This window comes from Agelaius tricolor, unplaced genomic scaffold (assembly GCF_023055355.1).
Source record: "Agelaius tricolor isolate 1412-34295 unplaced genomic scaffold, bAgeTri1.0.p SCAF_26, whole genome shotgun sequence".
In the NCBI taxonomy this organism is placed as follows: Eukaryota; Metazoa; Chordata; class Aves; order Passeriformes; family Icteridae; genus Agelaius; species Agelaius tricolor.
The window spans coordinates 6,316,267-6,522,420 of NW_027269286.1; the positions used below are offsets into that span (position 1 = coordinate 6,316,267).

The 206,154-nt window shown below is 43.0% G+C and overlaps 2 protein-coding genes and 2 long non-coding RNA genes across 6 annotated transcripts; 2 read left to right on the plus strand and 2 right to left on the minus strand.

The window, feature by feature from the left end:
- Positions 1 to 19,470: 19,470 nt before the first annotated feature.
- LOC139600330 (uncharacterized) lies at positions 19,471 to 172,312 on the minus strand. Its single transcript, XR_011682486.1, has 3 exons — positions 172,074 to 172,312; positions 62,256 to 62,365; positions 19,471 to 20,926 (listed from the first exon to the last, which is right to left on the minus strand). It is a non-coding gene; the product is annotated as an uncharacterized lncRNA (long non-coding RNA).
- LOC139600329 (uncharacterized) lies at positions 24,919 to 41,895 on the plus strand. The gene is made up of 5 exons (XR_011682485.1): positions 24,919 to 25,198; positions 34,113 to 34,197; positions 36,940 to 37,557; positions 39,591 to 39,681; positions 41,727 to 41,895. It is a non-coding gene; the product is annotated as an uncharacterized lncRNA (long non-coding RNA).
- A 14,625-nt stretch (positions 172,313 to 186,937) lies between the features above and the next one.
- Positions 186,938 to 194,669, minus strand: LACC1 (laccase domain containing 1). Of its 2 annotated transcripts, XM_071448412.1 has the most exons (6): positions 194,453 to 194,669; positions 190,547 to 191,142; positions 189,805 to 189,986; positions 189,159 to 189,324; positions 188,350 to 188,575; positions 186,938 to 187,912 (listed from the first exon to the last, which is right to left on the minus strand). In XM_071448412.1, exons 2-6 carry the CDS (start codon positions 191,112 to 191,114, stop codon positions 187,738 to 187,740), a joined length of 1,317 nt encoding a protein of 438 aa, XP_071304513.1. In that variant the 5' UTR covers positions 191,115 to 191,142; positions 194,453 to 194,669; the 3' UTR covers positions 186,938 to 187,737. The 2 variants fall into 2 exon arrangements, with proteins under 2 accessions (XP_071304513.1, XP_071304514.1); XM_071448413.1 differs by lacking the exons at positions 190,547 to 191,142; positions 194,453 to 194,669 and adding an exon at positions 190,106 to 190,533.
- On the plus strand, positions 194,670 to 205,571 carry CCDC122 (coiled-coil domain containing 122). 2 transcript variants are annotated; one of them, XM_071448414.1, is made up of 5 exons: positions 194,670 to 194,820; positions 197,537 to 197,668; positions 199,332 to 199,730; positions 200,844 to 200,960; positions 204,431 to 205,571. In XM_071448414.1, exons 2-5 carry the CDS (start codon positions 197,555 to 197,557, stop codon positions 204,593 to 204,595), a joined length of 795 nt encoding a protein of 264 aa, XP_071304515.1. In that variant the 5' UTR covers positions 194,670 to 194,820; positions 197,537 to 197,554; the 3' UTR covers positions 204,596 to 205,571. The 2 variants fall into 2 exon arrangements, with proteins under 2 accessions (XP_071304515.1, XP_071304516.1); XM_071448415.1 differs by lacking the exon at positions 194,670 to 194,820 and having other exon boundaries at positions 197,328 to 197,668.
- The last annotated feature ends 583 nt before the right edge of the window (positions 205,572 to 206,154 follow it).

Sequence of the window (206,154 nt, forward strand, 5' to 3'; positions counted from 1 at the left end):
GCTGTGAGGAGTGTGGGTTGCAGGCTGAGAAGCACAGGGAAAAAGGCCTTTGGACTTCTCTGCACCAGTGTGCCCAGTGAGAAATACTTTCCATACATGCTTTCAGCTCCTTCTGCTTGGAAAGAAAGGACACAGCCCCAAGGCATGATCATTACAATGGGTTCTATGTAAGTTGCTCCTTAGAAGCATTTGTCAAACTGCAGTGAGCACAGGACAGTGTGGCAACGTGTCCTCATTCAGCAGCGGTTCCCATGGGCCATGGATCATTCTGGGAACTGGGCAGACTGCTGCTGGGTTCTGGCACAGCGAGGCAAGCTAAGGTGCTTGTCTTTTAACCTCTAAAATCCCAAATTATATGGCTTCTGATATCCTCAGAGGGTTGGCAGTGAGTGTCTTGGTCAAAGCAGCAGGGTGGCAGGACCTGGGTGTTAAATCATCCCCTGCAAAGTGCTCTCTGCTTCCCTGTTGGTCAGAGATTTGGAAACTTTCAGAGCATACTGCAAAGCTAGCAGTTGTGTGAGCATGCCCACCCCATATTAGCTTTCAAGGAGGGTAATTTAGCAGTAGAAAAACAAGGAGGCAGAGTCAGCCAGCAGGAGGGTGATGTGATGGAGTGCCACAACACACGTACCGTGGTGTGAGGTAGGCAAGGACCCCACACTCACCTTTCTCCAGCACCACCAGACCGAGAGCACTTCCAGACCAAGCATGAGGAGGATCCCTTGGAAGGGTCAAACCCCTCTTCCTTGAGGAGAAAGTCTCAGAAGATGGTTTTCAGGGGCTGCTGTCCTGTAGGGCTGGTCTTGAAAGCTGCCTATGTCAGGGCAGGAATTGGGGTCCCCATGGAGCCCTCCCACCTCTGAAAAACCTGTTGTGTGACCCCCTCGTGGCCATCCCAACCAGTCAGTGGGCCTGGTGCCCCAGCAGAGTTTCTGCTTCTTGCCAGGCAGCTGTCATGATGTTGGTCTAAATGGGGATGTTTACTACAGCTGAGGGCAGAGATGGGCACCCTCGGGTCTGAGATGCTGGGATATCCCCACGCTGTGGGTCAAACATAAAGAACTAATTAAGTTTAATCCTTCTGAGGTAGAAATTGTGGGCCAGATTTCAGCTGGTGTAAATCAGCATGGCTCTGCTGGGGTCAATGGAACAAGCCCAGCTTGTGCCAGTACAGTCTCTGGATTGGTGCCTGCTATTGTGCACAGTCACAAACACTGCTGAGTGCCACGAAATTAGAATGAAAGATTAATAAAATCATATTTTGCATTGTCCTCAGCACAGACAGGCCATTTGAAACAGCACAGCAGCCACGTATTATTGGTGGCTCTGAACCATGTTGCTTTCAAAATACACTGTTGTGTATAGAAATTAATATGGCTACATGGTGAAAAGTATTATCCTCTGCATTATTTGTTAATTTGGGCTTATGGCTAAACAATTCACTTCATTTAGCCTTATAGTTTTTATTTTAAATTGCACACAGCACTTTCAAGTACTTTATAAGCTCAGCTGTTCTCTAGATTGTTTTTCTGGGAATTTAGGAGGTGATGCCCCTCAAGGTTTTGCTCATAGAGTGTCCTCAATACCAGGTGTGCTGGAAGAAACATCTCTTCACTTTTTCTTCTCCTCCTGCAGTTTCTGCAGAATTCCTCTTTACTGACAAACCCCCTGAGAGAAAGTTTCATTGCAATTTATGATTGTCATGGTCATCTAGCAAATTGAAGTCCACTCCTTTCCTTTGACAACATGCATGATACTGAGTGAAAGACTTAGTATGCAGATTTTTTGTTTTGAAGCAGCATCTTAAGACTATGTACTAGCCTAACACCCAGCCCCCTTTTCCCTAAATAAAGTAAGTTTTTCTAAAGCTGAGCCATTGGCACTCCCTATGGGTTAGACTCTGTTCCAGAAATTGTAATTGAATTTTGCATCTTCTATCTCAAGCTTACTTGCTTAGGATATTAAAAGTTAGTATTGCCTTAAAAGCGGTAATAGTAGATTTGCTGTTTAATCATATCACACTTCTGATTTGCAACAGAAACAATTTTGTGGTCCAGCTGAAGACTGGAGCTGAAAAAAAAGAAGATCAAATTTCATTTCTTGGAGATGTAATAGCCTTTATTCTTGCAATTATTCACCTATGTCTTGTCAGATTAGAGTTAATTACTGTGAAAGATAAGCTGCTCTTTCTTTCATTGTTACAGCTGGGGTGATACTGGATCAGAATGACTTGGTACATGCTCATTGCACTTTGAGAGACATATTCTACAGTGAAAATTGACAGAACAATTTCAGCAGACATAAAACCTCCTGAATTTGCACAAGGCCTGCAGATGCTCCTGCCACAGAGTAAATTTTCATACGGACAGATCAGGAGAACGGTGATGTGATGTTGTCTTAGAGGTTATGAGCCCTCAAATGTGTTACTGCTTTGATTTCATGTCCCTGGCACACCCAGGGTGGTTTGCTGTGCATTTCCTCACGGAGATGGAGCCTTACTAGGCCAGTTGGATGACAACAGAAACATTAACAGGCATCCTTTGCTTTGGATGTGCTAAAGGGCTGTCAAGCATCCTTAGATCCCTGTTTGATGTCCTGTAAACTGCAAAAGATTTCCCGAAGGAAGGGGTTTCCAAACAGCTGTAGCTGGGATAGCCTTATTTCCTGGGCTCAGGTTTTGTACCCGCATTTCAGAAAATATCTACATAGCTCAAACTGGCAAAGCTTGGGATCTTGTGGTGCAATCTCACCTCTAGTGTCTGTATCAGTCATATCTCAAAGGTAGCTCTGAATTCTCCTGGAGCTCCTGTTCCATGTTTGGCCAGTTAAGACGGGTATTTTGGGCCACCAGATCTGTATTGTATGAATTGTCATGACAGATGTGTGAAGGTAAAACATTAATTCCTTTGGGAGCATTCATGTTTGGAGTTCGAGGAGAAATTCCCTTAAGGATCCCAATGTGTCTCTATTGACCCAAGGTCAGAGGAAGGAAAAAAGGATTGTCTAAAGAGGAGTCAGAGCTGCTGCTGCTCTGATCCATCCCTCTTCCCTTTCTCTCTTCTTTGACTGCTAAGAAAGCACGCTGATATTGGCCTGATCCATTAACAGCCTGTTTCTACTCCTTACCACCTCCCAGCTCAGCTCTGCCTGTTACCTCTCTGATTTTGCACATCATTACCTGCTGGTCATCACCCATTCAGCTTCATTTTCTCATTCCCTCTGGGAAATCTGACATCACCGCTGTCGGAGGGGTTCCATTCCGTGCTGCAGCTCCAGGTTTAGCTGGGGGCTGGCAGGAGTCGAAGCCAGCATTGCTCAGCCCGTGCATGCCAGCAGGGCAAGGGGCTGGGGCCAAGGGAGGCAGGCAGCCTGAAGTCCCTCTCCACTGTGGCCTTGCTGCCTAAGCTGGGGGTCATTTCCTCTTAGCATTCCCAGCTTCAGCCCAGTTTGGTGAATCCCTTTGCTATTATGGGTGGGCTGGGCTTTCCAAACATTTCTAACTATTTGTGCAGCATCATGCTTGACTTCCCACCTGTCTTCATTCAAATCCCCCTTGAACACTAAGTCCTTCCAAGAGGCCTATAAATGCTAACCTAAGTCAAGATAATGTCATTATCACTGCCATCGATGAAGTAACTCATCAAGTGCTGAAATAAATCATTTTCTCTGGGGATTACTGCCTGAAAGCCAAATGTAATCAGTAAAGCTTGGGTTTGACAAGGCTCTTGCAGATAGAATTCATTTACTAATGAGTTCCAGCCTAAAAGTCCACATTGGTAATGTGTCTGTGGTTTTAATGAAACATTACAGAGACCTTTTTCTCAGTATCTTTTGCTTGTTAGATATGCTGTTTGTCAGATAAGTCTTCCCACTTGATGTGCAAGTTTTTTTTTCTCCCTCTTCCCCCAGCTGAACAATTGGTCTCTAAGCATTGTGTTGCCAAATGCTGTTTTCTAAAAATCTTATTTAATCCTTTGGAATAAGGATCAAATTGGCCAAAAGCAACACACCAGCTATGATATTGCCTGTCCATGAAGGGATACTGCCTTTTGCAGAGGTTTCTACAAAATTGTTCCCCCTGACAACCACAGAGCGAAAAAGAAAGGTGCTATCTGTTCACCAAGCTATCAGGAGAAAACTTGAATCATCGATAAGGATGGTTTCTAAGCAACCAAATGCAGTCTACAACCATAATAACAGCACTTTGAAAGTAAATCACTTAGTCTGGTACATGCCCCACTCTCCAATTAATGGCAAATTCTTATCAGCTGTATTGTCTGGCAGACACACATTTAAAGGGCTGAAGTAGTTGTAAAACAACACTTCAAGTGGTAGAACAAAACTCAGAGTCATTCAGATCTCCCAAAGACTAATAGTTTTATAGAGTTTTTACAGAAAATACCCTAAAGATTTTAATGGAAAATAACAATTCTTACATTTTCTACCCTATAGGATATTCCAGTGAAATGTATCTCTGTTCAAGGCTGACTCCCCAAAGCTACAGAAAAGATGTTGCCATAGGTTTTTGAATATTTTCCCTGATGTTCCATATAGACCCAAGTACCATCAATGTAGTGTTTATTACAGTGCAGAAAACTCACTCTTTGTAAGAGAATCATATCTGCATCATTGTCTGCTCTACTGAAGTGTAAAAAAACAGTTAAAGTAGGAGCAAAATGATCTTTTTCAGTAGGTACTATTCAGGAGGTAATACAGAAACCTGTAATAAGTACCTTTCCCTGCCACAGTCCACTTCCCAAGTCCATTACTCATCACCTTGGCTCCCTGCCATCCATATTCCTTTCTTGTCTGCTTCTCTTCTCCATCTTACTGCAGAGAGAGGGTGATGCTCCCCAGTGAGCTGCTCCTAGAAAAGGTCTTCTTGCCTGTCCCTGGTAGCCCTCCTTCTCTTCCCATGGGCTGAGAAGCATGGGGAGCAGCAGCCCCCAGTTTCTCTTAGCTGAGAAGCAAGCCAAGAGGACTCACATCTTCATCTCAACCCTCCTGGTACATTTTAACAACCAGGGAGGGGTTTAGGGGACCTGATGGGCCATGAAAAAGGATGTTTTAAATGCACTGCAGGAGAGATTAGGCAGGAGGAGGTTGTTGTTCTGCATGGCTGTTGTGAGGAGGGAAAGGGCAGCAACTGTTTCTCAGGTGGCCCCATCAAGGACGTTGTTGGGAGCTGCTGACACAGAGCACTGGAAATGGGAGACTGGGGAAGCAGGCATCCTTCCTGGTTAGGGACCAGCTGAGAGGGGTGGCAGGGAGCCTGGGGATGCCTGCTTCTTCATGTGCATGGTGTTGAAAGGGCCACAAACCCTGCAGTCCATGTGGGAGCAAGGACCAGAACTTCAAAAAAGCAGATGTTAGCTGGGGGAAACAGAGGCACTGCGGCCACCCAGGAGCCTGACCAGCTTACAAAGAACTTTTCATGCTGCAGTTTGGGTCCTTTTAAGTGGCATGCTAAGGTCTCCCCTAGGTATAAAATGGGAGGTAGAAATTGTGTGTCTGCCCTTGCTTTATCTGATTTGTCTAGTTTGACAGTGTCCGGCGCGATGATAATGCTGAACACAGCTGAAATACAAGCAATACCAAATAACTTCCCAGAGGAGTTGTAGAAGCTCAAGGATGCAGCAAGCAAGGGTGGGAAACTGGGTCTAGGACATGGGGCAGGGAAATACTGTGACTGCCTTAGCTGCAGACCTCTATGCTAACATACATTTGACAAATATTAAAAAAATTTTTTGATGGCATCATAGAATCTGTCCACATGTTAAATGCTCCTGGCAAGCTTGATATATTTAGTTTGGGGAATGTAGCCTCCATTTATTCAAATGCATGCAAGAACCAATCTCCAACTGCTTTCATGGAAGGACATTTGATCGGAAGCCTCGACACAGGGCAGCCTTTGGGGAGCAAAAGGTCCTTGAGTCCACGGCAAGCCACCACGTGACAATGATGTGTCTGCTCAGTGGAGGATGCACAGTGAAATTTAGGGAACTATGGGAGAGGAGGCATGAAGGGAGGAACCCCTTTTATAGCAAGTATGAGGATGTCTTAGGCTGAGTCAGATTTGGAGATGTGATGAACAAGCCAGATGTTTCAAAAGTAGAGTTCTGGATACTTGGAGGGATGCTCACCTAATGCCAAAGAGTTCTCCAGGATGATGAGAAAAGTACAACAAAGAAATGTAATGATGTAGGTTTTATTCCCCCCAAGGCCCAGATTTATGTATTTCTCATGCTACCTGATTAGAGATCATATTTTTGTTTAGACACCAAAGTGAATCCTGGGAGTGTTTCAAGGTCTGAAAGGAAGAAGTCCAAGGAATGTTTGGTCTAGTGGAGAGGTTATGACATTTCCAAAATATTTTAAGATACATTTCATGTCTCTATATGAAAAGGGCCAGCAGTGAGCAGCAGGGTGTTACGACACTGCAGAAGACAAGGGTAACCAGGTCCTTGTTAATTCCTTGGAGTGGATTAGAGTGAAACAACACTGGATGATCAATATTTGTAAATACATACAGGTAGGGGTTATTACAGAACACTTTGGTTGCAAAGGAAAACAGGTATGTAACCATCTTGGTTATTATTTATTGCAATATAAAACCACAAAATCTTTGCAATATGGATGTGCAACAACATCATCCAAGGACATGCAGGAGGGAAAAGAAAGAAAAAGGACAAGAGTGTGAATATCCCAGCACGTGTAGGCTGTGCGATGAGACTGGGCTTCATTGAAGTGGTGGTTGCAGACCTGATCCATCAGGTGCTGGGGGATGTCCAAAGCAGTGATGGGAGAAAAGCCTTGGGAAAACCCACAGAATGCAACATCTATAGGGTTTATATTCACTCAGGTTCAGGTGGGAACGCCCACATACCGCCCCTGAGGCACAAGCTTCACACTGGATGATGCAATTGTGGATTACGGGACACTTCGGGGGTTCAGCTGCCTGTGACACCAGCGCAGCTGAGTCCACTATGGCCCATTATGGCCCATCAGCCACATGCCAATGTCCCAGTATGTTCCTGGTGGGAGGAGGAGGATCCCCACAACCCACAGGTTTGTGCAAGGGAGGGCAGCTCAACTTGAGGAGAGGCACCACAATGTCTCCACAGGACAATGTCTCACTCACAGCCCATCACTCACCCTCTGAAATACCAGATCAGAGGCTGGCCATCACACACCCAAAAGCTCACCTCCTCCGTTTCACCAAAGCACCCCGGCATCTCCACAAAAGGGGGAATGCTTTGAGTCGTTATCCCTTAACATTAACAGTCCAGACCCATCCAATGAATCTACCTGTGGCTGAAAACACAGGCTGGAGAGGGTCTTGGTTCTGGTTGGCCTGGTGGTCTGTGCTAGGAGGAACTCTTGAGGTGAGAGTAAATTGATGCATTAGGCAGTGCTGGATACCCTAGACTAGTGACAGTGGAAGGCCAGTAGGAGAAGCTGGGATAGGACATCCATCACAGACCTACCCCTGTTCTCTGAGACCCATCACAGCCATCCAAATGTGGGCAAAGTAGTGGGCAACTATTGCTAAAACAGCCCCTGCCTGTGCCCTGTCAGCCACAGATGTGTTCTCACAGCACAGAACCAAAACATTGAATAGCAGCTGCGCTGTGGAGAGGGCATAAAGAGTGTAAAGTTCTCACCGCTACACCTACATCACAGTTACCTGTGTTATTAATTACCTCCAAGGAGGGAATTAGAAAGTACAGAGGTAAGAGATCTCTGGGGTCTTCACAGCTCTTGGAAAAGCAGAGTTCCAAAGCCCCGAACCTCCTTCTCAGGGCAGTTTCAGATATTTGTCTCCTTTTAAAAAAATTTCCATGTCAGCTTCTCAGCTGTACTTGCATATGGGATACATATGGAGGAGAGAAAAAAAGCAGTGCCTGGCGCCAAACGGGGCCTTCTGCAGCCTTTAACAGTCCTCTCCTCTTACTATTAAAATGCAGCTTTTCCCAGTGAAAATGCTGCTTTATTGCTACAAAAATACTTCCCAAAGACACGGCCCTTGGAGCACAGCAGGGAAACATGAGGTGAAGCAGGCATCTTTGAAGGGGCAGGCACAGGGGCTGAGTGCAGCAGCCAGGTCAAGGCTGTCCCAGAGACTCCCAGCCCTGCTGACCTGACTGCCAGGGGCTCAGCAGCATGAGATCTGCTCGTAGGTGGGCTGAGCAGTACATGGGCCAGGCTCTCATGGGGAAAAGCACCAATGATGCACAGTCCAGGCTGCCCTGGATCACAGCTCAGGGGATGGGACCATGCTGAGCCTTCATCCATCCCTCATGTTTTGCTCCCCAGATGGGCAACTCTCCTCCATCTCACCTGGACATTAGTGGGGACATGTTCCAGCTCCAACAGACTGCTCTCACATGGGACCTGGCTCTCTCCTCTTCACATCCCACGGTCCTGGCCTCATTTCCTTGCTTCCCAGCCTGTGTGCATCAAAGAGTAATTGCACTTAGGAAGATGCCTTCTGCATCCCACCATCATGTCCCAGTCTGGGGCCAGCTGGTTCTTCTGCTGTCCTGTATTTTGCATGGCACTGCCCAGAGGAATGAACCCTGGTAGGGGGCAGGAAGAGAAGTGCCAGCCAGGACCTGGAGGAGGACACACCAGTGAGGTCAGGAAAGCCCACTGGTTTTTGACACTTGTGGGGGGCTGTGGCTGTGCTGCTGTACCCAGGAGTGGCTGGCAGCTCCTTTGAAGCCTCCTGCCTGCCTGCCTGCCAGCTGCTCTCCATGCTGCAGCTGTCCACACAGGCACCGTGGGCGGGAGGCAGAACGGGAGCGATGCTGAGGCTCAGGTTTGGTGGGATGGTGAGCTGCCCGCAGCAGGGACAGGCCATGTGCCACCCATGCAACATTTTTGCAGATTTTTGGAGCTGTGGCTGTGAGCTGTGGTTCTTAGGGTCTTCCTCCCCTCTTCCACAGCACCTGGTAGTCTCTGAGCAGCAAGTCAAAATCTATTTCTGATCAAGACAAATAGCACTTCAGTGGGATGCGTAATATTTTGTAGGCATTTGGCCTAAAGTTGTAGGAGCTGTAGGTGTAAACAGCGCTGTTTACACCATGAGCCTGCAACAGGACAGTGCTGGTGACCACATAAACCTAAGTCACTGTTTCAGAGATGCCCAAAAGAGAGAAGAAAAGTTTGGCCTTACTGAGGTCAGCTGGGTCTTAACCCTTTCTGTGGGTTCTTGCCAAAGCCCCTAGGAAAAAGAGGGGCTTGTTTTTCAAGAGCTGTTTTCTTGCCTGCACTATCTGTGCCTGTCCTCATGCACTGTATGCATCTCACCCACCTGGCTGCATCCTCAGCAATCTGTGAGGGCTGCACACCCTCTTTAAAAGCAACAGCAGGCTGTGAAATACTTTGTTATCAAAGCTGTCTTTTGGCTGTACTGCACCTGTCATCAGTACCCATTTTAAGGCCTCTTGCAGGACACTGCAGAGCTTTCATCTCCAAACAGGTCGCAGACTAGATGGGAAATTGGTGCATTGTTTTGGTTTTTTTTTATCCTTTAGTTCCAGTGTGTATAACAAAAAGATGTGGTTAGGGACATAGTTTAGTGGTGGGCCTGGCAGTGCTGGGTTCATGGTTGGACTTGATGATCTTGGAAGTCTTTTCCAAGGTGAATTAGTCTATGATTCTTTATTTTTGCTTTCCCTGTTTTTATATCAAATGCAAAAAACAAATACACACCCACACTTTTGCCCTGCCTCTGATACCCACTCACATTCTCTCTTCATGCCAAAGTAGGATTTGTATCCATCTCTTCCTGTAGCAGCCCATTAGTGAAGAGCTGAACATTTTAGCAGTTGTAATCAGCTAAGACCAATTTTGATGTTACTTCAGAAATGGAAAGTGAAATTAGAAGTTAGATTTCATTGCAAAAGAACTGATTGCATTAAGAGGCGTTGGAATTACTAAAGAAATATGGAATAAAAATTATAAATAATAAAAATGTGCTTCAGGAAAATGTTGGCATTGTTTTTCTTTTTTTTTTTTTTTTTTTTTTTTTTTTTTCCCAAGCATTTGCCCACACCCAAAGTTACCCTTCTGTGAAAAAGAAAAGGATTGCATTTTTTCAGAATAGTCTCTGGGAGCTGTGATAAATCATGTTTATTTTTGTCACCTCACCTCAACTATTCTGAAATTTCTGTGGCAACCACAGCCAGAGACAGAGGTGAAAAATATTGGGTTGAAATGGAAAGGAATGAGTGGCTGCTCTTGGGCTATACAGGTGTTAAAGTGTCCTCCAGTGCCAACCCAAACAAAGGGTGGTCTGTGCTTAATTTTCCTTGGAGTAACAAGAGTGTAGTTTCCAAATACAACAAGATTTCTTTCCATAAAATTTAGTTTATGAATCAAGATTACGTTTTCAAACTGAGAAATTAACAAGTCCACAGATTTCTGGATTCATATGCTTTGACAAATGAGGTTGATTTTAACGACATTAGCACTGAGTGGACAAATGGGACTAATTTGTAGGAGAGTGGATTCCAAATATAAAAAATTGTTGGTGATAAAGATTTATGAAAACCGTGTTCGCGTGATGAAGTGCTTGGTTATTGCTACTTAAAATTTAATACTGGTTCCCCTTGGACTTTTTCTTTTGTTTTCATCCTGTGGCCTTTTTGAGGGCAGGAAAAGAAGAAGACAGCAGAAGGATTTAGAGGATGTGAATGGGGTCAGGCTCTGCACGCGCTAAAGAAACAACAAATTGCCTGAGGTCATAGACATTGTTAAATTGCACTCAAAATGTCCAGTGCTTTTGTTCCAGCTGATATCCTAAAGCAGATGTTTGGTTGTTTATTCAGCATGGAGATAAAGCTGAGCTGGCTGTGGTGGGGACTGTCACTGGCCTACACAGCCTGCCTGGGGCACTGTGCCAGCAGGAGATGCCTCAGACCCTGGCGCTCTGCTTTCCTCCCCAGCAAGAGGAATGATGCCTGCAGAAGTGCTCAGGAAAAGGTGCCTGAGACCCAGAGGGTGGTGGGAACATCCTGGCTCATCTCCCTCCTGCTGCTTTGCAGGAAAAGAAGAGGAAAAGGTGTGGGGATTTCTAAGGCAAGGCATAACTTCTGCTGCTGGATCTTTGGTGGCGTTTCCAGGCTGCCCCAGGAGGGAAACAGGTGGAAAGGGAACAGCCTTTGTTGTCTCCTTTAACCATCCATGCCTCTATAGGACACGTGGGTTTTCCCTCTCCCAAGCAGGAGGAGGGCAGAGCAGCTCTTTGGGAGCCTTGGGCAGTGTTGAGCTCCTCATAAAGGCCACTGATTTCAGAGGCAGTTTTGCATCAAAATGTTTTTAAGAGCTTGGGGGTTTTTTGCATACTGAAGTGGCAGTACTCTGAGAAAGCTCTGGTGGGCTCTCAGCTCCTCTAAACACATTTCCATCAACAGCTGATGCCATGGAATAGCATCAGGCTCTGTGTTGCTTAAAGCAGCATCATAAACCTGATGGTAGCAAAATGCTTCTCTGGGCCATTCTGCCTCCAGAACCTCTTGTTATGCACTGTCGGATGGGATGCTGAGTAGTTTAGGCAGAATTCCTGTAACTACTGAAATATTCTGACTTTTAAAGTGACCTTGTTCCTCTATCAATGACAATATTAGTGAATAATAATCTTTCTTTTCTGATTGATCTTTTAAAAAAAATGATAATTCTTGGGGTGTGGTGTAAGGTAGCAATTGCAAATAGACAACATTTCTTTTGACTTGTCAAAATACACAGACAAAAACAATCCCAAGAAATGTCAGAAGGACTGACTGGGCAAGTAAAGTTCTATTCCTTTATATAATATTCTCTTTGCAATGTAGGTTTGCAGTTTCATATCGTACCATAAAGAGCAGGTAGCTCATGTGCCCTTCTGAAGGGCAAATGAGCCCTTCTAATTCACTCCTGTAAGTGGTACATGCCTTCTGTTCAGCCATTATTTAAAAAAAAAAAAAACCATTAAAATGTGATCTGAATAATTTTCTGCTTCTGAATTTCTTAGTTTTCTTTTCACTTGTTTTTGTCCTAAGATATTCTTGGCATTGCTTTTTGCTTGGGGATGTTACATAAAAGACTTTAACCTGTAGCAGTTGTTTAAAATTAACTCTGGCAAAATGAATGTAATAGCGTCACATTATTCTAATAGGAGGTGATTTCCCTGCTTCAGACACCAGAATATCCATGCAAAGCATCTGCTGAAATAAAGTCCAGGAGGGAAGAAGCTGGCAAAGAAGGCAGGGACACAGATGAAGACAGAGAGAGCCAGTGTCTTTTTCCTATTAACTGTTGGCACCTTCTACCAGCACACCTGCTCCATGTCCCCAGCATCTGATGAGCTGATTTGATGAACCTATACTGTGAGGCTTGTAACCTCATATTTTGAGGTTACATGTATGAGGTCTAGGGCTGCATTCATCCTATTCCTGGAGCATCAGAAGTAGACATGCAGCTGACTGATCTCCTATGTCTTTCAAAATTGGGCATCTCTAGAGGACAGTTCACATGTTGGGTGGGACATATCAACATCTTTTCTAAACAGACTAAGGCTAGTTTTGCAAAATATTGTTCCAAAATCATCTGTCTACTGGATAATTCAGGCAGTTCAGGAAGTCTTGCCAAGGAAATGGACCACCAAGTCATTACACCTAAAGAAACCAGGCAGTGAAAATATTTCTGCCCTTTTCCCAGCAAATAATATTTGAAGACAGCTAGAAAAGCATCTTTCAATCACTTTGCAATGAAGATGAGGGTGGGTGCTCAGTGACATTGTCGGATGCCAACCAGTAATGCATTTCTGTCAAGATCAACAGGAGTTGGCAAGGTAAGACTTTTCACATTCTGTGAAGTAGAAACTTCTCTTTCTAAGCTGGCCATTAAATGCTCAAGAATCTAAATCTCCCTGAAAACTCCATTTCTTGGGAGTTAAGTTCCTTTTCAATATGGCATATTTGGGATCCTAAGTCATTTTTCAGAATGCCTTTTTGAAAAGTGGGATTGTAAATCCTCTTAGATGCTGCTTGTGACCACAATATGTTGGGGAGGGCCAAGAAAATTTGATTACCTATTTGTTGAGCATGTTCTTAGGCAGAACAAGAGCAAAGAGTAATTTTATTTAGATTGAAGTATCTGGTAAACATAAAGAGAAAAAGAGCTCTGCAGTTGGACAGGTCTTATCTCAGTATCTTTATTTACATATTCAAAGAACACTGACGCAATCAAGCTACCAAAAGAGCTGCTTTCCATCAGCCTGGGAACAGAAACAAATTAGTCTTTAATAGTGTTGTGTGAAAACTCTGGTGAATGTTATGTAAAACTGTGCAAACAGAATGTTTGTGTTCTAGTTCCAGGTCATTTAGTGGGCAAAAAGAGAGACATTTTGTGTGAAATAGCCATGAAGTGGTTTGCTATTATATAAGGATAGGAACTGCTAGATCAAACTAATGGTGACATGCCGAGAACCAGATGCTTCAAAGCAAAATGCAAGACATCCCAGTGTGGATAATTATGAAATAGTCTGACCATAGGGGAAATTTCTGCATAAATGACTTTAGTCCTAAAAGGCTACATGTTTGTATTGCTTCTGAAAAGGTTTAGTCTGATTTCCCACAGACACAGGGCTTATGCAACCAGTGAGCTGCCTGGCTGTGCAAATCTCTGACTCCCTCCCTATCTGTCTAATCCCCTATCTCCAGCAACCTCTGAACACGTCCAAACTCTGCCACATGGAGCAGAGAGGAGCAGTTCTCACAATCAATTAATTTCCTACAGGTTTCATGAATATAACCTGCTCCTTAGTGAGCAGAGATAGGCAATCATGCCAGCTCAAGGTAAGCTTATATCTCATTAGAAACCAGAGAAAGCAAAAAAGGGGAAAAGTTTCAGCCATGGCTCTCCATCAACCTGAGATGCAAATCCTAGGTAGCCACTGGCACTAATGGTGCTATCTCTTTCTCCTATTGATTATAATTGCAGACATCCCCAGGGTTTAATACAAATGCTTAACTCTTTGTTACTGAACACATTCTCAGCTTTTACAACCTCCAGGAGCAATGAGTGCTAGTTGAATAAATGGCAGATAGGACATTTCTTTTAGGTACCCGAAATCTACAGATTTCCTTGTAGCTCTTCCCATGAAGCAGCTGGGCTTAATTAGTGCATGATGCTCTTTATGGGCCAGCAGGCTAATTTGTAAATTAATTAGAAGTAAGTTGAAGGCAGTCTCCTGCCCCTTGGGAATGCTACAATTAATTGCTTCAAGGTGTTGAAACCTTGTCTCTGCCACACTGGGCTGGTTGACCCCTCTCTGGAGTCAAAACCATGTTAGAAAATTTATGTTCTCTCTCTAGTCAGATCAGGACAGGGCCACTCCATGGCATCCATCTTTTTCACACTGGGATTCTGTGGAGTCCTCAGGAGGAAGATACAGGGTCTTCAAAGCTTGGCCATCTTTTCAAGGACCTGGGCCACTGTGAGCTGCCCCATGCCAATCTTGCAGTGCCCCTTGCACTGTCAAATGCCACATCTGGTACCTCTTCTTCATCACCTTAACAGCAGCATGAACTAAGTGAAGCCTCTGAGGAGAAGATCCGTGGTCCCTGCCATCGTGTTCGCATTGCCCCTGGTGGTGTTTAATATTGAACAAAAGTCACAACAGGAAGTTCTAAGGTGGGAAAGTGGGTGCTCTAAGCTAGAAGGAGATATGGATATGTGTTTCCCACAAAATTCAGCAGCTGGTATAACATTGCTAATGGGGGTGATGTATTCATAGATATTTTGACAGATTCTCAAGGCACTCTGATTTCAATTGCAATTGCACAACTTGCCTTTTACTTTCCACTAATGTTTGTGCAAGGCCTTTATTGTTCCTAGGAGCAGTATTGCAAGGAACTTTGACACACCCACCTCTGGGCTGCTTGCTCCTAAAATGAAGTATGCAAAATAAAATGAATCTATATTTCATTTGGAAGCCCCAAATGATTTATAAGATGAACCAACTTGTCAGGGACAGTCAGAATGGGCAATATGTCATGTCTGAGATGGTGGATTACACGATTCAGCTGCTTGACTGAAACCCTCAACTATGCAGGAAAACATAGATCTGGAGCCTGTTTAGGCAAGACATTAATTGAATAAGTCCAGAAATTCACACTGTATATACTCTGTCCTCACAGTGAGCCGAGCCATGTGTTCATTCGGTTTTCTTGGAGATGTGGCTTTGATTCACACAGAGGCGCTGAAATAACCCAGCAGCCTGAGAGAGGAGCAGCAAAGCCCTGCAGGTCAGAAGGGACACAGACCCTGGGAAGTCCAAAGGACTGATGGCAATTCTTATCAGTTTATTTCTGAAACAAGACTCTGAAGAATTTTGCTTGGTCCTTTTGTGAACTAGCTGAGTGTCATGTGTTTTTGACAAGATGACCTATTTGATGTAACTGTGCTTCTCTGGGAAGCCACACCAGGATGTTATTTTCCATACCTTCTTTTGGCCCTTGTACATTTGCGTCCATGCGTGCAATATACTTTGTGTTCCGGTCTTCTCTTGCATGTCTACCACAGATCCTTGTTTCTACACTCTCACATAATCTATTTAAAGGGTGATATTTTTGGCTTTTAAGAGCAGTGTTAACAAGAATCAGATGCTGCCATCACTTAGGAAAGAGCAAGCTTTCCTTTGCCAGTTGTACTATGCACCGGTTAAAAAAAAAAAATCCATCAGCGTGGACATTACAGTGAAGTTCTTGTATTTAGCAGGTGAAAAGCCAATACTCGACCTGTAGTGAGATTTGCTCATGGAAAACCCCTGGAAGCTGTTTTTAGCAGCAAGGCATTAGTCACCCCTGGAAGGCTGCTGGCTGCTCCGTGCCTCTGGCTCGCGCTGTGCCACGCCACGCCACGTGCGAGGAGCGCCCTGGATGCTGCACGGGGCCAACAGCCACTCCCACCTCACCACAGGTGCTGGGTTTAAGTGCACAGCTCCTGCTTATTTTAGGAAAACATGAGCTCACATTCCAGACAGCCTTCTTGGCAGCCAGGAGGTGTGGGCTGTGGTCCTTCCTTGCTCTGGGGGGCCAGGAGGGGTAAGGCTCCACATGGGCAAGGAGTGCGTGGTGGGATTTCTGTCGAACAGGTCTGGGGACAGGGGGTGGTCAGGAGACAAGGCAAGGGGGAGGAAGGGCTGAGAAAGGGATGTTTTCCACGTCAGATGGAGACCAGGCAAAGAGGAGACAGCAGAGCAGTGAAATCACGGAGAGAGTTCTGAGCACTGGAATCTGTTAGATCATCAGAGGTGGTGGATTAAGTCATGCTGCATGAAGGTTAAGGCAACTCCTAAAAAACTTAGGGAAAATACAGGTGATGAAGGAAGTAGTCAGTTTAATGGACTGGAAATCTGGCTTGCCTGCAGGGATGCCACCTCAGAGCAACCACTCTTCCTGGGATAAAGAAAGGCAGCTGCTGCCTGCTCCATGGTTACTCATCTCCTCCAATCTCCAGTTCCCCCTGATCTCCAGCGCAGCTGGGCCAGCCAGGGAGGGGACTCTGGCTCAGTGCCCCCTCCAGGGGAGTGCCAGATTTGTCTGGCTAGGGGAGGAGAGGGAGGAAAGCCTGTGAGGATGGCACTGTGCTGGCTGTGCAGGCATGGGGATGTGCTTTGGCACGAGTTAGCAGAGGTTCAGCCAGGTCCCTTCTCCCTGACCAGCCAGCCCTTTCCTTCCTCTGCAGCTGAGACAGGGATCTGCAGAGAATAAAGGCTGCTAATACACAGTGTCATTGCTTTATAAGGAAATGTCTTGAAATAATACAGCTTTTGCTGATGTCTTTATTTTATGACAGCCTAAGAGTGTGTGGACCTTGAACTGGATAAACAGTGTTTAGAACACTTTTTTTGATGGAGGGTATTAAACAAATATGAAAGTGCTAGAAAAGATACAGCATTTCATTTAGACACATTGAAACACTTTGATGTTTCGTTTGGTGAATTTTCAGAGCCTGGATACCCTTCGTTCAAAATACCTGGAAAATAAAACATAAAAAGTGAACAGAAAAAAAAAAAAAAATATTGAACTGAGGGTCTTGTTTGAAACAAGGTTGTTGGGAGAGAAACACTGGCTGTCTCAGCTGCTAAATTATCCCTTCAGTTTTTCTTCTAAGACTCTCCTGGAGCAATGGAACAGTGGGCTCTCTTAAATCTTGACGGGGGATCCTCCTGGTGCAGGGAAAGCTCCTGGATGGCCCCCAGATGAGCAGGTTGCTTAAGAGAGGCTTTAGTTGTGTTTTAACCAGGCAGGTCTCTCTGTGCAGGGCAGAAAGCATGTGGGAAGGCACAAAGCAGCTGAGAAACTCTCTCCTCTGTTTCCATTTTGTGGCTTCTGCAATAACCTCTCCAAGGAACCTTATAAACCTCTAAGTAGTGGGGTTTTTAAAACACTGCTGTTATGGTAATAGTTTAGTTCTGCCTCCTTTGTTATGTGTTAATGGTGCCCTTCTTTAGGTCTACTAATAAAAGGAACTTAAACCTCAATGTGAAAGTCCTTGTAAAGTTACAAATCAAACACATTTGTGCTGGTTCTCCCCGATATACAAGACACTGGGTGGCTGCTGCATTGGGGGTAGGTGTCAGACCTTAGCCAGGTCAGCTCTGCATTTGGGATCACTGCCTCTACCTACAGGGCAGAGCTGGAAAGGAGTGCTTTACACAGCAAAAGGTCTCTTAAATGAGAGGGGAAGGGGTGGGAAACTTCAGACGAATTAGAGATAATGAGGAATATGACATCTAGAATCCGGATAGAATGATTCATAATCTGTATTGCAGTTTGATCATCTCTAATATAACTTTTGGATCAACCTAGTGGAATAAATTAATGTAGGATTTATCTCCCTGCGAGTGAATTATGTAGGGTTTTTCACAGGTCTATGGAAAACTCTCAGTTACAGCCTTTAATTCTCTATACTGCCATTTTAAAAAGTAGGAAAAGAGGGATGTATCTGATTTTCCCAGACCGTCCAGGGTGTCACCTACATACTGTGCAGACAGCCCAGTCCTCAAGGCACTAGAGTCCTGTTGCCTTTGTAAGGAGGTGATGAGTGCATGTAGATTGGTAGAGTCTGGGCATTTGTGGAGAAAGCTACGGTTCACATGACATCTTGAGAAGTCCCCTAGCTTTATATTTCCTATAGTTTCTGTGAGCAATTGCCTACTGGGAAAATTAATGAATGAAAAATCTATAGGTGAGTGGGAAGTGTGGGCTGATTTGTGGTGAAAAGTACAGTGGAAAAAAGAGTAAGGCTGAATTTAGACAGATCTAGAAAATATAAAAATTATGCCAACTCTTTCTTTCCTATTGCCAAGACAGTGTGATTTTATAAATAGAAGGAGTGAAGGTTTCTGTAAGTCATTAAGAGGTGGTAGTTTGGCTCACCTAACCTTGTCTTTATGTGCTTTTGTGCAAAAGCAAGGACTGTCCCCTGTGAACACCATGAAGGTCAACTCTACTTGTCACTAAGTGCCCTCAGAAAAGATGAAGCTATCTCAAGATAACTTTTTAAGACAGCCAGGATCTTGCTGTGGAGATCCTTGGAGCTTCTGAGAGCTGACAGGTTTCCATATGATGTCCCCTTGGGAGCAGATAAAGTAGGGGTGGTCTCAGTTTTTGTACTCATGGAAGGGAGATCAGTTTTGACCCCAATGATGTTCCAAACCCTCAGGAAATGTTAGAGGTGCTCATGCTGGTGTTCTGGGATGATGGGGCTTGAGTCTGGTATGAAGCCCTTCTTTGTGCATCACACAGTGTGGCAGCTCTGGGGACCTGCTGTTTTATGTGCTGGGGTATGGTGAGGTATATGTTCCCAAGGACCAGCCAGGCAAAAGCAGTTGGACACTTGCAACTGGCTTTAGGGCCAAATCCAACCCGTCAGTCCTCATCTGAGCCATGCTGGTGAAGCTGGTGTGAGCTCATAAACCTGTTTCCTCTCTGAGATGGAAAGGATGTGCCCACCTGGACCATGAAATGAGCTGCTGGAGGCAGAACCCAGTTCCCACGTATGTTGTGCTTTTCTTAGGGTGGCAGAAGGAATTAAAACTTCCAAAAATGGGACAGAAATATATAAAAAAAGAGAAATTATTTTTGTAGTTGGGAAAAACCAGAGGAAGTAAGAGAGAGACCTTGAATGGATCTTTATTTTTGCTGCCAGTGGTCCCAGGATGAAGGCAGGATCCTTATTTATACACCCATCTGGTTTCTACCACAGGATACAGCAGCTGACAGGTTTCCACCAGGAGGGTTAGATTCTGTTAAAGCAGCGTTTTCTGCCGGAACATTTTTGGCTAACTTTGGGCACGAACGTGAAAGGCTCTGACAGCCGTGCTACGGCCACTCCATCCATTAACAGCACAGAGGCTCTGGAGGGGCAGGAGGGGCTGAAGGCACAGCCCCTGCCCCTCGGTGGTGATGCTGAGCAGGGGCTGCCCTGGCTGCAGCTCCAGAAGGCTGCGCTGGGGAAGCCCTGGGTGCCTGCAGGCAGATGGGGCTGAGCAGTGGTGGCTGTGTCTGCCCATGCAGGGCCTGCTCCCCTGGGCCAGCCACCCCTATTCTGACTTTCAGCCTTGCTCTAATCCGATTGATGGAGTGGCCAGAGATGCTGACGGGATTAGAGCTCAGCAGAATGACGAAGCACTTGGGATTTGCCTTCGTGCAGATCCCCGCAGAGCAGCAAAGGGAAATGGCTGCTTCTGATTTACAAGCTGCAAGAACTGTGCACTGAGGTGGAGGGTTTTCTCCACAGTCTGTAGCCACAGCTTGGCCTGGCATGTTTTTGATGGTGTCTAATATGTTGTGCGTGGTCCCACGCATTGGGATATCACTGTGGAGCCAGAGGGTGTTGGGCTCTGCTTCCCATGTGACTGGGCAGGTGCCAGTTCTGTGGGCACCTCTCTTCTCTCCCTCAGCCCGATGAGAACTGACAGAATTGCTCTTGGGGCACCCTGCTCTGAGGGGATGATGGTCTGGGCTCCTTGGCAGGTACAAATCACCCAGTGCTCACTGTCTGCTAGGTGGATTTGCACCATTTATGAATTTCATTCATTGCACTTAAAAAGGCTCCTTTTATTTTCCCTACGTGGAAAAAAAAAAAAAAAAAAACAAAAAAACAACGAGGAAAATTAAAGCAAAGCATTTCTACACATCCTGATTGCTTTGTTTATGGGGACTGTGTCTCTAAACGCTTCAGGCTGAAGCACCGGTGCTGCTAATAGAGTAAATTGCAAGTACCTCGCAGCAATCATCCCTGCTGCTTTCACAGGAACCGAGCACTCCCTCTTGAGTGAGCCTCCGATTTTAAGCCCTGAAAGAGCAGCTTGACGCCCTGTGACCTGCCTGGTAATGTTCCTAATCCACCTCTTTATAAATACGTTCCCGAGGGGATGTTTGGGCAGCGGGGGAGGATGGCGAGTGCAGCAGGCAGCATCTCCAGCCTCGCCTTGTGCTGTGCTTGCGGGAAGCTGATGGAGGTGGTCACAGGCTAAGTGGATTAAACCCGGGAACGTCAGCTCAAAAATAGGAGCTGCAGCCTGACATAAAGATCTTGAGAAGTGAGAGGATTTGCTGGTGACCGGCGCCAGCTCCCCAGAGGAAGTGAGGGAGGGTCGGGCCTCGCCGGAATTTCCCCTGTTGGCTGTGGGCACGGTCTGGAGATGCCCGGGGGATTCTCGGGGGATGGCTCTGCCTGGCTCCAAGCCCCGCAGCTTACACGAGTCCCTGCAAGATGCGCCTGGTGGAGCAAGATCCAAACAAGGTCCTCGGGGGACTGGCTGCTCCCTCCTCCTCGCCCTGTCCTGCTTTGAGCCCACCACGTATCTGGGCTTGGTTGGGCATGGCAGTGCCTGACACCAAACCCTCTTCCAGAAGGATAACAGCAGCTGGAATTAAAAATAAGATGGAGACACATTAATAAAAAAACCCCCACTAAAACCAAAAAAACTTACCCCATTACAATAAGGAAAAGTAGGACTTAGAAATACAAATAAAGTAATAAGAATTAGCCTCCCCTCCTTGTGCTTCCCCAAACTTTTTACTCCTTCTTTTCTTCATGCAGAGAATGATGTTTTTGGTGGCAGTGGCTGGTTTTACTTTCTGTCTTGTGCAGTGAGAGGGCATTTCCAGGCTTTGCTGATCATAGCAATACCCAAGCTAAGGACAGTTCTTGCTCCTCTATAATATCTGACATTTTTTGACTGCTCCTTTTGCACTTCATCCCATTTATTTGCTTCACATAGAGCAGTGTTAAACCTGTCTTTAAAAAGTAGTTCCCCTTGCAATCTGAAATGTGTGTGGACTGACTGTTGGATATCTCAAATGCAGCTCCATGGTGTGTTGACCAAATGGTAAAAAATTGAAACTCTTTAAAAAAAAACCCAAAAAGCTCTTTGACCCAATACAATAATATTAATGATTTTAAGTTTGAATCTACTAAATAGGGAAGATGGACAAATTAAAGCATGATGTGAGGGGTAGTGACTCTTTCAAACTTAATATTACTATGATAACAGACATATCTTGCTTTATATAATTTTCCTAGATTGAAGAACCCAAAGGAAGCCCTGTTGGGTTTCACATTCATAGGCTCTGAGCTAAAAACCAGTGGCTCTGATCCCCCATCTGTCTTTCAGCCCTTTGGAAAGGTTAGCTTTGTCTCTTTGTCATAATACTGCAGGAGTTAACAGCTTAGGGATGGAAACATGTCTGAAAGTCTCCAGGAAGATAATACTTGGGAAGACAGGTTTAAGCTAAATAAGAAAGCAGATTTCATCAGCCTTCTTGGAAACAACCTGTCCAGAGACTTGTGATCCGTTTCTAAATTTGGCCTTTGCATTTTCCACGTACAGGAAGTGATGAAAACGGCAGCAGTAATCCCTGGGGAGTTTGGACACGCACATCAGAGGCTGAATGCCTTTGTTTGTTTAGGACTGCTGTAAGTTGGGTGTTGTAAACATGACTCATGACAAGTTTAATTAAGACAAAAAACATGGGAAATGTAGAGGAAGATCACGCATCTTTCTTCACAGTTTTGGCAGCTGAAGATTTTTCTGAGAGATTTGAATGTGCTGCACCAGCACAGATATAAATACAGGTTTTATACTGATTTTCTTTTCCAAAATTATTTTTACCCTTGTTTTTTGGATGGTGCTAAAACAGTCTGAATAGAAGAAACCTGACCTAATGCATAAGCGCATTAACTTGTGGCAAGCCAAACTGCAGCTGATGAAAATAAAAGATGTGGTGAACATATGATAAAACTCCTAGTCAATTTGGTCCTGCCCCAGCAATGAAAAATTTACTCCTGGAAGAATTTGACTGAATGTATTAGACCCTCAAATGCACACTTGTCAATGCAGAACCTGCCTGTTTCTCAGATTTTCAAATACACATTTGGTGTTCAGTTGAGCACACTTGCTGATGGAGCGAGAATTCGTTCCAGACTAAGATTCACGTCTCTGCAGATGTTGTGTGGAGCCTCAGATTTCGGTTCAGACAAGTTTCTTCCTGAAACAGCTTATATGGAGAACAAAATAGTCCTTATGAGTTGGGAGCTACAGTGTTCTTGAAAAGATGGTGATGATACCCTTTTATGCAGAGTGGATAAAAAATTTCAGATGATGGGCGTTGACCTCAAGTTTTGTTCATGGAGGCACTTCTGGGAACTTCTGGCCTATTCAAAAATCTCAGTGGTGCCCAGTCACAGCATAGTGCTTAATGCCTTACAAATAACAACATATGTTGGGATGATCTGCCTTAATATTGGCTACTTGAAAGCTGAGCATCCAGTTAAGTTTGTCAGCTGCACTCCTCCTCTTAAAAAAATGAGAAGAAGAGGCAGGTAGAAATATCTGACAGGAATTGATCCTGTGTCTGCATAGGTGCCTATTTCTAACCAGTGAAGCCAGACAAGGGAGCCCTGGTGATTAGCTGAGACTGCCAACCTAACTAATTTCATTAAATTAAATTAATCCCAGCCTCAGAGACAGGAGTACTTCTGCCAAAACACTCCTGCACATGCAGGACTTGTAAAAGCATGCTTCTTCAGGACTTTAGACAAGTTTATAACAAATTTCAAAAGTCTATTATCAAATAAAATTCTCTTGAGGGTTTTGAGGTCCAAGAAGAGCAGATTCATGCTGGTGTGGGCAAAACCCTCTAGGCACGTGAAATAGGTTAGCTGGGAAAGATTTAAAAATGTAAGATTTTTAGGTTAACACAGCCTCTCTATTTTCTCTAGAACTTGTGCTTTTAGATCCTCCAGATGCATTTGAAAACTCCTTGGCCAAATTAAAAAGATTAAATTTATGAAACTGGGAAAGTGAAGTTTGGATTCTGAAGAAAGTTTGAAGTCACAGGACTTGCAGAGTCTATGCCAGGATCCAGAAATATTTTAAATTGCATCTAGATGAAAATTTCCAAGTAATTACACAAATAATGCCAATGTCTTTGAAAATCTACCCCCCCCCCCCAATATCTGCCTTCTCATTCCCTTTAATACAAGCAGCAAAAAACCAAGTAATTTCAGATTGTCTGCTTGCCTCCATCATTAACATCCCATTCACATACAGCAAATATTCACATTTGAGTGAAGGTTTTGCATAGCTTACTGTCCAAAATGTATGTTTTAGATCATTGTGGTTATGTGGATGGATGGATTTATCAAAGGTTTCTCAATCCTTTCCCCTTTCCTTTTTCCTTTCCTTTCCTTTCCTTTCCTTTCCTTTCCTTTCCTTTCCTTTCCTTTCCTTTCCTTTCCTTTCCTTTCCTTTCCTTTCCTTTCCTTTCCTTTCCTTTCCTTTCCTTTCCTTTCCTTTCCTTTCCTTTCCTTTCCTTTCCTTTCCTTTCCTTTCCTTTCCTTTCCTTCCCTTCCCTTCCCTTCCCTTCCCTTCCCTTCCCTTCCCTTCCCTTCCCTTCCCTTCCCTTCCCTTCCCTTCCCTTCCCTTCCCTTTCCCTGATTTTTGCATGAAGATGTTTTGCATTCATGTTAAGTGTGTTTGCAGACCAGAAATGCATGCACAGTGTGAATTTCTGGAAAAATTAATGGTGGGCAATTTTACTATCATTTTGAAATCCTGAGTGCTCTGTTTTTCAGGGATGAGCCTGGAAAGGCCAGTTATTTACAGGGACAGAAAAACATTGCAGACATAGAAAATGAAGCCCCACTCTGTTGTGCAAAATTCCTGTACATGCATAAAGGCTCTGAAAATCAGCGATGGGGAAAGGCCCTTCCTCTGGGAGCAACATGGGCAGCAAGAGTGGATGCTCCCAGCCATTGCAAAATGAGGGTACATGTCAGTAATATCCTCCAGTCCCCCCTGCTGCAAGCACTGGGAACGCTGCAGTGGGATTAAACAATTCTCTGGAATGGATTAACCAAGGCATGGCTGCAGCCCTGCGCAGATCCCTCGGCTGGATTGGTGCTCCTGCCCTTTGTGCACCACGGCCCCACAGCAGCTCTTGCCAGCCAGGCTTTGCTCCCTGGGCACAGCATTTTAGCACCAATGAAGATATGTGGACCTGGGTGGTTTTGTCGAAGTCCTGTGTCCCTGTCAGGCTTGGGATGTGTGGCAGAAAGCTCAGCATCCTGCAGGGTCCTGTCCCAATAGCCTGGCTGCAGCAAGTGAGCTGACCAGCACTGACTCATTAGCCTAATCAACTTGAGTGTCCTATGCATTCCTCTCAAAGCTCCTGCAAAACACAGAGTTAAAAGACAGATGAGCCTTGAAATGAAAGGGGAAGTATCGCATTTTACAACCAGATTTGAGAAAAATCCTATTCATAGCTCTTCTGGGACCGTAATGGCTTCTGAAACATATTTTGTCTTGAAAGCTGAACCAAGGATGCAAGTCAGAATGACATGACTTCTGTGGAATCTTCGTTTGCAAGAGGCGGAAAGAAGAAATGTGTATAATCAAAAAAAGAAAAAAAAATTCAAATACCAAGGCAAGAATGCAGAATAGATTTGGTTTCACTCCCTAATTTTTATTTTTTGAAGTGACTGTGTGTTTGGTTTTGTTTGTTTCTTTGTTTAGGTTTATTTTATTTTTTTTTTTTTTTCAGTAGGAGAGGCCATTTAAGGATAAGGAGAAATTCTGGATGATCAAAAGAAGGAATTCTCAGATCAGAATGGTAGCACCAGTGGCTCTGGTCAGGTTGGTGTGCATTTAATTCTCCTGTGCATTTCATTAAAGTGGAATGATAATAACTAACGAAGAAAGGACTCTGAGGCTCCTGCTGAGTCAGCTGAGGCAAAACTCCACTTTTAGGTAGGGAAATTTTACCTGAGTAAGAGCTCAACATAGACTATAAAATCTGGTCATGAAATCCCTAGCTAAGCTGGTAAGAAACCAAAATCCTTCAGACAGACAAGTAAAATAGGATTTCCATCCTCCATGGTTATTCATATCCTACTAATGAGCTCTGGCATCTGTGGCAGAATTATTAGAGGGGTATTGATCTCCTGCAAAATTTGGTGTGTAACAGTGATTTGCAGATATATAGAGAATATTGAATCCTTCTCCCTTGTTATTTCCCAGTGGGCTGATCAGTTGGGCAGTACTGGAAAGGCAGATGGCATTTCCATTTCTCCTTTTCATCCATCAAGTGGTTATTAGATGGTCCATCCACTCAGTATGACTGGGGTTTTTTTCTCCCTTTTCACAAAAAATGTTATTGAATGTTGGTATTTGACACAGTCATATATTATAAAGGAAAAGTTTAATGAAGGGAACTGGTTATAAACAGGCCCTTGATCCTGAGTAGAATGAAAGCAATTTCTTTTTTGGTAGTTTTAAAAATAGCCAGTGCTGTTAAATGTATTTGTATTTCAATACATATTTTTCCTGCTCTTTTAAATGTCACTGCCTCCTCTGCTGAGAGTGTTACAACCTGCATCTGCAGGCAGGACTGTGTGGCAGTTTTCCAAGAAGAACAGTGCTGAGCACACCTGTACCACATTTCCCAGTGGAATTTAGATGTGATCTTACACATGATGACTGATGGCATCTTCAGCCAGAGCAGGGAGCAAACCCCAGGGCACCATTTCAGATCCACCATTTCTGCCTGACCCATTGGGGTCAGATGCTCCCAGGAGACTCCCTTGGGATGATCTCACACACATCTTAGAAGAAAATTAAGTTGTGTTGTCCTCAGGAAAAACCACTGCTGTCTTTTTCTGAGGGCTGCTCATGCCATTACAATCTGGAGCAGGGAACTGGATTCAGTGAGCTTGTGTTGTATGCCTGACCTCTTCCCCTTCTTTGGAAATGCTACCCAAATTTGGCTGAACAGTAAATGTCTATTAAAAAAAAAAAATCCACCACTACATGATTCATGGAGACTTCTGACTCCAGAGCAGGGTTTCAGCAGTATAGATGAAGCATGAGACCACGTGCTGGAGAGGAAAACAAGATATTGAATAGCTGCTCATTAATCAAGTGCTGGGAACAGGGTGAGAGGGGTATGGCGGTAAAATGTAGCAGGCAATTCTTACAATTAAAGGCTGTTTCAGGATGCAAATGTAGAGAGGGAGGTGGGGGAGTGAAGTGATATTACACAAGCAACCCTAATTTACACATGCCTTACTTCTGGAGTGCTCAACTTGGTAATTCTGCTGCTGCTCTATGGGCACAAGAGTGTTTTTTTTTTTTTTTTTCCTATTGTACAGAGTGTTTTGCTGCCTTTCTGTTCCCTGTACTTCTCTGGCTTTAAAAGATGTGGAATATTTGTGACTGCCTTGTGCTGCGATAATGTGATTGCAGAGCTCTTTTCAGCTCAGTGGAAGAAATGAAAGGTTGGGCTCACTGCGAGCAGTTGCTAAGAAAGCAAGCAAGCAAGCCTATTTTAAGCTGTTCTACAGAAGCACATACTGCCTTGATTGGTTATTGATTCCAGTTTCATTATGGAGAAAGCATATTTTTAGCCACAAACATGGGCAGCCACATGTTGAGCTGCAAGTATGAGAACTGTAAAGCTCTGCTGCAGGCTGCACTGAGCCAAAGCATCCAAAAGGCTGAGGACCCACATTTCCCACTCTAGCAAATGGCACCAGTCTCTTGAGAAAAGTTTTCTTGGCTCCTTCAGCTATATTGAGCTTTGGATTCAATTCAGTTAGGAGTCGGCTGTGACTTGGATCTTGCAGGCTGTCCCTAGACTGGCAGATGAAACAAAGCCTCGGACTGTTTTGAGCATTGGAGCGTGACTGTCTATTCTGCAAAACTCTTGGACTGGTCCAGGGAGTGGTGGAGTCTGCATGAATTACTGCCCTCCCCAACAGTGCCGAGACATGCGAGCCTTTGAGAAGGTGCTATAGGCCCTGCTGTGCAGGATGGCTTTGGTGTCAGACAGCGTGCATGGGCACGTTCAGTGCTCTAGGAAGTGGCAGGTACACTCACATGAAGAAAGGACTCAGTGCATACACATAAATATGGGCAGCCTCACTTCCCAGGAATACACGGCGAGGTAATGCCTTACAAATCTGTGTGGATTTCAGTAGGCGCATGAAGGGAGCAGACTGGTACAAGCTGCCTTGGAGTGCATGGAAAGAAGAGGTGTTGGGGCTGCTTTTACCCCAGCTAAGCCAAACTGGAGGTTTGTGGCAATTCAGCAATAGCCAAGGGCAGGAAGAATTTGGGCACGGAACAGGAACAAGCCTGCGGACACTGGGCTTTTGATATATGCTTTCTTCAGAGCTGTGCCAGTTCAGTCATTAGTTGAGAATAAATAACAACAAAGTACCTCCCTGAATCAATGTTTGTAAGAACAGAGCCCAAGGTCAGGCACATTTAAAAAGGACACTTTTTCCCCTGAAGAAAGCCAGAGTCTGTGAAAATAAAAGACTTGGAAACTGTTAGCTATTTCCTGAAGGCTTTTCTCATTCCTTCTCATGCAAGTTAACGTGTACTTTTCCTGGATGGGAGTGGGTATTTTTTTTTTTTTTTCAGAAGTATTGGAGATATCTTATTTTCCTTTTGAAGAAAGGTTCCAGACCCTGCAAAGTTTCTCAGTTTCATGGCCTGAAAGAACTGAAATGTGGTCACTTGTATGGGCTGCAAAAGCCGTCTGTTTGGGCCTTTTTTCAGAGGATGTTTGAGACAGACACCCCACAACACTGAGAGAAAGGAGTCCTCTCAGTTCCTGTTGGCACTGGACTGCTACTGAGACAGTTGTTTCTGAAATTCCTGTACTGACCTACAGATCTAAACAATTATCCATCCAAATTCTGATAATCCTTTTGTCATCAGCAGGACTCTGGCCAAGGTCTGCAGTGACAGTTGTCTGGCCTGAAGACCCAGGTTTTCCTTTTGAGGTTGGCAGGAAAAAGGGCAGGTTACTGCTAGAAATTTTTCCTATTTAGGACTGGGTTATGGTCGAAATGCATGTCTTGATTCATATTTCACCAGTGTAAACCAGTCCCATCTCTCATTAATGTTTTCTTAATATTTGACCAGTTGATCAATCTTCCTCTTTGGTTCAATGAATATTTAATCATGTATGTGAAATCAAACAACTTCAAAATGAGAGATTTGGAGCCATTCTCCCCAGCCACAGCACATAACTCTGTAATGACCAATAGAGGTATCAGAGATGTGTCAAGCCTCTACTCTGACTCAACTCAAAAGTTTGAGCCCAGACTTTTCCCACACTCTTTGTAGGGTCCCAAGCAAAGGAAGATCTTTTCTTGGTCTAGCCTTGTGGTTTGAGTCCAACCAGCTGCATTTGATGACTGTCTTTATGTTTTTCAGTCAGGACTTGAACCTGGCCTCCCAGGTGACAGGCTAGTTTGGAGCCCTGTCATTCAGTGCTGTTCCCCAGGACAGGAGATTTGTTTTGGAGAGAGTTGGTTGAAGTGACTGAAGCAGAGCTAGGAGCTGAGAAGTACTGCTGGATTCCAGAACCTCTGCTCCTTCCTGGTCCTTGGAAGGGCAAGGAATGTACCTAGCATGCTCAGCTCCCCTCAGGCCTTGTATGAGGGTGACCTGATTTCTGGTCTGAGGACTGAGAATTCTCTAGGCAGCAGTGGGATGAGGAAGAGCATGGGATTGCAGTGCTAGCATGGACATGGGGGCTTGTTCCTTGGTATCTGGCCTTGGCACTGTGTTAGTTAATTCTACACTCAAACACATCTGTGTTCTGGGATCCTCTTTCCCTTGAAGCAGTAAGAGGATAGATTTTATATCAGGAATATGATGCCATTTAGTAATGAGATGGAACAACTTTCTTGCACCATGCCGACCACCATAAATAAAGGAATTCAGACCATTGTTTTTGTTTTGAATGTACCATAACTCTGACTTCTAGAAGTGCTTCATTTATGTGGAAAACAGGATCAAATTTAACATCTAATGTTTCTCAATACTTCTCTGGCAGAAAATAAATTTCCAAAAGTAAGCCAAGACCACATCAAAATCATATCAAACCATGTCCATTTCTGCTTAATGATGCATCTTTGTATAGATCAGTTAGCACAAACACTTATTCATTCATCCTTTCACTAACCACTCAACCTGAAAAATATAACTGACATTTAAATGGTGCAGGAGGAGAGACAGGCAGGTTAGCCAGGCCGGAGATAGGGCCAGCAATTTCACCGTGTAACAGGAAGGCTCTCTAACACCCTATGAATTAATTGAGGCTGAACTAGAAGACATGGATTTTGCTAAGGTTAATAACAGCTGACAGCTTGACCTATTCCTGCAGTTTACTGTACCAGCATCAGTCCCAGGCTCTGCTTGTCTTCTCTCTCTGTCTAAGGATAGTGATGAGAGAGTTGAATGCCCATGGATAAGAAGCAGGGGGGGATGCCAACAAGGCATGTATCCTGATGGGAGTCTCTTACAGACCACCTGACAAGGGTGAAAAGGCAGGTGAAGTATTCTGTAAGCAGCGGGGAGAAGTCTCACAATCTCTGGCCCTTGTTCTTGTGGAGGACTTCAACTCATCAGACATCTGCTGGAAATACAGCACAGCAGACAGAAAACAGTCCAGGAGGTTCCTGGAGAATGTGAAAGATAACTTGGTCACAGAGCTGGTGAGGGAGCCAGCAAGGAGAGGTGTCCCCCTGGACGTGCTCTTTGTGAACCAAGAAGGGCTGGTGGGGGATGTGATGGTCACTGTGAGCCAGCCTGGGAAACAGTGACCAAGGAATGGCACAGGGTTTGGTTCTTGGGAAGGTAAGGAAGGTAGTCAGCAGAGATGCAACCCTGGGCTTCTGGATGGCTGACTTAGGCCTGTTTAGGACACTGGTTGAGAGAGTCCCTTGGGAGGCAATCCTGAGGGGAAAAGGGGCCCAGGAGGGCTGGACATTCTTCAAGAAGGAAATCTTAAAAGTGCAGGAGCAGGCTGACCCCATATGCTGAAAGATGAGTCAGTGGGGAAGAAGAAGCTTGGATGTAAAGAGAGCTTTGGCTAAAACTCAGGAAAAAATGGGGAGTTTATGACTTTTGGAAGAAGGGGCAGGCAATTCAGGAGGAGTACAAGGCTGTTGTGAGGTTATGCAGGGAGAAAATTAGAAGGGCTGAAGCCAAGCTAGAACTTGATCTGGCTACTGACATAAAGACAATAAAAATGTTTCTATCAATTCATCAGCAACACAAGGAGGGCTAAGGAGAATCTCCAACCTTGTGGAGGATGGCTCATGGCTTGGATGGGTGCACTGTTTGCTGGGAAAGATTGGTTGGATGACTGGACCCAGAGAATGGGTGGATAGAGTTAAATCCAGCTGGTGGCTGGCCACAAGTGGTGTCCCCAGGGTTCAGTTTTGGAGCCAGTCCTGTTTAATTTCTTTATCAACAACCTGGGTGAGGGGATTGAGTGCCCCCTCAGTCAATTTTCACAGGACACCAAGTTGTGTGATAGTGTTGGTCTGCTGAAAGGCAGGAAGGCTCTGCAGAGGGATCTGGGTGAGCTGGATCGACAGGCCAAGACCATTTGTATGAAGTACAGCGTGGCCAAGTGCAGGGTCCTGCCCTTGGGTCACAACAACCCCAGGCAGAGCTACAGGCTGGGGGCAGAGTGGCTGGAAAGCTGCCCTTTGGAAAAGGGCCTGGGGTGCTGGTCAACAGCAGCTGAACTTGCGCCAGCTGTGCCCAGGGGGCCAAAAATGTCAATGGCATCCTGGCCTGGATCAGAAAGAGTGTGGTCAGCAGGACCAGGGCAGGGATTGCCCCCAGCAGTTGGCACTGGTGAGGCCACACTTCAAATCCTCAGTCCAGTTCTGGGTCCCTCACTACAAAAAAGACATTGAGGGGCTGGAGTGAGTCCAGAGAAGGGTTGGAGTACACATCTTTTGAGAAGCAGTTGAGGAAGCTTGGATTGTTTAGCCTGGAGAAAGGAGGCTTATGGGGAACCTTATCACTCTCTATGACTGTCTGAGGTTGTAGAAAAGGAGAGGTTTGTTCTCTTCCCTCAAGTAACAAGGAGTAGAAGAGATAACAGCCTCAAGGTGTATCAGACAAGATTTAGATTGGATATTAGGAAAAATGATTCACTGAAAGGGTTCTCAAACATTGGAAAAGCTGTGCAAGGAAGTGGTGGACTCCCCATCCCTGGATGTATTTAAAGGACATGTGGCACTTAGGGACATGGTTATTGGTGGCCTTGGGATTGTTGGACTAATGGTTGACCTCGATGGTACTTTCCAACCTAAATGATTCAATGATTCTGAATATCCAGTGCAGGATTTAGCCTCTGTACAGAGCTGGGAAGTACCATCATTTGAATGTTGCTGCCCAGCCCTGGTCCCCACTGCTGGGTATACCCAGTACATGTCTGGGACATCTCCACCTGGCTCCCCATGGGTGAGGGTCCCTCACCCATGCTGTGGGAAGCACAGGGCTCATGCTGATGGTGGAGCTAATGGGGTGTGAGTGAATATTGAGGCTTGTCATGTGGATATTATAGCTTGTGAGTGTGTTTGCCAGCTGCTTCTATGACCTGAAGTGAGACTCTGTCTACAGGGGTCCATTAGGAGACTTTTCATGCTGTATTTACTCTTGGAGAAAAGACATTGAAACAACATGACCTGAAACAGACTAGCAAATCTGAAAACTATAGAGTAAATTACCACAGGGAAAAAGCACTCTTTGCTCAGTGCCTGCCTGGTAATGATGCTTTCTTGCTCTTCTGTTTGTTCTGACCTAGTGTTTCTTTGCAGGCAGCATAAGGCCAGTGGCAAAAGTACATCTCACAAGAACCAATTGGCTCCAGGTGTGGATTTCACAGTTGTTATCACTGTCTGTTATCACCATGCAGCTTAATGAGGCACAAGCCAGAGCAGCTTGAAGTCTCAGGTGATTTGTGTTTGCAATGCATTTTGAAGGCCATATCTTGAGCTCTGGGTGAGGCTTGAAGGCACACACCAACCCTCCCAGGTGGAACCTGAAAAGTGATCCTTGCAATTGCTGTCTCTATAGGAGTCATTGGACTGTCAGAGTAGAGAGGAAAGGATAGGAAGGTGCAGACTGAGGGCAACACTGATATGGACACCATTCCTCTTCAATGCCAGGGTTGGACCTCTTTGTCTAGGACAATACATGCACCAGGATAGCCATGCAGAAGAGTCAGATCTCCAAAGCTGAGGCAGAAATAAGGATTTTGTCACAAAACAGACCTAAGCATAGTCGTGTGTGGCTGGTAATATGTGGAAGATGCTGATGCTGGGAGCCTTATCTGTCTGGGTTGTAGTTTCCAAAACACAATTGCAGTTAAAGTGTTCAGCAGTAGTGTTGCAAAGGTGTGGAAGGCTTAGATACTATGTGTAGGATTCATCGTGCCACTCATTGGCAATCCAATGAGTCTGAGGTTCTTACCATCCATGGAAAGCAAGGTTCATTTAGCTGAGCTTACCTTAGGATGTGATGCCTTTCTCTGTGGAAGTACCTCTTTCCCCTTCTCAATTAGAAAAAAATCCTGGAAACAACTTGCTCTGACCTGTACATGTTTCCTATAAATGTCTAAGTGGGACCAGATGGTTGCTACCACCCATGTAGAAAGGAGACCACCAATTTGAGCTACAAATAGGAGCAATGGATGCTGGTCCTTGGCTTGTTCTTTTGATCCTGCCATGGAGCTGGTCTTGGCTTTCCAAATTGTAGCAGAAGTGCAGCTGGCAATAACCCATTGATTTTTCTTTATTACTTTACACCAGGTTGTGCTAAGCAAAAACTGCTGATGTTAAGGGATATTCTGGGTGCCTTGTACAGGTATTTTTCACTCCTGAAGACTGGTAGGCAGAAGTTTAATCCCTCTCCTAGAATTACTTGCTTCCTCTGTTGTACACAAAATTGAGTTGGCTTGCTTCTGTTTGAGTCTGCACAATGTTAGAATACAAGGGCAGCAGTGCAGATTTCCGTGCTTTTTCTGTCCTGCCTCCTTTCCTATTAGTTTCCTATTATATTTCAGCTCCCTGCTTGTGCCTGCATGCTCACTCTGATCTGGGATCCCTGCCAGCTGCTACAGCCGTGTCCCAATGCCAGCTGGGATGTGTAGGTGCAGTGATAGGATGATGCTCATAGTACTGGGCATTTATTTTTTGACATTTTGCAGAAAGCAATTTCTCTGTGAGCTCTCAGCCTCTTCAAGAACATACTGTTAATGGGCTTACTCCCAAAGGCAAAGATCTTTCCCATCTCCCATTTTCCTGGATTTTGGGATCTCATGGATTTCTGTGAGATGTGTGGGCATTTGGCACTTCAGATTAACAAGCTCTGTTCCTGCCAAAGCAGATATTTGCTGGCACACGCTGTGCCCACATGGGAAGAACTGCTTCCAGAAATCATGCTCTTAGGAGCCTCAACCCAGTGCTGGGAGTTCCTGTGACTGGATCAGGCTTTGCATTTATTTACGGACTAAAAGAATGCTTGATTTTAGTCAGACCCTCTATGAGCATGAAGAAAAACAAAGCTGAACATCTCCTCTCAATGTTACCAACTGGTCCTATTGTACAGTGGTTTTGTCAGCAAGTTATTTAAGATCTTAATCCCTTTCAGCTATTAGGGGGAACTCTGAGGTAGAGTGAGACTGGAAAGAGAAGTGATTTTCATTTGGATTTTCTTTTTTTTCCTCTAGTGCTGTAACCTGATGAAGAGGCAATGGCATTTCACAATGTGTATCGCATTCACAGCTACCTGCTTAAAATATGGAAGGTGGAGGGGTAAGAAGAAAAGACTCCTCTAAATCTGTAGAGGAACTCTGGTGCCTGTAAGGGCTATTTGAAGAAGAAGTAAAACCACTTTATCTTGTTAATCCATTTCTGCATTGTAACTTATGCTGCCATTCACACAGTGTCAGAAAGCTATTGTAAACCCTTGTATAAACCCACCCTGTGGACTTGAGGGGCTTGAGTCCATGGCTCTGCCAGGCCTAGAATATTTGGGATAGGATAATAGCAGGTTTCACTCTTAAAAGTTTTTTTTGGAGGGGTTAATGCACAGGAGGAAGAATGTTAATGATTCCCAACAGACCACCTACTTAGCTGCTAGCAATAGGCAATCTCTAGTGTGTGCATCCTGGTAGAGACAGGTTGAAAAGGGCTTTTCTGGGTTGGAATTGGATAGGCATGTGGTCTCTGAGCTTGTTGCCTTGGCTAAGCTCACCCAAACATTTGTTTTTGGTTGTTCTGCAGGTAAATCTGGTAGAGGTAAGTTCTGAAAAGAGATGTGAAATATAAGCTAGGAGGTTTTACAAATTATTTTTGCAAGGCACTCCATGAAATGCTAGATCAGTGAGATATCTGAGAAGAAAGCCCAGGTGGGAAATTGTTTCAGAGCAGCAGCTGGAGGAAAGTTGCCATTTCTTTGGGCATTGCCACTCACAAGAAGGAAAGCCAGCTGGACAGCTCAGGAGAATTAATGTACTGGGAGCAACATGGGAACAGGCAGAATAATGACATAAAAGAAAGATGCTTGAGGACAAGCTTTGTCTCAGCTAACACTAAACATTTAGTCATCTAGGCTCTCTCTGTGGTCAGCAGAGCATGGCACTTTGAAGCCATGATTCATCTGACCTATTTTGGTCACTATCCTACCTAGGATGAGGTGAATTGCACTTTATCCATGCCTGTTTCTTCCTCTTGGTACTGAGAAAGCTTCAGGCACATAGCCTAGATAGAGACATCTGTATTTTAGACACGTCAGGGGAGGTGAGGCAAATCCTCCTTTGCACATGGAGTGGGACTGTGAGAGAGGACATGGATGGCCACATGGCACCCTGTGAATCTGGGACAGCATCCAGCCACCCTCTGCCCTTGTCTTCAGGAGAGATGAGGAACCAGAATGAGAGAGGATGGAAACCAAAAAAGGAAGAGAGAGGAAAGAGAACAGGGAGCTCTGTTTCATCCATGTTGTTTCAGCTCTCATTTAATCCTCCTGCAAGGAATAGGAGAGATGTGGGCTGAGGAGAATAATGCAATAAATTAGAAATGGGAAAATGTGTATTACAAGTTTTGCTAAGATGTGAGCTTCTTCATGAACAACCAACATTATTATAACTATCAACTAAAAAAGGAACAGTGACATTTTATTATTATAATTTTGATCTAAAAATTGCTTTCCAAAATCTTTATGGACTATCTTAAACTTGCTGAAATGTATATTTTGCACTGAAAATCAGGTTTTGCATGAGCAGAAAAAAAGAAAGCTTTTGTGATGACTGCAGCACAAATTTCTGTGAATGGGTCTTTAAGCTGCATTGCCAGAAATGTCATGAATCTGCTCAGAACTCCAAGGAAGGGAAGTGGTTTGAAATTCCTAACACTGCTCTTTCAGCCAGAATAGCCATTTTGGGTGTACTTCACATGAAGCATGGCTTCAGGGCTTGATATGTCTTCATGCTGGGCCCTGTATTGTGCCAAGGAACTTCTCAGTGTTTAACAAATAATAATAGATATAAGCTGTGTAAGCATATGTGAATCTTCATGTTATAATTTCACGTGTAGAAAAATGATCTCATAGGCACATAGGAAACAGAGCAGATGGTAAAATGTGTGTTGGACTACACTCAGGCTGGAGACTAAATCTCCCAGACAATAAAAGCACAAATGCTGGAGGGTCCCCTCCAGCCATGCACACGAAGTACTGCCTCCTGAACTGAGGTGGGGGAGCACAGATCAAAACAGATTAAGAGGCCACCTTTGATCTGTTGTTTTCTCCTATTACTGCAAGTTGCAGCACTGTGATCTGTCATTCCCTGTGTGGGTATTCAAAGGTGTGTGTGCATGGACAGCCCTCAGCTGGGTTACTGGGAGATGAGTACCCAGCTGCATTATTCCAGTTTTGAACATTGCAATTCCTCCCATTTCAGGGGTATTTCACCTGCAGTGAAACTGTCTCACTAAGGTGCTTCTTGATGAAGTCTTATAGCTTAACCCTGCTTTTTTCCTCCAGAGACCATCCTTGGTGGAGACAGATGAATCCTAGCTCACACTCCTGTTTTAAGGCACGAGTTTCTCTCAGAGACTAGGGCCAAGCTGCAGCCCTGAGCAATAACAAGGGAAGCTGGGAAAATTTGGAATAACCATGAGTTCAAAATTTCTGCTGGAAGAGGAAAACTGAGACATGGGGCCATGCCAGATTGCAAGGAAATTTTCCTCTGTATACTAGCAAAACAGATACCAGCAGAGCACTGTAAAAGCAAACCATAGCAAACAAAGCCTCTTCCCAACATATTTCTCACCAGAAAGTTTGTAGGTAAACAAAAGCTGCACATGTCAGGTCTGTTATAAGAGTAAGCTGAGCTGGAAGATTTCTTCAATTATATCAGTGTAAACATTCTGAGAGCAGATCTGGCCTGTTAGTAGCCCCTGACTGATGTACAATATTAGATTCCTGCCTGCGTCAGGAGAAAAAATATCTTTTGCTGTCATGACAAGGTTTTTTCTCCTCTCTCTTTGCTACAGGATGCCTGATGGGCTATTCTGGAGGGTTAAATACAAATCATCACAGTGCTTTATTGGATCAGCTTCTCTACATTGGGCAGATGACGTGCTTGAGAGACCAAATCAGCTCACATCTATCCACTGGCAGCTTCCATTCAATGGCAGTGGCTTTGGCACAGCTATCCAGGATTTCACCTCAGAATTCAGGAAAAAATTGCCACAAAATTGGAGGAAATATGATTTGAAGGAGGGGCAGTGAAAATTTTGTGTTGTGATGCTGAGATATCAATGCTGAGATACATTGGACTAGTAAGATCTATGATTTGGGTTTGGTTTTTTTTTGTTTGTTTCTGTGTTTTTGTTTTTGTTTGTTTGTTTGTTTGTTTTTTATGAACAGTTAATCTGTTAGTGGGCTAATAAGTTAGTTCAAAGCACTGACCCCTGGAAGACAGTGTCTAGATCCTGTCTTTTCCAATCACCTTAGTGTATGTCTTAGAGAAATGCCTTTGCACCTCTCTTCTCAAAAGTAATCCAGACCTAAAGGTGTCTGCTTACATGATTATTTATTCATTCAGACCACAGCTGGCACCCAGAGTCCAAGGAGGAGCACTGGAGTTAGAAATTGCAGCCTGCTCTCAAGTAAGCCACGCAGAGGTTTTAACTGGTGTGGGTCAGTGGGAGATAGGGACAGAGGGAGGAGGTGGGAGGTGCTGTCTTGAGAAGAAACTGTGTTTGTGATCTCTCTAACTTGCCTTCTTGACAACTGGAGGGGGATTTTCCTAATAGAAAACCTGTGAGCTATATGAGGAGGGTAATCCACTTGACCCTTGCCCTCTCCTAAGCCTTTAAGTCATCATAACATTTCATTCCTTACCAGCTGCAGGACCACTTCTTGGGATTCATTTTGACTGCAATGCAAAACCAGCATTGTTTAGCCAGGAGGGAGATCAGAGTAGGGGTGTCGGAGCAGGGTACGTGAGTGGGGACATAGCAATCATATTTGAAGAGGGTGAGAGCTGGTGGCAGTGAGGAAGATAAACAGGGTGTGTTTGTGCAAGTGACCTTATTTATTTCAGCATCCTGAGGAGGGACCAAATGTACTGCATTGAAGGAAGTCAGTCCACACACATATGGGAGCGGGTCCAGCACTCTGTGGCTGGCACCAGCCCAGGCACTGTTTGCAGGGTGACAGCCTGGGGTTCCCAGAGCAGCTGCTGTCCTCAGCACTGGCTTTGGAGAGCTCTGTGCATTGCAGGCAGGGCTGAGATGGGCAGGGTGGTTGTTCAGAGCTGGAGGGAAGGGCGTTCTGCTCTGGCACCCCCTGCCCTGCGTGGCAGGCTCCAGCAGTGGGGAGGACCCAGAGCCCCCCTGGCACTGAACAGACCCCCCTGAGCAGCTGATTCAAAATCCTGATTTGTTACTTCAGCATTTGGCTGCTGAACGGCTCACAGACCAATCCTGACATTATCTCCTTTTAATACTGTATTTGTTATCCTCTGAATATTTTGGGTGGGTAATTACCCAGTGTGTACTGCAGAGCCCAGGAATATTTGCTTTGGCTTTTCTTCCTGGTTAGTTAGGGTGTGCGGTTTCTGGCCTAGATCTCATGGCATTGTTTCTGACTACGTAAATGAAATTTTTATACAAGAGAATAATGAATACAGACCAGAGAATAAGGCACATCCTGTGGCAATTTCACAAAGGCAATTTTTCTTGCTAAAACCCATAAGGGGCTCAGCAGTTGTGATTATTTACACATGTACTTAATGGCTGTCCACATATGACTGATACAGGATAACAGACACCTAGTAACCAGAGACAGCTGGTTTGGTGGGTGCCTTGAATCATCCCTGGTTTTGTCTGTTTTCTTTCCCTCTCCTCTTTCCTGTTTGACTATGGAGGCACTTCTAAGGATGAGGAAGAAAACCTTCATTTAAAACCGCATGAAACCCAAGGCTGGGTGTAACCAGCTTCAAATCCAGACAAGAGTCAGCGTGTAACTTCATGTGTAAATATTTTTGTCGTCCAGCATATCATATGGAAGGGGTGGCACCTTAAAACACACAGAGGATTGCTGCCACACATGCAATAATGTGTGCACTCACACCCCTTGGTGTACACAGACTTTGCACTGCACCCAGTTTGGCTGTGGTGCCAGCAGCAGCCCAGCTGTGGTGAAGAAAGCTCAGCCTGAATGTTCCCTCAGCTCACCATGAACATTCTATGCCCTGTGTTGAGACCTACTTTGCCATAGCTGAAATGGCTGTGAAAACTGGCTGTTTTAAAGAGTTTATCTGCACTAGGTGTCAGTCAGAGTGATTATTCTACTCTATGCAAAAGCTAAAGAGTTTGCTTTTTCTGAATCTTTGAATGTGGTCTTGTGGCTATGTTAACACACACATGACTTCAAGACATTGAAACTTCAGTATCAAGTGTCAGAAATGTATGTCCAAGCCCCAAGTGTGATCCTGCTACTGAGACAGCAGCTGTTGCTAGAGTTCAATCTATCACTTCTCATCCCACAAACAAATGACAAATGTTCCTGAGGGCCTTTTAAAAGTAAAAGAGATCAAATATAAGAAAAAAAAATATTTTGAATGCATCTAGAAAATAATTTTGGTAAAACACTGGAAACCACAAATTCCACTGACATGGGATTTTATTATTTGCAGGTGCTTTTGTTTACTGCCTGTGCAGGTCCAGACCTTGCCTTGGGTATGCAGTGAGGACTTGCTGCAAGAGGACGTGAGTGGAGATGAGGAGGTAGGGGTGTATGTTCTTTGCAAATTACCAAACTCACTGCTTGTGAGAGAATGGAAAACCTTTTCCTGACAAAGAAGGTTCCACAGGGTTTGAAGGCAAGGCTTGCCTGTCATCCACACAGCAAGGGAGCTCTGATAGGCGAATATCTTGTGCCATGATGCCGCCTAAGCTTGGGAAGCAATACAAGCCAGCAGGGGTGATGCCTTCACTAGCTGCCTTGTCAGCCACAGTGCTCCCTTTCCATCACTGCACCCCATTCCTGAGGTTAGGATGGATGCTGGTGTGAGCCCCCCTATCAGAGGCTGACAGTTGCTCAGAAATCCTGGCTCTGAGTGGGTGAACAAACGGGTGGCTTCAGGGTGGGTTGAAAATACAGCCCCGTCCTCAGTGTAACCTTTAATCTTGATTAAAAACCTTCCAGGGCCAGGCAGCCTGGGCTGCATCCTTTGTTCAGTTCTGGCAGTGGCTCTTGCATTCCCTAATCCCTGTTAATATCACTGCTTGTCAAAGAAGATTTGTGCCTTTCCTGGAAGATGGACGCCTGTTTTGTACCAGCCGGGGGAGAAGGAGACGCCTCATCAGCTGCTGCTGGGAACAGCGAGTAGCAGACAAGAAAGGCATCCTGTTTTCTGGGGAGAAGGAGTGGGAGGTGGGCGAGCATCTGGCTCTGACTATTAACTCTGGCTGCTAGCACTGCTCCTGTGTATTTGGGATGCAACACAATCCTCTATTTTAACCATGCACAATCCATGAACCTCTCCTGGCAGCATTTGTGGCCAAGGTACCAACATAGTATCCTGGCCAAGCTGCAGGACAGATTATGCTCTCCTGACCTATATTCCCCTAAAGTCATTTTCAATTAGTGTAGTAGTTAGTCCCCCTTTGTGCACCAATAAATTTCTCCCTGCCATAATGTTGAGCTGAGACTCCAGAGGCCATGCTCTCTTGGGGGCATTTTGCTGCCTCTTCCAAGCAGACAGAGAAAAGGCCTGGACATGCATTGCTGCTCAAGCAGCAGTCTCTGTTGCTAAGCCTGAGCTCAGACCACAGTTCTTCTCAGTCTGGTCAACTCATGTCTCACCTCCCTATCAGGGGGTCCTTCCTGGAATGTGGAAGACCTTCTCTGGCTCAGTCATGGCAGGAACTTGGTACCACATCCTGGGAGATGGTTCTGCTGTTATCAGGATGCCTTTGATGTGGGGCTTTTTTTCTCTCTTCTGCTGTCAGCCACTTCATTTGCTGCAGGCATGGGGAGAGGCAGGACACTGCAGCGTGATGCCAAGTGCTGGTAGAAGGAATCACACCATGGCTCTGGCTGGTTGCCTGCCAAGGTGACTGAGCTGGCACATGTGGGTTCCCTGGAGGCTCAGGGTTCCTGCTGGCCCAGAGGAAGCACTGCTCACCTGGCCTCTGTTGCTGTGTGGTGCATCCTGCATCAGCAGTCCAAGCTTCAGAATAACCACACCATCATTGCTCTGCATTCCTGCCCAGGCCCAGCCTCACCAGCAGGGCAGATGTAAAGGCAGCTGTGGCTCACAATGGCACTAAGGAGAAGGATGTTCAGGGTTCCACTGAGGATATGTGTACCAAGAGCTCCCAGGGCAGTGTGTCTCCAGCTCAGCACAGGCAGGCTCCTGCTGTCAGCTGGTGACAGCTCAGCAAGGTGGCTTTTGCCATCTGGAATTGGCAGCAACTTCTGCTGCAATCTCCATTAGGTGGCTCAGGGAGTCTGGCCAGGGCTACAAAATGTGAGAAAAGGACCCCAAAGTCCACTTGGTCTGTGCCCTTGGCAAGGCAGGATTGCATGTGTCAGTGCATTTAGAGAGTCCTCCTCGGAATCGCTTCTGTCACTATCCCTTTCCTGGCCACTGCCCACGCAGCAGCTGAGAGGCAGCTAATATAATTAGCAAGGCTTAATGAGGGACAGCGCTGTTGGCCAGTGCTTCCAGTGGAGCTGCTGAGCTCTGTTTGCATCAGGGCAGAACCCATTCTCTTATCAAACAGCTGCCTCAAAAACGGGATGAGATTTTATCCTTTGCTTTCAGGTTTAATACAGAAAGCTGTGATTCAGCTTTGTGCAGAAAGCTGATCATCAGGCTTCCAGAAAATCTGACCCAGCTGGGATCTCCCCCACACAAGCAAACTCCTGGGCATGAACGGTGCCTTGGGCAGCAGTGGGACACGAGGACTACGATGGAAGAGTTTCTAAATCATTACCGTTGTTTATTCATAGACATTGAATATTTTTATGTTCAACAGTTTCTTTGGATTTCTGGTGTTAATGAACTGTATAAAATACATACATAATCCTCCTTCCTTTTCCATGAAAATGTGACATTTTCTTGCCTACAGATTTTGAATTTTGCCTTCTCGGTTGCACAATACAAAAAAAAAAATATGGCCTGCATAATGAAAACCAGAAACCTCATGGCTTGAGATGTTCTTCAATATGATGAATGGATAAAATTAATTTGCTTTGGAGCCATAGCATTTGATGACAGTAATTGTGCCTTATAATTGGTACACAAGCAGGCCAGCTGAGGACACAGCTTAAACTACACTCTAGGTGAAAAAATAAAAGCTGAAACAGTGCTATCAAAGATAGTTGATAGTTCAAAGCAAAACTTTCTTATTTTTAACTTTTTTCACTTAGTACTTGTTAGGATCTCACTGTGGTTTAACTCTAGTTGAAAACTAAGCCACACACAGTCAGTCATTCGCTCTCTCCCCATCGGGATAGGGAAGAGAACCAGAAGAGTCAGAGTGAGAGAGGTTGTGTGTTGAGATAAAGACAGCTCAACAGGCAAAGCAAAAGCCACACACAAGGAAAGAGAAACAAGGAATCTATTCACCACTTCCCGTGGTCAGGCAGGTGTTCAGCCATCCCCAGGAAAGCAGGGCTCCACCATGTGTAATGATAACTTGGGAAGACAAACACCATTAGTCCAAATGCCCCTCCCTGTCTCCTTCCCCCAGCTATATGTGCTGAGCATGATGCCATATGGTCTAGGATATTCCTTTGGTCAGCTGGGGTCAGCTGTCCCTGCTGTGCCCTCTCACAACTTCCTGTGCACCCCTAGCCCTCTTGTTTGTGTGGTGGGGTGGGAGGCAGAAAAGGCCCTGACTCAGTGTCAGCCCTGCTCACCTGTAACAAAAACATCTCTGTGTTATCAACGCTGTTTTGGTCACAAATCCAAACTGTAGCCCCGCAGGAGCTACCAGAAGAAAATGAACTATCCCATCCAAAACCAACACAGACCTTTCTACATGTTATTTTCCTAGAACTAGTGTTGGAAGACTTTTGCTCCTGAAGGAACAAGGCTGGAGAAAAGCAACTGCACCCTGCTACCTCAGCATACCTGCAATGCAGCTGGTATTTCTCAAATCTCTTCAAGTACATTTAGTTTTTCTTCAAGGTGGCTTTAAATTACCTGTTTCAAACCACATTGTTTAAATCTAATTTATGGGAGCCAAAGGCACGTCTAAGCAATCACTGTCACCTCTCCTTCCTGGCGCCTAAATACATAATGCCACTTCATGAGATAAAGTCTCCAGTATCCATGCTGACCCAAGGTGCTCCTGACACATAAAACCTGTCCTTGCCCCTGTCCCCATGTGTGGCACTGCAGTCCCCCAGCTCCCTGGCACACTTTGCACAACACTAAATTGAACTGAGGAACTGATCTGGCTTAAGGAACATCTGCCAAAACCCTTCCCCCTCGTCCTGTTTTTTAATCTGGACCAATTCTCCAGTCTGACCCTGGTGCTAATTGAGCTGACAGGGAAAAATCCCTTGGAGGATGAGGGGTGAAAAGGTGAGAGAGTAAGAAAAGTCTTCACCTCATCCTGTTGCTGTGGTCTCCATCCCATCTGCTGTCAGACACCATACTGGGAGAGGTCACCCCAAACCTTTCAACTTTACTGAGTCTCTGCTTCAGCAGAAGTGATCTCAGGAGAATCTCTATCAGGCCATGACTACTGGGGGGATGTCAGCCAGTGGTAAGGAAGATGTGGTGAGTGCTCGGGAAAGAATAAAGCGGGTGTTGGATGAAATAGTATTTTAAATAAGAAAACCAGTGGGAACCATGTAAACACCCACCCTTTTAGTGGATGCACCTGTGTGATGAAGAAAGTGCAAGCCATTCAGATCAATGCAGCCTCTGTTGTGCTGTCAGGCACAGTGTCACAGGTGCATCAGCTGGGTGACTTGCTTGGGTTTTTTTTTCCTCTTCAACAAACTGTAATTTTATGTATATACATATGTATTAATACAGGGCAAGCCAAACCATGACCACAAACACCCTTTTCACATGCTCTCTGCCAAGAAATCCACCCTGAGCTGCACATGAAGCCTTGCCCCTAGGAATTCTCTCTGTACAGACAAGCAGTTTACAGCCCATGACCCCAAACCATCAGCAGATGCCATTGTTATTGCCCTCAGTGTTTGTCTGCATCCCAAGGGTATATAAACTTCACTTTCCATACCCACCCCTGTTTTAAATAGTAATAGGTCATCCCAGAAGCATGTTTACTTCCTTGTCATTTTTGGACTTAAGTATAGAGCAGCCCAAATTGCTTGAGACTTAACATTTTCTAATTAACCAGTGGGAAACAGTGGAAGAGCTTTGCAAAGTACAGTGCACAGCTAAACTGAATGATCACCCTTGAGTTTAAGCATGGGAATGTGGATACCCACCATTGCCACCCACAAGACTTTTTTATGCTTTCTTTCTCCATTTGTGCAGGCTTTAAAAACTTCTGGTGAGTAAGATTTCTTGTAGAAGTTCAGATGTTTTCCTTTATGTAGGCATAACTTCATTGCACTGTGATGGTAGTTATTGGGATAAACTTCTAGAAGGAGAGCGAGGAGGGAGAGGGCTTTTCTTGTCTTAGGTAAAGGGAGCATCATTAAAGTCAGACAGAGAAATAGAAGGCTACTAATTAACTGGAGGAATTTATCCTGCTTAGAGATACTAGCAAAAATACAGCTCAGGGTTTTATCCCATCCTTGGACTCTTTTCTCCATTTTGTCCAAGTCTCATTTAATCATTCATGACTCTTTGGTGATTTCAAACTCTTTAAAAATGTTCATTTAAGATAGTTTTGTCTGCTCTGATTATCCTGGACATCATTCCTCTACAGAGATGTTGCTGCATTGCTTCTGGTCAGCGAAGAGCTAAGACACCTGTGGCAAGGTGGGACCAGCACCTGTGCAGGAGCCTCCAGCTGTTGCCCTTTGAGCAGAGTGGAGAGGGAAACCTTCTGGAGATGCATCCAGGACTCATGCAGTGGACAAACCCCCCAGTCACTGGAAGAATCCAATTTCTCCAGTTCACCAGCTGCTGAACAGGTACAGGGGGAAAGCTTGTCTTTGTGGGCAAGAAGGACAGGGTGTCCCCAAAGCCCCACCTACACCACACAGAGCCTGCTCCTGCTGCTTCAGAGGTGGGCTTGGCAGAGCCCCTGGTCTGTCCTGAGTGCATGGCTGGGGTCATGTAGGGGTTACCATGCTGCTAAAGGAGACAGGTTTCTGACATATTATCTTTTAAGTCGAGGCATCTGGAGGTTATGACATGGAGGAACTGACCAGACTGAGTTCCTTGTATTACCTTGGCTGGTATATTATGTAAGGGAGGCAGAGTGTCCTCACATTATTATTATTATTATTATTCTAATTGTTGTAATTAAAGAATATTGTGCTTTTAATTTGTACAGTTCCTTCCTCAGCATTGTTTGATACGAATAGATGATAACAGGCTAGTTATTGTGAGTTATTAATAACATATTGTTTTCTCACCATATGCCCAGGAGACAGAGCAGTGACTGGGGCTGCTGTGTCCTAGGTGTCCCTTCCTGCACTCACTGAGTGGCTCATTGATCTCTCTTTGCCTCCCAAGACCTCTCTTCAGTTTGGACCTACTGCTTACCATTCCCTTTGCCCCCACCCCTGGTGCCCTTTGTGTTTGAGGGATTCTGGAGAAAGCAAGAACAGTTTGCTCTGCCTTCTCCCATACCTCTTGTATTTGCATGGAGTGGATGCTCTGGTCTGTTTTTAATTTCCGTGATTCTACAGTGCTTTTGAATCCAAGGTGCTAAATATAGATCTAACCCATAATAGCCAGTCTCTTTTTCATCTGTCTTATGATGTTATTTTCTGCTTTTATCGTTTAAGCCTAATGGATTTACATTATTAGGAGCTCTCCAGTGTGTGTACAAAGTGGTTATGACCAAGACAAATGCCTCCAAAGTTTCCAGGAAATTTTTTTCTGAAAAAAAGCAAGAAAAAGGTGACTCTTCCTTGGCTCTGCAGGAAGAGGATTGGTGCAGTGTAGGCACCTTCTATCTCCCCTTTATACTGCAAAACCTGTGTGTGCCCTGTGGGCAGGGGAAGCACTTCCAGCACACTGCCTAGAAAAATGACTCTCTGGAGAAAAATCAGCAGACACCATGAAAAGTGCTGGCTCAGACACCTTGTGTTGGCTGACTCCTACCAAAATTAGTTCTGGATAAGCCAGTACATCTGTAGTCAGAACAAACTATTCCTTTTTCTTCCTATTCCTAACACAGCCATGCCCCAAAAAAATACAAGCCAGGAAAACGTTTGGGGAAACAATTAAGGAGCACGAAGGGAAAAGAATATCCAGACAAATATGGAGCCATTTGAGACAAATATGAAGTCATGTGTAATAAACAGCTTGAATTTATAGGGGCTGAAGCAAGCCAAGCACAAGTGATGGCTTTTTGGGGCTGAGCTGCCCTAGCAAACCAAGGAAGGAATGTGGTGGATAGAAGAGGCTAGGCACACAGAGAGAGACATGAAGACCACTAAGGACAAATCCAGAGCCACAGCTGTGCCTTTCCAAGCCTAACTGATACCAGTGGCCTAATCCAGCAGCTGGAGAGGAGTGGGGTATAGAGGAGAATTGGTCATTTCACTTCATCTCTGTGCAAGTATCTTCTCCTCTGGCCGTACAAGAAGCGTATGAGAGAGGGCTTCTGTGTGATCTGGGGATACATCCTTGATGAGCTTGGTTGGGGTTAGGGTCTCTTTGTGCAAGAGTCCAAGCAGCAGCTCTCAAGACTCCCCACTCCATGTCAAGGTATGGACATGGAAGACTGACCTCTCCAGGAGAAATAAAGGCTGGAATCTGCATGAACAGCTACCCTGGGCACAGTGAACTTCTCTTTACTTGGAGAAGCTCACCATGCTTAGCATGAATATTGAAGTGCTAACTGAAAAGGGCATGAAAAGCACAGTAGCATGCCACAGATCTCAGTGTGAATATTTTCTTGCTTTCAGGTGCTTCTCAAGGGAAACATGTACTGGTTTGGGGAAAGCTGTGTCTTCAGTACCACCCTTGGTCAGGGTCCCTCCAGTCATTCACTTTGCACTACTAACAGCTCAGCTGGGGTTGTCTTTAGAAAGCAAGTAGGCTAGCTTTGAAATAACCTTCAGGTACAGCTATGAGTGTAGTTCAGTCCAGGCTTTGCTCCTAGTAGGCACCAGGATGAGAGACCAAGCCTGGCTAAGCCCTCCAGCACTAAACCAGCACTCTGTGCATCTTGAAATATGACATTATGTCCATAAGGCATGCTCAGCTGTGGCTGAGAAAGACTGCAAGGAAGCTATTTGGCATAGTCACACTCTAGTTTGCTGCTGGAAGCATTGCTTTTCATGGTGCTGTCCAGAAGACCAGAGGAGAAATCTGTTGCTGCTGGAAATGGCAGTAGTGCTGTAGGTCTTGGTTGCTGCCAGCAGAACAGATGGCCCAGGAGTGGTGCAGGGCTGGCTGCTGCACCCATCCAGAAAGTGCACAGTGCAAAGCAGGACCAAGCTGGTTCCCACTGTAGCCTGGCAAAGGAGGAAAGGTATGCTGTGTAGGGAGGGAGCAGGTGTTTACTTTGAGTGTGCCAATGACCATGTACCTCAGTGGGTGGGGAAGTTCAAATATGACAGTTCTAGTTAAACTTAATTTTCCTAGCATGAAATGCCAGAGCACTGATGCACATGGCCAAAGGGTTGTTCACCTGGTGAAATAGATTCTTCTACATTGCTCCAGACAGTCCTGGAACAAGCTAATGGTGTCTCTCCCGCTTCTGAAGTCTTGTGCTGTTCCTAGTATTGAAAAAATTAATCCTGAATATTCATAAAGTGATAATTTAAAATGCATTAGAAGCAATGCAGAGGCTGGAAATCAATGCCAAAAAAAAGAGAGACAGAAGATGAGGTGAGAACATGGGCAAGAAACAAAAATGGTATGATGTCCTATGAGTACATGAATTCAGTGACAGAGGGCAGACTGTGCCCTCCAGACCAGTGCTCTGAACTCCAGTCCCCAGAGCCTGCAGGGGCGAGTGTGCCCAAGAGCAGGGACTGAATGCTGTGTCCATCTCACGTCTTCTGTGAGCCCTCTGCTCAGCCAGGGGCAGAGTGTACTGTGTACTGTGTGTGTACTGGAAAACAGAAAATGGTCAGGGAGGAGCCTGGACACTGTCTCACATTCATTCATACTCTGTCCTTTCAATTACAGACACAGTCCAGCTTGCATTCTTCCAGGCAATGGATCAGCATGGACTAGCATGTGTCATCATGGTTTGCAGATGGTTAACCCACTCCCAACACTGGTCTGGGCTGGAGAGGACTCAGCTTTGAGGAATACTTGAATCTGTCCTGTATCATCCCAGCCACTAAAACCTGACTGACAAAGCCCTAAATCTGATCATCTTTTAGCTCCTCTTGACTTGCCCTCCTCCTGGCTAGTAATGCCTCTTTTGAGGCCAACTGTGAATTATCTGCCAGAGGGAAGTTCTTAAAAAGCTTTATGCTGAAGTAGTCCACCTTATGTTCTGCATTAGGCAGGCTTTATTCCTCCCTAGCTCAGCGTTACACCAGCAGAAGTTGGATTAGACTTGTATTTCTTGGCTAAACAATGACTAAAGGAAGCACGATAACTATCTACAAGTATTTGATGGGTGTAAACTCCAGTGAGGAAGAGGAATTGTTTAGTGTGGTTAAAGGACTTTCATGGCTAAGAGCAATTAGATTAAATTGAACAAAGCAAAACATAAACTGAGTAACCTTTGTAATGCTAGCAGGCTGCAAGGGCAGCTCCCAGGGGACGTGGTGGAAGCAGTGATGTCTGGCTCGGCTGAAACGTCATGGGGAGCAGAGCAGCATTTACGTGATGGACCTTGGAACACCATCCCATGAACAGCGCGTCAACTTTCCCTGTGTGCCCACACCCACACCGCCCTGTGTCTGCGGGAGCACACGCCCCGATGAGTAAGGAGGGAAAAGGGGGTCAGGGTGGTTCAGCATCTGCCTTCAGCTGATTTGTCCCCTTCTTTTAGTGTAATATGTTGCCCTAAACAATAAGTTTTCATTCTGCTGACAGTGATTCTGATCTTGTGACTGTCAAGGGAGAGCTTACGCTTCCACTTTCCATATTGAGTCATGAGTAAGCTTTCCTTAGTACTTCAGAAGGACAGGGCTCGAGCTCTAGTTATCTTATGCTTGCTAATAACCTTGGGGTATCACATACCTACATGGATGCCATCAGCATTCCCTTCAGGTTACACCTCTCTCAGCTGGCAGGATAGGGTATAGGATGATCAAATCTGTACAAGAAGGGAATAAACAAGAGTGCACTGTTCATCTGAAAAATATACTGGTGGCCCCTTATTCACTGCTGGGAAAATAAGCTAACTCTCCTACATGTGAGAAGCAGTATGTCATAATCCCATCTTGCCCCTTTTCTCTGGAAACCAAACACAGACCAGGCAATCCCATCCATCAGGAGTTTCTGATGGAGGTCGTGAACTGACCTGAGCACTGAAAATGAATGTCAGTGACTCAAGCAGTGCTGTCTTTCAAAAACCTACAGACTCAGGGTGAAAGAAACAAGGGGATATGTGATATTTGATGAGTCTGGATGCTTTCCCCTAGCATGATTGTTTCTCTGCCTAATTACACAGACACAATAGCAAAGAAATTAGATAAGCCAGGTAAGGCTTGTTGTGGATGTCCTGGTCATCTAGGACTCAAGAACGTTATTAACCTGACATGACTTGTAAACAAACTATCCTGTTTTTAAAACAGCATATTGCTTCCAAGTTGCAGGTTATCTGTTCTGAAAGAACACCACTTAATGGGTTATCTTCTCCTTTAATCGGGCACACTTGTTGACATATCATTAAGTCCCACTTAGCACAAGTGTGAGAAGCCTGCTGTTAAAAGCTGCAAGCAGATAGCCAAGGAAGACAGACACATCCTCCCATGACACTTGCAAAGAAAGCCCTGATCTGTTCATAAAAGGTCAGGAAGGGAGAAAGGAATTCAAAAGCCTTAAAAAACAGCCTGGGCTGTAGTCTTGAGTAGTGCGTCATCACAAGTTTTCTTCTCCTGAGGGAGTAATTCTTCAGATGTTTTATGTGCCCCTTGCTGGTGTCTCTCCATGTTTTCTTCAGCAGCAATTTGTCTGTTTCTGCATTTATTGAGCCTTCTTTTTTTAAACAGAGGCAGAGATAAGAGACATCTGTGCATATGGGAGAGACTGAAAGGGTTAACACCACCTCCCTTGCATATCCACTGCCTAAATGCTAACACCATCTTGTTAGGTGTGCACATTATGGACCATGCAACAGAACAGGCATGGAACTGCTGCAGAGTCCCTGCTGTGCTGATACATTCTTCTTCCCAAATCTGGTTGGCTACAAATGGCTCAGATAATATGTTTTTTTCTGCACAGGCATGGAATACCACTCCTGGTGTCTTCATTAAAAATAGTGTGCTTGAGGATAATTTCCCATCCTGGCCAAGATATTTTTTTCATATAAGAGGCTGGCATGCTTGTGGTGATGTTCAGAAAAGATGAATTCTCCTTCTCATGTACCTGCTCTATTTTCAGTTTCAAATAAAGACATGTACATTGTATGGGAAGAGGAAGAGAGGGTGAGAGAGGGGTGGCAGGGTTTCTGTCACCTCACAGGACCATGTAGGTGATTTCTTAGCATTATCAGTGGGTGATCTCAAAGCCCCTGATGAATGCATGTTTAACCTGTGTCACAAAAAGCTGCAATCCCTGAGCAGTCTCTGCTGGCTTGGAAACTAGCAGTGCCCATTCTCCTGGGATTTGCAGCCTTGGCTTCACAAATTCAGGAGGTTCAGAGCTCATGAACTGGGTTTAACAACAGATGAGGATGAACGTGAACAACTCTAAGTATGTAGTGACCCCATTAGAGGGAGGTCAATGTTCCATCATAAGCCAATGCAGGTTTCACAAATCTCTTTTTCAATAGCACTCAATTTAAATTGTATGTTACCATGTCCTCTTTCCTCTGTGTTGAGGAGTACAGTCCTGGAAATCTAATATATATTAACACATGAATTCCGTGAGAAAAAAAATTGAGAAAAGACAACTGTGCTGTCTTCAGAGAGTTGTGTGTGATATGGACCTTAAGTGTTACAGATGGTGTCCATAGTATTGAGAGCAGCTTGACAAGTTCATTCTATGTAAATTGCAGTATCCTCTCAAAGATACTCATTGCAGGTTAGTCCATGCATCAGCTTCTTCTCACACTGATCCTCACAGAATTGCCTTTTCTCTTTTCCTGGCTCTTGTGTCTTCCAGTAGAAAATCAGTATGCAGCCAAAGAGATAATTTTGCTAGGCTAGAAGTCCCAAATGGTGTTTTTAACATATAATTAGATTTTCTTTTCAAGAGTACATCTCCTAAGGTAGCTGAGGACATGACTACCAGAAATGTCACCTGGCCATGTGCCAGCTATGGAGCACATCTTTTAGCCTCACCTGGAATGATCTTTCTTTCAGGGCAGGACAGCTCATCCTGCCTGAGCAAATGCCAGAAGTTCAGAAGAATCATGGAACAGATAAGGATGGAAGGGACCAGACTTCCTCTCTGGTCCACTGGGTCAGAGGTTCCTGAGGGTTTGCCTTGGTAGTGAGGACTGAAACAAAAAAGACATGCAGTATCTCAGCCTTCTCTGCAACCTCTGTTCCTGTTCCTTTCAGCAGAGGACACATATTTTCCTTAGAATTCCTCTTGTTATTGAGGTATTTGAAGATATCCTGGACATGCTTAGCAAGATTAAATTCCAAATGAACCTTGGGCTTCCTACCTGCATTTCTGCATACTCTAACAACATCCTGATATTCATCCCAGGTGGGTGGTCCCTGCTTCCACCTCACATATCTCCTGCTTATGTCTGGGTTTTGACAGCAGTTCCTTGCTCATCCATGCAGGTCTCCTCCCTCTTTTGCTTGACTTCTTGCCACTGGGAATGTCTTGTAGGCACTTCCTGGGCTTCATGCACCTAGTTGAAGTATTCCCACTTGAGCCTTGTCTGGCTACAAACAAGAAAAGTCCCATGTCCCCCTTTTAAGGGTAAGAAGAGGCTCAGGTTCAAAAACACCCTGCAGTGTATCCACAAAACCTGAGGCAGCATGCCAATGCTTGAGTCCAACCAGCTCCCCTCCTTACTTTAAACACTATTTATTTGTTTTACCTAATGATGCAACGTGTATGAGTTGGCCCTGGCACTCCTCTTTTCCCAGGGCAGGGACTCCCCTGCTAGGGCATTGTCATTTCCTGGCCTGCCTGCTGTCTCTCTTGGCAGCTCTGTGAGCCTTGCCTTTCTGCACAGAGGTCAGTGAGCATGTCAGAAAGCCATCAGCCCCAAATTCAGACTCTGGTGCTTAGGATTGCATTGAAGGCTGTGGAGATGCTTCTGAGGTGATGGGGGATGAGAATCCAGTTTCCTCCACGTGGGGGGCGGAGCTTATTGTGTGCCCCGTTTGAAGGAGACAGGTAGGCTGTGAGGAACCTCTTCTTTGAGAGCAACCTCAAGGAGAAAGTCTGGGGGTGTTAGTTGCTGAAAATCTGGGCATGACCTGGCAATGTACACTTGCAGCCCAGAAGGACAACCATGTCCTGGGCTGCATCCCAAGCAGTGTGAGGGATGGGATTCTGCCCCTCTGCTCTGTTCTTGTGAAATGCCACCTGGAGTGCTGCATCCAGCTCTGGGGAGCCTAACTGGATCTGGTGGTGTGAGTCCAGAAGAGGCCATGAATATGATCAGAGGGCTGGAGAACCTCTCCTGTGAAGACAAGGCAAGATGATCAGGGCTGTTCAGCCTGAAAGAAGAGGAGGCCCCGGGGACACCTTATGGAACCTTCCAGTCCCTAAAGGGGGCTACAGGACAGGGACTTTTTGCTATGGTTTGTACTGATAGGACAAGGGGGAATGGAAAATGGAAAATGGAAAATGGAATTTTCTTTAAATGGAAAAGAGGGTCGGTTTGCATTAGATATTAGGAAGCAATTCTTTACTGTGAGCATGGTGAGACACTGGAACAGGCTGACCAGAGAAGCTGTGCATGCCCTGTCCCGGGAAGTGTTCATGGCCAGGCTGGATGGGGCTCTGAACAATGTGGTCTAGTGGAAGGTGTCCCTGCCCATGGCAGGGGGATTGGAGCCAGATGACCTTTAAGACCCCTTCCAACCCAAACCATTCAATTATTGTGTGATGTTTTCTGGCTGTTGGAGGCTTCACAGTGCTCATTGTCACACATCCTGTTCCTTGGCTTTCCTTTTCCCTGCATCAGGAATTGAAAACTGTTATGCTGCACAGCAACTACCTCGTTACTGATTTTCCTTACATGGTGGTTTGACAAAGGGGTGCCTCAGTACAAAAGAGACATCTGTAAACTGGAGGAGATTCAGAAAACAATAATAAAAATCACAATTCTCTTGGAAATCCCTGTAAGGCAGCAATTTAGAGCCCAGCTACTAGCATGCTAGGACAGACCTCAAGTGAAATAAAAAGAAATTAACTTGTTAAGTATCTCTAAAGCAGGCATGTCAAAAGTATTATTTTCTGTATGCTGTATGTGCTTGTGTAAACAGCCTTTTCCACTTGGGGCTATGTCTCCATAATTATGTATTATTTGCAAGAAGAATGCAGAGCGTGAGGTGTGAATATGTTCCAAATGTGTCCGAACCCTGACCAGGCAAAGGCTGTGATTTTAGCTCACTTTAGGGAGAGGAGAACAATCCCATGTCTTTTGTTTATTCTTCTTGAGCTCTTTGTAACAATTGTACTTTTCACTGGAAGTGACTCACCTGGCAAAGAAGATAAGAAACCCAGATGAACCATTCAAGAAAAATATAGTGCTGGAAACTATTCTCCAAATTTAAGGCTTACAGTCCATCTGAAACCATACTCATATTCAGGCCCTTCAGGCTTCCCTAATTACTGAGAAGAGCTATCATTCTTTTCTAAATGTGGTGTCAGCATTTGTTACAAGCAATCAGCACAAAATTATTCAAAAACCTTCCTGTGACCTATAAACCTGCAATTTGATATGCCTCACCCAATTTTTATTCTGTAACAAGTGAATTTTTTGCATAGATTTTTATTGTAGAGACTCTTTAATCTACCAGGCAACACATAACAAGATCCCATGGCTGGAGGCTGAAGATAACAATGTTTCAGCTAGCAATAAGGTGCACACCTTAACAGCAATTAATTAAGCATTGAAATAAGTCCTGAGGGGGTATGACGAATTCATCACTTCTTGAAGTCTCTGAACTTCATCTTTCCAGACATCATGCTATACCTGAAATAAAAAGTGTGGTCTTGGTACCGGCATTATAGGGAGGAGCAGTGTTACAGTATTTCTTAATGTCAGGGAGAAGTCATTTTCCACATCAAAACCTCCAGGTTTTTCTTTTTTCTTTTTTTTTTTTCTTTTTAACACACATAATGAAATTCATTCCTTCTCCAGTATCAACCAGTCTACTTCAGTGGAAATCAAGAGGCCACTGCCAACTTACACCACTAAATAAAGCCAAACTTTTAAAAACAGATATACAGCTAAATTTCAAGATGCCTACTGGGCTGCAGAGCAGAATTTTCAGTACACTGCTGCCCGCTCCTTATTTTTAGTGAAGTCTCTCTTTCACTGTCAAGTCTTCCTTCTCTAGAATAATACATTGCTATTGAAATATTCAATGAGTCACTTTTAAATATCCCACAGGAACAACAGGACATTTATCTCATGCTGCAGAGCTGTATTTTAAAAATAATTATCTTAAAAAGAAAGCCCCATGCAACAACTGAGAAAAGCCCAAATGCCTTCTCCTTTCTGCTTCACAGAACTTTCTCTCCTTCTGCCTTTCTCTTTTCCTTTCTCATCCACTCTTCACCCACAGGGTTATGCTGAGGTGGCTACGAGGACGCCGGGCTGAGACGCTCTGTTTGCATTCCTCCATCGATTTGGGTTGGCCACTCTCCCCTGTGTAGGCTTGGCAATGTGAAAAGTGACCTTGTGGCAAACTTGGGTGTGACCTTCTAGAACGGCAACAGCTCCCAGCATGACTGCCTGGTCTCCGAAATATTACTCCATGGAAAATTTGAGGCAGCTTATCCCATGTGTACTGACAAACTTAGGTTTATTTTAGGGGAGGAGAACGCATCTGTGGAGTTATCACAGCAGGGCTAACTCATGGAGTTGCCACATCCTGGCTCCCCTGCCTGGAACTTGCCACGGAGCTCTACTCTGTGCCTTCTTTCTTTGTTAATGGTGGTGTGCCAAAGCCAGATGCTCGCTGTGAGACTTGGTGCTTCTGCTGCTGCAGCACCTCAGCAGCACCATCCATTGCTGCTGCTGCTCTGGCTGCTGTGGCTCTCTTGCTCTAGCTACTCCTTCAGCTCTGAACAGGCAAAAGGAGCTTGGAGCTGTTCTTCAAAATGTCACCTTCAAAATAGCTGTGATGCTATTCAACACTTGTAAGAAGTGGTTAAGAAGGTAACTGCTGGATCTTGCAGCACTGCAGCTTTTTGCACCATGAGTGCTACTGTCAGAAGACTTCAGGTGTGTGGATTCAAATATATCCATTTTGGGACCAAACTAAATCTCTGTTTTCCTAAGGATAACATCCTGTACAAGGATTTTGACAGTAAGATTCACAGCTGAGTCAGAGGCTCTTGCAAAAGGGTCCTGACGCACCAAGGAAAGTTACAGAGCCTGCACCACCAATCATGAGCCAGACGCAGCTCACAGAGCATCACTCTCTGTGACCCTGGGTGCTCCTCTGAACTGGGAGATATTCCCAGTTCAGGATATTAGATCCCTATATGGACTATTCCCTTAAGAGTTGGACTCAAAGATCCTTTTGAGTCCCTTCCAACTCAGGCTGTTCTGTGATTCTAATTTATTGGCTCTGCCCATGCAAGGAATGGACCCAAAAAAGCACAAACCATTGGCCTACCTTGTCAGTGAATTGTGTGCCCCACACTGCTCACAAGACTGGACTTATATTCTGTTTTTATCACCAACAACCAAGCCACCTCAGCCTGAGCTCCACAGCCCTGCCATGGTGACACTGGGGTTTTCAGCTCTGCATGGGCTGGGCAAGGCTGGCCTTTGCAGGCACAGAGAGACCTTCCAAGCCTGGAAAGCTAGTTTGGAGGTGAGAGAGGACAGTATATATATTTCTGACAAATCAGGGTAACAAGGATCTTCCATGTTGTGCTGTATTTTCGACAAGAGGAACTTTTTCTCTGCTGAGGTGCTGTTATGCACACATACATGCCCTACTAGAGCAGAAATTGTTACATTTTGGATTTTTTTTCAGTCTCTGATGCTTCTGACAGCCTGAGGCTGGCACGCAGGTGCAAGAGTTCACTGGTTGTCATGTCATACAAACAGTGCTTTGACCTGCTCCTTCCCACTCCCCAACCCACCCACATACACTGCTTTGCTCCTCATGGGAGCAAAACAACAGAGATGAAGCAGCTGTGAAATACACCTGCCCTCCATTTACACACTTCTAACTTGGCAATATAGATCAGTTATGCTGTAATATAAATACATTTCTTTCCTCTACCCACAGCTCTGGATCAATCAGCAGCATGAAACAGTAGGAGGGAAATGAAGTAGTAACGTGGGGGTAAAAAAGTAAGTTGATGTGGTAATCAGCCAACTAAACACCATTAGAACATATTGTCCTGCTCAGTCGGCGTACAGCTGCACTGGGCCATGACCAAATCTATTAATAGGCCATGCAGAGCTCTTTGTAGTTCTGTGAGCAATGCTCCTCAAATGCTGAGCCTTGAGTTCATTCTCTGTAAATGCAATAACCCTCTCGTGGTGTATAGTTACAATAGTCGACTCTTCAGCAAGGATGAAAAGTCTGACTCTAGTCTCTTCAGGCCAGAGGCAAAAATCCTGCTCTTCATTTTTTGCCCAGACCAGAAGGGGGAAATAATGCTGGGACCGTACATTTATTCTAATGTGGACAGGAGATTGCTTTATAGAGTATCTGTGTTGTTCTAGGCTTGATGGCAGACATGAAGAGTAAAGATTGGGGTGGAAAATACACAGTTTGGTTTGTTGTTGCTGTGAAAAGGACCTGTTGCATCCCAGGATGTTGCATCCCATCCCCTGTTGCATCCCAGGTCCAGGGGACTGGGCTGTCACATGCCTGCAGTATCCTACACCCTGTGGACCAGGACACTTGCCATGTCACTCCATAATCCGGCTGCCATTTTAGGATTGTATGCCTCCTGCCAAGAAGCCTGCACACCTACACAAGAAACCCCTTAGTCCCTGTCTGTAACTTTACACTAACAAGCAGAGACTTCCAGCCTAAAAATTATTTCATTTTAGAAACATTAAAAGTTAAGGAAAATGATTTCTACCTCACACCCAAAAGACACAGGATGGCGGAACAGTGCAGATCAGATGCTTAGCAGGCTTAGAGAAGGTAACTCCATGTACCAAGGTACTGGGGAGCCATTACTCCATGAAAATATCTGTAACACCCTTGGGCTGCTCCACTCTCTTTCTCTGACCATAGACTGGTTTGTGGCTGGAGCCAAAACCCAGTGCTGCAGCTCTATGATTAATTATCATCTTCCCCATGAGGAAGGGACTTGAGGTCCCTGGAGGCAGTGGATGCTTTCTGCAGGACATGACCCCAAAGAATTGGAGTCTAGGGAATGTCTGGAGTGCTGTCTGAAACTCAGGGGTGAAATTGTGCTTGGTGGGAAAGAGCAGCAGCAATGCAGGAGAGAAATGCTCGAGGGAGAGGGTGTACCCAGAGAACACTGGAGGAAGCATGTGTGAGGCAGCAGCTGAGGAAACAGGCAGCAGGGACATGGTAAGCACTTGGGAAACAAGCAAAGGTAAAGTGCTGTGATGGAAGGAGAGGTGAAATGAGGGCTTTGTCTGGAAACAGCCTGGGGAGAACTCTGCATGAGGTCAGGGGCTGTGTGATTTGCACTGACTGTGCAAGTGCAGCCGCTGCAAGCTGGGAAAGCCTGCCTGCAGCTTCCGGGGCTTGGTGGGGCACCTCTCCAATTCAGAGTGGGGCTGCCACCTAAGTCATCTTGGGCTTGGCTGTGTGCATTTATTTATTGAACTGGATTGCCCAAGCCAGCAGTCGAGTCACCGCCGACAAGCGTCAGTAAGGCTTTCACACCTTCCAAGGCCTCCTCTCAGCCCACTGGCAGCAGCAGGGAGGGCTGGTTGGGGCAGGCACACAGCAGGCTTGCCAGCCCTGCCTGGGGCTCCTTCCCCAGTCAATGGAGCAACAGGGAGGGAGTGCAGCCTTCCGGCAATGATTCAGCCCACCAAGGAGCAGAACCACCTTCGTGAGGTGCATGTTCCCCTGCTCTGACTGTAGGAAGAGCCTAAAGCAAAGACAGGCTGTAATTTAAGGATCCCAGCCAAAAAGCTCAGAGTTAGAGAGGATGAGTCTGGCTAACCGTGCAGATAGACGATATGTGTAAAAGTCAGCGTGGCATAGCAGAGTGAGAGAAGGTGAGTCATCTCAGAGAGCACCAGAGCTGACTGTACAATAAGCACCACTTCTTGTGTCATTATAAATGCACATGAAGTGGGAACTGTTGTGTTGGCTGTGTCTCCCAGTATTGCACATTTCAGTTAAGCTCTCTGGAACAACTGGCTGTTGGTATTAGTTTTAAGATAATGCCAGTGGGAAGTAGTGAATGACAAAGCACTGCTGGCAAGCAATCAAGCTGTGAAACAACCTCTGAGAAGCACAAGTTATAAATTCTTTACTATATTAATTTGACATTACAATTTAGAGATAAGGTTTTCCAGGAATCCAAGTGAACCAGCATTCAGTTTTATTCATAAGGTGCATCTGAAAAGAAGTCAATAATATTTAATATTTGTATACTATTCTCCAACTTCTTTGTTGATGAAAAGCTAGGTCATTTCTGTTTCCAGGGCTAGACATACTATTTTGGCACATGCTCTTATGTTGTTATGATAAATCCAACACAGATACTCTCTAGTCATTTTGGACTGTAAAAATATTTCTGAAGGCAGCAGCAAGACTGCCTACAACCAAGTCAGGATAAGACTTCAAGGGCAGTTTTTGGTCCTTTCTTCACAGCTGTTTGTACTACTGAACAGTACATTCCCAATATAGTGGTTTCTTTCTGGCTTCTCTCCCATGCTTCCTACCACAGGTGCATTGCCAAGGCAGAAGTGTAGAAGCTACATCACACAGCAGCCAAGCAGCCTGTGCCTCTCTCAGCCAAAGCCCCATAGCAGCAGTCACCCCTCAGTCCCCAGGAGCAGGGACCTCTGCCCAACCAGGTGGCTGTGAGGGGTCTGTCAGGCCCCAGAGCTGATGCAGAGGGATGTGCATGGCCCAAAATGTGCTTCCTCCTACCACATGACCCATTACAGTGGTTGGTCCCTCAGCTGCCTTGCAAAAGCTTTCAGTGCAGGGGGGTGGAAATGCTTAAAGCTATGTGGGTGATCAATGGCAATGTGTCAGTGGGTGGGTCAGGGAACACAATGGAGTAAGCAGCAAGCATCAGGCACTGGATACCATGGAGAGCACATGGGCAGCAGAATGAGGGAGAGGATTTGAGTTTGTCACACCTTTTGCCTCTGTTCCACCTTCTTTTCCCTCCTTTTTTCATTTTTCATTTGCTGGGATAATGCAAGTGGAAAAGGGCATCCAAACTCATCCATCCTGCCATTCAGGACACTCTTTTTAAAATAAAACCCACTATACTGGTGTTTATGTGGAGAACATACTGGATAAATATTTTATGCCATGGATTCAGTTTCTTATCAGGACCTGTATTAATAATAACTATATAGTTCCAATTGTTAGTGGGCTCCTCTCCCAATGAATGCTTTGTTTAAATGTATATTGAAGACTTGTTTTTACAATGGCTTTCTTCTCTTTAATAGTATTTGACATGTTGGCTGTGGTATAGCATGCGAGTGGTTTGTAAAAAGATTTAAAATATATTTCTGAATGGTGCTATATAAATACTGCATGCATTGAATTGCATTATTTTATTGTGAAACTGAAAGGTTTCCTGTTCTATACCATAATACGATTTGTTATTTTTCCAGCACACACATTAGCCTGCATTCAACTTCTGCACAAGGTAGAGGAACTCAAATTAAATTTACAAGCACACCTGAGCAAAGCTAGTTAGCTGTGGCCAGATCATGTTTCTGTGATTAAATAATGCTGGCTATTATAACACATTGCAAGAAAGTGCAGCTATAAATCCCTGTCTCGGTTTATTTCCAATGCTTCATTGTACTGTAGAAACTCTGCTATACTTTCTAGTAGGCAAAAGGCTAGATGGGGGACTGAGTCAGGCTGAGCAGATGTGTTAGATACTAACTTGGAGGAGATAAGAGTAACAATGCTGCTCTCCCCTGAGCCTTCCCCTCAAGGACATTCCCATGCTACACAAACATTAATAAATTGATCCTCATTGCATCCAACCACAGACTTTATTAGCTGAGGAAATTGGTTCCCAGAAAAATTTAGCATTTTGCTCAAGGCCAGAGAATAGATCCACAGTAAGGAGAAAGAGCTGGAGACCTTCACTTATTTCCAGTTAATGTTTAATGTTACACTAGCGTGTAACAGGGTATGCTGAAGGCTGGGTGTTCACATTGTCAGAAATGGAGGGGAATGGTTTTGCACCCTACAGCAAGACCCTGCTGACCATGTTGGTCACCACCAAGTACCCCTGGGGATCTGTTAGGGTAGCAGGTCCTGAGGGATTGAGGGACCATCTCCTGCCTGCCTCTGAAGATAAAAGTCCATGGCTCCACCACTGTCCTCACTGGGACATGTCAGGAGGGCTCATCTCAAGGGCTCAGGAGCTTCTCTTGGGGTTCATATCTACCCAGCTCAGGGAACAGAGCTGAGGAGGTCCTGGCCCTACAGTCATCCAGGTCACACTGCAGCTTTCCTTTTGATGGAAACAAGGGTGACAGAGCTAAATGGGAGGCTGGTGCATACCCAGCTCTGAGCTGAAATACACAACACATGGCCAGGACAGACATCTGAGGCTGGGGACACTAAAGCAGTGAGCTCTGTCCAGAGTTCAAGGTTTTTACAGGTGGCTCTGACAGTTTTGCATTTTATTCAGATTTCTCATTTACCAGTCATTTACATTGTTGCCAAAATTTGACCACTGGGAGTAAAATTTTCCAGTCCAGGTGTTTGCCTGAGGCTGAATTACTTTAGATAGAGAGAAAAACTTTGTGTAGTTGTTCCTCATGGCCAAGACTTAGATTGAGGGAAAAGATTGGTTTGTAAAAAAATGATATGACTAACCCTTTGAGACTCTCCAGTGCTCTGTAAATGAAAAGATAATTGTATGAGAGAAAGGAAAACAGACCTTGACCAAAACAGAATTGGACTATATGGGCACGACTCAAATTGATGGTTACTGTGGGAAGAGTGATGGAGGGCCTGGGTGAGGTGGGCTGACACAGGCAGTATACCATGATTTAAAGTGGGAGAATGGGTCAAACACCAGACTTCACAGAACTGGACTGAATTTTTGAGACTGGGGAAAGTTTGCAGTGAGCCAACTGCAAGGGTGTGAGGCAGAAGGTACAAGGGTAACCATTTAAAGTTTTGCACCCAAGAGAAAACACTAATCTATAGCCTGGACTGGGCTGGTTCCTAAATTTCACCAGTCCACTGCTGTCAGTGTTTACGTGAGAAACCACTGCTGACAGCATGTTTTATCTCCCACATAGTGTAAGAGCCAGCTCTCACCCCACAGGTGTGGTCTTTTAGCTGCCTTGGCAAATCTCAGCATCATGGTGTTTACCCTGCTGATAAGTCATGTGGATGTCATGCAACAGTACTTAACTCCCTTTAATTTTGTCTTTAATTGCACACACGTACTTGGGGTTTCTTCATGTATTCAAAGTCCTTCAGCCTCATCCTGTGCACTAGAAAAACATGTCTCAGCTGGCAAGCAGCTATTTCAATCTGTTATTTTCCACTATATTCCTGATTTATACCATGCTCTTTGAATCCTGAAATATTTTCTTCATGGGATTTTCTATAGTGCTTGCCACTGCAGAACAAGAGCTCCCCAGCCATTAGCTGGTTCATTTTAGCAGAACTTTTCTGTGATGAGATATCATGATACTGTCATTTGGCAAATGGGCATCTAAGTCAGCAGTGCAGCTGCCAAGCCTGAACCCACTGGGGCTTGATTTCTCAGAGCACTTACTGTACGACACGAGGGTGTGAATCACTGAAGCATCTCTCTGCCTGTCTCCAGCTGAGACTGGGAGCTCAGCATTTCTGCACACCAAACCACTGGGCTTGGAAGGTAGGCACCTGGAAAGTAAAAGGACACAATTAGGACCCACCTATGAGAAGTCTGGATGAACAGTATTTCCCAACTCTCTGCAACAAAGGGTTATATCCAAGGATGTAATTTTGTACTTTTTTGTGTCCCACAGTCCTGTTCCTTATTCCCTTCTAGCTTTTGGAATAACATGAAGAAGAGGTGCTTCCATAGCCACAAAGTGGGTCTAATTTGTGTACTGAAGGAAGGAGCTGTGTGGGAAAATACTGCCTGATCAGACAACCCAAAACGTGTCTGCATAATTCTTGTATGTATGGGAGATGCATTAAGGTATCAAAGGTAATTTTAAATTAGTGTTTTCTAACATTTGTGTGCCTGTTCTGCCAAGCTTATTAGTATTCCTTCAAAGAGGGAGTTTGATTTGTTTTGGAATAAAGCTTATTTATTCTAATTACACATAGGAAATAGCTAGCTCTATTTTTCTTACTAAATATTTTTGCAAATAATAAGGGTGCCCTTCTCTCAACATTCCTCTCCAACTTGGGTTCAGCATTTGAAGATGATAAATGGGCATCAAGCTCAGCATTTCTACCACCTCCTACCTGCTTTGACTCTTGTTTCATTAGAATTTCAGCAATGTGCTGGTTCATGGCAGATAACCTCCTCTCCCTCTCCAGAGTGCCTGTGAGTGTGTAGGGGGTGAGGGAATGGGTGCATTTCTCATCTCCTCAGCATTTATTACATTCCTCTTTCTCTACCTCCTCTGCAGCAATAAATCAATGCTACTTGTTATTGTCTACTCCTTGGGCAGCGTCTTGGGGGGAGAGGCAGACTCTCCTGACTATAATGCCATGTGTTTTATCAAATGCTAAAACAGAGCTAAAGACCCAAAGTAAGCCAGTCTTGTTTTTGCAGCTTTTGAGGGGAAGGATCCTATCCAAGTCCTGCCAGCTGCATCACCCATCAAGAGGCTTTGTCACATGGGTTGCAGTTACCAGCCCCAGCCTTAAGTTGCCTGCCCAAGCAGAAGAGGACACTGTGTCACTGGAGCAATGTTTCTGGTTTTACTCTGGGAAAGAAAATTTAAAGTTTCTGGTGCTGATGACTTTTTCCTGCCATCAGGCAGCTCCATGACTGGGATGCTGGATGAACCTTTCCTGCATGTGTGTTGGAGATGGGTTCATGCTCCTTGCACTTCTGCCACTTGTCAATGGCAGAAATATGCTCTAGAAATACATTGTGGGTGAAGTAAAATACAACCTGATTACTGTTTACTCTATCAAGACCAGAAGCACACTGGTACCTGGAGAAACTGTAGATGTGGCACTTGGGGACACGGTTTAGTGGTGGATTTGGCAACCTGAATGATTCTGTGATTGTAAATGAAAAGCATCTTCATAGTGGGACTGTGGCTTGCAGCAAGTCCCTGGGGAAACTTTACCCAGAAAGCCTCTGCCTTTTTGTTTTGTTGCCTGCTTTCTAATCACAGCAAACTGTTTTCCTTCACACAGGCTTCCTGAATTTCTCCTGGAATAAAAGGCCTTCCCACAAACCTGACCCAACAACCGTACACTAGATCTTCACTCCCCTCTCCCTTCTGAGAACACCCTGAAGAGATGGGCTGGAGAAATGATCATGAAAGAAATCGGAGTGGTGGAGGAGTGGGTGAAAAGGCAGGCACATGACTTCTAGAACAGAGGTGTTTGGCTGATCCAAGCCTAGAAGCACAAAAAATACCGACACACCTGCATAGGAATCCAGGACCAATTTACACAGGCAGGTTTAAGCTGGGGTTGCAACTGGGATTTTTTTATCCTTCACCCCTTCCAATGTTAACTGAGGTAACTCATATGGGAACTTTCAATGCAGAAGTTACTGAAGGGGTTTGCAGGCAGATTCTCAGGGTTGAAGTGCCAAAAGAGGCCCCCTGACACATTAGCATGTTTTTATTGTGGCTTTGTAAGTATATTTTGCATTTTCTTTCTGCAGTAGCAAAAGGTGTACAGTTAGATCCCCCCCAAGCAAGAAGTGTACTTTATCCAGCCTCAGTTTGTCAGCAATGGCATTGGTAAAAGCATGCACACACATGCACTTCTTTGTGTCTTCCCCAAACTTTGACTATTTTTTTATTAAAGTGGCTGCCTAAAGCTACCAACAAACCAACAAAATGTTCTGGGTATGAAAAAACCCCATCAACTCCAATTCAACTCAGATTCCTTCTCCTGCTCTGATTTAACCATTTCTTCCTGCCCCTACCCTGGTTTTCAAGGGCACATGCTGGGGTCAGGATGCTTTTTTCAGACCTTTCAAGGGAAGATGATGTCCTTGCACGAGACTTCACTCAGTCATAGCCCCCTCTGCCAGGGGCACTGTGAGGGCAAACCCACAGCCCGTGCTGCAGAGAGGCAGGCCTGACATGCAGAAAGGACCCATCTCTTTCATGCTGCTTTTCAAGGCTCCAAAATCTATTGATGATAAGCTGGCAAAAAAGTATTACATGCAGAAAGGGGAGGGGTTGCTTTCTGTTTGCTTCTTTGTTCCCCTTTCCTAAAAAATATCTCCCCAGCCTTCAGGCAATTGTCAGGGTGTGGACTCACATGATGATAGACCTCAGATGGGTTTGCAAATACAGCACAGACTTTGAGGGAGATCTCTGTTTCAAGAGCTCTCCTTGCCCCGTGGCATTGTGGGAGGGAGTAGAAAAAGGGACAATTTTATTTCATTTTTAATCATTAGTTTACTTCAGATAATTCCATATTGCCATAGCCATGAGAGAGTAATGAGTCTCGTTCAACAGGTGGACTTTCTCTGCACACTCTCTGCTAACACTGGACACTAGTTTGCCAGTTTCCTCTGTAGAGATTATTTAGATCTTGTAGTGCTGACCAAACATCCTTAATGTGGACAAAAGGATTTCAGGGTTTATGCAATCAAATACTGTAGGAATATCCGGCAGTGTGAATGCAGGCAACAGCCTAGAGCAGACCATTCATCACTGTCACTAGGCACTGTTTCTGTTTCACATGCCAGTTAGATGCTGAACTGGAAGATGTCCAGGATCTTGCAGGACTGAGATGGAGATAGGACCAGCCCTTGTCAAGGGCTTTTATCATGTTCAAGGTAGAGCAAGATCAGATACCGGGTTATATTGAGAGAATTTGCTTGCATAAAGCAACAATTAAATAATGATAAGCTTTAGGTGGAGGTTTAATGTCTCTTCTGGAGGAAAGCATGGATGACCTCATGTTTTGGCTTTTTTTTTTTTTTTCCCTAGAAAAAACAGAAAGCAAGAATGACAATGGAGAATTCCATTAAAAACTTTCTTCTGATTCTGTTGTGTAGAAGGGGTGGGAGGTGGAGAGTATTGACTTGCTGGTCAATAAGGAGCCTGTAAAGAGCCTTCTTTCCTGAAATGTCACATTGGATGGAGATAGTTTTCTGCAAGAAGCACGCTGAGAAGGATGGGTAATAAAGATGTTCAAGACTGACAAGAATACCCGTGGCTCAGAATAAGGCAGGAAGTGTAATTAAGGAATCCTTTTGCTGAACCTATGTGGATAGCTTTCAGAATTAATAGGTTAGGACAGGGTATATAAAAATGAGCATGTTTTAAACCATCAAGCAAGGAACCTGGGTCTATAGTACCTTTTTAATCTTGTTTTCAATTCGTATTTGTTTGTCTTTAAGGAGAATAAATTCTGATTGCTTGGTAAATACTAAATTGCATCTCTTAAATAAGGTATGACTTCTTTAAACACATTCTGTTCTTTTTGTTAATGTTAGCTACAAGCAGAAGAGGTCCTAGAGGATACACAGCATGGAAGGCTCCTGATTTAAATGGTATATATTTGCTTGGAAACATAGCTTTAATAGTTTTTTTCAGAGCAGGAAATGGTAAACTATCCACTCATCTTTTTTTGTTGTTGTTGTTATTATTGTGTTTATGTTGGATTCTACTCCCACAGAAAGTGGAATTAAATGAAAAATGAAATACATCTATTTTACAAGGATGCATTTGTGAAAATGATGCAGTTGAATTGACCTGATTGCTTAGGTTTTCAAGATTTTAGATGAATGCAGCTGATCCTCTGGCCCCAGAGTCTAGAAGTGGGAAAAAAATCCTCCTGGTTCTCCAACTCTCAGATATTCTCAGCCTAAAGTGAATAAGATGGCAGACCGAGCTTTATCCCTCTGCCCAATGCCCGAGGTGAGTTTATCTGGGTGCAGATGAGCTGTGCCCTGGGTGCAGACCTGAGCTGGCTCACGCAGCCCGACTGATGGGTTCAGGTGCAGTGTCATGTGAAGGCAGCTTTAGGATTTGAAGGTCAGGGAAGGTTCAGGAGGTGGATGGTCCTGTTTGCACAGAAGTGAGCTTAAGCTCATAAACCCAGCCTGTTTCCCTGCACAGCTGCCCAAGTGGCTGGTGCCATATGTTTTGAGGTGTGTCTTCTTCTAGAAGACACACTCTGGCTAGCAGCTTTTACTATTATTATTATACAAAATGTCCTCGTTGCAATACCACATATACTATGGAGGACACTTGAGCTGAATAAACATAGCAAACAGTTTTGTTTCAAAAACTAGTTGAGCAGACACATGAATTCTCCTTAGTCCACGACTTTCACAAATTCAGAGTTTTCTACCTTTCCTCAAAATTGGTAATTCAACTTAGAGTGCTTAGTACAAAATAAATTTCTTTCAATATAACTCAATTGTATGATTAAATGTTGTAAATCCTGGCCTTAACATGTGTTCATCACAACTTTAAATATTCTCATTTTTAAAATAAGTCGAATTCTAATTTAAAGGAAAAAAATTTCAATTTGTGCTTCTGTGCTTCCCCCCCCACACCCTTTTTTTTTTTTTTGCACACAGGCAGATAATGCATGGGCAGGATTTTCTATGTCTGCCCATGTTTTATGTCACTAACAACTCTTATTCTTCTGACTTCTTTAATTTTTGGTTATCATGAAAACCATGGAGTTCTGTAAGAATGGATTTATATGGAAACTAGGAAAAATAAAAGGAAAATAAAACAAAAATGAAAGAAATAATAAAAAAATGAAGGGCCAGAATATTCGGTGCTTGCTTCCTAAACACCATACGACCATTAGAATCCATGTATCTTTCACTAATGATCCTTTACTAGAGGGAATGTCTGATTATCTGGTACTTTTCTGACACGTCCTTTCTCTCCCTCTTTCCCTTCACTGGCTAGAGGGATTGGTGATGGTCAGAAATACTGCAAACATAAATTACTCCAGCTTCCCTCAGGAAATGGAAATAAAAGCACACTGATTCAAACATTTTGAACTCTCTTTAAAGTCCTACAGGACTAGTGGAAGGTTTGAGGTGGAGTTTCTTAACCTGTCTAAATCAGGACTCTCTTCCTTGACATGAATCAGGAAAGGAAAAATTCAATGTTTTACCAATTTGTGCAGGCCTTTGATGATAATTTGCCAAGAGACATTTAAGTGGTACAACATGAAATAACAGAAACTAAAATTAATGGAGTTGGAATGGGATTGCATTGTGCAGGGCCCCCACATATGGTTACAATTTGGTGTTTCCTCTGTATCTGACAGGATCCTTACAGAAAGAATGCTTCTGAGGAACTGCTACTGCACCCACCATGAAAGCATGGAGAAGAAAACCTCACCCCACAGTGTCTGTTCACCATTCTTTCTCCTCCCATGGTGACTCCTTGTGGGGTTTTTTGCGCTCAAAATTAAGCACAATTCTGAGTTTGCTCTCATAAGCAATCTTGTCCTTTGCTCATGGTTTAAATCTTGAGGGCAGCACTGGAAGGTATCCCTGTTTAGAAGCATTTGATAGGAACTCCATGAGCTCATCTAAGTTGCCAACACGCAGCACCATGAGCCACCTGAGATGCTGTGAGACAGCTGAGGTGCTCAGGCTGATCTGGCAGATGTGGCACAGCACCTACAGGAGGCACATGTCCGCCTGGAGAGGCAGCCAGAGGCCAACCACTCCACTGCAGGACAGCTCCAGGTTTTCAGAAGATACAGCACACCCTTGGTGTCTCCAGATGAGCCAGGTGCCTGAGCTCCCAGTGTGGCCAGCTGAAACCCAGACAGGGCAGTCAGCAGCATCTGAAAGCTGCACATGGAACCAAACGCTGGGGTGCAACCCAGTCGCATCAACACAGGTATCAATTTTCTTTTGAGGTATTCTCTCATATTTCAAGTATTCACACAGGCTGGCAAACACGATTTGGAACTATTAATAGTATCTAGGAGGAGCAGTTAGACACTAGGTAGGATGCTCAAGACAACCAGAACCTCTGTTTTGGCAAGCAAACTTCAAAGTCTAAAGAGAGGCTCACGCTCTGTGGAATGAACAACAGATGATTCAAGTTTAGAACCAGCCCAAAAGCAAAAAGCTCCAACTTGGCTCCTCCTGTGTTAGGCTACGATGGTGCCTCAGCACACAGCATGAATGTGGAGCTTGTGCGTCACAATGCTCACGAGCCAACCTCTTGCCAAGCTCTCTCCTCACCTTGTAGACACAAGCTACACCTCCAGTCAGCCTGTGGCAACCACTGACCAAAGTGGAATGCCAGGTAAACAGAGTGTGCCACGTTGACACAAACCTGGCCAGATACAACCCTCTCTGAAATGCTGAACTTGTGCCCAAGTATTAATCTGCCTTTCATTTCACTATTTCCATAGCTCATAATTACTACCATTGGCACAAACAGTGAGTTATCCCCCTTGCTCAAGCCTGCAATGAGTCTAGCTTTTTCATAGCTATGCTTAATTGTTGCCAGGGTTCCCTGTAGGAGCATTAGTGTGCTTAATATTACATGGCTTGAGAAAATTAAATGATCAATATCAGGTTAAGAGCACTCAGTTGTTCTTTCTTGGCTTTTGTAATTGCTTGTGTGATGGGAAAATAATTACTATGTTGAGTTTATTGTTATTCTCATTGTCCTCAGTTGGTGATTTTGTTGTTCAGCTACGGACATGTCTGATTTAAATTGTCTATAATATTGCTGTCTTAGAAGGAAATAGAAAGGAAAGGGGAAGGGAAAGGAAGTAGGAAAATTAAAGGCTGATCTAAGATTAACATAGTGTTTACTCTGGCTCCTGGCAAGGTCTGTTTGTAAAGGGAGACTCCCAAAGCAAAAATCATCTCGAGTGAATTTGTTTAAAGTGACACTGCCAACTTCAATATCACACTTCAGGATTTTTGGTTTTTACTCCACGATAAGTAACACCCAAACCAATTATACCCCAGTAATCCCATTGGAACACCTCAGGTTACAGTTGTGAGAATAGAGAAAAAGCATTAATCTCTATTTTTTGGGTAGTTTTTACTGCAATTCCTAGCATGCTAATTTCATATTCCGTGTTGGAAAGGACTTACAAGGATCATCGAGTCCAGCTCTTAAATGAGTGGTCTGATACAGGGACTGAACCCTTAATCTTGGCATTATTAGCACTATGTTCTAATAGCACAGTCCTAACCAAGTGAGCTAATCCATGATCCCCAACTTGTATGGAAAGATTACACACAAAAAGGATCATGTGGATTTGGGCCATGCCCAAATCTTCTGTAATTTCTTAATAGGTCTCCTTCCTGTTGTTTATGTAGTTTTGTGATAGAGTAAGAGGAGAGAAAAAAATACCACCCATGATTTTTGAAAAAAGATTTTTGAAACCAACAGGGGAAATAGAAAACCAGAAATCCTCACGAGTTCTATGCAGGGAGGGGTCAGGGTCCTTGCTTTCAGCCACGCAGAGAGAAGACAGTCCCTAGTGAAAAGATGCCTACTGTCTCCAGAAGCCAGTGGGAGTGGGCTGATAAAGAGATCCCTTTAACTGTGGTGCTCATGAGTCACTGGTGTCAGCGTTAAGACATCCTGGGAGAAAGAAGGAAACAAAACTGGTTATTCACTGCCTTTGTTTAGCTGCCTTCAGAGGTTTCAAGAAACCTGAATACAGAGACACTGTGGCATATGCCAACTGTTGACTCCATCAAATAATAAAGCAATCCCAGTGGGTATTAAGAAGCGTGGAATCATTCTAATGAGTCTGGCAAAATCTCATTAGGATGAACAGCAGGTGATGACAAAATATTTGCTCTGTATGCAAATGACTTGTTTCCTTCTCTGTCTGCACGTGGTTGCACGAGTGCTCAGAACAGGAGCTGTCACATAATTACTTACTGGAGTAAAGCACTGCATATGTGGTGGTTGCACTTCAAATATATCAGTGGAAAAATGGGAAAAATTATAGAAAGGAGAGCTGCCTGTATCACCAAACTCTTGCACAATAGAGGGCTTTGCTGGGCACCCAGACAGTCCAGCTGTCTTTCCAAAAATGCTTTCAAAGCAAGGACATTTGGCCTGCAAGTTGTCAAAACTTCTCCAAGAGCTGTGAGTATAGAAAACATCATGGAAGAAGGGCAGGGGGTATGCTGAATACTGAGAATAAGGCAAAACATGGCAGTTCCTGTTGACAGAGGTAGGTTACCTGCACAGACCCGGGCCTGACCTGACCTGCTAGTTCAAAAAGCAACTCCACTAATCAACCCTGAACCAGCTAGCTGCAGGCTCAGATGTTGCACAGTAAATCACTGCTTTGTCCCCTTCAGCTGTTTTAACATCAGACTCTGTAGCCCTGATATCTGTTCTGTTCCTGATGGTGTTTCTGGCATAGTACACTTCCATTCTCTCCAGTGTATCATTAATAATGCTTCACACATTTGTTTTTAATCACTTTGGTATTTATTTATTGCTGCAGTCCTGTTCCTACTCCTCATACATGTCAGAGGCAAAATTCCTGTGTGGGGGAAGTGGAAGTCCCCCAAGAGCCTCATTCTTCTGTGCACACTGGTGGAGAGGAGGACAGGGCAGTTGAGTCAAAGGACACTCCAGATTAAATAACCCAAGCTACACAAACAAAAGTGTTCCTGCAGATCTTCTCTCCAGTGCCTGGCAGTCAGAAACCTTCACTATATACTCTCTGCCCATGTAAAATTGTGGTTTTCTCTCAAAAAAAAAGGAGTCAGGAATGCATTTGAAGCCTTCCTTCTAAAAACACCTTAAAGATCCCCAGGGCCATGCAAAAATTCTAGGACGGAAAGGCAAAGGACTGTGTGTATGATGACCCTATGCTCTCACCATGCTCATTGGTTCTTACCTGGAGACAGCTGGCTACAGACTGTCCATCAGACAGGGAATTAAGTAAGCTGATTACGAGAAAGAATCATTTGCTTTCCTGCTGAAGTCCTATAGAGATGGAGTAAAAACAGTACACTAAAGAGCAGAAATTTGCCTCCCTTGCCATCCAGCAACTTGCAGCCAAAATCTTACGGAAGTCAGAGAAAGGAGACAAGTCCCCTAAAATTTCCCTTCCACAAAACAAAATTAAAAAAAATTAAAAAATAGTTACATGAGACTTTGTATTCCAAGAACATTTAAATTAGTTATTATGTGATTTTAATAATGACTAATAATTTTAATAGTGACTATTTTAAATTGTTAGATGCTGCTAATAGGAATTTTTAAACTGTTAGATGCTGCTAATAGGAATTTTTTAGTCTGTAGATCTTTATGAAAAATGCTTTTCATACAAGTGGTTTGTCATGGTAAAGTCAATGTTATCATTTCTTCTTTCCTAAGTTTGAGAAGTCTGTAAGGGTCACCAGGTATTAGATCATCAAGTGAACTGGGAAGCAATGCCTAGTTCTCCTGATTCCCAGAGCAGCAGCTTGTGAGCACAGGGGCACTGTGGCTCACTGTGCCTTTGCTGTGGGTCTGGGACTTACAGAGCTACCAGAGCTCCTTCTGAGGCTGGAGGCTTTAGGAGTAAGTTGAATAAACATCATTTTGGGTAGCATGGGGTATGTTTGACTCTCTGGGCATGAGGACTGGCAACACCATCTCTTGAGACCCAGACCTGTAGCCTAGGATTTGATGTCAGTATCCTACAGAGTATTCATCTTAGATTTAATAATTGCATTAAATTGAGGCCTGCAGTGGAAGTGGTGCCAAAATGAGAGCAGGCCAAGAGCTACATGAAGCTCTGGGAGGCGGGCTGGGAGGGGTTTGCAGGGCAGTGCAGCTCGTTCTCACGGCCGGTTATGGATGTGAGGGAACACGCTCCAACCCAAACCCACAGCAGAGCACAGGGGGGGCACAGTCGGCTGGTTCTGCTTAGCAGCTTTTGCTGACCAGCAAAAGCAATGGAAATCCCAAGCCCTCAAAAAGCAGTGGGTCTTAAGCAACCACTTTTGCTTTTCTTTTCTATTTTTTTGCTACCTGATTAGCCAAACAACCGAGTGTTTGTTCAGTGTGGGACTGACTGCAGTAAGAAAACTGGACAGCAATGGCAGTGATTCATTTCAGATCTGAAATGTCATCAGATGTTCACAGTGGTCTGTATCAGCTGACCAAAGGTCATGCACATGCTGATCCCAAATACTTATTGCTCTGAAAAAAAATCCCATGGAGCTCTCCCAAATGCAGGATAGGTCAGAATGCTCCAGGTTTGGCTCCCTCTACCCAAAACAGTCCTCCACCATGCCCAAGAGGCTTTGTGTCCTCACACTCATGCACTAATAGCATACCCCCAGGCTGTGCTGTGTCTTTGTGAGCATTCTGGAAAAACATCCCTTAGGTGAGTGAGGCACAGCTGTCAGGGTATTTCACACGCTTCCCACTGGAAAAGACAACAAACAGAAAGAAGCATTTTTCTCTCAGAATCACAGGAAAACTACATGTTGTTTAGATGAGATCTAAGACCAAGCAGCCTAGACAGGAGAGCACAAGCCCTAAAGAAGGGGCAGGAGTCAGTTTGTGCTGCTTGGCCTTGACAGTGGCCCTTGCCTTCTCTTCTTTAGCAGTAGAGAATGGAATGTTATAGAAAATACAAGGACAGCTTACTCATGCAGAGGCATCTAGTGCAATCTGAGACGCCAAAACATGTCCTGTATGGCTTTCACCTCTTTCTTCCAAAGGGATATGTTGCATTTAAGACCTCTGTGGTATTTGTCAGGCTGACCAGACCTCTTGGGTACCCCCAGGGATCTGAAACAGCACTACAAGTTCCTGTTTAAAGAATAAGACCCCCATGCTGCAAGGTGTTCCAGCTGCTCAAGGTCTCATTTGAGTTTTTGCAGCCTGAACTGAGCTCTGTGCTTTTGCTGCTGAGTGAGTTTGCAATTAACAGCAGCAAGCACTATATGTTCCCTGCAGTCTCAGAGGTGTCTGTAGAGCAGGCCCACCTTGAACTGATAAATACCTCCAGACAGTCTTCTTGTTCCCATAGGTCACAGGTAGTACTGCTCTCCTAAAAGCCCTTTGAAAATTAAAATACTTTAATTAAAAGTAATTAAATTAACACAAGGGTCAAAGTAAAAAGAGACTGTAGTGGGCAGCTTTTCTCATGGGTTTGGAGTGGGTAGAGAGATCCTATACAATCATGTCATTCTCATAAAAATAATTCCTATTAAAGGAATTCCTATTAAAGGAGAGAGCTACCCTGTGATTTCTTTGTCCTTGGCCTGTTCCCTCTGAGACACCAGAGCATTTTGCTTTTCCCTTCCTTATCCTCCAGTCCCAGCCTGTAAATTCCTGACCTGCTGTTCTCATCCCCACCTACCCTTTCTGACATGTCTTCAGCATTTATCTCAGAGTTTGCTCCATCCTACCTCTGCTGTATCACTGCCTCCCAAACCACTGTAACTTTGTTCTTCCATTCACTTCCTACTCTTTCCACCTGCCCCTCTAACCTTGGCTGTCCCAGACCCTCAAAGTCAGCCTTCCTGTATTCTGCAGCTCCCTGAGGTCCATCTCTCTATGAAATCCACCCTGTACCTATCCTTGAAGGACATCACTCCTGCTCTTCCCTTGGCCAAAGTAGATAAGTGCATGTTCCCCTTCATCTTTCCCCTACTCAGGGATAGAAATCCACCCACCCAGACCTACAGAAAAATAGAATATGTCTGGGTAGAAAAAGGAGACCCTAATCTGGGGATGAGAAGCTACATCAAGATATAGTTGTTTGTTTAGATAAGCTTCTAGGAAGTCTGGACCGTGTTGGAGCATATCCACAGCCATTTCTGTGGACAAACTGTGCTTCTACCACTCATTTGGTGTTTATTGGTAGCAAAATGTAAGTCACAAATTGCTCCAGAGCAGGCAAGAAAAGGTCTTAAGAAGAAAACAGCAGCTAAGTTGATGGACACAATTTCCGAACATTTTCGTCTCCCGGTTTTCAACATTGTGCTGAGTTTGCTCTCCAAATGCCTGACTGACAAATGTCCTTTCACTTTCACTTAAAGTAGCTCAGAAGGCAGATTATTATTATTTCCTGTTTTTCCCCTTTCTCTTTGTCTTTGCATAATAAATCAAAGCGGTAACCACTGGCTTACCTAGGTATTTTTGTGAACTTTGGAAACAAGATTCATCCTGTCTTTCAGCTGTGCTGAGGCATTTAAACCAGAAGCCTAACTTGCCCCTAGATACCCTCACTAATCACTTTGCCTGAGGCTGAAGCACCCCTACATGTGTCTCACTTCTCCCATACCCAAACCTACCAGAGGCCAAATGTACAAACTGCATTTTGTTCACCCTCCAAGCTGCTTCTCCTCAGCAGATCCAGAACTCCCTGTGAGGCTGGCCCACAGTGGCCTTTATGCCTTATAGGTGTCAATCCTTTTTGGCACCTCTGCTTTGCAGGTGCTTGGGATTTTCAGAAGCAGATGTATCTCTCCAGCTATGCTGGTTAGCAGGGAGAGACCAAGAGGAAATCAGGAACCTGAAGGCATTGTTATCCTTGCAAAGGCTGCTCTGTACCTCCTAGTATGTGCACAAGGTTTTTTCCTGAGCTGTGCATGCCCACAGTTTCATTACAACAAACTTTGCTGGGAAGTCATAGGATTATCTTTATTTCCTGAACAATACAGATGCAGACAAGTCTTTGAAGCCTATTTGTTCAATTTAACTTAATGAAAATTTGAGCCTTCATCTTGGTGTAGAGTTAAAATGTTCCTACTTGAGCTAAGAGAATATCTTCTATAATTTTTTTTATCCACTGATTTCTCCTGTCTCCAGAGAAGACACAGAAAATCAGTTTGCTCTGTACTTGCTAACCTTACACTACCACACAGTTTTTAGTAACATTGGGAACAATAACTTACGAGGTTGTGTCCTGTAAGGGAGCAGTATAAATCCAAATCTTGTGTAAGTGAAACTTTCGCAAACTTCAGCAAGACTTTTTTCCTGCCAATTATGGAAGAACAAAGCATCTACTCTTTCATATTTAAAAAATCACCTCATCCTGGAATCTCAAGTCTAAGGTGTTTTTACTGTGAAAAAGAACTTCATGGTTATGATAGCAGAATATCAGATTACTGACTCTGTACAACAGTCCTCTGTTTGGCTTCTGTCTACTTCTTAACAACATTTAGTAAAAAGCTGAATGCCTTCCAGAGACACCTTTAATTTACATGCTAAGAATGTTTATGCCTCTCAAGTGGTCAAATTAAATTGTATCAAATGAACTGTATGGGCTTGACATAGGTTCTAAGGCCCTGTTTAAACTGTTGTGTGTTCATGAAACAATTAAAGCTGAATAAAAAGTACCAAAAGAATTTCAGAGAGGATTAGTTCAAATGTTTAACTGAATTAATGTCTGCCACGGTTGGTTTCCATGGGCATTCATTTGATCTGGCAAAAAAGCTCTTTCCTAATCATTTAGCCAAAGTCTGATTGTAAGTCACATCTGTTCTGTTGGGGAAGGTAAACAAGGATTCTGCCTCCTGATCACTTGTAACTGAACAGCTCTATATCACACCTCTTGCACAGCAGGTGTCCAGCAGCCAAGGTACTCAAGAAAACTTTGGATTTTTACTGATGGTACATTATTTGGCGGGCTCTTAAAAATAGTAATTCTGTGTGCATTGACTGTTTTTACAGACCACAACAGCTGGGGCTCAAACACCTCAACTTCAGACTTTGCAAACAAGGCATGACTGGAGTCATGGCATCTCTGGGTGAACAGTTTGACATTTCAACAGGTTTTGATGTCAATGGGGATAAGCAAGTCTTCCAACATGATCTGCTGAACTGATTCATCTTTCCACACAGACCCTATCTTCAATATCTTTACTTCCCAGTCTTCAGAAAAGCCTTGAGGATATGAGGTAGGAGTATGGGAGTATTTAAATGAAGAGGAAAAAGACTGTTTATGATGGTGTTACACAGCAGAGTAAATAGCCCTCATCCTATACTCACTGAAATTGTAAACCTGAAACACAAAATTAAGGTGTAGAGAGCTTAGAATATTTTGTTTACCCCTGCTTTAAATAACAATATTGCATAGGTTACTTCTGCTTTTGTAATTAGCAACCAGTATCCCAAGCTGCCTAGAGAGGGGCTCTCTCCCAGTTTTCGATATGATCCCCAAAGGACCTCAGATGGAAACATTTTTTTGATAACCTGATATGAAGGGTGCTCATACAGATCTTATACAGATCATATAGTTTTGACACTTGCTCATCAATTTTGTCTGTGAGATCTTAGCAGTCTTAACCAGTGGCCTTCCAAAGGTGGACAGAAGTTCTAAGTAAAGCCCAATAATTTATTAACATTTACTGCTTTTGGTTGTGCAACAAAATAGATCTTTTCTTCATGCTTTTGATAAGGGAATAGGTTATTGTCAAACTACAGGGCAACTGGCTGGACTACTACAGTCACAGGATGACTTTATAACCTCTTCAGCACTACTTAGGGTTATTATCTTTATTTATCCATTCAATAATGTTTTAACAGATATTGCCAGTGCATGTCTAGAGGGGGACCTGCTAAGCATAAACAGTAAATATTGATCCTCCTGTCTCTTCCCTGGGCACACCTGCCAACACATCCCTAGTCTTCAGACCTGAGATCTGATACTCCTCTCTGGCACTGCACTTAAACATCACAAAAAGAAACTACTACAACTGGTGATCTTTGCACTGTACTTAACAACATCGGGAAGTAATCATGGCTAATTGCTATGGCTGTAATTCCAAACCTGGCAGCTGGCGGGGAACCAGAGGCCTCAGTCACATTTGCTGAATGTCTCTCTAACACGCTCCACCAGATAGTTTGCGGCAGTGCTCTCCAAAGCCTTGCCCTTTGACTACTTGCATTTCTCCAGTACTTAGGTAGTTGCTGCCAAGGCTGTTCTCCTCTAGAGTAATTATTTGTGCACTGTAATTTCTTGGAAGCCCAGCTGGCAAATGCTGCTTTCATGCAGGCTGGGTTACATCTATCTAGAGAAATGTTGGCATTGTAAAGCTTTTAGGGGCACCTAGAGGGAATGAATAAACACTGGTTATAAAGAAAAAACTGGTGCCATCTTCTCCCACTCAGGTAACTCCTGTTGACTTCAATGGGAGTGTGACAATTTTCACAGCCACTCCATTTGCTTTTGTGGAAATAGTTTCTTTTATATTAACAATAATTCAAAATGACAACCCCCAGAGGTCTGAGGGAGCCAGAGTACTGAAAACACTGATGATGGAGTGTGGATACATTCCCATGATAGTCAGCAGAACGGGTCAGTTGACATTTAACAACAGTCTGTACATCCCAGCAGTGGGTGCCTGAGCTAAGATGAGTTAGGTAGCGTTTTCTGAATGGCTTTGGTATTATGGGATCAGTTCTCATCTCAGAATCCAGTTTAGAGAAAGTACCACCAAGACAATTAATTTTAGTAGAAATCTGTGTGCCAGAGAAACCTGTGTGTAGAAACATGCACTTCTCTCTGACAGAGATGTTGCACCTTGGGAAATGCAGCACTTCAAGAAAGAGTACTTGTGCTTCCTGGGATGACATTTCCCTTGGAAATAAGCAGTTGACTACATCCTGAAAAGTTCTCACTCCAGCAGGAGCACCCAGGTAATTTCAGAAAGCCCTGCATCACCTTTAAAAGGAACAAACACTGAAAGATGGAAAGCATTTCTGATGAAACAGTGGGTGTAGGAAGGTCTCCATTCTGGGCCACCAAAATTTGGAAAAGATCAAAATGCATAACTAATCTTCCAGTGTCTGGGCAAATGAACAACAATGTGGTAAAATAAATCCAGTAGCAGCTCTGGGACAGTGGATAAAATCTGACTAGAGACCAAAGAGTGCCTTGAAGGAGCATTGGTTTGTTTTGAAAGGACTGCTAAACTAATGTTGGCACTTGAACTAGAGTTGCAAAAAAAAGATGTGAAATTGCTGCTCATTTTGCTAGCAAAGACATGGAATCCTGCAGACATTGCTATATATCACATCCTGTAGTTTTCTGGTTTTAAAAGTAGCACATTTCATAGTACCACAGGGCTGTGACCAGAGCTGTGTAGAGACCAAGCTGAGAACTGAATTTGCCTATGGGTTCCAGATATCACTGGAGGGTTTCACCAAGAGCCTTTAGCTGTGGTGGCTCTCCCAGTTTCTCCAGTGTGTGCACTGCATGAACCTGGTTTGCCTCTAGACTTGTCCAGACACATTTGGGGTGCAGGCACCTGGTCAGGGTACGGTGCCTGAGTCATCCCTTCCCAACCTCTGCTCCTGTTGTGGAGTCTGCATGTGCAGCACCCGAGGCAGCAGTGAGGTAACACAAGGCAGAAGGGGCTGTAGATAAGGCTTGGGCACTTGATCCTGTGTCAGAGCCTTTCACTCCAAGACCTGCATAAGGCAGGTGGCATATACCTCCCTTCAGGCTGTTCTGCTGATGCTCCAAAACCAGTGGAGTGTACATGACTGCAGAAGAGGTTAAACTGGTGTAACCAACCCAGCACAATGAGAACACTTAGAGGAGAATTCAGCAGGATGCATTTTTCTTTCCTTAAGGTGTCATCTAGGAGATTAAACTGATCTAATGACCCTCTCTTACAGACCATGGCTATTCAAAGATATGTACATCAGTTCTGCATTTGACTCTGTGGCATGCAAAACACCACTTGTATTCTATCTGGGCTGGCACAGGCAAATATGATGGCCTCTGCTGACTGGAACTGAAATGTAGTCTCCCCCCCCTCCCCAAGAGTTGCCCTAGGCTCCTTCTTAGTTAAAGATCAAACACTACTGGTTTTAAGGGTAGCAAAGCTCTTTTCTCAGGCTTAATATATTGTTTTGTATTTGTACTGACATTTATTCCTTCCAAACTCAGTCCCAGGCACCAGTATTAGAAGACGCTTATGGTACAAAATTTGTATTTCATCATAGCACAATACATAGGGCTGGGGCAGACTGAATTTGTGATTGTTTTCACAGGCTTTGGAGCATCTGTAATGAATAGGATGCTAAAAGGAACCTAAGTCAACAACAAATGCTTGAGATTTATGTTTTTTTTCAGGAGCATGGAGAAAGCAAGTAAGAAAGGAGAATGTCTGGGTGGTTACAGTTCACCCAGCTCTATTCAGGATCTTCACATGGCTGTGAAGAGCAAAGCACAGTGCACTCCTGTGTTGGACCAACTAGGCTGGGCTTTGACAGTGAAATTGAAAAAGACTAGAAGACTTCAAGATAAATAAGACAGCGGGAAAAAGTAATGAAGAAATTAAACTGACCTTCTTTAGAAAAGGGTGAGACAGGATAAACAGGGAGAGATCTTGTTTTGCTTTCATCCTGGAAAAAATAACATTTCTTCCTTTCCAGTTCAGCACAGTTGACTGATTTGGAAACAAATCTGTTTTCTCTGGAAAGATTTATTTGCCCAATGACTTTTTTTTTCTTTTTTTCTTTTTTTTTTTTTTTTTTTTTGGCAAAAAGCAATAGGTTGAAAGAACAAGGCTTGTCTTGTTAGTAGGTTTAAAGGGCTCAGTAATTAACTGGTACATTTGGAGGCATGGCATGCAGGATACTTGCTGCAACCTACTTTATTACAGTGTCACAGGGAAGTGCTGTGAAATGGGCAAGAACTTTATAAAAACACTGTTTATTTCTCAGGCAGTATCAGATAGCAGGATTATTTCATTATGAAGTTACGCCAGAGCATTTGCTGAAGTAAGGACACTTTGCCCTGACCTTTGAGAACGTGCTTTCATCTGTGACATGCTTTTTCTCTCTTTCCCTTCCTTTCAGTCTTTCTTTCTGTCTTTTCTAAGTTGGAAACAGAGGGACTCTTATTTAGTCTAGGGACAGCATGCACTTTTTCACATCAGTCCTTTGCAATACATAGTAGGTGCCTTCAAAAAACATTGACATCCTGTGACTTGGGAAGTCTGTCACAAGGGTCACTTGTCCCTGAAGCCATCTCCTTTTGCTGCATAAAGTTTAGCAATGTTAATCACAGCCAAACCTCTTTAACTCCCTTACATTTTTCTGCCTCTTTTTTTTCTTTTTTTCTTTTTTTTTTAATTTGGTATGATACTGCAGACAATTGCTGGCTTGAAACAAAATTAACAAAAATGTTGGTGGCTCAAAATAGGACTGTAATTCCATGCTGCAGTGTTCTAAGTCTAGGTGACTTGACCTTGTGAAGACCTAAAGATCTGCATCCTGCAGTAACTGTAAATAATGTGGAGAAGTGCTCAGCACTTCTGGAATACAGCTACTGTTAGCCCATTCCCTGGATGTGCAAGCCAAACTACAGGCATCTGTATTTGGAAATGCAAAGCAAGCGAGTCTCTTCAAGTGCCAAACAAACCCTTGTGGGAGGGAAGAGAGTCTCTTCAAGCATATTTCTGGAAATGCAAAAGATAAACATTTATCTTGCAAAATTATGCCTCTTGTATCTCAAGGGCAACCTAAACACTGAAAACTTCCTCTGACTCCTGTGCAAGTCCACATTCACTACTTGTACCAACACTGAGAAGTGCAGCATTTGCCAGTGTGGCAATTAACTTCTCAATTCTTGGATATACCCAACAGTGTGTGCAACTGCAGATATCTACATACATTTCCTACTGTTATACAGAACCCTTCAAACTGAGGTCAAGATTTGACCCTAAACATCAGTGTCTATTTATTACTATACTCCTTTTGTTTCTTTCCCACTATTTCCTTTTGTTTATTTCCCACTTTAGACTCTGGTTTCATCAAGTAATAACAAGGATCTTGGTGTGGGGAAAAATCACAAGTATCTGGATATATGGGTGTATATTGCACTAGGGTTGCACAGTACTTGGATCATAAGGAGGTTTGTCAGGAAACTCTATTCTCCTTCCCATTTAAAGGCCAGGTCATTGATTTTTAGTTTTATCCAGAGCCCAGTGGAATAACCTGGGAGGAAATTTGTGCCTGCTGAATCATTGTGTCTTCCTGATCTCCTCACTGCACTGGAGAAGGACAGAGGCATCTGCAGCAGTTCAGTTCCTCTAACAGCATGTTTTTGGGATTGCACCAGTCGTGACACTTTGTGATGATGGTAGTGCTGTCTTTTCCCCAGCTCCTCACATGAGACCAGGGTCCCTGGCACAGGAGACACAGCCATGCAGGCCAGCAGGCAAGGGAGGAAGAGCCATTTGCAAATCAGCATGGTTTGCTTTCATGGTCCCCTCCACAGGGAGAAATGAAATGCAGAGGGAGAGGCTTATATTGAAAAGATCAAAGGGGATAGAGAGGAATGAGTTAACAGGCACACTTTTCGAAAGGAATAATTCTCCTGACATCTCAAGGGATGGGTGAAGGGCATATTGCCTTGTCAGTTAAACACAGCCATTCGTTTCAAGCCCATACTAATTAGCCAGCTTAGAAAAACACACTGCTCAGCATTTCTAAATGCAGACTGCAGCCTCTGCCACTCCTCAGCACAGATATATTTGTCCACATCCTCTCAATGGAACATGCTGGTACAGAGGAGGCTGGGTTGGCAGTTCAAAGAGAGCCCAGGATTAAGCAAGGCTCCGTCCGCTATTTTTCTCACTTGCTGCATCCAGGTCAGCCCAGGACAAGCCATGACTGAATAAGGAGTGGGAAGCCTGCTGTGTACTGGGAACCCATTTGCACAACGGAGCAAATCTCAGCACTGCCAAGACCCAAGGCACTCCCCTGGGATTGCTCTGGCTTGCACCTGCATAAGCAGGTCCCTAATCTCTGTTGAGCTTAACTGCAGCACAGGACAAGAGGGAAAATCTCACTTTTGCTCTGCACTGGAAAAGGGATGTGGGACCACCAAGGGCCTGGGGAGCTAACCCAGAGTGCAGAATGGATTGATAGGGAATCTGCTTTCCTTAGAATGGCTTTTACAAAGCCTGACTTTTCCTCTGGTCCTTCGCTTTCCGCAGTGTAATTCAGGGCTGCTAAACCATGAACTAGATTGAAGGGGCCTTGTAAGCCTCAAGTCACTTTTTTTGCTTGGGTGCAGCAGCAATGGGTGACCATGGTGGTCTATAGATGTATAACTTTAACTTAATAGAAACACTCCGTTAACAAGTTTACCTACGCCCATTTTTTCCCCACTAAACACACAACTAAAATTACCTGGAGAAAACTCCATGATGACTCCAGACTCATCATCTGCTTCCAAGGAGTTCAGAGGCCTGACATTACTTCACCAATAGAGTTTTCCCATCAAAGTGGTGTAGGCTGTAACTGTGCACCAGCATGAAGAGAGAAACAGGAATCCCTTCTCCCCTGACTGTACCCCCTCCATGGCCTGGGTGGGCACAAGGCTTGTCTGACCTTCATTTCTCTTCCCATCCTTGCCCTGACATGTGCATTTGGACCAAAACTTCTTCAGGACAGCGAATGTGTCTTATTAACTCCTCGTGTGTATGTTCAGCTCTGAGCCAAAGTAGACCTGTGAGTGTCCTTACAACAACTGTAAATGTCCACTGTACTTGCGTTCCAAGTTCTTCTTAAGTGACTCTTCTTAAGCACTGAACACATCCTGGGAAGGAGCGCATGTCCTTTCTTTCTATGATTAGCTAACCCCTGCAGGATCCCTTCTTCTCTCTGCCTTTGTCTCACTGTCTCTTCTACCTACCCAACGAGTGAATCACAGAGAATCCACCTGCCCTGACTCCAGACTGTCTCAGCTGGAGCACATCTGCTCTCCTGCTGCAGAGCCCTCAATGCCAGCATGGCTCAGCAAACACCTAGAGCTTTATCTAACTCAACTTGCATCCAAAAACTGTAGTGATGTTTCTCACATCCCTTTTGTTGCCCCATGGAGAATCACTGTTTGGGATTGTTCTTTTTTTTTCCCTTTCCTTTTCTGCTTTGTTTTGTTTAGGGTTTTGATTTGTTTGGGGTATTTTGGTTGTTGTTTTGTTTTGAGGTTTGGCTGGTTTCTTTGGGGGCTGGGAGTTCTTTTGCTTGTTTGTTTTATTTGTGGTTTGTTTTGTTTTGTTTTGGTCCCAAACACAGGGATTGCTTCATTGACCCTAGTGACATGAGATGCTACTTCATGCAAATTGAAGTGGTATTAGAGAAGGGGCAGGGGATGCTTGCAATGAACTTCTGGGAGTCAACTTCTGGGGATTTCCAGTATGCACTGGTCAATCGGTTGTCTAGCTAATTTTTACAAGGACAGCTGGCCTGACATTCCTCTTATATTCTTGTGACAGGGGTTCCCCTCTCTGTCTGAGAAACCCAGTGGTAGCTGTCATACATTCAGTACCTTTCTGTTGGAGAAGTAGGGTGGGGACAGATTCTTCACAGTCTAGGGACACTTTCTAAGTCACTGGGCTTCCAGGAGGTGTGTCCTACTGCTAACAGGCTGTAGAAAGCAGGATGAGAATCAAGTTCTGTATCCTGAAGGTTATTTACCAGCTTTATGTATCTCCATGGAATATCTGCCATCACTGTTCCAGGGACAAGGGTGCATCTGCTCCACGAGTTAATCATAGCCCAGACCATTCTCCAGCCCAGAGCTGATGACCCTCTGCATGCCTGCAGACACCAGGGTGCCAACTCCAGCCTCAGGCTCAGTGAATTTAGGCTTTTTCTTGATCCTGCTCTTTATTTTGCCACCCAGAACTAGCAGCAGTGTCCAAAGCAGCTCTCACAGCACAGCCAAGCTGCACAGAGCCATCCTTCCCTTCTCCCAGGTGCTGTGCTTGGTCATGGATGCAGCTCCTGGGATGGCAAGCCAGGCTCTTTGCCAGTCTGGGGTCTCCTGCCGTGCCTCCAGACACCAACTGGTCCTTGTGGGGATGGGGCATGCCGCTCTCCCTTACTTTCTTTTACCAGCATCACAATTCCAAATGGCTGTAAAAATCTCTAGTGAATGTAAACCAGAACCATCCAGTTTACTGTCTCATGGATGGAATCCATAGCTTTACACTAGAAATTTACAATCTTATTTTGCGTATAAAAAATTTCCTGTCAAGGCTTTATATCTACCCCATTGCTCTGCTCTGCATGGAAACCCTTATTTATCTCTGAATCTTTTCAGAGATAAATAAGCCTTCCCCTGAAAGCTAAATGATGCTATTACTTTTTTGATATTTATAGATGTCATCCTGCTGTGCTCCCATGTGTGGATTCCAGACAGCCTGAACCTTTGTTTTCTATTTCCAAAAGTTCTGTAAGAGGGAAAGATGTTGCTGTAGGAGGGCCAGAGTGGCAGGCAGTCTGAGGCCACATTGAGTTACACACAGCATGCCTGCTCTAGATGAGCAGCAGACAATGGGCACCCCAGCTGCTTCCTTGGCCAGGCAGGTTTTTAGTCTAGGCTCCTGCCCTGCCCTGCAGAAGGATGGGAAAGGAGGATGTCAGAGGGCTCCAAGGGCACAAGAGAAGGACCTGGGCCTCAGCCACAAGGATGGAAATCTTTGCCATGAAAGCCATCTGAGCATAGCTACACTCCTAAAAGCAGCTCAATAAGAAGAGGTGCTGAGAGGCTCCATTGGTGAGAATTCAGTACAGTGTGCCAACCTTATTTCATAGACGGGGACTTTAGTAACAGATAGGTGTTAAATGACATGTCAGAGTCACAGGCAAATGCAGGCCTGAGGTTTCGGGAAAAAGCTGGGCTCCTACTTTAGCAGCATGAATCATTTGGACACAAATATATGTGTATATTCAAAAAATTGGGATGAGGTGAACTCTAAGAATGAAAAAAAAAGCCTTAATTAACACCATCTTGAGTTTTCTCGAGCAAAGTGCTGCTGCTATTGCTTCTGTGTTGCTGGAGAGATTAGCAGGGTATTTATTGCCTTTTACATTCATTCTCTGGCTTCAGTGTCTGGGTCTGTAATGTCAGACCTGGGTAATTTCATTGCTCCATGTCAACCAGGCCGACAGGAACACAGCACAATAACAGGCATAGCAGTTAAAGTGGCTACATGCACTTAAGTGATTGTCTGGGAAATGGTAAGCTCTGCTCCCGCCAGCTAGAGTAATTAGACCAAGCCTCTATTTAGGGAAGGTTTGTGAGTTGTCCAGGTTTTTGGGTTTGGGGGTTGGGTTTTCTCCCTTCCCTAATATTTATGGCTTGCTGGGAGCTAGACAGCCACAAACTCACCTAAATGTTTTTCATCATCTTCCCGTGAATAGAGAGCATTTGGCAAACAACAGGAGCAAATCCAGAAAGTTGGCTTACAGCTGCTGTAAGGCTAAGCTCCTGTTTACATCCCAGCTCAGTGGGACAGACCTTTCCCATCCTGAGCCAAACCAAGGCTTGTGTGCCAGAGCTGTGAGCAGCATGAGGTAGGAAGTGGCACTGACAGAAAGGCTCGGCTGGGCTGGGATGGGCTGTGCGGCCAGCGTGGGACATGGTTGGGCTGTACAACTGCAGCTGCAAGGAATCTCAGGGGAAAAAAGGATGTTTCCCAAGCTCCTCTGCAAAACCTCAGGAGCGGATGTATCCCCTTCCTCCCCCACGGTGCTGTTTAACGAGGAAAGGAGCTGGGACTTGTTCAGCTTCTCTTTCTGCCAGCTGCGCTGTCCCTGGGGTGGGAGGGTTTCCAGCAGCCAAGCAGCAGCACTTCTCATGCCCTGGGAGAATGGACAGCCAAAATCAGCATGAGGAGACGGGACTCTCCCCCTCTGCTTGGCATGGGTCAGACTGCACCTCATATTCTGTGTTCAGTTCTGGGCCACTCTATGAGAAGTCACTGAGGTGCTGGTGTCTAAAAGGCAACAAAGCTGGGAAAGGGTCTGGAGCATAAATCATATGAGGAGCAGCTGAGGGAGCTTCGGTTGTTTAGCCTGGAGAAAAGGAGACTCAGGGTGGGACCTTATCACTGTCTACTGCTGCCTGAAAGGAGGGTGGAGCCAGGTGGGGGTTGATCTCCTCCCACGTTAACAAGTGAGAGGAAAAGACTTCAAGTTGCATCAGGGGAAGTTTAGATTGAATAGTAGGAAGAAGTTCTTCACCGAAAGGATGGCCAAGATATTCAGGGAAGTGGTGGAATCACCTTAAAGGTGTGTGGATGTGGCACTTGGGGATAGGGTTTAGTGGTGGATGGTGAAGTCGAGTTAATGGTTGAACTCAATGATATTGGAGGTGTTTTCCAGCCATATAATTATATTGATTATATGATAATCATTATCATAATGATTCTATGACTTTTTGTGTTTTATGGGACTGCCTTGGGGGCTTGGTGCTTGGAGAGAATCCACTTTTTCCTCCTGCTGGCACCAGTCCCAAAGAGGAATGGTGCTTACCCATGAGTGGTAAGAGAGGGTCCTGTTGCTGTCCATGGCCCTGTGGTGTGTTCTGAGCAGAGGCATCAGCTGTCCCTAAGGTTCTATTTCAATGCATGATGTTACCAAAGGAAGGAATTGATTCTGTGGATGAAATACAATGCTATATTGATCTTTTGGAAAACATGAAAGACATTCAAAGAAGCAAACAGACCCACTGCTCCCACCTGCAAAACTAATTTGCCAATTTATTTGCACGTTTTTCTGAAAATTATGTGGCCCGTGTTGCATTTGTTGGTGTGTGTTTCTGAAGTCCTTAAGAGCACAGCTACCTCATTTCTTGGTAATTAGGTAGTCGGAAGCACCAACTAAGCCTAAACAAACATCCTTTACTCTAACAAAGCAAGTTATTGTGTAGTCTTTCAGGACAGAGTTTTCTGCAGTATGCAATGACTCTAATGTCTATTAATTATTTCTAAATAGTTTAAGCATTATCTGCCTTTGGGTAAATTCTTTCTCTATAGTGTAATCTAACCTGGGGGAGGGGAAAGAAAAAAACAACTACAATGGTTTGCCATGTCACCTCCCTAAACATAAGAGATTCTTGTTTTAATCATTGTCACCTTCACCGTCACAAACCAAGCTCCAGGACCTGGAAAAGGTTAGCAGGATGGTTTCCTAGACTCCATCCCACATGGTGTTGACTCACTAGTTTTAAAGAACATGTGTGTGTGGGGCCCTTTTGACTCTCCTGCCTCCTCCCATCTACTGCAAGAATGGAGCATGCCTGTTTGCTCTTTGCCTTTACAACAATTTAGCCATTGTAAGTATTTCAAGGCTTTCTTCGTGAGGTAAAGAGTTTGATGAGATTTTATTTTGTGAAGCTGCAAAAACGTCTCATAAATAGATAGCCAGGAAACCCAGACGTATCTACCCATGTAGAACACTCAGTTTTGTTTTACAGAAGAAATTAGTTATTTTGTGTCAGTCTGTATGGTTTACTACTCTGTAGTGTCAAGCCCAGACTCAGAATTTTATGAGTGTCCATCTATTAACTGAATTCTGACTCATCCCTGCTGAAACAGAGTGACAGAAAAATAATTTAAAATAAAATATTTTGGGAATATGCTTCTTCTTTATTACTACACCTTTTTTAGCAGCCACAGACTTACAGGAGTTGTCGTCCCTTTGGCAGGACAGACTGATGGGAGAACAAAGAAAACATTAAATCTACAAATTGGCTTCAGAAAGAGAAATATAAAGTCTTCTCATGGCTATATAGGCGAGAAGAAACCAAATTTTATTTCTGTGTACGCAGCATGTTTGTGTTCCTCAGACACAGCTCAGGCTGACCAGAATCAGCGTAGCAAATGTTGGCTATGTGATTGCAGAGGAGAAAGTCCCTGCTTACTCCCATTGGTGTTTATCAGTATTTTTTTGCAGAGTGCTTCTGAGGCCAACATTTCAAAAACCAGAATAGAGTCTTTCAACCTCCTTAAGCCAAGAGGGCTTCCACCTTTCCATGAGAATTTTCTCTTGAAACATTGCAGCCACAAGGGTTCCCTTATGTGACCATAAAGTGCCATGCATGTCTGCCAGCACTCAATAAATTCAAATTAATAATAGGTCCTCAAAGAGCTACATACTGCTTCCAAGATACCTCAACATGTGGGCAGGAGAATGGTCTCCCCACAAAAAATGAAGCATGTTCTTGCCTAATGGGATGCTTATAAATAGATGCTGTTTTTTCCTATGAAAGACCGGATTTACAGCTCAATGTGTGCAACCAGCAGGCAAGTTTGTCCAGAAAAAAATGCCTGTGAAATTTTTACAGTGTATAGCAAGACTAGCAGTCACAAAGAAAAAACACTAACAGGAGTCATTCATATTTTGCCTCCTCTATCCAGTAGCACTTGAACAGGGAGCAAGGAGGACTGCAAAGACCTGAGTGAACCATGACTCATCTGCTGGGTCCTGAGAGGGGATTCATCCCCAGCAGCAATCCACGTACACTGTGTGGGCACACACTCCTGCCTGGGAAGGGCAACCACACGGGCTATTGTCTTGTGTTTACTCAGGTAATGACACATTCATTCACTGCCTCACCTGACTTGCCTTGCTCAGCCAATTCCTTTGCTAGTCCCTCCCTCTTTCCACCTCTCCTGAGGTTCCTTCACACCCCCTTCTCAGAGGGCTTTCTGCTGCCAGTCCTGGCAGGACTGACTGGAGGGTTACAGCAGTGCTGGAACCTTCCCAGGTCCATGAATTTGGGCTAAGGTGTTCTTGACTTTGCACGGGGTAGAAACAAACCACACTTCTAATTATCTGTCTTCAGACCTCTGAGGCAGGAGATGATACCTAAGAAGAAGTGATGTGAAGGAGTGTGTCCCTGGCATCCTTACAGTCCCTAAGGAGATTGTGTGGATTGTTTTATATGGATGAGCTTGACTGGGCCCATCCAGTGATGTCTATGCCCAAATGCAAAAGGACAAATAAACAATCCAGCCTGGGGCATGTATCCCTCCCCATTATTCCAGCCAGTCCTGAGATTTTTTTTCCCCTCAGTGCAGCAGTTTCCCCTCCACAGTGTGGTTATGTGGCAGGACAACACAATCAGTTGTACTCCCATGTCACCTTCTGAGGCTGAGGAGGTGGCAGCATGGCTTGGTGCACTCTGTGCCAGCCACCACAGGGACAGCTATGGCATGTGGCAGTCTGACTCCAGTCTGACTCCCTGTCCAGCCACACATGTCAGGGGCATCACACATCACCAGACACACATGAGCAGCACAGCTTTGTCTCCAGGGAGGACAGCCCTCTGGAACAGTGCCAGGGTCCTACCCTCGGCTTGCAGAAATGGACAGGCCAGATGGGACCTTATAGCAGAATGAAGTTGAGCAACTGGGCACCTACCTTAAGAGTAAAATGCTGCATAATGACCACCTGACAGGAAGCCAAAGCAAGTGTAGAGACTGCTCAAGCATGCTTTCTGGGTCGGTGTCCTTTCATGTTTGTCCACTCATGTTTCCAGTCGTGTCCCCTAGCCAAATCCCTGCTCATCACTAGGATGTGGCTCAGCAGAGGTGTTTCCATTAAAAGAAACTGAGTTAGAAGGGAGTTAGGACATGTTCAAAATGGTTCCCCGGTTTTGAGGGGGACCAAAGTGTGAGATGTCTCTTATGTGTCTGTCCCACAGGCTAGACATCTAACAGGTCTTGGAGGTCTCTGAGGAAAATGGGAATGGAAAATATTACTTTTCTTCATGTTATCAAATTCCTATTGTCACAGAATTCATTAAACCTTCTTTGGGAAAGGACAATGACACAGAGGAAATTGAAGAGAACTGATGAGAGCATTGTGTGGGGCCATGTTAAGACTATCTATACCTGTATGTCTGTAATGGAAGTCTGGAGATAAATCTGATATAGTCCATGTGGCTTTGGTACTGCTACCACTTAGCTACTGCAATATGGTGCTTGGGGTAGACTGCAGAACTCAATAGAAGAGCTGCAAATATAATTTGTTTTTGATGCTCAGCTCTGGTCAGGAGGGATATCAGGGCCTGACAGAACACTTGAACCTACCTAAGAATTTGCATGAGGCTGAGGAAACAGGAAAAAACATGAGAAGAGCTGCTGCTTGCTTGTTCTTGGGCTGGGAGTTAGAAACAGATGGTGAGACAGCACTCACCTTATCTTCCAGCTCTGTCCACAGGGAACCATTCTGCCTTAGTGCTGTAACTTCTACTGCAACTCCGGTAGCTTCTCACCTCCTGTGCTAACCTTAAACCTGGTTTTCCCAGGTCAGACCAGATATTTCTCCAGTCTAAATGCAAGCCTATTCAAATGGCAGCTCTTTGACCTACAGGAATGGGGTGCAACTCATAACTACAAAGAGAATACATAGAAAACTTCTCCAAATGAGAAAATCATCTGTCAGATCTGCATTTTCTAGATCCCTTGGAGCAATAAGTAGAAGCAACAACCACATCTGAAGGGCTTTTTACCCGCTCTGTTCCCTCTCCTGAACTTCAACTCTTGTTAACCTCAGCAGTTCTCTCTGTGTGCTATGCAGAATTAAGCAACTTCATGAAAAAATCAAACAGGGCCATGACCCCAACAACAACATTCCCCAGGGCTACAAAACCACATCACCTATTGCTAACCTTCCCCCTCTGCCACTGTCCTGCCCCAGGATGTGCTGAGATTCCTGTTCTCTGGTACATCACATTGGGATACTTATCTGCTTCTGGAAAACAGGTCATGAACAGCCATGTAACCCTTGACTCTGCTCTCTGGCTGTGACTGCAGTGGGACACGTTTCTCAAACTTGATCTTAAAATCAGCTGTAAGAGGGTGTCTCCCATCTAGATAATGTACTGCAGATCCCCACAACATTTTCCTTCAGAAATCTTTCCCTAACAGGTAACTTTGGCTGTAATTCAAGTACATGGCTTCTCCTCCAACCTCCAGTGGCCACAGAGAGCAATTTATTTCCCCAGTTTGGCAGGAGTCGTTTACCTGCTGACAGTCAAGGGACAGTTCCCATGTCTTCTTTTGCTTTTCCTCCATCTTTCAGTCTGTACAAGGGCATAACTTGACCTTCCAAATTTTAGAGAGGCAAATTTATTGTAATGTCTGTGGGATCCAGCACCATGAAATCAGAAGCTGATGAAATAGGAGCAAGAGGAGATCCTCCCTTGGCACTGCCAGCAGAGGACTGCAGGGCTGAGCAAACCATGCCCAGGGTGGGTCTGGGCTGTTTTAAAAATAAGGATGTTTGTCAAACCTCAGCTGAAGGAATGTTCTGCTTATAGGGAGTGTCAAGGAAGAAGACACAAAGTCCAGGCATGAATCAAAAATCTACTGAAAGGCAAAGGGAAATTAAACTATCGAGGTGGGATCAGTGTAAAGCTTTGCTGCCTACAGGCCTGGTAAAGAGGGAAAGCAGGGCATGTCAAGGCATGAAGGCAGCACCCATGTCACCTGCTACTGCATGTCTGCAAAACAACTATTTACATCTGAGCTAACCATTTGGATCCCCATTGAGTCAATGCAAAGAAATACACAGCACATTTGAAATGTCTGCCTACAGATGAGAAGTCCACCTTTAGATGTGCTTATTATTCCTGCAGATGCTGAGACATCCAGAATGCCTAAATGTAGCTGTCTTAATCTGCTCAGAGTCATCTGACCCAGAGAGATTGCTTTTGGGTGAGAAAAATTTGATGCCACTCTTAAAATGCTTCTGTCTGTTCCTTCCTTGTTCTTTATGGAAAAGGGGGATGTTTATTCTGTACTTTTCTTCATTCTAAGCTTTCCAAGTGTTCCTGTCATGTGACACCAGCCTTTCTGAAAACATCCATCACAACACTGAAATTTCTGGCCTGTGTTCCATGAGCACAGGCCCACATGCATGCAGAGAGGAGCACATGACCATGCTGCACCCTTGTGTCTCATCCATCCCAGGGTGGCAGGGCCCTGCTTCAAACATCCAGACCCATTTTCTCTCAGGAAAACCTTAAGGTGAGCTGTGGCCATCTCTACAAGCTGCAGATGATGAAGGTCTGTGACAGCCAGTATCATTCAGTGATGGTGATATGAATGATCTGGATACCTTGTGTACTGAGATAACCCAGACTGTCACCACGCTATCAAACTGCTTGTAGGGAGTCACAACAAACTAGAGAGCTGTAAAAGAGGGGAGAGCAGGAAGGGAGTGGAGGAATTAGCAGCAGGAGGAGGGACAGGAAAGCATGAGAAGGTTACAATAACGAGAAGAGCTGGAGGGACTGGCCACCACCTTGATCTCATGATCTGCCTTTAGAGATGCCTCACGGATGACTTTTGAGACATCTTAGGCCACCTATACTATTTCCATCACGTAGCAGAAGGGTTGCCAGCAAGCAGCAAACTTTTCAGTGCTTTGTCAAGGCCCATGTTTATGGCTTATCCTCTGGGACTCACACCATCTTCCCCACGAGGCTCAGCTGGCAGTCTGGCAGCTTCTGGGCAATCAAGCTGTAATTTTCCTTTGCTCCATTTTATGCTGTTAGCTCAAGTTGCTCCTCTTGCCCTGTCCTCGGCAACTCTCTGACCTGGTGTTTTCTCTCTACTGACTCCTCAGTTATTGTTATCTCAATCTCTGCAAGCCCTGGACATAGTTTAAAAACACGTCCTCAGAACCTCGGAGGTGTTTACTCCTTTCTGTTCAAAAGCAGACTTGTGGAGAGTGTGACGTATCACTCACACAGTTCAGAGGCAGGGCATTTCCCACATTATAAAAGAGTGGACCGCAGCCACAAAAAGTTGAAACATCACTTAAAAACTCTGCTATTTGAGAGGGTGGATTGCTCATTGCTGCTGAAAAGTACAAAAACACAACATTACTCAAAAAGCCAAAAATAAAATCCCTTGGCAATTTGTATATGTTTCAATATGCTGATGGTTTTAAAACCCTTTTTAAATACAAGGATCCCTGTGCCAAACTAAGATCCAGTAGTAAAAACAAACAGATAATGAAACAAAGACTGTGATCATTTATAAAAGGAAAAAAAAGAGGAAAATAAAAAGAGAAAACTTGTTGCAATAATGTACTTTTCCAGGAAAATTAACCATAACAACAGTGCTGATGAATCACTGGCTTGCAGCTCCAGCTTATAAACATGATTTTGAAATCTTACAGTGTTGTTATTTCCACAGTAGTATTGGCAGTAGCTGTGTAAAGGTTTTCTAGCACAGAAAGAAATTTCTCCTAAAACCCCTGACTGGGACTTTTTTGAATGCTTCGTGGAGAATTACATTAAGTGAATGTGAGTTATCTGCCTAAATTATTTACAAATATTTAAAAGTCTTATTCCATCTCCAGAGAAATACAAAGAATAAATATCCTCGTGAGGAGGGCAAAGGCCCATAATTCAGATCTCCATGAGTGAAGAAGGAAACCCTCTGCCCTTCCAGTATCAAAACGTGAAGATCAACTAGAAGTAATTTAGGTCATATTCAGCTTTTCCCCCAAAAATCCCCCTAAATCCCTAAATTTTGTTAGACTTTATGGTCTTACACCTCAGAGTAATCTGAGTGATCTATTTTAACCTGGTCAGGGAGCTGCTACCACACTATGATGCCACCCAGGAGGATGCTGCACTTGTGGGCATTGGAGCAGAGACTGTGACACTTGTTTGGTGGAGAGGAATGCAGATTTGTCACAAATGATGCCATCTGAACATAGCATCTGACTACAATGCAAATCCAGGCCGGGCTAATGTCAGCTGCAGGGTGTTACCATCATGGTGTAGTAGCTTTCATGGAGGGGCTTGTGGTGCTCTGAGATCCCCCAGCTCAGTTTTGCCTACACACCCTGCCACAGCTGGTGATAGGCAACATTCTTGCAGGCAATCACAGTGGAAAAGATGGGATAAATGTGAAGGATTAACTGTTCTCACTCAGACTTTGACGTGTTCCCTCTGGATCACAGCTTTTGGCACATCTGTGCTTCTGTGAGCAGTGGTGAAAGTACTCTGTTAATGCGATATCCATCGTGGGCTGTGCCTGTGATCATACACACATAAACACTGACACACTCACTGGTTCAGGGTGAATTTTTCTGTAAAGAGCAGCACTTTTCCAGTGTGGTCTCCACAGCCACATTGCCACTGCAGCGGAATTCCTCACCATTAGGCACTGGTTGAAGCATGGTGTTACTGCTCCAGTGTTGCCCAGACCCCAGTCTGTTAACTCACAAGACTCAAACCTCAGCTAATCTTTTTAAATGTTCCTTGGCTGGAGATTATTCCCTACATAAAGAATTTTTTTTTGCTCCAGTGTCTGCTATATCTCTGACACTAAAAGTACAAATGGTTCATATCACTCTAAGAATACAGGTGGTAAAAACCTTCAAGTAATCAAAACTGAATTACTCCATTTGTTGTTTTCCACTTTTAAACTTTAATTTCTGCAAAAGCAAAAATATGCTACTCTGAGCTGGACACACACATTATTTCCTTATTTTTGATATTATTGACTTGGCTTAGTGATTTGGTTTGGTTCCATTGTTCTGAATCTGCCAGAGTGATACTAAACTGGCATGATTCCTATTGATGGAGTCAAGGAAATAGAGCATTCTTTCCTTCTCAGATCAGTAAGAAATCTTGAGATGGAAGTGATCAAGTGTAGAAAACATCTTCCTATCTCCTTAAGAAGAGAAGCAGGCGGTGGAGGTGGTTTGGATGCTTGGCTGGCCACAGTGAGATCGAAAGAGAAGGAAATTCTTCCAGTGGCTCTTGATGTTCTTGGAAAATGAGAGTCTTGGGGAACTGTGGAGCTGAGGACTCTACTAAAGAAAATCAGGCTTCATTCCTCAAGAGGAAGTAGTTCAGCCCCCTTTTTTGGAATGGCATGCTTGCCCTGAAATTTGGCAGATTAGCTTTCTTCATCAACCAACATCCAGCTCTGGGGTCCACAGTGTAGAAGAGACATTGACCTGTTTGGAGAAGTCCAGAGGAGGGCACCACCGTGATTTGAAGGATGCACCATGTCTCCATGGCTGAGAGAAATGGATTTGTTGGAAATCCATTTACACTCTTAAGCCTGGAAAAGAGAAGGCTTAAGGGTGACCTAATTGGAGCCTTCTAGTACCTGAAGGCAGCCTACAAGAAAGGTAGAGAGGGACTTTTTACAAGGGCTTGTAGTAACAGGACAGAGGGGAATGGATTCAAACTGTGAGAGGGCAGATTTAGATTAGATATTAGGGGAAAAGTCTTTACTGTGAGAGTGGTGAGATACCTGCACAGGTTGCCCAGAGAAGCTGTGGATGTCCCATCCTTGGCAGCATCCTAAGCCAGGTTGGATGGGGCTTTGGATGGAGTAACCTGGTCTAGTGGAATGTGTCCCTGCCCATGGGAGGGGAGTTGGAACTGAGTGATCTTTAAGGTCCCTTCCAACCCAAACCATTCTATAATTTTAAGATTCTATGAAATATTGAGTGGGCAGGCCACAGAAATCAGGTCACTGGCAAACTTATCTGGGATTTCAAGGGGACTAGACAAGATGTAAAAGCCCCATCAGGGACATCACCTGTACAAAACCTCTGTTCTGTGAATGGTCAGACAAGGAAAAGTCACAGCAAGAGTCATACAGGGGCACAGAGGCACATACAATGTCAAACAGGAGCAGAGAGAAGGTGAATGAATGCCCAGCTATGTCACATATAGCAGACACGCGTGCTGGCAGCAAGGAGTGAGGATGAGGGATGGCCATCTCACTGCAGAGGGTGCACTGAGTGCAGAGGGACCTACCAGATTAATTTAGATTGTAGATTGAAGGCTTGGCAGCTGAAGATGAATAAATTGAATCCTGCCTGTGAATGCCTACATGTATAAGAGAAAAGAGCAAATGGATTATTTAACATTGTTAATAGCAGTATAATGAGATGCAATGATTGAAAGTGGCAGCTGGGCAAATTCAGACTAGAAGTAAGGAATGTTTTATAACAACAGAGATAATTAACCATTGGAAACATTTATCCAGTCTTGTGGTTTATTCTTCCATCACTGGCAATTTCCAAATCAAGACTGGATTGGTTTTCAGACAGAAATATTCTTTGTTTCAAGCAAGAGTGAATGCGGGAAGTTCTGCTTGTGCCTGACACAGCTTAGGCTACAAGTTACTGAAAAGACAGATAGAACAGGCCTGCAGGCTCAAGTAGAAGTATCTCTTGTGTTGCAGAGATATTTTTTTCCTGGATACATGATTGGCATTGCATCTTTGCCATCCCTATAGCTTAGCATATAGATCCAGAAAAAACTCACTCACAGCAGTTTCCTTTGTGGTTGGTGTCATAAGATTGCTGAAACCTGATATTGGCTTGAACTATAATGGCAGCTTAAATTTCCCAAACACCCAGCTAGGTTCACTTTAGGTGTATAATGGCTATCTCCTTATGAACATGCCCTGCAACCATTTTCTTGCATAAGAGGGGAAGATAATGGTGTCTGATGTCCCAGACTCAGTGTCTTCTTTGCATTTCAATATTACAGGAAGAATCTAGGGGGACCTGCAGATGTATTCAGAACAGTTTTGTTTCTTATTTTAGTACTTTTTCACATCTCATTAAGAATATCAAAGGATTTTTAAGAACAAAGTCAGCATAATAGGTCCCCCTAACAATGGCTGGTTTTTAACCCCATCACTTTCAGTATTATGTACTGAAAGGCATTCCAAAGAAATAAGTGTCAGAGTGAAACTTGTTTTAGCTGATGTTTATAAGGGGGAGGAGAATCAAAAACCTTTAGAGCATAACAGCAAAACAAACCACAGACAAAGGCTTTAATCCTCCTTCTAGTTACTTATTGAAAGGTAGTTCCTCACAGATGGCAGCTAATCATGAGGTTAAATCAGTAACTGCTGTTACTAATAAGCATTAGTTCGTTATGAGACATTCTCTGTTAGCAAACATTCCACTCACTGCACAATCTGCATCTCAACTCAAGATTCAGATTGACACCGGAGTTTACAACACAAAATAAAGTTTATTAGTAGAGTTATTATAGCAGTGATAATCCAAAACCACAGACAAACAATATTTATAGATAATGATCACATCTTTTCTTAAGACTGTTTCCATTTGGAAAGACTTTTTTTTGCTCAAGAGCCTTTCTTTTGGTCTGAAATAGAATGAGGTTTAGTTATTTTAGGGAACGTAGCTTGTGTACTTTAACAGCTAAATTTGGGTCACGCTTTATTGAACACATATCTACCCACAAGAAAAACAAGGCTTGCATTTATGCATTTTTTCCTGCTGCCACAGCTTTGGTAGCAGCAGCTAACAAACCTTCATACTGCAAAATGCGAACCAAATTCTGTTGCTGCTTCTGTGGCAAAACATTCCTTAAATGACAGTAAAAGCTCAGAGCCTATTTAGCTGGAAGTTTCCAGCTACACGTTACTGAGTAGGGAGCTGCTATACCAAAAGGAGTCTGAAAAATCCCCAGATTTTAAACTAATCTAAACAGCTATATCAATAAGTGAAGTTAATTATTGAAGCCAAGTTACACCAGAGAGTTTAAAGAATAACAGTTGTCCCAGAAAGAGAGTTTTTGCCATGCTTGAATGGACACAGTCTATAAGCAGCAGGACATCCAAGAGTGGTTTTGTGCTGTGCTTCACTCTTTCTCCAAGATCTTTGGGCTTCTTGACGTTCTTTGTTTTTATGACCCCACATAATAGTACAGTCATCTGAGCATTCCCAGTATCACAGCTGAGATATAGTTCCTGAAAACAACCAAATGTGTGTGCCACTTTATGCTGCAAGACTCATTGACCTGGATCTGCAGAATGAGAGGACACATCCAATCTGCCCTGCCAGAAGCTGTGCTGTATCCTGTCAGTGCACACAGGTTGCCGACAATAGCCGTTTGTAGCAAATTTAACCAACTTCCTGCTTTTCCTCATGTTTTTTTATTGCTATATCACTTACAACACATTTAACTGAATCTTGGATCAACTGAAGGCTAGGGGAATTATTCCAGAAAAAATATTACTCTTCTCCTGCTGTGAGCAATTCCCGAGAACAAAGCAATTGGAAAGACTAAAACCTCAGGCACAGAGAGATTAGTCAGGGATTGGTGCCACAGTCGGGACAAGTGTTTAGTCATCCTGACACATCCTCATGCTGAGCCCTTGACCAATAAGTTCCAGCCTTGCTTGTTGTCTTCACTGAGGGCAGAAATATATGAGAAACTAAAGTTCTGTGGTAGACATCTGAGTCAAGCACTTACCACACAGCTGTCACACCCACTGCTGTTTGGTCTGCTCCAACTTAATAACTCTTCAGTGCATTACGTGGATTTCGGAAATGCTGTAACTTCAGTTGAGCTGGTGAAGCAGCACATGGCTGTAGAGCAGTGGGCTGTACTCCATCCAGCAGCCACGGTGGTCTCTTCATCTGCCCCTTCTCACTGAAGGTTTGTGGCTCTCTGCCCACAGAAATTGCCCTGTTGGAATATGTGTTTGTCCCTGGCCAGGTCTATACAATAATTTTCTTTCCCAACAGAAAGATTGACTAGTAAGGGATTTACTTTCTATTTGAATTAACTGTTTTGGTTTCTCTCTTCCTGCTAAGCTTGAGAAAATTTACCATGGTTTTGCAGGGCTTTAATACTATTTACAAAACTGCCAACCCTTTTTTTGCCTGAAAACTTTGAAATGCCGCAAAGTTACATCCTCTTAGTAAATCAGTCTGATTTGGCTTTGTTTGGATTTTCAGCAACATGCAGTCCCATTGTGCCCCTATCCAGCATGCCTGCACTTATGGATACTGTTGCAACCTGTGCAGATGTGGCTTTCAGGAAAGCTGAAGGTCCTGAAGCTGTCCCTGGTACATGTCCCTTTACTCTGTAAAGGCAAGAAACCCAGAAACTTGTTTTGGTAATTTCATTTAAGAAAATGCAGGAAGAAGTTGCTCTGGGTGCCTCTAACAGGAATATCTCAAGGGAAAAACCCCCTGTATTTTGGTTGCTAGACTTTATAGTGTGTGTATGTAGCGCATGTATGTATGTATGTGTGCAAGTACGTAACAACCCATCTATCTAGAATTATAATATATTGCATGAATCCCATTATGTCATACCACTACAGATTTTTTTTAGGTTAACACTGAGTAGAGAACAAATGCTCTGCAGAAACTCCAACCTAAAAAAAAGCAAGCAACCAACCAACCAAATGAAAAAAAACAAACCCAAAAAACCACCCAGAAATAATCAGGGTTATTGCTATTTAAATAAAGCAATAAATTGCCCCACTGGTTTCCAAGTCATTTACAAGGACTATAGTCCTACAGGTCTCAACAACTGCAATGTTTAAGCTCAGAAAATAAATGAGTTACTAGGCACACAGAGAGTCAAAGAGTCAGCTCCCTTTTCTTTATACTGCCAGTGGAGACAGGTAGTAGGGGATATGAGCAATGGGCAATTTCACTTGCCAAAACAAAAAAAAAATAACACTGATTTCTGTGTCTTTACCAAAAACCAACTTCATGCCTTGGAGGCTATATTTCTGTGGCTGCTGAGTCTGCGAGTTTGGCAGAGAAAGGAAAACAAAAAGCAAGTGGAGTGATCCGACTCTGGCATGCTGTCAGGGAGGCGTCATGCGCATGGGCTGGGAGATCTTTCCTACAGACATCAGCACATGAGCAATTTTCAGCTGGGCTCCTCCAGCCTGACAGAGTGCTTACAGCACAAGAGGAGCTGGTGAGAAGGCAGAATACAGAACTCTGAACTGGCAGTCACCGGCGTCCCCATCAGCAATGTCTCATGAAGGGCCACAAAGTTAATGGTGGGACTGGAGCATCTCTCATACATGGAGAGGCTGAAAGAGTCAGGACTGATTAGCCCAAAGGAGAGAAGGCTAAGGTGGGTTGTATCCATATGCATAAACACCTGATAGTGGAGCAAAGAAGACAGGACCAGCCTGTTCTCAGTGGTGCCCAGTGACAGGACAAGAAGAAATGGACACAAATCAAAATACAGGAAACTCTTGTAAATAACCTTTCTCCCTATGAAGGTGGTTGAAAACTGAGATAGGTTGTACAGAGGGGTTGTGGTCTTTTCAGCTTTGGGGATATTGAAAATCTGACTTGACACACTCCTGAGAAAAGTGCTGTAGTTGATCCTGCTCTGAGCAGGGGTACTTGTTAACATCACCTATTACCCTGTGATCCCATGAAATGGCTTTGCTCTCCATAAAGTTTCCCCCTTTTCATGGGGCACAACAGAACATGGCCATGCCAGGGGTACCTGCCACCAGGTGCTCCTCCTCCTCCTCCTCCTCCAGGCCAGAAGCCCAGCCTGCTCTCCAGACTGCCTGTGCAATGCAGCAGCCGCAACAAGCTTCTGCCTATGTTATCTCACCCATGAGCTATGCAAACAGGGAAATGAACCAGCCAAATAGCCGGCGGAGACGGAGGTTTTCCCCATAGCACTGTTTGGCTAGGAGGAATGGAGAGGAAAACAGGCCCTCCCGTCCCTCTTGCTGTGTTTTTAAACACAAGGGCAGCCAAAGGAGGCATTAGGAAGCGCGGCGGCTGCACCAGAGTTTCTCTTACAGCATTGCCACTGTTGCCTTTTATCAGCTCCTCTGAAACACAAACAATTTTAAAAGGGCAGAAATAAGAAGGGTCAGTGCCCCCAGTCAGCTAATTAATGTCCTGAATGCAGTGGAAACTCTGGCAAAAAGCAGCGGGTACACGGAAGGAAGGAAGCGTCCTTCCAGAGATGTTCCAAATGTCCTTACAGGCATACAAATTTCTGTGCTTTAGACGGGTAAAAAGCAACTCCTCAGAAACAACTGCTCATCAGTGGGGGTGTGCTGCAAAAAGCGTCTTGCTTAGATTGCCCAAAATGTTGCTTTGGTGCAATTTGCGGGCTTTCCTGCTTTGCAATTTTCCATTCCGCATCTTGTTTAGATAGGGGAGATTAATGAGAACTGCCTGCAGTCAGCTGAGCTGCCTTTCTGGCAGGGACTTGGGAGGAAACCGTGGAGATCAGTACACTGAGCTCAAAGTGTGGGTGGCCATGAGCTGCCATTTTTTTTGTCTGCATGTGTAAAGGAAATAAGAAGTGCAGCAGTCAGCCCAGTCAGACAGGGGAGATATTTCACAGGAAATAACAGACAGCTTCAGACTCATATTTCTCTTACAGAAAACTCTGCTCAGGTACCTTGGAAAATAGATGCCTCAGACTAATTTATGTTTCTTTTGGTTACCTCGAGGTATAATTCATACATAAAAGCATAAAGCAGAGGCTGAAGAAGCCTGGGCTTTGTTTGTTTGCATAATTATATATGCTCTTGTTTTGGAGGACAGTGGATGATAGACAGTTCAAGGTCTCTGAAATAACAGGAGTGGGGTTTCTTTTTGGTGACAATCAGTTGCCAGCATAAGCCAGAGCAGTGGGGTCCCTTTCCATGGGTCCATTTGGAAGGCTGTAAAGCAGTAGAGCCCCTGGAGGACTGCAACGCTAGAGTGATGTCTTTCACTGCCTCAGAAGGCGCCTGCTCAGTGTCATTTTCTTGCGCCTCTCCCCTCGTGCAAGCACAGACTCTCCTGCACCTGCAGACCAAGCTCAGGTACGTTTCATGCTGTGCCCCACCAGAAGAACTTCCACAGAGGGAGCAAAACCTTTGCTGGTGGCATCTGGGAAGTGTTGCCAATTGGCAAAATACATGAGAAGAGAGTATTATCACAGCTTGTCTGCTCTGCGTGGCTGAAAGCTTCCTGGGATGTTTGCAGTGTCGGTAGGCTGAGGAAGAGGAGCTCTGTATCTCCAAGGAGTGTGAGCCTGCTGTCTCAGGAGCTGAGCTGTGTGAGGCCCAAACATGACTCCAGAGAAAACCACGTTGCTAAGAAGGAATTCCTATTTTGGGTAATATACATCAGATCAGACTCACATGTATGGTGAGCAAGAGGAGCTCAGCATGTGAATCACTGTCAGTGACTGTGACCTTGGGCCAACTGCAAGTGACTGAGGTTTCTCCTTGCTGAGGTATGGCATATTTTGGGACAGTCAGGAGCAGGTGCATGTTATTGGGAACGCTGGAATGGTCATTTCCCCACCCATGACCTTAATGCCTGCCCGGTGACCTGTCATTACACCCTCACAGTGACAGATGTGGTGACACACACCAGGAAAACCTCATCACGGTGGTCCACCCCTGCCAGGCCTGCAGCCCTCCCACTCACACTGGGCTGCTCTTACCACCTCAGAAGTCATTGCACAGCCAAAATAGCTCCTGCCACGTGATGAGGGCAGTCAGGGCATCCCAGATACTGCAGCTTGGCAAGCCCACAGCAGCCTCAGTGTCTGACAGCCACAGCTGGAAAGGGGCAGCAAGGGAGGACAGCATGTGAGATATACCTCCCTCCTTCTCCATTGCTTGTCTTCCTTGGGGCTATGCAGATTGATCCTATTTTGACAACCTTGATTTCACACATGGCAGGTTGCAGAAATGCAGCAGCAGGGAGATATGCAGCTCTCCATAATTTCCTTGCTGATGGCTAATATCAGATGACTTTCAGCCATTCGGTTTCCTGCTATGCATTTCACTGGATATTTACTCATACCACGTTCCTTTCTCCTTGGGCTTATCCAAGGCTGTGGATGTGACTAGAGTGGTTTGCAGGTGCAGGCCCCAGAGAACAGTACAATCCAGCCTTGCATGAACTGCTGCTCCAGCATTTTACCCTTCTCAGACTGGCTGATGTGGCTGTAGGACTAGCCCACAAACACCTCTCTACGCACCCATAAGCAGTGTTTTCCTTTTGGCTGATTGAACGACCACCATGTATAATTTCTGTATTTTGTTGGTTGCCATATTGATTTAAAAAAAAATTGTTTTGATGCACTGATTTGATCAAATCCTTTGGGAACCCACCAGTTCAGTTATGGCGGCCTCGATTTTCAGTCTGTTTCATTTAGTCCTTTCATTCACTTCTGTATCTTACCTTAATGTCTTGAGGGAGTAATATCTCAATAAATCATTTCCCTATTACTTAACTTTCTGCCCCCACCAAATATTTTTCACCCTAATTGACCTAACCTCACTTTCTTCTTTATTCTCCTATCTCATCTGCTGCATTTTTACAGGAAGAAGACACAGTTAAAATGAGAAGAGTCGATTTGACTTTGCAAGAATCAGTCTTGAATTATGTCTGTTCATTACTTTCATTAACAAAATAGACGAGAGACTAAAGGGGACAATCAGTGAATTTGGAGATCAAAGTAATGGGAAATACTTTGAAGGAAGGAGTTAACATTCAGAATTATCTTAACAAATTGAAAAATGGTCTGAAAGGAAAAATCCAAATGGTATTCAGCAGGTACAAAAGGTACTGTCCTCAGGCTAAAATAATCAACTATATGATTATACAGTGGAGGAAAATGAGTTGGTAGCAGTTTCAAAGAGGAATGTATGAATGTAATGGTAGATCAGAATCAGACTCTGGGTCAGGAACTTTATATAGTTACAAAAGGATGGTATGGCACTGAAATCTGAGGCAAGTATAGCATGCATGAGAAGATCCTTCTGAAGCTCACTGGTAAGCTGGAATACTTCAGCATTACACTCTAAGAAATCTTAGAGAAAACTGCAGACAAATAGACCAAATCTTCCTCAAATACTGCTGAAAAGAAGATACGATCAATCTCACCGTCTCATTCATCTGGGAAAGAGTGGGAAGGTTAGACACTATCTCTGAGATAAACATGTTAATGAAGGGGGCGAAACTCTGCAAGATCTGGGAAAGTCCTGGGGCATCTGCTGCTGGAGACCTTTAAGAACTGGTCAGGCATGCATCTGTGATGAATGATCCTGACTCCTGACAGTGGGGGGGTCCTGCTGTGGGCAGAGGAATAACCTTCTTGATATCTTAAGGCTCCTTCTAGCTCCAGGTCTGCTTCCTGCCCAGATATGAACCCATATCCTCTGCTATTGCCTCTATCCTGTGTGCCACACTCACTCATCCTTCTGCAGAAACATGTTTGCCAGCTTCTAGTAGATCACTGGAAGCCACTTCAGTTTGCTGCCTCTTGGCTTTCTCTTGTCCCTTTTCCCTTTTCCTTCCTGCTGTACTTTACTTCTTCCCATTCACTGCAATCCTCCATCCTGTCCTGGACCTGACACCTAGCCTTGCCCATTTTCTGCAAACAGATCAGGGGATGGCAAATGTCACCTTTCATGGTGAAGCTTGTACCAAGGACATGGATAAGAAATCTCCACTCCTAGGTCTCTGAACATTGCTCCAGACTGTTCATATTCACCCCTGCTTTGGTTACATTTGGTTAACACCAGTTAGCTCTTTTCCCCAGCTCCTAAGGACATTTCTTTGCTCATTTTTGGAGAGGGCATTGCTTCTGCAGCCTTTGAGTGAGATGGGCTCAATGTTTTAACCCAATCACTGCTCTATTTGTCTCATCTTTTAGGATTTTTTCTGTGCCTTTATTTTTTTTTTTAACACATCTCACATGTGCTCCTAATCCACCCCAAACCCAAAAGACTTTGATTCTAAGAAGTGGTTTTGAGCACACAATGCTGAAGGACTGGGTTTATTATTAAGCCAAATGAGCAAACATGCCCATAAAAGGAGAGCACCGTGGGCCAAGACTGTGTGTAGACTTGCAAATCTGCCCTGGGATTTTGATTCCAGTAACAAACCCATCTGAGATTTGCTCTCACAGTTTACACTGTCCTCCGAAAACAAGCCTACAGAGAGCATGATGCAGCAGTTACCATAGCAGCCAGCATAGAAGAATCCATTAAGTGATCACAGTCCCAGCTCAAAGTGAATTACCAGACTGCAGGTGAACTTTTGCACCTCACAAAGTGTCTCCTGGGGAAAATATGTTGTCGTGCAGGGTGGAACAAGAGAATGCCGACCGGCTGCACTGACTCGCTGCTGCATTGTTAACCTTAATTATGTCTGTGCTGATTTTCAAAAAGTACTGCACAGGCTTTTCCTTTTTCCTGTCAGGTGTTTTTTGTAATTTTTTTTTTTTCCCCTGAAGGACAAGACAGACTAGCCCAGTCAATAACTACTAATGAAATGTGCTTCAGGCCTCCCTGCATTCTGCCACAATTAGATTGTCAGCTGTCCCGAGAGAGACGCTATTATCTATGTGGGTGTGGAAAATGATCTATTGCTGTTAATAATTTCTATTATAGCAGCAGATAGCGTTCCAAACATATCAACACCTCATTATGATGGGTTTTTTCACACATGGGAAGTGGAAGGTCCTCTTGGATGCTCAGACATGAGAAATATATAAATGGAGCCGGGAAGTGGAAGGAGAGGAGACTGATGGGTTCCTAAGAGCACAGGAAAAGACACTATCTCCTCATAAACACAGCTCCCTAGATAGCCAGGATGTACTGCCAGTATGTGCTCAGGAGGAGTCGGTCCTGCACACAAGCTCCAGATCCAGACATGATTTCTCCTTTTTGCCTCTGTACCTATTATAACTCTGTCCTATAATAACAGCAAGTGCTGACAGGTGCCAACACCTTTCTCCAAAGCTAAGTGCAGCTGTGGATACTGACATCTTGACCCACAAAAGATGGCTTCAGGATTGCAGTGGCAGAAGACCCAAGTTAAATTAGCAGAGTGGTTATTTAACGCACTGTGGTTATTTAACCCGCCATTGATGCTCTTCCTGAAAGTCACTTGAAGCCTTTAAAACCCTCTGCACTGGGACCACCATAATAGGCACATGAGGAGCTACTAAAAACTTCCTGTGAAGGGAGGTAATGAGAAAACTATAGTGTCTGGGAAAACCAAAACAAACGAATGAACTAACAGACCCCAGGCTTCCAGAGAACTTGAGTCGAGCTTGACCTCCATGAGGTATCATTTGCTTCCTGTTTGCTGGCAAAGTACAATGAGGTTTATATTCAGACCCCACCTTTCAATGTCTGGGTCTAAAAATATAACAATGAACTTGTGACACAAAGGCCCTGTCTCCTGCGGAGGTGGAATTTAGATCTAACTGCAGAGCACAAATTCTCCTTTCTTTAAGGCAAAACTGGTTTTGAGTAGGTGGATGGGGGGTATATTTTCTTCTTTTTTTTTTTTAAATCTTTCTAGTTTTAGGTTGCCAGACTTGGGAGGATTTCATTAGGATTAGGCCAGATTTATGCAACTGTTGAAAGTTTTTAAGTCTGTCATGACTATAACCATTTTAAAGCACATATCACTATGGTTACCTCTGTGCCATTCTCTGAGTCTGAGCTGATCCATGGCTGAGAGGAGACTCCAGGACACATGAGAGGGAACACACGTGGATGCCTAATCTATGTATCTTTTTATTTCTGTGGAAATGTTGAGCTCAGCTCCATAGATAAGAAAAGTAGGTGAATGCACTCATTTAGTCCATGCTCAGATGCCAGTAAGCTGACTACCTGACGGTCTTCAGACAGCTCTTGCTTTCATATAGGGAAGACAGTGGATGATAGTGTGGGAAACACAGTGGAGTGGTGGCAAAATACTTTTTGGTAGACAATTTCAATGCCTTAATTTTAATTCTTTCCAAAAAAATTACTTTTAAACCAAATGCTGCTTTGTTTTGTGCTTTCATACCTTCTGGGAAAACCACCACTTAGGTCTACTGGGAGTAGAGCAGAAGCATTCTCAGTTTCTCAGCAACAGACTAAAACTGATGTTTGTATGACTGGCTCATTTGCTTTCTCTTATCTTTCTAGAGTTCACTGCTTTGTTTTCTTCCTGCTTTTTCTTGAAGTATTTCTGCTTCCCTCTTTCCCTGTTTTTTTTTTTTTTCCTGTTATTTCTAAAGCAGTTATCTTCTTAGTGGTTATTGGAATAGTTGTATGTGGTCCTGCTTTGAGTGAAGCCCCTCAAAAATGGTCATTTTCATATTACAATTTTCCAAGAACCAGAGTCTCTTTACAGCCTCATCTCTCTCCTTGGTTTTCCTAGGAAGGGCCTGAGCATGGGCCCTCCTTTTGTATGCACAGGAGTAGCTTTCACCAGTCACACCTCTTAAAAAAAGAACTTGGGTGACTCCCCAGGCCATTGTACAAGGGACTGTGAAAGACAGAGCATTTCCAGCTGGCAGTCACAGGGACTTCTAAATGAGAGAGAAATTGCTGGAGAGCTGCTGCCGAAGGGTCACACCATGGAAACCTAAGAGGCCTCATCTGTGAAAGGACACAGTCATTTACCCACCCTGGCCTTTTCTATCCAGAAGATCCATAAAACTCCCAGGGTAGCCACCTGGCTCTCAGTCTTGTCTGCAGAACTACTCAGCTCTGAAAGATTCCTGAGTAGAGCAATTAATAAGTGCCTGGAGTAGACCAGCAGAGAGAGTGTGTGGTATGGTTAAATAGCAAAACCTTTGCATTGTCCAGATAAGAAGTAAAGATTATGTATGGTGTGACAGGTTAGTAAAGAAGTTGGAAGAATTTAAGGAGCCAATAACAGCACCAGAGTGGCAACAGGGATTTTGCATGCTTATTTGCGGTATGGCAGTTGTTAGTCATTGCTTACCAATGGAGCTGCAAAGTGTTCCCATCAGTTTCGTTCACCTAACTGAGATGAAAGTTTCAGACCTGCAAGAAATTCTGCCAAATCCAGAATTTGTGTGAGAGACAGAAATACGAATATCAGAGGAAATTATTTTAATCAGCTCTATGAGTCAAAACTAGCTGATTCTTAGAGCCAAATTCTCAGAACAGTCTGGAGCCCTTTCTAGCCAGCCTGGATACTCCAGTACTTCTGAGATGGTGGTGGTCTGACTTGCTTCAATATGTCCCAGCGTCAGTGAGAAGAGCAGAATATAAGTGACAACTCATTTACATCTAGCATGTCACAAGATCTTTTTCAAGCACTGATTAAATAAAGATCCTCTCTGTTCTGGAAGGCTCATAGAGATGCAAAAGCTCCTGAATAGATCTAGATACCATAGGAGTTAGAAACCCCAAAAACTCTTTAAAACAAAAAAAACCCACACAACCATCTGCAAAAGGCAGTATGTGATGGAAGTACATGAGCAACTGGATTTGCTTGTAAATAAAATACCAATCCTAAAGTTCAGTTCTCTCAGTAGGTGTTGTATATTTGTGTAAGGGCGTCTTGCAGAATGTTTGGACAGCTGCTGCTATTAAAATTTTTGCCAAGTAAATTTAAAAAAGCCTCCTTCTAACCGCCATTTTCACAAATACATAAGGAAGTTTACAAGCACTTCTATACCAAATTGAAACCTTCTTGGAGTTATTCTCAATTATTTAAAACCTTTGAGTAGCATGTTCCTTTTTACCCTGTATATGTGCCTCAAAGTAATACAGATGGTAAATATATTAGTAATATTTGGATTATGGTTGTATATCTATATATACGTATCCAAGAATGTTTTCTATCTTTGAGATTATATCCAAAAAAAATTCACTTACTAGGGTTTTGTGGTTTGGTTTTTTTTTTTAGCATTTATGACAAAATTATAAATCTCAGAATTGCAAAGATAGATGAAGAACATTTGCTGCAAAATTTGGCACAGTGTGAGCTTAACTCTCTATGCTGAGCAGCACCAGCTGATTTGGGACATATTCATGGCTCAGAAAGATCTCTTCAAGATGTGTACTGCTTGTGCAACACGAAATGTAGACTTAATTCCATTGGAAGCCCAGGGGCCTTTGCACTGGGTGTGGAGGCAGATGGTGCAGGAAGACATGCCCCCGGGGCTTTTTTCCATTGTGTCACTCAAGTGATTTCCCAAGGGAACAACATTTATTCTTACATTTTCCAAATGTGAATAATATTGCCCTCCCTTTTTTCCTTTCGAATCTTCGTCACCAGTTACAGTTCCAGAATATAGGGCAGGGACCAGGAGTGGGAGGAGGTGAGCCTGAAGCTAGGGACATTTGGAAGTATGTTGCTTTAACTCTTTGCATGCTGAAAAAGATAAGGGATACCATCCTGTGTTTGTCTCTAGATTACAATGGACAAGGTTGCCCTCTTCGTGTTGGAAGGATTTTTCTGACTCCAAGTTGAATATTTATTTGCAACAAACATTTTTTTTTTCCAGGTCCAACTGTGGTCTAACAATTCCCTCCCGCAGGGAAGTAATTCAGCAGCTCAGAAGAAGCCCACCCCCAAGCGCTGTTTGAGATGTTTTAACCCTGCAAAGACTCAGAGGTGGGAAGGTTGCTACACACCATTCTGTACCAAACATCCAGTACTGAGGTGCTGTTCCAAGGCAGGAACATTGCAGGATCCTTGATGATCATGCTAAAGCTGCTTTGGAGACTAGCACTACGTTTGCTGAAGGGTTGTGTTCAAGCAATCCGAACATGGGAGCAGGCACCATGCAGTCCATGGACAGGCCCTTTCCAGCTTCTGGCACTCATCTCCTACATACACTCTGATCAAGTTATTTGCACAGTTTCTCCCCAGTTTCATCAGATGTAGATTTGCAATTGTGGTGTGTGCTGACAACTATAAGTTCTCTGTGGAGAGGCTGAGGTGTTTTGTTCAATCTCCTATGTGAAAAATGCCATGTTCTGGAGGATAAAGGGCTGAAACATGTTTCTGAAATCATACAATCAAGCTGATTTAGATCTGAATCTGAGGAGAAGCTTCTTTTGGCAGTAAATATTCTACTTAGTCTATAAATAGTTCTTTCGATTGCCAAATACTCTTCATAAGTTATACCCCTGATTTGGCCTGACTAAGAAACATAATGTAGTCCTTAGAATGGAAAAGAATAAAATAAAATGTTCCCTCAATGGAACTGACATGACCTTGGACCCAGATGGTGATTTGTGCTTTATGACCCACCAAACAAGTTTACCATGTGGTCAAGATTGCATTAAACCTTTCTGCAGTCCTGATGTGCACAGTGAGATGCTCTTCTTCCAAGGGAAGTAGCTCATCCTTTGGTGATGTTTGTGTTGCTATCACCATGGCAACCAGAAGAGGTGAAAGTCAGAATAGGAAGACAAAATCAAAACCGCTGGTTGAAGCATGGATGGGCAGTGAGATTGTAAAACCAGGCATGGGCTTTTAAAAGAAATTACTGTTCTGTATCACAGAAACCTGGCAGAATTACTCATGCCATAGTCTAAAAATAACACTCGCAGCTTCATTAAGTGCTACGGTTCTCATAAACCCCCTTAGAGCAGATGTCAGGAATGGGGGATTCTCCCTCTGACTGGAGTGGTGTTGCTCCATCCTGCTTCACCTGGGAATGTGCCCTGCAGCCCACACTGCTCCCAAGCAAAACCTCTTGTGGTCCCATTTTTGACGTGGATTTTATGAAACAGAGCTGTGAGCAGCTGTGGCACTCACTCTGCCTGAGCCATGAAGACTTTGATAAACTCTGAAATCTGGGCCCTTAATATGACACTGGATCCTACTCCCATAGACTTGGTTGAGACCCATTGTTTAATTCTGTTTGAAGGCAACTCCTTGGTCAGCCACATCAGGATTTTGGTGTCATTCCCCATAGAAAGAACCTTTGCCCTAATGCCTAAATTGGGAGAATGAACCCACAGAATTCCACAAGGATTATTTTCAGGGATAAACCTATATTTTCCATAGGATAGAAGACTGATTATTGAAAAGTTGCTAGAAAACCTACACATTTCCCACAGCTACATTCCATTTAGGCATGGTTTGGCCTTAGATTTAAACTATGAGAGCCTGTCTAAAATTAAACTAATTCTGGCTCAAAACAGTGCCTCCTCACTTGTTCCTGAGTTCTACCGCAGATGAGTCTGGCAGAAATGGTAATTTGAAGACAGCTCTCAAATCCATTTGCAAACCCCAGGACAGACAAACATTATGTCTTTCGCCATCATGTTAGAGGGAATAAGATTTGCTTAAATCAGCCTAAAATATTGCTTCATCTCATAAAGGGAAGGCTGTGTGGAATAGGCTGCTTTACTATGACACAGAAAATTCAGCAAGATTCTTCCAGGTCCTCCACTTTACTTATTTGTCATAGGCTAATAAAGAGAGTTTTTTTTCTCTTGGAGAATTTAGGGATTAGATAAACAAAGCTCAACACCCTGAGTCAGATGAGGACGTGCTTGTTAAACATTAACAAGCACCCAGCCTTTTCAAGTGTCTGCTTACCAATACCTCTGCCACAGGCTCCAGGGTGGGTTTTTGCAAGGCTTTTGCACGCTACATTAAGCAAGCCTGGCTATGAGCAATCACCAGGATTAGACTCCTTTGGCTCTCTCCTTCTGGTGCATAATGGAAGGTAAGGCATCCAATTCATGAGAATAAGAAATGGCTTCTTCTTTTTTGTTTTTCCGGAACGCATCCACCACAATGGGCAGGAAGAGTCACCCAGACTGCCGCTTATCTTTACTGCCAGTTTATGTTATATGGGCCAGCAACACCTGCTGTGTACCCTGCTGGTGCCAGCATTGCCTGCTGTGCCCAGCAGACAGGACACACAAACCTCTTGTACCTCTGAGGTGGGGGGCCCTGGTTTCAAATGCCAGGTGTTGACCAAGAGCCCCAATACACTCCAAACTCCCAGAGCCTTCCTACCACTGAGGTCAGCCTCGCAGCCCAGTAACTGGTCCCAGACAAAAGGGTTTGTTTGAAATCCACCCAGAGGCACTGTTTGGACTGCTCCCCAAGGGGCTCTTTCCATGTGTGTCCTCCTGCAGTATGGAAGCTTTGGGCTCCATGCACAGCCCGTGCATGGAGACGGAGACGGTAAAAGAGAAACAAATTATGTCAGAGTAGCTGAAGGCTTAATGGCAGCACAGTGAGGCAAAAGTCACTATGTTTGCATTTATTTTCATTAGTTCTGAGATTTACAGGAGATCCAGAGAAATGTAATTTGATAGTAAACCCAGTTAGTTACAGTATCCAAGCAGAGTGAAAATCCCCTCAAATTGGATGAAACTTGGTGCTGCCAGCATACTCCTGAATCCCCTCCAGTGTATTTCCAATCACATTCCTCCTTTACTCTGCTGAGTGACGCCCAAAGGATCAACACTAAATCAACTAAACTGCAATATACTTCTTTGTCTATAATGCATCTATAAATTTCATGGAACTATGGATTTCTTCTTATGAAATTTAATTTGAGTAATTTTGGGAAACATTTCCATATTGAAAGGAACTTTCATTGTACTTATACTTTATACTTGCTCTTACTGAACTGCAAATGCTTTGATTTAAAGGAACATAGCCAAGGTAAAGCTTGCCTGCATGAAAGTGATTGGGTCCATTTCCACTTGGCAGAAAAAACAGGCAGCTACTGAGCCAAGCAATCTCATCTCTGCCAGCCACTTGAAGATGGGTACAGAGAACATGGGCTTGTGAATGATGCTGACTTTTCCTCCAAGATTGCCTCTGAAATTGCTGTGTCATGGGAAGGACAAAGCAAGAGCCTGGCTGTCATTTCCAGCAGGCTGAGTCACGGAGAGAACTGCTGCTGACTCTCTCCATCCCAAGGAGCACCGTGCTGACCTCTGCATTCCCATCCCTAGGTTTCTGTGAATGGGGCTTTTTGAAAACATGCGGGCCTGAGTGAAATGTGGGTGCACAGCATGAACGGGGGAACACCTTCACAGCACCAAAACTGATCAGAAACAGCTTTTTTCCCTTATTGTTTAAAAAAAAAAGACTGTTCTATATGATTACTGGGCACCCCAGGAAATTTCTGCCAACCTCTGCTCCCACAGTGTTTTGTTAGACACACAATCTCAGGTGCAAATGCATTAAATTTTGCTGTTACTGGAACAGAGAGAAGATGGTACAGCAGCAGTTTCCAGCTTATGGCTCATAAATTAATACTACACAGTCTGCAAAAGGTAGTGGATTGCAGTTCAGTATGCATAAATGCAACTCAAAATGTTAAGAGGGGAAAAAATAGGAATTACTGAAAACATCAGAGTTGGAGATTGAAAAGGAAATACAAGGGAGGAAGTGGGACTGAGGTTTACATTTAAAAGTCACTAAAAGAAAATAGATTCAGGAAAACCCCTCAGTTAGGCTTGGATATCAATCCAGTTTTCTATAAAGGAAGAAAAAGGCACTATTAAGTGCTTAAATTAAATATGAACATAGATGTTTACTAAAACAACAGAAGAGGAAATCAGAAGTTTGTAAATGAAAGAACAGAATGAGGAAGACATAGTGGTTAGAAAAAAATTGTGTCTCATTTGACTGACCAATGTGACCTCTTCCTGTATCTGTCTTTGTATCTGACAGTGATCCATACTGTCCCTTCACATGGACATGTATCACCTCACAGCTTTCTGAGACCAAAGGTGACATGCCAGGAGTTGTCTGAAGCACCCGCTGATGTTGCTGCTGCTGTGGCACACCTATGACAAAGACTTCATGGAGCTTGTCACTTGGTCTGGTCCCTGTTCCAAAGGCAGAACCCCTGCACGGGACAGCAGGACATGATCATGATGTGGGCAGGACAGGAGACTTGAGTTTCTGTCACCGCACAGAGGCCAAACCACAACTACTCAGTGGCTCACGTATGCATGAGCACAGCCAGGAAATTGATGAAATCCAGGAAGAGCTGGTAGAGGAATCTTGATTTGAGTGCACAGCCTCACATTTTTCTACAGCAAGCCCTGAGAAATAGGGCATCAGCAGGAAAGGCATTGGAAAGAAAATTACTAAAGCACTACACTGGTCACCTTCACTGGGTTTTCTAAGAACTGGTTAGAGATCAGTTCTTAGAAAAATCTCTCCCAAGAGATTTTTGGGTGAGTGTCATGGACAAGATAGTTACTGCTGATGTTTTAGCCTCCTCTTATCACATAGACATACCTGATTCACATCAAGATCCCAGTGCCATTCTTTCTGGTTTCTCACCACCTTTCCTACACTCCTTCTATCTCTCATGTTGCCTATTTTTTCAGCATTGTCTTCAGCATGGCTTTTTTGCAACCATCTGTGTGGATAGGTTTATCTCAAGAAATAGATGAGCTGCCTTCCTGAACATCCTAGACATGGTTTTATATATCCTCAGTGATAAATATCACACAGCCTAGGTACACTCCAGCCAGAAAATTCTTGAGATCCCTTCCACTGCTCCATATCCCCATTTCTGTGATATAATGGCATACATCCATATACCTGAAAATATGTCCAGCTACCTATAAACTCCTTTTATTTTTCCAAGAAAGGCTTAAATATTTTTATTTATTCACATTTCCAATATTTTATTATTACTTTCTAAAAATCCAGTGTAAAAAGGAGAAATGTGGTTTCTGTATAGTAGATACAGGATTGCCAGTGCAACTTTGATTTTACACAGTTCTGGATGTCTGTAAAAAGAGGGTTTTTTAGATGTCTGTAAAAAAATTGTTTTACTGTTATATGATACATTAAATATTCCCTTTAAGAATCAAAAGAAATTAAGAAACCCTTTAATCAAGGAAATGCATTGTCTCAGGGCAGAATTGGTTTATGGGCTAAATCATCATATATGTTAACTGGGATTTAAAGTGTCAAAGATCTGAAACACAAAGAGCATCATTTATAACTAGTAAAACTGGCTTACAGCTTTCTCTGGGTCATAGATTATTCTTCTGCCGACCTACCCACCTACCCACCTACCTACTGACCTACCATCTGCACATCTATTGCTTGCACACTGGTTAAATATTATTTGAAAGTATTTCAGCATAAATAAAATTACCAATGGGTGAAATGGAATGACTTTAAATAGGCTTCTCAGTTTCAGATCTTAATAGGAGCTCAAAAGGATTTGAGAAATATGACTTGATAGAACCTTATTTCTAAGTCTTCTGTAGAATGTTGTGTTTTCTCACAGGAGTGGGAATAATGGGTCATCTTCAAGTGAAGGGAAGCACTTAGCTAATTTGGGGCCTTCCCACTTCTGACTTAGTACATACATCATCAGCAGAAGAGATGATTGAAAAACCTCTCAAATGTGCCAAATGCAGTAATTAACATAGTGCAAATTTGTGTACCTGGGTGATGTCAGAGGAGTCAGTCTTTTCTGCAAATGACTCCTAAAGTTCCTGGGAACCTGGAGTTAGGAGCAGGGCAGGATCAAACCATAAACTCCCAGCAGTTTTCTTTATCTCACAGGAAGTCTGCTTCTAGACCATACGCAAGCAAGCCCTGGGGCTGTTTGTTTGTGTTCCTTTCCTTTCCACGGCATAAGTGGTTTCAGTGCACATGTTCCTGCCTGCTTTGGATGCAGGGGCATTGTGAGTGTGTTTACAAGTGGATTTCTCAAGCACACACACTGCAGCACCCAGTGCAACTCCCAGATTTTTGTACCACAATAAAATCCACACGTAGCTGACTTCAGAGAAGTCCTGTCTGTCATTCCACCTTGCAGCTCTCCCAGGTGTGCAATGCAGGCAGATCTCACTGTGTGTAAAGAACTGACAAGATCACAGGGCTGGGCAGCATTTCTCTCATGCCTGCCACTTCTGCCTTTCCACAAAGATTTTAGGCAGCTGTACCTCTGTACCTCTGCCACATTTTCTGTGTGTGATGCTCCGATGTGCATTTTTGGTTAATGCTGGAGCATGATTGCAGACAACTGGGGAGGGGATCCTGGGGTCAGTGTCTCAGGGCTTGTCTCAGAGAACTACTCAGGCTGGGAGGAGCCTCAAGAGACTGTCAAAGCAGGCTCAGCAGGGAATGCAAAGCAGAAATTAAACAACTTGATTCTTCTGACAATCATCACGAGAGCAGACCCGTCTCAGGCTTCCTGTCGTGGAAAGGAACGGCTGTACAAATGCTTGTGAGAAAGGGGTGGTGGGAAGGAGATATGGTCCATTTTAGGAAGAGAGATAAGAAAAATTTCAGGCAGCTGGGCCCAAAAGGCTGCAGGGGAGGAAGGAAGGGAACATAGAAATTAATCTTGAGATAAGAGTCATGGTTTCAGAAAACATAATTTCTTTTTATTTTTCAGAGCTTGAAGACTGGGAACAAAATGTGATATATAGCTTAATTCTTCTCTAATTTTATGTTTAATTATGTTTAATTTTGTTCAATCATTTACACTTAGACCAGCTGAATGAAAAAAAGCTGTGCTACTGCTTGAGTAATCTTGTACTTCTACCCAGGATAGGTACAAACGGAAAGCACACCATGTACAAGAAATAAGAGGAGCCAGGGCACACTTACTCAGGTACTCAGGTCTGCATAATACAAAATGGCCTTGAGGAAAATCACACTCACAGATTAAACCTGCATAAGGATCAATTGCAATTTAGTCACCACAAAAAAACCACCAAAACCAAAAAAACCAAAAAAAAACCCCCCCAACAACAACAACAATAATAACAAAAAACCCCAAAAAACCACCAACAAAAACAAAAACAAAACCAAAAACAAAACAAAACAAAAAAACCAAAAAAACCAAACCCACACCCCCCCCCCCCCGCCCCAAAACCAGCACTCAACAAGAAAACCCCAGATCCAGAAAAAGACAAAAAAGACATTCTGTCTTTCCTTGGGCTCCTTTCTTCAAGCAAAAATTGCTGACTGCTTTGTTTGACCTCCAAAGTCACTAGATTTTATTCTACTCAGGCCTGATCATTCAGGATGCCAGCTGAGTTAATGTTCTCAGTAAAATCACAAATTTCAAAAATGTATTATTTTGAAAGGTCCAAAGCACTTGCAGAAATACAAGTTGCCACTTGCACCTACCCAGATCCAGCTTAGGGATATCATTAAAATAATTGCATCCCCTTTAAGACAATTTTTATGCAAGTGTATGAGTATATAGTATCTTCAAAGATCAGGAACATTTTGTCGCCTGCTCCCTTTGAGTGATGCATCATTAGATCTGCCTGCCTTAGATTTGGACTTCAATGCTGATCTCACATAATGATTTGCAATTGATAGTGCCCCAGTTTTATGTCCCCATACCTTTTTGAGTTAGACAGTGAAAATGAGGAACTGACTCTTCATCACTTCACTAACCCCTGTTTAGTCCCATTTCAGTGAGAGTTATATGTGTCTACCAATATGGGCCAAGGACCCTCAAGGTCAGGTCTTCAAAGCTCACTGGCACAGACAGGACTTACTGGGATGATCAAATGTTTCTGCATTGAGAAGGAACTTCAAGGGGATTTAAAGTGAGATTCAAGTGTCTTTGAGGATGCTCTCTGTTCCTTGCATGCCTATAGAATCTGCTGTAGGGCAGTCTAAACAAACAAAGAACTTGAACTCTACCCACTCCCATTATTTCACTAATAAGAAGACTCTTTTCTTCCAGTTGTTCAAACCCCCATATGGTTTGCTGCAATAGCTCTCCCCTTTGGTTAAATGGGTGATTAGCAGTACATACAAATGAAGGTACATTTTGAAAGTGCAGTGACTTTTGTTTCAGTGTAATAAAAAATACAGTTTCTGTTTCAATTTTTATCCCAAAAGTAAGTTGCCGGTGGTTTTTGGCAATCTTTGTAACCAGTAGACAGAGTTCCATCAGCAAATAACTACCAGTTCTGCACAATTAAGTTTTTTTACTTAATAGATACTGACAAAGAGTTTTGTGAACTGCCAGAAAAATAACTCCTGGGAGAATGGAAGTAGGAACATGGAAACACTCGTACCACATTTGAGAAGTCTCTAGCTGTGAGTTACTTTTGGGTGGATGGATGGATGGATAGATAAATCAATAGGCACATAAACAACAACAGACAGAGAAGATACACAGTTCACTGGAGTTTACAGTTCTCTGGAAATTTAAGTCTTGCATAACAGCTCTGGCTTTGCACACAGCAGCCCATGGCAGTGCTCTTTCCCATGCAGGTATATCAGTCCTGAGCACAGCAGAGCTTTACAGCACATGAGCCACAAAATCAGAGGTCGCCATCCCAGCCAGCTCTTTCATCTGGTGGGGCAGCTGCTCAGCTGATTGCTGGCAACCATTCCCTGTTTGCCATAGCTAAAATGCTAACAATGACAAAGGCATTCCAGATGAATTTGGGAGCATTTTCTGTTTTCAGAGTTTCCATGCAATGATTCCTCTGAGGCAGAGGCTTTTCAAGAGAAAATATAACTTCTGAAGCCTCAATAGCCCTATATCTTGTTCCTAGTGACCCCGTGCTAAAGGGATTATGCATTATCCTTGCTGCACAGAGATATTTTGTAATTTAGTTTTCTCTTCTTTGGCAATTTCACTGCAAATGGACAGTGTCACAGGAGATGGTATGTTGGCTTGCAAGACCCTGAAGATTCCTCCTGTGCTCCCAGGTGCTTCCTTCTATTGGAATTCTACAGAATTACATCTGTAATTTCCAATGTTTGGTCCTTTACAAATACTTTGCTAAACAGATAAAAATAGCCCACACTGATTTATGTAAGATAGCCCATCCATGAAAGAAGAAGCAATTCTACAGGGTCACTTAGATTTTACTCAGCCAGAAAGAAAACCTGGTCTATGTTTAAATTGGCCAGTGGAATAGCATGGGGGATACTGGGGGATCATATTCCTTTGGAAGTGCAGATGAGAGACTTTTCAGACTGTCAGAGCTTTTGCCCAGCCCGCACACCCACTGGGGACACCAGAGCCTGGCGGGGGTGGGTGGCACATACCCGTGTTTTATTTCAGCACCGAGTGGGAGCACATGCCTCAGACTTGCTCTCAGGCACCCCAGTATAAAAATACTGAATTCTTTACCAACATCATTCCTTGTCCTTCACACTCATTTCTGTCAGGAGCGACATCCCAGACTCAACAGGAATATATTTTTTTCTGGTTTGATTTTCTATTAAACAAAATATACGCTGTGGTGCTTGCCTGATTCCTACGGCTACAGCTCATGAGTTAATGTATGAGCAGCATATTCCTGAAGTATTTAAGTTGCTATTTCCCTTCACTTTGCCAAGGTAATGAGGTGCTTGATGAAGGGAATTCAGCTGCAGAACTGCAAATGTACACTCTGTAGGCTACAGAGAAACCACAACAGGCTCTGGCACTTAATATTCTGATAAATTGGGCATTTCTGCACCTGACATCAGACAGTGACACAATGCAGCCTTGTTAATCCACACAGAAAGTGCTCCTTCAGTAATGAAGTATAGGCCTGTTTTGGCAACATTAGATTTGCATCACTAATTCAAAACACCAAAAAATCCAAAGGATGCTCTGGAAATAGAGGTTGTCTGCTCATCTGTTCAGATAAATGAAGCATAAAGCCTCGACAATGTGAGGAGGTAATGGAACAAGCTGCTGCCAGCATGCTGCACTGGTTAGTTAGATTAAAAAAGCATATCTGTTGATGATTGTCTCCTGTTTTAGTTTTTTTATTTTGGGGGGTTTTTTGGGGTTTTTTGGCCTTTTTCTTGGTTTTGTTTTGGTTTTGGTTTTGGTTTGTTTTGTTTTTTCCTACGAAACATATCAAGAAGTGTATCAAAACAGTTCAAAATCACTGATGGGTTTTGTTATCAGTTGCCTGCTGTTGAATTGCTGATAACTCCAAGACCTTCTTTCTTTTTCAAGACTTTGAACAATGTAGTTAAGGTTTCTTGGAAATAAATCAATACTTGATATCACCTCTGAATAGCATGCTGGCCAGACAAGCTGCCTGCCTTATTGAGACATGGCTTAAAGTCACTGGTGTCAGACTGTAAGCTCTCACCTTTTTCCTTGTGTGTTTTCTTTGTAGGGAAGGTTTTCTTACTGCAGTTAAAGCTTCAAACCTTCCCTTCACGAGGCACAGCTGCTGCCTGGCAGAGCACAGGCACTCCAGAGTGTTGTGATCTACTCTGATTTCATTAACCCTTGCTGCAGGTCTGCCTGGGAGGTGGGCTGTGCCAGACTGACTGCAGTTTTCCAGCCATCTTCAGGAGCAGTTCTTTGCACACTTTGCCTCTCCTTTGTCCTTTATTCCCCAGTAGCATAAACAGAAAATGAGGATGCTGTAGACTTTCAAACAGGGTTAGTCAGCTGGGAGGGGAATGGGGCTCCATGGGGTGTTGAGGGACTACTACCCAAGCCTACTATGGCTCTGCTTTTGGTTGGCCCTAGTAAACACCTCTCCAGGATGGGCAGTCGCTTTAGTAGAGATTATTTACCTTTTTTAAAGTGATTTCAGAACCTGACAAGGCTTAAGTAAATTCTCTGGAGGCTTGAAACTGTTTAGCCTGAATTTTAAGGGAAACAAAATTGCTCTTCTGAGCAGTTAGGTCATAGGTAAACCCTAGGATTCTTACTCTTGCTTTGAAATGATGCTGAAATAGGAGGATTTACTGAAGTCTGGTGGTTTAGTTCAAAAAACAAGAAAGCCCAGAGGCCTTGATACTGAGCTGTCTGTGCTGCTTGGCCGTTTTCTTTTCTGCAGCAAAGGACAAAAAAGGCCCAAACTGTTCATGCTTTCTATTTGAAGTTTCCTTGGGAGGAACCCCCAGTAAAGAAGCACCCAGCAGAGAGAAGAGATCACTGTGTGCCATATGTGCAGACACAACCTGGCTCCAGGCCTTTCCAAGTCTAATTTCATCCCACTCGACCACTTGGACATCTCAATCTCCAGATGCACCCAGGGATCTTCTCCTGGGAGCAGCAGGAAAGTCTCTGTCCCTCCATACTGCTTTTCTGAAGTCACATGGACACTTTCCCCACTATCAGCTGATGATGTAGTTGGCAAGAGCTCTTTCTGTAGTGCCGTGGAGGTAGAGGAAGATGGTGCTTGGGAAGTTCCATTATGTTTGAATAAATAAAAAGAAAGAAAGGGTTCATTTAGATACTCAGTGTCAAAATTAAACATTGAGTGTAATGAAATCTTCAGGCTGATTTTTGCCAGATCAAGCTGAACTGTTTCAGCTGGGACAGATTGGAACTGTGTCTTCAGGCAGAATGGGGGAAAAATAATTATCCTGATGACATAATTGAGGAAAATCAGGGTCACAAGCCTGGAGAGTGATCACTGCCAGACAGAGGTTACACATAATCTTTCTTGGCCACATCCACTGGAGCACTGCAGGAAATCAGTTTCCTCCCCTTGATGCACCGAGGGAACTGTGCATTTAGGATTAAATATGTGTTTAATCCTGTGCTGTCCTGCACATGGTCCTAAGAAGACAGTCTTCAAAGCAGCAAGTCTGGTGAAATTCAGGTGTGATTTATGGAATCAGAATGCACCAGACTCCAACTGCTGTTCTTGTCCTTGCATGGTTACCAATTTTATCACCTGATCCAATGGCCTAAATTTTCCATGTCATTTAAAACCACAATGGCAATGGAGAGTGAGAGACCTCCAGAAGAGCAACCTCCACTGAAATCTCCCACCAGTGACCACAGCAAGGACTGTGCTCCTTTGCCCACCTCTCATGTGCCACCACACAGCAGCATTTGGACAGAGAAATCTCTGCCTGGGTCTTTCCTCATCCTTGTCCTTTTCTGTAGCACATATGTAAGTAGAACCTGGCTAGTTTAAAGCCCTTATGGTGAAAAACACAATGTACTCTTGCTGCTATAGCACTTAACAATGAATTTAACAGCTGAGCAGAGAGGTCTCAGCCTCCTGAAAAAAAAGTGAACTTCTCCCCTTGTGGTAAAGGAGATTTGAAAAGCTGGTGAGCATAAACTGGAATTTTTCTGTTAAATGCAGCATCAAAGCCTTTCATTAGGAGCTAAATGGATAAAAACAGTGCATGAAATTGAAGTTGATAATTAGCTAGGCAATCCCAGTGAGGCGCTCAAAACTGCTTTAACCTTCGAGCTTTGTGCAAGGGTCGAGAGGAGAAGCTCATCTCTCTAGCTGTGCAGCACAATGGAGCTCACATGGTTTTTACCTGAGGATATGGTAATGCAGTGAGCTAAGCCCCGGCAAAAGAAATAAAATTGCAGATCAAAGGTAATATATAGAAGAGATTGGTCCTAAGCTGCCTGCCAGAAAATTAATGTGAAGGGCTAATTCCCTCAGAGATGCTCAGAGTCGTGTCAGCAGTACCCCAGCATGCCACCCAGGATCTGTAAGGGTTGTCTGGGTGATGTGTCCTGAGTCTTTGTGGGTCAAAAAGATAGCACTGATCTGTCTTTCAAAATCTTAATTTCGCTTCCCTGGAAACATAGACGTTTCTTAGGCCAATACTGTTATTTGAGATTTCTTTAAAGAGAAGTATGTCACTGCTGTGTTGTGGCCTTGGCCTACAGCCCCTGAAGCAAGTGGAAAGGCTTCCAGAGGACTTTTGCTCTATCCTCTGGTGAGGGATGGGAATCCTGAATGGGGAAAGGTCTTTGCTTTATGATTCAAAGATTCGCAGAATTTGGGATTAAGAAGAACCATTAGATTATGTAGCTGTGCTACCTGTGTACCATATATACCAGTTCATCCATATATGCTGGCAATGGGGTCAGGAATCCGTGCTTCTCTCAAGTATCTCTTCCCATCTCATGCTGCAACTAGATAGAAGCATCTTTTACTGATCCCACATAATTGCCTTCTCTAGTACAGTCACTTCCCAGCCATTTCTTTGATAAAATTTCAACCTCACATTTGCAGGCATTTTTCCCAGCCCATGAGTAATTTTTTATTGCCTTTCTTTATTGTCTCCTCCCTTATAAAACCGATGCTGAAGTTGTGACTACCAGCACCAGATATGCTTTCCACAGGGGTGAACCATGTTCCTTACTTATCACCTGCCTGTTTATACAAGCAAGAATTACTTTTTCAGCTCTCCTTACCCCACACTTGCAGAGCTCATCACTGCTTCCAGAAGGCTGTCCTCTGTTTCTCAGGTTGAGCCTGTGTTTTTGTAGGTAAATTTTGCTGAGTTTTGCTCTTGACTTCTATTCTAATGCTTTTTGTTTTAAGAAGTCTGATGCACCAGAAGAGCCTGCAGATAAATCTGTCATTTGCACCAAAACTTGTGCCAGCCATTAATTTTTATCTGTAGTGATTTCATAGCTATTTCTGGTCTGATCTCAAGAGTCTCAATTCAAGGTTTAAAACCTGAAAACATCCTTTGTTTTTCTCTTCTGTGGAGTTACTCAGGAACAGCTAGCACAAATTCACACACTAACCTTGAGTAGCAAAGGTTTTAGGATGGTTTTATTACCACGTATCATCAGGTCAAACAGTCTGCAAAGCCAGCCAAAGCAGATGTTTTTTCTTGCAGTGCTGAATCAGGACATGGTGGGTGAGCAAGACAACAGGAGAAGGGCAAAAGCCTGAGTGGGAACCAGCCCAGCCCACTGCCATTACTGCGTCTCAGATGCACTGTAATCTGCACTCCCCCCCAAATGCCGTGCGTAGGAGAGGCAGGGATGTTTTTAAAATAACTTTAATTGCAGTTACAGATACGTGTGTCAGTCCAGAGTTACGATTTACCATTTCCCAGAAAAGCCATGGTTGGTATCTGGGACATAAAATCATGTAGAAAGCAGAGGTGGCACAAAGGTCGCAGGCTTTTGCCAGGCGGTGCTGGCAGGACTTGCTGGGATACGTGAAGGAGAGACTCTGAGTCACATGAAGAAAACTGGAGTGAGAGAAACCACCACTGGCTGAATAAACAAATCTAACATGCTCTAAAGCATCCTGGTCACCTGCTCTAACTAAGCTAAAAACACCCCTACAAAAACCCTAACCAAATAAAACCTAGTTGTACCTGATTGGGATATTGCACCTAAAATTTCACCAATGTCTTCTAAAAGTTCATAGTTGCCTTCCGTATTTGATGGATACACTGATGTGTTTAAGATTACATTTGTCTTTCTCATGGCTTGTTTGCTGCAGTTGCCTTCTAGTCAGCTGGCCTTTCATTTTCTTCAGAAAAGCTCTTTTGTTAATTGAACCTTGAATCACATCCTTTTTTATTCAGATGCTCTGATTTCTCTCTGCATTAGCAAGAAATTCTTAAATCACCAGCCACATCAGAGAGAGAGCCTCCTTTATAACGCCTTGACTTTCAATGTTAAATTCATTTATGAACCAAGTTTAGCCAGTTCTCTGTAACATTTCTTCTGTTAATCCCCCTCTCCAACTCACCTAACAATTGCCTATGTAGCCCCCTTTCAAATGCTTAATTTAAGTGTAGACAGGCATGATTCACTTACTTTTCTTTGTCTCAGAAAATTAATTGTCTTACCAAGGAAAGGTCACTTAAGTCTAGTGTGCTGCATTTCTTCATTTGCCTGTTATCCACATTCTTTTATTTCATTCTAAGGACTTGTGGTTGGTTGAGATCAGATGAACAAGCCTGTGTTTTTCCATGTCACATTTTTCACCTTTCTAAAACATGGATATTACCTTTGCTGTTCTCTATTTCTGTAATATCACCCCTAAACTGTGACTTTTGTTTTAAAACTGTGCTACAAAACCTGGTGTCATTTGCTGGTTCTTTCAAAGTCAAGTGATGGAGCTTATCCATTCATGAATGCATAAACCCCTGAGCTCCATGTAGTTAACCTCATTTGCATTAACCACTGCCTTTCTCCCCAAGTGCTTGAAAACAGAGGCAACACATTTACTTAGGTTTTGGAAGCAAAGTTACAATATCTTTAATGTTCATTCCATAATGCTCAACTTTCTTACTTCTCTATTTTTTGTATAATCAGTGAAGGTGTCATCCTTTCTCACAACCTTTGAACTCTAAAGTTCACTTGGGGTTTGCAAAATCTTTTTACCTCTGTAACTGTTAAGATAATTTCTTTGCTTTCATTTTCCTATTTTTCTCCCTCTGTTTCCTGGAAATTTGTTTCTAGGATTCTTCACCTTGGATTATTCATCCAGTTATGACAGTAGTCCTTCTCTGCTGTTTTTTTCCTCTTCTTTCTTGGAACAGAAGTTTAAGGTATTTTCTACAGTTGATTGAAACTCGCATGCACATTCAAATTGTGAGATTAGCTGTCTTTGATAATTAGCTCCTTCAGTCTGTCAAGGCTTCTTTCTTTTAAATAAATCATAAAAAAAATCTTATTTAGCAGCTTTTCTTTGCTTATACTGCCTTTTAACTGAAAGGTCACTGACTCACAAGCCACCCCTCCACAAATATTTGCCATGGGGACCTGTTTTATAAGCCAAGATCCCATACAACTCCTCCATTCCTGTTTTTTTTTATTGTCTTCCTCCTCTCCTCATTCACTCCTCCATAGAAATACGATCTCACTGGAAGCATCTGATTCCAGGAGCAGAAATTCCTTACCCAGTTAATGGATGCTCTGAACTGCCCCCTCAGAGCCCTGCAACCTGAGTTAAGCACAAACACTGACATTCAGCCAAGGGACAAGGTATTTGGATGCATGCATGGGAACTGTGTGTCAGAGCTCCTGCCTCTGCCAACAGCTCCTGTGGCTCATTAACACCGGGCTCCACTGTCAGCAGAGTCTGCAGAGCTGTTTGGAAGTCAGGTGTGGGTGACTTGAATAGCTCTGTGCTCCTTGCCCTGGCTCTGCCAGCCAAGCACAGGCCTCCAGACGCCCCTGAGGAGCACACCTGTGTTTGACATGCTTTTCCAGAAAGGTGTGGTCCTCTTGTGGTGTATCTCCAGGCTTAGTGAAGGTGTCTTAGATGACCTCTGGTGTCATAAATAGGATCAGACAGCTACACTTAAGCAATTGAATCAAGCTCTAACTTTTCAATAAATATATAGGGAGTTTTGTCACCTTTTGCTCATGAAGATATATACATTCATACCCCTACATTTTTATGTCAGGAGTCTGGAGAAGACTGAAACAGGTTCAGGATGTTCTTAAAAGTGTTTTCTGCATAAGAAAGTTTCTTTTGCTTTCCTTTGAATATTGCTGCTGATAAGAAGAAATTTAAACTAAGAGGTGAAAGGGCAAGACTGAAAGTGTCTCTCCTACATACCAATTTGTGCAGACTGCAAGAGGAAAGCAAAGCAGAGGAAGCTACAGCAATGGCAAGGAAAGCAAGGCAAAGAAAAATGCAGCAATAGAGAAAGCAACGTCAGTGGTAGGACAAATTCCCAGATAAGATGAAAGGTACAAGTATTTATGAGAAAATGGGTAAAGTACTTGGTGATATGAGTCTGCCGAGTCATGCTACAGATCTGAGTGCAATGAAGATGCTTTTTTTGTAAGAAGGATCTAGGCGATTTTACCAAATTCAGTGTAAAGTCTTGAAAGGGGATATAACTGATGTTCATGTATTTTAAACCAGTGAGGAGGAGGAAGGGCCAAACACAAGAGAGAGAGAGAGAGAGCAAGCAGAACTATTGAACTACTACAGTGAATCCTGGCATAAGTCAATAAAATGCAGACTGGAAATTAAAGAGCTGTCTTTGCTTACTACAGCTGTGAAGTTGAAAATGGTGGGTTCCAGAAAACCCTACTGTCTCTGCAAAACAGAACGTGACCAGCTGAGGGAAGGTAACATGGGATGTGATGGCAGAAGGCTTTCCTTTGGCAGCCATTAGGGTGCATTTTTTAAGCCCCCACATCAGTCCCCACTCTAGGCAGCATGGAGGTGAAACAAGGCTTTTTGTCTTGCCTGCTTTGCACAGAGATGCAGCTCAGAGTCTGACCAAGCTGGCAAGCAGTGGTGCTGCTGGCACCTTCCCTTTCATTGACAGAGGAAAAAACTCATGTGAACAGCATCACTGACACACATCAGGCCACAGACTAATGTTTATTTGCTTTTTCCATTTACAGTACTCAATAAGGAATGTTAATGGAAAGTTGTTTAAGCTTAACAGGCAAAATTAAACTCCTATTCATGGGGTTTTGGAACACTTTTGTTTGAAACTTCCTTCTTGTTCCTCTCACCCCCTCCACCTCTCCCCTTCTTTCCTATTAAACTGAAGTCAATTTCACTTAGAGTCCAAGGCTTTTAAACCCAGCCTAACGTTCATGATTGCTGTCTTTCACTGAATAAACATAATACTTTATACCTTCTGTTGGAGGCACAGACTTCTTTTATTTGCAGGGGAAAGCTTAAGCGACATTTTAAACACTGCCTTGTGCACAACAGCTGATTAAAGCTGGAAACTGTGAAAACTGGGCTGCTCAATCCTCAACCTTTATCAGGAACTGAGGACATAATGAAACCTGACATATCTGGCTTCTTTCCTTGATCAGCTCCTGATTCCAGGGCTGCACAAAGAGGAGCCACACAAAGGCAAAATGGGACCTGCCCACAAACCCAGGGACTGATCCTGCAAAACCTCAGGTAGCTCCCAGGTGCTTTATATAGAACCAGGTCCTATGTGTCACTGGCAATAACCAAGAGATTACCCATTCAGATAGGTAGCCAGGAGCCCTGGGCAATGCAGAAAACTTGTCCCATGAGTAGATATGGGACTGTGACTCTGACAGATAGAATATCCACAAAGCACTGCTGAGAAAGACAGACATTCCTCATTAGGTATTGCGCTGACATCAAATGCTCCCCTAGAGATGAACCCACTTTTCACAGTCACTTGGAAATGTCCTAAAGGGAGGGGATGCAACCCTGGGTTGCCATTTGGGATGATTAACCAGAACAAAATAGTCCCTGTGAACCTATAAGCCCTGTGTTTGCTCTGACACTGATACACATTCCTGAAGCCCATTGAAGAAAACAGAGAAACACAAGGGAGCCAGAGCTCCTCATTGAAATGTCTCCTTTGTCCTGTTAAATAGAAATAAAACAGGGCAGAAAAAATGCACAGTAACTGAGATGCAGGAGTTTAGTGTGCCCTTCTAGACACACATGTTTCCAATGTACTTTATAACAGCCACAACAAAATGCAATTACTCAGTGTGGGCAGGCGGGCCTCTGGATGGCTCAATAAAAGTCCAGACAGGCTGTGCAGAGCAAGGCTGGGGCAAGGCCCTCTGTCTCCCTTTCCATTTGCATGGTTGCTCCCTGCCCTTGTGTGTTGTTGCTGATATGGGGCTGGTGCAAGGAGGGGGTAAGAAGATGGAGAGACCTGGAGGTGATGGAGAGACCTGGAGGTGATGGAGAACAGGTCACGCAGTTCCTTGCTTTCCCACCTGACGCCTTCACCAGGTCACAACTGGTGCTCTGCAGAGGCATGGCAAAGAGTAAAGAACATTTGAGTTTAAGGGGCGAGGTGTGAGGGCTCAGCTGCATTATTGGGTCAGCCCAGTGAACAGTCTTCTCTCTCTTTCCTACATTGGGGAATGACCATACACAGAAGAAACAAAGACTGCACTTAAATCTCTTGGGCATCAAGCAATTGGTCTGACAATCTCACCTTTATTTTTCAGTAAACTGAGCTTGTGAGTCCTGACCACTGCAGTAAAATCATGTTTTTGTCCAGACTGCTGGGAATGATGATGGGTTTGGAAAGGAATCTGAAGAAACCCTGTGAATTTCCATCTGTGGCTGAAGAAAGTAAAGGATTTCCTTTCCTCTCTTCTGCATGTGATTATTCTAATCAAAGTGCAGATTAATTTAAATTAAGGGAGCACAGCATGCAGCAGATTTTATTATATCTGCACACTCTATTAGGGTGCACCTGCAATGTCAGACTCTGATATAGCACAGATACAGTACAGAATCCCATTTCCTAGAAAAATCAGATGCAATCCCAGGTCATGCTGACTTTCCAAGTGTTCACAAGTACAAAGAAACAACGATGTGCAGTCCTGAATCACATTCTGTGTACAGCTCTCACAAAAGGCAAATCCCTCAATGATCTTAAGATTAAAAACCCCTGCACCCCAGGATAAAAGTTCCATCCAGCCAGTATCAAATAAACTGATTTCCAAGGCCTAATTGTTGAAATTAGGCTTGTGGGACAGGACTTTCCTAGGACACTGGTTTTCCTCTTGGCTTTATTTGAAGACTTGAGCACTGCCTTTTATTTCAATATTTAGGTGCTGCTTTTACAAATATGCCTCCTGAGAAATTTTTTAGTCAATAAAATCTCTCGTATTTTTCTGCTAACTAGGCTCTGAAAATCTAGTTGCAGTCAGATGTTCACCTCTTAACAAGAGCTGTGTTTTTGAGTGATACTTGGTGTTGCACAGCCTCTGTGCACCTCTGCCTTTTTAAAAATTCATTTGGGTGCATCATTCAGCATCTCAATTCCAGTCAGTTCTGGGTAATAATAATCATTCATTTCATCGATCTCTGCTGCATTTCCACTCAGGGTAAATAATAAGACAGTACTGTGTCATGGATTCAGACTGAGACTCCAGCTCTAACAATGATTGAAAGCCCCCACGGGGGTGTGGAGAAGTCAGAGACAAGAGCACATCAATTATGAAGCCCTGCACTTTATCTACTGCTGGCAAAAGAAAAGGTTAATTATCTAAAAATAAAGCAACTGTATGCTGGTGTAGGAGGGTGAACTGGGAGGAGGGCTCTGGAACAAGTAAGATAAGGTTGTGATCTACAGCATTAGAAAACTGAGGCTGAATAAGGAACTGTCCAGTATAACCTGTCACCCACAGGCAAATCAAATTGCATGGCTGAAAATCCTTGACTAAAATAAATGGACTACATCATGTCTGTTAATAAGCCTTTTCTGGTTCTGACAGTGAAACCAACAGGTGCCCAGGAACCACAGACTCTCTCACATCCACTTAGTTACTCCAAGGCTGTGCATGTTACAATGGCTATTGCACCACAGCAAGGCAGACACCTGAGGAGTGAGTTCAGAGCTGAATTACCTTAGTTTTTCTGCTGCCAGTTACTTTTTAGAGATATGAGTCTGAAACCGTATCTCCAAAGCGCTGTTTAGTGTTTTTCTCTCCATGAGCATCCACAAATCACTAAAGCTCTAGGGAGTGTAAGAGGCACCAGAAAGCTTGGGGTGAGTTTCACCACTGCAGATGCACAGGCAGAGGCAGCTGGCAGCTTTCAGTGTTTGCAAGGACTGCTGTACTAGAGAAAAAAATCAGTAACCACCGGTGGCTCTGCCATGGAAATACAAACAGGAAAGGCTACATAAGAAGGGTGAGAAAGAAGCCACACTCCTCCAGTTTGTCTGCCTTATTTTGAAGGCCTGCCAGGCAGCCAAGGATCTCACAAGCTCCAGCTACATATTTATGGCAAAGAGGAAAGAGCAGAAACTCCTCCAGCCTGCGAATAGTAGCTGAAAGAGTATGAGGTATATGGAGTATGCGAATAATAGCTGAAAGAGCATGAGGTATATGGAGTCAGTCCCACTGAGTGAATAGGAAAATCACCAATAATATCAAAAGGAATTTAATGGAGTCTTTAATATAGGCCTTAAATACATCTTAGAGCATGGGACATGCTCTCCTTAATGTTATTTTTTAATAAGTCCTTGTTTCCATTGGGATAAAATTTTGAGGCTCCTTTAATACTGTGCGTTTTATAGCAGCTGAAATCATTGAAGATCATTACAGGTGTTTGCTGCATTCTATGCAACTCCCTCCACAGAAGGAAGGGGAAAATACCATCCCTTTATAAATAAAAGACCTGCGGCACTAAGGTGCTAAAATGACCCAGTTAATTGCACATCAATCTATGGGGTTGGCAAATTTGTCATCTCTTATCTCTGAGCAGGTCCCTTAATCACATAACAATTCATCTGGTTTGAAGAAGCTGATATATAAAATGAAAAAAAAACAAACCAAAAACAACATGTAAAAAAATGATGAATTTGGATTGGGTTTTCAGGTCATTGTGCTAAATACTGCCAATGACAGTATTAGATTTATATTGCTTCAGTTTAACTGAACTGAACATGAATCCCATTATGTTCATCATATTATTGGTCAGGGCAAATACATGGGCATAGGTGGGTGCTTGAGAAGTCCCCTGGGGTCACAAGAATAGGTTTGCAGGAGAGGATGGCTGCCACTCACATCATTCCTCTGGCAGCCTTACTAGCACAAGTGGGTACTCATCTTGTTGTCATGAGGAGAAGAAACCAGTGGGTAATACAATCCTCTAGAGACAGTCTTGCTCCATTGAACGCAGGATGGAAGTACTCTCTCCCTCATACATTTGTTTTCATTTTTAAGGAACAGTAAGTTGTCTTTCTGAACACAGACTTTTCCCAGTCACTCATCTGGGAATATGACAAAAAACCACAGTCAGTCATCTGGGACCAAATGTACCATAGCTGGTGTGGTGGGCTGACCTTGCCTGGATGCCAAATGCACACCCAGCTGCTCTCTCACCGCCCCCCACCCCGTCCTCAGCAGGACACCAGTTCCTGGGAAGTAGGGATCCAGTGTGCAAAGTGGCTGCTTCAGAAGACAAATGCCTCAGCAATGAATCATCCCCCCAACCCATTTTCTGTTACCTTTTATTGCTAAGCACAATGCCATATGGTATGGAATATTTCTATGGAATATTCCTATGGAATATTCCTATGGAATTCCTACCAGCTCATGGGGGTGTTGGAAAGACAGCTTTGGTGCTGTGTGGGTGCTGCTCCCAGCAGCCAACACGCGGTGTGTTACCAGCTCCCTCCTGGGTACAAGTGCAAAGCACAGCACTCCCAGGGGAATGTTAACCCCATCCCAGCCAGAGCCACCACCTGGGTGTCAGTGGTCACATCATGTGGGACACCTTCCTCTGATATGTGCTGATGTGTCCCTGACAAAAGAGGAGGAAAGGAACTAGGAATAGTTCAAAGTTTTGGCTGGCTGGGATCACTGTAACACTCTTCTGAGTGCACGGACAAACTCACAGTACAGGTATGAACAGCTGAATTTTTTCAGAGGCATTTGCCTGAGAGCTGTATGCACTCATAATGTCTGCAAATGAGAGCCCTTTTACTTAGAGGCATCCTTACAGACTTGGGAAATCATGCCCACCTTAAAGATGTTGACATACACGTGATAAGCTAAACCACTGCAACATGCAGGATTCTTGTAAGTAAAATTCCTATAGGGAAAGAAAATCATCTGATCCTAAAATTCTGCCAATTTACTCATTTCATTGGAGTCCTGTTACTTGAAATGCAATATTATTTGCTAACATGTGCCTGTTGCTAAAACCCTGGAGGTGTGAACACTCTCCTACTGTTTAGCTGGAGCATTATATCCTTTCCCAGCTAACACAGGTTGCTGGAAAGGTCCAGACAGATCATCCTCCTTCTTGTTCCTAAATATACAGCCCCACAGTTGTGTGGAGAACAGCTCTTTTTCCAGCTAAATGCCCACAGAAATGAACTCAGCACACAGCTGGGGCACTGCGTATGGTTAAGGATTGCAACAGCCATGCAACAGGGAATAGCTTTGCTGTTTGCCAGGTGCCTAAGACACATTCTCCTCATCCTTAACACCAGTTTAATACATAGCAGACACTTGTGCCTATTTACAGAGCCTAAATGCAAACACCCTGAAAGGACCTAGAGACAGGGGAGGAAGACAAAAGCACAAGCACTTATTTGCTTACCAGCCGATCAGCTTCAAAAACTTCTTTCACTCTCACCTAATGAGCTGTATCTAAGGACCTACTTTTTACCTAAGATTCGTGTCTTTAATACTCTTTCCTGACAGAAAACCTCAGTTCTTTTACTTCCCCTTCCTTGTGGACCCCAGGCTTCTCTTTAAGTCACTTCCACTCCCGGGATTATTGGTATTAATTTATTCGGGGAACATTTTCCACACTGCTGCCCCAAGGCTAGTGTCTGCCTTCAGCTGTCTAAGGATGCTGATGGCTTTTTTGGTGGGCAGGGGCCATCCTTTCCCATCTTGGCAGCAACCAGATATCACTGATAATGACCTGGCTGAACTGCCAGCAAGTCATTAACCTTTGTCAGGCTAAAATGCTTTCCCACCTGGGGAAGTCATACTCCAACCTCAAACTGCAATTTGCTCAGTGAGTAAGTAATTTCCTGCAACACACACGCTGACAAGAATGCTTTATACAAAGAAATATAAACAGATTCAACAGATATTTCTCATTACCAGCGCTAAACATGACAGTAATCACTATTTTGGGGTCTTAATGGTGATACCATTCTCAACTATGATGAGACTGGTCTCATCTAGCTCAGGAAATTTATGGGATTTTTAAGTTTGACCCTTCTCCCTGTTGGAAGTCATTAGCATCTGCCTGTGTGCTGGCCAAGAATCTGCTGACAAGGGAGCTGTTTGTTCCTAAAAGAGTTTTTTCTTTAAGGAAGCTGTTGATTTAGAAGCCAATGACACCCCATCAGGAACTTTCTGAGTGATGGCTGACCTTCACTTCAGAGGCACAGCTGCTGATTTAATACTCTAGCTGGAGGTGAGTGTAAATCCACGACATCTTGGGGCCACTTGAGCTACTTGTATGTAGTGATATTTGTGGTGTTTGCAGTGATGCTGGAGAGGGGTGGTGACACAAGGAAAAATATCCCTTTTTTACTCTGTATATTTTAACTAGACCTGCCTTATTACGTGCACAGTGAGTACTGAATTTATAAACACAACAGTCCATATGCTTCAGCCATGTGAGCTAAGTGTTTATGTACAAGGGAGGGTGGGTTCCTCTCACTGAAATATAGTCAGTTTAAGTCAGGTTTTGGCTCTGCCATATTCCCCCCTAAGACAGAGCCCTGTAGAGATTGGTTCACTCTGCTGCTCCTAGATACTATGATGAGGAGGGGTGCACTGCCTTTTGGGGGATCCCTGTGAGTTGCAGAAGGGGTCTCACTTGACAAGGTTAGAGGGACAAATGCTTATAGAACTGTGTGCCTTTTGCCTCCTTTGTGGGTTACCAACAGGAGTGCTCACAACCCAACATTTCATGCCTGCTAAAATGGCCAGGATTTTGTTTACAGAGGATTTCATCAGACATATGCCTCCTTTTTCATTATTATTTTTTCATAATTACTAAGATCAATGGCCTTGATCACAGATTTGCCAGGAAAATAGCAGCTCCCTGAAGCAGCCTCGCTGCTGTGGGACAAAGCACTTGCAAAGAGAAATGTCCCATGAGTGTGCCCTCTCCCAGCTGTTCCGGCGCCTGCCCGTTGGCAATGCCAGCTGCTCAGGCTTGCATGCTAAAGCTACTGAGAGCAGCAAGGCAGGGATTTTCCAGAGAGCTACCCAGGAATTAAGTGTCTGGATTCCTTTCATATTCCACAGGTGCTAGCCCAATGAGTTGAGCCTCCAGGTTCACTTTCCAGTTCAGCTCTGGTACTGGAAAATCGCTCCATTGAGAGGAATATACCCGCTTGCCAGGCGGTCGGAGGGTGCCAAGGACAGCTTCAGCGGGGTTTATCAGACAGACGGACAGCCAGGGCAGTGGCACGGAGCTATCTCAGGAATCTCAGCACTCTCACCACAAACCTATCTTGAGTTCTGATTTTGAAAATATGCTCTTCTTACACAGAAGAAACATGAGATAAATTATGCAGTCCTGCCTCTCCCAGGAGTGAGCCAACAGCTACAATAGCTGAAGGTACCTCTTGGCTGAGTTTTTTGTATTTCAGCATGGTAACAGCTGAACACTCAAGTGCACAACTGAAAAGAGCTGGGGAATTACATGAAAATGCCTCCTGATGGTCTGTTGAGTTGCAAGCCCTGTCCTTGGCATGGCTAAGGAAGGAAATCAGTGGCACCAGGTGCTGTGCATACCATTTGGTAGCGAGAGACACAACATTTTAGGAGGCTCCTAAGGTGCCATGCCTCTCCTTGCGTCTCAGAAGCCCTGCTAGCCTGGTGGGGTTCCATCCTGCAGCAAACAGGATTCAGAACACTTACAGGCTCTTGTCCTGCCTGATGCATGACAGATGGAATCAGACAACCTCTCAAGCAAAAAGACTCCAAACAATACAGGCAGCAGTGGCCATACCACTCATCTCCTCTGCATTGGAAGGAAGGTACCTGCAGCATCTGCCCTGCTGTGTTTTACACTTGTAATTCAGGGAACAAGACATATTAAGAGCAAGGGAATGGGAATGCAGGCAGGACAGGATGAACCAAAGCACTGCAGATGTACCTGTTTTCCCCCACTAACTCTAAGAAAACTCACTGGTGGCCCCAGACACCAGAAATCATGTGAGGTAAGTTCTACTCCAGCTGTTCATGGGCAATGAGATACATAAGCAAAGCTCAGCTTGAAGCTGGTCATTGAAAACTGATGATTCAAAATTAGTGGGAAGCCAGGGATAAAGAGGAGTCAGGCCCTTCACAATTTTTGGCTTGGTCCATAAAAGTATTGTATAGTTAGATACACTGTAGGTACAAAGTCTTTAAATATGGTTTGCATTAAGTCTGTTTCCTCCTAGGATGGCTTGCAATTCAAAACAGATGGGAAGGCTTCAGTACTAGGCTATGGTCATTTCAGAAGGGGTATAGGAAACAAGCTTAACCTTTTTGTGTTGGAATGCAAGGTGCTACAGGGCTGATAATCAACCACAAATAAAAAAAAAAAAAGTCAATTTAATGAGTGGTGAATTTACCATGCTTTCTAATAGAATGAATCACAAAATGGTTTTGGTTGGAAGGGACCTTTTAAAGGTCTTCTAGTCCAACCTCCCTGCAATGAGACTCTTCCAGTGGGCCAGGTTGCTCAGAGCTCCATCCAACCTGACTGTGAGTGTTTCCAGGAATGGGAATAAATAGAGTCAGGTAAGTACATTAACCAATTCCATCAAGCTTTTGCTCAAATTTTATCAGACCTGTAGTTAGGTCACACTCTTACTCTGCTCTGTTTGCCATTCCATGGTCTTCTCTCCCAGAAGCTAAAGAGAGAAAACCAATTTAAATTTTTTTTTTTCATAGAGTTTAACTGAAAAAGCCAGGATAAAAATTGCCTAGGATCTTATGACATTATCTAAGCTGTATGGGCAATGGTAGCAATTGAATGGTAGGAAATTGGAAAAGGCTGCTATGAGATACACTCACATAATTCATATACATGCACCTAACTCATATTCTAATTAAATAAGAACTTAAAACCCCTGTAGGTGCTGTGCTCAGAGCTCATCTTTCCCTGAGCTATGCAACAAATAATTTCTTTGCAAATCAATGGGAGACACTAACTTCTAGAATTATTAAGCAGTATTATTCATTCATAGTTTATTTACACTCCAAATATTTTATAATATTTTGACTACAGAATAATTGGTATTCTAAATAAAAAATAGTTTTGCACAAAAAACTTTCCAAAATTAGAATATATTAAAAACCTCATGAAAGAATCTAAAATTAAGTAATAAGAGATATAATTAAATTCACTTGGGAATCCAGTCAATCGATTAGGGAATTTTCAAGTGCATATTCAAAACTTTCCTATAGTACATACTTCTCCAGTCAGGAGCATGTCTTTAGTTGTTTGGGGTAGGGTGTTTTTTGTGACATATTTACAAAAAAAAAAAAAAATTTACTGAATTAGAACAAAAAAAAAAAGTTAAAATGTGCATCCCCCCTAAGACTGGAAATCTCAGCTGTGGACAAGGAGGGAGGTTGAAAAAGACTTTATGTAATAGTTATTATTGGATTATTCAGTGTCTGTCTTTGGGGAGAGCTGGTATTTGTCCTTGCTTTGCACTCTGTGTGTGGGCAACGTTTGTGTACCTCCTGTATTAAGTCTACAGAAATGTAAACACAGCTAAAGTCCACACACCAGCTCTGTGGACTCCACATCCTACTGGTAAAGAGCATGTAACCCAATCCCCTTTAATTTTGGGAATGGGGGTGGGAATCAGTCTGGAAATTTGATTTTCCTCAAATCAGCCATAAAGCATGAAAAAGCACAAGCCTCTTAATTTACACATTCTCAAAACTGCAGGCATTTCTATCATCATTTCTGTCCTTTTTTCAACGGTGACAAGTCCTGAGGGGGTGAAGCAGTAGGATGAAGCAGTGACTTGGTGCTCTCTCTGGCCTCATTATCACTTAATCAACCCTAGCAATGTCAAAAAAGAAACACAGAAATGTCAATCCATTTTCAACTCTTGGCTCCCTTGTGCCTCAAAAAGCCCCTTTGTTTTAAGAATTTTAAAAACAATTTTTCTTATTACTATTTTTCATCTCTTTCTACTACTACCACTACTACTACTACTACTAGTTTTTGTCCTTCAAAACTTGTACACATTCCAGAGAACAACCTGTTAAAGCTCAGTGCTGCTTCTGAGAAATTTCCCAGACTGTGTGTCTCCTGATTGGGGCAAAATAGGAATATTAAGCATGATGAGCAATGAAGATAATTGAGCAAGAAAACAAATCTTTATTTCTTTTGAGATAAAGAGGGGAGAAAATAGACTTGGATCTACTGGATCATAAGAGAGATGAAGAAAACAGAAAGCTATGATGGAACTCCATCACAGCCTCAAATCCTCTAGTTTTGCAGAAGTTAATAGTTCCTGATGAACTTTGCTTTTTTGCTGGACTACAACAGTAGGTTCTAGCCAACTCCCTGACCTCTCTGGGAAAACTCTCCTGGTTTCTATTCCTCACACCTGCCGTGCTGAGTCATCATGTCTAAGATATGTAGCTAGCATGCTTTGTGGCTCCCTTGCTATGGCTGTCAGAGAGGTCTCTGCGCTTGGAGGCAGCAAGGACTGTGCTGTGCAAAGGCAGCTGCAGCAGTGTCACACCTTCAATGGCACAGGCAGACACAGAAGGCTGAGAGGTCAACCACTCTTCTCTTGGATGGTGCTGAGGGAAGGGGAGAGGACAAAAGGAGTACTCACATTGATTTTGGCCTGAATGCCTAATGGGAACCTGGTAAAAAGGTCTGTAAGCAGAGGTTGTGAACAGCAGGAGCCAGGCATTAACATGATGATTCTATAAAGTAAAATTAAAGGCTGCCCTGCCACTTGCCAGCCTTTCAACGCCTGTAGGTGTTACTTTGCATCATTGTACAGTGAATTAAAGGTTACACTGGGTGAGTTGAATGTGGGCTAGTGGAGTGCTCACACTGTGATATGGAGACTACAGAGCAGTTGTGAACCGTGCCACAGAGCATTCCTTCAACCTCTCATCATCCTCCATCACTGCTCTGGAGGCTCCAGGGTCCTCCAAAACCTCACACAAAGCCCTTGCACATACATGCACATCACTTCAACACAGAGTTGAAGGGTTAAAATGTTATCTAGCTTTGAAACAGACACTATGAAAACCAAGATCTTGTTGATACTTGTTTGGATGCCGCCAATGCTCCTGGCTGCTGCTACCAGGAGACTTCTTGGCAGGAATACAAGGAGATAGTGCTGGATGCCATTCAGCACAGAGTTGTGAAGCTGGGGAACAATGCCTGCCTGGCCTGCTCTGAGCCTCCAGTATGAATTATTCTGCCATTTTATGAGCCTATGAAGTGCTGAGGTCCAGCTATGTACAGATTCAGGACAGAAACTGGAGCTCCAAGGCAGCTGCATAGATTTGACAATATTTCCAGATTGTATTTGTCTCTGTGCTGAAGTCTGTTCTTCTCAGATGCAAAGCAGAGCCTGAGAACCTCTGTCTTAACCATAAAGGAGCAATAATTATGCAGCAGTAGCAATTTATTTTCAAGCACTCAGCCTCAGCACTTCACCCCAGGACCCATGGCCATGGGCCCTGTGGTCAAAGCCACCCTGAAGAGCTTTCCAGACAGGTTTCCATCCAGGTGCAATTACAGAATATGATCTGCTAACAGGCCCACCTGCAGTAAGGTTTCCATATGCTGTAAGAGTGATCCAGTGCTTCAACGTGCTTTTCAAAAACTAATTTTAACTAGCATCTTCCAGAGCCTTGAGGTAACAGGAAGCACCAGGTTCTTCCCACAGAAAGCCTCATGTGTGTTTTCCAGGTCTGCCACCTCCATGTTGGGAAGACAGAATTCAGCTTCTTTTTACCAACATTACCTATGGCTGGGTAACATCTGAGTCCCAGACTTATTACTAAAAGGCTGCAGAGTCTTGGGAGAGTTGAATTTTGCTCTGCCTTCAACTTCTGTGATTTCTACAGACGTGAGAATTTCAGCTGAGGCAGGTTTGCTGTGTTTGTCTCTTAACACTTTCAGGTATTACCCACACAGGGGCTCAAGTTTCCAGGAGGTGGGAATTTTTCTTTCTGTGGCTGTTGCTGAAGCTTAAGCATGCAGTCATCGCTTTAAATCACCAAAATGAAACCTTTATTTAATTCCGACTATCTCAGTGCTTGGGAAGGGCTAGGATGAAGCACAGTCCCTGGTCAGACACTCTCTTCCTACCCTGAGACTTATAAACAGCTGGTCAGGTCTCCTGCAAGCATCAGAGTGGAAGATGTGGCTGTCCTGCCTTGCTTTAATCCCAGTGTTTCCCAAAAAGTAATGACATGATGTGGCTGCTGACCCTCTCCACCCTCATTAGACCCTGAATCAAGCACTCCTTAAAACCCTAGTTCCTGTAAATAAATGGAATTAGAATTGCAAATCTTAATTACCAAAAAAGCTAAAAATCCAGAACTTCAGTGGGTTATTAAAGACCTAGATAAATGGCCAAACAAGCCAGCAAAGCTTTAAAATGAGATGGTAAATAAAGCCATAAGGCTTATTCAGAACAAAACCCTCTACTAAATATTTTCATTTACTTTGTAGGTATGTCTCATGGGTGTTTGAGTGATTGGAACAGCACCCACCAGATCCATTAATTGCATCAAATCCAGGTGCTTGCTTCAAGCCAACATTTAACTATGCAAATCAACATTTTTGTGTTCAAGGTAAATTCCAGCAGCTACTCACGTGTACCAGCAGCTGCAACTACTCTTTGTTTTCACCCAAACAAGTTTTTGCATGTGCATCTGTTGTGCCTGCTTATGAAAATGTTATTTATAAATATTCATTTTATATTTTAATAACTTCTATTTACACCCCTCAAGAGGACTAAATTACCACTGCAGTAACTGGCTCAACACTGACAAATACTTAGGGTGAGATAGAACAGATCCTTCTCTGCAGTGAATGCCAGCTTAAACTATTCCTACCCCCTGCTTCTTCTAGAAGTATCTGTGTCAATACTATCATCTTATAATTTCTTTTTCTTCTGTAGCCAAGTAAACATCTTTAATTAGACTCAATTAATGTGGATTGTGCCTTACATGGAGGCCTGAATTTGGATCACATCCCAACAACTTCAATTTTTCTATCATTGTATCATAATTATCATTAATGCCTGGATCTGTAAATTGGTGTTGCTAAAGCTTAGATGATTTCTCAGATTCATGCAACAAGGATAAAAAAATAAAAGAAAATTGCTACCTCAATCGCTTTAAAAAACCCCTCACCTTTCTGAAGTTATATCCAAGAGTAATGGCCTCAGCACTCCCACCATTGACCCAGAGGCTATTTTGTTATTTTGTTAGCCAAGATGCCCTTCGTTTGTCAATCCATCTTTCCTGATAGATCAGTGAAACACAGAGGGATCCACATTTTCCTAGGGTTTATTTCAGAGTAACAAATGGCTAGGGCCAGCTCCAGCTATGCCAGATGGTGCTGTACATGAACATCCCTCTCTCACTGGTTATCTGCAGGAACCCTGCTACCCTGCACAGCCCTGCCACTGTTCAGGTCAGTCTGAAGCAATTACAGGTTGACATGCTGTTTGTTGAGACCTGCCACGGGACTCAGTTTCACCCCACAGGCTGCTGCACACATTTCACTCGGCGTTCAGGTGGGAACCATTCAAAGTGCTCAGTGCTTTATTATCTGTAGCCATGACTGCCCACATTCAATGGGCTCTGGGTTGTATGCAGGGTTTGTGAAGTGAACTCCAGTGAAGACCTTGCTGAGGAGAGCAGCAGAGGTAATAGATTTACACAAAACATATAGGTTTCATTCTACTGATAGCAGCTCCCATTTCCAAATCACATAGGCTTTTGTGGTAACTCATTTCAGTCAACTGCGCAGAGTTACTTTTGAGAACTTCTATCACACAGCCTGTTGTCATCTTCCCAGAAGCCAATTTTTCTTCCAGCTCATGGTGGGTTAAAGGCTTTCCAACTAGATTAATTTTTAGCCCAAAGATGCTGTATCTGCAAGCCCCCCTTAGCATGGAGAGAACTTTTACTGCTGGAAGTAACCAGAGATTTTTGGTCTTCAGGGAATTCTATAAGGGTGGCTCTTCATTGGAACAGGCTGATGTACGAAACTGAAGGTTATTTGAAAGGTTTGAATATTGCTGTTTGGTTGTGTTTGAAAGCAGATATCCCTAAGATCCTTCTCCCAGTTTGGTTTGGGTGTTCTGCTATTTTAAACAGTATCAGTGACTCCCTGGGGAGAGGATGGACTTAGTTCTCCCTGTTAATAATTGCCACTAATAAATACCCAAACAGCAACTAGACTGGAGGATACTTTGCCCTCCTGCAGACTGTGACATTGCCCAGAGATGCCACCACTGCCCACTAAAGCAGAAATATGAATCACTGCTGAAAAGGTTCCAGCTGTCCTGGACTTCCCCACATAAGTGCAGAGCAGCTGGACCAAGAGCAGTGGGCTTCTAGCAGTGAGCCTGTGAAGAAGGGAAGGCTGGTGGAGATATTGGGAAGTCACCAAAGTCCAGTTGGGTGCTGTGGTTTCACAGCCAGAAGAGAGTGCAGGGCTGTGCACTGCACTGGATAAACAGAAATAAGCCGGTCTGTAAGGAATGCATGTCAATACAGTGAGTCAGATTAGTTTCTAGAAAGAAAAATAGGGCAAAAGTCTAATTTTTTATGCCTCCTTAATTAGGTGGCTTTTGCATTGCAGAAGGCAATGAAGCCAGTTCTGGGAAAGGCTCTTCTGATGTCTCCGCAAGAAATCAGAGTGAACTGATTTCAAGCAAGCTGCCCTCTTCCCTGCCTCTCTGCAGGGTCTCAGCAGTGCTCCCCTGATGTTGGAAATAAAAACAACCCCTGCGGGAGCTGAACTGCCTGGAGACACCCTCGGCTCTGCATGATTTGTTTGCTGGCTCGCAGGCAATCTGGCAGAGCCCGTCCACCTGCCAGACTGCAGGGGCTCCTTGTGCGCTGCCAGCAGAGACCTGCCAGCATCCCCCTGCTGCTGACCCAGCAGAGCAGCCCCTGGCGTGGATGTGCTGCAGCCTCCACTGCCCACACTGCTGAGGCTCTCCAAAGCAGCCAGAAGTGGGAGCTACCTTAATTTCCCCGCTGGTGAGCTCAGGGGTGGCACTGCTTGTCTGGTGAACGTGGAAATTAAAAGAACAAAGACAGGCACTCTGCTTCACACTTCCTACCAGCCCCCTCTGCAGATTCCCCATCTCTAGGAGATAACATCACTCTGGGAGCTGCCAGTCCTGCTGTCAGGGAATGACCAGGGACAGTTGTGCTTGCCTCTGGGCACATGCCAGTGCTGGAGCCTTTCTTTGCTCCAAACTCAAGTGCCAAATGTGACAGCTCCAGCTGGGTCTGTGGAAGTCCCTCAGGTAGCAAGTGGGAGCACTAAAAGATCAAGATCAAATTATTAATATAAATATTATTTTGCCTGATTTATTAATTGCTCTCATCTCCACAGGTGAAGCTGAAGGAGCAGCCTCAGTTGCTTGCAGCTGCTGCTGCAGCCTGCTTCTTCAGCAGCCTCTTCACAGTGAGTCAGTATCTTGAGTGGTGTGGGATTTCAGCTCACAGATGAGCAGCCAATTGATCACCCATGGAGCAAAGGGAAGAAAGACAGGGAGAATTCTGTGATTTCATCAAATCAGATTGATATCTGCCTCATCTCTTGGGCTCCTCTGCAGAACACCATCACCTGGAAATCTCACACTGGGACTATCTGAGCAAAATCTTGTTTGACAAGGAATTTGATAAGGAAATTGAAATATTTCAGAATCTCTGAAAGGCAGAATGTGAAGTTTAGTAGCCTTCTGACACAGACTGCAGAATATGAAATGTATTTGAAAGCAATATAAAATTCACCAAACCTCAGAACCACTGGCAACACAAAAGCTTAAAGTTTCTGACCCATCTCTAGTCAGACAACCAGTAGATATTGGTTCCAAAAGCAAGATTCTTCCCCACTGCCTTGACACTGGGCAGCTTTGGGAAACCTGAATTCCCTCTCTCTGCCTCCCTCCTCGCTCAGGCACATTTTATCTCATCTCTCTTGACTCTGTGTTCCCCAGGGCAGAGGTGGTCTCTTACCCATCTTAACACAGCCTCCAAAACTGTGCTGATTGCAGCTTCTTGGTACTGCTTATTGAAAACAAGTCAGAGAAAACAGGGCTGGAAGAGACCTTGAGAGGTCACCAGGTCCATCTGCCTGTTCCAGCAGAGTCAGATACTGATCTAATCTGTGTGCTGGACTTTTGCCACCTCCTGCTCTGGCAGCTTGATGAAAGCTACACAATTTTCTTTAATAAACTGCTCCATGGCTGCACTGTCATCTTTACCATGAGAAAGCTTTCCCTTATATCCAAGCAAGATTTCTGTATTGATAATTTCAGCCCCTTCCATTTTGCCTTATTTTCCAAGGACATAGAGATCATGCCCTTTTCCTAGTTTGCAATATTTACCCTATTTGAAAACTGGTACAAAACTGGTATTTCTTCTGTAGACTAAACAATCCCAGAGACTTCCCTCACATGTATCAGTGCCAAAAGCAGCAAAGTCTTGACAATAATTTTAGTCTCACTAAAGGGAACTTCTGAATACAAGCAGACAGTGAATTTTCCAACAGTGGAACACCCAACCTGGCAAGCAGAAGTGACGAGACATCCCTTCTGCACACTTGCTGATGCCCACCACTGTCTGGCTCCACATCAGCCTGGAACCCAAAGTGAAACTCAGCCACTCAGACCTCACAGAAAGTTTGCTCAGATGTATGCAAATCTGCTGGCTTTGTGCTGCACTGCTTAGCTGTAGTTGGATGTGGGTGTGATGGCTGGCTAGAAAAGGTGAGGGAACAGCAGCCACATTGCACCTGGACAGGGAGAAACTATCTGCCCCAAAACTATTGTGTGAGTTGCCTGGAGCCAGTTGGCAGGGATGAGATGGGATGGGGTGGGGTAGAGGAAGGTCTGAAGGGCAAGAAGTAGCAACATGAGGAGGAACATAAAACCGGAAAACCAAGAGCTGTGAGATGTCTGTGCAGGCCATCAGATTGGGAAGGAAAGTGAGCACTTGTTGTCTAACTTAGCTGTGGTGCTTGGCTGAACAAAGGGCCCTGTTTCACTGCTTCCTCTGGTGCATGTGTTGCTTGTGCTGCCTTTTTACTCCTGCTCCGAAGTGGTGATGGAGCCAAGGTGCAGCATGCCAAGGACTATGACAATTCTCTGTGATTTCCCTCTCCTACCTTCTTCTCTTCTTGACAGCCCAGACTCAGCACCTGGTAAAGGCTTAGAAAAAAACAGGAACAAAGCAAAACAATGCTGCTGCCAAGTCAGGGGAAATGAAGCCAAAGACTGATGTAACATTCAAAGAGTACATAAATGACACCATTAAAATGCCCTTCTATACCTTATCTGAAGATCCAGAAGCTGCAAGATATTGTATGGAATTTGAGGAAAACATTTTAAAGCAAGACTGGCAGTGACTAATAGCATATTAATTCACAATTACAGATGGGTGTCAGACCCAGTGAACCGCAAGCTTTGAAAGGGCCAGGTAATCCCCTGAACACCAACTGCATCTAAAGGGATCGTGCGTCTCAGGACACATGGCAAACTAGCCACAGGAATGTCTCTCTGCCACTATAGATGGTTTCAGGACAGTCTTAGGAAAAGGCCAACAGCAAATAAAATACAAATGTTCTGCGTTGATGTGCAAGGCACACTCCTTTTTCCTGGAATTTACTCTCCTTTTTACCCTGAATACACCAGGGTAAGTCCTGAGATGTCCTTAGTGTGTTCACCACAACTTTGAATAGAAAGTCCTTTTACTCTCTGTGCTTTGTGGCTCTTATCTAAGCATTATATCTATCACAGCTGGAACAAAACTGCCCTGTGGAAATCATGTGCTAAGCAGAAGTCCTTGCTGATGAGCAGCTTGCAAACACCCAGTTTCTTTCATGGCCATAACCACTTCTGACCTTTTCTCCATGTGACTTTAGGTTACTCTGGGCTCTCAGGTTAAAAACCCTGTACCAGCAGAGAAACTCCAGATGGAAGACTGTTTTCACCTTCCTCTGAATGTCCTGTCAAGCAATTTGCTGCTATTAAAAATCCAGGCAAACAAGATAACTGCACACACAAATCCTGTTTGTGCTGTTGGGCTTCTTTACTCTAAATACTGCTGGGTGGAGGAGCCCTGACCAATAACACAGTAGAGTCCTCTGCTTATCTGCACCACAGCCTTGGCATCTGCAGAGGCAATGAGCCATTTCCCTTGAGTTGTTTGACCAGACACAGATTTTAGGGATATAAAGCTGAGCAAAGAGTCAAAAACATTACTTGTGCTTCTCTTGCACAAGTACTCCACAGAGAGGGTGCATCCCATCTTCTCTGGACATCTTTTTAGGGATGGTGGTGACTCCCATCTCAGTGACATTTTTAGACCTGGCTGCTCCTGCTGTGGCAGGGAGACTTTCCATCTCTTGTTGGCTGAAGGCTGATGGAACCATGCTCTTTCACTGCAAATTCTCATCTCACTCACTCCATTTTAAACCTGGAAGCTTTCCATGAAAATTAAAGGCTCAGTTTCATAAGGCTCTTCCAGCTGCTCAACACAAGCCCTCTGTCAACTGGCTAGTGAGGATGGGTTTACAGCAGCCTGGTAAAGTGATGAATACTAATGTGGCTTTGACTGAGCGGACCAAATTATTTTTTTTTCCATAATAACACAAAATGTTCCCTTAGGAAGCTCATTCTCCTGGTGTCTCAAGAAGTCTGGACACAAGCATGTGTTGGCTTTGAAATCACTGAGTGACTCAACTCCTCAATAGAGACCAATAGTGAGGGAGAGGTTTGGGTGGGTTTTTGTTGGGTGGGGTTGTTTTCTGTTTGGTTGGTTTGGGGTTTGCTTCTCATTTCTTTGTTTTTCACTTGCATTCTATACTTTGACTCCATCCCAGCAAGGGGAAAGCCAGCCAGAGGTGGCTGAATTTTCAAGTCTCACTGTGTGTCCTCCAGAGAAGCTCAAATCCCAAAGCCACACAAGCAGACCAGCAGTGCAAGAATGGAAATCCTGTTCAGGTCCCAGTGAGGCTCGATCTGCAATGTCCTCTCTGCTAGATCTTAGCAGGGTTTGTCACAATGACCAGATTTTTGTCTTTTAACAAACATGACGTATCTTGGCTCCATTTCCTCCCTTGCTTATCACTATTTTGTTAGCTTGAAGATAACTTCCAGGAGATCTGCTCTCACCTTAAAGCCTGATCAAAGCAAATTCCCGGGGCTTTTTAAAACAAGTTATAGGGGAAGAGGGTGGGTGTCTTTCTGTCTGGTAACAGTTTATTTTAATCTGCCTGTTTTCTCCTTTTGTAATCCATAAGCACTCATGTGTTTAGAAGGCTTGCCAGTTATGATAGGTTTCCTTGACGTTACTGTAACAGGCAAGGCTAAACACAGCTGTCTGGTGCCTGGAATCCTTAGGAGTCCTGCAGGACCTGAGTTGGAAAAAATAAACTGAACTTTAGACATACTCAAACTAAAGGGCTTTTTCAGCCAACTCCTTTGTAAATAGTCAAAAATTCTAAGTAGATATGGTGGGACAAATTTCTGTCTGGGGTCACTTCAGTAGCTGTTCTGGCAGTCTGCTCAGAATTCATTTGCTGCAGTTCATCCTCTACAAAAATCCTTGTGCTAGGAACAGGTAGTACATAAATCAGAAACCAAGGCTCAACTTTGCAACTTTTATGTTCATGGAAATGAATAGAGAAGAACTAGTAATAGAGAAGGCATGCATCTAATTGTCAATATAATACTGCATTTGATGAGTTTTCATTAACTGCCAGAGCTGAAACAAACATTTCAGGATAATAAGTGCCAAAACACTTTGAAATATTCGGAGAGCATATGAAGATGCATGCTGTGAAGAGGAGATAGATGCCATCCTGCATCATCTTTGATTTTCAATCTAGATTTTGATTGTTCATCCAAGTTTTAGAGTAGACTGATAGGCTTCTGAGTCATAGTCTGGAAGGCCTAACCAGACATTGATTATTATCCCAGAAAAACACCAGTAGAAAGTGTGTCCAAACCTCCTGCAAGCCAAAATGCCCTACTTCTACCCATAGGTATTTTGTGGTGCATTGCTATTTTTTAAATCCCACTTCTAAGCTTATTTTGCAGTGCAGAAGGAGAGACTTTCCCGCAGATAGATATTCAGAAGAGGAGCTGAATTCAGACACTCTACAGTTGTACCTATCTTATGTTGTGGTTTGTTCTATGTTTGTTCAGTTCTCCCCCCCGTTGTTGTAATGGTTCTGCCCGAAGTTTCTAGTAAGTGCCAATCCCTGTACCCCTCGTTTCCAGTAAGTGTCAATCCCTGTACCCCTCCCACGTTGTCCTGGTTACCCCAATGTATCTCGTTTGTTCCCCTCCCCTGGCTGCCTGCCAGTCATCCAGCACCCCTGCCTCCTTTTCCAGAAGCTTCTGGCTGGGGTGTTGGGTGATTGGTTCAGGGGCCAGAGCCCCACCCGCAACTGCCCCCTGTTGGTTGTTTGCTGTTATCAATCTTCAATGTATCTTTTGTACCCCTCTCCCGATTTGTTGTTCCCAACCCCGCCCATTCGCTATAAAACCTGAGGCTTTTCCTTGCCACAGGGCTCAGACTCCAGCTCCTCGACCCACCAACACCCTTTCCAATAAAACCTCCTACCCCACGGAGATCTGAGTCGCCCTTTCTTCTGCGCCCTGCGGCTTTGGAGTCACTACCCGCGGCCATCTGCCCCGAAGCCTACCATCGCTTGAGCACAGGGTCTGGGTTTCGCGCCTGGGCAGTGCTCCGTTGGCTGGAGGCTGGCTGGACACTTGCTTCCCTAGCCTGGGCACCTTTATCATCCGGCCACCGCTCCAATCTTACTGCACCTGAGCACAATTCCAAGCTCCTCATCTGGAGGCATGTGCCAGACATGTCCTAGTCCAGGTGCTCTACAGACTGAGCTTTTCTGTCACACATCTTTCCACAGAGAGGCGACCCAAACCAGGTGGTGAGAACCGGGTGATGGTCTCCAGTGAGGGAGGTGGGGGCTCAAGTTGAATGAGTGGACAAGATTGGTCTCTGCGCTGGTCCCTGGAATAGCCTTTGCTCCTCCTCCCATAGGAAAGGGGATCCTGAGGACACTGGGCTCCTGTGTGCTAATGGCAGCTGATGCAAATACTCCCTCTGTGCATCCCTTGGCACAAGTGTAATTGGCCATCTGAAACCCTGCAAGGGGCCTGGGATGCAATGTGTTGCTTAAACCCTGCATGAACAGCTGCAGAAAAGCATTGCAAAACAATGACAAATCAGGGAATGAACTCAGAGGCATTAAAGAAGGGCAAATAATGAATTGGAAAAGCTTTCAGAATTCTTCCAAGCACCAAACTTCTGTTTTATTTTCAAATGTACCACATCATAGGAAAGAGACATAAGTCTCTAATGTTTCTCCTGGAGAAACTGGAATTATATGTTATTTTTAGGAATAGTGTGTGCAGGTGTTCACCAGATATTAACAAATGTTTAAGTATTAATTACATAAGAGGTAATTTCTTTAGCAAACACTTAATATTCTGATTCATACAGAACCTCTCTTGCTGCCTCTCTACCTTTCAAAAAATGAGTATGTCAGTAATGCCAAAACCATACTATGCACAACTTACACAAATGGAATTCTTCAAAAATAGCAACACCTGTTGTACATGTGCTTCTCCCAAAAGTCCCTAGATGACTTGGGTGAGTCCTCAGCAGGGAGTAGATATGTAAGCATGAGGTTTAGATGATGAATACAGGTCCTAATTTGTAAATCAGTGAATACTCAAAGCAATAATCATAGTAAAAACTACGAGAAATCTGCAGGATTAATTATGTTCTCCCCACTAGCCAGTGAGTCACCCTGAACCTCACAAAGAGGACTGGCTAAATTCATCAGAAACTGGTCCCTGTGTACAGCTTTCAGTAATCTCTCATACAAAGCAGCAGACCACGTTGATGTCAGACCTATAAATGCAGAAACACACACAGACATTCACATAAATGCTTCCTTCTCACAAATGGAAGTCACATTCATAATAAATATCGGGATTTTGGGAGGTGTTGTACCTACCTTCAGTACTACTGTGTTACCTTTTAGAGCCAGGTGAATTCAGCAGAAAGTACTGTGGCAATATTTTGAAGGGCCATACTGTGTTTTTGAAAAATGCATTAAAATTAAAATTGCATTAAAAATGCATTAAAACCCACTGAAATCTGAGGTACATATCAATATTATAGTAGGCACTTGAGGTTTGCTTTCCTTAGATTGATCTCACTCCTGTGTAAAATCTGCCTCAGTAAATGCCAGCTGTTTGGTTTTGTTGTTTTCTTTGAAATTGCTGTGCCCACAGTGAAAAAATCTGCTAAAGAATATCACAGTAAAAGCAACACTCTTTTGTAGGAACTGGTCTATTTCCTAGCATGTAAGAAAAAAATCAAAGCTTAACATTACTCTTCCATGTTCAAAGACATGCCTATAATCAATAAATTTATCTGATTCACTGCTATTTTGGCACCAGTGAAACAGTAGAGGTGTTGCACGTTCTTGTATATGACTTGAATTTGTTCCTAAACATAAATATGAATAAGCAGAGCATCTGCAGCTACTCTTGATGCACTGAAATGACAAGGACTATCAATCCTCGTGCTTCAGGGTACGTAATCTGATAACCAGCTGAGGTCAGGGAGAAATATCCCCCACTGGTATAATATTGACTAATTGGATTCATTATAAACCTTTTATGTCTTTCTCTAAAAAATCTTACATTAGCCACTAGATGGACCAGTGGCCTGTTCTGGCATGGCAATTCCTGCATATCTAATCCACAAAACAGTTGGCAATGGGTGCTGCTCCTGTAATCACGGAATCACCAGCGCACCAGATGGAAGGGACTCAGCCTGCATCCCCTCAGTGGCATGGAGCTGTCCAGATGAGGTCTTAGTCAGGAGGTGGGAAAGAAGAGGAGGCTTTTAGCCATGGTGGGCACGTTTATGGAGTATCTGATTTACAGACCTCTGATATAGCTTATGTACAGCATCTGAAGTATGCATCACCTGACCTGGAATCCAGACAAGGGCAAGAAAATTAATAGAACAGAACAGAATAGAATAGAATAGAACAGAATAATGCAGTGTAGCATAGCAGAACAGAGCACAGCATAGCATTGAACACATCTGAAGGTTGTACACAGGAACATGAATCCTAGAGCTGGAGGTGAGCCAGTGCTTGTCTGTGAAGCCCTAGCTACTCAGATGCCAACCTACTTCCTTACTTCCACTGCAGAGAAGGAGAACAGATGGGTGGGCTGGAATGAAATACAAAATAAAAGCAGGAGCCTATGGTCAACTTTACACAAAGGATGATAAAACTCCTCATTATATAACAGAAAGCCAAAGTATGTTAATACTTCCTTAATGGCACTTCCCACAGAAGCAAAATCTGCATCTGCTTGTTAGCCACAAGGTGCTTGGGTGATTATCAGTGAAAGGGAGCAGAAGGCTGTATGTGATGCAATTAGGAAGGCTGCTCAGAGAGCAATTTCACTGCTGAGATGAGGTCCATGCTATCAGAAACAGAGATTCTCCCAGATTGTAAAAATTAGAAGACAGAGCGAGAGGTTTCTGTTATCCAGTTAGCTGAGTCATAGGTCAAGGTATAGTTTCCATCCAAGGCCATTCTTTCTAATATGTCACACTTCAATAACACTTGAGACTCAAAATCGAGCAATCTTTTTTGTCTGGCTGCTTGCCAGGGTAGCTGGAGACTTCTGGGCTGTGCACTGACAATGCTTTACTCAGCTAAATGCAACTGTACTCTCTGTCCTCAGGATGAGAGCAGGTTACAAAACAACATCTTCATGTCCCTTTATGTGAAAAACACTGCTCAAAAAGGAAAAAAATAGAGTGCACTTGGTTTCCCTTTACATTTATCATCACCAGTGAATGTATCAGTTGGAATGAATTTCCAGCTTCTCAAAGAAGCTCTCAGTAGATAAGCTTATCTGTCATGAATCACATACACAGGCTGCCCCACAACCTACAAAATAAACACTGCCACAGCTGTCTCTAAGGAACAACCCTGTAAACAGTTGTCTTGTCATTGCAGTGCACAGCAATATGCAGGTAGCTGAATAAGTAGCCCCAGGAGGTTGGAGTTTTTCTAAAACTTTGTGTTTTCCTCATTTGACCTATTTTTTCATATTTGGAAAAGTTTTGAGGAAATTCTTCTAGAAAATAGGACTCTGGTCTTGTTTAGACTAAAATCTATTTCTTTTCTGCTAGAAGATGGTCAGCAGGTGAGGGTGGCTCACAGGCAGCTCAGACCTCCCTTCTGAGCTGAGCACACTACATATAAATATTTCCATCCTGTGATAGCGCAGGGCTGCTGGGTCTTCTGCATCTCTCATGGTCAAGAAAATGAGCCAGAAAATCCAGCATCTCTGTCTCTTACCTGCAAAACCCCAATGTGTCAAAAAGCAAATGGGATATCTACCTCTCTCTTCCTGTTGACTCTTCAGGAGATGTATGTGGTGATCTGTGGCTCTTGATCACTTGGGAGAATTTTGATATTGCAACCATTGGAAGGTAAAGCATCCTAAATACACTGGCTGAGGTAAACTGGCCTTTGTATATCTTGGACTCAGATCCTAAGCAATGCTTTTTGTTTTTTGCTGGCATAGGCTGTGACATCAGAGGAGAGTCGGGAGAAAAGGACCCGGCCTTTCACTCACAATACAACTTTTGAAAGTGCTCTTGTAATCTGCTTTCCTTCAGGTCAGCCTCAAGACACACCTGGGAACTCATGACCTCTGGGCAATGTTAGCCACATGCTGTGGACAGAAGGGACAGCTGCAGCACTCATCTCCAGACAGATCTGTGAAGGTGGACTATGAAGCACCTACAGTGGTTGTGCCCATCAGCAGATGTGAGAGGGCCACACAGCAGGTCTCCAGCACTGCAGGGGATTCCCTGACCCCCGGCCTCGGGGCAAAGGAGGTGACACAGAGACAGTAGCAGGCATGCGGGTAATGTCGACAGGGATGAGTAATTACTGACTCACCACTTTTCATTGTTTTTCAGTTTCGTTTTAGCAGGGTGTTTGACTGCCAGGTGGAGAGCATGGGAGATTCAAATCCCACTTTTCTGCATGGGGACTGGGAAACGACGGTACTGGCATATTTAGCTTCACTCCTGAAGTCATCTACCCAAACTGAAAGGGACCACCAAGAGAGAACCAGGGTCCACAATTTCCAAGGTGTCAAAGCTGACACTACTGCATTTCACCCCATTTCTGATTGAAGGGGGGGTTCTGTTTCAAAAAAACCTTTGTTCTCAGGCACAAGAAAGTGACATTTGAGGCTTTCTAAAAATAAATATGTAGTTAAAATGAATCTGGTACAATTAGTCTCTTAGCTCTGGAGACCATGTAGAAGAGGGGGACGAAAGGAGAGGACAATAAATTTATAATCTGGCTTTTAGCAAGGTGTAAATTTACCACCCAGACTCGCACCCATTACACCACAGACAGGAAACCAGCTGGTGGAGGGTGCAGTGAGTTTGTTCCTCCTCGCACAATGACTATGTGTGTTATTGATTTCACAGGTCTAACCATGACTGGTATATTTTTTAGATCTTGCCTGTTGCCTTTTTATGTTTTCAGATCAGCTATGCATTTCATCAGCCTCCTGCCCACCAGCAATCATAAAATACGAGCCTTTGTGGGAAAGCAGAGACGTAGAAAGAGTTTCTTATGAAATGGTGGCTGGGATTGTTCCAGACACCTCCAGCCAGCTGCTCTCCAGGCAGCAGCTTTGTGATACAAGAGACAGTAAACATCAGCTTTGGAAAGTCAGACGGTTGGGCCCTTTGGCTGCAGGCCCACTGAACAAGTTCTCCTGACTACTGAGGCATGGCTCCGAAAATAAAAGGGCTCTTTAGTGCTGATATCTTTGGACGCCACTGTGCAATATAGCTGGAATCAGTCCAGGGTATTCCTACCTGCTTTGCATCTTAGGCTACAAAACAAATCCAAACACATCAGTGCTTTCCTGGTGCTTGGTTTTCACTAAAGTATCTCCTGCTGTAAATCCTGCCCAGTCCAGCCTTGGGCAATGCAATGTCACTGGGCTGCTTCATGGCCAGTGGGAACCAGAAATAGATGATATAACTTGAGGGCCTTACAGTTGAACTATAGGAAAGGCATAGATGGAGACCAAAGGGTGACCAGCTTACCCTGTATATGGGGAAAGTTAATTGGCTGGGATTCTCCAGCAGGGAAAAGAAAATTACATGGAATGTAAAATCCTGCAGCTTTCCAGATAGGTCAGAAAGTGTGTAATTGCTCACTGCAGGGGAGGAGCTGGGGACACTGAAGTAAATGATCAGGCAGAACATTTCAAGGAAACTAAAGGGAACACTCTTTCACACAAAACATAATTCAGGAAGGAGAGTCACTGCCACAAATTTTTCACTGCCATAAATTCACCATCATAAACTTTTGGAATACCAAAAGTACTAACAGGTCAATAAAAGAGTGTGAACATTGGTCCTGAAAGGGTAAGGTGGAGAATAGGTCTGGAAGTCCCTAATGCATGGATTTTATTAGAGGTTAGGTAGGTCCCCTTTCCCTGACCTCTTTCTTTTATTCTTTTTCAGTAGCTGCTACCAATAACTGTTAAAGACATGATACCATCTTGATGGGCTTTTGATTTGACTCAGTGCAGACACTCTTAGGAGGTTTAATGGACCAGCTCCTCTTTGGAACAATTCCAATGTCTTCAATGAATAAGAAGCAGAAATGATTTCCTACATGTCTGACAATTGCTGCTTTGTTTCCATTTCAGCATTTCCTAAGGCTTAAAAGCAACTCTTAGCCTCTGACTTTTCATTTGAGTTCCTGTCTCAGTTCTCTTAGTTATGCACAGCATTACATTAAGACAAGCATAAGAAAAAAAAAATACAGTATTGTTTTATTAAATTGTCACAACAAATAGTGCCAAACAAGGGGCTGAAACTCACATCTGTCCTGGTGATTGGATGAGGATGTATTCCATTACTGCCACTCTGGACCTGAGCAGTTTGAAGCCCTTGACAGGAGGGGGCAGATGCCTGGAGCAGACATGGGAAGCCCCTTGAAGCACTGGTACAAGGGCTAGGCACAGCTAAGTGACCACGGCCAGCAGGGCCAGGTCCCAGCCCCCCGAGGCAGCTCCTTTAGCTGTTTCTGTGGAAGAGGGAGGACCTGGAAGGTTGGGCCAGGTGTGTACATAAGTGTGTACTCATATACACAATCTCCCAATTAATATCATGGTTCTGTTTCGGTACATTGCAGGACACAGGCAATGTTTCAAACCTTAAAAGGTGCAGACAAATGGTATAGCCTGTTGTGAAACTAATTGATTCTAACAGTTTTTGTTTAGTCATAGGATGACTCCATTTTAAGATAGCACTAAAATAAATTAAACATTTATACTATTTTTTTTTTCTTTTTAATTTTATTATTTGCTCTTCTTTTAATTTCAGGGCTTCAGAATATATTCACCACCTCCTGGGACCCTTTTGTGGGCTGTCAGTTCTGCAATTTTTTTAGGTTACAAATCAGTTTGCTTTGCAGGTTTGTAGCTTGAACCAGAACTGCTACTGGGAAATACAAATGAATCAAATGAGAGACCCTCCAGGCACCACATGAATTCATAGCACAGATTGCCAGTGCCACCTAGAAAACAGAATGAGATCAAACATTAATTCATCTATGTCTGCAGGATGCTCTAGAATCCAGCATGGCCAAAATTGGAGACATCATCCTTTTTAAAATATGTGTTACAGTTCTCCTAAACAGAAGTATACAGACTGGCTGTCTCAAGGCATTATGAGACTTGTATATATGCTTGCATATATTTACTGCATATATGTGTTTCTGTAGGCAGGTTTTGTTCTTAATGTAAATTGCTTTAAAATTTTCTCAGCCTACATTTATTAACAGATATTCCTGTGCAATGCAATTCTGTGTGTGAGACCCATTGGTGACCTTCCCTTGCAAACCAAGATGCAATCAATGTGGTAAAATCTGTACACTTTTCTGTGATCCCAGTCAGTAGATTTATGATTTAATAATCAGAACAAAATCAGTTAAAGAAAACCCTCTGGCTCTGTCAACCTGCTAAGAGCACCTGATTGCTCCAGAGCTCGGTGAGAAGTCACAGTTTAATAAACTCCACCTGGTGCTGCCTCACCAATGCTGCTTTGTACCTCTCTATTGCCCAGGAAGTCTGAGGTTGGTTTTATTGTTCTGAGCCTTCTGATTATGCTCAAGCTAGAATGAGGGATTGCACATTCCAATTTGTGGTGACCCTGTCTTGTGAAAGGGCTTTGCTATGAGCAAAAATAGAAATGAGGCTTGTGACCCCGTGTTTTAAATCACTTATTGTCACTACAGTGTATAGTCTTGATTTTGCAGAGCTTCTCTACCTGCACATTTAAAGGTATGCTTAAGACCATTTGTTTTATCCAAATAGAGCTATGTATTTAAACCTATATCTCTGCATAGGAGCTTAGCTCAATGAAGTTGTAAAGCAAAAGGGGATAACTGAGGTTCCACAGCAAGCCAGAATGAAGCTGTGACACAGTCCTAAACAATATGCAAATGATGACACACATCACAGCTAAAGTCATAGGAGGAGAGGAACATTTCTGGCACAAGGAAAAGATTGATATGGACAGCTAGTGGGGGGAAAATAGAAAAATCAGAAATCACAACAACACACACAAAAGTCGAAGCTGTCACCATGCTACGATCTCTAGAAAATAAAATTGGAAACTCTCAGTCTGTCTAGCCAACATCAGAAAAAGAGGCAAAAGCATGCAACCAAAGAGGAGTATAAAGTCACTCCAGTTGCTCCCTAATGCCCCAAGCAGGGAAGGGGGAGAGATTAAATCAGCTGTTTTGAAAGAGAGGGAATCCAGTGCATCCAAAGCAGAGCAGGAAAAAAGTAAATTGAAGCCCACGTTAGTGCTGCTGAAAAATGGACAGTCTTGTTTTAAGGAGGACATGATCTGAGTACAAGTAAAATGAGTTCTCTGTTAGATTTGATTTAAGAGAAGGAAAAAAGTCCATGGACAGACCACAGGAACTAAAATCCTGATTTAATTTTAACAAACTACAGTGAATGATGCAGAGGGAACAGAGAGAGAGGGAGCTAAGTGGATGACAGGTTAGTGTAGATTCCAGAAAAAAGAGCCTTTTCAGTCATTTCATTACACCTAACACAGCACCTGCTACTGCTTGAGCCATTTGTTTTCTCCTCTTTGTGAGCTTCATTTTTATTCTTTGGTGATATTAAGTTTTGTGTATACAGATGTTACAGGATCTGAAAGAATTAGGAGAAATGTGTCAGAAGTCATCATTTGCTTCTTCAGCCAAAAGTATCCAAAGAAATGCTGGATATCCTATTTCTTCAAATGTTTACTACCCCAGACACAGAACAGACAGCTGTGTATGAGCTTGTCCTGGCAAAGAAGTGGAGAGGGTAACCTCATCTACCCTTTCAGCCTCTGAGCTTTGATGATTCACATTTTGCAAGAGCAGCTTTGCTTATAAATAAGAGCAGGTTTAGCAAGTGAAACCAGTTAGCCTTCAAACAATTAATGCATGCTTCCTAACAGAAGGCAGAGCTTGAACCCAAAGAGCAAACTCCTCTTGCTGTGAAATGCTTTCCAGAGTTTAATTTCACATGTAGGACCAGTAGCACTCACAGCAGGAAGGAGGAATGAGTCATGTGGGGATGTTGGGAACTGGGATGAGAAAGCATTGCAAAAGTACTCATAACATAAATTGCTTATCATTCTGCACTTTGTTCTTCAAACAGAGATGATTTTGACGCTGTATCCCGTTTCAAGGAAAGAGGAAAATCTGGAGGTAGCTAGACTGAAAGCTAATCCCAGCAGCACTCTTACCATCCTGAACAGCAGCACAATTGTTTCTCATGCAATGCTGTAAGAGAAGATAAAATCATAAAAATAACAGATTTAGAAAGTGGGACTGTCCATTTGTTGCCCTGTTACTGTACAGACAGATTTATTTCAGAAAGGAGGAAAGAGAAAAAATATCATTCTGGCTTGACAGAGTTCCTATCTGTTTTCAGAGTCCTTTAGACTATTTTACATGATAAAGTGCGAGGCAAAGGATGTTCACATATCCTGGTAGTTACAGAAACTAAGGAAGCCTCCATCCAGTTTATCTCCAGCTTGGTACTCCCTTATCAGTTATATCACGGCCAGCTCAACTGAGATAAAGAGAGCCTTCTTCTGAGGAAGAAAGGATTTTGCCCATTTCAGGGCAAAAGTACACATCCTCAAATCAGTTTATACTGGCTGTCACTTTGCAGGGGCTTTTAATCCTGAGAACCACCTGCCCAAGTGACTTCACCAGCTTTGTAGGAAAAAAAATTGATATTCTTCCCATCACATTTCTCTGGATTGGATGTTTGAAATGATGCCTTTGGGAAATAGCAGAATAGTCATACTTAGGAAATAGGTACAAGGATCAATTCCAGTTGCTTTTTTTTTTTTTTTTTTGGTGCATGTTCCTACCAATGGATTTTGTGATACCCTTTTTTCTTGCTCTATTTTTTTTCCTGTTTGTGGGTAGATGAAAATGTAGACAGCAGTATGTTTCCTAAAAAATGCCTGTTTTAAACAAGGCACTATGCTGATTCACAAATCAAAGTCCAACATTCCTCTCCCATCCCATCTCAGCACAGATCCTGACACGTGCACCATAGTGTCAGATTTACTTCTTCAGGGAAAGGGCAAGTGATTTTCTTACTGATGTGATAGGTAATTCATCCTGTTGTGAATCAGTGAAATCAGGGCAATCCAATCTATACTGGCAAAGCTTATCCTGCTCCTTTGATAAGTTGTTTTCCTTGTCTGCCATTGCTGCATCCTGTGAAGCAATTATGCTTGGCCAAAATCTTCTCTGATTCAGAGTAAACAGCATATTGCCAAACTTTGGGAAATATGGAGTTGTCTCATTGAGGTGGAGGTCAGTCATTTCACTTTGTATATGTGAGAATAGTGCTTTGTTCCTCTGGCAGAGAGCAAGAGACAGTGGCAGAAGCAGTGCAAAAGCTCAAGGGCTTTCTCCCCCCCTCTCAACGCCTGTGGCAGTCATCCACCCCAGGACAAAATGAGGTAGAGACATTCCTGCCATGATCCACTGACATTCAACACCAGTCTGTGCTGGGATGAGTGGATTGCCTCCATGGGGACCTGAGAACTGAGGCCAACAGATGGACCCTGTCCTGGCCCTGAGATATACAAACAACCAAGACTTCTATGACATTTGGCTTTTTCATTTAGTTTGAGTATTTCAAAATAGGTGCCATGAACCTGTTTTCCTTGGTAACTTTTCCACTGTGGCATTGGAGTAGTAGCCTAGTGGCGTTTCCCTTTGTTTTTGCCTGTCCACAGCAAGTTCCTGAAGAACTGAGCAAAACAAGAATTTTGCCTGGCTGGCATGGGGCTGAGCGAGTCACTTGCTGGGGAAATATGACTGTCACATGTGGGGACGTTCTGCTTTCACAGATCACAGACAAGGAAGAAGAGCAGATCACTGGTACAGTGATCCATGGCAGCCTGGGGAATCCAGAGATGGAGAAATAAAGGGATATGTATCTCTAATTCAGAGCAGATTTAAAAAACAGTGTTGGAAAAAGGATCTGTATTTATACTCATAATACAGAACACAGGGATCACTTCATTCAGCAGCTGGAGACACAGGGAACATCCATATCCTAGATTTAGGTTTGCTTATTGTGCTTTTAGTATGGGATTTAGCTTATTAACTTCTGGCATACATATGTGAGCCAAACAGATTCTGCTTCCTAAATTATAGTCAATGGAAGGAAAGAGGCACTTCTAAGCCATTGTTCACCTTATCTATTGTAAAAGACTTCTGCAGGCTGAGACAAATTGAACTTGTAGTGTCTTTCACCTGCAGTAATTGTTCTCTTATCCTCACAAGGTAAAGCATATCACAGACCCATAGTGAACCTCCAATAAATACAATCTGCTAGAAGTATCCCAGTAAAGGTAATTTTTTACTTCATTAGGCAGCTTCTTTCACCAAGCAGCACCTTCTGTATTATCCCCTGAACATCATTTATCCCACACCACAAATTAGCACTAAAGGAGCCTGCTGGCAGAGTCGTGTATCTATAAATGAGATTCACACTCGGATATCTTGCCCAAACCCCCATCTGCATTGCTAGCACTGTCCAGAGGCACTGCAGGGGCAGTGAACTCTGCCTACCAAAGTGCCTAAATGTGCTTGTCCATCAACTTGCCACCCAATCCCACCCCAAAGTGTGGCTTGTCATAGATCTGAATTTCAGAAAGCTGAGAAGGCATCACAGCCCATGTCCTCCTGCTAGCTAGCACAGGATAATGAGGAGCTCCAAATGCTCCTGGGGATCACATGCACCCTAGGAGGGCTCCTTTGAAGAGGGAACAATGGGGACACGGCACAGTGTCTGGGCAAGCTGCCTTTCCTAGTCCAGCTGCCAGCAGATCAGAGGATCCCATGAGCAGCGATACCGATACCGATACCGGCGCGGCACATCCCGGGGTGGCAGAGACACCACCACTCTGCATTGGAAACGCATGAAGCAAAGGTGGGTAGTGAGGGAGCCAGGTGGGAGCTTCATGCTAAAACACACAGGACCTGGCAGGTCTGAGGACTGCAGCTGATGGTTTCAGGGAGGGGTTGTGTTTAACAATTCTGAGCTGGAAGGACAGGTTAGTCATACACATGGCCTAAAGCAAGGAAGGCAAAGAAATGAAAGCTGGGGAATCCCAAAGAGATGAGAGGTGCAGCTACACACACTGCAGTAAAGAAAACCCCAAACTTCATTTTGGGAAGGGCAGCTTGCTCCAGTATAAGAAGAAGCACACAACCTTGAGTGCTTGTCCAAGTGAGCATCTGTGAATGGCATGTTTACATTCTTCCCCATATTAACAGTGGACATGTTTTTGTCTTCTGCTTAACCAGGTGAGCAGCTACTTACATCTGATACAGCCTGATGCAGGGGTGAGCTTGGCTGTGGCAAACAACGTTTGCTCTGTTACTCTCAATGCTCTAGTATTTGTGCATGTGTATATGAGGCAAATCCCACAGACTTTTGTACTAAAAGGTTAGAGGTGATGGCTCACAAATAGTGCAGACTGAAATAGTACCTATTATTTATCTTCTTAGTGTATGGGCCACAGATCCATGGAAAGCTTGAAGGTTACTGGCAATCTGCTGGTCCAAACCTTTGGAAGCCACTCCTCAAGGAGTCCTCTCTAGGTGATCATTGGAGAAATTATCGTTTTGCAAGAGAAAAAACAAGACTATCACCACCCAAGTGGCCTGAAATGAGGTGAACTCAACTAAGTCAAAGCAGAGCTCTGTCTGTAATCCATGCCTAGTCATGTAAGTTATTATTAACTTCCATTACATATGTACAAACAAGGAGGTGGCACTGTCACCTGTGGTACTCTTCTGGGTGCCTTCTCTTACCCATAACTGCACACAAGACTGTCTCAGATCAAGAAATTGCTGATTGTGCCTTGGAGTAACTGAGGCACACCCTGACACAAGGTAGTAAGTACTGGGCAGCTCATACACAATAATATGTTGTTTAGAAAATCTTACTTGTTAGCCTACATCACTACATTGTAGCAAAGTTTCGGTTTCTACATGCTAGGTAGACAAGAAGAGATGGAGAATTTGGGCTGGTTCTGTAGTAAAGATCTGTCCTACTCATGCAGAAACACTATCCAAATCATAGAGGATCAGGAAAATCAACTACAGGCTCCCTGAATTTCTATATGAAGCAATCACAGTTACACAACTCATAATTGAATTTACTGCACTTGACTCTGTGCTCTTTATTACAGTGTTGACTAATGAAGTCTTACTTTAGAATAAAACCCTGCTTCTGGTAACATTGTGGTGTTAATATAATTATTCATTGTCTGTGTGTTGTGCTTGTGCCAGTGCTGAAGAGCAGATATTACGAGTGAAATCTGAAGAGTTTATTGTAAGCAAAAATAATTAGCTTCCTGTTCTGTAGGAACAAGTCTCTTGTCCACCAGACTAATTAGAACTCCAGTCAGTCTTGTGTCATGTTGCAACTAAATCTCTGAAATGTTATTTTTTTAAGGTTCAAAGACTTGACAGTGAGGTAACTCATCTGGATATCATATGAAAAGGCTGACTACTTTCATTTATCTCTGTATCACCTTATTCACTGAAGTGTCATTATACAGCTAAGAAGCTTCTATAATTATTTTTGTCCTTGTTTCTGTTATATAATTATAACAAAATTTCTTTTTATTTCTGTAGGGTCTACAAGTTCCTGTGTGCATAGGCAGAAAAAATTTTCTAAAATCCAGGGAAACTCAAAGGTGAAGTCAAAAGCAACCAAAGCAGATAAGAATCCACTTTAGGAAAGATGTTAATCAATTCTAGAGCCATCAAGTAGACCAATGAGAATGATCAAACATCTGTGAAAGGACAGGGTAACCTTTTTCAAGCACAGAAAAGATTGCTCCAAACAAAGGAATTAATCTTCCCTCCAATATTTGTGTTACATAGGACAGGAATTAACCTGCAGCTATGAAGATTTCACTGAAACATGAGGGAAAAGCTCTCTAATTGCAAGGACAGTGAAGCAGTGCAATAGACTTTCTAAAACGACTGCAGATAATAATTTCTTCAAGGAAGTTAGACATCTGCCATCACTATGCATGGTGCTGTGGGATAAGATTAGATGACCCCTGAAGATTCCTTCTGCTTTGTGACTGTGTGGGATAGCTGGGCAAGCTGTCAAGGCAGAGAAGTAGGCATATCCTGAGACAGGTGAGGGTCAGAACAACAGCAGAGCTGTCTGGGGTCACTAGGACAGGCACTGGGAGGAGGCTTAGTCATGACATGTCAGGAGAGGAGCTGCTTTAGGACCAGATGTGGGACTTGTGGGGATCTAAAATGCAGTTTTAAAGAATCGATGTTGTAAAAGAATTTGAGTCCACATGCAATGTTCAAAAAATATATCTGACTATGGTGACATGCAAACACGAACAAAGGAAGATAGTCACTGCCAGAGAAGGGTCCACATACAAATTTTTCAGCATCAGCCTGTTGAGAGCCAATCAGCTTCATACAAAGCTTTATCTGCAAAGCACAATGATTAGTGGATAATGGTGACTTATTTTTCTAAGCAGGTTCCTGCTCACCACAGTTGACAAGTAAAAACTCAGCCTAAAATCCTGAGGGTAGGATGTGTCACTGCAAGATATGCCATACTCTGTGTGAAGGAGGGGAGTGGGGTCAGGTAACCAGATATTTTGAGGTGTAGTCTTCTCTCCAGAGAGCTGCCAGGTGCTAGACTGAGACATCACCATATCTTTTACTATATCTGCTCAGAAAGGCAGGCCAAAAGTGCTGGGATCAGTTCATACAAATTTCTCCTCAGGTCTCTGTTGTGCAACGCTGGTTTCTGTTCCTCTTCTTGCAATAATAAGCTGCAACTGCTGCTTCAGGGATTCTACAAAGGATGCAGCTTATGTAATATCCATTTAGAAATGACAAAGCTTTCTTTTTTGGGCCTTTCATGTAGTAGTCCACCCACATGCAGGCGGTGCACACAAATGACGTATCACCCGGGGGCCGAGACTTGCTGCAGAAATTGATAGTAAGCTGTTGTTATTCTAATTATGTGTCTGTCTTCCTTAATTAAAGCTATGCCACAGGTCATTTACCCTGGTGCAGAGTCCATGAACATTAATCCTGGCAGTGTTTTGGAATCAGAGAGTTCTCATTAGCATAGGATTGGCTGTGAGGGAAGTATAATCATCTGAAACCCTTTACAAAGGAATGTAAATTAGCATCCATGCCTCCCATGTACTATTGACATAGTGAATTATTTTACCGGCTAGAAATGAAAATGAGCACGGAGCAACGGTTCTCATAACTGCAGCTCAGGCTGCACTGTGTTTGCAGTGGGGATTTGTGTGTGTGTGTGTGTTTCTGCAGCCAGAAACTCCAATTATCATCTCTGATGGCTCACCAGCTCTTGAAGCTCACACTCCTCCCCATGCAAAGCACTGCAATCTGTTTACACTGAAGTAATAACTGAGAATATAAAATAGACTTTAGAATGCCTTATTAATCTTGGTGTTCTTCACTCAGAAGCATGGAGCCCATATTAGGAGTGAATTAAGGTTTGGGAGTGGCTTTTGAACCACATTGTAATAACAGGAATAATTCTTCAACTTGTCTAATCAAGCAATGTTCACACTTTTTTGGTCACAAATCACACTGCAAGACAGATCTTTAGTTTTGCAAAGATTGAAACAGCGAGAAAAAAAAAGGGCTGCCTCTTGTCAAGCACTGATTCCACAGATCAGCAAGAACATCACCCACAGCTAATCAAAAACTATCCCTCCAAGGAGACAAGCAAACAGTCATTTCCCATGCTGGAGCTGAAGAGAGGAATGCAATACCCACGGAAAGAAGCCAGAAGTTCTGACTGCTGGTCTCCTACTCTATCTATCCCACACAATCCCTTTTGCTTTATGTGATTATAGCATGGTAGAAATAATAGATGCACTTCTACAATAGAAATTTTTCTTCTACAGAGTAAAGGTTTGTACTTGGAATAATAACTTCCCTGGCACACTTCCCATCCTGCTCAAAAGCCAAGCAATGGCCATGGCTAATAGCCGGCTATGGCCAACAGTACTGTAGCTATATAATTTTGGAAATTCATTTTCAAAGCAAAGAATTATGCTCCTGATAGTAAAGTATAGCCAGGACATTGAGCTGCGATATAAAACAATATAATATTTCACTGGCATGTGTGAAAATGCTGTATTATCCTACATGGATATAGTCTCAGAGTAGTTCTTACAGTGAAAAAAAAAATAGGAAGTGGCAGGATAAGTCCTGTTTTCCTCAAAGTTAAATAAGCCAGTTCTAAGGTGTGACACTTCTGGCCATATTTACCAGAAGGAAAAAAACACCCTAAAAAGAGGAAATAGTGCATTAAAAATGAGCAAAAATACCTACTGATCTTAAGGGTTGCATTTAGACAGTGGTAAAGCAGTCTGGAGTAAAGCAATTCCATTTCTGTTTAATTTATGCCATGATATTGATACAATCACCAGTAGCACAGTATCCAAGTAGCTCACAACACAGAGGTGCTATTACCAACATCATAATTTAACAGATGAAGAAATTAAAGTCCAAATTCTCAAAGCTATTAAAGTTTACAGATAACATATCTTGACAAAGTGACTTGCCCTATGGTCTGTCAGGAAATCAAGTTCAGGTTTCTCACTCCCTCAGCAGCACTCACATAACTGGCTCAAGGTTTGCTTTCTGTGGGATGGTTTTGCTTTTGTTACAATATAAAATAATTTTAACCAAGACTATATGGTGTTATTGAGTCCTATTCTGTGAATTTAAGAACTGTTCAACCTCACTTGCACTCTGAGGAAAGTAACATGTATTTTTTTGAATGTTCAAAGTAGTCTTGTGTGTGTATGTGTTTGTTAACAACTCACAACAGATTGATTTTCCCAGGCATATCTCTGTTTTTAGCAGCCATTTGCTCCTGGTCTCCAGTCATCATCACAATTTGAAGCCAGCCTACTGCCATCAGAATTATTTGATCTTCAGGGTGAGAGGACAATTATGGTTGTGGGCACTTTGACAGAGAATCTGAATGTCACAGCAGAAAGTGGGGAGCTGACAAAGAGGCTCCTTACTCAGAGGTTCAACATTCTGAGGCATTTAATTTTTTCTCTGTGTTTTGCTAGGGGTGAAAAAAAAAGTTGGAACATCAGTTAACAAAAATGAAGACAGGGCCATAGAGCAGTTTTGGGAAGGGAAAATTCAAACAATCTCAACTACTGTCTGCAATCAAACTTTTGCTCCTGATAGATATCTAAAATGTTTGGAGTGGATAGGCAGCAGTTTCTGGTTTTATTTTATGGCATTAATGAATGTGGCAAAGTTGGGACAGCAGAACCTTTGACAAAGGTGATCACCTAAATCAATCAGACATGCATAAGTCCATAGGACAAGATGTGATTAATAATATGGGGCTCAGAGAGGTGGTGTCACTGCAAGTGCAATCCCTGTCATCTTTTAGAGGCCGCAGTTATCAGTCAAGATTCCCAATGACTGAAAAAGGCCAAAGTCACAAATGTGTTCTTGAAGAAAACCAAGAAGGAGATGCCTTCTTGAGGAGGCAAGACCTTGAGAGGAGAGACCTTCTGCCTGTAAGATAAGGTCCCTGTAAAGGCCATAGAGAACATTTCCAGGCACACAAAGGACAATAGGGTGATCTGAATCAGCCAGCATGGATTTTCTGAGGACAGATCATGTCTCACTTACCTGGTTTTCCTCTATGATCAGATGATCAGCTCAGGGGACAATGGGAGAAGAGATGATGTTGATTTTGAAAGATCTTGGACTCAGTCTCCAAAAGTTAGTTTCAGCTAGTTGTTCAGGCATTGACTGCATAAGTGACAGTAATTTGAAGTAAAATTTGGCTGGACTTTTGGGTTCAAAGGCCTGTTATGAGCAGCAGGAAATATGGGCTGCATCCAGGTCATGGAGCAATGGTGCCCATCTGTTCAATGTCTTCATCCATGACTTAAATGATGGGACAGAACTCACTCAGCAAATTCATGGATGATACCAAATTAGAGAGAATAGTTGATAAGCTATTGAAATATTTTTGGAAATACTGTTTGGAAAGAAAACAGCAGGCTGGAGATACGAGCTGACAAGAACCATGAACTTCAAAAAAGGCGAAGTGCTGCATCTGGAACATAGTCATTCCATGTCCCACTATGGGCTGGGTTGTCAGCTGGATAGAAAGCAACTTTGCAGGGAAGGATTGGAGTGATACAGTGGAGAGCAGGTTTAATATGAGCCAACAGTGTGCCATTTCTACAAAGAGGGATGGCCACATACTGGGATCTGTCAACAAAAGCATAGCCAGCCGGTCAGCTGCACTATCCTTTGCTCACACACTGGTGAAACTATACCTACAGTAATATCTCCAATTTGGGATATACAAGGGGGAGCCCAGAGGAGGGCAACCAAGGTGGTCAGGGGGCTGGAGCACTCAGCATATGAATAAAGGCTGAGATTTGTTGAGGGGAAATTACTGCTACAGTTGACTACAACTACTTGAAGAGAAAGGTATAGAGAAGACTTCCTTCTCAAAGCTGAACAATACTAGGAAGAAGACATGCTGCAGCATGCTAGTTCTGATTATGCATCAGGAAAAAAAGATGATTCTGCAGGTGGTAGAATATTGGCATAGAGCCCCAGAGGAGCTGTCTCCAAAGGTATCACATTTGGAGATACTCAGAACTTGACTGGACACAGCTCTGAGCAAGCCGGTGTAGCTTGGTGCTGCTTTGAGAAACAGGCAGGACTAGATGACCTGGTGAGGTCACTTTCAGCCAAAATTATCACGATTTTGCAATTGAAGGTGAGCACAATGACTTGCATTTGTATTTTGAGAAGATAGCAAGTCCTAACCTGAAAATTTAGGACAGAAAAGCCATTTCTGCTATTACAACTGGGTTTCAGCCACAGTGATAGAAATGAGCTCTTCCTCCCCTCTCAAATTGCCTTCTCAGCTGTGATATCTGAAAGAAAGAATGACTGCACAGAAATCAGAAATAACCAAGTTTTACTTTATTTACATAACACCCCTGCCAAAAAAGCAGATGATCATTTCAGTGTGCTTTATTAGATATGCTGTCTAGGCTCTCATCAATTTGCATCACTTGTCATTACCTCCTGGGGGGGTCCTCAGGACACATCCAACTTTTTCATGAAGTGCTGGCATAGTCCCTAATACAGCCTCAAGTGGCCCCTCCAGTGATCATAGAAACACAAATGCAAAGATATCCTGAAAAAACACAGTACACACAAAGGGCTTTTACTCTCCCAAGTAATTTTGGACAGACAGCTAGGTCATTCCCTTGCCCTCTATTTTTATCAGGAAAGAAGCTCTTAAAATGCTGACTACAAGGTCAGAAGGGACGAACATAATTCCCAGAAAGCTGCTTGGTTTTGGGAGGTGAGTCCTCAGTTTCCCTGCAGAGAGCTGGACCGTGAAGAGGGCAGGGAGCCTTGAGGTGAGCACAGCTGGCTGTCCCTCCCCAGCTCTTGCACTGGGATCCAAGTAAAGTAAAACTTTTGCAGCCAGTTGCTGTTGTCATGCCTGCACCACAGCATGCAACAGTGTTGGTCCTTGTGTTTATATGGCTCAGACTACTCAGGGAAAAAGGCAGCTGCTCCCCCAAAAGAAGTGTTGTGGGGTCGCATCTATGCTACTCAGCAGATCTTTTTGACTTTTCTTTCCCTGCCTTCATTCTCCACCCAGCAATTCACAGCAGATGAGTGTTGTTGATAGGCACAGTGCTGTTTCAGAGACAGTGTGATGCATCACAGGGGGATGTCCCCACTCAGACGTCAAGTTCAAGGCTGGTCAAAAGTTAGACAAGGCTGCATTTGGCTTTTCTGACAGTGGACTGCAGCTGGGTCTGTTTCTGCCACAGAAAGGGGAGGTAAGGGATGGCTGCTCCTTTGTGCTCCATGGGGCATGAAAGGCCATGGGAGGAGAGGCTGCCTTTCTTCCAGGTGCAAACACAGCCCTCATCACCTCAGCCTTGGCCTTGGCTGCCATGGGCCACCTGGCTCTACAACCTGGATAAAGAGGTGATGGGACATTTTGCAGGGCCCTCAGCAGCTCCCCTCAGCAGCTGCTTTGTTTACCTGTGCTTTGTTTACTATGGAAGAAAATGCCTGGGACCAAGGCAAGCATCCAAACCCAAGCTGACACAGCTCATTTAGGCTTGGCAGGGAGTAGCTCTTCTGGATTCAAAGCCAGTGAAATGATGGCACTGGCAAAAGAACAATTTGCTGCCTGTATTTTTTTATTGTTTGTTGTGCTATGAGTCTTGGGAGAAGGGCCTTTGAGAGAAGAGGGGCAGAACTACAAGAATTTGACTCTGATCTTGAGAAGAGAGGGAAAGCAGGCCACATTCTATTTGTGTGGGTTTGTTTGGGTTTTTTCTTAAAACACAAAAGACAGAGGAAACAACGGACATTATTATACAGCAGGGATGCGGAGACATGGACTCCCATACATGTCCATGGGGTGTTCTTTCAGCTCTTTACTTCTGGGGCCTGCCTGGCCTGGTCTACCTTGAACTTGCTGAAACAGAGAGCAAAGACAATAAAAATATTGCAATTGCACTTCATGCACGGTCCACACTCATAACACAGGGACACTGACTTCAGTAGGGATTTAGGTACCCTATGTAACTTTGAGAAACTGGACTTGAGGGTCTCCCCAGATGCTGAGTCCCTCCTCCGGGCATGGTGTCAATGGTGTCTGACTTTAGGCCCTTGATTACTGGTTCTGTGTATGTGTGTGTGTGTGCAAGATATATTAAGTCATCTGACAAACAAAATCTAAACATTCCACAGGTTGTCAACTACAGAAGCATCTTCTCTAAATGTATGTAAACTAAACCAGTTTCATTACCAAAATGCTGGCAAACCCTCTATCTTGCTTGAAGCTCTTAGAGTCCTTTGTTTCCAAATGCACTAGAGGTAAGCAAACACATCAGGCTGCAGGAGCAAACCTCATCTCCAAAATGGGAAAAAGTCATGTCCAAATGACTACTCCAAAACACACAGATAAGTAAAGACAGAAATTTCAGTTCTGGGCTGGGAAATGTGAACGAGGGAAGTGGCCCTGCCGAGCAAAGCAGACAGACTGGCCACACAGAAATTGGTAATTGTAGAACATTCCCAGTTCCTGAAGTAGGACTCATATATCATGACCAGGGTGAGATGGTAGAGCACCCCTGAAGTCATCCTTGTCATCTCAGTCTCCTCCAGAAAGGAGATGTAGCATCCTGCATGTGTGCCTGGTCTGCATGATGTGGAGGCTGGGACTCGTGGCAGAGCTTCCTACAGAGCCCCACATCAGCCACAGCAGTGCTCAAATAAGGACTGGGAGAACTACTGGGATGATGTGCGGTCAAAACCTGAAGGAACTGAATTAATGGAAAGTGCAGAACTGATTTCTGTTTGACAGGATTTGAAATGTTTCCTTTTTTGCCTGTTTATTTTTATATCCTCCTTAAGACTTATTAAAATGGCTTAAAAATAACAGCTAATCATTAAATATCCAGATTTCCAGGTTAAAAAAATTCCATTATTTTCAGAAAGTGAAAATAGACATGATTTAGAAATTGACCTGTATAACGCAACTTGCTAGAAACATTGTTCATAGCATGGCAAACACAAACATTGGATCCATTTAAAGTTGAAAAATTTTCGTGCTGAGTTTCATTAAAAAAAAAAGGAAAAAAAAGAAAAACATTGTTCGAACTTTTTAATATTGCATCATTTGAGCATCTGGAAGCACAAATGTAATCTCAAAACCAAAAGCAAGACAGCAGGGGAAAACCAAACCAAACAAATCCTTCCTACCAATCCAAATGCTGTAAATGATTAAAAACTCCTTGCTGTGTTTGGATGCAACCCTGGATGGTTTAATAGCGTTTTGAGTTACCAACTCACCCTTCACAGAAACCCGTGATGCAAGCACTGCTGTTTGATAGACTTGTGCGGGTAACCCCGAGATTTGGGGGCTGAGATTTCGGAGAAATGCTCTTTTTTGGCAGCGTATGTGCCCGGCCGAGGCAGGGGGGGGCACCTTCCTCCCTTTGAGAGCAGTCCTGCGGCTGTTCCCGGCAGGTCGCGGTGCGGATCCCGGGCGGACGCGCTCCGGATTGCCCGGGCGGTCGCGCCCCGCGTGTCCGGGCGGACGGTGCCGCTGCGCGGTGCGGCGCCGGCACTGCAGGGCTGCGGGCACTGCAGGCTCCTCGGGGCTGCCGCCGGCACTGCAGGGCTGCGGGCACTGCAGGCTCCTCGGGGCTGCCGCCGGCACTGCAGGGCTGCGGGCACTGCAGGCTCCTCGGGGCTGCCGCCGGCCCGCAGCCTGCCGGCTCCGCACAAAGGGAACGGGAAAGGAAGGCTCGGGGGCAATGACAGGTGTCAGCCCGGCCGGGAGTTCCAGCGCGGCCGGGCTCCAAGGATGCTTCTGGCCTCAGTCGCCCAAGCTGCCAAGAGCTGGCCGGCCGGGAGTGGGCTGCGTTCCTTAGAACAGGGGCTCAGCGTGATGGGGCTTAAGCTCAGCCTAAAAGGGTTTGTTGCAGGAACCAAGGAGTCAACAAAAAAATATTCTCCTGAGCAGTGAAGACCCCATGTTACAGAGAATACAGGTTGACTAAGAACCAAGTGAGATTAAGGGAAAATTCCTCCTTTTTTTTTTTTTTTTTTTTTTGGGTCTTTTTGTGGTTTTCTTTCTTTGTTTCAGGTTCTTTTGGTTTTTGTTTTGTCGTTTTTGGTTTTTTTTGTTTTGTTTTGTTTTGTTTTGTTTTTTAATCTGTCCTGATCACACAAGGATTCAGGATGAGGATGTTTATATGTTTTCTAAGTCAGGGACTTGCAGACCCTTGTGTTGTGCTGCAGCTGCTATTTACAGTGGATTCTTGAGGAGGCATTTCAGTAAGAGACCAAGAGGAGCCAGAAACAGGAAAATGAAGTTCAAGGCCCTGTTCCCAGCCTGCCAAGAGGATTGGGACAGATAGCCCTTCTCCAGCCCCTTGTGTCCCTTACCTGCCTCTGTTTTGCCCCTCTGCTGTTCCTGACACAGTGAAACAGTGCCTAGCACAGACGGACACCCATCCAGGAGCTGCCATCATGCAGATGACATTGGGAATAACGCTAACAGATGGCAGGTCTGAGGAGGAGCCGCTGCCACCAATGCAGGCTGGCAGGCAAACATTCCTGCTCTGGCAGCTGGAACAGCGGTAGTGCAAATGAAACATGAACAATTTCCTCCCCGCCAGCAAAGAAAATAGCTCCAGGGAGAACCCAGGGAGAATAATTGCCAGTCTCCTCTAGGTATCATGGGAACACAGGCCATTCAGCAATCCCCTAGTAAACAACTGCATCTTATTTCTAATACAGAATAAAACCCCAAGAATCTAAGAGCTGGTACTGCACAATTGCTGAATTAGCTGCACCAGTGCCTCCCTCCTTCTGACCTTTCACTGAAAATCATTGAAGTGAGGCCTGCAGGAGTTCTACTGTATCCAAAATGGGCTCTTAACAGACAGTGAATCTCCTGTCACAGAACAATGCAGATAGGACAAATACTTAACATTCTTCTTGCTCCTGTCTTTGAAGAAGATGCTGATCATTAGACCGGTGAAATTCCTCCTCCTCTTGGGACTCAGCCAGGTCTCTCTGTTTTCAGATGCCTTTTTCCTATTTTTCTTTTTATTTTTTATTTTCCTTTAGTCATGGTTAAAATATGCTGCAGCCTTACAGCATGTACTGCAGGCTGGCTGGTGTGCCCCTAGAAACTTTCAGTAGCAGCAAGCAGAGACAGGGTTGATGCTGGCATTCACAATGAGCATGGCTTATCTTCACTGATATCCAAAGAGTTACAACAATGCAGAAATCCCGTAAGCCTCAATAAAGTAAAAATCCTGTAGATACTTGCTGGTAATTCAGAATAATATGCTAATAACTGGTGCTATTTGGCTCAATGGGACTACTCCTCACAGAGGGAACTGTGTCAGACTACCAGAATATCTGCACTCAGGCTTTCCAGCAGCAGTTAGTTATGGATACAAAGGGAATAATAAAAGAATAAGGTAGACATACCTCCCTGATGTGTCTTCCCAGTTTCCAGTAACTTCCTATGCCACTGGCATAGTTCCTGACTTTTGGACTCCTATTATAGGAAATGTTCTTCTATCTCCTGTGAAATTCAGCACACACATTTGTTGTCATCCCAGCAGGTACCAGGATTCCCTCCAAACAGGGGTCTCAACTATGATCATTTTATGCCATGGGTTCTACTTCACTTGTATTAGCAGACTAGCCTGTTTAAGAGATTTCTCTGAAATAAAGGACTTGTGTAAGGATAATGCAGTATATATTTGACTACCAGCTTTTCCTATTTGCAGGAACCCACTGAGAAATGTACCACAGGCTCTGGTAAAGGAAAACTGATGAATACAAAACTACTAGGAGCACACATTGTAATGAGCACAGCTGCTGTTTAAAAAAAAGTAAAATGGCAAGTTATTTCTATATCCAGGGCTTAGAGAGCAATCACTCTGCATACCCTGCAGCCTGGCACAGGCACAGACCAAGAAAAGATAAATAGAGGCCTGCTCAATCCTTACCACAATTTTTCTTTTGCTTTCTTTTCCTTGGTCCTCATTCCCCCTTGCCTTCACTGGTAAAACCCTGCTCTCATTTCCCCAGACATGGATGCAGCAGAAATAACGCGGGTAGGAAGCATGTTTTCCTCTGCTAGATTACTGGCACCCAGGAGCCCACTCCAAGATTAATTCTCCAGCCAGTATCTCACATCCAGTCTCAGGAGTGGAAAAAGCCATGGAGACAGACATGAATCACAGGTGATGCCTCTAAACCTTTTTTTTATCCTCCCTTCAATCTGATTCAAGGGCGGGAGCAAAAACCCTAGCACATTCCTATAGTGGCAAATAGTAACTAGAAAGCCTCTGGCATTTCTCAGAGAAAGAGCTGAATATATTTTGCCAGGATGGTTGGTTGAACACCACTGCAGCTCCATAACCCTTCATTTCTGTCCACAAAGCCTCAAAACTGTTAAGGTCTTAGGAGAGAGCAAAGAAGTAGGAAATGGGGGGGTCTGGCTTATGATGTGAGCAGCAGCCAGGCTGCCCAGGACTTTGGCACATCTCCTCCCTGTGATGGGGAGGATTTGGTTTCCATAGCAGCAATGGCGTGATTTCCCCCACTCTTCCTCTCCGGGACTTGTATTCCACGAATACATGGGAGTGATATTTCCCCCCAAGGCTTTCATTTTCCTGCTGCACAGTTTTGTCGTGCTCCAGCAGGTCTGCCTTTTTCTGCCTTTTTCTGCTTTTTCCTGACACTGGTTTGGGGAGCGAGGGGGGGCCATGGGGATGCCGTGCAAGCATCACTGTCGCCTCCCTCTCCCTCTTAACGCCACTCCACAAAAGATGCAGTGTTCCCTGTCCCCAACTGACTCATCTTCGCTGAGGTCCCCCTTTTCCTTGCCTGTCTCCAGTGATCAGTTCACGCATGCCTGGCTTTCCATAACAGAGCAGAGCTGTGTGCAAGTGCCAGGCGCCCGCACAAAGCTGGAGCGCTGCCTGCAGAGGAAATGTCAATACAGGAACACCAGGCTATTTACAAAACCCCTCTTTATCGTGTGACAGAGATGCACGTATCTCTAAAACAGTCATACCTGCTGTTTTGATTTTACCCACATGAAGCATATGAAGACTCTTGTTTCTCCTGATGAAGAGGAATTTTTTTTTTCAGTACAAAAGAGAGGAAAACAGGGTCAGAAATAGGATGGCATAACTGCAAACCACACCAAGTATTCTGGGGACTCGTAGGAGGATCTGAAAAGCAAAGCCTATTCATTTTTTTGCAGCTGATCTGCCTTCAAAGCAAATGCTCCTTTAGTTGTACACATTTGACATTTGTCTGCTTCAGGACCAAGTAACTTAGCTGTGTTCTTATTAGTACCACAAAATGTTTTCTTCTTCAGTGTGGAGTCAGTAGAGAGGAGAGGCCAAATTCTCCCTGATTTTAGCAGGCTTCCCAAGATATGGGTGCACTGTATGTTGTGCATATGTGCCGGTACTTCCTGTGCTCTGGAACATCCCAACCCACATATCCAGGGCAAATGCACACCAGGGAGTCCTACTGGCAGCTAGGATGGGGGAGCTGGGACTCAGCACTGGGCAGAAGCAATCCCCAGCTTTTAGATCACAGCTGGCACTGGTCCTACCAACACAGAGGCTGCCAGGCTGAGCCTGTTTTTGGTGCAGGCTCACCATCTAGGGCGAAAACGTTACAGAGCCCAGCACAGCTTGGTGCCTTGACCTCTCATGGAACTCTCATCCCATCCACCAGTGGGAAGTGCATGGCTTGGCATCCACCCACACTCAAATACTAGTCAAGACTATTCCCATTGCTCCCACCAGATTGTTCCCACGCTTTGGGCAAGTTGATGTCTCTTCATCTAGGAGAAAGAGGGTTCACTTATTGGCATAAATAAGTTTTTTCACTACCCAGTTGTTATTTACAGACACTAATGTTTCTAAGCACCTTGAAAGTGGTTTTGTCATTGCTTTATTGCTCTTGGTAATATCATTGCACTTATGTGGTGAAAGAGCCCCAAAGACTGCACTCAGGAATCAAGACCTCCTTGTGGAAAGTGATGCTGAGATAAATTTGACCACAAAATTCCCATTAATTTCCATATGTCACTGAATTCTCCAGTCATCTTGGAAGAGCCTTTTGCTGGAGTGCAACATCTGTTCTGGCTCGAAAGATAGTAGTAAACATCACATCTTAATTAAAACTCTGTGTACAGTTTTGGGAGACATTCCTCCTAGGAAAAAAACCAAACTTAATGGCTTTGCTCCCATGTGCTGACAAAAAATGCCTGTTACTGTCCTTGTTTTGGCAAATGCCAAGTCCCCATTTGTCAGAGTAAGAACAGAGTTTGGAGGAAAGGCAGCAAAAGGACTCTCACTCCTCTTGGCACAGTGTCCCTTGGTGAGAAAATTGCTTTTCTTTTCTCAACCACATTGGTAAGAAAGCCCCTCTAGATGAGCTTCCAGAGCTTCCAGATGTAGGTCACAGGTTTAGCATGGGATTTGTTATGCCATGTTCTTCTTCTTCCACGGCACTTAAATATATCTCTAAATGTTTTTTCAACCAGCACAATGCAGGATGATCCTGATACACTAACTATTACTTTATCAGTCAGGTTCACAAATTGACTATGATGCAAATATTTTTTATTCTCAGTTTCCCTTTCTTGCAGCACTGCAACAGGACTAGTGTAGCTATATTCTTATTCAATATGAATAAAAGAGCTTCAAAAACCTGTTTTCAGCATTCAACCCCTATTTGGGCCCTGCAAGTTTCCAAATAAAGTAAAATTTTATTAGAACTCTGTTCAAAAACTTCTTTTGTTTGAATAAGACTGGAACAAAACTGCAAATTCCTCAAAGGATGCACCAGAGCACACAAATTATTAAAACATTTATTTTAGTTGAATTCTTCAATAAAAGGACTATTGCAGAGACCTTCAAGATCTATCATGATATAGAAATAAAAATATTCGGAATATATAAGTGAGAATATGGGTTTCACCGAGCATCTGCTGAAACCTTCCATGGCTCCCACATCCCATCAAGTTCCTCGGAGGTCAAGCAGCCTGTGAGTTCCGGATCCCCACTGCCCAAACATCTCCACAGAAAATAAAATCTGGTCTTATCTAGATGCCATGTAGGTACACAAACCTGAACTAGGTAAATAAACCTTTTGTAGTCAGTGTTGCAACCTGTCAGACCTAGATAACATAGTATGAAAATGAATCACACTCAGCTTTTCTCTCCTGACTATAAAGGAGGTCTTGGTTGACTAAATCAAGTGCAAATATCAGTATTTCATCTGTCTGAAGTCAAAGAGTCACAGAATGATTTAATGTAGTCTGGAGATCCAAAGCCCTACTCAGAGCAGGGCTGACTTCAAAGTTAGATCTGAAAAGCTGAAGACCTTGTCTAGCTGAGATTTTAAATTTCCATGGCTGCAGATATCATTGCCTTGCTGAGTAATGACCTCACTGGGAAGGAAAGAACCCCAACTTCCATGCAATCAGAATTTCCCTTGACATAACTACTAACTGCTCCTTTTTCCATCACTATGCAGCATGAGATCTTTTCACTCAGGGTTAGTGTGACTCTGACTTTCTCCATTAAAGAGGGCTATTAGGGTGTGAGCAAATCCTATCCTTGGTTTCCGGTCATGGGGCAACAATCACTTGTGTATTCTTTCAAAACAGAGGAAACCCTAAAATGTTTCAGATTGAGGAGTGCATGCTCAAATGCTAGGATTTCCCAGAAAAGCTTTTTTGTCCATCAGAATTTTTATACAGCGCTAGTGCTGAAGTGGGAAGGTTTTTGCTAGGCCGCTAATTTATTTTCTATTTTGGGTTCATCCTTCCTTTGATAGCTGATCTGGATTTACACCTCTTGGCATAATCTCATGTTGGTACAAACGTGCATTTTGCTTTTGGAGGCATGGCACAAAGGCTGCTCCACAATCCAGGCTATAACTCTTTCCCTGTAGGTCTTTCAATCTATATAAAGCACAGCATAGCTGAGTACAAAGCAGATAGAAAGAGCACATAGGTCACAACTGCATGACTGTGACTGTGCAATGAATCCTGTGAGTGTACTTTGATTGAAAGTTGCAGTCTGTTTTGAATAATTTCTTTTTTTTTTCTTTAGCAATGACCTGCTTGTTATTTCAAAGAAAATTAATGAACAAATCAAACCAATCCAAAATCCATCCTAATCTATTTCTGTTTCTGCTAAGTAACTTAGTATGATAAGACAATAAGTCAGCTCTACAACTTAAATATAAAAAAGCTGATATTCATCAATTTTTGTTTTGTTATGGATGGTGTTGACATAAATGGTGACCAAAATTAAGAGCTTATTCTGGAGCTGCTATGCTTTTGCTGAAAGCAAATAAATGATGGATAGCCTCACTTTCAGGAATGTCTCAAATTGCAAAAATAAAAAATCAGAAGCTTAGTGATTTGTGTCCTTGGGAAAGCCTAGGCAGATCATTTAATAGATTTTTATTTTACAAAGAAAATAGGAGCTGCATAAATATGTAAATGAGCCATCCAAGAATGAGCAAGCAGGAGAAATATTATTGCTATTTGACTGGCTGGCGTGATATATATATATTAACAAAAACATGCTCAGAGTCATACATGGCTCTTGTGTGCATTTTTAAACACAGATGCATAGCTGAAAGTCTGTGCCTATGCATGCAAATAAGTGATAAAAATATGGATGGGAGCATATGCATTCAAATTATTTGGCACCTCTATTCAAACAGCAGAGAAATCTGTATGTGTCATGATTTCCTCTAATTCCAAAAATCTTTCTTCCTGGACTTGTCTGCATGTTCTCAAGCACAAAACAATCTCTTCTGAGATACTGGAGACCTTCAAATTCATTGCTATATTTCACATTTTCTGCCAATAATTCTGTGATCACAGTAAAAATATTTTCCATGTAAGACTTTCATATATTGATCCTACCACCATATTCTTTTGCAAAAGTATTCATGTTTGTTTTCATTCAGGAGTATTTTATTTGTTAATCAGTATGGAGTAGAGTTTGGCCTCTTCTAAGACGTCTCCCTACAGACTGATGAAACCATAGGGTTTCCATGTCCAGCTCACAGAGAATTCTTCAAAATCCAGCTCTAGTTCCCAGTGTGGTCGGCTTGAACAGTTCTGTCATCATCATCACTGGAAAATAGTATCATCTCAGTTTATATCCAATATGCTGAAAAAAATTGAATGTTAATACTAGATAATGGAGAAAGAAGAATGCAATGCACATTAAACAAATAACAAGAGAGAGGCCATGGTAGGTTGGCAGATTGGCTTTTGGCTAAGAATACTCCATCCTCCTCCCTTTTTTTTATGGAAGATGTTGTGCTTTCTAAAAAAATAGCAAATTTTCACTCCAAACTATCTGGGATTGTTCACTTCAGTATTTAAACACACTCCCTTTGGTAGTGATTTTACAGTTCATATTCTTGTTTTCACAAGTTTTATCCATTTTTTGCTGGCACTTATTCTCTCATCATGAGGACTTTGAACTTGTGTCCATAAAACACACTTTCAGTTCCCAAGCAGCTATACCTGGGGGAAGGTAATTCACACTCCTCCAGCCAAAGGACTAATCAGATTAATCACAGCTGATCAGTAATTTAAAACACAAACCACAACATCCACAAAACATTTGCTCATGATCAATCTTCAGAGCTGAACATTTTAAATTCCCTCTAACTCAAACCATACCTATGAAATCTGCAATCTGCAAACAAAAGTAAAAATGCTACAGCAATTTCAAATTGTTACCTCTGCTAAGTAACTTAGTATGATAAGACAATAAGTCAGCCCTACAACTTAAATATAAAAAAGCTGATATTCATCAATTTTTGTTTTGTTATGGATGGTGTTGACATAAATGGTGACCAAAATTAAGAGCTTATTCTGGAGCTGCTATGCTTTTGCTGAAAGCAAATGAACAAAATAAATAAGAACTAAAATGCTGCTTCCCACAATGGACAAGGCAGGAAGCAGGAAGCTGTTCAAATTTGCCTGAGTTTGTTTGTAGAAACTGCATATTCAGAATTTGAGAATTCTGATATCCCTATCCCTTAGAAAAGCATTCACTTTCACATAGTGGGCCTTCTAACAGCATCCACAGCCAGTCTAATACTATAGTAGAGCATTACAGCATCCAAGGCAGACAATTATGACTTTTGAGAGGCTTTTACAACACAGCACCAAAACCAATGCTGTCTCTCAAAACTCATGAAAAGGTGCTGTTTTTAGATTGTAGATGCTGTGCATTTGGGGTGCTCTGCGACAAATGCAAACTGCTGCACTTGCCTCCTAAACACATAGTAGAAAAAGGCATGGGATTTCCATTCTTTGGGCATCTTGTAGAAATCTCCCCTTCTCCTTCCTCAGATTTGAGATCCTCTGGTACGTGTCTCATGGCTCTGAAATTTTGGGATGGTGGCTTCAGGGCCTGGAAGTGTGAGACAATGCCTCTTGGTCTGTAGATCTTAAATATCTAGACCCTTCAGATCTTTGTGCATTGTCTGCAGAGTTGCTGAATCTGGTAGTGGAATTACCTAGGAAGAAGAACAAAACCACCATAAATACACAGATTACAAGTTTCTCCTTAATGTCTTCTTATCAGAAGTGTGGAATACGTATTAAACAGACCACTCAAAATCTTGAATCTATTGCTACCAATTTGGCTGAGGTAGGCAGGATCAAGAATATCAGAAATGTCTATTGCTTCAAAACCAGTCTATTGATATTGTCTATTGCTCAAGATGCTTGGTAACTTCATACTGCACAAACTGGAGAAAAACATACAGTGGATAGGGTACAAAAAAATCTACCTTGCCCATTCCTGTGTTTCTATCAGAACCCAAGATAACTGGGTTATTTCTCTTCATGATCTACCTTTTCTTAGCACTGAAGCCTTGTCTGGAGTCTTAGGTGGCTGCTATATAGGTATGGAATAGTTTCACAATATTTATCCCCCTTATCCTCTCTGCCCTTCTAAGACTGATGAGGAGGTCGATCTGCCTTGTCCATTGTGAAATAACTTCTGCCACAGTAATTGGTACAGCTGAGATTAGAAACGTTAGCAATTATTCACACAGGAGAGTACTTGCCTCCTATACTCAAGATGTTCAGATAGGGTCTCATAGCAGCAGGGTGCCTGGAGTTCTAAGCAATAAGTTTGGGATTTGTTCCATAACAAACAAGAAAAGATTCTTCAAAATTTAGACTCTCATCTCTTGAGCCAAACATACCTTATGCCATTTATTCTTACAGCTCACTTCAGAGAAATATTATGATGGAAAATCTTCCAAGTCTGCTGAATTGGGCTGTTAGCTAAGCTGAGTGAAATTTCAAAAAGCAGCTTCTCTTCCATATTTTCAGTCCAGAAATACTGCTGCAGTGGGCAAGGGCAGATTTGCTCTTCATTGTGATTATTCTGGCTCCAGCAAGTCCTGCAGGCAGGTATCATTACAGTTATCATTATCTGCCTCCCACAATTAACTGTGGTCCTCTCCATGCCTGCATGGATTGGAAGCTTGTGAGTGCATGGTATGCCTGCAGCAGGGTTTGAATCAGGGATGAAGAAAAAGGAGAACTGAGATAAGTCTGTAAGAATTCAATACTCCAACACTTCCAGGTCCTGGGGAAGAATCATGACCACACAAAGAAGACTCGATAGCTTTAGCAACTGTGGCAAAGAGCTGCACACAGGAATATGCTTGGCAGAACCACCCTCTGCTCAGATAATAAGGCAGGGGGACACATTTCCACATCGATAAATTCTTCTTGCACTAAATCTTTAATAGGCAGGTGTAGAAATGTCTTCATCATCATGATGCTTTTTCTGCCTCTTGTATCCAAGAGTGTCTCACCATGGATATCTGTTTCAGGCTAGCTGCATCCTAAATGAGATTTTTGTTCCCTGCTTCTGTTTGTGTATAACAGCCTCCAAGACTGCTGGAGAGCCAAGGAATGACTGGCTTCTTTTTCAGTCTCAGATATTTGCTCCATAGAAAGCGGTTCATCATTAGCCTGTGCACTCTTTAACTCACTTGCTAAAATGAATGCTGCTGTATGCCTCTTTTCTCCTATAATTTATTGTAGTGGGCAAACAACCTCATTCTTTCCCTCTAGCCTCTGCCCAGTTTGCTAGGGATAAATGAGTACATACAAAGGCATCCAGTCCTGATGTGAATATAATTCAAGGAATGAATTTTCAGCACCACACATATGGGTATTTTTTCTTCCTGCAAAACCTGTGAAATTATTTCCATATTGTTTTAGTTTCCTAGTATCAGCTTTCCAACCTCAGATACTTTAAAAAGTTTTTGCTTAAGTTATAAATGCTCTCCTATCATAAATTCTGTGTTAGCCTCAAAAATAACAACTATTTTTCACTTTCTGGATTAAGCCTCCTTCATGAAGATTGTTTCTGGGAACAATGTGATGAATTATGAGTTATAGCTGGGAAGACTAAAATAAATCATAATTGAAGTGCAAGAGGTTATGACTCTTTTGGAAAATAGGGAAAAGAGGGAAACAAAGGTCATTCAATTAAGGCTGTTTCAAGCTTTTTTTTTTTTTTTTGTATCAAAAAGCACCACTTTGAAAGTCTCCCAGAAAAAAAAAACCAAGTCTCTGTACAAAGTTCAAATGTCACTCTCCTTCTAAAAGAGCATGTAAGTGAAAGCTGATTAACACCTAATTGACATTAATAAGGCAGAATCTGGAGAACTAAGAGCTGAAGGGTCATCTTAGAAAAGATTAATGGAGCTAAATGTTGTATGTAAAACTTAGCTAAACATTTATTGAAGGGAGTATAACAATCTACAATCTATGAAAGAAATATTTATTGAAGAAATAAGAGGACTGGTTCATGCAGATAAATATACATAAATAGTAAGTTGAGCTCTGTGGAAGACAGGCTCTTTTCAGCACAAATTGGGATTTTAATAATTGTTTTAATTTGAAATGGTGCTTCTTCAGTTTTAAAGTTTATTTCAGATTACTCCTAATATTCAAAACAGGAAATAAGAGCTGCTTCAAAAGTTGTATTGAAATCAATCATCCTGAAGATGTTGAAACTAGCTTTGTCTAAATCTTTACCCTTTCTCCTAAAAGAACATTCTAGTTTCAGCAGTCCAACTTTCCCATTTTGTGGTGCCTGTATTTTCTAACACACTTTTATATTAAATAGTAATATAAACTAATGAAGAGGGGTCAGCTGAAGTTTTCACTTCCTAGCCAATATACACACAGTCTGACCCTTCTTAAGAAGCCATTATTAAAGGAAATTAGAGAAGTGTAATTGTACACAGGATGAGACTCTAAACCCCATGAGACTCTAAACCCCAAACTATGTCACTCTGATGAACGCATCTACTAGACAAGGAGAGTGTACAATTACCTTTAACTTTCCCAGTCTCATTAAAAGCAAAAGATTGCTACTAACCTAGCCCCTAAAATGTTAAGTGAATGCAGGGTTGCTCAGGAGTTTTTTCTCAAAATATCTTACCATCATGGCACCATATTTTTGACCCAATGTCATTTATGTCAGCAACATACACTTTAAACAAAAACTACGACACAAACATCACTATCAACTCTGCATCTGTGCTTCTGCCATGGCTAGCATGGAGTTACATGAGCCAGGATGTGTCAGTGCTGAGGGAACCCAGGGATCCAAGTTGCAGAGTAATTTAGAGGACTGAGGAAGATCAAAGTATCAAATACAGCAATAAACATCCACAAACCTAAAGGAGCCTCTCTAAGGAGTTTCTTGATTGACTCACCTTTCATGTCCTCCAGCTTTTCATGGGGATGGTATAAAGAAGAAAGCAGAGAGTCAAAATAAAATCATCTGCATGACCCAGTTTTCTGTAATGATAGTTTTATGAAGCATTTACTAAAAGCACATATTAAAACCAACTGAAAGTGTTTGAGTCACCTGTCACAATTTTGTTTTTACAGCTGAGTTTTTGTAATTCATTCTTGTGCAGAAAAATCAAGCTTGCATATTTCTAAGAAAGATAACCAAAGCAGAACAGAAATGTTTTCCTTTAGCTGCAACATATGCTCCAATATTGCTTTAGGATAGAGCTCAGTGACTCAAAGAGAAATACTAAGGTATTTATTTCATACAGCTGTTGTTGGAAAAATCACTTTCAATTGGAACATCTAACCAGAACTATGATTCACTGCTTAAAAATATCGCAAAAAATTATACATCTTGAAATATAAACATTGTTTTCAGGCTCCCTTATAAAACGTGTGTTCAGTTTTTTGGTAGGCTCACCCCTCATTTTTATGCTGCAACCTATTTATTTCATATGTTTAGGCCTTTGCTACACGTAGAAGGGGAAAGATCAAAACAAACACAGTAGTTAGTAGTTCTGAATTACATTTGCGCAAGAAGACAGAAAATTAACCCTTAGATAAAATTAATTGTGAAAAGAACTCTCTTAGTCTAGTCACATATTGATTTTTGTCTCAAATCTCTTTTCAGTTGCAGGAATCAAATAGAAATCCATGCCATGTCCTTGCTCCCATGACTGTCAGAATTCAGGTTGCCCTGGAGACATGATGCTGCATTTGTAGAAGGATAAGAGAGAGAATTCAGTCCTGCTGTCCTTTGGAGACCATACTCCCAAAATTCTTCTCTGGGTCTCCTCTCAGCCCTGAGAGCTTGCAGATGAAGACAGCCAAGTATTTATAATGTGAGATGCTACTGTAAATTAAACACTTACTAATGAAACATCAGAGGGATCACTTTAAAAAGCTAGCTTCCTATTTCTCTGCATGCCTTTGGGAAATACATAATCATGCTTTTTAGCAGCACAGCCACAGGCACTGTATATTTAAAGCAAGCACAACAGCAAAATCTCTGTCTTATAAAATGATTAGTAGCATCCTGGATAAAAGAATATACTCAACCAGGACAGTTTTTAAATCCACACATATATATGTCCAAGTCATTCATCTGTAAGCACTGGATAGTATGGGCTGGAAATGGAAAGTAGAACAAGCCAGCCTCACAGGCAGAGCTTGTTGTCAGTCTTTGGAGGTATGTAAATCCCTCAGCAGGTCAATACACTATTTCCTCTGTCACATATAGGATTTATACTCCTGTCAGTGCACTGTCCTGTTAATATTGTTGCACAAGAGGCTGGAGTTCAGAAAGGACTCCAGTACTCAGAGAACAAAAGCTTCACACACATGACATCGAGGCGAGTGCACACGCGCAGCCCCTCTGGGCCTCAGCACAAATGAGTGCAGCTCATCTCCCTCTTTGCATTGCCCAGCAGCAAATTGAACATGGAGTGGAAATGAGGACAGCAGTGAAGGAATCTACGAATATTGGCTTCTTTGCCATGTAAGCTGAAAAGCAGTAGCTCTTTTGGAAACCTGTAAAATGAGAATGGTTTGGAGGATAGTGTTAAAGACCCTGTGCTGAGAATAAGTTTCACACTGCTGCTAAAAGAAAAAAAGCACAAGCATACAAAAGAAAGCAGCACTGGTGCTGCTCTGAGCAGAATGGCATCTGTGTCTTCCAACCCCCTGTGATCAGATTCACAGTCCTCATAGGGTGATAGTGAGTGGTGCTGGACAGAAATGCAGTGATGCACAAGAGATAAGCATGAGGAAAACAACACAAGCAAAGACGACCATTTTGCAAGTCCATGATACTGCTGGGGAAAGGAGATGCTTTCCTGTAATTGAATGCTTGTAATTTGGGAGGGATTACATGCTTTCTGTGAGTCAAGATGTGCCCATATGATGTGCTGAACGTCCAGGGCCATGGCTTCTGGACTTGTAGCTAATCACAAAGGCCACTGTCAAATGCAAAACTGCCTTGCCCCCATCCTGTCTCCTCAAGTTGTCAGCAGAGAGAGACCAGCAGTCACCAAAGGAACTGACCTCAACAAATGCATTAAAAACATTTTTCATCTAATTGCCTTATTAGATTTTACCTTTGCTATACCTATGGCAATAAATGACATGGTTTGGATAAACATTTCACTAATTAAATCTTTGATCTATTCCTCTGAAGCTGCACACTGCTTCCCCAGGCAGACAGCTTTGCTAGAGTGGCCCTCTTCTATTGGAATAGTGAATAAAGCCTTTCTCAGACATGTTTCAGTACACTTCATTCAAGTATATAATGTAAATAAAGAGGCCCATACTGAGAATCTACAATAGTAACAAATGTTAATTGCACAGTAACAACTAAGAAAAACAATATTCAATGTGATCATGTCGTGTGCTCTCCTCAGGGCACACCATTATCATAATTAATAATGTCATTTAATAACAATAATAGGGCAAATGCAGCTTATAAATTCAATGGATATTAGGTTAATATATGGGATCTGGTAATTAGTTAGGTACAACTGAACAATTTATGAAGCATTTTAAGAGCTTCTCTAGAGGTGGTGAATCAGGGGTGATATGCTTGCCTCCTTCACAGAGCAGCAAGAATGAAAACTAAATAAACAGAGATGTGAAACAGCCTTGTGTCCTTCTTGTCATGCCTCTTCTCCAAACTATTTTTTTTAATACCAGGATTTCAATGCCTTTGTTTCAAAAGCAAGGACTTTTGAAAGAAGCAATGATTCAGAGCCTAACCTGATTTGAGACTGAACCTTACAATATTTTCTTATCGGTCGTGGACTTTTCCACCTCAGTCATCCATGTGCAAAAGACTGATTCCTGTCTTGAAAGGTTTACAGTCTAGGTAATTAATATAAAATAATAAAAAAAAAAAGAACAATTGTGGTAATGATTTGTCTTCCAAAAGGTGAAGCCTTTGGTGTTCCTGCTCATTCTGATATTTTCTCCAGCTTGCACAGCCTTACCATGACCTGTAAATGGTATTTTTCTAAACATAAAATCTCTACTGTATCCTTGAGCAGGTAAGAACAAGACAGGGCTTACTCTCAGTATCATATTAATATGATCTAATATACTGTTGAGCATTTGAACTGTGGTGAGTAGCATTACTGCAAGGTCTTTGTACTTACTGGAAGAATAAATGAATTAGTTTAAAGCCATCTTTGAGATGAGATGGGATAACAGCAGGTACATGGGCCCCTATGATGCTTCAGCTGTCAAGTACCTTGCAGAACCAAGTAACTCAGCTGTTTTTGATGGCAAACCCTCGATACACAAGGCAAAAGGGTTAGGTGAAGGGCACTCAGCTTTGGCTGAGCTTCAGATGCAGGGACTGAAAGCCATGTAGTGCTACTGCCCCTATAGCTTCAAAAAGGATACCTTACTCACCTCACTGCTATGTCAGTCAGTATCCATAAAGTGGAACAGAAATCAGGGCAAAGGGACAGAACTAAAAGGGGAAGGTAGGCTGCTGGGTTGGTGTTTTTAACTAGTGTAGCAAGATAAGCCTGTCAGTCTCCATATAATTATACTATCCTATATTTAGAACAAGTCAATAATACACGTAATACATACCACACACACCATTAGCTGGTATGCAGCAATGTGCTTGGCAACTCAAAATTGAGTAGTGTGAGTGTTGCCCCTGTTGGATCCTGAGACTCTGGTTTGAAGCCAGCTGAATGATGAAAGCAATGGAGGAATTTTAAAAAGGTAACTGAAGATTGTCAATAACTGAAGGGCTACAGCAGCAGAAGAATAATATTTCTGAAGAGGTAAGATAGTTGGCAGAAGCATATTTTTTTCGTAGATTGTTACAGTCAGGGAACATATTCAGAGCCAGACTCTTCTCAGACATAGCATTCACTGGTAAAAGGAAGTTTTTTTAAAAAATGTCTGTTCTTCCAGAAAACAAAGAAAAGTCTAATTCGGTCAGCTTTGAATCGAAATGAAAACAGATTGTTCCTCAAGTACAGATATTAGAATAACTTGGCAGATGACTGTAGAGGCAAAAGCGTGTGCTGTGCGGGGCTTTGCAAACCGCATGATTTGGACCCCCATCCATCCGATCTATCCATCCATCCGTGCCTCCAGGATGGAAGAGCAGCGCGAGCGAGCACTGACCTCTAGTGGGCAGAGCAGTCAGACCGGGGAAGGCTCGCAGAACCCAAAACTGAAAGTACGTCATGAGCGCCGCTGGCCCAAGGCTTGTGCTTGGCAGCTCTGCAAGCCGCAATCAGCACAGCTTTACTGTTAGCAATCCCTCACTGCCTGCGTGTCAGAAAACATCACGTCTATTGTAAAATCTAGAGGCATTATTTTTACTGGCCAAAAGAAAACAGTGCACACTTAGAATTTGCTTAGTAAGACACGTAAGTCCAACTACTGGTCAGTAAAATTAACTCAGGATAAATTCACGGAGCTTTTTAGATATTTATTGAATGCATTGTTGAGAGTGTGTCAATGACATTATCAAAGTGACACTATTTAAAAAAATCCTAAGGAGACATGAATATACACAATCATAAATTAAGGGTTTTAGTGCTACTTTTCCTACAACCAAAAATTACAGAATGATGAGAGTTCATATATTTTCAATATCTGCCCCAAAGGAGCCTGCTTGTTTCTCACTTTCAAGTTATTTTCCATAGGAAAATTCCTGTAAATATTTTGGAGTTCTTTAAACTAATCCAAAGCAGAAAATCAATCCCATGCACAAAATTTTATAAGGCTTTAGCTGAAACTATCAAAGTTAAGTGTCTCAAACAGGTAACATGCAATACTGGTTTCCCTTCCTGTATTAGCAATGTCACAATTAGCATTATTCAGCAGTCTCAATCAGGAGCTAATGAAGACTGGTGTTTTTTGGGCTTCCACCACCCTAAGATAGTGAGGTTTCTGGGAAATATCTGGTCAAGGAGGATCCATAAACTTGGAGCTTGTATCTGGATCTTGTTGAAGGATTTTGCCACTGATGTGGCTTGTCTTTGTTTCCTTTGCACCCTGTCTCACACAAGAACTGCTGTCCCCACACCACAGGTACTTATTCTTGCCTCAGAAGGGCAAGGGAAGGAACAAGCAGGAGAATCTCAAGACCCATGGATTCCCTACTGCAAGTCTGTGAAAGAAAGGAGGAAAAACTTCTATGAGGAGAGCAGGATGCCAAACAATGCAGTAGACTTATTATCTGAATGCTGTTCTAGAGTAAGAGATAATGTCTCAGTCTTTGATTGATATGAAGCCAATCTGTGTCCCAAAGTTAGTGCCATCACGAAAGTGAGAATAAAATTTATCAGGGTGGCACGCAGTACAGAAAGTGATGTTTTGGTTCTGGTCTGTAATAGAATCATCTTGGATGTTCTCAGGAAGAATCCCACCTCTCTCAAGAAGAATCCTGAAAAAAAAAAGACAAACAGAAAATATTACAGTTTGCACATCCTCACATTCCATAAGGCACTATCATTAAGGGAGAACCTCAAATACCAACTGAACAAACTGCGCCAATACTGTGATTGGGGCTTTCATTTGCTTTTTTTGTTTCTTTCTTTCAGTATTAGACTAAAAGAAATACTTTCCTGCAACCCGTAAAGCCAGGTTAAATTTGAACTTTTGTCTGTAATCCATAGACTAACAATATGTAATGGTATAACAATAAAATAATCACTGAAATCCAGCAAAAGTGAGCAAATATCATTCATTCAAAAGTATCCTTTCTTGATCTGGAAAGAACTAGAGAGTACTTTGTTTAGAACCCTCACCATATTATACAGTATCAAAATAATTATTTGTAATAAATGTGGAACTAATCTTTTGTTTCCTCGGGAGGCTTACCTTGTTGCTCTTCTGATATCAATATAAGGATTTGCAGAGTCAAATAGTCTGACACACTTTGGATCAATTCTGTGAAATTCTTTTGCTGATTCATGAGGAAGTCTATAGCAGCAAGGTCCCACAGATGGGCCCAGCACCACAAGGATATCTTTCATGTTACAGCCATATTCGGATACCATAGCATTCACTGTGGCCATAGACACTCCTAACAATGTGCCCTTCCATCCTGTGAGAGATGAGAGGTCAAAAAAAAATTGGTATAAATTTTCTTTTTAATTTTCTAGCAGCTAAAAATAAATGCAATTATTAAAGTTATAAATTAGGAGATGCATTTACACCTAAAATTAAATAATTATATCTAATAATAAATTAGCTTAGAAAGCCTCCCTCTTCCCCCTCACATTTCACATTAACAGCAATCAGATTTCAAATATAATTTTGTGGAGATGGAAACTAGAGACAGGTGTTTAGATTAGAATTCCAGAGTTCTTTTTCCCCGAGTGTCCTGGTTTGGGTCATTAGAGCATACCTCACAGCTCCTCTGTGCTTGAAATATTTAAGAGGGGATACAACTGAAATATGTCAGAAATATATTTTTATAATATGATCAAAGTGTTTTAATGTTGTTTTTAAGGGGAACAAAACCCCCAAAAAAAGGCTTAACTAGAGATATTTTTTGGAATAGACAGAAGCTAAGTTTGCACTTGGTCATTGTTTGGAACAGAAAGAAGAAAGCCCAGCTTTGGGTTCTTGTATCTCATTTTGAGTCCCAGGAAATCTCTGCATTGCACAGGGAGTGCAATTCCTACCAGAATGAGCAGCACCACAGGCTCTTCTGACAGGATCAGCAAAGAGCACAGGTATGCAGTCAGCACCTGGAGCTGCCAGCGTGACACCCTTCTGATCCGTAACTATTCCATCATAGTCATTAGGCTCTGTCTTTCCCATAATACACACAGCATTAGCGTGATCTACCTGTCAAAACAAAACCAGAATGTGGACAGTGATATGGCTGCAAAACAACCCAGATCTGACTAATACAAGGTTTTTTCTTTGACGTGAAAATCTCTTATGCTCTAACTGATTACGCATGGAAATCAGGTCTCCCTTGTTCAAATGCCATGAAGATGTATCAGTAGAAAGCCACTATAAAAGCAGTGGTGTATTTTTCTTTTAGGAGAAGGTGCTCTGATCATTTGTTTGATTATTCTACATCGTGGTAAGTTAAATATTAGAACAGACTTGGAAGAATCAGTGCTGCTTCTCCATATTGTGACAAATGGCTGATAGTTTGGATGGCCATTCCCCCAGATAAACTGCCAGCATAAATGTTTTAATTGTCCTGCTTATCACAGGTTCTTGCTGTCAAAGATAAGAATAATGCCTACAATTTAGCCAGTGATACATGAAGGAATATCTGAGCCATTTACTTGAATCCATTGTTTTATAAGATACCTTGACTCTGTGAAAAGCCTCGGGGTTAAATCCTGCAGCGTTAGCTAGCCGGCGGAGATTTTCTTTAACAACAATTTGTGGGTCCCTGCGCTTGGAGCTGCTGAAGAGATTGCAGGAGCTTAGAGTTGGTATGTAGGAGATCCCACCTGTCCTTGTGGTGAACCCATGTAAGAAAATATCATCTGCCAAGGCAAGAAAACACAACAAACAATTGCTTTCAAAACAAGATCAAACCAGCTATTACATGGGTTTATACTGAAGCGACCTGGAATCAGCCAGTCAAGTAAGAGTATTGCTTTACCTTGGATTTAGCTGTGGTATTTAAATTTAAGGATTCCTAATTTCCTTCTTGCTCACAATCATGCCATAGCAGGGACACTAAGACATCAGGAATGTCTTGGGCTGCAGACCAGCAGAAACTCTTATCCTGCCTTTCCAAATTATGATGGTAACTCTCGAAGTGTGTAATTCCCACACAGACAGGAGGAGATTTTATGGCCTGCCTCTCCCTAAACCCAGGACTGTCTTTTCTCAGATCATGCTCAGGCCTGGAACAGTGGTGCCAGAATTTTGCGTATTTTTATTGACACTTCTTCCTTTTATACACTATTATACACTATTACAACATCATATAGAGTTATTTGATACCTGAAGGCATTTCCAAATCTTAGTCATTTTGCAACTCCCTGGAAGAAGTATGCTTGGTAAGTCTCTATAAAAACTGTTAGCTGGAGCTCTCTACCTGGGATCAGGGAAGATCTGAGGATGGTGAGCTCTCCATTCAGGCTTGGCAGGCTTTCCAAGTACATCTGAATCTCACTTTGGATGAGTGCCATGTCCTGTGAAGGAAGCATTTGCCCTTCATGCCGATGTTCTGATATCTGCAGGCTTTCACTGTCAGGTACCACCTGTAAATCCTCAAATTCGAACTGGTAGACTGCTGTAAAGAGATGGTCTATATATACTTTCATTAAGTCTTTTCTTAAGGTAGGGAGAATAATTTTAATGATGCTCAGGTCTTTTTCATCCAGTCTCTGTTTGACAGTGTACAAAGCAGCAGCTGTAGTCTGAGCACATACCACCTCCAGTCTCCTCTTCAGACTCCGAAAACCTCTCAGAGCTGGAAGCAAGGACTCTTGTTCACCTTTCCTTTCACTCCCCTGCCTCTGGCAACACATGACATAAACAAACGGAGCATGGATGGAAGAGCATTTCTCAATAGCTTCCAGAGTGTTGTGTAGTAATCCTTGGATGTTGCTCTGCAAGTTTGCTGTGAGGCTGAACAGATCTATCAGTACTGCTTCCACCATATTGCAGAATATTTAAAGGTTTCTCCAGCTGCCAAGTAGTAACAAAACATGAAAACAAAAAGTCAAGGACAGCACTGTTAGTCCAAACACAGAATCATGTCACGGCATTTAATTCAGTGATACTGTGTAGAGAAGGTACATAGCAGTTAATTACTGACTTAGGCTTTCCCAGCTGCATCAAAAGAAATTCCAACAAAAGAAAACTAGCAGAAACAGGAATAATTATGTATTTATTTAAGCATTTAGGTATTTCCCTACCACCCCACCTACTTCAGGTCTTTCCTAGGTCAGGGATGATGAAAGGTTGGTACATAAGATTAGATTTATTGAATCAATTAACCCTCATTAGCCTAATGGATCTTCATGACATGATTCATGGGCTGTCCTCCATGATGCTTCCATGATGTTTGCTTCCATGATGCAAACAAATACAGAGGTTCTTTAGCTTCCTGGGACTGGAGAAGTTTCTGTAATAATTTCTTTGGAGGTGTTTAACATACTTATGTCTGAGATGGAGCTCATGTCTGCGACCCCTCCTGGCAGTAGGGTGCTGAGCTGTGAGGGCAATGACATTTTTCCCCACAGACCTTCACAAGACCTTTTGTACTTCTCCCTTCTGCATTTCCAAAAGCATTAACTTGCTAATTTCTGACTTTTGTGTGAAGGAGCACATGACCAGGATAGTTCTTCTTTTCAGCCTGTATAAGAACCCAGTAGTGGTTACTGAAACTTTACCTAGTAATGGAAGAAGTACTTAGAACTAAGTTAAAGCAAGGGAATACGGTGCACAGCTTCTCACCTTAGCTTGTTCACTCTGCTAGCTGCACTCTGCGGCTGAAATCAAGATGTGTTAAGCTTATCCAATATCATCCTATCATTCACATTTTGTTTTGTGGTCCATGGTGTAATTCCAGTTTTGGTGGTTAGTTTTTTCCCTTTTCTGAACTTTATTGATCCAAGCCCAGCTAGGCCTACCTGTGGAAACTTGTCAATCCATTTTTTCCTCTCTCTGTTGCTATGATGGGCTATTTTACATATTCTCTTAGAAGTGTCTTACTTTCTTTTCTCTCTCTCTGATAATCTTTCCATTTCCAGTGCAGGCATCCAGAAGTCTGGAACAAAAGGCTAGATCCCTCTGCTTTGGGAGCCTTGAAGACACCTACTTAGATTTCATGACTAAGCACTGTACTTGATCTAGGAGAAATATATGCACCTCTACCAGCAGTTGCAAGATCCACATAATAATTCAGAATTCAGAGTATTCTTTACACCATCTTTTTTATTTTTCCACAACAACAAATTGTGCATGAATATTAATTTACTTGTAGGAAAATTCATATCTTTGCAGGAACAAAGAACCTGAGAATCTTTTAAGTCTTTGAAATCAGTGCTGTGCTACCAGAGCTAACCACACTAAATAATGCCTGGCACAATTTTCCTGCCCCAAGGACTCATTCTCCTGTAACCACATTAACGTTCTGGCTTCACATCACTTCATTATCCTGCAAAAATACTACTTCCATGTGTACTTGAGGCCTATCATTATGGTAGATGTGATGTACTCCTTGGCATTTTATGTTTGTCTCTGGACTCCCAGATTTTCTCCACTGAAATAAGAGATCAAAGACCTTTGTGGTTTTAAAAGATGGCTTATTTAGAGAAGGTTTTACAGAAAACATTCTGTATTTTCTTCATTGTTCTTTCCCCCAGACTGGAAGAAAAATAATCCTGACTGAAAATGATGTTTTCCTTTCTGCAAATTGAACACTTACAAAGATTAATTGGCGACTATCAAAACAGGTGAGCTGAAAATATCAAAATGTGACAGCAAATAAAAGCAACTGCCAAGGAATTTATGACTCCTGATTTTGCTCAGAGTATTATTTACACACAGCTGATAATGGATTTTAGAAGAAAGAGCTTGCTAAGAAAACAGTGCTGAAACAGACTCGTGCCAAAGACCATGACTTGGGAAATCAGAGTATTTCCTTCCCTACCCTGACGTTCTCTGTGGGAGGCCTGTCTGAGTGTGACACAATCCCAGCCAAAGTATACAAATAGTCCCAGGAAAGACAGCACAACAGAGGGGTGTAGTGCAAAACGAGATTATAGCACCGCTTCAGATATGTCAGTAGTGGAAGGTAAATAGAGCTCATTGCTGTTCTTGTACTTGCCCAGAAAAATACCACCAAAGAAAGGATGGAAGGAAAGTGTTTGATTGCATACATTGTTATTAAGTTGTGTATGCATTGCAAAGAGTCCATAGGGGCAATTATTGGGATGTACGCATAGGAACAATGGGGCTGATTCATCCTCATATCCTTCCAGCTTTGCATCACAGAGTCCTAGTGAGGACAGTGGTGTCAGAATAAATTTGCTTACAATCATAGCAAAACTGATTCTTTTCTAAGTCACTCCAAAAACCACCCTTTTCAAAATACATGCTTGCCAAGCACAGCAGCTTTTTTAGCTTATGGGAGATGTATTTATGGTTATTCAGGTGTTAATGAGCATGATCTACAGTCCCAGTGTTCCATTGAAGCCACATCCAAAAGAATAAGCACATGTATTAAGGAGTTGATAGTTTTGGTACGCAATTCAAGACAAACACTTGTACAAACTTGAAGCCAAGGCCACCCATTAGCTAATTTCTCACTTCCTGAAACTGACAGTACAAATATTTGGAGGTTATGAGAATTTCTTGCACAGATATGAAAAAGTAGGTCAAAGAAAATGGTAAATAACAATATGAGAGGCGAGGAAGGTAACAAGAGGAAAAAGTAGAAAAGCAAAATGAATACAGAAAAAGAAAAATGAAGGAAATAAAACCAGGCTGCAGAGAAGAGACAGTCCAGGGCGGAAGAGAGATGCAAAAAAGCAATTTTCAAGAACCCCAGAAATCTAATTCTAAAAGTGCACTGTTGGCCAAGAAAAGATTGCTAACAATTTCCTGCATCTTCGAATCCTGCTGGTCATCTTATATTAGAGGAGAAACTGAGAGAACAGACATAATTTTTTGAAAATTAAAATAGCAGGAGATATTAAATATCTGCCAGAGAGTGATGCCCTGAGAAAGAAAACAGGTCATTGAAGCGGCCCAAATGAACAGAGATAATAGCACATGTGTAAAATTTCAACACGAGCAAACATAAAAAAGAAAATCCAAAAACTAGGGGAGAAAAGAAATACATTTAAGCCTCTTAAACTGGATTAAAGTAAAACATTCTTCGTCTTTTAACCTAGTTTCTTTTTAGGCAAGGTTGAAGAAGCAGAAATCACCACATACAATGAAAATACTGAAGCACACGCAGTTTTCATAAACACAGGCGTTTACTTACACAGGTGGACAATCCTATTGCATTCTGAAAGGTACCATCTGATAAAATACACAGACATTTCCAGCTATATATATTGCACTTCTTTCAATCCTGGAGCTGATTTGCACAAGCTGGAAATTCCTACGCTACGTAAAGGAACCTGTATTTCTTCTTTTTGACCGGACCGTGCTTTGCTGCCGGCTACACCGGAAAGAACAAACTGTACTGCAAGGCACCAGCACGATGAACAAGTGCCCGGGGAGCGCTGAACACGGAAGCGGCGTTAACCCTGCTGTGATCACACCTCCTTCTGCTGCACCGGCTTTGCACAACTGCAAACCAGCTCCCAAACGCTCGGCGCAGCCAAACAGGACAACCCCACAAAGAAGGTAAAGGAAAACTTGTGCAGAGCGAAGGAGTTTCCTTTTCTGAGCTGTAGCTGCGTGTTTCACTGAAGAATTTGGCAGCCAGCCATGATGAATTGTAATCTGGATCTACACAGAGAGGTTACACAATGTCAGCTTTTGGGGCCACAGGTCCCAAATGAGGATGGCAATTTCTCCTTGCAGCAGTTGGGAATTTCACACAGCTAAGTGAAGAAGTCTTAATCCTTTGACAGGATAATGCAAAGGTTAAAAGGCTAGCAAGGAAATGAGGGATTGAGATCAGGCTTTGTGCAAGAATCAAAAGATAGTAAATACACTTCCTCAGTTGCTTTAAAATCATAGTCACGACTGTTAAGTACGTGACAACGGAAGAAAGGGGCAAGAAAAAAAGGACAGTCATTTTTAATGGACAGAGGAATTAATAAAGTCTGATTTCCCATATAAAATGCTGTCTCCTGTTCCCCCTTTCCCTGCAACTACAGTAAACCTACATTTCTGCCAGGTCCAAAACACACACGGTGAGTGCTCTGCAATTTCTCCTCCTGCTATTCTGTTCAGGATGTGCTGGACAGAGGGATGAGAGCTGAATCCTGGTTCTCCTTCCTGAACGGGACTGATGAAGCAATCTTGTCCCTCCTTACCCAGACATCTCTTTTCCTGAAGTTTGCAAAAATCGGTCATCTCTGAGGCTTTCCACCCCACTGCCAAATGTGACTGAGCTAGGTCATTAAAAATTAACAGGGGAATTGCTTGGTGGAGAGAAACCAATACAATCATTTTCTTTCCTTCAGCCAGACTAAGGAAGTAAAACTAATTACTGGGGTTATTTTTGGTGCAGAATGCTGAGAAGGAAAAGGTCAGAAAATATTCAGGGTACAAAACAATATTGAAAAATGACAAATTGATATCTCCTGAATGAAATATTATATTTAGCTTACAGCACTTCAGAAAAGGGATTAAATAAATAGGTCAGACGCAGAGATGAGCTATTAGTTTATAAAATAGTTGTTGCAAATATATAAGTTAGTATATAAGTAAGTAAAAGTAAGTATTTTTAATATTTATTTATATATGTAAGTTGCTTAATGTTATATATAATACATATAATTAAGTTTCATAACATAACATATAATATTTGTAATTTTAAGTTAAATATGTTTTAAAAATATAAAAAATACAAAATAGGTAAATTTAAAAATCATATTATAAAAATAGTGCGATTTAGGGTTAAAATTCCCTGCAATTCCTTAGAGGAGTACAAGCGGGGCAGAGGTAAGTCCGTGGCTACACAGCAGGGCACAGCACAGGCCAGAAGAAACTGGGCCACATCTCTTGTCCCTCGTAACCCAGTGGTGCCCGGGAAAACTTGATGTTCTCTGCAGAACAAATGATGGCAGCAAGTGCAGTTTAATACAATGAACGGGGTAACTCGGGGAACCTGGGAGCAAAGGGCGCGGAGCTGGACGCCTTCAGGCACCGCCGAGCCGGGCGGCGCCACCGCCGCGGGTGGTGAGACCGCCACACGTTTTCTAAGGGATCTCTCCCTCTGCGTTCCCTCTGGCTCCCGCAGGGACCGGCCCCGCTCCCGGCGGGATCAGCCCCTCTCCCGGCGGGATCAGCCCCTCTCCCGGCGGGATCAGCCCCTCTTCCGGCGGGATCAGCCCCTCTCCCGGCTCCCCGTGCCCCTGCGCTGCCGCAGGCCCGGGCGGTGGCGGGGAGCGGCGGCCTGAGGCGGCCCGGAGAGCGCTGCAGGTGCCGTGTGGCGGCCGGGACTCGGGAGGAACGCGGGAGCGCGGCCTCGGGCATTTAGGATGCTCTTCGGGTACTTTAAAAAGTTAGAACTGTGCTCACAAACTGACGATCTGCTCTGCAGAGAAGCCGGAGGAACATCGCAGGATTGTGGAAAACGCCAATCATTTGTTTTTAAAATTTTAAAAGTTTAATAGTAATAAAATGGTTATAAAAATAGTAATACAATTAGAGTAATAATAATTTGGACAAATTGAATTAGGACAATATGAGACAATAGAGATAAAGAGTTACGGATGTCCGGGTGCCTTTTCTGGGCAGCACGAGCCCGAAAAAGGACCCATGTTAACAAAGGATTAACCCTTAAAAACAATAGCCTGTTGCATAGTCATACACTTCATACATGATGAAGAAATTTCATTCAAATACAGGATTCTGTCTGGTCATCGTCGACTTCTTCCTCTGAATCCTAACAGCGCCTTTGAGGCGGGAAGAAGTTAATTTCTTCTGATAAGGGAACAATAAATTCTTTTTCTCTGAAAGATTTAGGTGTCCTGTGGCTGCTATCTCTCTATGAGTCCTTTCTTAAAAAAAAAAAAGTATCTTACATAACATAGTTTGTATTTTAACATTTTTTATAACCTAAAACTATATTTAACACACTACTTAAGAGAATTTATACAGCATTACTTTCTAACACAATACATATAATATTCATTTTAATATTTGCAAAAAGCCAATAATAAAATACATGCATTTTTCACATTTTTCTATTTTATGAGATTCTGCAAGAAAGTGTTCTGATTGTCTATGATTAGCTTTGAGTAACCTGTTCTTGCTAATTAAAAATGAACCAAATGAAATTAATATATCGACCTGCGATCCCACGGGACAGCCCTCAATATTGTTTTGTCTACAAGAACTAAATAGAAAGAAGATAAAACAATTAACTTCTTTTCTATCTCTCCAGTCTTCACTTCTGCCTGAAATGGCCAAGGAAAATTCCCCATCACTAGCTGAAGTTGTAAAACAAGTTGCAGAGCAGCAGCAGTCACAGGCATCAGACATAGAAAAAAGCAAAGCAGTTCTTTTCCAATTGCAGGTAATAAACCTTGTTTAGAGTAATTAAATAAATTATTTTTCATTTGATGAAGAAGTATTTTCTTGAACAAGAGCAGCTGGTGGTACTTAATGGATGAGTGCATTCAATTGTAAGACAGCTCTTCTGTTCCTGTGTGTGGCACACAGGCTCAGCCAAAACTGTGGGTGTGTATTGTTGTTTCTAAGGCCACAAGCTAAGTCTTCATTACAGCAGGTGAAACGTTGGTTCGTTACTTGGAAAAAAACAAACCAAAAATAATGGGCTGAACCTACAAAGTGAACCCACAACAACTAAATGCAAAGTTATAGCTTTTTGATTTTTTAAAAAAAATAATAACCTCCTAAGAAATTGTGGGAGAAGGATTTTAAAAATTAATTTTTTTTTTTCAGATTTTCACCACACTGTATAATTTTTTTTCTTAGCATCATTTTTGACACAAAATACTTTTTTTTCCCCCTTATGTTTGAAGTGAGTCCTAAGTAGTCATTAAGTACTGGTATTATTCAGTACTATTTTGTAGAACACTGGGCATGTGTAGTTTTTGTGAAGACTCTGTGATCATTTCTTTGGTCTTTTATTAAGCTTTCAATTATTGAAAGCCTTCAAGATCAAATTTCTATTGAGAAACTTACTTTTAAGTCTGAGAAAAGATGATTCCAGTCGACATTTTTGGTCATGGAAGAATGCAAATGGAAGTAGTAGAGTTCCAATTATAACATCTATGCATAGCTCTACAACTGAAATAATTGATGTTTGAAATTTTGCACAAAAATAACATTTCTGAAGTAGCAGTGAAATCTTATATTTTTAGGAACTTCAGTGGACTGGCCACACTTTACAAGAAGCTTTGTCCTGTATCCCAAAATATATTCTGATGATGCTTCAACAATAATTTGTGATGTTACAATTTAAAAACATGTATCTGTTTTAAAACAGACCCAGAGAACTTTAGAGCCCTAGGTAATGACAGGTCCTTTCCAGCCTTGATGATTCTGTCATTTCTTATGATGGTTTGAAGTACTACTTCCTGGTTTTGTTCACTTCTTGTCAGTGAGATGATGTAGAGGCTTTTTAGGACTAGAGAGATATTTCTTTCTGGGGTTGAAAATAGCTGTGATGAATTCAACTCCCAGCTACTACTGTGATGAAGTCAGGATTCTTCCTCAGTTGAATGGTCTATTTAAACTCCATCACCTGATACACCCCTCTATGTGTCTGTGTAGGTTTTCAAGGGATTTTTGGCATCTTTAATTATTTTTAGTCTGATTAGGACTTCACTAGATCTAAGCAAACATTAGATATTTACATATATATATATATCTATCTTGAAACGGTGAGGTATTTAAAAGTGAGTTCAAAGGTATCTTATTTAATATTTTAGACTCAATCTAAGGGGAGAAGACTAAGATAGTATTCTTACATTGTGCCTCTAAGATTAGATTAGATTAATATTTTAGACTCAATCTAAGGGGAGAAGACTAAGATAGTATTCTTATATTGTGCCTCTTATATTAAGAAATATAAGTCTAATTATCTTCCATTCATACCACATTAGAAAAGTGAAAAAAAGGCTGTTGAATAAATATAAATTACAGTGTTTAACTAGACACTTCATATCTTCCTCCAAAAAAAATTCTTAAATGAACACTGAAATATTTTACAGGCAAAGTGCCAGGAACTAGAAAAAGAAATGAATTCTGTTCTGTTAGAAACAAAGACAACAGAAAGGGAGATACATCTGCAAGATGATGCCACAGAAGTGACAATATATCACTGTGAAAATCTGGAGGCCCAAGTCAGAGCCCTGTATTCTGAAAATTTAAAATTGAGGTGTGATGCAGAAACAATACAAGAGGAGTTTGAGATGAAACTTGCACGAAATAATGAGTATCGGGAAAAAATAAAGGATCATAAACATCTCTTTTGGGAGATGGAAAGTAAATTGCCAATTATGATTGAACTTGATGAAAAGAAAGCGGTTGTGGAAGAATTAAAGGCAAAGAAGGAGGAGTTAATATGTGATCTGCAGAATCCAGAAGGATCAGTTATAAAACAAGTGCAGGTACAATACTTCCTTTTTGATTCTTTCCTTTTATGTGAAATAATTTTGATATCATTCACATAATTTAATTATTTTGTCTAATGTTTATGATTAATGAGGGACTGAGTACAAGAGAATATAGGTAATTCATAATGCTGCATTAATTGGAAAAATTTTTACTTCAATATCCAGTTAAAAATATGAGTATTGTTATCTGTGTAATATTGTTAAAAAATGTTTATACTTTTATGTGTGTTCGAATTAACTCAAATATGAAAATATTACACAACTGTAAGTTATGCTTTATCATTGGATAAATTTACATGGGCACTTTTCAGAATTCTGTGGAAGATTGCCATATTGTTACATGTTTCAGGAAAGAACACAATAGTATTTAAACTTTACTGTCAACAAAATAAATTTGAGCTGTTTGCCAACAGGAGGTAGATTTGATGAGATGGTGACAGAAATAAGAAGAGAGAAAAAACATGTTGGGTATTCTAATCTAACACTGTTGGTTTTACTTGATGCAATTACAATTTTTACTAATAACAACTACACAGGAATTTTTCACCATGGAATTTTGCCAATATATGGACAAACACAAGTATGAAGTTGAAAGGGGATCACAGATTTAAATTTGATGTAACTTTCATTATTGAAAATTTGATGGTATTCTATTAATGTAAGTTGATGAAAATTTGTTTGTACAACAGATCTTTCAATACTGATAAAGACTAATTAATATTGTATTTTCCTATGAGAAAGAGAAATATATCTAAAATATTACACTATTCTTCCATTTTGCAGTTAACTGGACTTTAAATAAAGACCAGCAAATTGAGCTCAAAGTCCCGTATTGTTGTAGTTCTTATATTTCAGATCAAGAATATAGATTCTTACAGGTGTAGAACCATGTGATAAAATATTTAATAGTTAATTTTTAATTACCCATCCTAAATTATTATAATTTTAATTAGTATTAATAGGTTTATTGTGAAACTGTTTATTATAGACCTTTATCTCATCTCTATTAACTGAGACTGTTTAGATGAGACAATTTTAATAAGTATATTAGATGAATTGTGCAACATTTCAGGGAGTGGATTTCTGTATCTTGACTTACATCTGCAGGAAGAAATCACACTTTTAAAAAGTGAAGTCACAACATTGAAAGATTTGATCAATAAAAAAAGAGATCTGCTGGAAGAAGAGAAAAAAAAGCATGCTAAGCTTAGAAAGGAAATTGAGGTGAGTCATTGGGATAAAATTTAATTGCAGTTCTCCTGATGGAATGTAGATAATGCAAATGAAGTTTGAAGGACTTTATACAGCAGTGCTGGCTATACATTGTTCAAGTATATGCAGTAATGATGCTGTCTTAAATTCTGGGTACTGACAGTCTTTCTAAAATTCAGAGCTTAATTGTGAAGAACACTTTTTTCTGAAGTCTTTTGAGAAGGACTTCATATGTGAACTTTTGGATTCCTGGAAAAAGAAGAGGTCACTGAATGGCAGTAATGCAAATGCACGTTTTAAAATTTGTGTGATACTTCTGAAATACTTTACATTTCACTGGTGACTTGATTTTTAATGAGTTGATAACTCATCAGTGGAAGAATCAAATGCACCAGGAAACTTCCTATGAATCTCCCTAATTTAAGCTGACATTAAATTATGAATAACACAACAACTCTTAATTAGCTGACAAGATAAAATTCTGATCAATAGTTAAAAGCTTCTCTTTTAAGTAATTGAACTATATTTTTCATTTTGTTCCTTACTAAAATACCCTTAGAAAATTTTTAATTTGGAAGTTTCATACCATTTATCTTGTCAGTTTAAATAAATGGCACAAATTTAATGAGCAAAGCTTAATTATATAAAGATTAAGTGATTTAAGGTTAGGTCTATTGCCCTTTGTAAAATGTAGGAGGAAGAAAGAATCATTTTTTTCATGTGACAGTGAACAGAGAGAATTTTTAACCTGAAAAGTAAAACACAGCTGCTTTAGAATAGATCTGCTAGTCAGCATTTGAGAAAATTTTTTATTACCAAGGCAACATCCTCTTAAGAAAATTCTCTAAATCCAAAGTTAAATTAGGTAGCCTAAAAATAATGTTCTGTTATCACAATCAATTTAATTAAATAGAGAAGGTTAATCTTCACTTTTGTTCTTCAGTTGTTTGCATTATATGGTCTTTCTGTCTCAGAAGGAAGCAGGTTCAAACCCAAAGCCTTTCAGGGTATTATTTTCTATTAAGAACTCTCCTGAAAACAGTCCAACTTTTAATATAAGAACTGACAGTGGATAGACAGACACATTTATACCCAGCAGTCCTCAGCACAACTTGGGAAAGAATACTCAAGTCAAGCACAGGAATAAAGTGAGATACAAGGCACATGGAAGAGGTTTTATTGAGCTGCAGTGGTGGAATTCAGCTACAGACTGCTGGCACTTGATGTAATTGTTTGGAGCATCCAAAGGAGGGCAGCTAAGGTGGGCCTGGAGGGGAAGCCATAGGAGGAGCATCTGAGGTCACTTGGTCTTGTTCAGCCTGGAGGAGAGGAAATGAGCAGAGACCTCATTGTAGTTAGAGCTTGCTTCTGAGGGGGAAAGTAGGGGCAGGCACTGATCTCTGCTCTGTGATGACAGTGACAGTATCTGAGGGACTGGCCTGAAGTTGTGTCAGGGGAGGTTCAGGTTGGACATTAGGAAAAGGTTCTTCACCCAGAGAGTGGTTGGACACTGGAACAGCTCCCCAGGGAAGTGACCACAGCATCAAGCCTTCACAGAGTTCAGGAAGCATTTGGATAATGCTCTCAGACACATGTGCGACACTTGGGAATGTCCTGTGCAGGGCCATGAGTTGGACTTGATGGTCCTGATGGTCCTTTCTAACTCAGCATATTCTGTGACTCTTAAAGCAGCCTGTGAACCTTTTCTTATTCTCTTTCCTGAACACTAGCCCCATCACTCATTTCTTGAAAAGCAGATCCTGTTCCCAGCATTGGACAGGGTTGTCAGCAATAAATCAGGGTGGTTATCTGTGCAAGGTCAAGGCTTGAGTCATAAGGATAATTCAAGATATCCACAAATAATAGAAAATTTTTTGTTATGTAAAAGTAATTTAAAAAATCCCTACCCAAAAGACTGTCTATTCCCCTGCTGCCCTCTTTCCCCAGTGCCAGTGTGTGACTGTATTAGTCTTGGCAGAAACTTGCCTATCCTGTCCTTAAACAACCCTAGTGGTGGAGATACCCTGAGTGCCCAGACAATTTTTTTCTAATGTTTGACTTTCATGTACACAAGATCAAATAAAAAGCACAATGTTGTCCCTTCCCTGTCTCCAGTAATCATATTAGTGCTCCCTCCCTCAGCAGATGTGCCAGACTGTTCCCAATAATGATGCTAGAGAGGCATTTCTAAAAAAAGCAGATAATATTGATCATAGATGTTTCAGTGTTGTACAATGCAGTCCTAGTGATGTAGATGCCCCAAGCACTCGTTCAGATGAGTGAATCTGACAGCATCCCTCAAAAAGTTGCAAACAATTATAGTGGTGAGTGAGGTAACATGAAGGCAATGAGGTAACATGAGGTAACAAGCCATCACCAATAAAATAAGGCAGTTTATAGAACACCAATGAGGCAGTTTCCTAGTTATTTGTGAAATTCAGGCAGTGAGATTTGCAGGAAGTCACCGACAGTGCTGTGGGTTCTGATGCAGCTGTACATCATCATGTGCATGTGAAATACAATGTAATAAAGCTTCAATAAGTCGACACAAGAGTAATTATACACTACCACTCATATGCCATTTAACCTAGGGTAAGTAAGCCCAAATTTCATTAAGGGAATGCCCATTATTTCCATTTTTATTGCAGTGTTTCATTCTTTTAACACTTCAGAATGCAAATTTACTTCTCCACATAAAGCAGCAATGAGGGCAGAATTGACAGTCCTGCATTGCCGCAGTATTGCCTAAGAAAAATGTGCCATTTTAAATGCAGTGCAGCTACAAAGGTGCTACTACAGTCAGCAAGGTTACCTCATTTATATTCCCATTTATACCCAAACATGCTTGTCAAAGAATGAAAATTTCTTCTTTCTCACCTCTCATTTTGGAGCCTTGAATCTTCCACATGCAAAGCCTTGCCAGAGATGCCACATGCTGTCCTTGGGTGGTATTAACTTAGGTAAATTTTAAACATCTACAGAGCAGATATCCACACTGACCTTCACACTTAAGGTCTTAGTAGGACAGAGCTTTTCTTTCCTTAATGGGAAAGTGAGGCATAATTCATGTCCTAAACCAGATATCTGAAATAAGTCAGATGAATGCTTGAGGGCCATGCAGGACTGGAGCAGGACTGAATTAAAAGGGGCCTCTGGCGTGAGCGGCAAACAGAGGCGTGGCACAGCACTTTGCGAGGCAATTCATGCAGGCAGGACAAGCAGGCAGGGTTGCAGGTTTTCTTGGTAGAAAGATGTACTGTGTGGTGTTTGCAGTGTTTCTGTTGGTTGGTAGGCTTTGGAATTTCTGCTAGTAATGGTTTGTATGCAATCCAAGACTGCAGTTAGTACAAGTGTATGTAATCAAATAGAACCCTCCAAAAAGGATGTGTCTGTCCAGATCCATTCCTGAGCTGAACTCACCTCTGTAAATAGTTTTACTGGAAGGAATTTCTGAAGTTTTTTTTTTTTTTTTTCCTTTTTAGGTACAGAATAAAAGATATGATGCTATATTAAAACGTTTGCATTGCCAACTGAACAAAGTCCAATCAAATAAAAGACAATGGCACTGGAACATTCAGCAGTTGGAGAAGAAGGCTGCAGAACTAAGAAAATGTCTTGGAGTAGCAGAGTTACAAAACATCATGTAACAAACTTAACAAAGAATAGAATGCACGTAATCTTTTCCAGGCAGTGTTTGTTTTTTCTGGAAATGCTAGAAATTTTAAATAGCCTGATAACTGGGCCAGGCCTCAGTGATTTATTTCTTTTTAAAGTTTTTCTCTCTTTCATTTGTGGCCTAAACTAATAGCCACAATAATGAGTTAGCTGTTCAGGAATAACTTAGTTGTTCAGGAAGAAAGTTAGTGACACTTTCAGGTGTTTTCAAAATATATGTCAGTTTTATCTAAAAAGTTATTTAAAAGTCAACCAAACAAGATTTGGGAAGTTCCTTTATACTTCATTTGGTCTCCGGTTGTTGGGATATATGCTGCTTTTCCTACAGAGAAATTAATATTGGTATATATTTGCACTCCTGAGACACCAAAGTTCTTTTATCTTTTATCCACATCCCTTTTTATTGCAACTTGTTAAGGAGCTCTGAAAGCTTAATGGCCCATATTTTGCTGTGTGGGAAACTCATATAGAAGATGTTACAGTATGCCAGGATGTGTTAGAATGGGGGCCAAAGGCTGTCCAGTTGTAAAAGGCTTTAGAACAAGTACGCTCCAAACTGGGCTTCAAATCGTCCGACTTCAACTGGTCTAATAGATGTTAGCAAAGAGGAGTGAGTAGGTACTACATCTGGGCAGCTTGTAAAATGGAACAACGCACCCTCAAGAAACAGGAATGCATTATATATTAATGATAGAGGAATTTATTGTCTGGAAGATTTTAACTAATATCTAACATCTAAGTGCTTAGTGATCTAAGATGACTCAACATAAATGACAATGTATTAACAATTCTTGTTAAAACAGTAGTGAACAGTAGCCATTTTCCTTTACTTTCTTTTTATTTTTATATTGCTTGGGATTTGAAGAATTTACACTTAAGGGAGTCGTTCTGCTTGAACATAACTTGTAATGTTTATCTGTTCTATGAAAGTAGCTTTTTATTTAAGGTGTTGTCTTGAGTAATTTAGATTTACCTTTACTCATGAATATAAAATGAAGACTTGACTATTTACTGTGAAAAATGTTAAACTGCTTATATATTGTTATCTTAGGAAAGCAAGGATTAAAATGTAGTACCATTATTACCTTCATACATTCATATATACTTACATTTCCCTTAATCTGTTATTTCACTTAATATAAAGTTATTTTAAGCAATATCCTGATTCATTAAGTCTCTCTCTCAACATTGTTAATCTCTCAAGGCTTCTTTGCTCAGTCTTTTTCCTTTGCAATAATATGAACCAGGCTGCTTTCATTACAGCAATAAAGTAGAAATAAAAACCTTAATAACCAAATCTATAGTAATAGTATGTCCTGAATATTGAGTCTTATTGAGTATGTAGTGCAAACCTGTAACATTACAATTGTTTATCCCTACACAGAGCAAAATAGCATCCATTTTATGCATGTGTGTCTTCTAGAAAGGGTCCAGCTCTGAAAAGTTGGAGAATTTACTGTTATTGTTAGTTTCAGTGATTAACTGCTCTTCTTTTATTTTGCATGATTGCTAGTTTCAGTTTATTCATCCA

What these genes read in the sequence shown, in the direction of transcription:
- CCDC122 (XM_071448414.1), top strand. Translation starts at nt 197,555, where the DNA reads ATGGCCAAGGAAAATTCCCCATCACTAGCTGAAGTTGTAAAACAAGTT. An exon ending in CAGTTCTTTTCCAATTGCAG is followed by an intron (nt 197,669 to 199,331) that starts GTAATAAACCTT and finishes AATATTTTACAG; the next exon opens with GCAAAGTGCCAGGAACTAGA. An exon ending in CAGTTATAAAACAAGTGCAG is followed by an intron (nt 199,731 to 200,843) that starts GTACAATACTTC and finishes TTACATCTGCAG; the next exon opens with GAAGAAATCACACTTTTAAA.
- LACC1 (XM_071448412.1), bottom strand. Translation starts at nt 191,114, where the DNA reads ATGGTGGAAGCAGTACTGATAGATCTGTTCAGCCTCACAGCAAACTTG. An exon ending in CAGATCTTCCCTGATCCCAG is followed by an intron (nt 189,987 to 190,546) that starts GTAGAGAGCTCC and finishes TTGCCTTGGCAG; the next exon opens with ATGATATTTTCTTACATGGG. An exon ending in CTGTGGTGCTGCTCATTCTG is followed by an intron (nt 188,576 to 189,158) that starts GTAGGAATTGCA and finishes CATCTCTCACAG; the next exon opens with GATGGAAGGGCACATTGTTA.